The sequence below is a fragment of the Amblyomma mixtum genome, chromosome 2 (assembly GCF_055824585.1).
Source record: "Amblyomma mixtum isolate Tamu chromosome 2, ASM5582458v1, whole genome shotgun sequence".
Taxonomy (NCBI): domain Eukaryota; kingdom Metazoa; phylum Arthropoda; class Arachnida; order Ixodida; family Ixodidae; genus Amblyomma; species Amblyomma mixtum.
In genome coordinates this window covers 2,869,966-3,134,318 of record NC_143013.1, presented here as the reverse complement: position 1 = coordinate 3,134,318, position 264,353 = coordinate 2,869,966, and the positions used below count along the sequence as shown (strand labels likewise).

Sequence of the window (264,353 nt, the reverse complement as noted above, 5' to 3'; positions counted from 1 at the left end):
GTGGAAAAGCTGGAGACGTACCCACGACATTATATCTGCCTTAACCTAGACTCCTCGTAGATATTACTTGTCACGTCCTGGGTATGTAAGTGAGATATATAATTTAAGAATTCCATATTTTTCAATCGTTCGATATTTCGTGTTGCCTTACTGCATTTAAAGTTGGGAATCGCTGTTGACTACAAATTGGAGGCATGACCAGCACTGCCTGTGTTTTTGTGTTTTTTCGTGCTCGCTTCACGGCAACATTATCCTACCTAGAAAGAAGAAAAATACGGGAAGTAGTAAAGACAAATCTGAATGCACACGCATCAGGTGTCTGACTGAACTGTACGCAGTTAGTTTGAAATGCCAGTCACTTTGGTCAGGATTCGCATTGTTATTTCACTACTATTCTTACATTCAATTTATACCTTGTGCTACAGCCTGCAAGCTATCTCAACCACACTGAAAAGTGAGGACACACTAAAAAACGTTTTTGTTATTTAGCAGCCAGGACTATATAATAACCATTTTTTCTGATTAAGCATGTTTTATTCAACTTATCCAAATATTTAAAGTACAAAAATTGGTTCAGTTCAATTTTTGGGAGTTATTTTTTCACAAAAATGTCTTAAATCTGCTAATCGCGCTAGCAATGATAACTAACTATTGGAACGTTGAACTGAGGAAAGCTTAGGCATTTGTGTAGCTGAATATGTGACCTCATATTTCTTGAGAATAAACTTCTTGAGTCCCGCTTTTTATCATCATGTCAACATGATGTAATCATCTCCAGTGCAGGCCAAAAATTTCTCCAGTTAACCCTGTGCCAGCGGCGGCCCCCTTATCCCAGCAAACTTCCGAACCTTATCTGCCCACCTGCCCTGATACTCTCTGCTGTGCTTGCATTCTCTCTGAATCCAGCCCGTTACCCTAACGATAATTGGTTATCTTGCCTTCATGCTACATGCGCTGCCCATATGCCTGTTCTATGCCGCGGACAGGCGGCGGCGGGGAAAGCGCGGTGAATTTTCTACGCCGCCATCGCGTTGTAGTTCGTATCGTATTTTATCAATAATAGCGCAAACTGGGCTTGGCGATTGAAGCTGTGAAAAAAGTAATATGCTACAATTTAAAAATCATTAACTTATTTTTCGTGCCACAGCAAGCCTGCTACTAAGTACAAAAAAGAGACGATACAAAATATGTGTCAGTTTCGCACATCCGCACGAGGCTAGGTTCAGCCATGGAGGCAGTGGAGCGCACGGCGTGTGCGATTTCTCATCGTGTTCCGTGCGAACGTTGTGTTTGAAGAACCTCGACACAGAATTAATTATTCCCTTATTATTGCTGGCGAGATTGTTCAACCGTTCTTTCCTTGATGGAGCTGAAGGAAGACAGTTTGCTGGCTTTTACTACTCAGCGAAGTGGACCCGTCAGTACGAATTAGGACTACAAGTCGTTTTCACTAGCTGGAATCGTGACCTTTCCTGGTGCGTACTCAGTCTCAGTTTACTCATTGAAATGTATTATGTGCTATTTTTGCGTTCGTAATGAAACAATTCTAACGCATTTATCGGCACGTTATATTTTTACGCGGATTCCGCTAGGTGGCGCCGCCCTGGTTAGCTGGCTGCCTACCGCGCTCTGCTTTAACCTGCCCCTGGCCTGGTCCAGGGCCTCGCCCGCCCCTGGATTTACACTCCATCGCTTCAGGAAGGCTCCCGGAGCACGTGAAAACCATCGGCATCACGGCCCGCTGCCGAACTGGCCCTCCAAGCGTCTCCAAAACTGTGAAGCGGCGCGGCGCCTCGCTAAACCTAACGCGCCGCGCCTCCACCGCCGCAATGCAGCGTCTGACCAAGCCCCTGCAGCCCAGACCCACCGATGCCGCCACCGCGGGTCCTGTTCCAACCACGTCGACAGCCATCTCTCAAACGGGTACGTTCAACGCCGCCCACGCAACCGATCACATTCCTGCCGCACTGCACGCCTTGAGCGACGCTGGGAGCACCGGATCGACGGCCGCGGCGCAGCCGGCAGCGTTCGTCGGCGGCGCAGCGTCCACACCTAGCCAACTCCACGCTACAAGGGACGCCAAGGGCTTCGGGGCCATAGACGCGTCGCAGCCGGCTGCGTTCGTCGCCGCCGCTGGAGCCGCTGCACCTACTCCAGCCAAAGGTCCCACTGACACCAAGACCTCAAGCCCGACACCCGCGTCGCACACTGAGACTCCGGCTGAGGACTCAGACATGGACCTTACGACGTCCCCGGCAGACGACACTCCTTCCCAGGAAATCGGCTGGACCACCATCGGTGCAAACCGTAAGCCTGCCACCGCAGCCCGACCCCGCGCCGAGCTCATCACAGTTGCCATCCAGCTTCCCCCTGGAACCCTCACCCCCAAGCTACCTCTCTACGACGTACTCGCCGCAGTCGCCTCCGCTGCTCAACTTTCCTCGAAGACCAGTGCCGACATCACCCTTCAGGCCAAGCCAGCCCAAAGCCTTGTGTTTCTAAAGACTCATTCTCCTCTCACCGCCCACCTCCTACTCTCTGTCACGCATCTTCAGATTCATGGTAAGCCTGTCACCATCAAAACTTACACCCCCCATCCTCCCATCTCATGCCTCGGCGTCATCCATAACGTCGGGGGCCACTTCACTCCTGATGACCTCATGCATGACCTGGAATCTTTCAAAACAGATATTCTCGCTGCTCGCATGATGGGATCCACTCAATCAGTGCTCATAACGTTCGCTGGCACCGTCATCCCCCACTTTGTTTATTTCAAACGCGTTGCCTTCCGGTGCCGTCCTCATAAACCTAAGCCTCCCACATGCACCCGTTGTCTCACTCTAGGCCATCGCGCCCACCAGTGCCCCCAGCACAGCGTTCCGGCCAAGTGCCGTCGCTGTGCTGCTCCTCTACCCGCTGACCCTTCCGCTCATGTGTGTGCCCAGCCCTGGTGCGTTCATTGCCAGGTGAACACCCACCCCTCCCTCGACCCCACTTGCCCCTTCATCCTTGCTAAGCAACGCGAGTGTGCTAAAGCTGCATACCTCCGACGCCTAGCTTTGCGCCGGGCCACTCAACCCACCAACCCTCCCCCCTCCTCCTCATCCTCCTCCTCCTCCTCTAATCATGAATCTCCATCATCTCCGATCACGTCACCACCAGGCTCCTATGCCGCCATAGTTAAAGGATCCTCGGTGCCAGCGTCCCTCTCTTCCACTACACCACCCTCTCCATCCTTGACTGACGAGAACCGCTCCTTCGACCTCCGGCTCGCAATGCTGGAACGCCAGCAGCGAGAGCAGCAGCGCATTTCCCACGATCTACAACAGCAGATACATGCCTTGACTCAAACCCTCCAGACAACCACCTCCTCTCTTACCTCCCAGCTTAGCAAGCTAAATGAGCACCTTGCCACGTTCACCACTCCTTCCTCCAGCGCCCAGGTCGCCCCTTTGGCTGACCTTGTAGAAACCACCACACAGGCACATCACACTCGCTTGGTTCAGCTGGAAACTTCGGTTCTCCAGATCCTTACCACCCTCCAAGCACAATCAAAGCAATTGGAATCCTTTGCATCTATGCTTCAATCCGTCCATGAGTCACTGCCCCCGGCAAAAAAGAAGGAACGCGTACCATCGCGTTCCTCTCCTCTATCATAATGGCGTTTGGCGAGGACCTCGAGATTGTGCAGTGGAACTGCCGAAATCTTTGTCACAATAAGACCCCCCTCCACCAGTATCTACTCACCCGCCCCTCCCTACCTCATTTTCTCCTTCTCCAGGAGACCCGGACGGCCCGCAATGTCCCAGGCTACCGCGCCTACCATGCCACTACGGCCACACCACTTGCGTCTATTTATGTACGCAGTGACGTGCTCGTAGAGCAAATTGACATCCCCTCCACCCTCCTTAAATATTTAGTTGGTGTGGTTTATTACCACCCTTCTTCCCGCATCTCACTCGTCCTTTTGTCTTTTTACAACCCCCCTGTCACTTCCTCTTTATTCTCTGCTCTGGGCAAATTCCTTCACTCTCTTTCTTCTACCTCCCATCTCCTCTTTGGTGGTGACTTTAATGCCCCTCACACACTCTGGGGCTACCCACAAACCCTCAAACCCGGCCGCCTCCTCCATTGTCTGGCCCAGGAACGCCACCTCACCCTTCTTAATACTCCTGGCTCTCCTACTCGAGCGGGCACTGCCTCACAACGCCCTACGACACCCGACCTCACTTTCTCTCGGGGTTCACTTTCCTTTCACTGGCAGGTGACAGCCGAAACTCTTCTAAGTGACCACTTTCTCATCCATATCACCACCTCTCTCTCCCACATCCCTCGCTGTCATCCGATTATTCACACTGACTGGCATGCTTTTCGCACTAATCTCGCCTCCGACTCCTTTCAATCCTACGACGACTGGACGTCGCGCATCTCTGCAGCGCTCACGTCCAGTAGCCGTCGCGTTCGCTCTCGTTACCCAATCCAAGACCCAGATCCTCACCTTCTCCGTTTATGGCGTCGCCGTAAACGTCTTCAACGCTCCTTTCGCTCCCAACCACACAATGCCCAACTTTCCTCCCGGATCACTGCTTTGCGGGCCGAGATCGTCGCCCACTGCGCCTCCCTCGAGCACTCTCGTTGGAGTGCTCTTTGTGACCGTCTTGACTCTGCATTGCACTCGCGATCCACATGGTCTCTCTTCAAATCCCTCCTTGGCACTAAGCCTGCCCTTGCTCCCACTCTAGCTAAAGCCCTCACTCAAGGAACTCCCTCCGATGTTTTTGATCAGCTCGCCTCTCTCTATCTCCCGCCCCCTCTGGCACCCTCCTACCCGGTGTACTGCGGTGGACCTAACCCCGATCTGGACCAATCCTTCACTCTCCGGGAGCTCGAATCGGCTCTGGCTGCTAATGCTACACGCTCGGCTCCCGGTGAGGATGCCATTACATACACCACACTTCGCAACCTTCCTGACTGCGCCAAAGAATTCCTCCTTAAAACCTACAATGATGCATGGGACAGCGGCTGCCTGCCCAGCTCCTGGACCTCCTCCCTCATTTCTATGATTCCAAAGCCGGGCAAGCCTCCCTCTCTCTCTAACCTCCGCCCAATCTCCCTGACATCATGTGTTGGTAAGACCCTTGAGCGAATGGCCCTGACTCGCCTCTCTAATTTTCTCGAGACGAGGGAGTTCTTCCCTCATTCTCTCATCGGCTTCCGACGCCACGTCTGTGCACAGGACATGTTTCTGGTTCTCCAGCACACGTTTCTGTCACCTACCCCCACTCAAATTCACGCCCTTGTGACCGTCGATGTTCGCAAAGCCTTCGACGGTGTTTGCCACGACCACATCCTTTCCCAACTCGCCTCCCTAGACTGTGGCTCCCGCATGTACTGTTATATCCGCTCATTCCTCTCTAAACGTGTCGCTCGCTTTCGAGTCGACACCTATCTGTCCGATCCCCACAACCTCACCCGAGGCACTCCTCAAGGTGCGGTTCTCTCTCCTACCCTTTTCAATCTTGCTATGGCCCCTCTCGCCTCCCAGCTAGCTGAAATTCCCGACCTGCATCATATATTTTACGCCGATGACATCACTCTCTGGTGTTCATCTGGCTCTCCCGGTCACGTACAGGACACCCTGCAACGTGGCCTAGATCTCATCGACTCCTTTCTCACCACCGCTGGCCTCTCTCCTGCTCCTGAGAAATCCGAGCTTCTCCTTCTCAGCCATTCCTCCTACCAGCGCTCACACAACCACTTCGTCTCTCTCCACCTTTCTGGCTCTCCCATTCCTGTCGTCACACAGTGCAAAGTTCTTGGCTTCCCTTTGCATGCGGCTAAGAATGTGCAATCCCTTCACCGCGCTGTCACCACCTGCCACTCTGTAACTCACCTCCTGCGGCGCGTGGTCACTCGACGCTCAGGTCTCCACGAGGCTCACGCGTGCCGAGTTGCCCACGCGCTGGCCCTCAACAAGGTCTTGTACTTTGCACCCTACGCTTCCTTCACTCAGACTCAACTTAACGCTCTCGAGACTGCTGTTGTGGGCCTCTACAAGGCAGCTCTCAACCTTCCTATCACTACCTCTACCACTAAGCTCTTTGCCACAGGCCTCTTCCATCCTCTTCGTTCTCTTCTCAGTCTCCATCGTGACTCGCAGCTTGCCCGGCTTTCCCTTACCCGTCAGGGTCAGTGGTTATTGACTCAAGCGGGTATCTCGCCCATTCCAATCTCCCCGTTTACCTCTCCTATTCCCACCCCCGCCCCCAATCTTCGTATCCTTCCCCTCCCGACCAACATGTCCCCCGTCCTGCACGCCGGACGTCGTCATGCGGCCGCACAGCACCATTCCCCTCTCTTTGATACCCAGGGTGTAGCTTACACGGATGCCTCCTTCGTGGCTCCTCGAGGTTCCTGCGGCTACGCCCTGTACCATCCACACCTCCCTGCTCCTGAAACCCACACCAGCGGGCCGTATCTACACCCTCCAGACGCATTGTCCCTCGAGGTCCTCGCCATTGCGCATGCCCTCCAGTCATTTTCCCTCCTTCCCTCTCTCCAAGAGTACACAGTCTATTCGGACTCACAAGCCGCTATACACCACATACAGAAACGCACCCTGACCCCTTCTCTCCAACAGGAGGTCGAACGAGCGGTCTCCGCACTGCAGCCTTCCATCGTTTTCCTCCGCTGGGTCCCTGGGCATTCAGGGATTGACGGCAATGAGCTGGCCCATCAGCTCGCCCGCGACACACTTTTCCGGGCACCGTTGATCCCCTGGCCCAAGCCCTCGGAGGACGGTGGGAGACTCACCCTTCGCCGCACCATAAAAGAGGTCTACCTTGAGCTCCGCCTCGACAAACGCCTTTACCCTCCCCCTCATCCATCACTCACGGTGCCGGAGTCTCGCCTTCTTCGGCACATTCAGATGAATGCAGTTATCACCCCGTCCCGCCTCTTCCTCTATCGCTATCGATCGGACCCTTCCTGTCCCAACTGCCCCTGTATCTATGCGGACCTGGCCCATTGCCTATTCTATTGCCCGGCTGCTCAGCAGTCGGGTTCCTTCCCCCCACCCTCTCTATCCATCACCACCTGGCTCGACTGGCTTGGCGCTGAAGGGGAAGAAGAACAGCGGCTTCTGGTCGCCCAGGCGGTCGAAATGCTCGGCCTGTAAATTATGGTTGATTAAAAGTCTTTTACTACTACTATTTTTACGCTTACTCGTTTGGCTGTTTTGCCAAACTCGCTGTGTATTGAAACAAAGGCTGGTGATGTATGCAACTGGCCTCTACTACCGGCATGCGTTCGGATGGTGTGCCTAAGTGCGTGTGCAAGCACACTCCGCTCAGCACGACTGCCTTTTAGTGCTGCAAGGGCAACCTTTGACGCTTCATAGACTTGCGTCGGTAAAAGTGGCGTAAATTACTGGGTTTGTTTGTTGTGGTTGCTGTGCCATTCCCTTGTCACCTGCAAAAGTGAACAATTATGCTTTCTTTTGCAGCAACCCTGACTTATTGGGCTCGGCAGAAGAGTATTGATGCCACCGCAGCTGTAAACCTGACGATTATGCTCAACGAGAAGATTCAGTGAAAGCGCCGAGCGCAATAAAGTACTGACGCACTCGGAAGTCATCTGCAGTGTTTTGGGCTCCCGTGATGGCCATGTACTCGCTTACTCTACTGTATTTGAGCTAGCTGGAGTGCTTGGACGTCCCGACGACTCCATAGGGAAGTCTGTGGCTGGGATGCAGTAGGTCTCCGTTCCATCTGGAATTGTAACAGGTGTCAGCTGCATCTCGTATTGCAGCTGGTTCCAGTCGCAACTGGTTTAAGGAAGAAATTTCCAGTTGCAACAACTGGAAATGTGTCCCTTAAAACAGTTGGACTGGAACCAGTTAGAAATTTTCACCTGGGTATTGATCTATGTATAGTCATATTCTCTTTATATAGACGTCTAGGCTACGTAGACTGGGCGTACTTACATGTTCACAAATGTCTGATAAATGTCGAGCGTGATGTCTGCAGTACGTACTTACAACGTGAACTGGACCCCAAGTTTCATGTTGTAGGTACGTAGATTGTTCGTAAACGGTACTAAAATGGATGTCTAATGGAGGTGTCTAATGTCCAGCGTAAATATCTCGCTGATGTCTATGGTACGTTTTATGGTTTACTGGGTAAGTTCAGCACTGACTTCAATGCTATCTGTAGTGTTGTGCTTTGGCTAAGATATGACCGCATTTTCATTGTGGGCGGGTATGGTACTTTGGCCGGGGCTTTGGTGCCTTAAAGGTGGACCGCTTAGCTTCGCGATGCACGACAAGTTTGTAGTGCAAAAAAAAGTTTTTAACCACTTAAGGCCGAAGACCGACTGAATTTGTGTAGAAATACGCCGCCCCATGTAAAGGCCGCTTTCTGCAACCTTCGCTTCTTATGCGAAAAGCATCTTGAAGCTCATGTCGAAAACGTGGGCAATGTAAAAGGGTTACATACTCCGACTACTTACACTGCGGCTACCATATCCTGCGAAAGATTTGCTGCCAACAAGATTTACCGACCGTTCTGCACACCTCTCGAAGGTCAACAAGGAAAGAAAAAGGCCCGCTGTTAGGCACCATCTTCCGGTACGAGAGAAACATTGTGTTCTTCAAGAGCCGCCCGATGGTGCTCAAGAGGAGGCGGTGAATCAAGGCCATCTACGAATGAGAGCCTGGAGAAATCATCCTAGGAGAGCACATCGCGTTGCTTCAGCTCCTTGTTCGAAGTCTCGCCGAATATTTTACCTTCGAGCTCATGGAGCAGGGTCGCCATCAACTCGAGCTATAGATGGAGTAAGAAGCGAGTACGTTTTGAACGTTGAGCGCATCGAAGCTCCTGAACACACGACAGTGCCGCCAGTTCCGTCACCTCGAGTCGTACCGACAAGGATCGTAGATGTTACTGACGATATGACAGTGAAGACTGGGTCTGCAAATCTCTCTAGATAAATCTGAGCTGCCAAAGTGATAGCCATATGCGTCGTCAGTGTGGCCGCTTTAGAAAGAAAGTAAGTGTGCGGGCTGATTCGTAGTCAGCCTTGCGCACGTCACGCGCGCCTGAGACACTTCTTCATACCAGGCCAAGCATGCAGAGTTCCAATGATTTCATGGCGATAACAAGTAACATAAAAGCAGTTTCTGCTGAGCTCATGCACCCACTCGCTATCTAACTTGAAGGCACGGTTTAAGAGTGGGTTACACCGTGCCTAAGGTGATGGGAATGAGTATAAACACTAGGATAATGATTGGAAAACATGAATCTTATTTTTTTTTTGTTAATTTGCACACTCTGGCTCAGCTGTGTATTTGAACCGAGTGTTCTTGTTGCCTCTAGAGTTATATTTCACCAATATCCCAGCCTTTCTTTTTTTTTTAATGCGAAAGCATTACTACAATCGGATACAAGTCAAGAAAAAAAGCAGCTTTTCCTCGTCAAAGGACCCCCTTCCAGCTAATGGCGTCGGCCGATTCTCATGAATCTAGCGTGACAGTGCAGGGAGTAGCAGATGAAAGGGGACAGTCCCCTCCCTCGAGGATAGTGCCCTCCCTGTATACACGCTACTCGCGCTAGCTGGTTCACGAGAACCGGCCGACGCCATTGGCTGGAAGGGGGTCCTTTGACGAGGAAAAGCCGCTTTTTCGGAGCGGTAGCTCTGCTCAACGCCAAAGTCGTTCGCCATTCCTTTCCTGATTTGACCTTGGTTTAACCTTGAGAAGCACAGCATGGCAACGGATTGACCTTGGCTGATTTGGACCAATATCGATGTCCGACCATAATGACCGTGCCCGGCACAATGGTGACCTCCAAGCTTGGCCAGGGTCTTTCCAAAAATTTGGCCTGGCCCAATCTCGGAATTTGACCTTGGCCGATTTGGACCAGAGTCGATCTCCAGCCAGACCTTCAACTTTGGCCGGGCCATCCCAGAAATTTGACCTTGGCCGATTTGAACCAAAATCGATCTCCAACCATAATTGACCGTGCACGACACGATGGTGACCTCCAGATTTGGCCAGGGTCATTTCCAAAAATTTTGCCCGGGCTGTCCCAGAAATTTGACCTTGGTCGATTTGGACCAAAAGCCATGTCCAACCATAACTGAGCATGCCCGACATGATGGCGACCTTCAAATTTTGCTCGGGCCATTGCCAAAATGCTATCACTCGACCTTTGGGTATAACCGTGGTTAAACCCTGCCTTTTTCTTTACTTGTATCCGACTATAGTCCCAGAGTAAGCGATGGCGTACAGGTAAAGCATCCGCCTCGCGTGCAAGAGGACAGGGGCTCGAATCCCGGTTCCGCGCAATTGTTCACCGGGTTAAAAAAAAGCTCCACATGTTGATGGAATTGCATAATCAGGCCTGATCTCGGTGACCAGAACCGACAACGCATGCACTCCCTCACCAGGAGAACAGGATTTCGCCACCTTAGTGTAGTACTTGGCCACAACCTCCTATATGAACATATCAGTTGACCTTCACTCCCCAGCGGCTGCGAAGCAACTCACCAAGGCAGCGGTCAGACCTGTGACGCAGCGGACGGGGCTAAGAATATCTTGCTCCGGACAGGCCGCCACTGGAAACTGAATCTGGCAACGTTTAACTTTAGAACCTTATCCAGTGAGGCTAGTCTACAGGCGTTGTCAGAGGAGCTAGCGGGTGTTAAATGGGATGTCATATGGCTTAGGAGGTAAGGATATCCACACATGGGCGTCCGGAGGGGGGGGCAAGGGGGGGCGGCTGCACCCCCCTGGAAAATCACTCACTCGAACCGTGAGTGATGGCCGCACGCCAGGGGCGGTGGTGCGCTCAGCCAAAAGGGTAAAAGCAGCCCCGCTTCCACGCTTTGGGTCACATCTGCGAAATGCCGCGTCCGGGCGCGCTTCTTTACGCCGTTTTCAAACCACACCATCGTTAGCTCTGTTGAAGGGCGACCTGTTGCAGACATACAGCGGCACCGGCGAGCATGTGTTTCGAGCCGCCTTGAGATGGGTGTCTGTTTCTTTGATCTCTAGACAGATAGCGACACGGAGGCAGACAGTGCACAGGGCATCTTGTTTTCGCCTTCGTTACGCCGGCCACCGATGAACTCTTCAGGAGGGAAGGACAAATCAGCCGTGTCCACCCCGCTTTGTCGGGCTGCTCAGGGGCAAGCGGGCGATGAGTTGGCGCCGCCGCTCGCTGTCTCCTCCGATCCACGGGAGAGCGCAGTTCGGTAGAAGCGCAGCTTTCAGAATCTTCGGCAAAGGGGATTAGCTGCTTTTGTTCACGGCGACGCAGTCTCTAGAGGCGCCCCCACACCAGCGTTCCTTGCGTCTTCTCCGAAAACCAGCGCCTTTGGTCAACGCAGCCCGATGGCGCCTGCCTGGCTCGCCTGTCACCTCTGGCTGGGTCTCAAATCACAACAGCGCCCATGTACTTTGCGATGTCAGTGCATGGTAAAGAGACCCAGGTGGTCGACATTATCCGGAACTCTGTACTACTCCGTCCCTCATAGCCTGAGTCGTTTTGGGGCTCTGAACCCCATAAAAACACACAAAACAAATTTTCCGACCGGAGTGGCGAGTGTCCCTTCCCCTCGGAAGTCACGCGGAAGTAAGCCCTTGCACGTGTGCGCGCCGCTGTGTTTGTGCTTCGGTGTTTTTAGTGGCCGGTTGTCAACGAAGCTGAAAACAACCGAGACAGCGGACGAGAAAACGACGAGCGGCGAGCAGTGTGTGTGCGGCTGCTCGACAGTGCGGATGCGCGAGCAAGATGGAGCGAGGTGTATGAAGCTGCGAGCGTGCACTTTTCTTGTAAATAAGTTTTCGTTGTATATATAGTCATCTTTTGTTTTCAACGTACGCGTTCAACCGTTTTTCCAATCAATGTGTATGATGAGTGTGCACCGAGAGCGTGTAATGAAGCACAGAAATGAATTTATCACCCGCGTAATCACGCAATTCGCCCAGAAAAATCCGAGGCGCCTACAGTTGCTGTTCAAGGAAGACTGACTGAGTGACTGTAGTTGCGTGTTTGTGACCATATTGTGCTGAGTGCTGGTCATCAATCCGGGTGAGTCGAGAACCCGTATGCAGCAAGACTGAGCACTATTCTCCACGAAGTGACAGTATATTTTTGCATTTTTTATTAATTTTGATTGTTTCTTCGTTGATAAACTCCAATGTATCTCTCCTAGCCACGCTTTAATTTGCTGTTTGTAATTTTTCTTTCATGTGTGTATTTAACTTATTTTTTATTTATATATAAATAAATAAAATTACTCCGCAAATAGTGCCTTTTTGCTACGAACATACCCCCCCCCCCCCTCCGGCGCCAACAACCAATGGGGCCCCCCCCTGCAAAAAATTCTGCGGACGCCCTTGTATCCACAATGATATCGTGGATTAGCCGACAGACGAGAACTATAGGTGTGGAATTCCTCATCAATCAGGATATAGCTGGCAACATAGGGGATTTGAGGTACAAACTGAAGGTTGTGCAAGCCTACGATGACCATGATGACCAGATCGTAGAAAGCTTCTATGAGGGCGTGGAATCGGCAATGAGCAAAATAAAAGAAAAAAACAGAGTATACTGTACTGATGGGCGGTATCAATGCCAGGACCTCGAAGAAGTAGTCTGAAGACCAGGCAGTAGGCGAAAATTGCATCGACTCGAAGAATAGCAGGCGGTAGTTTTTATTAAAGTTCGCAGAGCGAAATAATCTACGGATCACGAATACCTTCTTCTGCAAACGACACAACAGTAAATGGACGTGGCAGAGCCCTAAGGGTGAGAATAAAAATGAAATAGCCTTCATAATATGCGCTCACCCTGGCATCGCGCAGGATTTGGATGTCCTCGAAAAGGTGCGTTGACCACAGAATGGTAAGGTCTCGAAATAGACTATACTTGAAGAAGGGAACGGAAGAAACTAGTGAAGCGGAAGCCCATTAGCGAATTAGCTGTTAGAGGGAAAGTCGAGGAATTCAGGATAGGGTTGCAGAACAGATATTCGACTTTAACTGATGACAACTACCTTAATGTCCAAGCAATGAACGGTAATCTCGCAGCTATCAATACGGACTGCGCAGTAGAAGTAGGCGGTAGGATTGTTCAACAGGATACCGGCAAGCTACCTCAGGAGACGAGAAATTTGGTTAAGGAACGCCAAAGCATGAAAACGTCTAACCCTACGGACACAATAGAACTAGCAGAGCTATCAAAGTTAATAAACAAGTACAATAGAGCCGGCATAAAGAAGTTTAATATGGAGAGAATCGAGCATGCTCTAAATAACGGAGGTAGCCTAAAAGCGGTGAAGAGGAAGTAGGCATAGGCAAAAACCAGATGTATTCGTTAAGAGACAAGGGCAATGTCATTAGCAATATGGATAAGTTAGTTAAAGTTGACGAAGAGTTCTACACAAATCTATAGACCAGAATACGATACTCTCGCACCGGGACCGGTTCGCGCATACTCTCAAACCCAGGCAACAGGCGCCTTCTTGCGCCGGGCTGCCAAAACGCTACGAAGTGCCTTAGCGCCATGCACAACATGCCAGCTTTGTAACCTCTCAGAGTGCATAAACATGCCCGTGTCATCCTCCTGGAAGTACAAAAAGTCATCTGGGCACCATTGTGATGTCTACCTATGCATTAACAGCCAGAGGAAAAGGAGCAGCTGCCGCCGCGGTGGCTCAGTGGTTATGGTGCTCGGCTGCTGGCCCGAAAGACGCGGGTTGGATCCCGGCCGCGGCGGCGGAATTTCTTTGGAGGAGAAATTCCAGAGACGCGTGTACTGTGCGATGTCAGTGCACGTTAAAGAATAACAGGTGGTCGAAATTTCCGGAGCCCTTCACTACGGCGTCCCTCATAGCCTGAGTCGCTTTGGGACGTTAAACCCCATAAACCAACCAACCAAAAGGAGCAGCATGGAGCACTATGTGCGACGGGCGTGGCGTGTGAGCTTTTCCGCTGCGGTAGTGGAAATTGATCCCGAGGACCGGTAGTCGAAATTGATTCGGAGCCCTTCACTACTGCTCTTCCATAGTCCAGGTGCAACATACGCAAGACTCCCGCCGCTTACTAGAGCACTCGCGTGCGATGGATAGAAGACAGACGCGAGTCTCCTCAGGAAGAAAGGTACCTGAGTAAATTTCGTTTCCCAACATCCGGAAGTCTGAGCCAGAACTTGAAGTTCCAGAAGTGTCGGTCCTTTTCGGCAGCATGATGGTTTTCATTTTGGCGGATACGATAATAACAGCGAACGTGTTTAGCTGGTCACGTGGCCCGTGGTTACAGCATTATGCAGGTGGTGAGGCGAAGCCAGCCACTGACGTCGTTTCGTGAGCGCAGCGGCCATTTCCGCTGTAGCGGATGGCATGTACCGCTGCACTTCATCCCACCAATCTGTTCGCGTATGGCTCCATGTCATCTAACCAATATAAAACAAATTTCAGTCGATGCCTGAAGCCTCGCGCTTTTTAAGTGATATTGTATCGAAATCACAAGAGCGGAATAATTAGAATAAGAATGGGGTGGAGCGCATATGGCAGGTTCTCTCAGATCGTGAATCCCTCAGCAGAAAAGTATACAACAGCTGTATCTGACCAATATTCACCTATGGGGATGAAACGTGGAGGCTAATGAAAAGGGTCCACTTTAAGGACAACGCAGAGAGCTATGGAAAGGAAAATAATAGGTGTAACATTGAGAGACAGGAACAGGGCAGAGTGTGTCACGGAAGAAGCGCGGGTTAGTGACATCCTAGTCTAAATCGAGAGGAAAAAATGGGCGTGTAATGGTTTGGTTTGGTTTATGGGGTTTAACGTCCCAAAGCAACTAAGGCTATGAGAGACGCCGTAGTGGAGGGCTCCGGAAATTTCGACCACCTGGGGTTCTTTAACGTGCACTGACAACGCACAGTACACGGGCCTCTAGAATTTCTCCTCCAAAGAAATTCTAGCCGCCGCGGCCGGGATCGAACCCGCGTCTTTCGGGTTAGCAGCCGAGCACCATAACCGCTTAGCCACCGCGGCGGCGGGCGTGTAATGCGAAAGCAAGATAACCGAATGGATTCCAAGAGCAGGCAAGCGTAGCATAGGGCGGCAGAAAGTTAGCAGGGCATGTGAGATTAAGAAGTTTGTGGGGATAAGGTGGTCGCAGTTGGCACAGGACAGAGTTAGTTGGAGAGATATGGGAGAAGTCTTTGCCCTCCAGTGGGCGTAGTGAGGCTGATGATGCTGTATACTCTTGTTTTTTCTTGTTGTCCTTACAATATCGTGCACGAATGTCAAACCTTTGCAGTGTTTTTGGTCATGAATAAAGACTGAAATGGAATGAAATAACCTGTGTTTAGGTTCGGTTACGCCTGCTATAGGTGGCAAAACGTGCACAGATTTTGTACTGAACGGGCAGAGGAATCGTAGATGCAGCCGTCTCGGGTGTACAGTGCATACCTTAAGGAAGGCACATCGAGGGCTGGGACACGTTCGCGCTCCGTTGATATTACCGGTTCGTTTATTCTTCAGTATGAACAGTTAACATGTTTTAAATATGTCCTTTCGATTTAAACTAGAACTAAATATCTGCCTGTGTGCACCCTTTAGCTCAGAAAGCAGGCTTTTTATGGTGGGGATAATAGTAATAATTGGTTATAAGGAAAGGCAAGGTGACGTAACTGTCACACTCTCGGTGGACACCTCAACTGCACCTTAAGGGAAGGGACGATGATACCGCTCAGCTCACCGGTCTTTCGCATTTCTAAAGATGTAACCGTAGAGATAACCGAGCTAAACAATAAGATTAATCGTACCTCTCGCTACGCACATCTAGGCATAACTGAGTTAAGCCACAGCCAATTTTTTTTTTTGCCACATCCCATTGTCTATAAGATTCACCAATCAATTTCGCTTTTCTTGGCGTGCCGGGTTGGATCAGCCGATGACTCGCGATCTCGCTGCCGTGATCCGCTGATGTGGCGTCACGTGACCTCTCCGCACACGCCGCTCGCTTGAGGGCATCACTACGCCCGCCTCGCTGCAGGCGCCGGAGGCTTCACTCGGCGGCCACGCAGAGACACACGCCGTCATTTTCGCCTAATGGGGCTCATACTGCTTGCTCAGTAACAACTCGGGAAGAAACGATGCCTCATGCGGCCGGCCGCTGCAAGCCGAGCCCTCCTGAGGCCGTTCTCTTTCCTCTTTCTCAGGGCATGCCAAGGTCAGCCTTACGTGAATGCTAAGACCTGGCACAAACCAAATGGGGCAGGGGGAGGGGCTGATTTCTTAACATTTCTTTTTAATCTCAAGCCACAGTGGCCGACATTTTGAAGCGCGGCGAAAGGCCGCGCGCGTGTCTGATCGGCTTATCGCCGGCCTGCACCGCTGAAGCTGCGCGCTGTGCTCTTAAAATGCCGCCCGTAACGTCCCGTGAAAGCCGCCTATAGTCCACTACAGCAAATCCGCGGTCGCGCATAGTTTAATTAATGAGAGTGTTGGCGGACGGCTTGCATATTTCGCTTCACACGCAGAGTAAACGGTCGTCGCTCCGCGACTATACCTGTCACGCCCATTCGCCCTTGCAGGCGCCCAGTCTATGCGCGCGCACCGCGGCGCTGCATGGGGCCAATTTGCGCGCGCAACTTCTGGCTGCCGCCATGCATCACCTTCTCATTCCATCAACGGCGGCAGCAGGCAAGAATGCGCGTAGTGCGGCAGCGACGGCGTCCTGCGCGCACGCGCACGGCGCTAAGAGGACAAGCAACGCCCGCCGCGACAGCACTCGGCGCGCTCCAAGAGCAAGCACGCCCCTGCAAGCGCTCGCCCCTTTTTCGCGCCGGAAGGTCGGCCGCCCCGCCACTGCGACGCCTTATCGGAGAAACACTCGTTGCATGCGTTCGCACAGCTCGTGAGCTATTGCGAAGAGAGGAAGGAGGTAATGCAGAAAACGAGAAAGGAAACGAGCGAGTGGACACGCCCAATGTGTGCTGGTGTACGGTCGCTGGGAGGTCACTTCGGTCTGCGTGATGCGTGAACGAGAATTGGAAAGACGTGATGTATTGTCCGTGTTCTTCGGCCTCACCGTGGATGCATACTGCTGGCTCAAATGTTGCCAGTCTTCGTGTCATTTCATCAGTGGCGCCACCGAGTTCCTATAGATGAGATCTGGAGATAAGACAAGGCGCCACACGTTTTATTCTTCTTTTAGAGTTCTTCTCCACCACGACTGAGCTGCGGGGAGAATTGTGCTGAAGTAGCGCTCGCTGCAGATGATGTATTCCATGCCGTGACCAAGATTCCCCCATTTAGTCCCAATAAGATTCCTATTTCAGGTAATTTTTCCATGCAGAAGCTTCAAAATTCCGGCACTTTGGAAAAAGTGGCACCAGTTCGCTTCTTAAGATTCCATAAAACTCCGTAAGAATTCTCTAATCGACAAATTTTACGTCTCGAATTTCCTGAAAAGGGGAGAATAACCCGAACGAACCATCGTTGGCCGTTACATGCACATTGGTAGTGGATCGGTTATATCCAATCAGTCGATCGATCGATCAATCAGTCATTCAATTCATCAATCAATCAGCCAATCAATCGCGAAGTTCTGATATATTCTCGCCGATGTGTAATGCGAATGGAGCAGCTCACGTTGTTACATTTTTCCGCGTGGTCATAAATCTGCATGCTTGTTATGAGGTGTGAGTAAGACTGCTAAATGTCATGCCTGACTTTTTTTCGGCCAGGGAAGTTTGGAGGAAAACTTTATTTAGTGCGGCGGTGTTAAACCATATTTGGACCTTCGGACACCGCATACTTCCCTATCCAGCACCCTTTAGCTTTCATCTTTATCCCTACTTACTATATATGCGCGTTCTATCTCTCATGTCCCCTGAGAGCCCGCCGCGGTGGCTCAGTGGTTATGGCGCTCGGCTGCTGACCCGAAAGACGCAGGTTCGATCCCGGCCGCGGTGGTCGAATTTCGATGGAGGTAAAATTCTAGAGGCCCGTGTGCTGTGCGATGTCAGTGCACGTTAAAGAACCCCAAGTGGTCGAAATTTCTGGAGCCCTTCACTACGACGTCCCTCATAGCCTGAGTCGCTTTGGGACGTTAAACCCCAGTAAACCAATAAACCAAACTTCCCCTGAGGATGCAGACGCGGCACCCCCTTGTGCAGTAATGGTCCACACCCACTTTCACTGCGTTAGAAGTATATTCCTCTTCCGACGAAAACCTGTGGTGTGTGTGTGTGTATGTGTGCGTGTGTGCGTGTGCGTGTGTGCGTGCGTGCGTGCGTGTGTGTGCGTGTGTACGTGCGTGTGTGTGTGTGCTTGTGCGTGCGTGTGTGTGTGATTGTGCGTGCGTGCGTGCGCGTGCGTGCTTAAGCGGAAGGGGGGGGGGTGAGCACCCTTCACCCACCGTCGTCTTCTAAAACCTACACCTACCCACCCAAGCTTTTCCGCGCAGCTGTGTAAAGAAACCATCCATCACTGATCCTGCGGGTTACTGCGGTAACTCCTGTGCTTATCCATGATGATGATAATGATTAAGGGCCCCTGATTTTAAGCGGCGGAACGCTTTAAATTTCCAAAACTGAGAACAAAGAACATGCAATATTCCACGGGAAGCCTCCTGCGCCTTAACGCATGCGGCCTTTCGCGCAGCAGCGGCCACTGCTCCCTGCCTCGGTGCTTCGTGTTCCGTGCTTGCACAGTTCTGTGCCCGTTCGACCTTTTTTATTTTGCCTACTCCTCACGGCACTTTCACCGCCTTCTCTTCTTCCTCAATGACCCGCACTGTTTTATTGCTACGTTTGCAGAAATTCTTTTTCGCCACTGCACGCCGTGCCTTTCACCTCACTCACCCAAGGTCGTCGAGAAGTTGGCTTTTACTCGCAGCTAACTAGCCTAGTGGGTGAGCTCACTCTGGGTATCTCAAAACAGCGAAAGAAAAAAAAATAAATTCCCGTTGTATTCATAGCTTGGTTCCAAATATAACGCGAGGCATTTTCTGAAGGAGATGATCTAAGAAAAAAAAAACTCGTCCTGTATTCGTGCGAATGCGGTAATATTGCTTTCAACAGGCGCCAGTACAATGCCTCTATCCGCACAATCGTGTGGACTGCGTTGCTGCTAGAGGCGCAGCGCTTGACGCGTTAGCTTGTTTGAGCAGAGGGGAGTGTGCATGTTAAGGCATAGGCAGAAGTTAATTAGTTGCCAGATTCTGCCTTTCAAGAAAATTCTCGCTATTATGTTAATAACATTCCTATCATCCTCTTTCGATCTCACTGATGTCCACATACAGAATGTTATTCATAAAAACCGAAGATGTGGCTGCTAACGCACACTTCCGCAAAAAAAACAACATAAAACGCTAAAATGAAAGATATTTCGCGGAATCACGGAACGCTAGCGGCCTTATACCAGGTGTGTCACGGAAGACTTTAAGTACTTATCTTTTGGAGTAAAAGAGTGGCTTTTTCAGCAAGTATTTTGAAGTGTTGGCGGGCACCAGAAAACCGGTGAATTGTTTTAATTAGTAAGCTGGTTGACTAATTTTTAGTAATTAACTTTTTTTAACTATTAGAGAGGTGCCTAGTTGCAATTAGATATTTGTAGCCGGTCGTTAGTGATAGCCATATCCGTTTTTCGAATTTCGAGAACGCGATTACCGTTGGCGCTGCGGCTGGACAAATTTGGCTTTTTTGACTAGTTATGTGCACTGGAAAGGTTGCTTTGCCTGCATGCTTTTAGAAAGCGCATGTATTTTGGCACGATGTGGCCAAATTTTGCCGAGGCACAGCGCCGAGGATAATCGCGTTTTCTAAATTATAAAAACTGATATGGTTATCACTAACGACCTGCTACAAATCTCTAATTGCAACTAGGCGTCTAACTCCAATAGTTAAAAAGTTAATTATCAAGAATTAGTTAACCAGCTTACTACTTAAAACAATTCACTGTTTTTCTGGTGTCCGTCAGTACTGGTAACGTAACACTATGCCGTAAAAGCCATATTTTTAACCCAAAAAGCGTATTTTTGAAAATTGCTTGAAGTCTGCCCTGTAACACATGTATGATATACATGCTATCTTACCATCGACGAGAGCATGGCTACTCTTTCGTGTCGAAGGTCTTTCATGAGCCCAGGTTTGCACGCATCAAACGTCCAAAGCCATATGGATTAAGTGCCCGCTTATCCCCCATCATGCATCGCTTTTCGCCTTCGCTTCACAGCTTCTGTTCAAGCGAAAAACTTATCCTCTCACTGAATGCGTTTCGTCTCGGTTTCCCTACCACGATCTGTGGCGTCTTAATTGCTTTTGCTATTGTTTTCGTTCAGTTTAGCAGCGGCGCACTGCAGGATCTTCGCGAAGTCGGTGCTTACATTCTCGGTCACAATCGCGACTACGTTGCTGAGCATCTTATTAACACTTTGATGGTAGAGAAGGCCACACGAAATTAGCCGGAGGTGTCTGCAGCCTAGTAGCTTAATGGGTCTTTTTCATGTACATACGCACATACGAGGGGGTACCCAAAAGAAACCGGACTTATTTTTGTTTTAACTTATTCGTTCACATTTTCAGCACAGACCTTCAATATCCTTCAAAGTACTCTCCACTTACAATGATACGTTTGTCGAATCTTTCATTCCATTTTCCAAAACATTCTTTAAATTCATCTTTTGTGATGCTTGACAGTCCCTCCGTCGTTTTTTTCTTCACCTCAGAAACATCAGCGAAACGCTTTCCATTCACCTGTCTTTTCATTCTACGAAACAAAGAAAGTAGCACGTGGCAAGGTCGGGAGAGTATGAGGGTTGAGGAACAGAGGCCATGCCATTTTTGGGCCGAATTTGTCGTAGAGACAGGGCTGTGTGAGCAGGGGCATTGCCATGGTGGAAAAACCAGTCACCCGTCTGCCACAAATCAGGCCGCTCCACCGAACACTGTTGCCCAATCTTTTCAAAGTATCCAAGCAGAAAGCCTGGTTAACTTCACTTCACTTCACTTTAATACCTTAAAGACCCTCGGTAGAGGGTATTACATAAGGGGTGGGGCACACAGAAATGAAAAACAGAATGACTAACAAATAAGTTGAAAGTTATACAAATATAAGATTATCACTGAGCAAGTACACGCGTGATTTCTTCGATGAACAATGATTGGCATGTGATAGCAGCAAGTTCTCGGGGAAGGCCGTTCCAGTCGTTCGCGGTCCGGGGGAACTGTCGGACCCTGCGGAACAAATTCTGAATGGACGACTCCTCTCACGTGGAAAAAACAAATCAGCATTGTTTCGAGGTTTGGTTTCACCTGACGAGCTTTCTTGAGGCGAGGTGAACTTGAAGTTTTCAATTGGCATGACTGTTGCTTTGATTCAGGATTTGATTCAGGAACACTTGAGTTGTCCCCATAGCATCGTCCTTGAACGCCTTTCTGAATATTTCAAGAGTTCCCGTTCCACTTTTTCTGAGAAAAAATCAGAATTTCACCGGCGCACGCTGTTCACGAAAATCAGTCATTGCAAAAACGACACTCACACAAAACAGTCGTCACTCTAAAACTCTGCCTAAACTAGTCTGACCTCCTTCAGCGACGGCACTCGGCTTACTGACTCTGGAATGTTCGTTCTATGCGCTCCTAGCGGCAAAACGCGATAACAAAGAAGCTGTGCCGATTCAAAAAATTAGTCCGGTTTCTTTTGGGTACCCCCTCGTACGCACATGTACATACGCACATGTACATCTCGCACATACGCGAGAAGAGGACAAACCCTTGCCGTACTCGGAGTGAGGCGCTATTTTTTTTTTTCATCTTTTTTTACATTGGCCCTGGGCCTCGCGCCGAAATCGGACATCGGGCGACGAGATCGCCGAGCACCTCGCCATTAGCATTTTCCGGTGTAAAAATGTAAAGTAGATTAATCAGAGGAGGATTCCGGTTGATTACCCTGATTTGGGGAGAGAAGGAGGTCGAAATAAGGATGCAGACCAGTGTGGAGTCGCGGCACGCTTACAAAGGCACAGTGCGCATGTATTTTGTCCGTGTGAATACTGTACGAAGGTTCACACAAAGATGCAATGCATATATTCTGTACCTGCGTGAACTCAGACTGACACAGACAGTGTACTGTGCCTATGCGAACGCAGTACGCAAGCTCACACACATACACAATGCACATTTGCTGTGCCTGTGCGAGCCGAGGCCAGTGTCCCTGCAGTGTGAACGTATACACAGGATCACACATAGGCATACGTGCATCTGATTACTGTACAAGATCGGGTGTCAGGGCACACGGATGTCATAACCATCCTTTATTTAACCGCCGTAGTGGCTTGGTAGTTATGTATAGCTTTCACTTGCTGAGCACTAGATCGTGGATTCGGCCTCGGCTGCGGCTACCCCGTGTCGGTGGAGGCGAGGTACAGAAGGGTTCGAGGCTTTGGTGTAGGTCAAGAATCTGAGCCTTCCGAAATTAATCCCTAGACCATAAATAGTATTTGGCCTGTAAAGATAAATCAGTCAATCAATCGCTCTATTCAGACCCTGCTTGCGTACAACCCATAACTCAGTTCTGTAGTGCGCATATTTCGACACAGTTTCTCAAGGTGCGGTCCATTACGAGTTACTCGGCATCGTATTCAGATTGCGAACACATGTGCTGTAAATTTATTTCGAAATAAGCGATCCTGTAGTTTCACTGCGAGCTTGGTACGAGTAGTGCATCTGAGAACGCCTATAGCCATGAGCGCTTTCAGGTGAAAAGTAGGAATTCGTCGAGTGCCTAGTGCTGTACCAGGTATGCGGCAAACCGCTGCTCGAGATAAGGACAAGGGAACAGCATCGCGCGATGTCTTTGTCAAGTAGAGCCGCATATAGGTATATGCCGCTTATTCTTTTTTCTTTCTTTTTGCCAGATGTAGTAGATTGTGCTGGGTCGATTCTTTCGGGCTGTCTCGAAAACACGCGTATGCTTGTCACTCCTTGTGGAAAACACATATTGCGGCAGTAAGAGGTGCAAACACTACCTAAGTGCAAGGTACACACACTTTGGGAAGAGCTTCGACAAACGTCACACGCCGATGTTTAAATGTAACCTCTTTTGTCCGCTTGGCTCTCGATAACAGTCATGGGTGGCATCCAGCGAATAAAGCCTTTCTCGGCGAAGAGTTCTCATCGAGTGCTAGAGTAAATGTCAGCAGTTCTTAAGGCTCTCCGTTCCCTAGGAGACGCTACGCTTTGTGGGTGACCACATTTACCATCAATGCGGACTGTTTACAGTGTGCATAAGTGCGAAATTCATCGAAGACGGAGCACTTGACGCCGCCAGTCGAAGATGCTATGTGCGAAATGTTCGGCTTTATGTTGTGCGTGCCTATCTTAAGAGGGCAAGTTCGGAACTGTATGATTACTCAGAACTGTTCACAACCTAGCATGGACAAGATTCGAAGAAGAAGAGCTAAGGTCAGAAAAAAAAATCTACTCTTCCCCGCTTCCTTGGAACGAAGGAGAGCGACAGAGATAGCTTAACCACATTCCTCCGTCCGCCCGCCTCTCTGCCCTTTCTCTTATGTCTATAACAACATGACCATAAATAATGCGTCGACACAGTGGGCTCTTTTCGCGCGTCTATTGAAGATTAGGCGTGACTTTTGTATATCGTATTAAATGACAATCAACACAAAATTTTAGCTGTATGTTTCCTTCTTTCAGATGATGTGTTAAACACTATAATACATACCTGCCGACAGCCTGCTGAAGCGTGGTAAAATGTACATCACGGAAAAGAATGGCGAGATGGCCTTCGCCAATAGCACTGGACTGACAGTTGAAAGTTTTCTTGAGCTTTTGCGTTTCTACTTAAAGGCCACCTTCGTAGGGAGAGAAGGTCAAGCTGTATTCGCAGAAAGCAGGTGTAAGGTCCAGTGTTGCCCGAGTGTTGAGTGAGATTTTTCTTATGTATACGTTGACAGAGACCTCGAAAAGAACCTAGCAGGTTTGCATCATACCACCGTCATATATGTTGACGATTACTTGGTTTTCACAGAACGCGGGCGCTTTGCGAGTCGGATGGTCGACGTTTTCAAAGTGTTTAGAGAGTGTGGATCCGGTTTGCACTTCACTTTCGAGACGCCCGTAGGCGAGGAGCTGCATAATTTGTATTTTCGAATACGTTTCTCTGGTGATCATGTCTGCTGGAAGTACAACCCGAGGTCGGCTAAGCCTTTGCTGAATTCCCACTCAGGCAACTTGAAACTGATGAAAAACTGCATTGTTAGTTCTTGCCTGAGAAATGCCTTGACTTATTCTTACCATCGTGTTATCGGGGACAGTTTTTATTCTCAATTGATTAGAATTAGGAGTGCCGGCTACCAAGATCCTGTAGCCGAGGCTTGCTCTCGGTTAGTCCACTGTGTAAAGCGACACAAGGCCCAGAAAGCACCGCAGGACCGGCCTGAAAAGGAAAACAAAAAATTTTCCTTTCTACCCTATTTGCGTCGGGTCTTCCATAGGCTAAAGAATGTAGGAAAAAGATTCAGTGTCGGTGTAGTACTTTCAGCACCGGTCAAACTAAAGCAATTATGCCCAGCAATTAAAAAAAAAAGAGATTCTAGAAGAATTAAAAAAAAGGTGCGGTGTCGCGCACAGCGATCCGTTCGTCAACTGCCGCACAGGCGTTGTTTACAGCATTCCCTTATCTTGTGGAGCCCTATACATCGGGCAGACTAGTCGCTGCCTTAAGAAGCGTTTACGAGAGTACCAAAATAATCTCGCAAACAGCAGTGACCAGTCTCGTCTTGTCACACACTGTCAGGTGTGCAAAGTGATGAAAAAGAAAAAGAACGAAAAAATGCTCTGCTCTATTACGTCACACTCAGGGTTATACTCCCACAAGGACCAGACCACGCGGGAAGTGGCGGAGGCATATTTTATCGCAACGTGGCAACGCGAATGCGTTAGTAAACCTACTGTTGTTTTATCTAACAAGAAGCTCTTTTTTCTTGGCCATTTCTGAGCGCCGCGAGCACGTTTATTTTGTTTTCATGTTTTGCCTCTAATTCACGTGCCATGGTTTTCCTTAATCCTTTATGTATCCAAAGTTTTATGAATAAAGCATTAGTTGCGAGTCAGCGCTTGTCCTGCTTCTGGTCCTCCGTTTTTTATGGGCTGTTGTTTTTTTTTTCAGTATGATGTAGAGTACCGGCTCGTATTTTTTTCGTACTGCCTGTTTTAATAATTAGTTGGCATTAATTGATTCACTTTTTAAATATGACTTTAAACGCTAAGGTGTGAATGGGAAAGTTGTCGCGCGCCATAAAAGTGGTCCGACCCAGGTGCTTCCCATGAGGTAGCCTTAGCATAGTCCTTATTCTTCAATAAAATGAGTCATTGAAATTTTTAAAATACCACATTGAATAAAATTACGAATAAAAGGGACTGCGTTAAGGCTACTGGTCGAAGTCACCTGGGTCGCATCATTTTGATGGCGCTCCACAACTTTCCTGTATATACCTGAGCGTAATTAATTAATCGCGATTAATTAATAGAATAGGCTGGACGAATAAATACTAACCAGTACGTTTCATAACTTCTAACAACAATCAATCGATTTGAATTCGTAAGAAAGCTTTGTTTTTGTTTTTAATCTTGATGCATGTTAGCTAGGATACCCCCCATAACAGGATACAAAGAACCGACCAAAATATGTCTACTACGAATGCTTATGAGAATTAAAATCGCTCAGAGCCATGCACTTTCGTTAAGCATGCAGAAAACTGCATTTAAAGAGGTGAAATCAATTTGTACTTTAAATATACACGTATTGAATGGAATATTAGGTCGCCGCTTCACCTACCTGTGAATCAACCGGCTCGTTTCAATAAGAGGCATGGCGACTGCGAATGCAGTACATAATAAACAGATTGTTCCGATTGTCCTGAATGAAAACGTTCCTCTTGTACTGCCCTTACTTTCGCTGCCATCACGGCGTGGCCATGCCTCGTACTCCAAACAACCAACTAGCCTATCACTATATCAATTTTAACTATAGTGGGCTCGCTTCAACTTTTTCATCGAACGACATCCCCTAGAATCGGCGCTCTTTTTAAAGTCTTGCCTGGCCTAAGGCCTCTTCCAGGTCGCTGGTGACTATCATGCAGGACAACCTCCTACTCACGACCGCACACGGCATATCTTGAGGCTTCTAACTTTATTATTACCTCGCCAACGTTTTTCTTTTTCATTTTTAATGAAAGAGGCATTCATTTCGTCCGTCCGGCGACCCTCGGGCGGTTTCATTTTGGGGCGGTGCCGCTTGGGCGCCTCTTTCCATGAGCTTGACCTTGTCTCTCCTCCTCCTCCTCTCCAGCTTCCCCGTCGTTTCCCCTCACAAGACGTGCGCCCGGCGCCTTGGGTCGGTAATGCACATCCGATGTTCAGATAGGTCCGGCCTGCCCCGCTTATCGCTCTCTCCGCCGCCACGCATGCCGAGGTGTCACTGAGAGCTCCCCACAACACTCGGTCAAACGCGCCTGCGTTTGGCTTCTTTGTGCCGTACTGCTTTGCCTCGTTCGATCACTCTTCTCCAGCTTGCGTGTGAGTGCGCGTCTGTGCGTCTCCGCACAGCCGAAAAAACACTTTTCAGTAATCGCGCTGAGGGAAGAGGCGTATATACTCGCGGCGAATGTGTGGGTTGTGCGCTAAAGTGTCGTTTTTAACGCGCCCGCTCGCGATCGAATCGCTCCCGCACTTTCGAACGCATATATACATATATGCCATATCTGGTCTACCGTGGGGCATATATATGTACCTACAAGTGGGCGGCGTCTTTGAAGTTGAAAGTCAGATAATGACCGCCCAATGGCCCTGCTACCATACAGATTTTGAGTGCGTAGCCATTTGTTTTCAGCGGCGGGTCGTCGAACGAGTCGGTTGTATGCGGCGTATCTTGACAAGCGTTCAAGCCACACACACACGTATACGTGTTCGTCTTATGTCAGTATCATCGTTGGATCTTGTATGCAGTAAGCAAAGCAGAGTGAGAGAGAAGTAGGTGAGAATGGAAAGAGGCAAAGAAAGAAAGACAAGTTCAGCTGTTTAGGAATTAATTTGCACTGCCCACATGCAAAGGTGCCCATCGAAAGCTCTGTAGTCATATAGTCCAATGTTTAGGGGAATCCCCCAAAGTGGAGTAGATTTGTCTGTCCGAAGTCTGTATGCGATCGCAAGTGACCTGTCGATCAGGACCTGTCGTGACGCCTGACAGTTTTTCTGAATGTTCAGCTCAGAAGGGCATTAAAAAATGTAGCATGAGGAGGCCGTAGACAACACGATATCACTGCATACTGTGTCATGTAAGACCGATCGAAATGACTTGTGTACTAATCTGCGTACTGACGTATTGATTCGTTGTTTTCGAGCCTATCTTCCATTCGCAAAATTACTAACAAAGCAGGGGCGGATTGACAGCTGTGTCTCCCGTTCGCTTTTATGCGTACTCATGCTAGAGCATTAGCATCGATTGGCGAATGTGCATTTACGTAAAGCTCCATGAACAGCTGACGAGTGTACACACGTATGTGCAGACGGTGTAAAAGCATAACGGAATGGACAAACCTGACGTCGGCAGGCGAAACTGCAGGGAGCTGACAGAAAGGGAACGATTCACTCGTTCTCCCGCCCTGTCCAAGCTGTGCGAGGGGATAGCTTGTTTCACCAGTTAGCGCCCCGTTCATTATCTTTCTTTCTTTCCTTGACATTGTTTTGATTTGACATTCAATATTACTATGCGCATTCAAAGCTCTTCACCATGCAGTGCTTTATCGTGTGGCTTCCTGGGTTGGGAGCTGGTGCTGACCTCAAGGTGACAAACAAACAAACAAACAAACAAACAAACAAACAAACAAACAAACAAACAAACAAACAAACAAACAAACAAACAAACAAGCAAACAAACAAACAAACAATTATTTGCACCCTTTGTGACATTGTCTGCCATGTATGTGCAAGCACGCAGAAAGAAAAAAAAACGGAGCACTTATGTTGAATAAGTTTTCTTCCTGTGTCCACTGAAGTGCTGTCCAGAATAGTTCGGGAAATAGATAGTACGGATGTTTGTGTGTCAGTGTGTCAGCACAAAGGGCAATACACCAGCAGGGTATACATATAGTCACGATGGTGTTCCTCTATGTATCATCTTTTCTGCGTGCTTCTTTTTTTTTCAATTTGAACATTAACTGCCATTGTGCCCCGCAAAACACCATTCTAGCGCTTTGATCTGCATTGATTCTCAAGTCTGACATATTTTCAATATGTTTCTACTGTTTTCTTTGTATTCTGTAGGCTTTGATTTATCTGAAGTTAAGCCTTGTGGCGACTACACCTGGGCCTCGCTGTAGAGCTGTCTATTTAGAGCTGGTAGCCCTCGTATAGTAGCTTAGAAGGGCTTTCTTGAAATTGAAAGTGAACTGAAGTAAACTGAAATGTCCCTTTTTGTTTTCAGCACTCGAGCTTAATTAAAGGCACCCGCAACTTTCGCCGACTGCGAAACGAACACTGCATCTGCATGAATCTTCTTCGCGAAAACAAAGCCACCACACCCGCATTGTGACAGACCACTACCCTACGCGGCTGGCTACCATGTGTGCAAATATGCGCACATTTTGTACAGTGAGCTCACGTGTGTAGGGCTGTAAGACCACACTTACACCCGTTATTTTTCTTGCTTTCTTCATTCGTATATGCGTTGTGCGAACGTGTATATCAGACGTACTCTGCTTTTTATCTTTGCTTTTACCTCTCCCTACTGTGATTTCATGTCCTTTCTTTGTTTGTTGTTTGTCTCACCATCACTCTTCGCTACTCATTTTAATTCCGCTGACCACATATTAGGTGGCCGACGGACATTCGGCATTTCCCGCTGCTGGCAAAATTTTTACTTCCTTTTCACAAGCACACGGTGTCAAAGAAGCCGTTTTCACGTGGTCCGCTCGCAGCAGCAGCAGCATCATCAGCGAACAAGCTCGGGCCATTGTGGCGTATCCCCTGCATCACCCTCTGCGCGGCCGGCAGCGCCCACCACCTTCCAACCTGTGCAGCAAAGCGGTGGCGGCGGTGGAGGGCGCCCGCTTAACTCCCCATCAATCACGCACGTCGTTGTGAGGAGAGAAGGCGGACGCGGCCCGCGCGCTGCCACGATGGCGCGCGAGCGCGTCAGGTGCCGGATTTGCGTGCTTGCAGTGCGCGTGAAAACGAGCCTCCCCCCCTCCCCCCTTGTTTCCCCCACTGCCCGTCGGCGAACCGGGCGGTGGTTCACTCTTCGTCGCGAGATGACCGCGCCATCCACTTTGCTTTTGAAGATGCTTCTTCTTAACGCTTTGAGGCGTTGCGGAAAAGACACCTGCTCAGGGCGGCACCTATTGCCTTGGACGGCGCGTTACGCTCTATACAGAAAGGAGTAGAAAAGGAGTATGCTCTCCTCTAGTGCATTCCTTTTTATAAAAAGAGTGCGCTAGAGGACAGCTCACTCTCTTTTTACTTCCATATAGGCGTATTCGTGTTCAGAGAGTGTACCGAAGTGTTGACCGCCTGCTGATGCACTTTTGCGATTTTGTTGATGCGTTGATGGTCTGTGCGGACAAGACAGTGGGTTGTTTTATGCTCGTTCCTCCTTCAGGGGCGAAACGAGGGTTTCATTTGATTTGTTTGATTTCATTCCAAGGCTTGGAAGGAAAACACAACCAGTGACGGGGGGGGGGGGGGGGGGGGTCACGCGGGACAACTGCCGATGGCTGTCGGTAATGCTAGTGGCGAAGATGACGACGGTTGTGGCGGTAGTGGTGGGCTACGAGTTCGAATGGAGCTGTGCACTGGTAATAAATAAAGAACGCTGGTTCCAAGTGTCGCCGGAAAGACAAGCCGCACAGAGTGGCAGTTGTTTTAGAGAGCAGGATAGTAGAAGCTGTCGAGTGTTTATCGAAGTGCTGGAAGTGTGCATCTAGTTGTGAGTAGGAAAACAAGTGCGAGATATAGTGCGGCCATCGATGGATTGACTGGAACGCAACAGAACGTATGTGGTGAGCCAACGCGTATTCGTCAGGCGCTAACAAGCGTGATCGGTGTGTCGTCTTTGTCTGACTTGTGGTCATCGAAGACTTTATATCTTGACAAAATGCGTCTTAAAGGGCAACTGCATATGTTTTAGATAGCGATGAGCTTGAAAGGGTCGAATGTGTGAAACATCTAGGTAAAGCAGGTGAAGTCCTTTTGGGCTAGCATTTGAAATGGTGACGTAATCGCTGATTAATATCGCGACGGCCTTCAAGCTTCTCCGCAGCGCATAACGCCAAGTGAGGAGACGCATGATGACGTCATCGAAGGTACCGGTACATTTCCAACGCATAAACGCCTTCTTTGAAGGAAAAAAACCCAACACCACCGAAGCCAAAGCCCGACAAACGTTGTTTGGCAGCATCCAACAAGGCAATGCAGGATGTGTGGCTGACTGCAGCGGTAATTTCGAATCATACCTTCCGTGACGTCACACTAAACTTCCCCGCATCGCTCCAGTGCTTTGAGGAGAAGCGAAAAATTCAATCGTCGATTGCGTGATTATATTAAATGCTGGTGCAAAAAAACTTGGCGTGCTTTACCTACAGCCTATATAGATTTGAATCCTTGAATATCGTAACATTCTCAAAAAGTGGTGCAGCTGCCCTCTAAGGAAGTCGGCTCAACAGACCCTCATTGCATGCAGTACATGATTAGGACCCGTTATTGAGAGCTACTGTGAGCTGACGTTGTTGTCTGGCACGTTTAGAAACCTAAAATAAGCTGTGCAAATGAATGTTTTCTGGCCTGCTAGCAGCGCAACCTGCCGACATGTGCTTCCATCTCTGACGTACTGTCGCGATCACAATATTGCGGGACGTGGAAAAGCGTGGCAAAACTGCGTTTTGCGCCACCTAACGGCGCGCTCCCGCTCGTCCTTTCTTCGCAGGCATCTCTGTACCCTCACTCCTACGTTTCGCACAGCGAACGTAAATCGGAACCGGCGTCAGGTGCCGCTTCGACATCCGGCTAGTGTATGTCTGCGCCAGCCGCTGAGAAGGGCGAAACAAATTGTCGCCGCCTTTCGTGAAGCAGTGACTTTGCGTAAACGGGAGGGGGCCCACAGTGACGTGTTCTTTGTTTTACTGCGTTAGCATATTGAGCGACACTTCCCCAATGCACCGAGTCGTGAAGCCTCCATCATCTCCGTAGATCAACTACAACCAGTAAACACCGTCGACGCCAAGTTCACGGGGCATTAGCTTTGCAGAGTGCTGGACACGCGGAACACGCCTGAGGGATTGTTGCCGAGCGTTGTTATACATTTCGTTTTTCTGTTTCGCGTTACCGCATTGTTTTGCGGAGAGTTTGGTGTACCAATGGTTTTCGCGACCATAAGAAGTTGGTCATCCCGGCATTCGGAGCTTTGTGGCGCGTACGTTCAGCACTTGCGCATTCAAAATTGATGGTCATGCTTGAGAGGAGCCCGAAAACAAACAGAAAACATAATTGCAAGCTCCCTCTCCTTTACAAAGAGAGCTGCGCCGCGAAGGCGATACGCGATCTGCTTCACCCATCAGCGGCTTAGGCAGACGCTTGCCAGATATCACTGCGGCACCTGGCGCCAGCTCTGAGCTACGTACGGCGCGCGTAAGGTAGGAGTGACGGTACAGAGATGCCTGCAAGGGGCGAAAGAGCGAGGGTGTGCCGCTGGATGGCGCAGAACGCAGTTTTGCCACGCTTTCCCACGTCCCGCAATATTCTGATCGCGACAGTACGTAACAGTGCTTTGGTCTTTAGAACCAAAATGGCGAAGTACTCTGCCGACCGGCCCATATTTGATGGTAAAATCGCAACATGTTAGAAAAGTCATGGCCATTGGCAGTGACTTAGCTCAGCTATGCCAAGATATACGTCGCGAGAGGTGCTGTATATTCCTTGTTACGTCTAGTTGTTTTGCTTATCGCCATGGCTACGTGTTTAGACATTAAAGACGAGACATGTAGTGAAGGCGGCACGTGTTATTCAACTTTATTGACTGCCAGAAAGACGGCCCGGTGGTCCGTAAAGTAACACGCGGCCGTTCGGTCGGAGGCGAGCGGCGTCGGCGCGCCGCCGGAATCTGTGACGTCACTCGGCGGCTCCTTTCGGTCGGAGGCGATCGGCGCGGCGCACCAGCTGCGTGGCTGTGACGTCACTCGACTCCTCGCGCATGCGCACAAGTGGCGCCGAAGGCCCACAGCGAAACGGCGAGACTGCGGGTAATGTAGCTCTCGCTACAAAAAATTGCCTTAAATGTTTCCAGCGTTAGTCACTCCATATTCATTGATGTTCTTCACTCCGACAGCATTCGACACGGGCGTTATGACACTGTCGAAAATGTGTATACATCTACCTTGTGAATACATACACCTACAGTCGCTGGTTTTTCAGTCCGTTTGCGAGTATTCTCTGCCGCACACTTTCGGCGTGCCTTGGAAATCCGCCTCTAGCTGAGACGGTCTCGCACGAACGCATTTTGCTCGACACGGTCGGCGTCAGCTTCTTGGCACCAGCAGGGTTGCTTAAGACGCGCCTGCATCGGGCGCTGCCGCGCATCGTCGATGAAGCGTCTCACTTTGCGCCAGGTACGATGCAGACCGCGTAACTTGATCGGAATGCTTAGGTCAGAGTCTGCGCGGGTCGGTTTTGAGAAGCTTCCACGCAGGGTAAAAACATGTCGGAAGCCGTTACATCATCTGCTGGGTCTCTTCCGGAGTACTCGTGTGGACTCTGGAGCAGCGGTAAGGTGGGTCCCCACGAGGACAGAATTGCAAACTGGTTGTTTCGCATGCCTGTAATGCACAGCGCAAAGGTACCGCGTGTTTCAGCGAACACTTACAAAAATTTTTCAAAATAGGCTTTTTAGGGGTAAAAATATGGCTTCTGCGACACAGTATCACCGGAGAAAACCGGTGAATCGTATTAAGTAGTAAGCTGGTTAACTGATTTTTAATAATTAACTTTTTAACTAGTCGAGTTAGGCGCGTCGTTGCAATTACAGATTTGTAGCCGGTAGTTAGTAATAGCCAATCAATTCTTAGTATTTCGAAAACACGATTACCTTCGTCGCCGTGGCTCGACGAAGCATGCAGGCAAAGCATGCAGGCGAAAGCATGCAGGCAAAGCAACCCCTCAAGTGTACGTAACTAGTCGAAAACTTATTTTGGCGAGCCACAGCGCCAAGGATAATCGCGCTTTCGGAATTCTAAAAACTGATATGGCTATTACTAACGAACGGCTACAAGTATTTAATTGCAACTAGGCGCTTAACTCTACTAGTTAAAATTTAATTATTACAAATTAGTTAACCAACTTGCTACTTAAGACGATTCACAGATTTTCTCTTGTTTGCCAACACTGGCAATACTCTGTCGCAAAAGCCGCATTTTTACCCCAAAAAGCCTATTTTAGAAAATTTTTGAAAGTGTTCGCTGAAACACCCGGTATATCGGGACAGTGGATGTATAGACGGCCCTGGCTTCGTCTCCGCTTTGTTTCATATGTGGTGTGTGAGCGGTGACATAGATCATTATCTTAAGTGCTGTCCAGTGTATACAACGCAGGAAGGTGAGTGTTGTTCGCTTCCTTCAAGAAGACAGGAACCTCTCACAGTTATCTTCGGGACGTTGTCTACCCGCACGGATAGCAGTCGTGTAACATTTAGGTGTCGGTACGGTGGAGCAATTGCCTGCTGAATCCGCAATGCTAATCCCACCTGTAGCTTGCAACAACCTGAGCTAAACTCCCAAGGGAAGTAATGAGAGATGATTGAACTTACAATTTCAGTTCAGACTAAAAACACTTTCAAGCACGTTTTATAACAAATTAAGTCATTCTCGACATCAAAACACTTCGGCATAAAGAACACGTTTAACCTTCGCTGCACCCCAGAGTGAAAATGATTGCAACTTGTTATCGAAAAGAGGACAACCCTCTGCAGAACAATGGGATATAAATTAAAAGAAATAGATGCCACGATTCAAATCGCCTAACAGTAACAGTGGCACTAACTGTTACTTTTGAAAGTTAGCGAATGTGTCGTTGCAACATTACAGCTCGTGCAGTTGGCAACACTAAGCACACAAAAGCAAAACGCGGACGTTAAATTGAATGCGCGCGCGCCGCTGTGCTCACAGTGTTGTTTGCGACGGAGCAACACGGAAACACTCCCTCTGTCCCCGGGGGAGGACTTGCTTCAGTTGGGTCATTAGGGCGTCTCGATGCCAGCTGTTCCGTGGTATTGAGCATCAGTCCACCAAAGCTCAGGCGCCTTGCTGAGGTGCCCACCTGTCACGGCTTTGTTGCAGGCATAGGCAACGCGAAGTACATCATGGAGCACACATCAGAAGAAGAGAAGAACATTTGATAGCCAGTGGCGTTATTACTCATGGGTGACCCCATGTCCCTATGTTTGTTTTGAATGTTTGTGTCACCCTCTTCATCATATATTTTATGGGAACGCCCAGAATGAAAAAAATAAAAGGCCAATTATTGCCAAGATCAGTAATAGGAAATTCCTTCCTGCATTTAGCAGACCAGCTAATAAGACATGCACTTAACATGAACACTTGACAATGCTCTTTCAAATGAACTCAGTTGCATTCCAGCACCGTTCATGTGCAGAGATCTGTTCTTGCGTACATGTTATTTTCTGCTGCTTTAGCAGCTTGGCCTTTATTGGCTGCTTCTCCTTTATTATTTCCACCCACAGTGACAGAGTGTAGTTGAGCCTAATAGGAGTACGCTCCCCGCACCACTAATGTATCGCGGGTACCCACAGTGACAGTTGAAATAACGAGGCAGCAAAAGGAAGAGAAGAAGCCGTTGCGTTCTCCGAAGCAACAACAAAGACTGCATGCAAGGCAACCCCCCCCCCCCCCCCCCCCCACCCCTCCCCCCCCCCCCCCAATCCAAGAATCTCGCTGGCTTCTTGTTTTCTTTTTTGTAAGGTACACTGTACCGTTCATCGTTCCGTTCATACTTACACAAACATCGTGTTCTGCGGCTTTGCCGCACAGTGCTGGCTACAAAATGGCGCTGCGCGCGCTTCAAGCTGTGCGCGCTTCGCAGCGCCGCTTCCCAAGTGCGGCGGCCGGAGCTGTCCACGTCGTGCGCGCTGCCGCGGCTTCGTTCGCTTGCTTTTCATCCCGGCGGCGCTCATCTTTATGCGCCGGCTACGTGTGATTACTCGCTGCACGCAGTGGCTGCTGCTCCGCCCGCTCGGCCGTGTGCGCTATGCGTCTCCCGCTGCCCTCCCCTGCCGCTTTTAGCCCGCCAGATCCGGGTTCCGCTGTCCAGCGCTGGCCCTCTCGCGAGCCGCTGCTGCTCCGATGCCGGTTGTGTGCATACGGCCGCGCAAATGTTCGACCCGTGGAATAAAACGCGAACGATGCGAGGTGAAATGCCAGAAAGCGTTGTGTGCTAATACTTCAGTTTGTGTAGGGGAGAATTTAGGCGGAGGAGGAACTCCCGAACGAGATATTCTAAGAGTGAAAATCGCATCGAGCGACATTTTTTTATCACAAAAAAAAAGAAGTTAAAGAAGTACGCTTTGTACGTAGGACCAGCTCATCTCAAGCAGCCGCTCTAAGAGTTGCCCGTAAATCCACTCTTGAGTTTGCGATGCGACACCGTTACTTATGTAACGAGTTGGTTGTCATGCGCAAACAACAGTCATTAAAAATTGTTGACTGACTTCAAATGACGAGAAGAAACTTCCTCCGCACAATAAAGTGACAGTGAACGTACCACAGGTAAGAGTGCCCACTCCTAAGCACACTTGCGCAACGTGACTTCAGATGGACGATTCTCTCGACACATTGCAGCAGGTGCCACAGTGTTCTCCAGTGCTCATATGTAGTGCACCAAGACAGCTATTTTCGTTCATACAATATTCTCACTCTTTAAAGCGCTTACTCTCCGGGTCGCAAGTCCTTCATGGGACACGTCCACCTGTGGCAACATGGTCTCTTGGTCAGCAGATCACCGAGGGTCTTTGGTTAGTATACTTTAATCCCGATGCCATTTAACCCGCGAAGAAAGTCGCTCGTACAGACGCGGACAAAAGTAAACGGCGCACGCAACTGTCTTCGAATATTTCTCACGCGTCACCTAATTGAAATTTGCAGCAGTGGTACGCGCATGCTGGTAGCGGAGGTTGGTGGGCTTTTCTGTAGACAAACAACGCTTCTTCATTTCCAATGGAGAAGGCGTGATTGCAGTTCGAACGGAATAGCGTGCATCATGGGAAGTAGCGGGGCCAGCTGATTCATTTTTCTACTTAAAACAGTGCGCAGGGACAGTACAAAGTCGAGAAACACACAGTGCTGTGCTGTGTCTGTGTGTTTCTCGACTTTGTCCTGTCCCTGCGCACTGTTTTAAGTAGGAATAGCGTGCTCCATTTACTTATGTCCGCGCCTGTACCTTCCAGTAAGAAGTCCTCAAGACATGAGCGAATCTGTCCCTACTAAATCCTGACTGGAATCATCGGTAAGTGTTTCCCGAGATGCCCCACGGTCAGGCGGGGAGGCCTGTAGGCCGAAAAACGCGGCACGGGGCAGCTCCGAGCGCGCCTTCATTCGACTGGCGTGGCCCGCGCTTCCTGCACCGGTTCCTGTTTCGAGATGGGCGCGCGCGCGCTCTCGTGGCAGCAGCATCAGCAGCGTCTCAGTGGGGCGGCGGGGGGCTCGCCGGCGAGCTTCGGCCGGGGAGGCGAGCGGCTCGCGTGCGAGGCGCACGCACGCGCGTTGACCCCTCGTTCGTTGTGTGCATCGCTCGGCGTCCGGCGTGGGGGGGGGGGGGGGGGGGGGGGGGGGGGGGGCGTCCACTGTGAGCAGCCGGACCTAGTAGAGCGAGCAGCGGCAGCGCGTGCCACCGGTTTGCCGAAAAGGCGTGCAGCGACCACGTGACGGGCGCGCGACTATGCACGCCCGCCCGCCCGCCCTGCTGCATGGTTGCGGCACGATGGCAGCACCCCCCCTCCATAGCCGTCGCCTCGCCTGCGGAGCGTCGTCTCCGTCGGCTCGATGATGATGCGGCACGCGCGCGCGAATTAGGCCGCCGCCATATAGCGCCTCGGTGCGCACTCGAAGCGGCCACGGACGGCCGGAGACAATGTGCGGTCTTTGAGCGGCCGCCGCCTCGTGATGACGGCAGCTGCCTCTGGCTGGAATGCAGCCATGGACTTGGGGTCTCTGAATAAAAGTTGTGCGCTCTCTGGTTGAGAAAGAGCGGAGTTTATCGAGCCCACTGTGGTTCGAATATGGACTCTGCCGGAGCAAACGTGTGAAATATGCATTTACAATACGCGAAAAATAAATAAATAAATAAATAAATAAATAAATAAAGAAAGAAAGAAAGAAAGAAAGAAAGAAAGAAAGAAAGAAAGAGAAAAGAAAGAAAGAAACCTCCAAAATTGGCTATCTCCAAGGCGTATGCGACATTAGTGCTCCTGTGTTGTAGACTCCTAGGTTGTAGAGAACCGTCTACGTACTCGGTTGACACTCCTACCTACAGACAGCAGTGTTTTTGCGAAAAATGCTTTTTTTTCTGACCGCCACATTTATCATTTGGTTTACACTTTACACTGCAGGCAGTGTAAGTATACATGCCTCTTTTGCCTATTTTTCAACTGATTAGTTTTGCTTCTCTCGTACTGTTGACCTGCCAGTGTTACTGCAGTAGAGCAATTTAGTTAAGCGAGGAGTCCCCCGCTGCACAATGTACTACTCTCAATACTTGTCGCCGTCGCGACCGCAGACATACGAAAAAGGTCAGTTCACACCGTTCGAAAATAAACAGCTTCTGTCGCTTCTGACCGACTCAGTCTACTACAGTGTCGTTTGCGCAGGAGTCATCACTGAACGCTGTTAGTACAAAACCTTACGCTCTTCTCCGGCCCTTAGCAACTCTAGGGCCCGTAATTCGTGACACTTGTTAGCTAAGATATAATCTATCACGGGCACCTTTGTTACCACAGCCGGCGAGTGACCGTCTGTTATATTGCTACCAGCGATGGTGTCGCAGGCGGCAGATACTAATGCATGGTAGATGAGCAGGAAGGATCACTGATGCTTGTGCCTGTCTGCCGCAGTGCTTTTCCTTGATGCAGAACGTCACAGCATGCTGCTTTCGCTGTTGAAGATAAGCAATGTGACCAGCAACGTGATGATCAGCCTGAAAAGAAGTCGAGCGATATTACCTGATGAACTGCATTGCCTTTTGCATCACCTTCATCTCCGATGCCGCCATGGAGGAAGTCGCTTGGAAGCTCAAGACGGAACTTCCGAGCCAGAATTGAACGAAACAAACGCAGATTTTTGTTTGTAACGTTCTCACTTTAATGCGTAACATTTGGCCTTTATAAGTTAGGGTGATGTGCAGACAACATATTCGCGTGTATTTACACAAGTCGTTGCGGACAAACAGAAACACCCGGAGATGGGAGCATGAACAACAGCGTACATGTACAGGCGCAAGAGAAAAAAAATAAAGAAAAAGCAAAAGCAATAATAGACCGAGATAACCAGCACGAGAGCGGCTGTGCGTTGACTTCGCTTCATTTTTCGCTTATTCCTGGCGACAAGAGAGAGACGGTTGAAGGTATAGTCTCTGGTGTATGAACGTGACGTCTACACTTTCAGAGAGTTTTATCACAACCGAGGGCCATACTGGCCGCTGTTGATCTGATTCCCCAAAAGACCGTAGGAGGGCGCACACGTGCAACTGCGCATGCGCTGTGAGCACGCCGCTGGTCCGGCATGCGTTCACTCTAGTACGTCTGCGCTGAGCTAAAACACTCCATTATCTGCATCTGTTTTCCTTAGAAGTTCTTCGTTAGCGTGACCAGCTGCGTCTCAGGAATTATTTAATAGCGTTAACGATGGCAATATGATTGTGAGAAAAAAAGATGAAGCGCACGTTAACATGGCGACGAGGAAACATGTAACTGCATATTCCTTTCCTTTTTGCGGTGGGCTATATGGCATACAAAACATGCCTAACAAAACATACAAAACCTTGAGCGGTCTTGTAGGTCTAACAAACATGCTGTTGTGAATTTCGACGCGTACAATTTTTCTGAGTTTCATTCATACATATGCACGGATGAGAATGTTTTCTGAGCGCAACGCTACCCAATCAGAGCTAGCGCGAGACTTCCCAAATTTCTTAATCGTGAGGCCCGTTCAATCTTCTTCGTTATTTCTTTTATTTATCTTAAATCACCGAAATATGAAGGCTGCTTACAATGACTGCGTGACACGTTCTCGTATCAGTGGGTTTTAGGGAGCGGTTTGGCTGAATAAATTTGGGAGCACGAAAAAATATTCGCTTGGAGGCGTTAACTTTTGCGTACAATGTCATGCATGTAACCGTTTTCTTATGTGTCGCGTTACTCGTAAAAATCCCTCGCTTCGTGAGCTGGATGTCTTTTCGCGATACTCAATGTGAACTCCAGCAAAAGTGGCTAGGTATCTGCAGAGTCCTTGTAAACGCCTCGCAAACGAAACTGCAGCGCGAGCAAGCTGCGTGACCCCCACGAGATGGCGCCACCCGTATTGCTACAGGCTGTTTTCAAGCTGCGCTCCATGCTTGCACACGTTTCTTCCTAACGTTGTCTTATCGCCTGAAAAGGCCGTGCTTATGGAGGTGTGACTGCACTCTTGACACTCAGTCATATTTCCAGTCTGTCCGTCTGCTTGAATCCCAGTGGGCACTGAAACCGCACTAGACGTCCGCGGGACGTTCCAAACGTCCCCAGGACGTCCCATGGACTGTTGGTGTCCATTGGGATTAGTTTATCTCAGCGCTGAATCGTTTGCTGCAAAAGGCAGACTGTATATACAGGGTGTTTCACCTAAGACTTTCTGCAATTTTTAAAAATAAGCTATTTGAATTAGATGCGCGCTTTTTCTGGCATAGCATTGTCAGTGGTGTAGTACATCATAATGCAGCTAAGACGTGCTAACTAGCAGGCTTGTTAACCAATATTTAATAGTTAACTCTTAAACTATTACCGTTGGGCTCCTTAATTATTGAGAGACATGTAGCCCACCGTAAGTGATGCCCATATCCGTTTTTAGAATTTCGAGAACGCGATTATCCTCGGCGCTGTGGCCCAACAAATTTTGGCTTTTTCGACGAGTTACGTGCACTGCAGAGGTTGCTTTGCCTGCAAGCTTCTGAAACCGCATGTATTTTGGCGCGATGTAGGCGAAATTTGTTGGGCCACAGCGCCGAGGATAATCGCGTTCTAGAAATTCTAAAAACGGATATGGGCATTACTTACGGTGGGCTGCATGCCTGTCAATAATTAAGGAGCCCAACGGTAATAGTTTAAAAGTTAACTATTAAATATTGGTTAACAAGCCTGCTAGTTAGCACGTCTTAGCTGCAGTATGATGTACTACACCACTGACAATGCTATGCCAGAAAAAGCGCGCATCTAATTCAAATAGCTTATTTTTAAAAATTGCAGAAAGTCTTAGGTGAAACACCCTGTATAAGTAGTAAGGTGGAAAGTTGGGCGAGTTGAATCTTATTCATGATGAAGTTAGCGCCAAAAAGCGCTCGTGTTGTGTCTTCTCCCCTACTTTAGTCCTCGTTTTTGGCGCTAACTTCATCATGAATCAGTATATATAAGGTGCGGCATCACGAATAACCAGTAAAAAGGGGATGTAGCGAGCTTATTGCTTCATGACTGTACGAACAAAATAGCAGCGTTAACTTCACAGAACACTGCAGAAAAAAAAAAAACAGCAATGAGCGCCGCGCCGACTCGTTTTTTTTTTCTGTTTTGTTCACACTGCTGTTTCGATGCAGATACGAATGAACACTGTTGTTCACCTCATGTACATTGCACATGTTTTTGTTTTGTTGCACTTATTCCACTCCTTCTAGAAATTTATTTGCGAAGCCATGAACAAAATTTTGATATACTGGTGGCTGCCGTAGGAAAGGGAACAGTATAAAAGTTTCCAGAGCATAATTGACTTTGTTGCTATTTCGGCGCTGAAATTGGAAATGTCTCGTGGCTGTTTTTTGTCCTGAGGAAGGTTAATTAGAAAAAAGGAGAAACTTAGGTTGTCGTACACGCTTATGGACTAAGCAATGGTATAGTACTCTAATGTACCCCTCGAAATTTCCCTAGAAAGCAGTTCACTTTAACAATACTACAGGGCGCTGTTGGCGTTTTCAAGTTTTTGTTTGCGTCACTCTCACGGTGTTTGACCTTGTGCACGCTCAAATAAATTGAAAGGGAAAAAAAGAAAACAAACAAAACGATGATATTTCGGCGAGAGCCTGTTTGCTCTCCTCTCTCCGGAGACAAGTAGAAGCGAAGTCATGCACAGACTCTCTCGCAATTTGCCCAGAGACGCACACCCACGTAGGCAGGACGACAGGCGTCTTAGGCCTCTCAAGAGGCGCCACGTGTGTCCGCCATGGCATCTGAAAACTGCGGCGAAAATGGAAAGTGACTAGCGTTCTGAGTGGGGGCTCTCTCTCTCTCTCTTCCTCAAACCGTCTTCCCTCCCTCTTTCCCCAGCTTATTTCGCGTCTTGTCTGGACGTGCTTGCTCAAGCTGGTCGACGTCGCTACCGCCCGCTGCGCCCCCTGACGTTTGCACCTATAAGCAAGCGCCCAGGTGCGCCCGCGTCGAGCGGTGAAGAAAACGAGCGGCCGCATATTACCGGTTTCTGCGGCTTTCTTCATTACCTCCGCTCTTATTATTTTCTTGTTAGAAAACGGAGAAAGGAATAAAGGGGCTAGCGCGCACGTGTCTCCTCGTTTTCTCGTTAGGAGATGCTTATTTCTTGCACATTTTTATTTCGTATGTTGTCCCTCAAGATGGGAAAGACAAACGCATTTCCTTTCCCTTGCTGTCGGCGCAAGCATGGTATACACCTCTGATTGACGCTAGTAGGAAATAACAGTCATTCCTTCTGCCTTTCTCTATTTATCATTTTATATTCCAGCAGTCGTTCCGCAAGAATAAATGATAATTAATCACGGAGGCTACGACATTTCTACTTTCTTTAAAGGCAGCGTCGTTACCCTTGACGTTAAAAAGGCAAATTAAGCGAACAACGCTTGGAAAGCAAACAAAAAACAAAATGCTGAGTTCAGCTGGTTAAATTGGTCGTCTCATTGACGCGGCTATATTTGCGGCGTAAAGACGGCGGGACAGGTGCCCGCGGAAGGGACAGCGGTCTTTCGATCTCGCTTAGCGGATTACGCGAACTTTAGACACTACTTGTCAGTACGCAGGGCACGATGCCGAAAGCGCCGATAGATGCTTCCGCGTATTTAAACCCCGAAGAGTTGTTCGATATAGGTAAACCGTCCGAGGCCTGCGACAGGTATCGATAACCAGATTTTCCTTGACTTCAAATTTTTTATAGCGGTATGCGTCGAACCGGCCCATCCTATTTTCTTTAACTGGCACTTAAGTAGGTCGCACTACACCTGTTATTAGAAAACAGTATTCACAGGGATACCTAATTACATTGTGTTGTCAATGCGATAGCATTAGAATGTGTTGATGCCTTTACCGGAAGTGTCTTTTCAGGTCTGGTGGCGTCACTTCTCTACAGCCAATGGGTGAATTTTCTGACCGCCGACGCATTTAGGCTCCGTGAGGGTTCTAATGCAACCACATTAAAATATAATAGAATACTAAGAAGGGTAATCTTGAAACAGGTATTTCAATCTCTCTTTCACCGCGATCTGAATGGGATGTAATGTTGCCTCCTATGAAAAGGACTTGACAACACGTTGCTTCTGGAATATAAGCGGACTAAAATATAAGCTGTAAAATCAGTCTTATTCAGTCCACCCAAAACATTCTGTTTTAGCGTTACTTCCACGAACTCTTTGGCATACGAGGAAGGTTACTGCATTCATGGAACATGCCAACCGCACCTACGATGAACACGGTGAGCTGAGCATTCACCGAACAACTTCTATTACAAACAGTAAAAACATAACTCCTCTGCTGTGAGTACGCTGGTATTGCACTTTCAAAGTCGCGCAATTATTTGAAACTAACCCACAAGACTCGAGCTATAAATACGTTAATCAATAACTTACGCAATGTCTGAGGGCTCCTCGGCTACTCTCATATCGTTCGAGACAGAGTGAGAAATAAACAAAGAAATAAAGCAAGAAAACCGCGGAGTCAACCAACAAGCTCAAAACTACACGCGTCTCCTAGGGACTACACCGCCACACCGCGGGTGCAAAAAAAGTTCAATACAACAGCGCACTGAGAAACGTTCAGAGGTACGGACAAGATGCATTCAGAGTTCACTCACGGGTCCGATTTCACAGTGAAGCAGTCAGCAAAGGACTGGAGCTCGAAAGTCGATGCACACATTGTAGCACATTGAAGCCTTTAGCGCCCCCTGGAACTCACTGGGATTTTTTTTTTTCACTCACACGCAAACGCGCTCAAACATTCCAGAACAAGATGTTCGGCAGAGTCACAAGGCGGTGATTTCCCGGTGGTGTACGTGTCGCAAGGCGCGCGAGAACGTCCAAGCGTATTTCCGTCAGGTGGGGTCGAGAATTCGTCAAACGTCTTCTTCACCGAGGTCGATGAAAAAAAAAAAAAAAAAAACGGCGTAAGCGCCCTACATTTTACGAGTGACTGATCGTGGCATGCCAATATATAGGCTTCGGTGATAAGAACTGCGGCAGGTTGGACGCGCAGTCTACCGTCCGAGGAAGTCGTTCAGTGTGTGAAAACGGTCAAACGGTCATTGCACTCATACTGAGGGACATGACATATCCTTCCCTCCGGCCCAGTTCTTTGGAAGAAGGAATGGCTGTTTTTTTCTTCTTTACTTCATACGCCACTACTTCCTAGGCGCTTCGACGCTCAAGGAGGATTGCTTCATCCCTGGGGTGGCCTGTATAGGGTCAAAAACGGTTGTTCGCACTAGCCTAGAACCATGTCACCTCGTTCTGTCTACACGACGTTTCAGTTTGGAGAGCGGACACAGCTTTTACAGTGCGTAATTTAGCAAAGTCTAGTGCCCTCAAAACGTTTACGCCAAATTCAATCGCACCTTTTCGTTTAGCTCAAAAATAAATGCCGTCTGTGATTGGAATTAAATGCGAAAATTGAATGACCACTGCTCTATGGGTTTGGTTTATGGGGGTTAATCGTCCCAAAGCGACTCAGGCCATGAGGGACGCCGTAGTGAAGGGCTCCGGAAATTTCGACCACCTGGGGTTCTTTAACGTGCACTGACTCTATCTTAATCGGCCCACTTAACCACATAGTTTGTCCTCATTTGCGTTTTCATACGCAAATAAGAGGTGAAAAGTGATGCGCCTGTACTTTACAGTTGCATTAATAGCCGATCGAACGGTCACATGGGAATTCGCTGGTGCCAGAGTCAGTAGTTCACTGGCAGTACAACAGGTCAATAGTACCGGGATCCTTAGACAGCAGAAGCCTGCTGTAAAGGTTGCTAAGAAGCTGTCGGTTGAGGGCACTGTTTCAGAAGCGGGAAGCTATAAAGTGAACGGCCGACAGCAGCCCCCCCCCCCCCCCCCCCACCCCCTCCCCTTCCGTCATCGGCCACGCCAGCGGTGACTCGAGCATGCAAGAGCAAACAAATAAAAAAAAAGATAATTGTTCAGAACCTTCGAGCGTACTAAGCTAAAGAATTTCGGCTAAGTGCTTGCTCTGTCCGGTTTGTTGCGTAGTCACACGGACGGCGTCTTTTCAAAAAAACCTACAGATTGGAGAGCGGTTCGAAAAACCTTGGTCGCACCTTCCACGCGCAATTAATTAGCAGCTAAACCACACGTCGCACAAGAAAGCCACTCGATCCCTTATCGCACACGCACATATAGTAGCACCTCGTCCACTTTGGGGCACACGACCGCACAGTCCGAGCTAGCAGGCAAAGTCAGACGTCGCGAGGCGGCTCAGTTCTCGACGTCCAGAATGTCGGCTGGTTGATGGTCGCTGTCCTCTTCGTCTTCGTCGTCGACGATGTCGATTGCGCTGGAGGAAGAGCCCGGCTCGTTGCACGAGTTCTCCAGGTCCGGGTCCTCGGGGATGCCCAGAGTGTGCGTGAGCGCGTGTCGGCGCAGGTCGCAGTTCCGGCGGAACACCTTGCCGCAGGCCGGGCAGTGGTAGGGCTTGATGTCGGTGTGCGTGAGCAGGTGCGTCTTGAGGTTCGAGCGCTGGTTGAAGCTGCGGCCGCAGGTGGGACACTTGTGCGGCGAGTCGTCCAGGTGCAGGATGCGGTGCACGGCCAGGGTGCGCGACTGGCAGAAGCCCTTGCCGCACTCGCCGCACTTGAAGGGCTTCTCCTTGGAGTGGATGTACCTGCGCAGAGGGACGGGGGGGAAAATGAGAAAAAAAAATTGCCGACGATTACATTACTTTCTAATGCGAAATCTGAGCGCAGCTCATCAGCTGTTCCAGCTTTTCGACAGACTGAGGCAAAAAATTCGAGCAAGACATGTATGTATACAATTACAGACAACTTGTTATTTTTCACACGTATTCCTTCTTCAAGAAACACTCCACTAACAGTTTTTGATTGTCAAGAAGGAAGCTTTGTGGTCGGAGAAATGGATATGTGCTCGACTTGCTGCACCAATGGCTGGTTACCAAAGACGAGGCCTACGCAAGTATTTCGCGAGGTTGTCCCAGCCGTGGGAGGCGTTACAAGCGAGAGGAACGGGATGCTCTTCTGCATAAGTGGCATTCCTGTTTTGATATCTACATTAAAGTCCGCACCCACCCTGCCGCCCTCCCTTACAAAAATGGTCTATAGACAGTCTATAGACTTCTTATTGACTCCATTGACTTCCTATAGATATTGCTTATTGTCTATTAATAGTCTATAGACTGTCTATAGACAAAAGTCTACTAAAAGTGTATGGCCATAAATCTATAGATTGTCTATAGACTGTCTATGGCATTTGTATTGCCTATAGACTTTTGTCTATAGGCAGTCTATAGACTTTATAGACAGAATTCTATAGACACTCTATAGACTGTCTAAAACTTTTTTTTGTAAGGGCTGGCAGGTGGCAGTAGCGAGAGTTCGCTCACCGTTGCCAGCGCTAACGCATGCAGTCCGCTTCTCTCTCTATCACCCCATATACCTATAAACGCGATTCAGGCGACCACCGACCCAGGAGCCAGTTATGCGCACTTCATTTCATTGTGTAAAACATTGTCAACGCCAACGCCAATGAACACAACGAACGCCGACGGCCTATGGCTTCAGCGCAGCGTTTCTGGCACCACGTTGTCAATGCCAACGCATGCAGCGCTTCACTGCCCCCACGTAGCTTAAAGCACGATTGAGGTGTCCACTTTTCCAAGAGGGTAGTTATGCACCTGGTTCAGGTGTCCACCAAGATGTGTGAGACAGATACTGCGCCACTTCCTTTCTTCAAAAACCAATTTACCAATTTTACCCTCTGCTTTCCAAGCTCCCGCTCCATTGGTTTCCCAGCTTAAAGCGCGACTAAGGTGTCCACTGCTGGTTAGAACGGACAACGGAGAAACGGGCGCCAGAGCTGCGCTCTAAAAAGTTGGTTTGGTTTGGTTTGGTTTATGGGGATTAACGTCCCAAAGCGACTAAGGCTATGAGAGACGCCGTAGTGGAGGGCTCCGGAAATTTCGACCACCTGGGGTTCTTTAACGTGCACTGACATCGCACAGTACACGGGTCTCTAGAATTCTCCTCCAAAGAAATTCGGCCGCCGCGGCCGGGATCGAACCCGCGTCTTTCGGGTCAGCAGCCGAGCACCATAACCACTGAGCCACCGCGGCGCTCTAAAAAGTTGTGCGTTCACGTAAATTACTAAGTAAAAGAAGTCGCATGACTAAAGGTCCTATGCCTACGTTATGTGATGACAATTAATGCCAGCAACGAGACGTATGGAGTTGGGACCCTAGAAATTTCCAACTACCAATCAGCTGCCATCGGATAACTCATATAATGCCATATGTAAACCCACGCACCTACAGCTGTATGGTTACAGGTACAAGATGAATACAAACGTAATTGTTTTTTTTTTATTGCGAAAGCAATACTACTCGCACTTTCAAGCCTTCGCGTGACCCGGCCGCAGTTACGTTTGACCTTTAGCGGAGTGAATATGGGCGACCAACTCGCTCCTTCAGATAGCCCGGCTGCAGTTACGCCGCGCCGCTCACCTGTGGCGCTACTGCCGCTGTGACGTCATACCAGCTGTAGATTATGTTTTCTTTCTCTCAGTCGCAACAACATCAAAAACAAAATATAAAAAAAATTACCGCACACGATTTGAGTCGTCGCGCAGCGGCGGCCGTTAGCCACGCGTGACCTGTAGACGCGGCGCACTGCGTTCCTTCAGTTGGAGGCGCTGCGCCTTTGCTTTCGCAACCTACCAGGCTTAACCAAAGCTAAGCCCCCGCCAATTTTTAAGCATGAAATGCTTTTAGCTCCCGTTGTCGGCAGTGTGGTGACGTCACGCCGAGACCGAGAGCCATCATCCGGGCTCTGGAACGAGAACATCCGGGCACCGTACGAGACTCAACGAGATTTAACGAGACTCTCTAAGCCCTCCTACGCGATCGGCATGCAAGCGCCGGTTGGTCTCCAAACGAGTCACAAAAAATAACTGCTGCCAGTGCCTTCTCAATGTTTATCAAGATATCAGTCGAGCTGTGCGTTTGATAATGCACGGAATTATAATTTCCGATTTCTAATAACGCGTGCAAAAAGCACATAAATGCCACGATACACTTCGTTGTCATACGTGATCTCTTAGGGGCTTCGCGCATCGAAGCAAAGCCGCGCAGGCGCACAGCGGCCCGGGGGAGAAGCGCTGCGTTCAAAGGGCAAGGCATCGCGCCGAACGGATGGTGGCGTTCCTCCCTTCCTTTACGGTGCGGTTCGGGTGTCCACCGAGATGGCAGAGAATTACTGCGCCATTTCCTTTCCTCAAAAAACCTTGCGTTCAAATGGCAAGGCATCGCGCTGAACGGGTGGTGGCGTTCCTCCCTTCCTGTACGGTGCGGTTCGGGTGTCCACCGAGATGACATTAGGCCCGTAAACATTTCATGCTTACTCTACTCTCGGTTACGGGAGAGGCAGAGACTTTTTTGCGAAGTACAGTGCGCAAAGTTAAAACGCGCGTAGCGCAATTATATATCATCACAGCTGACTATATTGTCACGGAAGATTGTCCGGACTACTGCTCCCTAGAATCGTTACGGATGCAGGAACGCCTATACATGTTCGCATGCCATACATGTAGCCATTGTATTCCTGTGCTTAGACAAGCGGGCCTCAGGTTTCTCTGCTCGGCGAATCGATAGAAAGCGAGATCGATGACAAAGCAGCGCCCGTCCAGCGCGTGCTGCGGTGTCGGAGCGCGAGTGGTGGTTCGCTGAGCCTCAAGCCGCCTCATAGACGCAGCAAAGCAAGTCGTATTCAAGGCTCCACAGTTGGCCATGTGCAGCGTTTATGCAGCCATACTCGACGCCTGGAATGAGGGAGTGGACTTTACACGGGCCTGTACTGCATCGGTAAGCTCTCACGCTGCTGGCTCGTGGACGATTTAGAACCATGGAACAAAGCACTGTACGGAACTGCGTACGAACTTATCGAGTACCGTCCTGGAAAATTGTCTTCAGTACCTTCCGTAAAAACCTGTAGATAGGTGCCCCATGACTAGCGCACAGCAGGCAGCCTGCGGGACCTCGTGGCTCGTCGAACGTCACAGATGCATCGAAGAATTGCACGTCCTGAGCTGTGCTTTTCCCGACAACCCTACTATACGAGGAGTACGTGTCCCTACTCTCTTGAGCCCGCCACCAGAACAGGGCAACCTCAGTAACATACGATGCCTCGAGGTGCGGACCGGTGTGCCTGACGCGTACTCAGTGACAAACTGCTGCTACCTGCCGGAACAAGACCTGCCGATTCTTCGTGGACTCGAATGCATCAGGGTTACCACTGCTGACAACAGGCTTGAACCGGGGCTGGTCAAGATGATTCATCCTAACTCCGACTCTCTCAGGATTGTGATATCACGCAGCCGACGCTCTCGCGGGACATGGTCGACGCCCTGCAGTGTCTCGCCAAGAGTGAGTGAGTGGCGCTTTCTTTGTGTAGGCAGCAGCAGGACGAGAACGCTCGGCTGGTTCAGACGTTGCCGAGTGACAAGGCGCTTGCTTTTACTCACTCCAAGCTGAGGCATGGAATGTCTGTGGCGTATCTAACGCTCTAAGAAAGAACGAAAATTTGACAACATTAGAACTGTACATGCACAGAGCTAGCTGTTCGCTCAAGGACTTGTTTGCTGCTCTTGAAGTGAGCCCCTGCTTGAAGGCGCTGCCAGTCGGTTTCCGCACAGTTGACGCTAGCTGCGGAGATGCTTTGGACGCAGCAATTTCCAAGAACGCCTGCCTGCTCAACCTGCACTTGCGTGGAGTAATTGCCGATTACTGCATGGCGCGCTTGGCAGAGGCGCTCTCGCAGAACACCATTCTGGAAAAGCTGCACTTCACAGGCTGAGATCTAGGCTACAACGGCATCTTGACCCTGTGTGACGCGCTACGCACCAACAAGACTTTGAAAGAGGTGGTGCTTCCGCGCTTCCCAGCTGGTCACTCAGAAGGGACAGCGTTGGCAGACAAGCTGGGCATGGCGATGGGCATACCCGCGTGCGGCTCCCCTACTTTGCGGAGCTCTACCTCTCGGCACTGGTGCGTCTGGCTTCTAGTGCAACTTGCCCCGTGGAGCTGGACGAGATGAATATCGGCAGCGTCTCCTATGTGAGCGCCAGACTTCTTTTTCACGCCCTGTCCTCCAGCATCCATGTTCGTTCCTTGAGTGTTTTAATCGACCAAGATCAGCAAGAAAAAAAGTAACAGCGCTTTGCCAAGTGCTGAAAACTAACAAATTCATTAGGCGGGCCCGTATCGCCAGGCGAAATGATGAAGAGAAGTTTGTTCAAGAACTCTTGTGTGCCCTAAATGTCAATCGGAACGCGACCGAAATAATCCTAAAAGACATTGCATTACGAATGGAAACTGCTTCTGCGCTGCCAGATTTTTTTGCTCACAACAGGACTGTCGCCAAGTTCCACCTTGCCTTATTTGGAGGTTCTTGTGGTACATTCTTGGCGGAGCTGTCACGAGGTGTGTCGATGAACCCTATAATTCTGGATTTAACAGCGACACAATGCTACGTAGACCGCGGACCTTCTTTGTTTCCAACACCATACGGCGGAATAAGGCTACTTTGAATCATGCCCTTGAGTTTGTCGTCCGGCGTGGTGCAGACGGCGCGCTGAGGCATTCGATCTCGTCTCCGAAATACCTGGCTTCACTGCGCACATGAGGGAGACTTTTGGACTAACACAACACGGAGCAGTGGTGCCGACAGCCGCAACAAAGAAACTTCTCGTGGGACTATTATTTTGTCATCACGGGTGTTGTGCAGCATTCCGTCGTGTGCTACCCTGCACGTGGCACGAGCGCTCAGTGCGATGAGCTCAACACGTACTGCCGGCGTGCCAGTGTGCGTCACCTCAAAGTAGAAGACGTGCTAGCCTAGCTACGCTTTTGTTCTGTGCCTTCCTGCTCATGACCGTTCCAGTTGAACTGCTGCTGGCTGCACAGTCCTCAGCTAGAACCACGCAACAGGGCTCTTTAAAATGACGCAACTGCATGGGAATACTTCTCACCAATGGTGCGAAACTTGGCTTGGTTGCAAGTTGTGCTTCTACGTTCTAAATGTTCAACGTTTTCAGTGCCGTTCTGCGTGCGATACACTTCAACGCCGTCAATTTCATGCGCCACCTGAGAGCACCAGGTGGCAATATAGAGAATAAAATATGCGTACTGCTCCACGATGCACCGTGGCGAAACGGTTGTTCTTCCTCGGTGGATCGCGCAAATGGCACTTTGCGAATTTTATCGCTTAGTCGTCTGCGCGAGAACTAATCCTGACGCAACGGTCTTCTTTCGCCCGAACCAAAATAAGTAACAACTATCGCAACCGGCAATTAAAAATAAACCCGCGACAAATGGCCTCGCACTCAAACGAAGCGCGCGTAGCGTTTCCCACGCCACCTTCGGTGTGCATCCTTCTCAGTCGTTTTTATATGTTCGTTATCACCCTTTAACCCCTTCCTTCCAGCGCCGCGATATCTGCAATGAGGTCATTAGTATTCGCAGTGACGCCAACGCTCGTCTCGCGCTACACAGGCACGCTGGTTAAAACTTTTGTGTTTTCGGGCTCAACGCAAAAGCGATCGAGCGCTTTCCACCGCGAACTCCGAACAGTGCATGCAGCAACCACACGTTTTTCTGCGTTCGCGCATGAAAAATGAAATTTAAACGAACGCTGCCCGCGTATATAGCATTTGTATAACACATGTACACACGCGTGAACGCTGCCGCCAAAGCACACACCTACGCTAACGCCTGTGATGATAGCTGGGGACGTCTGCGAGAAACACTTGCACCAACTGCGCACGCACGCAGTTTAGTTACACGAGCGCATATATATACGGTATATATATATATGCCCGCACGCAGTGTGCGCACCGCCCACGGGCAGACGCCCGCCTCGTCGGCTTGTTTATAGCGAGGCTATATGAACACGCGGTGGGCGCTGCCCGCGCGCGCGAACGGATAATTGAAATTCAATCTGCTCGCCCTTCTAATAACGTCGGCCTACACGAGAGGGCGATGCGTCTTGTAGAGTGTCTCGAAGGAGGTTAACGATGACGCGTTGAGCAGGCATATGTATGCATATGCGCTCGTTTGCGCGTGGTCTGCTTGTTTGCGCGGGAACTCGGAGGTTTCGCTAATCTGCGCAAGGTTGTGCGCTTAGATATGCATACATAATCTGCTTCAATATGCCACCGAAGGTGTAGGTCGTTTCTTTTTTTTTTTTTTTTTACCGAGAATCCTACGCGGAAAGTGATGATGTTGGGTGCTGCAGAGCGCATTGGATCTTTGTCATCGTCATCAGCATCATTAGCCCACTTGCGCTCGCTTTGTGTGCTTTATATTTTTAACAAAGGCTGTATCGGTTCCTGACACACGTCGGCCATTTGTGAGCATGAGGATGAATACTGTCTGACCTTCTGGCTAGGCGCCGGACACTTTTACCTCGTTGAAGAGGCTACCTGTTTACTCTGAAATTTCTGACGCCTGCCTGGCAGTTAAAACTCCAAGATGTAGGACGCCGTCGTGCTAAATAACGACCGAACAAGCTATACCTTGGCATGCCAGAACTCTCCCAGTAGACGCACTCCATTAAACCGTTTCTACACACCCAGTAATCTTGGTGCAGTTAAGTTGGCACGTGGTTTTCAGATCGTTCGGAGCCAACCAGCAGCGGAGCCTTCCATATCAGACGCTAACGCGACACGGCATTGTATTATGCTCTTATGAGCCGGTATTTTAAAGCACGAAATGCGTTTATCTCCCATTCTCGGCAAGCTGAGGCGAACATCGTCCGGGAACCGCGATCAATCTCAGGTCGAACATGACGCCAAACCAGAGGGCGAACTTGAAGCGAACTTTGCGAACTTTTCCGTTGGAATGGTGTGCAGCGTGGCGCACGCTAAAGCAACCGCCACGCCGCGAGCGGGAGCGCGTCGTGGGGGCTCGAAGCGAAGGTTCCACGGGTTTCCGGCGCAGATTGTACAGGACAACTTCCGGGCCACCACCACTGCCGCTCAAGGCGTCGAACCAGCAGAGGAACGCCGCCCAATGTCAACGTCTTCGGGAGCGAGCCATCCTAGAATATGCTATGCCTTTCTTGCAATGCATTTCGTGCTTGCACTATGCTCTCGTCGACGTAATAGGCTGCAATGCATTTCATGCTTGCACTATGCTCTCGTCGACGTAATAGGCTGCAATGTTTTTCTCCAGGGCCCACATCGAGAGTAGCACCCGTGGTGGCTCGACGGCGGAATTCATCTTTACTGCTTAACGCAATACATTGGTGCGGAGGTGCGCCTTGTCTGCGGATGTAAGAACTGTAGGATACCGCGCCAGGAAGTTCTATATTTTGTCGAAGAAACTCAAGAAATTAAATTGTTCCGGGGTTATCCGCTGTGCAGAATTCACGAACTATAGCTACGATACAGCGCGCAAACCTGCATCAAAACAATGCGCACTCTCTTTTGCGGTTCGTTGGAATTCGAGTCATTTGCACTCCTCGAGATTTTTTTATCCAAAGCATACGTGCGTACGGCCAACAGTAATAATAATACTAGTAATAATAACTGTGTAGAGACGGAAAAGCACAGGAACTGCTTACTGAGGGTGGGCACCCGCCACGCGCCTGTGGGAATTTGACGAAGGAGCTGGTAGAAAGAGGGCTATAGTAAGAGTTGCCGTAGCGGAGGGTCCCAAATTAATTTCAACCACATGGGGCTCTTCACTGATTATCGAGATCGCTAACTACTAGCCTCGTCGTCAAGGAAGCCCGCTCCTCACCTGTGGTCCCTGAGGTGGTCCTGCCGGCGGAACGCCTTGTGGCAGATGTCGCACGTATAGGGCCGCTCGTCGGTGTGCGTCCGCTCGTGGATGAGCAGGTTGTACGACTTGGTGAAGCGGCGCTGGCAGAACTTGCAGATGAACTCCTTCTTGGGCCGCGACGAGCCGCCGCGGCCGCGCACGGGCTTTCGCTCGAACAGCTCCCCGGCCAGCGGTCCGACGGCGCCCTGGAGCGAGTAGTAGGAGGGAAGCAGAGGGAAGGCCGGCGGCGGCCGTCCCAGCAGCCCTCGCTGCGTCGTCGCCGACGGGTGGTGCTGCGGCGGCATGGCGGACGGCTGGTGCGGGCTCAGCCGCGGCGTCCGTTCGTGGTGCGGCCCTTCCGACAGCAAAGTGCGCGCGTCCGCCTCGCCGTCCCGCGACGTGGCGGACTCGGCGAGCCGCGAGAAGTCGAACTTGCCCCGCGGTCGCGAGTGGTTGGCGCTGGACGATGTGGTGCGCTGTGCGGGAAAAGAAAATGCGCCACTTGTGTAACTACTGCGTTCGTGCGAGAGGTCGCCTTAACTGTTATAGCGCGCAAATATATGCACGAGTCGTCACCCTTAGAAGAGCGCAAACTCGTTTTAAGCCGGCTTGGTATTCCACTTGAACCCGTGTTAAGACCGGCACACTTTGGATCGCTCTGATGCTCTTCGAAACTTTGGGTTCGACCTAAGTAAATGTAGATATCTCGTTATAACCTCGGAGAGTCATACGAAGGGTAGGGCCTGTTCTGACGAGCTTCGGTCCTCATCAAAAAATAACCACCGATTTCCTTAAAGTTATCAGGGAACCTAATTCAGCCCAATATATATCTCTCTACATACGAGCCCCATGCGCAAATCCCGCAGAGTAGTCTGAAGTGAGCAAGCATAAGGTGAGTTGCCACGTCATGGCCTTGAGCACAAACGGATAGTTCAAACCGCCCACCCAAGCCCTGGACCAGGAGCACTTCTTTCACCCCCTTTCCACTACATCTCTGCTTTCCCTCACGATCCCGTTCAACTGTCCGCTCAGTTAAGCCCGCCTCTCCGGGGAAAAGCGGTGTGGCCGCTTACCGTGCTCGCTGCCGAGGACGCCCCGCGCACCGTGGGCGCGGCAGGCGACAGCTGGGCGCCGGCGGCCTCCTTGTGGGCCGCGGCGCTGGCTCCGGCCAGGAAGAGCAGCGGGTAGGGCGCGAAGGGCGCCATGGCGAAGCCTGGCAGCAGGGGCAGCGGGCCACCCAGCGGGAAAGGTCCGCCGAAGGGACCCGCGGCTGCGGCGGGAGCCATGGGTGCCGAGGAGGCGGCGGGGGCCTTGCGGAAGGCGAGCAGCGCCGCGGGCGACGGGGCCACGGCTCGCGATTTGGACGGCAGGCTCAGGTCGGCCGGCAGGCACTGCGGCTGCGCTTGGACGGGACCTCCGCTGCTGCTGTTGGCCGTCGAGTGCGCTACGTCTGCATTGGAGAGAAACAGAGAGAGGGAGAAGGCGGTCAACAATTGCAGTGGTCCAATATTCTTCGGTTCACGCGAGAAACAGCTGTTTTTCACGAATGCATAGCAAGAATTGGTCCCCCGCCGCGGTGGCTTAGTGGTTACGGCGCTCGGCTGCTGGCCCGAAAGACGCGGGTTCGATCCCGGCCGCGGCGGTTAAATTTCGATGAAGGCGAAATTCTAGAGACCCGCGTACTGTACGATGTCAGTGCACGTTAAAGAACCCCAGGTTGTCGAAATTTCCGGAGCCCTTCACTACGGCGTCCCTCATAGCCTGAGTTGCTTTGGGACGTTAAACCCCAAAAACCAAACCAAGAATTGGTTTAAGCGAAACTAAAATCTTCCTTTTTCTGATGTTTCGCAATTTTGGCACTCATCATCAATACACTGGTGTGAACGAGATTATAAAGAAAAAAAATCGGCATCACGGCAGACCCTTCAGTTCTCCGTAACGATGTGTACATGGTGACACAAATAGTCTTGATGTCAGGTGAGAAACTTTATTGCAGGGCACAGAGTGAAGTTTTCAGTCAAGTGCGTAATTACTCATTACAGCAGTCGCTAATTCCACTATGAGTGAAGTGTTGTAGATATCCATCCATCGGTTGCGGTGCCTCCAGAGTTGTGCACCCACTTGCGAGAGTTGTGTTTTGTTTATCTGTAAAGCTTGTTTCACTGCGGTAGTCTGTGCACTGCGACGAAGACGTCATAATTTAAGTACCCTGTGGTAGGATTTCAAACTGCTCTCAGCACTTGCAATGCTTCCTTGTTTTGTGTTTGGTGTACACATGATTGACCACAAACTAGCTATCACTAGTTAATTAAGCCGTGGTTACGTTCTCCGCTGCGCCCCTGCGCAGCACAAGTTTCACAGCCATCACCTACAGCCCCATAACTAACAACTTTCGCTGATCTCCATTACCACTGCTTGCCCGCTGAGGTCTTGTAGATATCCATCCAGCAGGCTGGCGCGGTGTTGACGGGAACGTGGTGCCATCTAGCGTCCTCAGCGATCTGCGCATGCGCAGTGGCGGCTAACAGTACGCGGTACGCGTTATGCTAAAAGTATCTATTGGGCGCTTGAGAGTGCTAGGCGGTTGACATTTAACACCTTTGCCATTGCGACGGTGTTCTCATCATGCGCGAGATAACGGCAGTGCTCTGAAAAGGCGACGGAAGTAGAAAGAAATAGAGGGAGTGAGAGATAAAAGATCAAACTGTGCAGTGCATGCACCAGTAAAATTGGGCCACACTTTTCCACGAAACACTGAGCAATAAGGTCGACCACACAATAAACGAGCGCACACGAAACTAACAAGCGAAAGACAAAACAGGGGGGGGTGGTGAGAGAAAGACGGAAGTATATATAAGGGTAAGTTATGTCGTGTAAGTGCAAATTAACTGCGCACGCACACAAGTTGCGCTTGCTGCTGCTGCGCGCAGGCTGTTCGCATTTTCTTTTTTCTTCACCGTGTCGTCGTCGCTCAGCTCGTAAAGATAAAACCAAAGCGACGCGCGAGTCGACCCGTGGCCGACATTTACAGAGGCGCGCTCGCGGGCCTAAGCGTCGCGTATGAGCGTGTCGCGCGAGGGCGGGAGTCGAACATGTGTGTGTCCTCATTAGGGCAGTGTTCATTTGGCAGGTGCCGCCGTGAGCGCCGAGGGACAAGTCACGATTTGTTTTTGTGCCCCGAACGAGCGACGCACGCAGCCCACTGCGACGCGTGCGGCAGCTGTGTGCCGAGCAACCTCCCTCTCGCGTCCCTGACGCCGCGGTGACAGACGCGCTCTCTCCGTACGCGTGCTCACCCACTGCTCGTGTGTGTGCGTGTGTTCAGGTTCCCTTGTCCGCGCCCCTATGCGTGCGTGTAGTACGTGTGCACGAGTGTGTGCAGTTGTCGCACCCGTTCGAGCGGTAGCCCCGTGACTTGTTCTGCGGATATATTTGCGGGCGTCATTTGAAGACCCACATTACATGCACTTGCTACTACTGCTGCCGTCTCTGGTGTTTTTTTTTCTACTTTCTTTTATTTCGACGGTGTCGTTCTGTAGTCGCATATATAAGCCCTTCCTGCTAAAGAATAAAGTTGATATAAACAGCGTGCCGCTTTGTAGGGAGGAGGAGGAAGCAGAGGAAAGGCAGGGAGGTTAACCGGAACAATAATTGGTTTGCTACCCTACACGGGGAGAAAGGAGTGAGGGAACAAAGAAAATGAAAGAGAAAGGAGAGTAGCAGAAAAATAAAGTCACTCTGAAAAGTCAGCGCTCGTTAAAGTCGCAGCCTATCATGCAGGCCAGAAGTTCGCAAGAAGCGAACTGTGAGAAGCGAGCTTTGTAAAGCGGCGTGAGTGGTACGTGCTGCCTCGTGCAGGCGAAATTTGTCCGTAGATGGATTTAGTAGCTACGATGTCGGTGTGGTAAATTATATAAGAGCTTGTGCTGCCTTGTGTGTAAGCTTCAGTGAGATTGAGAGCCTCTGACTTCATCAGCGTCTTTTGTGTACGCTCCGCCAGCAATTAATTATATACGCTAGTGATACAAAGAATAAAGTATGCGCATCGGAACTTGCTTCATACTGTACCTCAGTCGTCATACGCTCTATAATTAGAGTTAAATCACTTGTGTATAAACGTGCAGAAACAAAATCCCATGCCAAGGAGTGGTCAAGCCTTGTCGTCGGTACTATCTTCCTCACTACGATGTACCTGTCGCACTTTGAGTTGGTGTTGTTTAGCGCTCGTTGGGCGAAATATCATTTCTGGCTTTCATCCCCGTGTTCGCGACCCCCCCCCCCCCCCCCCCCCCACGCTCACACACACGCACGCACGCACACGCGCGGGCGCACGCGCACGTAGTTAAATAACCGCAGGTGGTCGAAATTAATCCGGAGCGGAGCGTTCCACTACGGTGTCCCTCACATGATTTCCTTTGAGAAGTTGAACCCCATATACAATACCACACTGCAGACACACACATAAACAGTTTCTTTTTTTTTTTTCACTCATTTACCACACGCTTATGGACAGGTCGCTCCCGCGATTTCTCAAGTAACAAACGCCACATGCCCGCCCACGCACGCTTACAGAGAAAACTGATGCATACGCTGCGCATGCAGTATATTTGTGATCCAAAACGTCCGGGGCCCACTGAAGTGCTTATCATCGGTGTGTTTTACCGGCAATTGGATTTGGGGACTCGCAGGCGAATATTACGCTAGGCAACGTTTGCGAAATCCAAAGCTTACGCCAAAATACGTAATGAACAAAGAAACTAAATGTATGTTCGCTGCTTCTATATAGGGATGATGGCTCGTTTGTTAGGGATGGTGCAGCCCCGTTTCATCTGTAACGACATTATACCGTACTGACCGCTGCACCTTTGTTTCGATCGACCTACGAGTTCCGCCTATATATATATATATATATATATATATATATATATATAAGAACGACAGCCTATTACGTTTTACGCAAAGGCCAGGGTTCTCAACAAGCACTCCTTGTTCGCGTGCCTGGCACTACTGACGTGAATACTATACATGTGAGCGCGTTTACGGACGCGGAAATATATTTCGGGACGGAGTAAAAAAATCCTCTTGGGAGGGGTGCATATAGTATACTCTTCCACGTGCACTTCTTTCGCCTCGACAAGGACCCACTCTGAAAGAAGAAATATTGATTGCCCGCCCAAAACATAACGATGTCCGCCCCATCCTTACGCATAACCTTTCGCCGCGGCCTGTCTCGTACATTTTCCCTCCCTTCCATCCTTTCTTTTACGCGCACCACGAGGGAGGCAGTGCAAACACATCAAAAAGCGTCGCGCGAGCCAAACGTATAAAGCTCGCGCCGTTCGTTGTATACAGCAGCCGCAGCAGCAGGCGCGCGGGCAGCAAAGGCTTGGTTCGCTCGGGGGTCTTTCAACGTTGGTGGCGGTCAGATCCTCCGCTTGCGGGTGAATGAAGCAAGGAGGGCTGACGCTTGGACTTCGTAGGAAAGAACGAAAGGGGGAACAGAAGACAGAAAAAGAAGAGCACGCATGCCTCCGAGAGAGACAGATAGAGAGAGAAAGAAAGAGCGTATAAGCGTGCGTCCGACAGTTATCCTCTTTTCTTCTTTTTCTTTTCTCTTCCGTGGTTTTTCGTCGTCGTGCAGAAACAGAGCGTAGCGGGAAGTTTTAATGTATACCCGATAAACAACGACGATTGCTTCCGCTGCGTCCGAGGCTACTCTCCTTCTGTGCGCGGGTGGAAACTACCGCAAAGGCACGTATATACGGCCCTCCTCCTCTCCATGCCTCCGCTCTTGGTGTGGCCGGCTGCGTGCCTGTCTGCCCCTTGTTCTCGAAGAGTGTTTCGAAAGCGTAAATCAGTGGGCCTCCGCGAAGGCAGAGTAGACGTGAAGGTGGAGAAGGAAAGGGGGGACGGGGCGCCGCTGTTTGCCGATTGGATTTGTGGCCCGGGTCGTTGTGCAGCAGGGTCGCCTAAGAGGCGCCTCGTAGCGAGGACGCAAGCGCTGTCAGTCGAACTGGAACTCCTGCGAACAAGCTTCCATGGATGCCACCGCCGCTGCGTGGACACGCCGTCGAAGAACTTGTAGAAGGAGCTTGTCGAAAAAGAACAGAAGAAAACAATGGGCAAGAAAATAAATATAGAGGCAGTATTTTGGCTGCATACAGTGGAATAAGCGAAGACGGCCGCGGAGGTGTATAGCACGTAGCGACCAGCTCGACTGGCTTGCAAAGCGCGAATAAGGGGGGGGGGGGGGGGGATTACCCCCCCCCCCCCCTCCCCAAGAATAGAAAGTTACTTTAGGCCTCTCAAGAAAAGAAAGTGGTAGGGTTTTAACGTAGTTAAATCGAGTAGACGTGCGAAATGGTTGGCTCATGGTTTTGCTTTGCTGAGTTGTCGGCAGGTCTGGCGACATTAGACTCGGGTTAAGCTCCGTTCGGTTAAGCTCATCTGATTTATTCGCACCGCGGAGGGAAGTTGACGAAGACGACCATGTGCAATGCACGGCGCGAGAGTGTGTCGCAGTTTAACACGAGGCGTGATCGGCTGCTGCGACACCATAGTGCTCTCTTGGCCAGCGAAGCTGGTCTGATCGCGCCGACATGGATTCGAAACCAATTCGCGGCAATATTTCTTTTGTATATGCATGAGCTGTCGCTATGCTAGGTATGGCCAAGGTCACCCTCAAGGTCACCAACCTGTTGGCTACAGCTGGCGCGACGCTCCTACGAACTAACCCGAGCTGCGCCGAGGCTTCACAAGATTCTTGCTTGGGACCGAGTGAAATCCTGGTTACGCTCCTGTTGCTTAGATATACGAGTGAGCCGACCTCAAGGAAGTCAGCTTGTACTTCACCTGTGCATGATGACTGCTTAGCCATGAACGAGTACAGGCTGATGGTTCGCGTGTAGACTACTTAGATCTTATTTCTTTAGACCCTAATACGTTAAACAAGTATGTGGGCGTGTGACTGCCTGTAGCAAACCCCTCTATAGAGATATGCACTATACGCTGCTTACAGGCGAGAGTCTACTGAAAATGTCAGGTCGTAAGTCTATGGGACATCCGTGCACAGCCTTTCAAGCTGTCGACGGGCAGTCTGCAGAAATTGCCTCTTGTGATCAACGAACAAAATTCTACAAAAGTTGCAAAGTCATAAAGCCATAGACAGTCGAGAGACATTCTGTAAACTTGACCGGAAAATGCCTGCAGACAGTTTATGGGCTGACAAAACAAAAGTGCCCAAATATGTGCCCGCAAGAGCACATCACTCCGCCACGTATTACTTGTACTTCCGAAGTCTCGGTGAGTGTTTTCACGAAATAACGGAACAGTATAAGGCGACATGTTTGGCATTGCAAGTCAGGAACAACGCAGGCAGGCGTTCGGTTATTGAACCCTCGATCGTCACACATGGGCGTCCGGAGGGGGGGGGGGGGCAAGGAGGGCGGCTGCACCCCCCTGGAAAATCACTCACTCGAACCGTGAGTGATGGCCGCACGTCAGGGGCGGCGGTGCGCTCAGCCAAAAGAGTAAAAGCGGCCCTGCGTCCACGCTTTGGGTCACATCTGCAAAGTGCCGCGTCCGGGGACGCGTCGTTGCAGACATACAGCGGCACCGGCGAGCATGTGTTTCGAGCCGTCTTGAGATGTGTGCCTGTTTCTTTGATCTCTAGAGAGATAGCGACACGGAGGCAGACAGTGCACACCCCGGCCACCGATGAATTCTTCAGGAGGGAGGGACAAATCAGCCGTGTCCATCCCCGCTTTGTCGGACTGCTCAGGGGCAAGCGGGCGATGAGTTGGCGCCGCCGCCGCTCGCTGTCTCCTCCGATCCACGGGAGAGCGCAGTTCGGTACAAGCGCCGCTTTCAGAATTTTCGGCAAAGGGGATTAGCTGCTTTTGTTCACGGCGACGCAGTCTCCAGAGGCGCCCCCACACCAGCGTTCCTTGCGTCTTCTCCGGAAACCAGCGCCTTTGATCAAGGCAGCCCGATGGCGCCTGCCTGGCTCGCCTGTCACCTCTGGCTGGGCCTCAAATCCCAACAGCGCCCATGTACTGTGCGATGTCAGTGCATGGTAAAGAGACCGTCCGTCCCTCATAGCCTGAGTCGTTTTGGGGCTCTGAACCTCATAAAAACACACAAAACAAATTTTCCGACCGGAGTGGCGAGTGTCCCTTCCCCTCGGAAGTCGCGCGGCGTTCCTTGCGTGTGCTGTAATGATCGGAGGCCCAGCCAGCGGAGAACGGCGAGACAGTCAGGCGTCATCAGGTATGCGGCCAAAAGCGCTGCTGTTTCTCGGAGAAGACGCAAGGAAAAGCTGGCCTGGAGGCGGCTTCTGGCTCGGCGTTTGCGGGGACAAAGGCTCTAATCCCCTTCGCCGGCGATGCTGAATGCGGCTCTGGTGCCGGACTGCGTTCCTGGGGACTGGCAGCGGAAACAGGCGAGCCAGACCGGCGTCATCAGGCTACTGCGACGGAAAGCGCTGCTGTCCGGGGGAGACAAAAGAGACACTGCGTGGGGCAGCTACTGGCGACGGCGTCGGCGTACACAAAGACGTCTAATCCCTTCGCCGGGAAGGCTGAGCGCGGTGCTTCTCCCGGTCTGCCCGTGGACTGACCGACGAGACCCAGTGGCGACGACGGCGGGGCGGCGGCGCCGCTAACTCATTACCCGCGTGCGCCCTGGGCAGCAGACAAAGCCGAGGGGCGACACGGCTGATTTGTCCCTTCCACCGAACTGAAGAGTTCACCGGTGTGAGCGGTCAGCGCTCGCGCCCCCATCGATCAGGATCGTCACTCAGCAGCAAACGACCTTTGGGCCTGGGAAAACAGTTCGCGACTCAGAGACGCCAAGTTCCTCCTTGCCCGTGTATGTGTGTGTCTGTGCGGTGTGCGCCGTCACGTGGGGAGGGCGGAGCCAAAGAAGACGCTAGCAGCCCATTGGACGCTCAACCCGAGATCAGATTCCCTACCTGGGTACCTGGGGAATCTGAACTGCATTTAAGCAGCAATCTGTGGGGTGCCAGATCATCCTCCCTCATTTTCTGACTTTGGTCTCCGTGCTACTGTACAAAATGTAAAATAAACCTTCCAGCTTTGCTATTCCTCCCGAAGGCTTCCCTCCGTAGTCTGGCTGCTTCGTCCTAATGCGGTGAAGACCCTGGTCCCGATCTCCGAGCACAACAGTGCGCGCCTCTTTGTTTGTGCTTCGGTGTTTTTATTGGCCGGTTGTCAACGAAGCTGAGAACAACCAAGACAGCGGACGAGAAAACGACGAGCGGCGAGTAGTGTGTGTGCAAATACTCGACTGTGCGGTTGCGCGAGCAAGATGGAGCGAGGTGTATGAAGCTGCGAGCGTGCATTTATCTTGTAAATAAGTTTTCGCTGCATACATAGTCATTTTTTTGTTTTCAACGTACGCATTCAACCGTTTTTCCAATCAATGTGTATATATTTTTAACACTACCAACCCCGAGGAACTCCATAGCCAGCTTTGTCTCGCGCGGTCCCGAATGATGGATATTCGACGCTTCTTCAAGCGTCAGCGGTTGTCTGACGAAGCATTATCCAAATGCGCCCCTGCAGATTCTGGTGTGACATGTGACAACGGTGTAGCATTTGAACAGAGTGATGCAAGCTTTTATCACCGGACAGTAGCTGATGTCGTCGACTCCATGGAAGGGACTCTGTCAACAGTGAGTTCAGGTGATGCAGCGCAGGCCGAGATGATTCCATTTCTCCTTTCTTGGGATTCAAGTCCGGATTTGACCAGAGCGATGCAACCTTTCATCACCGGACAGTAGCCGGCGTCGTCGTCTCCATGGAAGGAACTCCACCAGCGAGCTCCGGTCACGCAGTAAGCCGAAACGATTCCCTTTCTCCTTGCTTGGGATCGAAGTCCGGAGACAACATCAAGAAAACAAATAACTTGCCTCAAGAATATGACTTAGGAGAGTTTCTAGGCAAAGCTAAACTCACTGGCATACCGGACTTTTTGAAGTTACGTCTTCTTACTAAGCCATGGTCGCCAAATGTCACATATGATTTTAAGAAGGATGTAACACCTGGAAAGAGGCCTTTTCGACATCAGTGGCTGGGAGATTACGCCCCCTGGCTTGCGTACTCAGCGACAGCGAAAGGCGCCTTTTGTCGTTTTTGCGTCATTTTTCCTCTGCGTGTTCACCGGGGTACTCAAGGTAGTTTTATCGTGCGCGCTTTCAGTAACTACAGAAAAATGCACGAGGCGTGCAGGGATCACGTAAAATCCCAATGGCACCAGGAGGCAATGACGGCCTCACAGAACTTTATGGATGTGATGAAAGGCAAGCAGCTAACAGAGCACTGCACGCGCAAGTTGAAAGGAACCGTGAGAAACTATTTCCAATAGTTTCCACCATTGTCTTTTGCGCGACGCATGACTTGCCGATTCGCGGCAAGCAGTCCGATAGTGGAGTCTTCAATGATCTGCTTGACTTTCGTGTAGAAGCTGGAGATACTCTACTTCAGGAGCACTTCGCTTCTTCTGCTGGCAATGCCAAGTACACTTCTGTCCGCGTCCAGAACGAGATCATCACAATCTGTGGCGACATCCTGAGAGAGCAGATAGTTACCGAAACTAACAAAGCGTTTGCTTTTTCCGTTCTTGCTGACGAAACTGCAGATATTTCAGGAAAAGAGCAGATGTCTATAGGCGTTCGCTTTATTGACAAGGCGGAAGTCGAAGTGTGCGTTCGAGAGCAGTTTTTGGGATTTGTAGAGCTGGAGCAATTAAACTCCGCTTGCATCGCCGCGGCAATCTTGAAGCTTTTGACGAATGTCGGACTGATTCTTTCGAACCTCGTTGGACAGGGGTACGATGGATGCTCTACAATGGCTGGAAAAGAAGCTGGAGTGAACAAAATTATACAAAAACAGTTCCCGAAGGCACTATTTTTCCACTGTGCAAGTCACAAACTAAATCTCGTCATCAACGATTTGAACGACGTCTCTGAAATTCGAAACACAATTGGGATAATCAAACAAACCATAAACTTCTTCCGCGAGAGCGTGCTCCGGAGAAAATTGGTGCCCAACATTCCGATGCTGTGTGAGACAAGATGGTCTGCAAAGTACAAGTCTATTAGGATCTTCTCTCAGCATTACGTGGCCATAGTCGAAGCACTCGAGCAGCTCGCGTCCACGGAATCATGCTCGAACGCTGCAACTAGACAACGAGCTCACATCCTCTACTGCGCAACAACAAGCTCATCTTTCATCGTCTGCTTGCATATTGTAGCGAAGTACAGCGCTCGGCTCGAACCAGCTACGAACATTCTGCAAGGTGTATCCATGGACTTCCATTCTGTGCATGGCCACATCACTGAGCTACAACGTATTTTTCGCGGCCACCGGACAAACGCTGTAGAGGAGTTCTCTAACATCATGAATGCAGCAAGGGAGGCAGCCAATCACTTAAATGTGGTGATATTTGTACCAAGACAAGTCTCTCGTCAGGCCCACCGAGACAACTACGGGATTCAGTCGCCAGAGGAATACTACCGTGTGGCAATATATGTGCCGTACTTGGACTCCCTCACTGCTTCTTTAGCTCGGCGCTTTTCTGAAAGCAATGAGAGGAGCTTCAAACTTCTCCAGCTGCATCCATCAAAAATGAAGCACTTGAGCCGTGTTGAGTTCGCTGTTCTCGCCGAAGAACTCCAGTGCTTTTACGGCATCGACAACTTCAAGGAAGAGGCCATCTCTTGGTACGAGATGTGGTGCAACAAAACTGGGGACCCATCAGAAATAACTTACTGCGAGCTTCTACATCAGGCCAAGACATTCTTCCCTGGTGTTGCAAAAGCCATTGAGGTGGCTCTGGCTTTGCCAGTTACTACCTGTACGGTCGAACGCTCCTTCAGTACAATGAGGAGAGTGAAAACGTGGCTACGCTCAACGATGACAAACGACAGACTGGACGGCCTTTGTATGATGAGTGTGCACCGAGAGCGTGTAATGAAGCACAGAAATGAATTTATCACCAGTGTCATCACGCAATTCGCCCAGAAAAATCCGAGGCGTCTACAGTTTCTGTTCAAGGAAGACTGACTGAGTGACTGTCGTTGCGTGTTTGTGAACATATTGTGCTGTGTGCTGGTCATCAATCCGGGTGTGTCGAGAACCCGTATGCAGCAAGACTGAGCACTCTTCTCCACGAAGTGATAGTATCTTTTTGCATTTTTATTAATTTTAATTGTTTCTTCGTTGATAAACTCCAATGTATCTCTCCTAGCCTCGCTTTAATTTGCTGTTTGTAATTTTTCTTTCATGCGTGTATTTTACTTATTTATTTTATTTGTATATAAATAAATAAATTTACTCCGCAAATAGTGCCTTTTTGCTACGAACATACCCCCCCCCCCCCCCCCCCCCCCTCCGGCGCCAACAACCAATGGGGCCCCCCCCCTGCAAAAAATTCTGCGGACGCCCTTGTCGTCACAACTTTTGCTGATAGGGAACTACCTTTTGGGTGTATATGTCGTCAGTGCGATTGGCGTGCCAGTCGTGTATCACTCTGCCGCATGACGCACTTACACCTCAAGGTCTCCATGATGGACTGGACGGAAACATGGCAAGAAGTAAAGCGAAGTGCAGGACGTTGCTAGTTGCGGTATTTGAGCTTTGTCAAAAGAACGACAAATCCTTGCCCGTACGGTGGACATATGGCGAACTACTTTTAGAGCGCGGACATAGACAGCGCGAAGAAGCGCGCTAACTTTGGCATCGTTGGAGGCTATGTATGAAACAGAGTGTAGTTCTTCGGACGTTGCGAGTTACAGAAAGCAAGCCAATGAACTTGCGAAGCAGTTGTGTAGTTGAAGCGAGCTCGACCGCGTGAAATTTTGCTTACATTGTCGGCTGCTGGCCATGTAATATGTTTGGCACGTTCTGTGCACGTAGGACTCCCTTGAGTACACTGAGGCGATATGAAATCTGCATTCAACAGGATGTATCGAATCCAGGCTTCAGGCGCACCTTATGCAGCGAGGCTTAGGCTCTGCTGTGCACTGTGCCGTGTGAATGCTTCAAGGCGTAGAAAGGCTTCATCTAAGCTCTCTATAGCCTTGCAACTCCCACAGAGTATCGCGCACCAAGCTATGACAGGCTATACAGATTGAGGCACGTATAGAAGACAGCAAAGCGAGTGATGCTCTCATTGTGACGCAACACTTTCTCAAACTCCTTGTGAGATTTTTATGGTTGTCCTCTCTTAATGTCACCACCACAGCGCTTTTTCGTGGTGACACTGCTCAGTTTGTCTGTGGAACCCCTTCGTCTCTATTCTGACGCATGGCTGAACGCTTGCGCACATCTTGCCCCCGAAAAGTCGCCAAGTTTTGCCTATTACACCGTGTAGGCAAAGGCGCGCGACGCGCTATGGTAAGTGCCACGGTCACCTGCGCAGTCCTCGAAGCGTGTAGCACTTGCACGCGTACAAAGAAGGCATCGCCTCTGAGAAAACACATTTTTGCGTATCACTGCCCGCGCGGCGCCCAGCTGTCCCAGATCTGGCGCAGCGCCTCTGCACGCCCGCTAGCTAGGACTCGCGCCTGCACGCGCCCAGGCGTGTCATCGGAGACGCGAAGTCACCGACTCCGTCCACGCCGTACGCGAGCAGAAAGGAAAAGGGGGAGCCGCAGAAGGCGTCTACGTACACCTAGCAGCAGCCCCCGAAGAGTCAAGGCTAAACGCAAAGCGGCGCCCGGACGTCTGCCGTGCGCGGCCCAGCCCACGGCACTCGACCTGTCAAGGAGGGCGCCCTGTCAGCGCCGACGGGGCGATGACGTTCGCGCGTCCGTCCGTCGGCTCCTTTCGGCCGCCGCCAAGCGCGCCCCCGCACCCGTCGCCGATGCCCGGTGTGGAGAATCCGCTCAACAAACTCTCAGCGGCGACGATGGCCAACCGTACGTAGTGCCCTTGCTGCAGGGGCAGAGGCTCTGAAGAAGACTCTTGCGAGAGGCGGTTGCTTGGGGGGGGGGGGGGGGGGGGGGGATCTTCGTCGTCGCCACCGGGGCACACACGCACGCCGAGGAAGGCAAATTAACGCCTCTGAGCGTGTCGAGCCCCGAGAGGGGATTAAAAAGCGAGCGTGCGCACACCGGCCGAACCGATGAAAGCAAACCCAGATGGCCCGTGTCTGAGAGCGCGCCTGTGCGAGTGTGCAGCGCGCTGTGTACCGCCAGCCCCGTGGCGGGCGGCTGCTGCTGCACGGGAAGCCGAGATTAGACCTACCGACAGGTCTTAGCTGCGCTCGCGCGTGGCTCCAGCGCGGCTCTCGTATGCCTAGCTCTGGCTTCTTTCTGCATTGTGTGTGTGTGTGCGTGTGCGCGTTCGTGTTGCCTCCCCCCCCCCCCCCCCCCCCCTCTTCCTTCGCCTTTCTCTTGAACTTCAAGCGCGTGTAAAAGCGGTTGTAATCTCGCCTCCGGAGGCCCGCGCGCGCGCGTGAGCAAGACCGAAGCTAATCCGCACTCGAGTTGCCCATGACAAAGGAAAGGCGAGCGCCCTGGAACGCGTCCATTGTGTGGGCCTGGAGAGGTGAAGAGGGCGCAGAAAAAAAAAAAGCTTTGAGCGTTTCGATCTGGTGTTTACCCGTGTGGCGGAGGCAGCGGTGCACGTGTTATAACATCTTCGAAAAGTACTCCTCTGGAGCTACGTACACGAGGCGAGTTCTAGCCGTCGATGCGTTTCGGATTAGTGTATACCTGGGCCCGATCGCCTCACCTTGAACTCTGGATCGCAACCGAGGTGCACCTGAACTGGAGCGCCGCGTCTCGTCCCTTTTCAACACCCGTGTAAAAAAAAAAAGTAACTCTCAAAGACTCCGTGCAAAAAATGCAAATGATCGAAACAGACCGAAGCATCAGTATCACCGACGCGAGGCTGATACTGCACACAAAATTTTTTGCAAAGATGGTTGTAATGCCTCAGTTTTATTCCCGACCTGCGCGGGCAAAACAAAAGAGATGGTTTGTGCGTGTTTTCTCCCATAGTGGGATACAACTCACGAACGAAGGACCTCGTTTCTCGCCAGCCAATGGCCTCGGCCGATTCTCAAGAACCTGCTAGCATTACAATGCAGGGAGCGGCTCGACAATGCAGGCAGGGGACTGTCTCCTTTCATCTGGCACTGCCTGCATTGTTACGCTAACAGGTTCGTGAGAATCGGCCGACGCCATTGGCTGGAAGGGGATCCTCTGACGACGTAAAAGCTGCTTCGTTCTTGAATTGCATCCGACTATAGATGGTTCGTAAACTGTGATATGCACGTCTTGTTAGCAATCCACGTCGGTTTTCATGTACCATGTCAGGGAGTAGTAATGGTCCAATTGACAGGCCAACGCCAGTAATGAGATGATAAGCGGCTTTTCCCCGTCAAAGAACCCCCTTCCAGCCAATAAGTCGGCCGGTTCCCATCCACCTGCTAGCGTTTCAATGCAGGGAGGGAATTATCCCCGATCATCGAGGGAGGGTACCATCCCTTTCATCTGCCACTCCCTGCATTGCCACGCTAGCAGGCTCATGATAATCGGCCGATGCCATTGGCTGGAAGGGGGCCCTTTGACGGGGAGAAGCCGCTTTGTACTAGAGTTGTATCTGACTATACATCCACTGCAGTCCACAAAGGGAGCACTAACTGATTCCCCATCAAACATATACCGCGCCATCTACGGCCGTACTGTGTATCCACGTGGACTTCCTAAACTCAGCGGTCCGCCTTACTCTCTGCCGCCCCATTCTACGCTCGCCTTCCCTCGAAATCTACACCGTTACCCTAACGGAACATCGGCTACACGTTACTCGCCTGTTGTCCACGTGACGCATAAACAAGCACCGAAATAAATCACCGCCGATTAAGCCTAATTCCTAGCGACAGGACACGGGAAACCTCACTCACCCAAGCGTAATGCATGTCTAGGCTTCGGCATGGACGACAACAACACGGAGGCCACGGGTCTGGCGTGCTGCGGCGCGTGTGATGTCCGGGCGTCGCTGCCTCGGCAGCCGCGGCTGCGGCTCGCGCGACCGCGGGGGACAGCATTAAAGGAAAGGAAAGAAGCGATATAGGCGAGGTGAAACGTAAAAAACGCCGTCGTCCAAACGGCACGCGACGTAGCGGTAAAAAAAAAAATCTGGGAATAATGTCAAAATAAGAGCACTAAAGTTACAACAGGTGAAGGAGGAGGAGGCGGAAGAATAAGAAGAGGATCACGAGCGCCACCAGCCCGTGCCTTCTTCCGCCGACAGACAGTGTGGCGCGCGTGTCTCGACCGCGGTGCGCGTCGGCTTCTCCTTGCCGCCCCAGAAAGAGGGCCGCCCTTGCTGCTTGCAGGTCTGCTCGTGCACCCGCTTTGAATGCGAGCATGCAGGCATTGAAAAGTGAACGGCGGCGGCGTTCCTTCTACCGCCTCCTCTTCGTTTCTCTTTTTTTCTTTCTTTCTTTCCATGTCCGCTCTCTTCGTCCTTCTTCTTTCTCTTCTTCATTCGTTGGGTTAGGGAGCGTTTCAATCGCGTTTTTCGGGCTGGTTATGTCGTTTTGCTCCGCGTTCTTTTTCTGTTTTGTTATTGCAGGCCTTTCCTTGGTTGGCTTCTTTTTCGGCAAGCGGCGTCGGCGGCGCTTCTCTGGGGCCGGTAATTATCCAGGAGCCGATGAATGGCCGTCCAAGCACCTGTGCGGTAGCCACCAAAAGGAAGAGGGTCCCGCTCGCCCCATCACATTTTACGATACGTCCCCCGTTGGCGGCTTGCCGCGGCGGCTCCGGGGCTGAGCTCTGTGTGTTGGAGAGCCGCGCGAGCACTTGTTGTTTGTTCAGAGAAAGTTCAGAGCGGTGCCGACTGTAGCTAGCTACGCTAACCTCTTTCTGCCTTTTTATTTTTTTTTTCACTCCCGCTCTGCTTGCTATGGGATTTTGCTGTTAGCTCTAATGTGACATCCGTTCCTGTCAGTTCGTCCATATAATGGGCAGGCAAATGGAGTCGCCTGGTTGTGGTAAACACGCGACGGGGTTATAAAAACAGGAAAAGGGAACAAAATACGCGGATGTTCGAAGGTGGCTCAGGTGTGTCGTTGTCACGGAGACGCTGAGCGCGGCGGTGCTGACAAAGAGAAATGGACGGGAAAAATTGTCGCGGGGTCGTGCCTTCGAGATTTCACACCTATCCGCGGATTGAAGCGGTACTTACGAGCGACTTGCGCGGCTCTTCTTGTAATCTTTGCATTAGCAGGTGTAAGCGAGTGATTGTGAAAAGACGGGTTAGCTGAATTGGAGTGCTACGTTAGGGCTAGAACTCTCCGAGATCTTTCTTGACACGTGAAAGAAAGGCTAGCGTAAAGTACCACAAGTGGGATGAAGTCACGCCTAATACGTGTATATCGTTGACAGCATGACACGGTGGGAGCAGTGTTGGCATTCACGACTGGACAGCAAAGCAAACTGTTAATTCAGAATGGCACTTGGCAAGCGGCAAGCGTAAAGAAACGCTTTTCGAATACCGCCGTTATTTTCGCTTGCGATTAAACTTGGTGCTATCATACGGAATCATCATTCGCTTGTTTTGATTCGCCCCTTGAGTGCCGATTGGTTGATGCAGGGGGCGTTGCTTTCATATATATCTTAGAAAACAGCGCGGAAGGCAGTGCTATCGGTTAATAAAGACAGTTAAGGAAACCCAGTCAGAGTCTGTTCAGACGCGCAGTCACTCAGCGCATGTGCGTTCTCAAGGTTTCTCTGTGTTCTCAAAGCACGAAGTTGGCCCAACCTATTGTACGCAGCAATCATCAATAGAATCGGGTCGATATGCGACTGGCCTGCGATGCATCTGTTGGATACCGGATATTAGAGAATTTTAGCGAAATGTTACCGGATACCATTACAACACACCGCTCATGTGCTGTTGGATCCTTGCAGCAGCCGGTGCATGGAATAACGTAACGTTATGCTAAAACGCTGTACTATGACCACTGTCAATGTGCTCTCGCGAAAAGTGCGCCGTAGAAAAGCCCGCGTATTGGTGCAAGCTTACAGGGGTGGGTGCTCAATTGTTAACAAATCTCGCATGTAATCAGAAGGGGGATATTATAGCGGAGCCATCGCTCTGGTTGATATGCGTACAGCACTTGCCATGATAGCACGAACGGAGCACGGTGCGGAGTTTTATGCGAAGCATACTACTTTAGCTACCACTTCAGCCCTTCACCGTGGTTATGCGCCTCCAAATCACGTGATACATGACGTCACACCACGTGACACGATGACGTCACGACAGTGGAGAAACGGGGGCCCACCTCGCGCCGTCGCTGTGGTTGAGCGCCTCCAAATCACGTGATACATGACGTCACACCACGTGCCACGATGACGTCACGACAGTGGAGAAACGGGGGCCCACCTCGCGCCGTCGCTGTGGTTGTGCGCCTCCAAATCACGTGATACATGACGTCACACCACGTGACACGATGACGTCACGACAGTGGAGAAACGGGGCCACCTCTCGCCGTCGCTGTGGTTGTGCGCCTCCAAATTACGCGACACGATGATGCTTCGCATTCTCCAGGCTTAACCAAGTTAAGCCTCAGCCATTTTTTTATACTGTTCCCACACGAAGACTATTATATACACGTTAGAAGACTTTTATATACACAATTAGAAGACTTTTATATACACGTATGTGCAACACTGCAACAGAAATACGGCATACCTTATAAGCAGAACATTGCTCCCAAGTTTTTTTTAATGCAAATAACATGTGAGGAGAATCAACAGCATACAGGCCAACAACCTGTACACAAGCATTCGGCTCATCGAAGGGTTTATGCTAAAGTTTATGGTTTTATGGGGTTTAACGTCCCAAAGCGACTAAGGCTATGAGAGACGCCGTAGTGGAGGGCTCCGGGAATTTCGACCACCTGGGGTTCTTTAACGTGCACTGACATCGCACAGTACGCGCCTCTAGAATTTCTCCTCCAAAGAAATTCGACCGCCGCGGCCGGGATCGAACCCGCGTCTTTCGGGTCAGCAGCCGAGCACCATAACCACTGATAATATTTGACACCACTGGCGGTACGTGCCTCTTACTGCACAGATCCCCAGGGCTCGTCAGAACATACAAGGCATTTCATTTGTACGATGCAGTAATAAATTTGTCAAAATTCAATTTTCAATCTAACTGGAGAATGTTTGGTAACAAAACAATTGATATTTACCACTACGTTTGCACGTAGTGCACCTGTTGCACGCAAGCCTCTCGCAGGAATACATATACTCGCTTTGCTAGACACGCGTTCTTCCATGCGCGTCAGTTCAGACAGGAAGCCGAGACTGATTCAGAGGCGCAGCTTTCCTGTTTCTGTTTTTCGTTTCCCGTTCTCTCCCTCCATCCGAGGGTGCTGCGTCATCCAAAGAAGAGAGAGAAAGAGGCGGAGATGATCAAAAAATGTCGCCGCCTCGCGGTCGCATTCAGCCGGCTCGGACGACTCACGCTCGTGCTCCTATATACCTCCTTCTCAACTCTTATCACTCTTGAGACAGCTCTGGCCGTAAAGGCATCCGCGCGAGCGGCGCCCCTTGTGAACCTGGGTGACACGCCGCCGCGCACGCAGGGTTCCCAAACACTGGATTCCTTTTTACTTTTTTTGCCGCATTTTTTTCGTACGCCATAACACTCCTCCCCAATGTGGGCATAGATGTTGTGGCATGATGTGGTGTATACATGGCAGGAAAAAAAGGGGTTCGGTATAACATACATATAAAGGAAGTCAAACAGTCACTGCAACCATGGAATGCATAGGGGAATGTTTTTCTTTAATCTGTAGTTTTCATCAGTGGGAAACTAGTAGCGTAATTACTTCATGGCTGACAGATAATTGATTAGAAAGTAAAGGGGCTCGTTATGTATCCCATACATAACGAGACCCTCATTTCCCTTCCCTCGTCTGCTCAATAGCTTAACGAGGGCCTAGAATCTGGCAGTCTTGATGCCATATGTCGCAGAGCTTTCGCCCTCCCCGTTCGATCGCGTTCCCCGTGACACTCGCAGTAAAGCCGGAAGTACTACAGCTGCCACTATGGATGAGGGTGGCGCTGGTGAACACTCTCAAAGTTCGGTTAGAGGCAACATAAATACCCCGAAAGCAAAAGATTGGACAGCCGCTACCGCAGCTCCGTACTTTTGTGTGTATAGTATTGGGCAGACAGCCTTGAATGAAAGTGTTTTTTAGAATGAGATATTAAGGCGAAAGCCTTAAATGCCTCATCGTTGTCGACAGAAGGTTGTCAGCAGAGGTGATACGCTTTTCGGTTGGTCGAAATAGTTATGACGTCCGACTAATAAAGTAGTTGTCGTCCGCTCCGACAGGGGGCGTAAGGCGTCCGTGGGTGACCACATTACACACCTCATTACTGCGAACAGATCCACGGATACAACCGAACTCATCGAAGCAGACAGAGAGTGGTGGTAAAGAAGCAGTCTAAGTCGGCAGTCAAAGTGTGTAGTTGTAAAGTGTAGTCAAAGTGTGTAGTTAAATAAATCACTAGTCCAGCACAGTCTCGCAGTCAATGCCGAACAATGCGCCAGGAAAGGCTTTCGCCTTGCAGCACTTTAGAGAGCCCAAGTGCCCCCTGAATTTTTTCCACATTGTACAGCATGCAACGTATACAGTATAATGCTGAAGATAATGTAACCAGAATTATAGGACTTGTAGAGTATTTCTGGGGAACTGAGTTGAGTAGAACTTGCAGAGCTTGCAGCATAGAGTACAAGTGGCATTACGGTAGGCAACATGGGAAGCATAGGGCGGCACACAGTTGGCGAAGAAGAAACTTAGCAACACAACGCATATTTCCGCAGTACGAGAATCTCCGTGCGCGTCAAGTATACGGTGAAGCGCTTCGACCGGGCCCAGCAGTTCTGTGGAAATCGGCGGAGAGTCAAGTAGATGCGAGAGTAGTTCCGGAATACCAGACGCATGCCATGGGGCCCAACACCGACTCGAACGAAAGCTGCACTGAAAAGCCCTCGGGGTGAGCCAGCGCAGTGTGGTAGGGCAGCATCGTTTGCTGCCTCGCCATCAGGCATCTCTGGTTCCGTTTCCACGGTCGCAGGCGGCGCGTTCCGCGATTTTTCAAAGCCAGAATTGAGCCACTAATGACAGCCTATTACTTAGTTGGGCCGATTTGCCGCAGTCGGCGGCCGTGCGAATACAAGAGGCAGGAACACATGGCCATACGGGTGTACCCTACTTGGTGGTGGCCAACCCAACAACGGCGGTGTACGGAACAGCACGCATGCGCGATAGAGGAGCTCCCAACCCTCTCCCACTACCTCTCTTCCATGCCCACCCGGGCCCTGCTAACGGCATGCGCGCTCGGCTTGGCAGCAGAGAGATCTGGCCGGGAGATCCCTGAGCTTCGTGCACAACCATCGGCCGCAATCTTTCCTCCTTTCTGTTTCACCTTCTTTTCGCGCTCGCGGTCACCGCTTCACTTTCGAGCGCCTTCTCTCCCCCTTCCGCACTACCGGGCAGGCGGAAAGGCGAAGCGAGGTGGCGAGGGGGAGACGGCGGCCGTGGCGGCGATCATTTGCTGATGACCCCTAATTGTGTACACAGCGTCAGCGCGCGACCGCTGCAGCTAATCGCGGCCGATTACGGCACCTGCCGCCTCTTTCTTTTATCCGTGTTTCGTTCCCTATTCTCCCCTTCCTTCTCTCTTCGCCGTTTATTCTTTTTTTTCTTTGTCGTTCGCTATAGACGTATGCGCGGCGGAGTAAACGCAGCATGCATTGCACGTGTGTCTTTGCGTTCGAGAGCAAGCTGCGTCAGCTAGGTTAGGGAGAGGAGAAAGGACTTGGAAGGAAGGGAGGAAACAAGGGTCCTGCCCATATTTCACTCGAAGCCCGCAGATCGGCACCGCAGAGACATTCCAGAGATTGGAGAGAGTCTGTTCCACTGCTAAAGAAGAACCCCCACCCCCTCTCCCATTCTTGTGCGTTGGCAATGACACCACCACGCGGGTAAGAAGCAGGGCATGTGCTTTAGAGGGGGGGGGGGGGACGTTGCGTATGGTGTATAAGCTTGCTGCGGCCGAAGCAAGCGCCCTCCCCTACTTCGTTTTCCGACGAAGTACCGCGAGCTCGCTCCTACACGTAGACGAACACGCACGCCACGTACAGAGAGACACGGCCATCGACGGAGTGAATTGCCGGGGCAACCATTTGTCACTGCATGCTGCGGAGTTTTCGGAGGGCCCGGAGTAATTTCTGAGCCCTCTTCCCCCTCCTCAATGTTCTGCAAAGCAACATGCAGCGAAACACGACGATGTAGACGCGCCCCCTATGTTTCACTTTCGAGGGGAGACGGAACACTGCGTGAGGTGAGAACAAGAACAACAAAAAACGAAAACAGGAGCGAAAGACACTCGACCTTGGTCGGTCGTCTTCTGGGCCAGACCAGACACGTGAATGGTGTAAGCGGCGCCATTTAATTTGGATACTTAAAAGGCTCGCAATTTCGGGTGTTATTTGGCCTGCCACTATCTTCTTCGCCGCGCACCGGCGTTGGCGTGTTTTCGTAATGAGCCGCGGGGGATATCCGGCGCCGAATGGAAAATTCACGCTCACCGCCGCTATCGCTCCAAGGCTGGAGGCTGCATGTCCAAGTGTGCGAGCGCCACCCGGTGGCAAGTTTATGAGCATACGCGGGCACCGAGGTCGGGTCTGGTGCTTCCGTCTTGGCGACGTCGGATCTCCTGCTCAGGTCTCTTCTTCGGGTCGTGTTTTCTTCTCAAGATCGCCGAACTTCGATCGAACTGTCTATAGCACTATACTATACGTACCCGTGTACAAAGAGCGGACCGCCGATAAACGCTAAATTAGGCGATGGGAAAACCGAGCCGGAACGCGAAGAAAAACGACCTTGTATGCGTGTATACCATGCACCCGCCGCTTCCTTCGTTTCTCTCTTTCTTTTGTGTTTAGCATTTTTCTTTCTTCCGTCGTCGAACAAAAATACGGCTTCCCCGGTCGCGCGACCCAAAAGGAATACTAATGCTCGTTTTTCTCGCTGGAGAAGCGAGTCGCACAGAAGCCGTGCAAGGGTGGTTTATCTGCCTTCATTAGTTTCTCGCTCGGCGGCAAGGGGTGGATCCGTAACAGATTGAGTTGCTTAGAGGGAAAGCGTCGAAGTCAGTGTAGCCTCCGGCGAGCATAGTAAGGAGGCACAAATATACAGCAGCGGCAATGCGGCGCCGAATTAGACGTGCCGTCGGCGCAAGTGAACGTAGGCCTTCGTCGGTTTGGAGCGACTTATTGCAACGGAAAGGATCTCATGTCTTGATATATCCTCATCTGGTTTAAGTCAGAGAGAACTTACTATGCTCCCATAAGGTCACTTTGTAAAGGACTGTGCAGCAATAGGGACGCTCTGAGCAGTGCCTTCCAATTTGGTTGCTTGCTTTGTTTAAATGAGCTTCCTCTCAGAGCTAACGGCCTAATAACTTCCAAGTTGCTCACGCTCTAACCTTATTATTCGTAACTTTCATTCAAATATACGTTCCTCAGCGCATGCATTTGGCTAATCATGTGTCGTGAGAAGTTGTATGTTTCCGACGCAATAAAGACCCTTTATCGCAAAGCACAGAGCAAGGTCGTAGAGAAAGCACTGTTGTACCTAGGGCTGCAGAAGTTTTCTGCACACGTTCATCGAAACACTTGAGAAGTATATATTTATATTAATTCTAACAAATCTGAAGAGTTGTGTCCTTCAATTTTCGTTAATTTTTAATTATTTGTTTATACAGCACGACTTCCACGTCCAACGATGTTTTCCTGCAAGACAATTTCAACGATGAGCACCCACACACAAGTTGATTTGACGACACAATTTCATACGCGAAGCTGAGTTACTCCATCTCTGCTTCAGGTTGCAGTATACCCGCTGTGGTAGCTCATGACGTTCTGGTGCTCAGCACAAGGTCGTTGGTTCGATACAGGCACCAGTGGACAGTGTTTTGTTCGGGGCGAGATACAAAGACACCCATGTGCCGAGAACTGCAGCTGCAAAGCAATGCGGAGCCCCTCACTATATGCACTGCATAGCCTATCATCAAGACTCGGGTATACATACGCGTGCAACTGCGTGCAGAAAGCTCTGCTGACGATAATTCATGCGCACCATTCTTAATTTGGACCGACCTTTCTCATTACCATTCATACGCGCTCAGTATAGAGACACAGACAGTATACAGCTGCAATCAGTATAAACGTGACCACCTTAGCGTTGGCCAGTCAAGACCAATAAATCTTTCCTGGCAGTATGGTCCCTTGCTCTCAATGAAAGCGACGATATATGAAGAGGAACCAAGGGGGCAGCCGCGTTCATGTACAGCATTCCTCAAAAGTAAAGAGTCCAAGGAGTTTCCTTCTGCACCATGCTGTGTGTCTGGTTATGCATCGCCAGCACAGCAAATCTCCTTCAAGACGAGAGGAATTTTCACCCTCTAGCCTCAGAGACTTACAAGGGCCCCATTACATGGCTTGGAAGTAAACCTCCTGGGCTCTATATATAATTTCGACAAAGGCTCTAGCTTGTTCTGCCTTGCTGAAAAGATAAACTGCGGGGTAAAGAACTTATGTTGGTATGAGCTCACGCTGTCTACCCCTTCTCGCTATCGCCAGTTGTCGAGACGAGCGGTGGTAAAGTGACGGCACTTTTGCAGTCCACCACTGTGGAGCTAGCTCTTTGACAAGGAACGACGGCTGGCATTGTGCCACTGCTTGGCTCCCGGAGCCAGGCATTGTTGCTGCGCTTTCGTGCAACCCCCAACTTGTGCAAAAAAAAAAAAAAGGTTATTTTTCTTTCCTCTCAACTAAATAACCGTCACTTAGCCACAAGGCGTCAGCCTATTCTTTCTCCACCCTGCACACCCACCGAACGCCGCCCTCATTTAGAAAAAAGCGGGAGGCCGGAACAGCGCGACCCAGTCGTTATATGCAAGCGAGCTTCCAGACAGAAGCCCCTCGCCAGAGCGTGATTGCTACGTTGGAAACGAGTGCCAATGCATGCGCTTTTCTCTCCAGGGCGGTTTTCCGAGTTCCAAGACCATCGCGTGGTATATTTAACTGCAGCTCATCATGTTTGCGACTGACTCTCAGAGAAATTGTAGGCTGTATTTCTCTCGCGGGCCTCATTAGGCCTAGCAATGTGCAAGTCAGCTTGGAGACCAGCTGCTGTCGTTTTCCCTCCTTTGGGCAGGGACGAAACGCGAAACACGGCGTGGTGGCGATGATGACGATGATGATGGATAAGATGGTGAACCCCGGAGGCTGAGTGCGCGACGTGCTGCCGACTTGAGCTCAAATCGCACACAAAGTTGAGACAGTTGTGTCTGCGCCTTTCTGAGTGGAACTGCAGATCCATCACTCGTAAAGCGTGGCTTCAGAACTCTTGATGATTAAAAGCTTATTTCCGAAGACTTGTTTTGCAACAGATAAGTTCAAGAAGTCACTTTTTAAACCCGTACTAGATACTGCGCCGGTGATGTAGCCATTAAAAAACCAACGGAACATCCGACAGTCATGGTGAAACGGTCGAAAGAGAGCGCCTTGCAATATAGACGGGTTTCTAAACAGACGAGAGAGGCAAGGTTATCTGTACGGGAAAGTATATGGGCTTCTAATAAGCTTAAGGGAACGGGGAGGTGGAATAAGCGGTGAGTGGTGGATGATAACGATAAAAAATAAGACCTAGCAGCCATAGGTCAAGGTGAAGAGGTTGGAACTTATGGACCAGAGCGGAAGTTACGTTCCTTTCGAGGTATTTACAGTTGGTGTGCTGCAGATTAGTATATACTTCAAGGCTTCCTAACTTCCTTACAGCATGTCCAGTTACTTTTAGAATCCTGTCTGAAATTAATAAATCATATTGTGCCCATAATTAACGTGTGCGCTTGAGTATTGCTGAGTACCAATGGCGTAGCGCAGCAGAGAACATAAATGTAATCGCCTGAAGCGTAATACAAGCTTTATAGCAATCGCTCTCAACCTCTGACCTTCGTTGCTATCCAAAGCACTCGAACATGACGCCCTCAAAGACGCAATGCAGGATATATGAAGAACAACCGACCACCATCACAATTACTGTTTTATGTCACTGTATATAGCAGCCATCATCAGCAACAACACCGAACGGCATAATGGAGCGAGCGTTTTGTCAACAAACCGTTACCGTTTTGCCTGAATTGCCTTGACCTCGATAATCATTTGTTACATGATGTCATAAATGTTCATATCATTATGACGCACAGAGACAGCGATGACAATTCCAGCTGATATTAGGGAAACACTTCTGCGAATCGCGAAAGCTTTTCCCTGTGTACAGCAGTCACATTACCTGCGCACATGCGAGATGGCGGAAGTTTTCCCGTTTATTGCCTACAGTATACAGTTCGGCAAAGGCCTGGTACTTAATGGCGTCGAGCCGCATCGTATACGATAGTGCGCGTCATTCGATACAGGGTTCCTGCCGTGGGTCTGCTCATTTCAACATGCTCAAAGTGGCAGTGACGCGGCGTCAAACATGGAGGTGGTGCCACACGCACGCTTCCTCGTCGGTGTACGAGTAGGGCGTGAGCGATAAATTTTTCCGGAAGGCAAGTGAAATTATTTCATTCCTACCACCCTACCACCTTCTCACTGCCAGCGCATCAGTATACGTATAGTTCGCGACACCGTGCTTGACATTATCAGCATACAGTGGACTCTTGCTAATTCGAACTGACGTTTCGGCCGTCACAATCAAATGTATTAAAATGGCTTAGAACAAATTTTCGGTCCATTTTGGGTTCCAGTTGCCGAGAACTTGTACTGTATATTAGCAGGCCACGGCATGGTATGGCACGGTACAATACGCGGTACGGTACGTAAGGTACGGCACGGTACGATAACTGTACGGTATGGTATGCACGGCACGGCGCCGGTACGATATGATAAGGCATGTTATGCTGTAGTTATGCTGCGGTTATAATAGTGCACAATGCGCTTAATGCGTTGGGACGGTTCTCCAGTGTGACGAAATTGAATTTAAAGCTACATAGGCTACAAAAGAAACCTAAGCGGCTTTCTCAGGGCCTTCGGAGTTGGAAAATTTGACGAAGTCCTCTTCTCTCTTCAGATGCGTTGATACTCACAGAAATTTCGTGACTTTCCTTTGTAGCCGTATGGCTGTGGGTGTTAATGCGTGATTAGCCCCTGGCAAATAAATTACGCAACTTCGGGGAACTCCTCTGAATATATATGCTGAGAAAGAAACGCAGCTTTCCTCTGTATAGTATAGTATAGTATAGTATAGTATAGTATAGTATAGTATAGTATAGTATAGTATAGTATAGTATAGTATAGTATAGTATAGTATAGTATAGTATAGTATAGTATAGTATAGTATAGTATAGTATAGCGAAAAGTATACAACAGCTGTATCTTACCGGCACTCACCTATGGGGCAGAAACGTGGAGGCTAACAAAGAGGGTTCAGCTTAAGTTGAGACATCGCAGCGAGCTATGGAAAGAAAAATGATAGGTGTCACGTTGAGATCGGAAGCGGGTGGAGTGGGTGAGGGAACAAACGCGGGTTAATGACATCCTAGTCGAAATCAAGAGGAAGAAATGGGCTTGGGCAGGGCATGTAATGCGAAGGTAAGATAACCGCAAGATAACGGAGTGGATTCCAAGAGAAGGCAAGCGTAGCAGGGGGCGGCAGAAAATTAGGTGGGCGGATGAGATTAAAAAGTTTGCGGGGATACGGTGGCCGCAACTGGCAAAGGACAGGATTAATTGGAGAGACATAGGAGAGGCCTTTGCCCTGCAGTGGGAGTAGTCAGGGTGATGATCATGAGTATATGCGATATATACTATTCTGTACACCTTCTGTGTGTTGAATATGCGGAAAAAGAGTGCAGCTTCACGCTCTTATTATGGCCACTTGTTGCGGGCTCAGGAAAAGAAATAATTAGATCAAAGCAATCAGAGTGACGTCACGTTCAATTTGCCCCGAACCGCCCCAACGTCCTCCGATTGTATGCAATCGATGAATGAAACGGCCGAATCACAAACTCGAATATCCAAGTTTCACGTACACACGCAGAGTCGCGCCAAGGAAAAAAACAAAAACACGTCAAAGCTATACGTGTATTGGGGGCCATCCGCAAACAGCAGAAGTGGCTGGATGCACGGATGAAAAAAAAAATGAAGATAATAATAAACAAACAGACACTTTCGAACCACCCTTCTCATTCGACTCACGCAAGGGTACGCGTTTGAGACGAGCAGATAGATATTCCGGCACAACGTACCACGTCTGTCGGGTTCTTTTTTTTTTTCTTCTTTCTTTTAGTTCGGGTGGCTTCTCTTTGAAGAGGGCAAAAACGATGGAAGCGATTGCGGCGAAAAGAGAAAAGCACGCGTGTAAAAAGGGGTATATAAGAGTGGCGGTTAGGTCATGGAGCAAATAAAGAAAGAACGGTAGAAGAAAGAGGAAAGAGAAAGAACAGGGCAAGGAAAGGATCGCGGCTGCATCGGCGTGGCTCGCGAAACGCGACCGAGATGCCCATCTTCTTCTCGGGTCGCTTGCATGCTTGCTCCTCGGCTCCAGGCTTGCTGGGGTATACTATATGCACGGCTCGTCGCGTAGCATGCGCAAACACTGGTCCCGCCGCTTTGCCACCGCTTTCTCGATTTCATTGTCTTTTTTTTTTTCCTCTCTCTACTCTCGCAGCAGCTCGCATTCCCAGTTCGTGCGAGCGAGACCGCCGCCGCGCTATCTCATCTGCACGCCACGAGCGGCGCTGAAATGCGTCTTAATTGCGCATTTAAATATGCGGCATTCCGGAACGTGCGTATGTGCGGCGAGAGAGGGAAAAAGGAGGGAGAGCTTGTGAAGCTACGCAGCGAGATTGGGGGAGGGGGTGATCAAGGAAGGAAGGGGGAGGAGACAAAGGGAAGGAAGGAATAAAGAAGTGAGATAAGCTTATGCAGCGTGAGGGCTGCTGAAGACTGCAGGATACAAGCGCGAGGTAGTGGTGGTGGAGGCTGAGGGAGGGAGGGAGGGAGGCTGGGGAGGAGGAGGGGTGGCAGCAGGTTTGCGCGACAGACTGGCAGTTGCCGGCTTGCATGCCGGAGCGTGTGCGTTGCGTGTGCGCGGTGATTGGAGATAGTGGCGGGGCGAAGACAGCCCACCGTGACGACGGCGACCCCTGGAAACCAGCCCCGCCACGGGTCGGCCTGTATTGGCACCGAAATCGGCCGGCTTTTATAGCGGCCTTCGATTACAGCCCCCACCCCCTCCGCCCTTGACTCCTCGCGCGTTACTTTCTAAGCCACCTCACCTCTCCCCCTACACACCACTTTTTTTTTTCTTGCAACCTATAGCTTCGTCATGGAGAAGTAGTTGCTGAATGCTTCTTCAGCGTAGCGCAACGCAGCGTATAGGGCATAAAATAATGTGGAGGAGTGAAAGGTTTGGGGAAGGTGGAAAGGGGGGGGGGGGTAGTAAAGGTACGCGACAACCGCCCCCCAGGACGGCTTTCGCGGAGTCTGTGTGGTCGGCGCCAAGCTTGACATCGGCAGCAGCCGTTGTCGGCCTGCGATGATCTCGCGTGCCTCATCTGTAGGGAGAATGAGAGAGCGGTGGCAAGCGCCTGCCTGTAGCTTCGCTTTGCCCGGCTGTAAAACGTAGCCAGAGGTTGCGAACGATAGAGGGAGAGAGAAAGAGAGAAGGCAGGAAGCCAAGGTGTAGAATTTCGGTACAGCTCCGAAGGAGAGTGCTACGTGCACAGTCCTCCTTTGCAGAGTATATCAAGTATGCAAACGTACGACGTCAACCCTCTCTTGTCTTCATTAAGGGGCTCTGCATAACTCCCGTCCCGAACGTACACTCTAAACACAAATACACCTGCACAGGTGCTAAAAGGGAGTAATCGGCACTCCAGTACACTCCTTTTTGGTCAAAGATATTGCGCTAGATGACAGCTTACTTCCTTTTTATTCCTTTGTGTTTGGAGTGTACGATTCGTTGATGGGACCAAGATGCCACCATCTTGTTGTCTGCGGCAGTTCCTTTATTTTGTTCTAACTTTTTGGTTCTCGCCTTTCACTGTAACTGCTTCGGTGCGTATACTAAGGCTTAGGATGAGGAGTAGGCGGAAAAAGACGTCATTTTAAGTCCAACACTAAGGCTCAGTAAAAAAGAGCGCTAGCTACACTAAGGCCCGTAGTTCATCTTCCGACACACGCCACTTACCGCGCGTCAGAGTAGTCTTGGAAATCTTATAGGAGAACAGAGAATTAAGACGCGCCGTCCGCACGCACTTCTAATGACTCCGTCATTGCTGTTGGTGATCGTCGGACGGCGACGTCCCGCTGACGTCCTCTGGACGTCCTACAAACGTGGCATGAGCGTACGCGACAACCGAGAGCTCCGGTTCTCTACACAACTCGGCGAATCTGTTCATTTCCAATACTTGTGCCGAACGAGTGGTCCCGGTGACGATGCTTATGCATAAGTGTGAGAGAGCGGTGAGAGTAAGCGGAGGAAAGAAGGAGGGGGAAATGAAATAAAAATACACGTGGAGGCGCCGGTCTGAGACGGAGGGGCCGAGACAGGAAGGGGATACCGAATGGACCGGCGCACATAAATACCTCGTAAACCGTCGACGCGATAAATTAAGTGCACCGCCGCACTTATCTACGACCACCGCGAACTTTATCTGTTTCTTTTTCTTTACACTCCAGCCGCAGACCCCAGCATGCGTGGCTCCTGCATGGCGTCCCTTACTGCGCTGTCTGCGCTTCTTTCGGAGAAGCTCACGTGCAGGCTGACAAACTGAAGCGGGTGACGTGTTGCGTACGCAAGTCGTGCACTGTGAGTAGTATACATAGGTATGTACTCGCACGAGGGCCCTTAGGGGTATTGTAAATAAACAAATATTTGCGTAGCTTAGTATGACGCTCTAAACACAAATACGCTTATATGGGAGTTAACAAGAAGTAACGTGTCCTCTCGCTCGCTCCATTTTCTAAAAGGGACTCCGCTAGAGAGAAGATTCCACCATTTTTACTCCTTTTTGTTTCGAGTGGAGGATAGTACATGGCTACTACGCAATACACGAATAGTATAGGCAGTCGACACGGGAAACTGCACGCTGACAGTATTTTGTGTCCTTTTTTTATGTCACGATATGCACTAGACATATACCCTCTCCGAATTCGGCCGCGCTCTTCGACGCGGCATGCTATATATGGAACGTGAACATATGTGCAACAAGATAAGCCGCAACGTGTTTAACTGTACAGTCTTGTACAGTGCAGGTGGACGAAAGCTGGTTGCCTGTTGTAACACGAAATGTACGCTCTGTGTTGCCTTTGTTCTTGAGTCACGTAAAGCCTCGCTCCCAGCACATATGAAGCACAGGAGAAAGTGATGATAACAGGGGTCTCTCCTCTCGCGGTAACTCTATGCTCCGAGCTACCTCTTCGTACCGGAACGTCTAATATAACAACTAACACGTGAACAGTTTCAAGGCTGGCGGCGCACACTGAGGCGTATATTCAAACACGAAGTCATCTCTTCAGCGGATGCCAAATACAGACGAGAAAAAAGCTGTACCCATATTGATTAGCTAATCATGGCTGAAGTGTTTGTTCTCCGGCCTTATACGAAGCCCAGATGAGATAAAGTGTGACATAGTTAATGCGTATTACTTCAAAATTCAATCGATCTGAGGCCGGGCCAGTGCTCATCGCGCTGTAATTTCTACAGACAGATACAAGTTATCTGCAGTTGAACTCCGTTGGCATCCATGACCGCCACACACCTTCCTCCGTTCTAAGGTCTCTCTCTCTCTCTCTCTCTCTCTCTCTCTCTCCCGTCCGCTACGCGCAAATAGCCGCGCCGTTAAAACCTTTCTCGTCAATTAACAGCTTATCACAGGACGAAACTCAAAGAGCAAGAATATTGACGCCTCTGACTTGTTTAATAGAGTGTATGACATAAAAGCGTTGATTTCGTTTACAGCTCAGATTGGTTAGAGAAGTTAATACAGCACACTATGGCCTGCTGTTGCAACAGCTATGGCCTGCTGTTGCAAGCGGCTTTCTTTTTTTTTTTTGTTAACTCGTGTCGCACTAAAGGCAATTCACTGTGCATTTTTAGCTGGTTACTGAATATTTTGCCACGTATTCTCTTCCAAAAGCGGGCGGTGTCCCGACCGCGCGCGTCGCTCAGTAGAGGACCTAAGAATTAGGGGGGGGGGGGGGGGGGGGGGGGGGACTTTACTGACCTAAAGTGCGGTGAGGAGAAAGCATTAAGCGCGGTGTTGCTGCTTATGTCAGTGATGTGTGGTTGAGATGTTAAGCTTCGCCTCTAGAGTGGAACGCGACAGCGTCTTGCAACGCTGCCAGGGAGTCCACAGAGCGCCATCGCCCAATCGGCCCTACGCCTTGCTCGTCGGTAAATTGGTTTTTGAGGAAAAGAAATGTATCTGTCTCGCATATCTCGGTGGACGCCTGAACCTCGCCGTAATGGAAGAAAAGGAAGATGGGAGTGAACGAAGACACCGTATTAGCTAGACGCGCCTTTGTTCATTCCGAACCATCGAACTGGCATGGCGGAGTGGTTAGCATGCTCGTCTCGCACTCCGGAGACCCTGGTTCGATTCCCCAACTCAACCAATTTCCTACTCGGTTTTATTTATTTATGTGGTCTGACTATAAAGGTTAGTTAGGCTCGATTAGTCATTAATTATCATGCAGTTGTCATAGAATGCCTTAAATCGTGTTCCGATATCACTCGAATGCCATCGATTAAGTAATGATTGGCATATGCCCATATAAGGCGCGTAACCGAAACGCGGACACATCTGCCGACACGGCTAACCGAAACGAGTCAGCACACATTGAGCATGTACGTGGTGCTCTTGTGGTAGAAAGTCGCGACAGTTAAGAGCCCTATATCGTAAAGGATACGGTCGCTACGCGCAACCCCAGCAGCTCAGATAGCCGGCCCAATATTGGAAATGTATTGGCAGAGCCCAGTCCTACGAAGGACCAGGGTGACAGCAGCCATTGCCAATATTGTGACGATTAACTGTGCTGCTTGGAAACGGCGAACTTCGCCGCACGCCCAGGGCAATAAACACGAGAAACCCGGCGATATGGCAAGCGAATTAACAGCGCTGTCGTCACGAACACTTTGACACGACGACTTTCCGTGGAGAGTAGATCGAATCTGAAAATGAAGTTTTTGTAACGCTAATTAGCGGTACAGTACAAGCTAGCTTCCACATTTGTTTTTTTTAGTGCGGTCACGACCGGTTTCTATCGACGTTTTCGTACGCACGAAAGGTTGGCTAGCTTCAGTTGTTGCGAGCGTTGGAAGTTCAGATGTAGAGCGAATCAATACTGCAGTAAAAAACAAACAAACACGACAAACTACGGCATATTATAAATCTCAAATTGCCGCAGCTGTGGCCTCGTGGTAGAGAGCCCGCCTCGTGGTAGAGCGCCCGCCTCGGCTTCGGGAGGTGGTGGGTTCGACTCCCGCCGCCGGCCGGTTGCCGGCCGGTTACCCACCGGTTTTCTCAAAACGAATGCAAGCTATGCCCCGGCCTGGTGCTCGGCTTCCTAGGGTTGCATTGCTTGGGAAAGGAGCCTGCACCTTCAAATCCCGTCACTCAGTTTTTTTTTTATATCGTACAAAATCGACAATTTTAAAAACGCTTTTTTTTTAACGTGACGCAGTGACGGTGTATCCAGTAAGGCATCATCGTGCGTGTATGCGAGGAGGACCCTTTCGCAAAGCACCATCTGTTTCTCGCGCGCATATACACAGAAAAAGAATAAAGATCTCGGAACAGAAGGAGCATGCAGTGTCTACCAGAGCGAACACTTGCAAACATCTGGTGCGTTTCTGTTCTATTATTTCTTTTGTACGTTCTTTCTGCGTTATTTCCTTGCAGAGCAGCATGCGAGAAGGACTCTTCGCCTTTTTAACTTCGCTGCTGCGTTGCATATCTGCACTGTGCTTATAGAGCTGTGCTTTGCATAGAAGGACAGCGAGCATCAATCCTGGCAGTCCTTAACCAGGCAAACAGTGACGTAGCTTGGCTCAGCGGTACACTGCGGACGGTCGCGGAACAAATGAAGTGCAAAAGGAACCGACAACAGAATCCCCGTGTCCAAGTGTCATCGTGTCCTGAGGTATCTAGCTAAAGAATTAATCTTGCTGCTAGGTGCCTGGTCCTAGCTGGTTTCAGTTTGGGGCAGGCCCACACCATGTGGGTGGGTGTTCATGCATTTCGACGACTCGGCAAAGGCACCGCCCCTCTAAGGATCGTCTACAACTCCGCCTGTGTTTGGTTTGGTTTATTGGTTTGGTTTATTGGGGTTTAACGTTCCAAAGCAATTCAGGCTATGAGGGACGCCGTAGTGACGGGATCCGGAAATTTCTACCACCTGGGGTTCTTTAATGTGCACTGACATCGCACAGCACACGGGCCTCTAGAATTTCGCCTTCATCGAAATTCAGCCGCCGCGTCCGGAATCGAATCCGCGTCTTTCGGGTCAGCAGCCGAGCGCCGTAACCACTGAGCCACCGCGGCGGTGCAAGTCCGACTCTGTGAAAGACTTTCCTTGCTTTCTCGTGTGTGATGCAACGGGGACTGTGGAACACACTGCCATGCACACCGCAGGCGAATGACGACCATTGGGTTTACTTGAAGCTGTGCACGCCCTCTCCGCAGTTCTAAATCTATAGAGAGTCTTAGCATATTGCCACGTATCATTGCAGTGTGTGTTCGTTCACGCTCAAGGCAGCAGGAAAGGGTCGTTATCACTTTTGTTCGTGGCGCGAGAAGCGACCAGACTAATCTAGATTGTTCGCAGCCATGACAGGCTGCATCTAGGTTTTTCCAGATTACCGTAGATGATCTTGACCTCTTATCTGGAAGTTTCCTTGCCGGCTTTAAATTGAGCGATGCCGCGAGCGGCGGACATTCGTAGTTCGACGATTGACGAGCACGCTTGTTGCTTACGCCGCCACCGAGTGATCCAGTTCTTTTGCGGGCGCAAGTCAGCCCAAATAAAGAGCTTCGTTTGCAAGTCTTTCTTGTGTCTTCCTGACGACTGGACTGCCGTCACTACAACGTGACATCTGGTGGAGGTGCTGGGTAGCCTTCCAGGTACCGGACAACCCCTGCAAGTCGTGACGCGAGCCCTTTGAGTTTTTCGCCGGAAGACCTGACTCCAGTCTACCACGCAGCCTATGGAGCCTCCAGCCATGACTTACGCCGCAGCAGTGCGCCGTCCTGTACCTCGACGACGGGACCCAAGCCCCTATCGCCCTTAGCCAGCTGCGCTGGAGCGCCGCCCTCTCGCCCCAACTCGCCCGTCCTACGAGCGTCGTACACGGCCGAGGAAATGCGTCGAGTGGAGAACACCCGACCAGCGCCGCCCACGATGCTTCCACTGCGGAGAAGCCGGTCACAATCTCCGGTACTGCCCATACAGGAGAATGGGCATCCGAGGGTTCCCTTACGACGCCCCACGACCCGACCCGGCCAGCGAGCAGCCGAAATCGAGGATTTTTTGCGTCGGGAAGGATACTCATCGCCGAGCGGCCTATCGCGTTCTTCGTCGCCATCGTCACTGCGCTAAGTATCTCCTAGCCGAGGCTACGCAGTGCGTGGACGTTTCCCCCAGCCCCCGAAGGTTAAACTGAATAAAGCAGCCTCTGGAGGTGAGGTTGCTACTGAGCGCAAGAACTAAGATCCTCCATCGACGAAAACAGAAGACCATGCCCCCTACGACGACGACGAACCCTACGACGACGACGAACCCTACGACGACGACGACCCCTACGACGACGACGACCCCTACGACGACGACGACCCCTACGACGACGACGACCCCTACGACGACGACGACCCCTACGACGACGACGACCCCTACGACGACGACGACCCCTACGACGACGACGACCCCTACGACGACGACGACCCCTACGGCGACGACGATCCCTACGGCGACGACAAATACGACGACAAATACGACGACAAATACGACGACAAATACGACGACAAATACGACGACAAATACGACGACAAATACGACGACAAATACGACGACAAATACGACGACAAATACGACGACAAATACGACGACAAATACGACGACAACACCGACGACGACGACGACACGGCCAGACTTGAAGCTTTTACCGCTGCCCTTACACATTATTAGGAACGCTAAAGGACTCTAAGTTCTCGAAGCATTCTCCGTGTTTAATTTAATTTTAAAGCATCGAGACGATGCTTCTTTGGAAGGGGGGTAATGCCACGTATCATTGCAGTGTGTGTTCGTTCACGCTCAAGGCAGCAGGAAAGGGTCGTTATCACTTTTGTTCGTGGCGCGAGAAGCGACCAGACTAATCTAGATTGTTCGCAGCCATGACAGGCTGCATCTAGGTTTTTCCAGATTACCGTAGATGATCTTGACCTCTTATCTGGAAGTTTCCTTGCCGGCTTTAAATTGAGCGATGCCGCGAGCGGCGGACATTCGTAGTTCGACGATTGACGAGCACGCTTGTTGCTTACGCCGCCACCGAGTGATCCAGTTCTTTTGCGGGCGCAAGTCAGCCCAAATAAAGAGCTTCGTTTGCAAGTCTTTCTTGTGTCTTCCTGACGACTGGACTGCCGTCACTACAACGTGACAATATAGTTTTCGTGTATCGCCAACCTCCAACCGCGCATGAAGCTTTATTAGATGCTTTTAGCATAGTGCGTACCGCGTACCACGCCCCGCCACTGCGCATGCGCAGATCGCCCTGAGGACGCCAGATGGCGCCATGTTCCCGTAAACAGCGCTCCCGCCAGTCTCGTGGGGACCAATTTGCGTGGGCGCAATGGCGGGCACGGTACGCAGTGGCGGTTATGCTAAACTAAAAGTAACTACACAGCAGTATGATAACGGTATGCTGAACCCCTCTATTGGTCGGTATGAACCATAACGTCTCTGCGATGCCATGCATGGCGAGCGCGGGCGCTCCGTCCGAAGCCGCTCTTTCCGATCGATCTACGCACGAAGGGAAGTCTGCGCGCGTTCGCCGTCGCTCGTCGGGGAGCAACAAAAACCGCGCGCACGAGCAGGGCGGGAGGTCATCCTTGGAGGCGCCAACAATAACGTGCTGCACCGCCCATCGTTTCCGGGTGACCGCGACAATGGGTGGGCAGCACGGGAACAGGTGTGCGCGGGGCCTCATCCGGTGTTCGTGCGCGCGCCGTACGGACGCAGTGAATGGGAGCTCGCCTTGTACCTCCGAGACGACTATGGCGGAGCGGGAGGGGTCTTCTCGATCACGCTGTTTTCTTGATCCAGTGCAGCCGAGGACGAACGCGCGCGTGCATATGCTGTTTTGCGTGTACCCTTTTTTTTTTTTCCAGGGTATGTACTTATTCATTTTATGAATAAACGCTCAGTAGCGAGTAAGCGCGTGTGGTGTCTTCTTTCTGCGTCCGTCTTTCTCTCTACGTCCGTCTAAGGAGGTTATAACTTATAGGCTTAGCGGCAAAAATAGAATCAGTCATGCAACAACATTAGGATTACTCCCTTTAAGTGATTTAGTAGCTCACTCTGTGGAAAGGCCTATATCTGTGCGCTCAGCCGATTCCTACGATCAGAAACAGCTACCCGCTTTAAAACCAAGCGTATAAAACCTTGTTGAGAAGGGTAAAGCCATGTGTCGAGAAGCCACGTCCCAGTAGTTGCAAAGCGGAGCGATAAATGAGCGTTCTCTTCAAAGGCCTCCTAATATGCCCTAAAAAGTCTAGCTCCGAGACTCGATCCCCACCATTCTCTCCACTTAATCCGCGATTCACGCGAGAAACAGACGTTCAGCTCACAGCCTCGAGCGCCTCTCCGCAGTATATATCCGACTCGAACCGCGCTCTGCACAGTGTGCTTCGCAATCGGGTTCGTCATCTTCCCAGAGCGACCGATATATCTCAACCAGACCGTCGGCGCACAGACGCGCCACCAACTAAGAACTGCACATCAACCGATTCGTAAACAGAGGTGATCTCAAAATAAAATAAACGCAGATAAAGGATCACCGTTTGCATACGTACACAGTCGTATACCGAGAGGTAACAGCAGCAGAGCGAAGCCAGCTAGAAAGCGCGCACCTATACAAAAGTCGTTAATCGTGTCAATACTTCGAGCACGTTCGAAAGGTTTTCTTTTTTTCATTGGTGACTTATCTTTTTCAAGCACGTGCCAATCTGTGCATGCGTATTCCCGCACGGATCGCACAACTTAATTCTCGATATAGCTGCGCGTTTGAATCAAGGACAGCAACTTCATCGCCGCACTTACTATACGCATCTATACACGTCCTCGCCGTCGCGACGCGGAACGTCTAATAGCGTCGTTCGAGAATCATTTCGCCACATCAGCTTCGAATTTACGCGCGCCACACGGATATACACTCGCTAATGCGGCGATAACCGTTTCAACTTCACTATCGAACCGTTCGCATTAACGTCTTCCGCATACGCGTGCTCGACATCAGCACGTTTTGTTTTCGTAAGAGTGGCGTCATTCGTTTCTCCCTCTTTATATATCTCTCTATACAGGTTTGTTGTATGCGGTCCGTGGATGGATGTGCCATCGCGGCGCGGTAGCTGCGCGATGCGCTTCTAATCGTCCTGGCGCTCTTCCAAATACGCCACTCCTTCCGCCAGCCATCCGGCCGGCCAACGCGCTTCGCCCGATGCCTTTTTGTATATCTGCCCCACGGATCGCATGGCTGGAGCGTTGTTTATTAGCTCCCTCAATGGCGCTGGGTGTACCTCCCCCGGCGTCCGTAATAGGCAATTGTATTCCGCCCTCGCGATCTTTCACCGTCTCCAGCCGGCTGTTTTATTGCCTCCCGTGTGTTTCTTGAGCAATCGCCAAAGCGGCTGTAAGCGCGCGCACAAAGCGCCTTTAGTTTTTTTTTTCGTCTCGCTCCCTTAGCTGAAGACGACGTCGCGGTTATTGCGAGCTCCTCTTCGTTGATCGCATTTAGCTGGAGCGTGTATACGTGTTTGCGTTGCAGAGTGCGCGACACTAAGCGTGGACTGTCCCTTTCTTTCTCTGGCCCACCATGGCATTTGACCTTCGCGTGTGAAAAGCTTTCTTCTTCTTTTTTCTTTTCGCGGAGGGGGGGGGGGGGGGGGTTGATGTAGGGCGGCAAGAGGGTTTCGTAGCTAACTAGTGTTTAGAGCTTTTCTCATATTATATATGCTCTCGTCTCTACCGCGAGTTTCGATGTACGATTTTTCTTTTTTATTTCCGACTGCCGAAACATATTTGACAGTGAAAGACACCTTCTTTCCGAGTTCACATAGGCAGTGATTCAACCCATCACAAAGCGCGAACACTACCGCGTGGCTATCTTAAGCGTGCTGGTTATTGTATGAGCATCTTCGAACACACACACATAACAGGGCGTTTTTTTGTCTTAGATTCTTTTTGTTGTTGTTGTTCATTGCTATCTCACGGCACAATATTCCACAACATCCCTTTGTACTGCTTTTCAATCTTTTAACTCACTCACTCACTCACTCACTCACTCACCACCCACCCACCCACCCACCCACCCACCCACCCACCCACCCACCCACCCACCCACTCACTCACTCACTCACTCACTCACTCACTCACTCACTCACTCACTCACTCACTCACTCACTCACTCACTCACTCACTCACTCACTCACTCACTCAGGTGCATGCTAAAGGGTCAAGATGGGCTGCAAAACGAGGTTTAGGTAGGCAGCACTTAAATACACTGCTTTTCTCTTCAGGGGAGGCTTCCATTTCTTTCGCAATCTTTCCTTCGTGATTTCGCCCTCTCCACGTTTCCATCGTTCAGCACGTTTGTTCCCGACACGTGCACTATGCGGTTCCATCACCAACAATATTACGACCCGCTCACGCATTTCAAGGCTCGTTTCTTGCTCGACGACGCAGCAAAAGAGCTCACGAATCGTGTCGACTTCTGTATGCAGGATGCCAGCATATATGCAGCACCGCTCGCGAAGCACTTCCGTCCGCAACGTGTGGTTTCTTCAGCTTGTTTGCATCCGGTGCGGGCGCCCTTGAGCTCACAATGCAGTTCATTTAAACTCTCCGAACGCGCGTATCCCGCCAAGGTTAGGTACAAGCAAAACACTTGGTTCCTCCTGTTTTCGTCTCTTTCTCTATTCCCCTCCTTTTCTCTTTCTATTCTCTCGCTCTCTCTTTCTCTTTTTTCCTCACTACTGAGGGCACAGCTCACTTTTCAAATATGCGGACAAAGGAAACTGCTCCATAGAAGTTTTCAAATCGAGTAAAGCCTGCCAACAGCGCACATAGTCATTATGCGTACGAACAAAGCTTGTTCTATACAAAAACAACAACAACAAAAAAAGAAACTAAATTTGCCGCACAAAACTGCGCTACGTGAGATGAAGTACTTTTCAATGTGCTAAGGTGAGTACCGCGAACGATGGAGTCAATAGGCTCGTGTTTTGCAATTCCAAAATGACTGTTCGCTGACCCCTACTAAATGGTAATGGAAACCGCTGGTGTCTAAAGCGCGCGCACAGTCCATATATCGTATTAGCGTTTCGTGTTTAAAAATTTCGTCTTAAAAAAACAAACAAAGCAAATGAGAGAGAGGTATGGAGACAGCTTCATTACCTATTTCGCAGATCACGTGAATGCGTATACACGAGTGGTGAGCGGCGTGCAGTGCGCCCCCCACACTCGGTAGCAATAATTTTGTACCACGACGCCGGTGTGTCTGTTGGGCCACTTGGTACACCAAAGCGTGACGTACGCGAGCTCGCCCGTTGTACAGGGGCCGCGATATATACAGGGTGTGCCGCGCGCACATACGGAGGCGCATTAAAGCCGAACATGAATCATGATCCAGATGAAGAATGCGCGCAACGTTACATGTGGCCTTATAGCGGTGCACCTGCGCGGAAAACGATGGCGTGGGCGCGCGATCACTGCCGTGCGTGTCTCTCTGGTGGAATGATTGCAAGGAGCGATGCGTTCTGTCCCGCCGTTTTCCTCGTACACACACCAACGTGCATGCGTGCGTTTCTGCAGTTTTCTTTTTTTTTTCTTTCTCTGCTTTGAAGCGGCGCGCGTATTTATCCATTCAGTTTTGCGAAACTTGCGTGAGGAGAGAAAAAGAAAAAGAACGTATGTACGGAAATAGAGACGTCCCCCGACAAGGCGTATGCGTGAAAATTGTCAGTTGTATGTGTAGGCTACGGAAAGGCGATCCGGAGCTCTCGTACATGCGACGTATACGGTTGAACAGTGGGCAGCCATTGTGCAAACGCGATGAACGACATGTCTGCAGTAGGCAGCGCGCTTTAGTTTCTGTGCTATGAACGCTTCGCTTTATTGTATAGGCTATGAAGGCGGAAAGCGGTTTGTGGACTGAGCATAAAGTCGTATTCAGGCTTCTTCATATAGCTGTGAGGAGGCTTGTATCACTAATCTTGGTGGGCTCCTGTAAAGTTCAGTATACTACTGGATATATCGCTTTCTGCGCCACTCGGCTTTCATTGCCAACATCATTATCATCGTCGCCATCGTCATCACCCAATATACTATCATCATCACCGGGCAGATGTTTTTCCCTATGATCTCGGCTTTCGTCGGTGCATTAGTTACATGCAAATGCTTATATACTATGCTTGCCATTATATGTAATTTTTATTTTCATAGCGGAATTTCGACCTCTGTAGTTGGGTTTCTAGAATGAAATGTTGTTAACAAACAATGCGCATTATTTTTTTATATATTCGGAAACACAGCCTTTAATATCACTCTGCTCTGACTTTATTTCACGGATAACGATGCAGTTGGACCTCGTTATAACGAAATTCAAGGGGCCAGGCGATTACTTCGTTATAGCTGTAGCTTCGTTACAGCCAGTGTTGTCCGAGCTTCCAAGGGGAATCGTCATTCCTTCGTTATATGCATTGCTTCGTTATAAACCTCCTCGTTATAACGAGGTTCGACTGAACTGGAATAGTATAGGAGAGCTAGCACGCTCATTAGCTTGGGGCATGCCTTTGCGGCGTTTCCAAGGCGTGCGCACTGCAACTACGCTTTTGTGCGTGTATATTTAAGGATTTTCCTCGACTTTCCCCGCAGTGTTGAATATATGCTATCGTAACGACAGAATAAAAAATAATGCCAACCATATCGAATGAGTACTTGAAGCAATCCTACGCATTAGGGACAACGGGCATATATGCTCAGGCATCCCTTAAAATTTTTTTTTCGAGTCTATAGACTGTGCATAGATTTGTCTAAAATCTATAGACTAAGACAAATCGTAGAGAACAACAGGGAATACAAATGCTATAGACAGTCTATAGAAATCTATAAATTTACGGCCATGAACTTTGAGTGGACTTTTTTCTATAGACAGTCTACACTACGAATAGACAAAAACAAATATCTATAGGAAGGCAATAAAGTCTCTAAGAAGTCTATAGACTGTCTATAGACCATTTTTATGAGGGATTAGCAGCTACATATAACGTGGTTACCGCTCGCACTCCGCAGCCTAGCGCTTTCACGAGGCAAAAATGTTGCGCTTCACGTCCCTGTCATGGCAGGTGAACTCCGGTAGAAGATTTCCGCCTATAGACCTTAGCAAGGGGTCACGCCTGGACGTATACATCACACGCATCTTCAGCCCCTTATATATAGGAGCGCCCCTTTGTGCTCCCTACTCGTTCCCTCTCCCTTTTTGCATTTGCTTCCTCTCAGCGCCCCAGTGTTTACGCACGAGCCAGCTAACGGGTGCTGCATATAAGGTAGGCCAGCCTGTCCGGGCTGAGATGTGTCCTGTACGGAAAGCCAGGGCATACTTGGTCGCTGTTCGGCGCCACGCCGCCGCGGCCGGGCGGATCTCGGGCCACTCCCAGTGCATTCAGCGCGTCAATGTTGGTGCGGTCGAGGGCGCTTGCTCGCTCCGCGCGCGCGCGCACTCTGCTCGGGCTGTATGTGTGCTCGGTGCGACTAGACCGCCGCGGCGCCAGACAGTGTTTGCTGCTTTCATACTCCATTCACTCTACAGCGGGAGCCTTTCCCGTGTGTGTCTGTGCAAACGCGTGCAGCTTTACGCAGCCTGCTCCTTCAGCGAAGCTTCTCTTTATTTCTGTCTTCTCTTTTCAATTCATTCCTTTGTTCCGCAACTTCGCCCGGGTTTGTATCGGTCAAGGCTGCTGCCACCTCGTTTTCCGTGTGGTGCGCATGCGTGTGTGCGTGTGTGATCGTGTGAGCGCGCACGCACACACGCGCTAAAGAGCGTGTGCGGTACCGAAGTATACAGTGCGCTGTGAGTTGTTGATCTACAGGCGTTCTTCGCCTCTCTTCCCTCTCAAGCGGTCGGTCCATTGAGAGCACTTGCGAGGGGCAGGCGTTAATTTGAACGGCAAGAAACGGGGGCCTTCTGGCCATGCTATACAGGCGCGCCGTCGTTAGTGTTTTATGTTTGTGTTTCGTTCGAAGAAAATAAAGTGCACCAGATTCGAGTGCGAAGGGTCAGGCGGTATTTTGCTGCTGATGAACACATTGAGAGAGAGAGACTTTATTATATAACTTGCCCTTCGTCCGGGCTATACGGTGAGAAGCTGTACGCGGTTAAAACAAACCGATGCGCATAACTGCGCATTGAAATGTACAGTTTGTCGACAACAGTAGAGACAAGACAGACAAACTTTCCCTTCCAGAAGCGCCTAGTATTGGCTACTGGAATTCAACAAGCAGTTAAGGATATATACGTGTACAGCAAGCGCGACGACGGTGATTACGCGTCGCGGTTAAGACTATTAAGCGACGCGATTGCTAATTGAGCTTCGCGCTAATTGGGCAAAGCAACCAATCGGCCGATTGCGGCGGGAAACACAGGAAGACGTCAATATGAGGAAGTAAGTTGAAGGGACCGCTCATAATAGCTGCAAGCCAGCCATGCGCAACAAGATTTTCTGCCTTAAGATTGGATGTTTACTGAGGCCTGAGGTACTGCGCCGTCGTCATATACCGGCACGGTCATATGCCGTATATACTGTTATATACCGGTATATTGTGAGGACTCCGTAAAGCAGAAAGTTGGGCTGGTTGGTAACGATCGATCTAAAAACGGCAGCTTTCGATGGCCGTGCGCCGTTTTTAGATTGTGAGAACTAATTAAAAGTGGCCGAATAGCTCCAGCCTTAGGTAGAGGCGGATTTTTGGCCAACTCTTGAAGTAGACGATTGGGGGTGATCCTCTTAGTTGCACTGCACGAACTTCTTCGTTCAACAGCGGCACACATGCGTCTTGCTATACGTCTCACCTAAAGAGACATGCGGCTTGAAATTAAAAGGTAAGGTTTCTGTGGGCTCAAATTTACAGTAAATACAAAGCCTGGCTAAATATCAGGACTACAGCAGCAATACATTGCCACCCCCCCCGCCCCCCCCCCCCCCCCCCCCCCCCTGCTCTCCCCTAAAAAAAAAGTTGTTCAGTTGGCAGGCAAAATAAACATTTTGGAAATTACAAACAACGCCTCCAAAATTAATACAGCTGCGCACATGTGCGCACACAGTAAAACGCAGACTTGGTTTGCCCCCAGTTGTCTACCTCCTCTCCCTTTAGCTTTATCCGTCCTGCGAGGGACTAAAAAAGGAACCAGACTTCCCTTAAAAGTATAAGCGTAGCCGTCGCATCGTTGTGGCGGCAATGATGTTTCGGCAATTAAGGGCGTGAGTCCCTGCGCCATCTTTCGGAAGTTGAACAGCATGCCACCCCGTTCCCCTCTGAGGGGGAGGGGGGTATACCACGCGAACGCCTCCTGTCAGCACTGGGTCATTTATAAAGGTTTGTCGCGCGACGGCAAGGGCGCGCGCGCGCGCCACTATAAATATGTCGGTGCGCGCGGTTCCCGCCGCGAGCTTGTAATTATGCCGACAGGACCGCCGTGTAGGCAGGCGGGCGGCTTCGCGCGTTTAGACGACGGCGGCGGTTATATTGATGGCGACCCTCTGTATAAACTCGGTATGGCCGTTGGTATAGTCGTGGCGTATCGTGTGAAGAAACGACCACTGATCACGAGCTAAGTGTGTTTTTTTTTTCTTTTTGATCTTGTTTTTGTCATTTGAGAAAGCTTTATTTATTTTCTTTCACAGCCACTGTATACATGAGGTCGCGTCTGCAATTTCTCTGTTTCGAGCTTCTGTAGTCCTCTTTCTTCTTCCTTTTTCGATAAAATCCAGCAAATCACTCCCAAATGCCGCATTTATTTCCTCATCATCAGCACAGTTTTTGAACCTTACTAACAGCAACCGTAAACATATTAGCTATGGCGATTTTTGACATTTAGTGCCTCTGGGGCTATATTGGCGACAGCACCAAATTCATTCCTTTGTAGGCCGCGGGAAACAGTATTTCTGTCCGATGTGAGTATCAATACAGCCCAAACTCGCTATAGCGAAACGATTTATAACGAAGTAATGGATATAACGAAGGAATGATAATTAGTCTTGGAATCTGGGTTAACACGGGCTATAACGAAGCTATGGCTATAACGAAGTAATCGCCGGGGCCTCTTCAACTTCGTTATAAAGAGGTTCAACTTTGCCGGAAGTGCAACGATCTCGGGGCCTGGGTAATTACACTACCTTCACTGACCAGACTTACTAATGCGCCATAGATAGTATTGCCCAAAGTAACTGTTTTTGTGCGCATTGAATCGGCTGCTCATCCCCTCCCCACTTCCTCACCTCCGCTCTTTCTGATCTTCCTTCCTCACCAACCCATTCTCGACATTACACCATCTTGTGTGCACGCCCCAGACAGGCTGTGCTTCTAGGAGGCGCCTGGCAGCAGCAGAAGCGGCAGCGTACGAACCGCACATTTGTCGCCGACCGAGACGCATGGCGCGCAAACAATGCATGCGGGCCGCCGCGGTGGCCGCCGCCACAGACGTCGCCCAACCGCGCAGCTCCTTTTAACGAGAAACGACTTTAATAGAGCGGCATGCGACCGCCCGTGATGGATGGCTGCGCATCGCGCTCTTCTCCGACGCGCCGCCGCCTCTCCCATTCTTCTCCTCCTCTATAACAGCCGTGCGCCGCAGTCGGATTCCTACGCTCGTTGGGCGGTCTTTTCAACGGCAGCATCGGGCGGCCGCGCCGCCGAGCACGCGACAAGCGGCAGCAGTCCCCCCCCCCCCCATCCCTCCCCACTCCCGACACTCTTGCTTATGTGTCTTTTTTAATTCCTGGCGGCTCGGAAAAGCCGCTGTCTTTGAGGCTATGATCTCGCTCGTGGCGCCAGAGGCCTTGCTGCACTACCCTTCCCTGCTCTCTCTCTCTCCTCGTGGTCTGTGTATGAGACCGCGCGGAGCTGTAAGGTCCTTCGCTGCTAATTAGGGGTGTACGCGTGCGTGTGCTGTGTACGTGGAAGTGCGATTAATGGGTCGTTACGATCATTGTCATTGCGCCGAGGCCGGGTGAGGGGGGCGACCTATACGCGGGTGGTGGCACGCCACGGAGATCGGAGAGCCAGCCGCGGTTCGGGGGTTGAGACATCTATCTGCCTGCGAAGGGACAATGCGACGGCGCTCGAAGTTTATTTACCAGTATCTCCCTGGGTTTCCTCGCTGTATCCCTAGTATAACTGAGTATAGCCACAGCTAGTCACCTATTAACAGGCCGCTCATTCTTTCTGTGCCGAGGGGTGTGGCGTTGTGAGAATAGAGTTACTGAAGACAGCCACCTTTGCCAATATTAAGGCGGAAGCCTTTAATGTCTCATCGTTGTAAGCAGCAGTTGTCGACAGAAAATGTCACGCTTTTGAATTGGTGGAAACGGTCGTGACGTCAGAGTGCGCGAATTTCAAACGGGGCCAATTGTACTTTGGCTAGTAACCATGCAACCAATTGAAGGGATCGTACAGTGATGCTCCAAGTAAGTGGGACTGAGCTTAGTTAATTGCTTAATTACCCAATTAGCCTAATTAGTTTTACTAGTTAGGCCATATAAATAAATAAAACCGATTAAGAAATTGGTCGAGCTCAGGAATCGAACCCCGGTCTTCGGCGTGAGAGACGAGCATGCTATACACTCCGCCATGCCACCTCGATGGTTTAGAATGAACAAAGGCTCGTCTAGTGAATACGGTGTCTTCACTCACTCTCATCCTCCTCCATTCCCTTCCGGCGAGGTTTAGGTGTCCACCGACAAATGAGGGACAGATACATTTCCTTTCCTCAAAAACCAAATTTACCGACGAGCGAGGCGTAGAACCGAATGGGCGATGGCGTTCTATGGACTCCTTGGCAGGGTTGCAAGACGCTGTCGCGTTCCACTCTTAGGGGCGAAGCTTAACATCTTAACCACACATCAGTGACCACAGTTTAGGTCAAAAAAGTGCCCCCCTGAATTTGTGAGGCAGTTACTGCGTAATTTCCTTTCCTCAAAAAGCGTTGCGTTCAAAGGGCAAGGCATCGCGCCGAACGGGTGGTGGCGTTCCGTGGACTCCCTGGCAGCGCTACAACGCGCTGTCGCGTTCCATTCCTAAAGGCGAAGCTTAAGCGTCATTAATTAGCAGTTAATTAGTATTCAAGCATTAGTCAGTAATTAACCATTAATTAGTGATTTGTCATCACTCAGTAATTAGTACTCAATTATATGTGACGCCACCAGTGCCACAGAAACAGCGAAGGTGGTGCGGAAAATGCTTCCGCCTCTACCCACTTTAGACAGTCAAAGTGCCCCCTGAATTTTTTTAAAGAGACTTTACATTGACACAAACGTATCTCTCGTAAGTGTCGTGACACAGCAGTCTCGCTCGTGTATGCAGAATAGCACAACGACGAAAACACACGACTTTCTTTTTACCTTGCTGTCTTTCGTAAAAATGTTATTGGCCTCATGCAGGCCGTCTGCACGTAAAAAGGGAGTAGACTGTCCTGTAGCGGACTTCATTTTATAAAAGCAAGTGCATGTGCTACAGGGCGGTTTGCTCCCTTTTTACTGTAACGTACTACGTTTAGTGCAACGTTCCACGTTCCACACATTTTGCGCGATGCGCTTGTACGCAACATTTTACATGAGTACAAGTTTCGTCAACCTCCATTCTGGACAATTAAAGATGCGCCCAAGAGCAGTAGGGGGTGCGCTCGCTCGCCTTAGTATGCGTGGAACGGAAAGTCCCACATCCCTCACAAAGATGATCACTAAGTTACTGTCCACGAATGTGAACACTGCGAATGTTTAATCAGTGTTGAGGGCCACTCGAAAGCGCGCGAAATGTGTTCTAGCAAAGCCGTGGCCTGCATGAAAAGTCGCAAAAGCTGGCAATAAGGACTTAATGCAGTTAGTTCAAAAGGCGCTTGACTTCCTACATGACGAGATATTTAAGGGTGAAGACCAAGAGAGAAGCAGCAAGCTGACACACGCGTAGTCAGTATACAGCGGAAGCCACGTACGAGCTGCACAAGGAAGACCAGAAGGGCATACACTGCCAAAGAGAGTCAGCCTACGCATTTCGTGCTTTCATTGTGTCCAAGAGACAACACGTGCGCCACACACAGGCACTCACACCTTAAGCATACGCTTCTTTTCCCTGACGCCTTCCTTTTCGTTCTTAAGCTCACGTAGGTCCTTATTCCGCCCCTTGGCTAAATAAAATAATAAAAAAAGAAACAGACCCTCACGCGCCGTGTTCAAGTGAGAGGCACTTGGTTTTGCAAACCGTGCTTCCAAAAAAGGCCAACGTTCTCATTGTGAAGGTGCCGTTGTGCGTGACCGCCCTGATACGTAAACCAACGCACCCGCAGTGTTTTGATGGCGTTGCCATAAGAAATAAAGAATAAAATAACAAGGAAAGGTGTTCGTTCTGAGGAAAACGTCCATTGTGTATACGGCCAACGCACTGCCACGTGCCGACAGCACCAGAGGGCGCTGCATGAAGCCTTCCACTTGTACGTGTTTTGTGTATGGCATAAGCGTGCCAGGTGTATATACAGCAGTGGCACGCGCCAGCGCTTGGGACTGCCTCAAGGAGGTAGCGCGCAAATCTTCTGCGGGAACATTGCAGCTGGAGTTGATTGGCAGATCCCTGCTGGTTGGTCGTTCTGGTCTAAGTGGTTCCGAGCTGATGTACGGGACAAGCCTGTAACAGCTGGGTCATCAACGTCTCCATTTATGCAACCTGGCTAACCGCGAGTGCATATATACAGAGTAAGGTGTGAGGCTAAGTTTACGTCTCGACAGCCTAGATGCGCACAACACTAGAAGGTGCGCTTACGAGAAGAAGGTGCGCTTATAAGGTGCGCTTATAAGGTGCGCTTATAGAAGGTGCGCTTACGAGAGGCACCACTGTGCGGGAAGCGATTCGTGTAGAGCCCCGACACAGCTTGCAAAGCCTTGTCGGTTACGCAGTTAACTATACAGGCTAAAAGCTTTACATTTATCTTTAATTGGCGTTAAGCCTGGCAAAACGTTGCTGGTCCGGGCTTTCTGAGAGGAACAGTAAAAGGGTAAAATGGCTAAAATCTTGCTAGTATAGAGCTGCAGAGATCTGAGCTTCCAGAAAGCATTAGTGAAGTGTTAACTCGAAGATGGCGGCTTCTACAGAGCGCGCCTCATTCTCGGAATCTGATATCCTCGTTATTCTTAACAAAGCATTAATTAGCGCAAGCAACGCGGAAGTCGATGCAAGCGGCGTCACCTGGTGTGACGTTCCTGTACATCTGCGGTGGATTTCGCAGACACGCTTTGCGGAATCCAGCGCACGTGGTGGAAAACCCCACGTTTGGTTGTTAGGCTCTCAAGGACAAGCCGTTCCGATAGCGGCGCTCGTGGGTGCGATATTAGGCCGCGCAGCTGTAAGGTTGTTTCCTACATAGTGTTGCAAGCATTCGCTCTATATCGCGCGTGGTGTTCCCGCGTTCGGGAATTTTGTTCTGGTCCACGTACACTATATATAGAAGAAACATCGATGGTGTTTCGTGGACCGGAGGCATGTGGTGCAACTCAGAAGCGACGCATATGTTGCAAGCCCCTTCCCTCTCCGACCACGTACTGCATAACGGTGTGACATCCTAATACAGGTGGCCAGAAAAAAAGAAGGCAGAACCGAAGGAACATCACCGCAGTTGTGGCTTCGTTATCGCGCAAGTGGAAGGCGGTTTTCGGGCGAAAAGGCTGTTGCTGGGTGGCGCGCGGCAACGCTCAGCAACCAACAGATGCGAGCGATTAAAAGAAAAAAAAAAAAGGAAAGAGCAAATAAACGTCGCGACGGTGACGCAAACCATGTGCGAGTTGTCGCAACGAGCTACTAGAATGCTCTCTCGGCAAGTGGCAGGGCCTCTGCGCGAGGAAAAGCCCCGAATTTTGAACACCTGTATTTCGCGGGCGACATCAAATTTATAGCGCCGGTTATTTTCCCTGATTCGTTATGTTGCTACACTATAATTTTGCCTTTTTTTTTTTCTCGGCTACTTGAGGGCTGATAGCAGTCAAGCAGTGGACGTCGCTGGCAATGATATATCAAAGGTGGTGCTGACTGGTGAACAACAGGCATGGCGAATGAATTGAAAGAATAGTGGTCACAGAATAAGGACACAACACTGTTTGTGCGCGAACGGCTTATTTTGGATTTCTGAAGAAAAAAAAATACCAAAGATTTAATGGCAGGCGGAGACCAGAAAATGCTTTCTGTTATTCTTTCAACATCGCCTCTAAAATGCTGGTTTATACGTTGCTATCCAAGTCATTGGATTATTCGGCGCCAGCTATTTCAACAAATACGATTGCCCAGCTTAGTGTTTTTTCAGCCTTCGACATATAACCGTTGAAATAAGTTCGGAGGATAAATTGCAAACGGTAACCGCTGCAGTCACATTCCTGTTTCGCTCGATCGTGATATCCTATCATTTGCTGGCGACTTTTCAAATTTCAGACTGATTTATATTTTTCTTATTTCACGGAAACCGGCGCTGTTTGCTCTACAGTAATACCTTATTACCACTTAAGGTGTGCCCCAGAGCGGAAATGGACGTGCTTGTTTGTTTTTCTTTTTTTTTTCTCTAACTCCAAAACTTTCACAACGCGGCTTTGAGCTATTACCCCGAATTCTTTTAATGTTAACAGCATGTTGTGCTGAATTGTGCCCTATTATCTTATTTAATACATGTCAAATTCTTCACCTTTCCTACCCGCGCTCTTACGTCACAAGGTAGCCATCGCCACTACGGGCCACCAACCTTTCCTCATACAAAAGAAGAAGCGTCCAGTTAGCTACGGCTTGAGGCATTTACTTCACCGAGAAGCGCCTATATATAGGCCTCAGTATCTGCTTTATAGCTATTCTCGTGTTTCTGAGTTAGACGGGCAATACGTATAGTGACAGTAAATGCAAATGGCTTCCCGCCGTCTTCATCTGCACGGTGACGTCATGAAACGACTGATTACACTGACGGTTATTCTGACTGGCGTCCATTAAACAGCTGTTCGCTGAAAAAAAAAAAGAAAAGTCTATGGGTGTTTCTAGCTTACGCAACGAGAAAACGGAAGGCTCGCGCATGCAAGCAAAGGCTCTCGCGCTGAACACCGGTAATTTCTTTCAACAAACGCGCTTCAGCGCGACAGGCGCTTTCCGCGACGTGGGCGGAAAGCGGTGGGAAACGCGACGAGTATCCATTTCTTGCCTTACTGCTCCTTTTTTCTTGGCTCCGAGCCTTTCCCACTCGTCCCTCGGTAGGCGCGCCTGTATGCGCGCAACAACGCACACGAAGGGTGGCGCGCGAACGCGCAAATAAACGCACGCAATCGAGCCGCGCGCGCTTCGTTTCCGTTCGGAGCGGCGGCTAATTAATTAGGGCCGAGAGACCAAGCCCCCTTTCGGGCCGCTTCACCGCACGCCGCCTCCCGGCGGGGGAGCGGTGTCGGCTCGCGCCAGCGCGCATCCCGGCGAGCCACCTATATTGCGGCCATCCGCCATCAGCGCCGGAAACGTATCCACCCGTGTTTTCTCGCGTACAACTGGCCCGCTTTATAATGCTGCGGCCTTTACTCTTCCACGTTCGAAGTGAGCGTGGATCTGCGATGCAAGTGGGAAAGGTGGTCGGATTGTCGGCTTTCTAATGCATTCCTTTTGTGGCAAGCGCCCGACAAACAGTGGATTGAGTGGACGATGCGCGACCCAGCGCTGCAACGGCGTGACGATCTAGCCTGTTCATTCAAAAAAAAAAAAAAAAAAAACACGTTGCGGGTACTCTAGGGATGGTTGATTCCTGTGATTCAGAAGAAAATACAGGAAAACGAGCGAAGAAGAGTAGTCGAAGATGCGTGAAACGAAAATTGAGGCTTGCTTCACGTATCTTCATTTAAAAATAGTTTACCAGCACGAAATCCGCCCAAAATCTGACGACAGTTTCTTGTCTAGAGCTGGCGCTTACAACAGCTTCATTGACCATTAATGCAAAAGCTGTAGCCTCCGACGAATTGGCACCAAATACGGGGGACTCTTATGATGAGCTGTTTGTGTGTCATCCGAAGCACCTTGCCCGGGACGGCACCAAATGGAGGCGAGGGCTAATGGCTGCCACCCTAAAAGTAGTAGTTCCGCTTCAAAACTTCATTGGGCCCCTGATGAGGAGTGTGAATCTTGCCGATGCAGCCCCCCTAGCCGATCAATATGTAAAGCTGTCACCGCTATCGCCGCTGCATTTTTTCATTTTATTTCTTTTCTTTTATGAGTGGCATTGTGAGCGGCATCAAGCCTACCCGAAATTTAACTTGCCACCCCGATATACGTCCCGCTGTGAACAACCTGGTGCCGGCCGTAGACCTTGCACTTCACTTTATGTCCTGTTATGTCCTTCGCACTGCGCGCAAGAGTTTGTGATTCGTCGAAGGGAATTTTCCCTCTCCTGCCTTTGGAACTTTATGGACGGTATTCAGACAATACGATGTATACGTCTACCCCGCCAAGAAAAAAAAAGTCAAAAGAACAGTACATGCACGAACATCGAACGTGTCTTCAACCTCGCTTTAATAGCACGCGACACAGCTTGAGCTGACTTATGAACAAGGAATCAAGAGAGGACGAAATCGGCATTTCCTAGATATAATCCGGCACTGCTTGTGCTGCACGGATGGTGCTGGAGATCTTCCAGTCCAGTATCTGGAAAGCGTAAATTGCGGTGTCATTGCCTATAGTATCCGTGAAAACATGGCATTTGTTCGTACCTGCTCTCTCTGCCCTTCGTAATATGTTAGCGTTCAGTGCCCACGGGAGGGCGCGACACACAAACACACAAAAAGAAAAATCTAGCTGCCGTTAATTCAGCCTCCGCCAAGTTTCCGCCCGTCATAGTGTGGAGTTCGGGCGCGAGCAGTCATACCTTCGGCGCAGTATCGCGAAGCCTCTCGACGCGGCGAATCGAGGCGGAGGGCGCTTGTGGACCGGCACCTGCGGCGTATATAGTAGCTGGGCGCGCCCGTACACCCACGACATTAATTCAGCCGAAACCACGCGCGGTCTATTGCAGCGGGAGCCACGTATTGAACTCTTGCGGTCAGTGGCTGTACGTGCAGCGAATACATTACACCGAGGGAAAAGCAAACGCTGTGGAGATGAGGATTTGGCTGAGTACATCGCTGTGGGCAGCGAGAGACAGTCTAGTCCTGAACCTTTCGTTCGTAATGAGGGAAAACCGAGGTATATAGTATGTAGACTTCACTGGAAATAGCGAGTGAACTTTGAACGTTCACTTGGAGAACAACTCTAAACGCAAACCTCACAAAAATGCCTTTATCCGAGTTTCCCTGACAATTTGTCTGTGAAGGTTGAAGAAACTAGTGTGTTAAAAGCTAATCCGGAGCCGTCCACTACGGCGACTGCTTCTCTCTCCCCTCTAGCATTTTTCATTCCTTCCTTCGTTCTTTTCCTGGCGCTGTTGTTGAGGTGTCTACCGAGAGTTACTGCGGCCTTCCTGTCTTCATAAGCAATCATTGATAGCATTTTTTCCACTTCGCCACAGAGTCGTCTCGCCCTTTAATACCACAGTAAATAAGTGTCATAGATGGTAGTTGTCATAGGTAGCTGCCACGTCATAGATGGCAGCTGCCAGCGGAGCGGTACAAACTAGTGGATCAGGAATCCTTCTCAAGTTTCGAAGTAATTCACTAAAATGCGCCGATGGACTTTCTTGCCGCGCTACTGTTTTCTTTTTCTTTTTCTTCTGGAGAAGGAGCCCCCCCCCCCCCCCCCCCCCCCCTTTCGATGCAAGATCTTTTACGCAGCAAAACCATGCTGAACCCCTTCTTTTAACCGTTGCTCTAATAGTACTGGTTGTAATTGGGCTACAGCTGTACGTTACCTGCCACCACGACTTTCATCGTATTATCCGGTATTTCTTTTTCACTTCCTTAGAGGTTCTTGATAACTGCGTTTTCACCTCATTACTTAACACCTCACCACAGATTCTTAGGGGAGCATCAATGACTTATAATGCACTCTTACGCTCTGAGCCTACTAACCGAGCGGTTATTCATTAATTAATGGGTTAAAAGTGCTTACGCATCTACCGAAATAGTGGTGCTAGTGTTTTTTCATTATTATTATTCGTACCAGGAATGGGGCTGAATTACGACCTCAGCCATGAAACGACGCCATTTCTCAGCAGGGCGTTACTGATGTCAGCCAGCTTTACTGACCACATACTAATCGCATGCGTCTAGATTAAGGGGAAAATAAAGTGAACCTTTCTGCTAGTCCTCCTGGAGGTTGCCTCATAACTAGTTAAGGTGCAGGCAGCTATAGTTTATCTCTGTCTACTCTTGTGAGTAGCTCGCGAATCAAGATTAATATTTTTTTTTAGAGCTTAAACATCATCAGTCTTGTTATGAAACCCCGCGCCACTTCCGTACTAAAGAAGAGCTTAATATGGCGATGAACAATTGCAGTCAGGTTCTCTGACTTCGTGACAAAAACGTGGTCAGAGCATTAAGCAGGAGCGCATATCTCACGCTGCCATTACGCATGCGCGCAGCTTGTGCGGCTGTTCTCGGTGAGTGTAGTATTCGCACATGAAGGCATAAAGCGAACACCGTGCGGCACACACCGCATACAATCATCAAACAGTTTTACACGGCCAGGTTTCCTGGTCACTAATTTTCCTACATCCTATACATGTTCCTATATATGCTCCCATATAAGCTCCTATATATGTTTCTATATGTTTCTATATTTGATACTAGATATGCTGCTATATATGTTCCTTTATATCCTCCTATATTTATGTTCCTATATGTGATCCCATATATGTTGCTATATGTTCTTATATATGCTCCCATATGTGTTCTTATATAGGCTCCTATATATGTTCCTATATGCGAGCCTATATATGTTGCTATATGTGTTCCTCTAAATGCTCCTATATAATTTCCTACATATGCTCCTATGTTGGTTCCTATATTCACTCCTATATATATGCTCCCATATAAGCTCTCGCAGGGAGCATACATGTATACAGGAACACTACTGGGAAGCAGCAACTAGCGACAGCGGTTGGCCCCCAGTAGGGAACACCGTATAACTCAATGGGGATATTTTAAACTTGTAAATTTTGGGCAATTAAAAAGTCCCGACAGATTCTGTACGAACATGGTGATTATCATGACCGACTCTTCCACCTCGCTGTAAAATTCCTGCGCTCGCACGGATTAATTGCGACGGCAATACAAAATCAATAGGATGTAAGCATTCGACATTCCCGAGGTGATTTCGAGTGTTCAGCGCTACGCGGCTCGAGGTGGCAGCCATGCAAACTAGAAACGTTTGCCCAGATTTCCTGGGTTTGATTTAGATCGGAGTCAAACGCGGAAACTGGGTGGTCATCGAGTCATATCACTTTTGGTTTGGTTTGGTTTATGGGGTTTAAAGTCCCAAAGCGACTCAGGCTATGAGGGACGCCGTAGTGAAGGGCTCCGGAAATACGGACCACCAGGGGTTCTTTGATAGTACCAAGTTTCCTGTGCGCTTACACTACGACGGGTAAACTACGCAAATTCCTGCCTTGGAAACGACGTCAGCGGAAACTAATATTGGAAACACATGTCCGCCTGTATCCGCTTCCGGGATGTAAGAAATCTGAGTAGGAGACAGCGATCAACAGTAGATCGGGTTATGATCGAGTTAAAAAAAAAAAAAAAACTTCAACGCGTTTTACAGTCAGGAGCTGTTAGAATAAAGCTAAAGTTGAGTAAGCGGTGATGGGTAAGTAAATTTGGTACTGGCTGGAAGCCCTAATTTCCGCTTCGGGCTGGCACTTGGCAGATGACATTTGAGAAGGCACTGAATGTGCTTGAGTGGTTCACGCGGTAACTAAACTCACGTCACGCCGCGATATTAGATACTGGTGCACGTTAAGGAACTTTACGGACCACCATGCGTCTTGACAGATAGCCCTAAGACCGAAAAATTGAGGTATTGGTTCTTTTTGATTGGAAGACAAAGCAAAAAATGGCGAGACACCCGAGGAAGACACACACGATAGCGCTTACTAGCAACGAAGGAATTTATTCAAACGCTCGGTAGCCGCCGCGGTGGCTCAGTGGTGCTCGGCTGCTGTCTCGAAAGACTCGGGTTCGATCCCGGCCGCGGCGGTTGAATTTCTTTGGAGGAGAAATTCGAGGCCCGTGTACTGTGCGATGTCAGTGCACGTTAAAGAACCCCAGGTGGTCGAAATTTCCGGAGCCCTCCACTACGGCGTCTCTCATAGCCTTAGTCGCTTTGGGACGTTAAACCCCATAAACAAACCAACCATCAAACGCTCGTGTTTTATTAAAGTGTTACCTGGGCGCGTAAAAATCAATTAACCACCAACTAATCATTCAAATGCGAGAGAACCCGAATAAAAAATATTGCCCTTGTTTTCCCCGCGTGGAATTTCAAAGACGTCAGGCCGAACCGCCTCTAGTTCGCACCGCTTATCTAAAGCTTCAAGGAGACTATACTTCGTATCGCACCTGAGCACCTGAGCAGGGACGCCCATCGTGTCCCGTGCAACGTGCAAAACGCGGAACGCGCGTGCAGTATTTATTTGCATGATCGTATAGTCGTATGTACAAGGGGCGCGCACGCTCGCGCTTGAGAGACAATATTTTACAGAGTGCGGACACGCATCGTTAACGTCGCTTCCCGCTGCTCCGTTCATTACGCTCGCGAGAAAAATGAAAGGGCGCCCTGGCGATATATAGCAGCGACAGCGAGAAGCCCCCAGACAGCTGAAGGCGGGCGGCGCAGACCCGTTTAGGAATTGACCAAATTAAAGAGACGGCCCGGGGGGTAAGCGTATGCGCGCGCTCTGTGTATACAGTCGAGAAGAGACGGGAAGACACTAACTCTGAAGGCTAAGCAGTGGTTGCATGAGCTGACTTCTGTACTCAGCGTGCTTGGGCGGATTCCATTTTTCTTCATTCACAGGCCGGGTTTCTCGTGTGTGTAACAAACTGCCGCTCCTACGGATACCCTCTCCAGTTGCGGGAAAGACAAGTTGACGCGGGACACGAGATGTTTTTCAAGAGGACCTCTATAACTTAGCGAGGTGTTCCTGCCTGCATTCTTTCTCTCTCTCTCGCCCTTCCTCTTTCTCTCGCTTGCTTCGATTGCGCTTTGGCAGTCGTGTAAGGCAGGTTTCGCCTATATAACTTGTAGGACGGCTTCTGTGGCGAAGCTTACGGGTGGAGCTTAAGGCTTGAACGACCTGTGGAATTTTAGTGCGAAAGCCTTATATTCCGATGGGTAAACCCCGAGCAAGGCCTTGCGATGTGTGTGGGTTTGTGCCAAGTGAAATAAATAAATGAATAAATAAACATTTCGGCGACTGGGATGCGAACCCGCGGCTTCGTGAACAGTTCAGTTTCGCTGCCCACTGAACGAGAGCACTAGGCTATATCGCCGCTTTTTTTTTTTTTTTGAACATGGTATTTATCACAATGATTGATTCGATGTTTTATGTACATGAGCTATCTACAAACAATAGGCCGAGCACGCCTCGTGGTAAACTGCAACACACTCTCGCGCTATGCGTTGCACACCGTCGTCTTCATCAATTTCCATCTGCGGCCCGAGGACGCAAAGAATTCTCTGTCTTTATCGGCGTCGTTATCGTTCATGCAGTTCTGATTTCGCATAGAATGCAGGCATAAATTTTCTGTCATTTTTAATTGCTTGTTCCTCTTTGATTTTAATTTGTTCAAACTCGCTACTTTTTCGGTCGTTGCCCAGTTATACAACCGTGTAAAAGCAGGGTGTGCTGTGTTTTTCACTTCCCGTTCCTCTTCATTCTCCTTAACACGCCCATCCCTTTCGTTTTTTTTCTTCCCACTTGTCCGTTTCTGTATAGGGCTCAACAAACATGCACGGAAGACATGCCTTTCCCTCAGATATAGTGAAATACGTAATGTTTGATGGTTTATTTCTATTTTTGTTTTGTGTACGAGCCACCCTCCTTAGAATCATCATCATCATCATCAGCCTGACTACACCCACTGCAGGGCAAAAGCCTCTCCCATGTCTCTCCAATTAACCCTGTCCTTTGCCAGCTGCCGACACTGTATCCCCGCAAACTTCTTAATCTCATCCGCCCACCTAACTTTCTGCCGTCCCCTGCTACGTTTGCTTTCTCTTGGAATCCACTCCGTTACCCTTAAAGACCGGCGGTTATCCTGCTTTCGCATTACATGCCCTGCCCAAGCCCATTTCTTCCTCTTGATTTCAACTAAGATGTCATTAACCCGCGTTTGTTCCCTCACCCACTCCGCCCTCTTCCGATCTCTTAACGTTACACCTATCATTTTCCTTTCCATAGCTCGCTGCGTTGTTCTGAAGGACGTATATGGAACCATACAAATTTATTAGCTCATTATTCTACTTTCGCTTAAATATCTGGCTGACTAAGCATGCTCTAAGCATTCTTCAAAGCCGGTTAAAAAGTAACAAAGAATAAAACAAGCAGCATGGAGAGTTCACGATCTTTCTTCGCAACCTTTTTTCTTACTTCAAAACTCATTCAACCCAACTTAACGTAAAAGAAAGGCATGTAATGATGAGTCCACTTCTACACACACTCCACCAAATTAAGCAGTTTTCAAGCATATACACACTTAAACATTCGAGCGCCAACTTTGTTACAGCGTGAAGCAAAGCGTGTTTTCTCTGTCTGACAAGCGGGTCATGGGTGATACTGTACCGTTTTCTTGCTTTTCGGGGGCGATACCCCCAAAAGGCTGGCTGCGGACTCCGCACGAAAAGCGCGCAAACAAGGTCTCGTCGCAAATCAGTGGCTCTCAACTGTTGTTCGCATGCGTGCACGACCCCTATTTTTCGATCTCACACCTGGCTGGCTTCCCTTCCAGCAGCGCGCACAAACACGGTCCACGACCTTTCCGCACATCCGTCTGGACCTTTTACATGAGTTTATAATATACGGCTGCAGACAAGCATTGTCGATGACGCGTTGTCTCTGAAATGCGCTGCTCGTGTGTATATTCCACGGCTTCCGCCACTTGGATCCATTATACGAGCGCCTGTTTTCCGCTCGCACGTCGATGCCTATGGAGAGGCTGTTCACACTCTGCGGTGCCGGTGGACACTGTATACTTGACGGATCGGCCACGTACCATTGGGAATTTGGATAACAAGGGGCTGTTAGGGTTTTTCTACACCGCACACGCGAATATACCAGCTGGGGTTAAAGGAAAATGATGGTCGATTTGAGCAGTTAGACCAAGTGCGAATTGAGTGCGCTAGTAGTTCGGTTTTCCCTAGTGGTACAGAGGTCGAGTTAAGATGCGCCACTGCTCTTCTATGGCAGGTGCTGTCATCGGTGCGACTTGGGTTGCTTGGGTTAGGGTGCGACCCAGGTGTGTGTGTGTGTGTGTGTGCAAAGTTCGAAAACGCTTCATTTAGGTAACTTCGACGTTTCGGACAGAGCTTGTCCGTTGAAAGGACAGGCTCTGTCCGAAACGTCGACAAGCAATAAACGTCAACCTCAATGAAGTGTTTCCCAATGTCGCGTTTTACCTCTAGCAACCAACAACGTTTTATCTTTTTCTCCTCTCTCTCTCTCACACACACACACACACACACACACACACACACACACACACACACACACACACACACACACACACACACACACACACACACACACACACACACACACACACACCACAAAAACCGGCTTCAAATACAGACAGACAGACTGACGGACGGACGGACAGGGAATGGCCACTATAGGTGCTGACGCACTAAAAACGCCTGTTTAGTAGTGTAAACAGGAGACAAGCTATCCTTGGTGTGAGCAGCGCTAGTTACGTTTGGCAGCGGCGTCTTTGCCCGAGGATTCAGTGATGAGTCAGCGTGATGGTTGGAAGTGCCATTACTGACGAGCTAACAGTGCGTTAGTAAGCCAGGCGCTGTCGAAAACATCGTTAAACGAGCCAGCGACGCCGCGTACGAGCTTGTCGTTTCATCTTTCTCGCTGGTCGGTCTCGGCGTTGTCATCAACATCAGACAGATTTATTGACGGTTTCCCGTTTCACTGAAGCTGTGTAACGGCTTGAAAAGAAAACAAAAGGAAGCGGACAAGCGACGATTTCCGGTTTTCCGTTATTGCCGGCACGCAGTCATTTTCATCCGAGTGATCGTAAAATCAAAGGTGGCCTCGCGCCTCTTAACCGTTAGGAGAGTTCTGCTTGCCTGCCTATGAAAGAACGGGAACGCCTGAATGCAGCTATGGCTTGATGTCGACGTTCCCACGATTTCAGTTTGTGTACACATGAAAGGAACGAGCGTTTACTCCAAGGCTTCTCGCTAATATTACGGGCCGCCAGAACAGACGGCGCAGCGCTGGCGTGCCGTTGCTGTCTTCTTCGAGATCCCATCACAGAGCCCCATTGACGCATTCCCCACGTCCTGGAGGCCACGCGGTCGAGCCGCGCAAGAGGCATTCTTGGGGGGCGTCGCGTGCTACACTACTCTTTGTCTTCCGCAAAAACCGAGGTCCCTACTTGCCACGCTCGCGTTCGAACACGTCACGTGTTACTGCACACGCGCGGACATCGCGCCTGCAGGAACGTGCTTGCCGCGTAATCGAACTACCTCGACCTCGGCGGTCACCAAACAGGAGCGACCGCCGCGAAGACCAGATGACACACGGTAGCGACGACGACGGGCGTGCGCGGTGCTCGAACAACCGACGACCATGCCCCCACTGCATCACACACTAACCCCCCCCCCCCCCCCCCCCTTCCCCCATCCCCCTCCTTCCCACCGCTCCAGGCGCTTAGCTCATTTCCCCGACTACGCGGATGCCCCTCTCGGTCTCTGCGTCCGGACGTCGTGTGGCCGCTCGCGGCGAAATGAATGGACGGTCTTCTCTTGCGTCGGCCGCCTGTAACCCCCAGCCGCGCTGACTTGTCTCCCGGCTTTTCGCCCGCTTCTAAGCGGAGGGCAGTGCTTTGGGGCGATTGCTGCTCCTACCGGTGCCACCGCGGGTTCGAGCCAAGAAACGCAGAAAAAAAAAAAAAAAACGGAGGAAGTTCACTGCGAGGCGCCCTGAATCCATCGTCTTGTCCACCGGCCCGACGGGGGGTCCCGGAGCTGTCGTTTTCGCTGTCGGACAGCAGAAACGGACGCCCGGCGCGCAACAGGAGCTACTACTACCAGCAGCGCTGCTATGCAACCCGGGTCCCTCCGTTCATCCAACTACCCCCCCCCCCCCCCTCCCGCACCGCTCGCCTCTGCGAGCTAGCGAGAGAGATCGACAGCGGCGAAAATTTGGGAGGTTTCGATCGAAGCCAAGCATGGGTCGTGTCTTTCGATGTCGAGGGCAGCGGCAGAAGAGATGGGGGGGGGGGGGGGGGAGCGGCGGGGGATATGAGGGGGCAGCGGAAAGCTGGCACTGGCACAGCGGGCAGGCAGTTCAGCGCCCAGCATCGGCGGCGGCGGTGGAAGAATGTTGAAAGATAGACGTGCTACACGTCCAGTCTCGCGCATCGTTCACAGTGGGGCTCGCTCGTAGCAGAGTCACCCGAGGAGGGAAGACGCCCTGCGTAAGGCTTGCTTGTCGACATGGAAACTCAACCGAGGGAGGAGAAAGAGACAGAGAAAGGAGGAAATGGGGGGGACGAGCTTGCGTACAGGCTCGGCACATACGCGGGTGCCCCTGGGCGGCGTGATATGAATTCGCGGCGAAACAGAGGGGGAGGGGAATTCGCTGTTGCTGCCGAGGCGTCGTCTCTCTCCGTCTTTGCGGATTTCTGGCGGCGTGCGCCGCAGAGACACCAGCGCAAAGGAGGCGGTAGCCGAGCATCGCGAGCTCGGCCCCCATAAATCTATAACAGGAACGCGACGCGCGGCGGATGACCCCTGACCTCGAGCGCCCTTTCTTCGCTCACCGCCGTGGCACGGTGGCGGCCGCGCTCCCTTTCTGGTCGACGTTGACCAGCGCGCTCTCTTGCGAGAGAGATGCTCTTCTCAGGCGCGCGACCTCCTCCCGACACGAAGGGGAGGGGGCCATTGGGGGCTTTCGATTCACGAGTTTGTACCTATTTGGGGGCCTTTTCGTGGAAATTAGTTTCGGGGCGCGGCGCAGATTCCGGTGAATGCAGCAGCAGCACCGCCAGGGCCGCCTGGCATCCGCGTGGCGCTTGTACGTTTGCCCCCGCGCGCTCTGCGGGATGTGGCGAATGCGCATACACCACCACCGCTTGTCCGCGAAGTCCTCTTAACTTTTTTTACTTGTTTGTTTCTCTAGTCTCTCGGGGACAATTGATGAGTGGCGCGCAGATAGGTGGTGGTTCTTCTGGCCGCCTTTATAGACGGTATCTGGCCCTCCGTGACCCGACGCGTTCTGTTTCTCCCTGGTTTTCATTTTTTTTTTTTTTGCACGTGCGCGCGGAGGAGCACGCGGGAGGCGAGAGGTGGGCGTTGAAACGACCGAGGGCATAAAGGCCGCTTATGCAATTCCGCTGTCGCCAATAACTCAGCGCACTGTTGTCCCCCCGCTGTGCTCATTCGGCGGCGGCGCGCGCGCTGCTGTGTTGGAGAAGTCTCCGGAGTTCGAGTCCGCGAGTAAAAAGAAATAAAGAACGTGAAAGCGGCTTGTACTCTTTATTTTATGCTTTGAGGACAATCGTGCGGTCTTAAATAGTAGAACTGAACTGTGTAGTTACATTAACGGATGCCCGCGAAGTATCCTTGTTCGTTTGTAAGCGTAAGACTATATATACAGTTGTATGGATATAACTATACGACAACTGTCACGGGTACATATATCCATGACTTTTTCAGTCATGGATAGCTTGTCACGGATACATCCGTGTCTGCGTATGTCATTGGTAACCTTGAGGGATGTCGATTAATTACGTGGACTACTGGTATATTAGAAAATCATGAAATCGCCGCAGTTAAAAAGTTTCACGCCTATTTCTTTGTCATTATCGTTTCTCTTGAAGGGGAAAGCTTGGTGTGATCTGTGTCTTTTCATGTACAATTCGACGCTCAATGAAGAACTAAATGGCTATACTTCAAGCCGATTCTGACAGCGTTTCATTAAGGGCTGCCCCTCTGTCCAAACTAGTCGGGGGCTGTAACTGACAAAACGCGTAATGCCTTGAGTGGCATGCGCGTAATACCTAATACACAGACTAAATGACATTCGTCCTAATTCAGTCTGGACTTATGAATTTTTTCCCGCTCATTTTCCTACAAAATCTATGTGCTTTCGACTCTGTTGATTAATTAGAATAGCACATTTTCAGCCTTAAATACATGTTATCAAAAGATAACTTTTACAAAGTTTTAGCCAGGCATAACACTTTATATCCTACATTTTATATATATATATATATATATATATATATATATATCCTCTTTGGCAATCGCTCATATTGCCACCACTGCTCTGCTTGCTAACTTGCTGGATGAGGGTGTTCATGTTTATTTTTTGGCTAACCGAGAAAAAACAGAAGGTCTGTGCAAAATTTTCTGTGCAAGACGAGCAAAGTGACGGGGTATCTCGAAGGTAGTTTCATGCAAGAGTAAAATTCTTAAGTAGCTTCCGGGCCTTGTTGTAATCATGACGCAAAATGCCGTTTACTCGTGGCGGCGGCTCTGAAAATAATGGCATTAAGAATTTAATGTAGTTTTTAATCATTTATTGCCAAGGCTGTACAATTTTAGGTAGACAGCCTTAGCAAAAGAAGAGTGCGTAAAATAGCATGCAGTTCTATCGTGCGAAAGGTTCAGGTCTCTTCCACTGCGTCATAAAACGGAACCCAACACAAAACAACACAACTACTCAGCCAACACTCAACAGAACAAAACAAAACAAGGCTCGACTCGACTCAACTCTACATGACACGACTCGACTCGACACGACACGACTCGACACGACACACTTTCCTACGCTGCTAAGACCGTGTTTTGTCGCCAGAAAGCATACAGCGGCGTGCTACGTCGTATATACAGAGTGTTTCCGTTATGAGTTTTTATTTGTCGAAGTTTGGCAGAGGAAAATTGAACGTTATTTCATCTATCAAAATATGGATATCAGATGGGTTTTTCGTGGAACTGTGCTACGATTCGGGTTCTCATGGGTACTTGTATGTCGAGAACGATCAGTGGTGCTCAGTTGTTACGGAACGCAAAGTGCTTAACTTCAAGCGCACCCTACAAAGGTTGGGTTATATCTGGGAAATGTTTACTTTATTTTTGTTTTGTTTGAATCCGAAACTAGCCACTGGCTAAGGATCCAGATGCCTCATCCACCGTGAACTTTGTATATTTTTTCTGTGTAATAAACTCTTACTTGTTTGGAATCAGTTTTACTAGATTTTATCCCCATCAGCAGCAGCATTCGTATATTTAAATATCCAAAGGCTTGCCACCCTGCGTGAATCAGCTAACAGCTAAAACCTTTCAGCGTACCGGTTTTCGATGCAGTTTTGTAAATCTTTCCCATCTTTGCCTTTAATGGGCACTGTTTGACCACACCCGGAAATAAAGCCTGCCCTCTGGTGAGTAATACTAGAGTTAAGGGAGGGTGACAACGATTAAATCATGAATAGTTGACCGTGGACACTTTAGTGAAATAGTGCTGGCAAGGCTCAGCCATCGCCTCATCTCAGCCATCGCCTCAGGTCAGCTGTTCGCCTAGGGCAGAACACGTTTCTGAAGGTTGCTTTCGAACATAGGCCGGATTTAGCCCGGTTTTGCTAAAAGCTTGCTCGAGATGCAGAAATTGAAAGAAATTAGATTCAGACTCAGTATGCACGTCGAGTAAAGAAGCTGAATAACGCTATCACGCAGAGGCGTAACACGCGACGCACTGTGCATGCGTAGGAGAATTAGCTCGACACAGTGCTTCAGAATTTAGCTGAAAATAAAGACAGGTGCGCTTATCTAATCGTAAGTAGAGGAAGACAGAGAAAGAGGAAATATATGGAATGGTACGCGGAAACTTTGTCTCCTCTTCCAAGGAGTCCGCACTAATAACTCATAGTTTGATAGATTCATCGTGTCTAATTAATCGGTAGTTTGGTCATTTGATGTGGATGTCGGTGCGTTGCTGCCGAACAGTAATGAAGAATGTTTTCAGCTGTTAGGAGTGTTCAAATATACACATGCACGAAGAGAGAAGAAAAGACTCCTCTGAAATCCAAAGACAGAGTAAGGGAACAACTTACTGCGGTACGCCTACCCCGCGTACTTCTTTTCAATTTTTTTCTTCTCTCAAACCGTTCTCATCACGAGTAGTTCAGAAGAAAGACTGAAGGGGGAGTGAGGGGCAGCACGTCATTCATAGTAACGCGAATTATACCTCGCTGGATATCTTTCGGCGGACGTCATGAAAAATCAGCCGTGGGAGAGAGCTGTGCAAACACAATATATGAACAGGATTCGAAAAGGCGGCGCAATCGCATTTAAATAAGACATTAAAAAAAAAAAACTGTTTACGAGAGTGCGTCGGAACTTCTGTAGCCACCTCAGTACTCCGCCTGTATGTGCGCAAGTCGGAGACAAATTAGCACGTACTAACTTTCAGCACTAGTTTAGACACTTTTGTACTTTATGTTTGTCTTAATTCTAAATGAATAAGCATGTACTTAGCTGTATACCTTGCACAGCCAAGTACAAGCAGCAGAGTCCCCCTAAAGCCGCTAATTCAGTTTTTAATTGTACCTTCCGTCGTCGATGGCGTTTAAGTAAAGAAAGATGATGTGCTCTAAACGGAGTTCTAAACCAACTCGGAAGCCGAGTTTGACGTTTCTGGCCCTGCATGGCGACGTCTTGTTTTAGCACCGAAAAATCTCTTGACTATTATCGTTCTGAGGCAACGTCAGGAAAATTCGAGAATGTGTAATTAGTGCGAAGGCCCCATTCCGTTGGGTAGACCCCGAGCAAGATCTTACGATATTTGTGGGTTTGTGCCACGTGAAAAGAAGACAATAAAAGTAAATCAATTAAATATCCACGACCGGGGTTCGAACCCGCGACAGCGACCACTGCGCGAGAGCACTAGTCTATCTCCGCAGCCGAACACTCTTCGTGTTATGTTGTTGTTGTTAGTCTTTCAAAAGATGGCACATATCCACACCCTAGGGGATCGGCCAAGAATCGGGAGGCAGAGGTTGCAATTCGCCTGTACATAATAAAGGCAAAAGGCCCCGTGTTAAACTGCAACGCACTCTCGCGCTGTGCATTGCACACCGTCGTCTTCATCAACTTCCATCTGCGGCGCGAAGACACTGACAGGAAATTCTCTGCCTTCATCGTCGTCGTTAAGGTTCATGCAATTCCGCTTTCGCACGGTTATAGAATTTAGGCAAAAATTATCTGTCATTTTTTTTTTAAGTACACAGCCTCTTGGGTTGAGTTAGCGCAGTTCAAAGAAGCCCACTTGCCCGCGTCCTCGTCGTCAGCGCTGTCCGTAGAGCGACGTAGAGCGGTTCCGTTCGGCTGCAGGTGTCGGCGACGGCGCGCCAGCTTCCACGGTAGCGAAACCATGATGTCGCAGCCTTCTCATGAGCGCGCGTCGGTGGAGCCCACTACTCGCTGCTCATGCCGCGTACTACACACACACGCACACAGCTTGCCTCTCGCGCAGCCGAGCTCGGCGGCTCACAGACTGCGTCTGCGGACCCGCGGCTGTGGCGCGGCAGCGCGCAGTTATCAGGGGAAACCTATTAACCGTGCACCTGCACAACTCCCTTTGTTTCCTCTATGTGTGTTTTAGCTCCGAATCGTCCTCCTGCTCTTTCGATATATGTCTTCTTTGTTTCCTCTCCTCTTTTCGTTCCCAATAGAATTTTGTTTCGGGCTGGTGCCTTTACAGAAAGCCCGTCTATCCCACGTCCTCCGTGGTGTGTGTGTTCCGTACACGTCACCGTGGATATATATACTAACGCGCGCTACCGGTAGCGTGGTATGCAGCGCCACCGGCTTTGTACATTGCAAACACGAATATGCCTATAAGGGATTAAAAAGGGAGTAATCTGTCCTCAGCACACCCCCTTAAACGAGAGGGAGTGCACTCGAGGACAGCTTTACTCCCTTTTTAATCCCTTCTGTTTAGAGTGTACGCCTCGCGATGATGCCAGCTATGTGGCCAATATATTGTCATAAGCGGAAGCGCAGAGCTTGCTGCGGTTTTATTGAGGATTCAGAGCTCTGGGACTCGCTTCTATATATTCATCGATATACGACATTTAGGATCAAATAAATATTTTTCTTTTTCTTCGTCGGGCTCGCACGTGCGATGTTTATGCAGCGATTGACATTCGTTCATTCCTTCTCTACGTTTCTTAGAACTCTCAGGAACTAACACCTCGCTACTATGGACTTCTGGTTGGGCGCAACTGCATTTGAATTATTCTATGTAAAGCCGAAAAAAAAAGGGCTTCCGGGCGTCAATTGGCGTGTTTTTAAACGAAAGGAACCACTGCCGTGTCCTTGCAGCCGGGCCTTTCTATTCGTTGTCATCATTACGGTATAGCAGATGTGTAAGCCGTGTAGCTGCATTATACACTCCGCGTCCGCAACTCTACAGCCACAAGCTTTGTTCAGAGAACTTTTGGGTCAAAGTTAGCGGCGCCCACGTCACCTGCGCACAGCAGTCCTAGCCGCTATAGAAGCTTATACCGAATGTCCAAAACGACCACAGGGTGCACCATCCTGAGCTAAGATTCAGCTTAGATACAAGTCGTATGATCAAAATATTTCCCTTGATCTCCAACGTAACTGTGTTAGACTGTGCTACCATCGCTTGATACCCTTTGGTACCTACATTTAGACCTGATGCTTCTGTGTCACACTATGGGAAAGCTGTGCCCTGCGTAGTGTGTCCGCGCCGTGGCGCCGTTTAGTTTATGGGGCACAACCATCTTAAATAGAAGATACATCGACATCATTCACTTACACATATGACACTCGGCGGTACTCAGAGATCACAGGTTTCTTTGTTGTAGTTTAAAATATCTGTGAACGCACTAGGAAGGCGTAAACCTTGCGTCTAATTGGAGTTTTTTGTTTGTTTTTTTCTGTGAGAAAGAAAAAAGCAAATGCGTTGTTTTACGTGTGAAAGGAAACTAATTCCTTCCTTCGTGTCACTTCTATGTGCAAAGATTCCGCCGAAGCGGCCGGTGCTGTCCCTAACCAAACTTCTAGGAAAATTTCATGAGTTTAAAAAGTCATACAAGACCCGTGCCTATGCCAAGTACATGGACCGAGGGCCGTGTCAAGCCGTTCATGTGGGTTTTAGTTCTCTGTTCTCGTCATGTATATGCGTTGGACGTCGAAATAAAAAGATACAACTAAAAGTGGTCCATAACTGTCCGGTTGCAAACGCCATATGTGAGAAAAGAAAAATTACTACCGAGGCGCGCCTATGAAGATTGATCATGCCAAGTTCAATTCGCGACCAGAAGGACGGGCTAGATCAGCGTGACAGGAGAGATAGACAGTATTTCCATTCCACATGAGCGCTATATGAAAAGGAATAAGTTGTTCTGCTGGCACGAGGCCCGGCAGCATAGATTTAAACACCTGACGGCGCAGCGTCGACGTCATCTACTGCTCATTTCGGTTTCGCAACGTTCAACCTAGCGCAATCTGCTGTAAGCTGTATATACGTGTTCAGACGTCTGTGCAATGTAATTCCGAAACCAGTACGTTTTAAGTACGTTAAGAAGATAGATAACCGCTTCAACGTTAGCTCGTTAGAACTAATGTGATAGATCTTCCAGCCTTAAAAACCTAGCACGCTATCTCTGTAGACGCTGCTCTTCAAGCTGAAACATTTAACTCATGCCTGGTTTCAGCCTTGCTTTGTAGATCACCTATACAAACTACAGAGCGATGAGATTCGATCGCATAGGTCGCTACGAGATTGGTTCCGCGTTGCTTTCTGTGGTGACATACTGTAATGGCTTTCCCCCCCCCCCCCTGTTCTTGTCTTCTAGGTCTTTTCAGAAAACCCCTTCCACACAGTATAGCGCACAGCAAGCCGTAAATAGCTCAAGCTGACCTCAATACGTTGTTGTTGTTTTCTTCGTCGAAATGGCACATTTCATTCGATATGAATCAGTGTATGCCATTCTGAATCTTTACGGGGATCGGCCAGGGTGTAGTCTTGAGCTCCAAAGAAAGAGATGTGCATATATGCGCATAGAAGTGCACAAAAGGCACGCAGGGTTGGTCAAAATTCACCAGGCCACACTGCCTGCTTTTGAACCTCGTATAGTGGGGCATTAAAAACATTCTCGAGGCTCAAAATCTCATGAAGGAGAGTAGGAGTCGAACCTTCAGCCCCTAACACCCTCGGTGGCTTCATTGGTGCCGGAAGTCTACAACTATATGTACTGCTCAAAAGCCGGTCGTGCTCCCTGGCAACTCCTGTCCAACCTTGTATATATATATGTGTGTGAAACGATCATTCGCACAAGAAATTTGGAAGAGGATCCTCGAAGCAAACTTGAACAATTTTTAAATAAGGTGAAATGAATCCTTAGTCAGTCTCGAAAAAACCTAGACAGAATTTTAGAAATTTTATTTACGCTCACAAAGGGAAACGATGAAGCCGCGAAGACGCTCGGCGCTGTCTTTGCTGAGAAATTTTATTCGTGTTTTTTTTCTTCACCCCCCCCCCCCTCCCCCCGCCCCCCCGAGGTTCGTTATACTAAACAACTGTCCATATCACTGGGCATCGTTTCGGGCAGCCTTTAACGCTTAAACTCTGTCCTCGTTGCCTTCAAGTTTTTTTTTCGATATCGCCGACTGCTTCGTATACCGAGCCGCTGCAGTAAAATCTATACGTCGATCAGTTTGTCACTGGTTCTTTCGACGACGCAATATCGATGAGGTCACGCAACACAGCACCGAGAGCACTGCAGCCATTTTTATTTTCCCTTTTGTTTTCAATAGAACCCTGTATAAGCGGTCGAGCAATCTATAAAGCAGCTTCCTCAGCAAACAGCGCACAGGAAGCGACAGATATAATTTTCTGTACATTTTTTTTTACTTGTGCGACTGTATGTGTTTCGGAGGCTCCCGCCAGGTGCTGCGCAATTGCTTCGCACTATATAGTAGGTGGAACAGCGCAATAAAGAGTACACCGTTTGAAGCTGTACACCGTGAACGACAGCAACTGGTGGCATCACAGTGCGTTTGAAATATGAAGGGAAGGATGTGGATTGCAGCCTTTGACCGCATCACCCAGCAGCAGCAGCGGCAGCCCGGCGAATCGCTCGTACGCGGCTTCAGCGGACCGGCGGCACCGTTCAGGAACGCATATAGGAGCAGTGCTGCGGCGCTTTTTATTGCGTGTCGCGCGTTACACAACGGAGGGTTAACAGCGCATCACAGTGACACTCGCAGCGCGCACCTGTTTGTGGGTCAACGGCTTTGATCTATTCGGCCTCCGCGTTGTCCTGTGACGTTGCGTACTGACGAATCGCCTCGGCAGGCTTGCTACGACAATTGTCGGTCCGTTTCTTCTGCAGGAATGGAGACGATGAAGAAATTTCTTCACAATAATTAGGAACGCCTTCGTGGCGCGTTTTTGCTCTCAGTGAGCCAATCAATCAATCAATCAATCAATCAATCAATCAATCAATCAATCAATCAATCAATCAATCAATCAATCAATCAATCAATCAATCAATCAATCAATCAATCAATCAATCAATGAATCAATCAACGAATAAATCAATCAATAAATCAATCGATCAAGGTTTATTGTTTATTTGGTGACAAAAAATGCACCGGAGAAAAAGCTGCTGCGTCACAGCTAGGCAAAGCTGCGCCTAACCTCGAGCAGTGACAGGCTAAATTATAAGTGAATTACGTGTCGGCAAAAGAAAAAAAAAGAAGCAGCCCAGTAATTATAAGTGCTCTTGAACATCGACTCGCATAGCCTCACTGTTCGCCGGTTCTGACCGCAGGGATAAAGCAGCACCCCAGGTGTGGTTGTTCCATTCCATGAACTCTAGGTTGTTTTTGTTTTTACCAGCGCAGCACTGCTGTGGCACCTGTATTCCAACGATAAGAATCCGGCAAGCGACGCGGATGCTCTGCTCCACGCCATAGCTCCAAATATTTGCTGTGTCGCTAAATATGTGGCTCTAAAGGAACGCAACGTTTAAACTCGCAGCGTGCAGGGGAATACCAAGACTACAGCTTGCGCGCGAAAGTGAAGAGGACTGAGTTCATTTAGAGAGGAAGGCAGAGGGGTCGACCTGGGCGATCGCCCTCTGGTCACAGGAAACAGGAGTAGGCGAATGAGGTTGAGGGGAGCAAAAGAAAAGGGTTATCTGTGAGGGGCAGAGGGTTACTCTGGATGAAGAACTGCACAGAGAAGAGGTGCGAACTTATATACAACAACATACACGTACGCCGGCCCTGAGCCACAGCCGCGACTCGAACACGCACGCTACGTAACAACAAGATAGGGACGGACTGGAGAGTTCTTCAGCGTAAGTTCAAGGGGGGCTTTGTCAGTTCCCTGGTATCAAGATGCATCAAGGAAGCAGCCAGAACCAGTTTTTCGTGCCTATACGATATAACAGTGGAGTACAGAAACTATGTGGCCCAGCTTCCTTTGAAAAGCCGCAAGAAAAACAGGCCAGCGAGTTCGCGCTCACACGGATACTGCACTTATAGAGCTGGATGCTGCACTTATATAGCTGGGTACTGCACTTATAAAGCCAATAAGTTTTGCAAAAGTTTTCCACGGGAGTGGAGAGAGCAGGGAGTAGGGATGCATAGACGTACGCTGTAGAAAGACATTATTTAATGTTGACCGGGCAGATATGTTCTTGGCTATACATACGCCCAGCTGAAAGAGCCACTGCAGATCACAACGACGAATAATGGATAGATACACGAGCACAGCGCACGCGCGTCCTCAGGTGCATTCGTTCACACACGATATTTGCGAGGACTGGGAGGTCCTGCGTCCTATACGAGGACGAGAAGTATGTATATAGTGTATGTATATATGAGTATGTATATAGTTGCGTAAAAGTGGACAGTTTCGGACGCTGCGTGACCTTTCAAAATCGTCTTACTTTTTTCCACATGTACGCGTCATTCCCAGAAAAAATAATTACAGCTGGTAGTTTAACTGGTCCGCAACTGAAAATTCCGAAAAAGCGATAAAACCTTGAAAGTGAAGCTGTAGCATGGCTGCGTGCAAGCACTGACATACGGTTCACTGTGTAATTACTCCATCGCTATTAAAGGGAACCATAGCAGGTATTTGATGCGATTCACGGTAAGGCTCAAGATGTTGTTGTGCAGGTCCTGTTCGGAAGCTTCGTAGCTGTAGCATACTCGGCAGCTAGGAATATACGTATATTGCAGTCACGATGGTGTATACCTCAGGGGTGATCCTTTATTGGTTAAAGTGTTGCTTGTGCTCGCAGCGTTTTACGGGTTGTATGAATAACGACACACATGTATAGGCATGGTGTTGGTGATGCTTGGAGTCATGGTCTACCTATCGCATCACGTACTATTTAGCAGAAACGTCTGCTTTGCTAGCGCATAGTGCGTGCCAACACGTCCCTGGGCACCGCTTCCTTATGCATTGCAGTCACATAAGGAAGCGAGAAGAAGCAGTGGAACCTCTTCATACATGCACTGGCTGTGCCCCTCTGAAAGCGTCTAATGATCTACACATGGAAGGCGGAAAGCCTTTTTCCGTTCAGGTGGCCTTGTTTAAGCCGCACTCAGAAGTATTGAAGCCCACAAATTTGTTCGCCTTTTCCGTTCAGGAAGACAGTGTGTAACGGTAACAACTTCTGATAGCTTTCAAAGAGGAATTCGCGCTATGACTGTGTACGATCTTGCATCGCAATCTGGGAAGTTACAGTAACTAAAGACGGTGTACGATTTCATCTTGCATCATAGGCATGGGAAGTTACAGTAACATCAGAGTGGGCTATAATTCAAGAACGAAGCAGCTTTCCCGCCGTCAGAAGACCCCCTTCCAGCCAATGGCGTCGGCCGATTCTCGTGAACCTCCTAGCGTGACAATGCAAGGAGAGGCAGGTGAAAGGGAACAGTCTCCTCTCCGCATTGCCATGTCACTCCCTGCATTGTCACGCTAGCAGGATCATGAGAATCGGCCGACGCCATCGGCTGGAAGCGGGTCCTTTCACAGGGGCAAAGACGCTTTTTCTTGCCTTGTGTCGTACCCGACTATAGCACCCTTGAACTTGATCGTGCAAATCGGGACACCCCAGACTACAGCGTCGCTAACTGTTGGCTGCGTCTTAATGTGTCGCAGCAGTGTCACGATCTTCGATAACGGCATGCGTATTACGTATACCGTCTCAACATCACTGGTCAGGACCCTTTGGTCTGAACATGTTGCGAAGGGATCACTGTTCACTTCGCTATGACACAATATACATGCAGACATTGCGCATTATACGACCCCAAAGGGCTGGAAGAATTCAAAATGTCGACGGCTTTCGGAAATAGCACCGAAACCGTTTGAAAAAAAAAAAAAAAACTTTCACCACGCTTAACCTACCCTTTAGAGTACAATGCGACACCATTGGGATTCTTCCCGTGCAAGTACTCCTTCTCTTTCATGAATTCATGCTTCGGGGATAGTCCGCATTCCACTCCAGGCGCAGTGGTGCAGCGGGTAACCGATGCGCCACTGCCCCGGCAGGTGGCTCTGTCAAACACAGCCGACGGTGCGGCTTGTGAGACCTCGGTTGCTCTTCCCAGCTCCCGTAAGGGTCATTTTTGCACACGTAGTTCTTCGGGAGTATCTCGACCAATGAGCTGATGCGCAGTGCCGCATTGGGCAGGTGTAAGCTGCATTGAATGCCAACTGCCATGGTTGCCCGATTGCCCAAAGCGCGGTGGGCAATGGCGCTGTGGACAGCGCGGTGGGCGCCCACCGCGAAACGATAAAGCAGCCGCAAAACATGCGAGAGAAAAAAAAAGTAGCACAATAAAAAGTTCGCTAACTGGGCACGATGCTTTCATGAGGAGCATTCAATCCGCAGCACACGCTGAGACGATGCATGAGTAGCATTAATGAAAAGCTTCATCCACATTGTATTCTCGGAAAGCTTATAAAGCGGAAGACGGACAGCAGGTCAACTTCCGAGTTTCCTCGAGGACACGGCCTTCCTGGGCAGTGGTGTACAGCATCTTTTCTTTTGTTCCTACGTACGCGGCAAAGGCAAACCAACTGCCGTCAATGCATTTCGAATGTATTGTTCAAGCCTTAGTTCGACCCCATCGTTCCGTGCGCTGCAAGTCGTCTTTTTATGCGTCTCTCTCTTTTTTTTATTCACCCCGGTGACATGGAGCAGACCGCGAGGAGAACCCTCCTCCGCGCATCCGCTGTTATTCAAACCCGCCAGCACATGTCGACGACTTGTCGGTAGCGGATTGCAAGCTCGGCGAGGTTTTGCGGCTTCCAGACGGCCGGCTGGGCAGCGCGTGAGGACAGCACCGCACACCCGTGGAAAGGCCGTCGCCTCGCACTCTTGTAGCTTCATCGTCGCCATCAGCAGCCTGACTACGATCACTGGAGGGCAAATGCCTCTCCCATGTCTCTCCAATTAACACTTCACTTTGCCAGCTGCTGCCACCGTATCCCCGCAAACTTCTCGATCTCATCCGCCCACCTAACTTTCTGCCGCCCCCTGCTGCGCTTCCGCTTTCTTGGAATGCACTCTGTTACCCTTAATTACCAGTTGTTACCCTTATCTTGCCTTCGCATTACATACCTTGCCCAGGTGTATTTCTTCATCTTGATTTCGACTAGGATGTCATTAATCCTCCTTTGTTCCCTCACCCACTCTGCCCGCTTCCGATCTCTTAACGTTACACCTGTCAATTTTCTTTCCATAGCTCGCTGCGTTGTCCTTATTTAAGCTGAGCCCTCTTTGTTAGCCTCCACGTTTCTGCCCCATAGGTGAATACCGGTAAGATACAGCTTACGCTCCGCCATACCAAAAGGTTTATACAGCCTGTATCTCACTCAGAGCATTGGACTGAGTCTCCCTCTCTCTCCCTCAGCCGCGCAAATCCTTTCATGCAGCGACGCTCAGCGGAAGAACGTGCAGAGATCGGTGTTAAACGTGCGCTTATTCGCCATCATTTTTGTTCTCTCTCCCGTCGCTTCTATACAGCCGCACGGCGTCTGTTAAATAAGCAGCATCCGCGAAAAGGTATAGTCTCATGCGAGGCTCGAATCACGTCAGTAGCCTTTTTATGTCCTCGCGAACAACCATTTTGCGAATACTGGAGTGGTGTAGGATTTAAAACGTTCAAGAGGGGAAACGGCGTCAAATGAAAACAATTTTTATATATGAGGTCGCAAAGACGCGACCTTTTCAAATCAGTTTTTTCAGAGTGATGTATGGTATACCAGGTGTTTAAGGGAAGGTGATCACTAGCTTTTAAAAATAGGGGTTTTGATTTAAATATAAGCATTTTGCGGCATAGCAATACCAGTGTTGGTGGATGTCAAAGAACAGGCGAATCATGTTAACTAGCAAAGTGATTAGCTAAATTCTAGTAGTTAACTGTTTAGCCATTACCGATGGGCACCTAATTACAAATAGAGAATTGTAGTCAGCTGTTTGTAACGGCCATATCAGTTTTTAGTGTTTCGAAAACGCGATTATCATCAGCGCTGTGACTCGACAAAATTTGCTTTGCCCGCATGCTTTTAGAAAGCGCACATATTTGTACGCATAGTACACCACAAGCAAGCATTAAACAGTTCAGCCAAAAGGCTAAGGGCAAATCAAACATCTATTCTGCACATTTTAGTACGCGCAGAACGTGACAAAAAGAAAAGTTTTCGAATAGTTCGTGCGCATAGTCCATGAGCGCATAGCTATTTTTTTTTTTTTTACTCCAGTCGTAGTGCTTTTTCGCGCGGCTATCCTGAAAGCAGTTGCTCTCTATAGCTTGTTCCATGAGCTCGTTAGTACTCGGCTTTCGACGAAATCTGATGAGCGCGCTCACTTTTACGGAGGAAACAATTCCAAAAACAAAAAAAAGGAGGAAGGCAGAAAGAAAAAGCAGTACACAAAAACTAAAACCACCATTCGCGCAAATCGGGTGTTTCTCAGTCAGTAAACCTCGCTAAACGGCAAATTCCAGGAAAGCTGCGCGACAACCCCAAGCCCGACTCCATATGTGCGCGTGTATATAGTAGCGCTCAGCTCGGCCGTACACGCGTCTATACGCGCACTGCACAGGTGTGACACCATCCTTCGTTCGAATAACACTGCTAGACGCGCTTCGCGCTGCGATTTTTAGTTTATTCCTTTTTATACCTCTGCTTTTTTTCCCCCTCACTTTTCCCCATGATTTCCGCCGTTTTTCGCGCTTTTATTGTGGCATACAAGCGGCACGGTGGACTGCAGGCACGCCGAGAAATTCAATTTTATCCCCAGAAGCTGCGACACTGCACTATAGTGTGCTGCTAAAGCACGGGGTTATTACAGACTACTGCGTTGCTCCGCGCGTTAATTGAGCCCGTGTATATTGCTTTACGCATGACAAAAGGCAAACAGCAGTACCGAGGCCGAAGATTCGATACAGTCCTCGAAAGCTTGACGGGCTGCCTTTGTTGTTTTTTATTGCTTAGCAGTGTTTGAAATATGTGATCCTATAGCTTGTACTTCACTTGCTGTACAGCTTATAAATAAAAACAGTAGACAGGTGCAGTTAGCGTCAGTTACTCTTCTGATGAGAATACACGCAAACCTGTCCCAAGGAGCGACGAGGGCGTGCTCAGCCAACGCCACGCGAGAGCTTAGGACTGTATCAAAAGGCTCCCGAATGACTAAACCTTCCGGCCATATGCGGCCTGATGTGTACAGCTTTTTTTTTTTTGGTTATTATTGTGTGCGCTTAAATGCTGCGTACATCTGTCGCAGATGGCTTACTTTTGCAGACAATGCGGCTTTGTTGGCCCTGGGACTACTACTGAATTAGACGCTCTGTGTCTGTGATTGGAAAAAAACTACGAAGCGGAATATTCACCTCAAAGGAGGCCTCACAGCCAGCCAGTGTCACCAACCCATTGTCATGACGTCGTGCCTGCTGTAGTCGGGTACAACTCAAGAACGAACCTGGAAATGCCCCTCAAATGAGCCCCTCAGGCCAATGGCGTCTACCAGTTCTCCCCCTTGGCCAATTTCCTTGGGCCGGCTGTAGTCGGATACAACTCGAGAACTAAGCGGCTTTTTCCTTTCGAAGGAACTCCTTCCAGCCAATGGCGTCGGCCGATCCTCATGAGTTTGCTAGCGCGACAAAGCAAGGAGTGGCTGATGAAAAGGGATATTCCCCTCCCTCCATGACGGAATATAGTTCACTCCCTGCATTGTCACGCTAGCAGGGCCATGAGAATCGGCCGACGCCATTGGCTGGAGGGAGGGGGTCCCTTGACGGGGAAAAGCCGCTTCGCTGTTGAGTTGAAACTGAGTATAGCGTGAAATCACAGGGAACGGCAAATGAACGGGGAATGGTCGGGATTAATCAGGTCAACCGCTACGTCATCGAAATCGCTCGACGGCATTGGCTGGAGTGGCTCCTTTGAGGAGCATTCGCCGCTTCGTTCTCCGAGTATAGTGCACTGCACAGCTGTCGTGTGGATTGCCATACAACACTGAGCTCAGGCCAGGCACCATCCACCACGTGACATTGGTGCTTGTTTGTATTTGAGCTGTTCAGGCGTAGGAACGCGAAATTGGAGCAGATCAAAAGCGTGAAAAAGTGCAAAAAGGTTTGGTTTGGTTTGGCGTATGGGGTTTAACGTTTCAAAGCGACTAAGGCTATGAGAGACGTCGTAGTGGAGGGCTCCGGAAATTTCGACCACCTGGGGTTCTTTAACGTGCACTGACATCGCACAGTACACGGGCCCCTAGAATTTCTTCTCCAAAGAAATTCAACCGCCGCGGCCGGGATCGAACCCGCGTCTTTCGGGTCAGCAGCCGAGCACCATAACCACTGAGCCACCGCGGCAGCTAAAGAAAAAAAATGCAAAAATGACACAAAAAATGTAAACGCGCTTATTTACTGAAATCAAGAGTTGGACGAAAACTGGTCTGGTCGGGGTGAATTATAAAACCTGACATTGCAGACGCTGACCACAACACAGAAAAGAATACACAAAAGACGTTTCGGCTCCCATACGGGAGCCTTGTTCTCAGTAAAAAACGAGAAGCGGGTTCGCGAGATTGTGTATGCTTGAAAAGGGAGCGCACGGAGCGTGCGTAAGCAGTTGTCAGATTTCCGGAGTTTCGGTTCAAGGCGTGATATACTACGGCAGCCCTGAGACATTAGCGCGCAATTTCTAGTTTTCACTCTTTTTCAAGTGCAATTGAATGATACCCAATTATATATTCTCGCACTGCAGGGAAATTACTGATCGGATCAGAGTTTCTATGTAAATAACAAAGGCGAAGACATGAAATCATAAGTACTCCTCAAAGATCGGTATCCACGGTGCGTAACGCATACCTGCACTCGCATGTTGGACGCGCCACTGTTCCCTTTATTATATATATTTTTAAAATCCATCAATATTTCTGCTTCAAACAGCCTTAAGCTTTGCGGTAGAAGTGAGTGAAGAATAGAGTGAAAACATGCAGGAAAGAAAAGGTAATAAACAAATCGCAGGAAAAGTTAGACAAAACGCACTGCAGAAAAAAAAAATAGAAAAAAAGAAGGTTAGAGAAAGCAAAACCCCTGCACCCGAGTATACATCATCACACCGCCTCTGATTTCAATGCTTTACAAGGCACGCATTCGGTGCGTTTCTGAAAATAGACCCTATTCGCCCTGATTAACGCCAGCGTGACACAGGGACACTTTACAACGGCCTTGCATACTGTGCGACCCACGCTTCGTGTGAGCTCGCGAGCCTAAGCATTTACACACAGGCACTGCTGCGGGAAGGCGGGTGGCGCAGCTGTGTTTGCCGTCTCGTTATCTGTACGCGAACACAGCTCCAGCATCCAACAGCATGCGTGTGTTCCTGCTCGTCCATCCTGCCCCACTCGCCGCTGCGGCTAATCATCGTCGTCATGATCATCACCATAAACCTGGCTCCATCCGCAGCAGTACGGAGCCATATTATTAATTAACTGACACTGAATGCTTAATTGAATAATTAATTTGCTTCTTAAGTCTTATTCTTAGGTATTAAGCGAATGAATCCTTATTGCACTAATCTCCGATTAGGCCTGTCCTTCGCGCCAGCCGCGACCCCCTTATCACACCGAATCTTCCCTAATCTCGTCTACGCACCTTGTTCTTTACCCTTCCCGACCATATTTTTCATCCCTCAGTGTCCACTCTGCTGCTCCACTGAAGCGAAGGTTCTCTGTCTTCCATATTACGTGCCCGGGCCGAGCAAATCCATCTCTTCTTCTCGATTTAGCTTCATTTCGTTCTCTAATATCCACTCTGCTCTCTTTTAGTCTATTCATCATCGTCACCATCAGCCTGACTACGCCCACTGCAGGGCAAAGACCCCTCCCATGTCTCTCTAAGTAAACCCGTCCTTTGCAGTTGCGCCCACCCTATCCCCGCAAACTTCTTAATCTCATGCGCCCACCTAACTTTCTGTCGCCTCTGCTACGCTTGCCTTCTTTTGGAATCCACACCGTTACCCTTAAGGACCGCCGTTTATCCTACCTTCGCATTACCTGCCCTGCCAAAGCCCACTTCTTCCTCTTGATTTCGACTAGGAGGTCATTAAACCGCGTTTGTACCCTCATCCTACCTGCCCGCTTTCAGTCTCTTAACGTTACACCTATCATTTTTCTTTCCATAGCTCGCTGCGTTGTACTTAAGCTAAGCCCCTTTCGTTAGCCTCCACGTTTCTGCTCCATAGGTGAGTACCGGTAAGATACTGCGGTTGTATGCTTTTCTCTTGAGGTATATTACTGTTGCCCGTATCGTATTTTTCTATTCTCAAATAGCTTAAAACTTAATTTCAAGCATTTTCGTTAGCCTCCCAGTTAGGTCCCCATGGGCTCAACTGTACTGCTCCGAGCTAAAATCGTCGATTCTAGAAACGAACACAGCGCTGGGTTTATATGACCTCGCTGCGGGAGTGGCCGGTCATTTCGAGCCGAGATAAGCGCGGCCTGGATAGAGTCGCGCGTTCAGTCAACTCAGTGCTGCGCAAGCTTTAATTCATTCTTTTTTTCTTCATTCGTTGTTTTTAATGAAGTTAATAATGGAGAAGATAAAAGAAATACAGTTTTTACGAAAGAGACAATGCTACATTCGTCCTGGCCTGTCCGGCTTGTCATGGTAAACTCGACCACTGTGTCCTCAATGTGTACCGGTGCTCGCTCCTAATGAGCGACGCGTGTCAGTGCGCAGGCGCGAACCCTGCAGCCTTGACGACGGAGCAGCACGCAAGGATCTGAGACCGCCAGCGCTCACGAAAACTGCTCAGCACTGGAGAGTGTAGTCGCGTAGACAGCCAATCGGACGGTCGAATCGAACAAACAGTTCGTTCTTATCTCCAACAACAGTCCGTCATCAGGTGGTGTCCTAGCACGGTATACGCCCAATCACTGTAGCCAAAGGGCCAAGCCAGGGGCGAATTTATGGGATATTCTTGGAGGGAGCGGACCTGTTTGAACCATGTATTTCCTGCACTTTCTTAGAGGAAAATAGATGGGGTTCAGCGCGGTTTTTCTATGCAAAATTTGTCGATTGAGGGCCTGTCTCCACCTCTCCCCTCCACTCATAAATCGGTCCCTGAGCCATGCTAACAGGAATCATTCTTACTTGCGCCTACACACGGTGAACTCGGCCCCGTGTTTCTCTTGTTCGCATGCTAATTAATCTCTGCTTTGTTTCGCCTCAAGGTACCCCTCCGACGCCGCATGCTTATACTGACCCCGCCGCGGTGGCTCAGTGGTTACGGCACTCGGCTGCTGACCCGAAAGACGCGGTTTCGATCCCGGCCGCGGCGGCCGAATTTCGATGGAGGCGAAATTCTAAAGGCCCGTGTACTGTGCGCTGTCAGTGCACGTCAAAGAACCCCAGGTGGTCGAAATTTCCGGAGTCCTTCACTACGGCGTTCCTCATAGCCTGGGTCGCTTTGGGATATTAAACCACAATAAACCAAACCAAACCATCCTTATACTGAGAGGCCGAACAGTATAGCCCCTCGTGGCTATACTCCATCGCACGCAAGTTTTTCACAGTGCTATGGTGAAAGTCTGGTATCCGTTGTCTCACGCTCGCAGCTTGAACTACACTGCGAGCAAGTTGTGAGATGGAGTATACAGTGCAAGTGCAAACGGAGGGCGCCTGTTCCGGGGCTCACTGGAGTGTGCGCACCAAATGGGCCACTCAGGACTCTCTAACCTACCGCAGCTACATGCCGCTGTACCACTACCGCTTCCGTCGGGAGCTGCAGCTTTGCACATGCAGCACGCGCCGTCAGTTCCGGCGCCTTTAATGTTGAGGTAGCGCGGATGGTAAGCTAAAACGTTTCGCTACCGGGGAATTAGCATGCCTTTGTCGTGTACCGCTACTGTACAACCCCGAACGCCAGCAGAGCACGTACGGAACACGTGCGAGGGTACCAGTAACGGTAGCCGTATATGGGGGGTCACGATATGCCGAAACATTCTAGCCCCGGTGTTTGCGCTCCGTGCGCCGTCCTCGTCTGTCCATCTCCGCGAGCTGCCTCTTCACACACGTGCTCCCATGCTCAAGGCTCTTCGTTTAATTAGGAAAGATAGAGCTGGCGACCGACAGGCAGCCGCGGGGGTGGGAGTACATACGAAGCGCGTGACACACACACGCACATACGCAGGAAGTGAGCCACTTGCATTCGGCGGCTGTCGCGTAAAATGATATTGCGCCTGTAGCGCAGAGCGGAGCGCATGTGTGTCCTCGTCCCGAAACGGCGGCGCGCTCACAGCTTGCTGCTGCGGAGAGACAGAAGGGAAGAGAACGGGAGGGGAAAAAAAAAATGACAGAAGAAAACGTCATCCCCCCGAACCCTCATCAACCTCTGATCGCGAGCCATGTATCTCCCGGCGGCAGCTGTGTTGCCCGCCAGCCTGTGCAGGTATATAGGCCTCCTATGCGCGGATACGGTAGTTGGTCGTCGTGCCCATGGCGTGGCCTAATTAGCTTTTCCTTTCGGTTCTGTTTACCCCCCCCCACCACCCCATCAAGCTTCGCTGCTTGTTCTTCTGAGTGTATACACTATAGAGCATAGGTAGACTGCGTTCGTTTTCTTTATTCTAATTTTATTGCGTTTATTCTTGCTTCGATTTTCTTTATTGTTGTTTGTTCACGCCTTTCATAGATGGAAGTTTTTTGAAAATTTTCCTTTTGTGTCGCATGTTGATCCCATGTCATGCAGCGTCTGTTCCAATCGGAGTAAACAAAACTTGTGTATTTTTTTTCCAAACTGCTGAAAAAACAAATCACTTCGTCGCAAAGCGGGAGCGAACCAACGGTTGCAAACAACGTGTGCCTGTACTTTCTGGGTCATCTCGGGTGATCCAAATACGTATACTCTTTTAGAAGCGATGGCTAAGTTTGAATACGCTCTGCAGAACACACGGCCACGACGCACTTCACAAAAAAAAAAATAGGACAATATATATGCTTCCAGGAAATGACGTGTGTTTGTGTGTTTATTAGGAGATGTGGGGGCGAGACAAAAGTTAATATAATGACTCTAGTGCTGCTACTACTGCTGCAGCTGCTGCTACTACCACTATTACTACTACTACTAGCACTGTACTGCTGCTATTAATGGTAAGAGTATTGCAGTGTCCATGAAGTGAGTCGCGACTGTCTGTGGGCACGCGTCCCCAGCAGAGCTGAGCAGGTATACGCTTCGCCCTCCTACAGAAAAATTGAAAAAGGTGACATCTACCGCGTGCGCTCGTTACGGCAGCCTTGATCAGAGTAGACGCTGCGGCGAAGCGCGCTCCGCCGCCGACCCACTAATGCGGCTGACAGTCGGACTCTTTTTCGGAAACGCACGCCAGTTCAAACCATTGGTCAGTCGTTGTTTGCTATACAGCGATAGCTGTTAACGCCCCGTTTCGCGGAGTAGGGTGGCGTCGGCGTCCGCAGAGAGGACGAGAACGCGAGGGGAGGCGAGCGGCGGGGAGAGGGAGTAAGGTGCGAGGAGGTAGATGCTGCTCATTGGTCGGAGCAAGAAGCTCGTGAGTGCGAGCCTTTCCGCCATTGCTTTGTGGACATAAGGCACTGCCCATTGGAGCAGTGTCTATGAGCGCAGTGCCAATGAGCGCTAGCCGCTCGTTCTTCTCTCAGAGACGACTCTGGCAGAGGCGATCAAATGGCCTGAGCCTGCGTCTCCACAGAGCAGTGTCGAAGAGATAGACGAAGAGACTCAAAGGAAGTTTACGACTCGGTACCGCGAATTTCATCGGCAACTGTTGTGAGTGCCTGTGCTCCTGCTGCCGTGCAGCGGCCGGCTTAGCAGCCGGCTCGAGATCGCGAACGAAAACGCCGCGCCCGTGAAGATAAACTTCGCTGTGCAGCCGAGGCCCCGAGCAAGAGGGTGAAAAGGTAGGATCCCGAAGCGCGCGGTGCAGTAATCGAGGCCTAACGCCCTTTGGTGTCAAGATCCCGGTATCAGCATCTACCTTCTCGTACCTTACTCCCTCTATCCACTGCTCGCCTTTCCCCGCGTTCTCATCCCCTCTGCGGACGCCGACGCCACCCTACGCCGCGACGTCGAGAAACGAGGCGTTAACAGCTATCGCTGTGAAGCAAACAACGGTTCAGCAATGTTTTGAGCTGGCGCGCGTTTCCGAAAAAGAATCCGGCTGTGAGCCGCGCAACTGGGTCGCCGGCGGCGCGCGCTTCGCCGCAGCGCACACACTGATCATAGCTCGTGGCAAGTAAAGGCCACGCGAGCGACTTGGCGGTCGCTAATATTCGCTTCAGAGAGTCGTAACCGTCCTGTGCGAATTTTATGCGAAGCATATTACTCGCACAACCGAGCTCTTCCTTGCTGCACCGCGCACGGCCGCGTAGCTACCACTTGACCTTCATCGGCGCACCACGTGATATGACGTCACAACAGCTGTGAAAGCTGGGGCCTCGTGCGCTCGCTTGCGGACGCGCAGCCTCCGCCGGCGGCCTAACTCCCGCTCCTACCGCTAGGAGATACTGACGTCACGCAAAAGGCGACGCACTCGTTGAGTCAGTTGAGCAGCGAGATGTCGGCCAGGGAGAGGGCGGCTCGCCAGACCGCAAAACTATGTTTTCTTGCCTTTCTTGGTCATTTTTATTTTACTGACTCCTGGAGATTAAAAAAAAAATGACACCTTTTCGAATCTAAATAACGATTCTGAGCAAAGAACAAGAGGACAAGAACGCAAAATGGAGACTGTTGCTGCAGCCAACGCCTGGGGCACAGAGAAAAAGAGCTAACGAATAAAATTAGCGCAGGGGCAAGAGCAATACCTTTTTCACACATTTTGCGCATGGTTGAAAAAGGGTATCAATAATTTCTCTCTAAATTTCACTAACATTGGCGCATGGTTTACGTTTAAAATTAGGCACTTAAATGGAGTGATCATTTGTTCTCGTAAGAGCTTTTCGAGCTTTTGCTTCTTTGTAATTAATTGTACTACACGCCAAACTTCAATTGTATGCGTCCGCGGAGCACTCCAGAATCGTTTCCCGCCATGTGCAGTTATGGGCAAAAGTTCACGGAATTCGAATTCACTGAAAACATTTTTTTTTCCGCGCGGTCACAAAAGGGATATCTATAAAAAACACAGAAGCATCAAGGGACACGGGTGCTCCATCCGCTGAAACTAATAATACTAGCTGACTAGCCAGCGAAGTAGCGAAGTTATAAATTCTATTTTTCCCCGGACTCGGGTCTCATAAAATTTTGTGCATGAGTGTGCATGCAGCTGCCTATAGTCACCTGTGGCACGTGGTGTTTCTCTTTAGAGCACTCCGACATGACACACGCGCATATACACGCGCACACACACACAAAAAAAAAGGCTGGGTGCCGTTCTGACAGTTCATATGCAAGGCGCAAGTGGCCTAGCCTTATGACAGAACTAAGGCAGCAGAATGTGTATTGAAGCCGTTGCGGAGGCGCCTATACGGAACGCCCATATAGCTAGGGGTAGGACTTTTCGGTCTACACCGAAAAAAAAGCGACAAAAGTACGCCATTCAACTTTCGTGATTCGCTTTACACTCGGACAAAGGTGAAAACTGAAGAAGTAGGGAAGCCAGGCGCGTGGTGCGACGGTGGTATTCTTGGCTCAGCTGTGCAGTTGTGCGATTTGAGTTCGATCGCTGCCATCAACAAGGAGACCATGTGACACCCCGCCCTCTCGTTCAACCAAACGCGACAACTCGTAGACCACACGTCAACCTAGTTCTTAGAAACAAACTTACACTTGCTTTTCTGTCTGCCGGCTATTTAATTTAACTTGTGTTACTTCTTTAATGACAATAGCAATTCCTTCTACAAGCGTAGCTCCAAGTACAGCCATCTGCACGTTAATTGCTGGCTAGAAAAAAGTCGAGATGGTCTGCAAGTGACTTTTTTGTTATTGCACAAATATATATGCCCTTCGGCATAAGGGTGACTTTTGACCACGCAATATTGCCACATTAAATCACCGGAAAAGGCAGTAATTCATTGGTCGAAAATACTATTGACTTTAATAAGCCGAAACTTGCGTTCTAAAATACCGAAAATCCGCACCCTATTCCTATGACCCTCGAAATTTACGCGCGCCAGTGTTCTGTATAGACACATAACCTTTCCAACGCCTTTGGCGTTTGACAGACGTGCTTTAATGTGTTTCTATGTTGTTTGCCAGTTTAATAGACGCTTATTTACGTTTAAGAGGTGAGAAACGGCAACGCTAAGGCCAATACGCATTCAGTCACAACCTCACAAACACTATACTCTTGGGCGGGTTCCTTTTCCAAATTGACTTCCAGCGAGGAAGCACCCGCCGTGCTGCCCAGAGGAAGACAAGCGCCCCTCTCTCGTTTCACTGCAGCAGCATCGGCATCAGCAGGGCCCCGGAAGAGGAGAAGCCGCACGCGTGGCGCTCACACAGCGTCGTCAGGGAGAACGGAGCCCCTTTGTCGCCCGGTCGCAGCCAGCCTCCCCCAAATGAGCCCGCCGGGAGCGAACTGCCCGAAAATTGAAACCAACGAGGAGCGGGTCGGCCTCTTCGGCGGCGGCACCGCCGAGCGCGCGCTGGGACTACGGCCCGTATGTGTCGTTTCCTTGTCCCGCTGTCATCAGTCCCGCGCCCACCGCTGAGGAAAAAACGCGTCCCTCCCAGTTCCGCGTCCTCCCCCAAGGGGGCGGCTTCGGGCGCTAGGCATCCGACGCGGAGGCTGTGTGTGTAAGTACACTACACACATCGACGAGAAACCGGTCGCGTCTGCTTGCCTCCCTCCTGGCCGAGTAATAAATGATGCAGGCCCCGTCGGTTACGGTCACTTGCCCGTGTAACCTTAGATCTTCAGGGACGAACGGCGACGGCCAGCCTGGATCCACCGCCCTGACTGATCGGAGGCGTAATGCCCCCGAACTTGCCGAGGTCCTTCTTCTCTTCGCTGGGGTGCCTTGCGCGCGCTCCGCCGCCTTCTCGACTCGCAGTGTATTCGCAGTGGCCTCTGTGTGCACTTGTGTGTGTACGCGGTGTTTTTTGAGAGACGAGGGGTGCGAGCCGGGAGGAAGAATGCGTGGGAGGCACACTGCCGCCGCGTAAATAGTTGAACACGATGCGCCGGAGCACGGCTATCGCGTAATTGCAATGCGTCTCAGAGGGCTTTAACTTCGTTTGCGCTATAAGGCACTGTAAGCCCGGACAACACTTGCCGGTATTTGAAATGGTGGACACGTGTGTGTCTCTTTCTAGACCCCCATATGGTGCATGCTGCCGCGGTGAACGTTTCTTTGCGAAGCGTGGTGCAAGTACCGTTCCCTGCTATTAGGAGCATCTTGTGGCATTCGTTTACTGCTTTATGACTGTTAAAAACAGGTAGATTCACGCTGGTGCATTAGTTATATCGCGACATGCATGTGCAATCAGCCTCCCTGCTTATGGTCACGGTAGCGCCCACGCTGTATTGATAGTATGAAGCCATGTCGACATTGTGCCCAGATTAGTATTGAAGAACACAGAAAAAAAACTTGTTTCCTAGTCGGGGCATGCAACCACCAACTGAAGGCTGTGTTCTACGGTTCTCCGAGCAAAGCTAAACAATGGATCCATCAATTTTCAGCTGAATACTCAAGTCTTTCGTACCCCGAGAATTTTTGTGGGGAACTGTACGGCAGGGCTGACAGTGTCGATATTCTTCCAATTTGTCGATGCCGTCAAACAACGGCGGATCCCCGGACTCAACACAACGAAAATAGTTTGGAAGAAAGCAGCATTCCGATTTCAATCACATCGGGAGGCTCTTACAAGGCACATTTAGTTGCTTTTTTTTTCACCCCGATTCTAGACACATCGCCCGAACGTGCTCGCAATGTTAGTGGCTCAAATTAGCCACACGTCCTGATCAACTGTAAGACGGGGAATGGCCGGGACGCCGAAAAGCCTAGTGAAGTCAGGCGGTGTCTTCAATAGCCCCATCGAGTATATATACAACCGAGCCGCAGCCGCTTTCTCCTGTGTGTGTCGCTGATGCTTGCTGGTGGTGCCGGGGGCGCGCGATAGAGGATGCGACGGAGCCGCTGCGGCGCACTACGCCGCGCAGTATTCCGAAATGTCAAGGACGCCGAGCGCGAATCGTCTCGTTGCTCCGATACGCCACCGGTCGAGGCGTCGGCTGTCGCGCGAGCCGCAGAAGCACAGTTGCGTGCAGTTCAACGGAGGCCAAATCGTAGCTGCTACAGCGCGCAACCATTGCACACATGAAGAGAGCACACCTGTACTGTATCACCTCTACCGGCTAGGTGTGGATCCTCAACGGGACCTAAGCCTTCTTTCTCTACAAAGCATGCTATGCCGAGTGGACAATGGGCGAGCGTTTACCGAGGTCAAGATCTGGAGAAACGTGGCGGAAACATGCCTGGTTTATCCTCGCTTTCGGCGTTTCCTACGTCCTGCACCTTGTCCGCGCTTACTTGCAAGCTCGACCATCGCCGATGTCGTCCACGTTTGCAGCTACGGCACGCAAAGTAAAATAAAAAATAGAAATAGTGGGTAGGAAGCATCTTGCCTGTAAGCAAAACGTTGAGTCTCAGCAAGTTGTCGCTGTCTTTCTCCGAGAAGTATATATACACACGCAGTCAACTGAGCGCAGTGCACAGAACTGCGGCAAAGCCATATGAGGCTCCCATGCACGCTTCGTTAGCGCGCAAGAAGTCCCTAGGCGCATTCCGACGCCCGGTCACGCAGTCCGCGGAGGCGCGGAGATTGTCACTTTTACAGAGGCCGAACACGCGCCCTCCAACGACGCCCGATATCGGCCCGTTAATGGCGCCGGTCTGATCCTCCGCCGAGTCGCTGTATACATACAAATACAGCCTATAAAAGAGACATATAGAAAACACACAACGGAGCAAGCCGCACTGTGGCATGCGTATATTCCTATATGGTTCAGCTCTCAGCCTTTCGCTGATGGCTTAGAGGCCTCGCGGACCAGCGACGCGACGGAACGAGCTCGGCTTATCTGCCCAGAGGTAGCTGCGTGTTTGGACAGCATGTAACGACACCACTACACGCGATGTGACCGCATTTTGGCGGATGGGAACGACTCTCTTGCATGCGTGCACACAGGCAGGCACCGAGCATCGCTGGCCCACATACGCGGAGCTGTCCAGCGCTTCACGTAAGTTTCGTTATCTCCATCGAACGCCGGACTCGAGATTGCGTAAGTGCGCCCGACCCTTGGCTCCGTGCGGTGCTGCGTCCAGGTTTATGCTGTTCACAATTTATTATCGAAGAAGATGTAGAGGACACACAAGTAGAGGGAGGATTTGCCAATACAAGAGAAAGCAAGGCCAGATCTTCAGCTTATAGGAACAAGCTCTGCTGAGAAATATAGGATCCGCACGTGACTGCATGCAGCGCGCTTTCCCTCGTTTCAGTTGCGTGATACCTTAATTTCTCTCCTTTGCTTTAGTCGGATACAACTCAAGAACGATGTGTCTTTTCCCTGTCAAATGACCCCCTTCCATCCAGTGGCGTCGGCCGATTCTCATGACCCTGCTAGCGTGACAGTACAGGGAGCGGCGTGACAATAGAGGGGCGGACTATTCCCTTTCATATGCCACTATACATGCATTGTCACGCTAGCAGGGTCATGAGAATCGGCCGACGCCACTGGTTGAAACGGAGTCCTTTGACGGGGAAAAACCGCGTAGTTCTTGAGTTGTATCCGAGTGTAGCTCATGTCGCTTCGAGACGAGTGAATGCTTGAGCATCTGATTCTTCTGCTCTCTTTCGTCTCGTAAGAAAGATATGGGAAATACTGTGCAGCACTCTGTTTCGTATCACGTATACTTAACCGACTGGCGACACATAAGGTAGCTCTGAAACTTTTTTTGCCGCAGCTGGATTCGCAAATAAAAATAAGCAAAGAGCAGCAGAGTATGAAGCCACTGCAGAAGCAGCACAGAAAAGACATGAATTAAGATGATCTCGACCAACAACTGTCGTTGCATGAGTGTAAATAATTCGAAAATCCCACAATATGCGCAACTTCCAGTTGTGGTTTACTTGGTGAACTTGCAGCTTGCCTTGCCTGCTTACTTGAAATTTAGTAGGCCTAATATTGAGTGCTGGTAACTCGCAAGAAAACAAAGGTCCTTTTATATCGTTGAGATCTAGACCTCGTTAAAAGCTACGAGCGACAAACGCATAAATGATCACATATACACTCGCCGAACCTCATGTGATGAGAAACAATAACTGGCTGGTTTCTGCTCGGTTAGAACAAAAACTGGCGGCAGACTATGAGTTTCCTTTCCTCTTCGCCCAACAAAGGTTGTCGTTTGTTTTTCGGCAAGCTTACACACTCCGGCCTTCAAAAGCGGCCGCGCCATCTGCTCCTTGTGTCAATGTCTTAACGACCAAGCACGCGCCAAGCCCGGCTTCCTTTCATGCAGCCTCCACTTGGCGGCCATAAACCTTGGCGAATTAAGCGAAGTTCCCATTCTTTTGAGCAAATCAAGTTGCTGCTTGCGCGCATAACCCTCTTTTGTTGCCGGAGCAATCGTTAAGGCTGCACTTTTTTGTTTCCTGTACGCAGCTCAACTTTTTCAGGGAGCATAAAAGCAGAGATAAAAACTCGCGCGGCTCTAAAGGAATGCGATGTGGTTCCTCACGCTTTCAGTTTCGAGAGAAAAAAAAAAAACACATCTGGGTGTGTTCAAGTGGCCACACGTGCTCCTCAATTGTGTGTATTCGGTTAACAAACCGCATCTGGAAATGTTCATATACATCGAGCAACACGTTTCGTGCCTTGTTCTGTCGTTGCTCGAGCGGTTGAAAACAACGAAGCGGCCACGGCTTTGAGCGCATCGGCGGTTTTTAGCAAAGGGCGAAAATTTACAGAGCCGTAGTCTTTTCGGTTCTCGAGGCAACGGCACGAGTACGCCTGCTGTTAGATCTGGGACCCTTTCAGCGTCAAAGCTATTTCTCGCAGATTCTATCTCCCTTCTGTTGTCATTCCATATATCCATTCTCCTACTGCTGCCAATTTCGGTCGATGATCAGAAGCTGCAGGGAGTATTATGAAGGACGGGAGAATAGATCTGCCTGCAATAAACACACATATCCAAAGCGCCATAAGAATATCAGACATAGTGCAGCCTTGTGCATCAGCAATGATGCAAGTTTCCAAGCGATAGCCGTAAGGGTCTCGTTCAGCGGCAACTCCGGCGCCGGCTTGTCGGGAAAAGAAGGTGGCTCATCTGCCACCTAGGTGATGTGGTCTTGTGACATCATCAAAATCTGCCCACTGAATTGTGAGCAAACTGCCCACCGTGACAGGTGGCAGTTAGCGATTGGTCGCGAGAGGTTGTTCGCCAAGAGAAATCCGGGTTTCACAAGCCTCACCGGTGTCTGTGTTTGAAGCAGCCACCTGCCGTATAGCAGTGGTGCATCGCTTAACCGCTGCACCACTTCCCCAGGAGTGTTATGAGGACTCCCTAGAATCTATTAATGTAAAGTAGAGAATGACCAATTCCACATATACACGGGCATGTAGGTATAGCCTAAGCGACAGAGAAGGAGTATTTTAAAGGAGGGATCTACATTGTACCCTTAAAGGGCCTGTGCCCACCCCAGCGCAGCAGACACTCTCTACCTCTCTTTGAGCGAGCCTCCTCTCCTTCCATTCCCTCCTCGAAATTCTTCTCTCCCGCTCCTCGTCGAGTAGGCTCGGCAAGGCAAAATCACCCCTTCCTTCTCCGGTGTAAGTCGGAGGCGTGGTGTCTGTGGAGTGCGTCACAGGGCGACGTCATGGCCCCGCCTTCAATAGAATTCTTTTCTTGGTTTTTGCATTTTCTCCGCACACTGAACGATCGAGAGGCGCGATCGGCTCGACCACCTAGACTTGTTAGCGAGAGCATCCTTTCATACATCTGTTTGTCATTCCCAGTTAACGAGCCACCTTTTCATTTTCTTTTAGGCCTCCCCACCGTTTCACGAGCGGAGGGGCGGAAGTCGGTTGTGTTCGAAACACACGGCGAAGCGCGGACCCGGCAACCGCCCGTTTGCTTTTCTCCATGCGTGTTTGTGTTCTGTGTGTTTGTGTCTTTTCTCCGCTCCAAAGCATATGTCATTCATTGGAGTCAAGGCGTACGCAAGATGCACGAAAGATAAGCGGTGTGTGTGCGGAGCGGTGAAGTGGGCGAGCGAGGGAAAGGCTCTGCTGCACTACTAATTAAAACCTTGTTTTGGGGGGCTCACATAGAAGAAAAGAAACTGAGAAGGGAGCGCGCACGCAGAGCGTCTCGTGACGTGATCACGGCGGGGGCGGAGGGGGGGGGGGGGGGGGCGAACCAACTCCCTCAGTTTTACTATTTTTTTACTTTTTATGGCTAGGGTTCAAGGCTGTCGCCGCACGCTCCCTCCGCAGTTTTTTTTTTTTTTGTTCATGCGGGTTTGTAGGCATGAGCCAGAACAGAAGGCGCTGCGGAAAGCCTTGTGCAGACGACGCGACGCCAAGGCTACGCCCAACCTTCTCCCGTCAGTCAGAACGATGCACCAATGGAGTGCCTTTAGCGAAAGTAGCCCCCCTTGACGTCAGCGGGGTGCAGAGTAGTGGGCCGGGCCCGTTTTTGAAGGAAGGAAAGAACGAACGGGCTTTGATTTGAATTTTCGCAGCTTTTCGGGGCGCGCATGGCTCTAGTATTTTGCAGAGGTTATCTTCGATGCCTCATCTATGCAGTGGGCTTGTTTTTCAAAAATGTCCGGACCCTGGGCAGTGGCCCTTTAAGGGTAGGTTAACCGTAATGTGATGGTGAAAGACAGAAGAGTGCCTGCGAAGTGATACTCAAAGACCACCCCAGGCCGCTGAAGAGACCCAATTACGCTATCGCGTCATACCCTTCAGGTGCAGCTTGTCTCCTCAAATTTGTTTACCTCATGACTAAGCTCGTACAACCAAGACTTTCTCGCAGACCACAAATTAAAATAAAAACTCTCCTCAATGCTTTCCTTGGTTTCGTTCGGTGGCTGTTGGCTTCCTTAATACTTCTACAGTAGTCTAACATACGCTTAAAGAAACGTCACAAGGTTTTAATGACGTGTCGACTAGGGACTAGCTTCTGATGCACAACGATCGCCAGTCTAAATGGCGGCAATAAAATTAAGTCTCACGAAGTATTTGCCCTTTCCAGCTATATATATATCTACTAAGGATTCTCTCGTGCATGCGTTCACTTCTTGTTCGTGTCAACATGCGGGGCACGATGCTCTGTGGCCTCATAATGGCGGTGGGTGCTCTTCACAAGCAGCACGAGTGCAGGCCCACAACATGGCGCTGTTGTGTCCATCAACTATGGCGTTTGAAGGCATACACTCCATCACTCGAAAAGTGCGACAAGCACGAAAACAGCTCGCTTAGCTGCTCAAACAGCTTCGAAGGGAAGCTGGCACAACAAGACGTCCAAAGTAAAGCTAAATCCGCGGCAAAAATAATAGACAAGATGCGCACTGTTCGCACATGCTGTCGCCCGCGATGCACATCTTCCCCGCCGTGCCGCGGAAAACACGTCTTGCCCATTGACTGACGGCCGCACACTTTGTCAGCACGCATCGGAAACTCTTGCTATCTCCGTAAGAGTGCACGCGACAGCCCACATGCTGCCAAATCCCTCGACTTTTCCTGTCACCAGACATCGCGGGAGACGCCGCGTTCCAGAACACGCCCGCCGGCACAGAGGAGGGGGCTCGCCCGTCGTGGTGTGCCTTCTCCAGTGCTTCTACAACTGCCCTGGGTGGTCCACAGTGCGCCGGCGAACTTCATCGCGCCGCCGCCGCCCGCGATCTGCCGCAGGGCTGACCCCTCGCGGACGTCAGTGACCCGTCGCGACGTCTCGTCGAAGGCAAGAGCTGCTTGCTTCCCGCAGGAAGAATGGCTCCCTTTCACGTAAATTAATTAGCAGAGAGGGGGATTCGAGGCCTGTGGCCCTCCAGCGGGAGCGACGGCACGAGCGCCCTGGGACGAGCCGGGTGACTTGTTGGGGACCCCCCTCCCTAGCCCCTCGTGGTTGTCTGGTCGGTATCTGCAACCCATACTGCACAAGGGGTGCGGGCCGTCTTGTTTGGCGCGGAGCCGCCATGAGATGGGCGGAGTGTATATCTATAGTTGGTGACGAGGGGGGCGCCAGTGTCGGGGAGAATGGCGGCAAGTTGAGAAACGCAACTGGTTTCGGGGCGAAGACGTGTGTAGTATATAGTTGAGAGAGAGAATGGAGAAGTCGCAGCTTGGAACGACAAGGCGCTCTCTTTGTGCTTCTGACTCCCGTGCCTGCATGTGCGGCTCGTGAGCTGCTTGCGGCGTGTCTGGTTGATCTTGGTTCCATATCCGCTCTCCTTCCCTCCGTTCTTTCTTCCTGCGTGCTATCGAATCTACGCGTGTCATGCCCAATATAGATGACAATCGTTACCCGAGGGTTTGTAGCGTCGAATTGCGACACTTGGGATGCTCCATGTTTACATCTTATCGTATGTAACGTAATGCTAAAAAAAACACCTTCTGGCAAAAGTGCAGTGCCTCAATTGGGAGGTCTGTGCTGGTTTTAAGTGGCTTGAGGCTTTTGTATGCTGTGTAGATCTGATAACGTATACAGTTGAACCTCGTTATATCGAAGTTGAAAGGGTCCAGCGATTACATCGTTGTAGCCGTAGCTTTGTTATAACCCATGTTGACCGAGCTTCCAGGGGGAACCGTCATTGCTTCGTTATATCCATTACTTCGTTATAAACCGTTTCATTATAACAAGGTTTGACTTTAGATATATTTAAGCTGTCTTCCGAAACCATGAGACCAGCATTTCTTGAAAGAACTTCTTCCACTCCAGCCATAGAAGCTATTCCTCTCTTTACTTCTTAATGGACAGCTAGAATCAAACATGCTTTGACAGGGGGTTGAAACATGATCAGTGTACGTTGCAATAGTTGCAAACGATGGCTGGAAAGTTTGCGGACGAGTGAAATGTGAAATCTCTGGTAGAGTTCAGTGAAAACTATGCTCTTTCCATCACCACGCATGACTATCCCTGTGATGCAAGAAAACAATACATCAACACCACTATTAAAGGGGAAAATTTCGTGTTGATTTAGTCCAGCTCCTCTGCAGATCTCCATTTACCTTGAGGAAAGTTTATCACCACCACCAATGCTAGCTCACAGACACATGCACGAAGTTCGAACAAACTACATCCGTTTTTTTCATCATGTTCCTATTTTTTTTTTCGTGCACACAAATTATCACAAAATTTTAAACGGCGCCCATCTCTCATTACCTTTCGCTGGCGGCGAGCATCGCATACGCAATACACTCTAGAACGCGCGCATGCAAGCCCCTAACGAGCAAGCCATGTACATAACAAACAAAACGCGAATCTCAGAAACGCCTTGGAGTCAAGGCGAAGCGCAAGAACAAGACGAGCGGCGTCCGCACGTAAAAAAGGCGCCGAGAGCCGCGCCGCAGCCACAGCGGAAACGGGGTTTCCGTTCTAACACAGTCCAGCGGCCGGCCGCCGCCCGCGGTCGGACGCGGGGATTATACGGGCGAGATTTGCATGTGCCCGCCGGGGGATTACGAGGAGCTGCCCGCACATGCTCTCTTCTCCACGGGAGCTCGGCTTCGTGCACAAGAAATGCGCATGCAGGGGCGTCGCGCGAGATTTGCGCCGCTCACCGGACATCGGCGTCCGCCTCCTCTCACTAGCCATACCCCCCCTCCAACAGAAGCTGAGGGAAGAAGAAGGCTTTGCTCTGAGGCATGCGCTGCGCGGCCGCCCATCACACGACCATCCACTTAGCGAGTCGCGCCCATGCGGGGAGTAGAAGCGCGAAGAAAATGCATGCAACGCGGTCGAGGCTGCTGCTTGCTCGAGGCGCCGCGAGGATGCATGCGCCCAAACAGCGGAAGCTCGCGGCGCGGAGATGGCCTGCGCATCGTCTTCCCCGGCTCGATAGTTGGGTGCAGTGCCAGAGACGCTGCGGAGCATGCTGGTTGTAAGTGGGCTAGCTGGTGCACAACCTTGATGACGTCAGCTGAGCGGGCCTGAAGCACACAGTAAAGGCAGGAGCTGCGGATCAGGAGCTCGTGTATTTAAACAGGCGGTGACTTAAAGATATTTCCGAAATATCCCAAAGCTTGTGGCTTAGTTATATTTTGGGACATGAACGAAAGCCGACATCGAACAACAATGTCTACAGCGTCGTGGACTGGTTTAGCGAAGAGTTGTCGCACGGTCTGTTCTTTGCGCTCATGCGTTGTTCTCGCGTTGTACCTAGTTTCAAAAAATAAAAAGAAGAAAAAAAAACTCCCCATTAACTGTGGAGGTCTGTCAATTAGCTCGTTGCCTACAGAAAGCTCGACTATAAGTTAGGAGGTGTGGATCGCCGTATTCCAAAACAACAAAGCACCTCGAAAACGTCAGCGATGGCTCGCATAGCGAAAGATGACGTCACCCTGTTAACGTGGCGAGAGGCTTCCTCAGTATAAGGTCTACAAACTCGGTACCATATACACTGCCGTGCGCGCAGAAGCAGCAAACGTTCGTTCTTAACGCCTCTCGCTCTCAACCTGCTGCTCGCAAGTACAGTCGAGGGAGCACACTGCGCTCCTCCTGTCCGAGATGTGCGCTCATCATCAAAACAATGTCCGGCGGCGGCGGCTAAGCGTGTATTAACGCGGCGAGGGTGAGCGGCGCCTGCTCAGCTCGCCCGCTCAAGGTGCGTGGAAAGTGCGCATGCATTCGTGGTCGGTGCAGCCATTACACGCGCTCACGTCGGGGCGGCTTTCATTCAGACAGACCAGCTCCCGCGAAGGCTGTGAGAGAGCTCCCGAGGGCGAGCTCTGTGTTCTGTACGAGCTCGCAGGGCGTGGCATTGGCCTTTCGCCGCCGCGGCGGCGGCTTTTCGCGAGACGTGTTTCAGAGCACCTCACCTCCTGGCGAGGCTCCATATGAAATCAATGAAAGCGTTAGTTGGACGCGGTCAGCTTGAGACAACAAAAGGCGACGGGAGGCGGGAATGGCCCATATGGAGCGTGTTTCATAATGCAGCGGCAGTCAGGCAATACGAAGATGTAAAAAACAGCGCAGCGACGACGGACAAGACTGAAGGAAGAAGAAGGACAAGCGCTGACTAACTGAGGTTTACTGAAACAACACATGTATAAATACCCTCCAAACAAACCAGGACGCATGCTACCCCGCAATCACTTCTAATAATAGGAATCAAGACACTTAATCTCACAGTCATGGAGAAGTACCAAGGCAGTGCTTACACACGTGTCACCATTCACGTGGATGTGATATGCCTCAGACAGTTCCCTTGTTAATTTATCTATATAGGCAATACTATGTCATTTTGAAGAGGTGATGTAGCGTACCGCAGATGCGATGTCCGGCGACTCGGACGGCATGGAGGTTTTAAGGGCGTGCGAAGTTAATAGTATCAGTGCAGCATAGCATGTAAGCAGTGAACAGGTAACCTTTCTATGATCTCTTAGGGCAACGGAGAGGATACGGATAAGGATAGGGATGGTAAACTTCTAGCGGAGGTCTCTGGTCGGAGAGGCTGGCGGGTAAACGAGATCAGGAAGTTGGCGAGTATATATGGTGCGCAGGGTTGAGTTAATTGGAGATAAACACCCTATAAGATTTTGTCCCGCAGTGGACATAACGGCTGATGATGACGACTACAATGATGATGATGAGGAGGATGATGAGGAAATTGGGAGTCACTAAGCGACCCACTTTTCCCAATAAAGGTCAGCTTTATGTCGCGGTCGTTTATTGGAATAGTTTTAGTTTCACGAGTCGTTAGTATCAGAACCTTTGTTTCACGAGTTCAAAGCTTGGTCACGAGTGAAAATAAACTGCAGTGAGCGAAATAATCCCCAGCTTTGTGGTTTATGGGTGCTATATTACGTGTGTCGCATTATTAAGTGTCAGTTTACGACTTATGTGGAACTGGTAAAAAGTTGTAGAATAGGGAGAATAAAAAAGCGACAGTAGATGCTGGAAGGTACACGGTGCAATGTATATATAAGCCAGTTCTTTCTCTTCGTATTCTGGGAGCCCTTGCGTTCGCCAAAAGGAGGCGCCTCCGTCACCCGTGTAGAACACATACACGCTGGCCCGTTACCAGTGTGTTTGGACACGTCCGTTAACGGGCAAGCTTGCGGAAGCTTCGTTCGTTGCCAAACACCTCTTGCACGCTTTGAACGAGCGTTGCCTGGTGCGTTGGCGAGGGAGCCGCGCTTGCATGTGGCAGCTGCGCGCTTGAAAACGTGATAATTAGCGGCGGCCGCAACTGGCGACAATCCAAGAAGCGGCAGAAAGACTTCTCCTGGAACGGGCGCATATACAGCGGGGAAAAGCCGCTGATGTATGCGTGCTGCTGACGCGTCGATCGCATTTCGAGAAAGACGTGTTCGGGAAAGTATACAAGTGATAAAGAAATCAAGAGAGCAGGCGACGGTTCTACGCTGTTGCAACTGCTGCACCGTGTGCAGTGCGTCAGCTTCTCGTCATGTCAAGATACACTTTTTTGGAAATGGTGACCTAACATTTTAGATAACTATGTTATCTGTCCAAACGGCTCTGCGTAACCGAGGGTCTAAGAAGGGCAGACATTGCAAGCTATTACACCGCTTTCACACGGGTTCTACTCGGATTCTAAGCAGCATGGGTGCATAGGACTCGAGGCGGGACGCATCATCACCTTTGTGCATGTCGTGCGGTGTGTGTGTTGATGGTGGTCTACTCTGCAGCAATAAATTGCATGCAGCACAGAAAGTGACGCGCAGAGACAGGCCCTGCTCACATTTATACGAGGACAGAGTTGCCATGCGCCTCTACATACGGACGACGTCGTTTTCCGGAGAGGGGAACCGGGTATTTCGGACACAGGCCTTCTGGCTTCTTCATGCTCTGTTCGAGACACTGTGCTCAACCGTAAATAGTGACGGGTGCTCTCGAAATATGCCATCTGTAGTCTTGTGATACAGGTTCTATTGCCCCATAATTTCTTTCCCGTGATCCTATGGATCCACAGCCGTATGGCACTTTGACTCTATGGGCCTGTGGTATTATCGCCCTACGGTGCATGAAGTCGCAATAGCTCTCGCTGCCGCCGATCCAAAATCGAGAACAGTTATCACGGACTCTCGCCGGGCCTGTGAACATTATCTTGCAGGCGAAATATCCCCTCTTGCCTCCCAAATTCTAAGACGCGCTCCCGCCGATCCAACTCGCACAAAAGTGATCTGGGCTCCTGGCCACCAGGGTCTACGAGGCAATGAGGCCGCTGATGCGGCCGCCCGAGCGCTCACACACCGCGGGCTCCTCATCCTAGCTCTCCTGGCTCAGAAGCTCATAAACCGCTTCTGCGGTTCCGCGAAATCCTAATTCATTATTGCGACAGCCACCGTCTCTACCCAGTACCTGCCAAGGGGCTGAGTAAGGCGGAGGAGCGAACTCTGCGGCGCCTGCAGACAGGAACTCTTCTCTGTCCTGCCATAGCAAAACACTTCGATCCGAACACAGATGGGCGCTGCCCGCACTGTGGAGAGATCTGCGATATCTTTCACATGATGTGGGCATGTACTCGGAATGGAATCCTCACCTTCCCCCTTCCCCCACCCCCACCCGAGAGGCATGGGAGACTGCCCTCCTCAACTGCTCCACACTGGAGTCTCAAAGGGCTCTAGTAAAGCGGGCGCGAGACGGGGCCTCGTCATGCGGTGTCCCGGACTAAGGATACCGACCATGTAGCAGGCTTTCTTGACCCTCAAACTCTCTTTGTAAATTAAAGTTTTTCACCACCACCACGGTGCTATGGCTATATTATACCCTGTGATCCTATGGTTCTACGGTCCCACGGTATGTGGTCCCATGTTCCTATGATTGTCCCATGGTCCTGTGGCCTTATGGTTCAATCGTTCCATTCTATAGCCCCATGGTCCTATGGCCATGCGGCCATGAGGTCCCGTACTGGCCCGGTCCCGTGGCCCGGTCCTGTGGCCCGGTCCTGTGGCCCGGTTCTGTGGGCTGGACCTGTGGCTTGGACCTGCTGCCTGGTCATGTAGCCTGTACCTATGGTTCTGTGGTCGTGATGCCCCGTGTTTAAATGACCCTGTTGCCCTACGGCTCCATCGTCCCATGGTGCCTATGGCCCCAAGGAGCACGTCGTTTCTTCGTGCGAGGACAGGGTAAAAAGTCCAGAACTCTTACGTATACTTTCACAAAACCTTTATTGGGCAGAATAGAGCAAGTACGACCACTGAACATTACGGCTGTTGCTTCACTTGATTGCCCACACGAAGGAGGCGCGCTCCCGAACTATAGCTTCGGTATAGGCAGCGATATCCGATGCTGGTTAGTTTTAACGCTACTTACATTATTCCAATATTACACTGAGCCCTATAATGCAGAAACAATTTCAAGTGCAGTCAATGTCTAATCATGAGAAAAATACGTCTAGTTAGCCGCGTAAGATAGAGCAGAACAACGTGTTCTACGCCTCCATTTCTCAGAATTAACATACGCAAAACATAAATGCGTTTTCCACCCTTCTTTCTTGACAGTTATTTGCTGCTCTAAGCTAACATACGAAAAAAACAATCGCCAACTAGCCAAAAAGAAAGAAATGGTCAAAACAATGCCAGGCTCACACCGATTTCAACTCTCCACGCGATGAATGAATGAATGAATGAATGAATGAATGAATGAATGAATGAATGAATGATCTGCGAAAAAGGACAGGTTACTACCCTGATTTCAGGAAAGGGAAGGAAGTATATGGTTTGAAGACAACTGCGACGAGCACGACACAAACAAGACTATCAATTATCAATGCCTTGTATTGGTCCCTAGGGAAAATTAAAAATGCAGTAAGAGGACCCTTTTCCAGCACTGCTTTGCCGACGAAGTGAAAAGAAAAGAAGCAAAGAAGCGAAAAAAATAGAAATTTAGAAAGAGGAAAACAGAAAATTGGTCCGGAACGAAATTATCCCCTACACGTTGGACTTTAATCCGAATCCGCAGTGTACGAGAGAAATAAAATGAAATATCATATATCATGGTTGTTAACGGACACCAAGCAAGGCGATGGTTTTCAGGGAGTCGAAAAGAGCCAGAGAGAGAGAGAGGGATGGAGGAGGAGGAGGAGGAGGAGGAGGGAAGGGGCGCGGCAGCTTTTCTGCGCCGCCGTCGCGCTCCGGGCTGCTTCAGGGCAGGGTTGCTGCGCGTGCGTGTGTAACGGGACGCCTTCTCGGCTCGGGGCGCTAAGAAACGCCGTTGCAGACTTTCGAGCGGCGACTCTCTCCTCCAACGGTTGCTATTTTTGTGTCAGCCGTCGCTCGCCGCCGCGCCGCTTGGGTTTCGGCGCTACGCGTCTACGTGGGCGCGCGCTCGACGCCCCCGCCCCGTCGGCGGCAGGCTGCTGCTACGGTTGCACTAGCACGCCGCCGTCACTTGCTCGCTCCTCGGGGGGATTATCAATCGTCGCTGATCGGCGGTCGCACGGTTCCCGCCACCATAACGCGGCGCCGGTCTCTCTCGCTGATGCATGCGTACACACTCTTCTTGGCAACTTGGGACAAGTGCGCGTGCGTGTGTATGTGTGTTGTGTTTTTGTGGGTTCTGTTGAATATGTGTCGAGGGAAAGCGTCTTGGGAGTGATGGTGGCGGCCGAGCAGACACCAGAGCCGCGGGACGGGCTTGCATTTCTAATTTTCCCGTGTTCTCGACTCTAGTGCTGCTGCTCCGTGACCTTTTTCTTTGTTTGCGGGCGCCTTCTACATTTTTACTTCTTTGCCCCCCCCCCCCCCAAAAAAAAAAAAAAAGAATAAAAGCGCAGGGGAACGAGAGGGCAGGGAGCGCGGGCCGCACGAGGAAAACGAGCGATGAGCTAAGGCGCGACGAAAGAAGAACCGCGCGCCTTTTCTGTTGCGGCGTCTGTGGACTCCTCCCCTCTGAGCGAGCTTTAAAGGACATTAATCACGGCCGTTTGAACTTTCTTCTGGAAAACAGCGTTTTGCTAGGGGAGCGGTGGTGACTAAGCTTGCGTGACGGCGGCGGTGCGTATGTGCGGTTAGGAAACCCGACCCAGTTGGGACTTGCTCACACTCAGTTCTGGGTAAACTTCGCCGCTTTACTGCTGCTTTTTACTATTTTTGTTTGCACGTTGCTAACTACGTGCTCAAGGAGGCGTCTTTATTTTGTAGCTGCATTCTTCGGACGCGCCGGGTGCGACACACATGCATCGCGTCAGGAGCCGTCGGTCTTCGAATTTGTGCCTGTCAGAACAAGTTATTCGTATACACACACAAAACAACCCGTACTTAGCGAGAACGATTACTGAAGTAGCTACAGCGCTCAAGACAGGGTGAAGTTTAATAAGAAGAGACATACGGGGCGCTGAACCCACGATTAAATTTCAAAGGAACAGTCTGCTGACTTTTATCGACAAAATTGTTTTTCGCGGCAATAGAAAGCCGGCTGCCCGAATAAATGAATACCCGGCTGAGGCACTGTGAAACCCAGTAGAAGTATTCAACCCTTTTTTTTTTTTTCACATTTTAGTTTCGCTTTCTCATGGTAGTGGGCGTCTGCGAACCCTGACTTCGGGAACATGCAACACAGTCAGTGCTGTATGGACATGATGCACGCCGTGTCGAATAGGTGGCGCGCAGTGGCAATAAAGAGCTTGACATTAACCGAGATGCATAGACTGTATTAAAACTACCATTGAGATCACTACATAATGGGAATAGATTGTATTAAAACTAAACTTGATATCACTGAAGCGGCTTTAAAGTTACTATCAATAAAAATAACACTGGCGATATCTATCACAAGTGCCAGCAACCGCCTTTGCCGGCAGCACCGCTGCAACAAGCATAACGACGGCGTCGGTCGTTGATCAAGCAAGGTTAAACAATAAAAGTTGCTCCAGTTTATTGAAGAAAAGAAAATTACGCTGCCTTGAGTTTATATGAACAAAAACTAACTGTCGGCATGACGCTAGGGAAATGCAATATTCACTCCAAGCGTCCATCATGTTAAACGCAACGTAAGAACACAGCGTTGCCCTAACGCGTCCACTCACACCTGACTTCTTGCCTGAACCGCGATTTCTACCCTCGTTATGGCTAGCTCGGGGCACTATCTATCGCAATATGAAAATATTTTTATACTCGTCTCCGAAGTAGACTGCACCTGTAATCAAAGAAAGTCAAAGAAAGATACTGCGCGCACTAACCGCGCACGACACTACAGGCAGACAAAAAGGAAAGGATGCATGTGCACTGTATCTTTCTTCGACTTTCTTTTATTAGGGTGAGTTCAGCGCCGTGGGCATTGCCTTTTATCACTTCTTACTGTTTTTTTGCGCTGTAGTTTCTTCAATAATGGGTTCATACCGACCAGCCCAACTCTCCATTCTTGCATTTAACAAGAATGTATTTAGGAAATGGCAAAGGAGCACATCTACTCCGGGCAGATATACTGCCTGCAGATCCGGACCACGAGGGTGAAATCACAAGGAGAATATGAATGGGGTAAAGTGCACTTGGTAGGAAATCTCATGTGATGAATAGTCGTTTACTAATATCCCTCGAGAGGAAAGTGCATAACAGATGTATTTTGCCACTACTCACCTATGGGGCAAAAAGGTGGAGAATAAGGAGAAGGGTAGAACTTAAACTGAGGACAGCACAGCGAGGAATGGAAACGCGAATGATAGGGGTTACGTTATGAGGCGAGAAGAGAACAGAATCGGTCGAGGAACGAAGACTCAGTTACTTTCCGGTTAAGTTCGCAGGGATAATATGACCGTGGCTGGCACAGGACAGGATTACATGGACGGAGTATAGGGTTGTACATGGACGGAGTTCCGAGGAGTATAGCGAGTTTCCTTTTGGGCACAGAATCCCATTGCGCCCATGTCCTTTCCAGTATGTGAGAGGAAGCGGCCGACAACCGCGGGGAAAAAGCAAAACAAAGAAATAGGATCAGAAATCAGACATGCTTCGTGATGAATGTGCGTTTTAGGCAAGACAGCCTCGGCCACGAGACGCATCGGTCACGTCGTCATCAGCGTTGCCGCGAGATACGGCGGCGCTGGTGGCTGCAACTAGGCGCATTGCCCGCCGCCAATGTAGCTGCCGTTTGCAACATATGGCGGCGGCGTGCGGATCGAGTTCTGCGTCTCCTCTGGGCAGGCCTGTATCTATCGCTGATGCAGCCGCCGTCGGCGCTGATGATCCGCGACTATCGCGCGGCCGCGCTCTCGGGTCGGTCGGGCCGGCCATGAATCATTTTCTGCGAGGCGCGAGGACGTGTCGCAGCGGATACACACGCGGCTGGGCCCTTAGTGGAGGGGGGCTGTGTATATCTAATCGGTCCGAGCGAGACCGATGCGGCCGAATGGCTCGCGGCAGCCGAGCTCCCGCTACCGTGCTGGAACTTCATCACTCCACGGACAGAGAGAGAGACCGCGGACCCATCATCCCTCGCTCCAAAAATGGGAAGGGGTCGTCTGTGCGTTATCTCATACACTTGGCGTCCTCGAACCGCAGCGTAATCAATCCGTTCGTTGCCTTCTTCTAAGTTCGTCCACGCTCACGTCGTCTATGTACGCGGTTTGCTGACTCTGCTTGCGACGAGAGAGTGTCGCATTACGCGAGAACCGCTTTCGGGATCCTCCGCTGTTTGAGGCATGTCTGGTGTATCGATAATCAGGTGGTTCGACACCCTTGCTGAAGCGGCCAGCGATAAGGTGCCGACGCTCGAGGGACGAGCTGTCCGCGTTGTTTACAGTGCACGGTAAATATGGCGCTTGGCACGAATGCCGAGCAACCGAAGACGGAATGTGGGATCCTTCGCTTGTGCGCTGAGGACGATTAATCACTTCTTGGCAGTGACGGGGAAGAATGACTGTCTAGTTAATTGCGCTGGGACCACGGCTACAGAGTATAGAAGGTTATTTGAGTGCGACTAAATCCACAACGCCTTCAGTATATTATTTATGCAAACAAAATCTATTAATACTATACGCGTATTGCATATTATGTACGAAAAGACATCAGGGGTGCTCATATAAAAGAAAATATAGAAGGATTGAATGTCATTGTTTTCCATGACTTTTAGCCTTCGCCACACGGCGCGATACGCGTACGCTAGTTAGGTGCGGTTTGGTAATATTAGCTAAAAACGTGGTCAGTGCATGCCTCCGACGTCTAGCAGGACACATTCTGGTTCGTTTCTTTAGAACAGCGGACCGTTTTTTTTTTTTTCGCAAGAACTGTACTTTCATGAAACAGATTATTTTTGTTTTCTCACAGCCCTTGAAAGTCATCGTGAACAGAACGCAACATTGACCGCACAAACACGAACTATACATGGGTCGGAAGGAAATCCTCAGATCGCTGAACATTTCGACAAGACGTCTTCGATAGGCGGAGGGAATTAAATCCTCGGGCCGCCGGCCAATTAATTTTCCACAGGACGAATTAACTCCGAAGTCCGAAGACCAACGTACCGGCAAAAGGAGTGGTCTTCAAAGGCTGCTGACCAACGATGAGATAAGAGGATTTGTCTTCCAATTTCTCTGACCAATGTCACGCGTTAGACAAGTACTATAGTCGAAACATTTGCCAACGGGTCTCCATGAGAAAAGCCTTCTTTTTCACACATGGCGTTATCCATGCGAATAAAACCCAGGAAATCACGGCATGCTCTTCTAGTTGGCACGGATGCACCACCATGTGTCGGGTGGCGCTAAACATTCAAAATTACCGCGGGAATTTTGAATGTTCTATACATTCCATCGGTTGTCAATGGCCGTCGAAATGCGCTGGACGCATTCTATAGGTCTATTTTTTTAGCGACGAGGAAGGGTTGGCTACAATCGCCATGTTCACGCAGAAGCTATCGAAACTGTCTAGTTTTCTCAAAATCGCAAATTTAAAATATCCGAAATCCATTCAGATACGCGGTGTTCGCTCCTGGCTGCCAAAAGATGGCGCTAGTCGTTGAATGTACAAGAAATCTGGGCATGCCTTGCTTTTGCCTCTTGTTCCAACCTTGGGCTGTCAAGGATTGCATCTTCTCTTCTCTCTGTCTACTGTGGGCAACGCAACATTGTCAACTTCGGAGAGGACACAGGGAAGCGGCAGCCGTCCCACGTATAGAAACCATATGTGAGCTAACCAGCGAACTGAACACCCGACACGCGTTTGAGCGAAGCCTCGCTCCCTTTCATCGTCTTTGTCCAGGGCGGTGTCTGGCCCCTTCGCTGACGCTCCTCCGGAGCCAGAGCTGCAGCGGCACCCCGGCATGGGTCTGCACATTGCCTGCGCCGCGCCAGAGCGTGACCACGACGGATTCGCGCCTCGTATATCTGTATACCTCAAGCCTAGCTCTGAAGAACAGCCTTATTCGCAATAAGGGAGCTCGCTCTTCAGACAGAGCCGTCCGGTGGCGCGGTGGATACATGATCATCGCAAGAAGCATCAAGAGAGAGAGAGGGAAGGGGAGGGGAGGTGAGCTGCAGGCCACGCAGACTGCGTGTCACCCAGTCCCGTACGTCAAGTGCCACTCGTCCCAAACTCGGAACTGCGGCGGCCGGCAGTGTCGATGTACGTAGAGGCGCCGCGCTGTCTTCTGTCAACAGAGTGGCAGGCAGCGGCGACTGCGTATCGGGTGTGAGCGGTTCTTTGGCCCGGAGACGAGAGGGGGGGAGGCGTAGCCCCGGAGAGTCACTTCCGCCGGAGGTGAACTTGCCGCTCTACATACTATATATAAAGTGCGCAGCGCGGCGTTTGTCGGGTTGTCGTCGAACCGGGCCCAACACAGGGAGTCGAAGGAGAGAGAGAAGAAGGAAGAGGGGGACGAGGAGGGGGAAGGTGGTGTCGGGGTCTTTCATCTCTGTGTTCTCCTCCCGGAAGCCGCGTACGCGTCAAACGCCCACGCTATACGTGTTCTGTTCCCCCGACAACGGGCGATCGGGAGGTGAGCCGGAGACCCTATAGTGTGGGCAACGGTTTGTGTGCGTTAGTGTGTGTGCGCTCTAGCTCTCACCGCTTCCGAGTGCCTCAGAATCGGCGGGGCAGTAAAAGATTAAACGGTGCCGCTATCGATGTAGATACCAGTGGTGGCGCTAAATGCTCCTGATAATGGGAGTGGCCTGATTCGGGTAATTCTGTGGCGTTTTGCACGAAATTCCTTGACGACTCGAGGATATCTTTTCTGCGTACGGAACACTCCCTTTCCGTTGTATAAGCGCGCCATATGACACACTTTCGAGCATTTACTCCCTTCTCCCCTAATATATATATTTTTTTTCAGACAAAATATCTGTCGTGTCGCTAAGGGCATATTCGCCGCAGACCTACGCAGCCTCTAAGTATCCGTCCCGTTGTGTGACATCATTGCTGGGCACATGGCAAAGCTAACGAAGAATATAGCTAAAGCGTGCGAGTCTGGAGGAAAAAAAAAAAAACGACCAGTGGCGTACAAGGCGCTGTAGAGAGGATGGCAGTGACGACACCAAGGGGAATCGTTGACACCCAAAGAATTTTCCGTATCACACCAAAACTGCACCGATCCCTTTGGTGATAACCCAACGATGAATTCCTGATATTCGAATGTATGATGTTCTCTGCACTGCAATTTGGTTATTTTATTTGTGTGTGTTTTTGAGGAACAATGCCAAAATGCATTATGCTTGCCCAAAATTTGACTCGGCTCAGCCCCCCCCCCCCCTCCCTTCACCTGATTCTCAACGCTGAATACCCTGGCGCCGTCCCTGAACGATGGAGATAATATTCAGACCTGGTTCCCATGCATACTCCTAAGACAGAATCTGAGTTCGAACGGCGTGAAAGCCGACTTTGAGTTATTCGTTTCAAGTAAGGTGAGCTGCATTGGTGATCAGATGGGGACGTTTTTCCTTCGTATGTACGCGCCCATGCGCGAAACTTATTGAGCTTGTTAATGGTTCCTTCAATGTATAGTCTTGCCTTTAAGTATTGCCCAGTTTATTCCTGTGAACTCTCCATTTACAAGCCGCTAATGCAGCTCCTAATGTATCGTGTGTCGAACTTCCACTCGTTTGACTCATTTCATTTAACATATTTTACTGCCCGCTCTTCTTAATCGTGTCACGTATACGAACATCACAGTTCAGGATAGTCCACTTCTACCCTGTCTTTCCTAAAGTAGTGGCCCTTCTGATAATTCCGTGACATTTTCGTGGCCTCGTTGAGGGGGTGTTAGCCGCGCTGAGATAATGTACACTTCATTGTCTTATCTATTATCTATTCAGATAAGTCCTGAATCTATTAATTCAGATAAGTCCCGAAGTTTTCAGCTCATGGCGACCTTCGATGTGGGCGTTTCTTGCGCAACTTTTTCAATAGAAAAAATTACCAACCAAACGTGTATGAACGCTGTATACGGACAGTCTAAATAGATTTCTGTGAGGGAACAGCGCATTGATAAACACTACAAGTAGAACCATCTGGTGTTATCAAGCGTCCCGACTACACGCAGGCGGTCGTCGTCAGTGTTGCCGCTTTTCCTTTCTCTCTTCTTGTATAGCTGAGCGTAACTCCCACGGTATCGTACCTCTTGGCAAACAGAGCTTCGCTTCCACCCCCCCCCCCCCCTTTCCAAGAAAAAGAAAAAGAACCTCCACCTCAGTTTGACCACCTTAATTTTTCTTCGCATCTTATGAATTTCAAATCTGCCCGTGTAGCAGCAGCGAACGACACCTGCCGGACACCCCGCGGAGCGCATTTGCAACCGAGGGACTCCGTGTATACACGAAACCGTGGCAGATTGGGGGGCTCACTAACCGCGCAGGTTTCCAGCCCGAAACCTTCGCGTAGGCAGCACAGAGCCATACGGACGAGTCATACCACTCGAGCGGCATATAGAGCGAATACATATCGAAAGCAGCAACAGAAAAAAATTGGTACATGCGCCTTGCATTCGACACTCAGAACTGCTGGTTTCTATGGAAGCCTTACTGCTGCTTCTGACGACGCTATACTCCTACTGCTACCTACGCAATAGGGTGCACGCGAAGAGCTGTGTTTGCTCTACAAGACTGTTATCACCTGCCGGTGTCTCCGTGGTCGTTTGTCTCGCGACAGCGCAGGAACAAAATAGAGCGAAAAAAGATAAAAGCAACCCGCCGCCGCAGACGCCCAGCGCGACGCCATATCCCGCTGCGACGGACACGGGAAGGCGAGATCTGGGTGGAAACTTACGCGCCGCGACGTATACGGACAACCGGCAGCCGGTGGTGGTCTCTCTCTTATATACTTCTCGTTTCGACATCTTTATATATGTGTGCGTGTGCTTGCCTCTCCACGCGGCAAGGCGAGAGCGCGAAACGTTGACTGGCGGCGATAAGGTCGGTCGTATACAACGTCCCCATATACTGTGGCTGGTCGCATCAAACGCGGAGCGCGCGCGCGGCGAGCCTTTGAAGACCTCCTTGGACGCCCTGACTCACGCAGCGCTGTACATTGGCGCACGCGCAGTGTTGGTGGTGTGGTTATATATACACAGGGGGCGCACTACTTGTCCGCGCAGTGCTTATCGCGGGGTGAGCATGGGGGCAAGGCCCGGCTTTAACTGCTGCTGCAGCCTCGAGACGAGATTTGGACTTCCTTGGGCGGTTGCTAGGAGAGAGGTTACTGCTTCCATATTCTTTCCTATAGTCCTATCTTTCTTTTTGTTCTTGGTCTGCTCAGCGGCAAGACGGAAGCAACTTGTTTTGTGCAAATCTACAACCTGCCCCGTGTCTCAAGGTGGAGCTAGAAGGTGGCTTCGTTTTATGCCCGACTTCTTTTTTTTGTCCTCCAGACCAGCCGACATCGTGGCGTACGGAAAGCCTTGATCATTAGCCCTTATACACTGTAAACATGAATACGCCTCTATGGGGGTAAAAGGGGTGTAAGTTGTCCTCTAGCGCGCTCCGCTTTATAAAAGGGTGTGCGCTGGAGGACAACTTACTCCATATTTTCTCCTTTCCGTTTAAAGTCTACATACTCCTCTCTGTGCCGCACTGTGTGTACTGCTCTCGCCGATCAGGAGCGTTCATCTTCCAAATAGGGGGTACTGCTCTAAAAAACACGGACAAAAGAAGTGGACTGGTCCGCTCCAGAAGAGTAGCGCGTTATCCAGTTCTAAAGGCTTAATGAAAGGGTTATGTACGAAAGGAACAACGCGTGCCAAATCCTTTACTACGGATTTCGCGAATCTAGCACGGAGAGTTTTTTGACATAGAAAGCTTTACAATGTCTCAAAAGCAAGGCGCGCCGAGACAGAAATTCAGGGATATATAATATAGACATAAACGGCCGCGGATCTTAAAAGGGGCCTATAATCTGGCACTCTATGGGGAAATGAAATTAAGGATGCTGGTGCAATACAGGGCAGCCGCTGCAGCCTGCTCAAGACAGTCGCAGGACGTAACCTTATCGACGCTGCACATGATAGTGATGATGATTCCCGGCTGCAGCATCTCTTTCCCTGGCAGCGAAAACTGGGTGAGCTAAGTTGGGCTGCATGACTGACCAATTCACGCCTAAACGAGGCCAAGGGATCAGTACGCAGAGACGGGAGGGCATAACAAAAAGGAGCGCCCGCCTTCAGCGGCACGCAAGGGACCGACACTCTGAATCATAAGAATGATTAAAAGTGCCGCAAGGATTGGTCCTTTGGAAGAATAACTACGTTGCCACGTCTGTTAGTGCTAGAAGAGCGAACATTACTCCCTTAAATAAATTGGTCAATGTCCGTTCGCACTAAACCTTCCTCACTAAGTGCAAACGGCTGAGTTACTCGCGCGGTGGCTCAGTGGTTATGGCACCCGGCTGCTGACACGAAAGACGCGGGTTCGATCCCGGCCTTGGCGGTCGAATTTCGATGGAGGCGCAATTCTAGAGGCCCGTTTACTGTGCGATGCCTGCCAATGCGCGTTAACCCCCGATGGTCGAAATTTCCAGAGCCCTTCACTACGGCGTCCCTGATAGCCTGAGTCGCTTTGGGACGTTAAAAGGGCCCAGAAACACAATCTTAGTTGAATGTTCTGCCTGTTGATCGCGTACAGTGAGTTACAATGATGCTATTAGCGTCGGTAACACCGCGTATATTCCGTTTTTTTAATATCTTAATGTCCTCCCAAAAACACATTCATGGCACTGATGGTGTCCCCACACAGTGGCGGGTTTTAGCAGCGGATATGACATCACCTGGCGCGAGCTTGATGATTGACAGACAGTAAATATACTGAAAATTGTGTGAATAAATAGAGACACATTTTGTCACCTGTCTGCGTTTTATATTACATCAACAAAAACAACTTGTTTGTCTTAGATAAAAGCCCTGCAAAGCAAGTAAAATAAAAATACACCACCAGGGGCTCTGGCATGGAAACGATGCTGCCAGCCTCAGCAAAAACGAGTTACAGAGAGCAGGCAACCATGCAGCGCAAACTTCCGCGACGTGCTCTGGCAGGCTGTTTTGATTGGTTGCGCCAGGTGCCGTCATCGGGACAGCGAAATAGGAGTGGGCAGCCCCGCCAAAATCGAGTTAAGGGCAGCGATTTGTTTGCTTGTATTTTGAAATTTCTTCATTGAATAACTCCCGTTCCTGTGCATCGATTCCTGTAATTCTTTTTAAGTCAGCATCTTTGTGACATAAAGAATCCACCTGCAGTGTAGCCGGTATCCCCCCAAGCAGTGTTTTCCAGCCCCTTTAAGTCACCATAATCCAAACCATTCTGCACCCACGTTCCATCTGGGAAGCACTGCTGTCACTGTGAATACACGTCAAGCGAGCTTCCCAGTGAGCTCGCAGAAAACGCAACATGCATGCCGCCTTTGATTACCACTGCGCTGATTTATGTTCTACATACGTTGAGAGACCTTACATACAGTGCAACTCTTTACTCCCGTCCTGCGTGTTTCAGGCAAACTCCGGGGAATGACGAAGCGGCCTCATCGCGAGGTCAACCTGAGTATAACCCCTCCCGGCTGCGGCACACACGTACGCACATACACACCTGTTCGTGAGGCATACGTGTATATACAGTATATATACATGCCTGCTCGGTCGTGTGCCGGCGCGTGGCTGTTCGCATTGAACATGCGCATAACAGCGCGCGTTCGGCGCGCGCCGATGCGCTGTTTCCGGCCATCCATATTCGTAGCCGAGGATCGAGACGGCGCCGCGATGACAGCGAGCACGCTCCATCTGCGCCCCACGTCTCGCCGGTGCCACGCAGGCGCTGACTGATCTCGCTCGCTCGCTTCTTTCTCTTCTTTCAAAAACTCCGGTCTATATATGCATGCATACGCATACACTATACACGGCTGCGCGCGCTCTCTTGTTGAGCAAGAGGTGAGCGCTGCACAGGTTGAGAGGCTGGGAGATGCATGCGGGATGACTGGTTTTATTCGGATGATCGAAGCCCGCGCTGCGATGAACGAATGAAGAAGAAGGAAGTGTACGAGGCGGTGACAAATGAGGAATGAAAGAAAGAAAAAGAATCGGAAGGTCAAACGGTGGTGAAAATGGCGCGCCAAGCAGGCACATTAAGCGAGCGTTAGTGGAAGAAGTGCGAAGAGAAAACACAGAAGAGAGAACGAAGAAACGTGAGAGAGAGAGAGAGAGAGAGAGAGAGAGAAGGAAATATGTTAGCAATGGGAGACGGAAAGAACGAGGAAAATAAGCATGGGAGGAAACGAGAGTTGGAAAGATCAAGCAAGCACGGCAGAACAAGGAAATAAAGAAAAGAGAACAAGAAGAGCAACAGAGGCACGACAACGAGAAAGAAAGATGGCGACGCGGCGCGTGGCAGAGGATAAGGAAGAGGAGAGAGAGAGCATTCGGGAGGTGGGCGCGAAACCAGTCGGCATCCATTCGGTTGTGTCACGGGGCTCCTCGCGAGGAGAGACAAAGCGACAGCTTAACTCTTACAAACGGCGCCCATTGGTCAGCCAAGCGTATCCGGAATAAGGGGCCATGCGGTCCCGTGGCGAGCGGTGGCCGCCGTCGTCCGAAACGGAAAGCGCGCGCAACCGGATACGGTGCTCTTTCAGGAAGGGGAAAATAAAAAAAAAAAAACAAATCGAAGAGGCAAGGAGGAGGCAAGGGAAAGGTGGAGTACCGGCACTCTCTATCTGAATAGCGGCAGGAGCCCCGAAAGGCATTCATCTCTAGCTGCAGCCGCTGCGTCTTCCGTGCCGTATATGGGATATACTACGTCACTCGACGGCATCCAAATGCGCGCCGGATACTACAGGCACCTGCGCACTGAAGACCTGTTGTCTTCGCCGCAAGACTTTCTACAGCCAGTGGATGACCTCTGTACTCTTCCAGCGTATGTGACCAGTGTGTACCCTTGTATTGCCGGGGTGCTACTTATATATACACCGGCTCTTGATGCGCTCAGCTATTTGACACAAGAACGCGTTAATGAAAAACTCTAAAACGAGATTTACTGGTAGAAAGAAAAATACAGGTGTCATACTCAATAACTAAAAAAAAAAAAGCAGCATACATGGTCCAGAGACCCGAAGAATGATATTCTAAATGCAATCGAAAGGCGTATGTGGACCTGAGAAGGACGTGCAATCCGCAGAGCATGTAAACAGGTGGACTCAAACAGAACGACACAATGTGCGCCAAGGGAATCAAAGCATTTATAAGTACAATATCTATATAGTAGAAGGCGGCAAAATCGGATGGAGCGACAATCAATATGCATAAAGAGGTAGATGTAACTGAGTACATTCCAACACGTGAAAGAAAGAAAGAAAGAAAGAAAGAAAGAAAGAAAGAAAGAAGGAAGGAAAGAAAGAAAGAAAGAAGGAAGGGAAGAAAGAAAGAAAGAAAGAAAGAAAGAAAGAAAGAAAGAAAGAAAGAAAGAAAGAAAGAAAGAAAGAAAGAAAGAAAGAAAGAAAGAAAGAAAGAAAGAAAGAAGGAAAGAAAGTACTCTTATAGGAAAGGACATTACTCGGTTTGTGATGCATTTGGCGGATATGTACTACACGCTGTCCCCACCGCGCAAGAACGGAGCGTTCACCGCGCGTGCGTGCATGCACCCTGCGTCCCCTCGCTCCGATCCCCTGCCGGGCTGCTATAGCTGGGCCCTTCGAGCGCACACAGTCGGCCGACCGTCGGGCGGCACTCCCTGTATATATAGAGCGGCGGCGGTGGCCGGGTTCGTTGCGACGACCCGTGGACGTCCCACAGTGGCCGGCGGGGTTACGCGCGCGCTCAGGGGGAGAGGTCAGAGGTCACCGCCTCGGCGTACACGCCAGTGCCAATGAGGTCGACGCGAACGGGCTCTCCTCGGGCTGTTCGCGGGACGAGTGGTGCAAGCAGCGCGCGCGCCATGCGCAGCCACCGCAGGCTTGGTCTCTCTCCCGCCGGGCGGGCCTTTCGTAAGCCGCACTATACATATTGCGCGCGGCCGCTCCCAGATGGGCTTGCTCGGGATTTGTCTGCGCTCACGTATATCTCTCCGCCAGGAGGGAACGATCACTTGAACGGAAAGCGGCAAGCCTTCCTTTTCCCCGGCATGGCGCAGGTCGAACGCAGTCACGATGAGTGTCTGCGTGGCCTCTCGGGGTCTGGCGATGTGGTGAGGGGGTGAAGAAGTGCGCTTGTGCTCGCTATCCGCATGTGTACGTATGTGTGGGCCACTCCTAGCTTGTCGGAATGCCTGCCCTTTGGTCTGCCCTTCGTGCCCCCTTCTGATGCCTTTATAGGGGCGTCCGAGTGAATATGAGTGGGCGCGCGTGCACTCAAGGGGAAAGGGGGTGAGGTGCGGCTCAAATGCGTATACTTTCTTAAGCCTTCCGCCGCAACAGGATGAAGAGATACGCCATGACGGACAATGTTCAATCAGCTGACTGGACTGTGCTTTATCGGATTCCGGCGCGTGCAATCATTGCCATCCATTATCCTTATTGTTTTTGCGCAACTACGTTTTCGCTCATGCGTCGTTTTAAAAGAAACTGAGCGCACAAACTTCGCCAAGAAGCTCCCGAATACACTCCTCCTCTCCACAGCATTGTATACACTCGTTTGTCTGTAACGTAACGTCTTAAACGAAGAGCAGTTTATTTCTGCGATCAGATTGCACCAACGAGACCAAAACTGTAATCTAAGTTAGCCGACGTAATAAGACTGACGCGTGTTCACGCATGATATCCCCCATCCCCTCGGTCCTGGCACCATATTACTGAGCAGAACCTCCAAGCAATCACATCGATTTTTCCACTTCCGTCCGCCTCTTGCAATGAAACGTTGCGTCCTTTATGGCCGTCGTCACGTCTGAACCTGTTGCATCGTAAATTAGTTAATTTTTTTTTCAGCGTATCCAAATGTCGATCTGGCTCAGTTTATGCCATGGAGTTGCAAAATTAACGGCTGCGTGGATTGGGCGTACTTCTAATTAAACACCATAACCAGGCGACTAAGCATACAGCGTTAGCAGAGAAGTCATTATACTGTGGTAAAAAAAAAGAGAAGCAATAAAAAATGGACATCGCGATTTTTTTATATCTAGTATTTGGAAGTGAGCAGTAACAACTGCCCTAAACCCCCGCAAGTTAACGGTGCTCTCACGGAAAACGAAACGCTAAGTGAAGAGAAGGGACACCCGCAGAATATACGCAATGCAAACTAATATTATGGGTGCCATTACTCGACGTCTTCGAGTTTATTATTATTGCAGTGTTCTTGCCCCGCCTAACAGACGTAAAGAATAACGCCCATGGAGAGGATACGGGCATACCTTCGCGGTGGGTATTACCCCAACTTGGCCGACCGTCGTGGTCATCGTGGTCAAACCCACGCCACACTCATTCAACTCGTTTACGCGCCACGAGATGGCGCCATCGCACTCACGGCTGCAAAAAAATGGGAATCTTATCGACAAAAGAAACAGCAAGTTCAGGTCCTAGTCCAGGCTAAAATAAAGCAGTCCTCTGATAAATGGCTGGCTGAAGTTCGCGAGGCAAATAAAGGGGGGCCAAGAAAATTCTGGAACCATATAAGCTGGTTGGGAAAAACAAATCAAAGAAAGCAGGAACAGATTATAGATGCTGAGGGAAAATGTTTGGAGGGAGACGATGCTGTGGACTACATTACGTCATTTATAGCTGCGTCTTTTAGCGACGCCAATGGGGTAATCTCCCCAAGTGAGGCGGCAACAGAGGACAGCACAAAAGAGAACAGCTTAGAACTGACTAGTCTTAACTGGGAAAAGGCGGAAGCGAATATTCCTAAAACCACATCCGCAGGGATAGACGAAATTCCAATTAAGCTGATTAATGAACTTGGCCCAAGAAGCAAGGACGCGCTGATAAAAGCATTGGAGGCAGTCATAACAAATCAGCAAATTCCGCACAGCTGGAGACAGAGTAAAATGAATTTGATTTATAAAGGGAAAGGAGATAAGATGAACATAAAATCCTTCCGTCCGATTACGATAACATCTGTTATGTACAGGCTGGCAATGCAGGCGGTGAAATTAAAAATGCAGTCATGGGTAGAAGGGAATAGGATACTCGGAGAACTTCAGAATGGGTTCAGAAGGGGTAGGCGGTTAGATGATAGCCTGTTCGTGCTTACCCAATGCATAGAAATAGCTAAGGCGGAAAATAGACCTCTGTTTATAGCCTTTCTAGACATAAGCGGTGCATACGATAACGTGAACAGGGAACTCCTGTGGAGCATACTGAAAGATTTAGGTATTGGTGATGAGGTAATTGATTTTCTACAGGAAATCTACCGAGATAATGAAGTTGAAATTACATGGGAAGGGAAAAAAAGTACCACAACTGTAGGGGTGCACAAAGGATTAAGGCAAGGTTGCCCTCTATCACCGCTGCTGTTCATGCTTTACGTGATAAATATGGAAAGAAGGCTAGAAGAAAGTAATCTGGGTTATAATCTATCGTACAGATTAGGCGGAAATGTAGTTGAGCAGCGACTCCCGGGTTTAATGTATGCGGACGATATTGTACTGTTAGCAGATAGCCAGGAAGATTTACAAACTTTGGTTAATTGCTGTGGAGACGAAGGAGACGCTCTAGGATTCAGTTTTAGCGCAACTAAATCAGGTGTGATGATTTTTAACGATACAACTGATCAGGTGCTTACAATACAAGGCCACGAAATACCCAAAGTGGCCGAATACAAATACCTCGGGATATGGCTAAACGAAGGGCAGATATACACGGAAAAGCATGAACAGGCTCTTAGGGCAAAAGGACGAAGAGACGCCGGGATAATGAAACATAGGGCATTATGGGGGTACAACAAATATGAAGTACTAAGAGGTATTTGGAAAGGAATAATGGTGCCGGGACTTACTTTCGGCAATGCGGTTCTGTGCTTAAGGGCAGAAGTTCAGTCGAGATTAGACGTAAATCAGAGAGCTGTTGGAAGATTAGCACTAGGTTCCCACGGCAAAACCACAAACGAGGCAGTACAAGGGGATATGGGCTGGGCATCGTTCGAGGCACGGGAAGCTAAGAGTAAAATACTATATGAAGAACGCCTGAGGAAATTGGACGATAACAGATGGGCAGCTAAGGTATTTAAATATTTATACAGAAAGAACGTTGACTCACAGTGGCGGAAAAGAACTAGAAAACTAACCAGTAAGTATGCCGGTCATGAGGACGGAGAAAGAAAGAGCATTAAACGACAGGTTAAAAACGCGGAAGTTAAAAATTGGATGAATTCAATGGAAAAGAAACATAGTGTAGAACTATATCGATTCTGGAAAAGGCAGATCAGGAAAGAATTTTTCTATGATAACTCAAGAGGCAGTGCCCTACTTTTTGAAGCTAGATCAGGGTGTCTTAGAACGCGCAGCTACAAAAAGAAATTTAACGAAGAAGATGACACATGTGCAGTGTGTGGTAGATCTGTGGAAACAATTGAACACCTCATAATCAAATGTGATGGTATCCATCCGGATGTCGATGCAGGCACAGTCACTCTTTCTGAGGCCCTAGGGTTTAAAGATAACAATGGTCATGTAAATAAATCTGCAGTGGAAGTCAGCAAAAAGCGATTGGAGGATTGGTGGCTGAAAAGCAGAGATGTGGCATAAGGTTAGAATAGTAGGAAACCGTAGGCAAAGTTGATGGAGAATATTAATGAGAATTGCCAACACAGTAAACAAAAAAAAAATAATAAATAAAGAAAAGCTGAGCATGGTGGCAATTGCCACCACCCCGTTTCAAAGGGGGCGCTCCTATCCATCCATCCATCCATCCATGCACGTCGCCATAAACGCTGTTATCGCTCGCTTAATGGCATAGCGGCGACTTCGTTAGGCCATTTCCTTTATTTTTTTTCCTTTCTCCTCCTTTATACCTTCCCTTTCCACAACGCACACTCCTTTCCCTCTCACACTTTTCCTCCGTGGCGCGCGGTGTCGCTGCTCCACGCGTCTCTCTCTTCTTTCTCGGAATGTTTATCTCGGCTATAGCGGGCAGTCGTTCGCTAATTAATTGCCCGTGACCGGCCACAACGATGATTAACTTCCCCCTCCGCCGCTTCCCTCTCCTATCGCTTTATTTTTTTTTTTTACCCGAGATCACGTCACGTCGCACTTTACGCCTCGGCGCATTTCGGTACGAACACGTGCGGGACTAGTCGGAGCGGCCACTTTCTGACCGCTGTCTATATATATATGTATGACGACACGCAACCAAACATTAAACAAAAATAGGAAGAAGTAGGAAAGGTTAGGTTCTAGCTCTTCGAGCCCCGGTGATAAAACCCGCTTGCAACCTCTCTTATTTCGTTTGTCTCTCTTTCTCCTACCGTGGCTGCTGCTGCCGCCGTGATTAAAGAGTATCGTGCGAGTCGCGGATCTCTACGCGTGATTCTTGGGCGCTTCGTCGGTGCAGGGTCGTGATGTTGCGTTGCATCGGCGCGCGTCTTATCCAAAGGCTGATTAATTGCGGCGATCGCAACTGGTCTGCCTGCCGCCGGTACAACTTCTTCGCGCAGCGTTTATGCGCGGCGCGCTAACGACTCCGGTGCTTTTTGTACAATTTACCTTGATTTTTTTTTCCTTAGCGCAAGCAGCCCATTTCTGCGCGCGCATTTATGCAACGGCGACGAAGGTCGCTGCCGCCGAGCGTGTTAGCGGCGCAGTCTCTGGATACGAGCGATGCAGCTGGATTATAAGCTGACTATATCCCGTAGGTACGTGACTATACTGTTCATGACAAGTTTATGTATGTCCCGCTGCAGGTTCAAAATAACGAGGTTGTCTAACTTGGTCATTGGCATAGCTGTATACACTTTAAACACAAATACGCCTATGTGCCGCCGCGGTGGCTCAGTGGCTATCGCGTTCGGCTGCTGATCCGAAAGAGGCGGGTTCGATTCCGGCCGCGGCGGTCGAATTTCAATGGAGGCGAAACTCTATAGAGGCCCGTGTACTGTGTGACGTCAATGCACGTTAAAGAACCCCAAGTGGTCGAAATTTCCGGAGCCCTTCACTACGGCGTCTCTCATAGCATGAGTCGCTTTGGTACGTTAAACCCCCACAAACCATACACCACGCATACGCCTATATGGGAGTAAAAAGGGGGTAAACTCTCCTCTAGCGCAGCTCCTTTCATTAAAAGGAGTGCGCCAGAGGACAGCTTACTCTCATTTTTACTCCTTTCTGTTTAGAGCGTAGGTTTGAGTCAATGTTCGCAACTAAACCGCAGTTTTGTGTGAATCGACCGCGCAATAAATCCAAAGCAGCAAGGGCTCCCGTAAATAGCATTCATGTAGAGAAATACAAGGTTTGGTTTGGTTTGGTTTGTGGGGGTTTAACGTCCCAAAGCGACTAAGGCTATGAGGGACGCCGTAGTGGAGGGCTCCGGAAATTTCGACCACCTGGGGTTCTTTAACGTGCACTGACATCGCACAGTACACGGGCCTCTAGAATTTCTCCTCCAAAGAAATTCCAGCCGCCGCGGCCGGGATCGAACCCGCGTCTTTCGGGTCAGCAGCCGAGCACCATAACCACTGAGCCACCGCGGCGGCTAGAAATACAAGGTAGAACAAAACAAAAGTAGAACAAAACAAAAGACATCTTTGCTGCGTCTCATGTGACGTGCGCGTGCGAATGAATTGTACACAGGTTCAATGTCCTGAATATTAATCACGTCTGCATTCAGACGCGGTTCCAGGAGAAGCTTTGTAGCACCGCACAGGATTTCAAGGTATATATGATAAGCTGCCGTTTTTCGATATTCTTGTGAAATTTATGGTGATTAACGGTACCTAATGCGCACTGCAATACTGTGGGTTGCTGAAACAAAAAAGAAAAGCTGAATTCACGCACGCACTAACAATATCCCATCCATTTTATTTTGAGAATATCGCTGAATGCTCGGATTACTATATAAGACAGACATAATGTAAAACTGGACAATAAGTAACTTTTGTGTTGTGCAATAAGTAACTCTTGTGTTGTGTCGCTATGCGTCCCATCTCGACGGTGTTTTTTTTTAACATAATCCAGTGAACCAACGAGAGAAAATAATTATTCTTTAGAAGGGATCTGCTTTCGTTGCGCCAAGTTTATTGGCGATGCCCTATACGCAACAAACCTGAACGACTGTGTCTATATAGGGCACACAACTGCTTCTCTTCTAGCGTCCCCGCTGAATAACTATACAATTATGTTGAATTATTACGGCAGTGCTTATGATGCTGAACTATATAAAATTTGATAATTCAATATGAGTTTATGTCCGTCCATGAGTAAGTATACTTTGTAAAAAGATCAAAATATCAACAGCAGTTAATTGCTGCAAGCCTTACAACAAGCCGATTCAAAGCTCAACACACACAGGAAGTTGAAGAAGAGTTTGCATTCGTTGGAATGAATATATAATCTATTGACAATGAGTCATGCGTGAACCATTGGTCATGTTTCCGATAAGAATAGGTCATTTGCCTTTGCAATGTAATGAGACTAATGACGCAATGTCATACGGACGGAGATCACTTAACCTCAGGAAAGGGGGGGGGGGGGGCCTTCGGTGTTAACTAACACTGGAAAATGTTGAAGATTCAATTGCATTTTTACCCCATATATTTACAGAGGCTATATGTTTCATCTCTTTGGAGCAGCCGTAAAGTGGCATCAAAAACCCCGCCTCTCACTGTACGTATTCCAACTGCTTTTCATGGCAGTTCGTACATATAAACACGTTTTATTACATACGAAAAGCATCAGTGACGATCGTAGTCAACAGGCAAAACGTCCATGTTGCGCATTTCACGCCGTCCGCATTGCATGCCGAGCCATATTGTCGACCCAGCTCTGCAAGCGCTGAACGCACATGCGCATCTGCCTGTCGTGTTTTCAAACTGAACGTATGAACCCATACGAGCGACTCTTCAGCAGCATAACAGTGGCCTTGTAAGTCGTGACCCAGTTTCAGACATCACTGCGTCCGGCCGCGGATTGAGTTTTCAATCTATCCATGTGACCAACGCGCGCCCACACACACACGTCCTGCGCTGTGTCATTTACTACCGGCAAGGGAGCGCGACTTCTCTTATTGTGTTGCTTTGTCTGCTCGACACACCTAATTATAAGCTGCGCGCTATCAGCGCGACCACCGAGCGCTGCCATTTCTGTAACTGTCAGCCTGTCACGCACGCAAGCGCGCTGTCGCCGTTTTTGAGATCAACGTTGTTTTCGTTTAAGAGCTTGGTGCCGCGGTAATGAAGCGGGTCTCATGGAGAAAGTAAAACAGGTAAGGCAGATTTGAGAAGCCCGGCGAATAACAGTGGTGAAACAGACAGCGGGAGCAGGGTTTAATTGATGGGCAGAAAAGGGGTCAGCGAGGGGAATGTTGAGCAATACCGCGCACACTGTGTGCTTTGGTTCCGGGTATGCAGTCGCGTGGCCTTGCTGTTATTGAGTCCTTGTTTGTGTGCGGCCCTGATGAGGAGAATTTCAAAGCTGGCACTGCACTATACCGCTGTCTCAGTTCTGAGAGGAAAGCAATTTCATTTCATTTATTGAACCCTCAAGGCCAAATGCATTAAAGAGGGGTGTGGTTACAAAACATGAAGATACATAAACAGATGCAATGCATGATACAAAACAAAGATTATATTCCTGTTATACAATGTTAGCTAGTGCAGAACGAAAATGTTGGTTATCACTTATGTCTACGATACCTGCGGGAAGGCGGTTCCATTCGCGTGATGTACGAGGCAAGAAAGACTGAAATGAAGTTACAGTGTTACACGTTTCAATGCCAACTTTGTGCCGATGATCAATGCGGTTTGACACGTATCTGGAGGAGGAAATGAGGGCATCATGTAGCATGGGATGATGGTATAGTTTATGAAAGAGGCTCAAACGAATTGTCTGCCGGCGGGATGCTAAAAGAGGTAAAGAAAGATTAGCTTTCATGCTTGTTACACTTGCGGTACGGTTAAAGTTGGACAGAATAAAACGAGCAGCGTTATTTTGAACTAGCTCAAGCAAAGTTATCAGTTTATCATGATGGAGATCCCATATGGCGGCGGCGTAGGAGACGAGAGCAGGAACTGCTGAGATTTGCAAAATTTCAGAACTTAGTAACTGCAGATGCTTCCAGCAGACTTGCAGAGTCCGGATGATGGGCCCTCGCTTTATCTAGTTCACTCAAAATATTTTTACACCCTGAAAGGTGTGAGAAAGGTATCCCAGAGGTCTAACACCCTTTAAGGTGTTCATAAACACCCTTGTGGGGGTTATGGATACCTTTAGAGTGTTCATCAGCACCCTAACACCATGAGGGTGCCCTTGAGGGTGTTGGCAAGAGCGTTACACCTTCAAGTGTGTAAAAGTTTTCAAAGTAAATTGGGGTCTCGTGTGTGAGCACTCGCCTCCGCTGCGGCAGGTCCCGGGTTGGATCCCTGTGGCCGCTCGGGTTGGCGGAGGTTAATCAATGGGAACGGCTATAGGGAGGCCTCCGGCCTATAGAGCTCGGCTCATCAAGGTTGAACCGCCTGGGAAAGGTAGCCTGCGCCTCGAAATTCCCGTCTAACTTGTGAGCAGCTTCAAAGCGGGGGCATCCTTGCATCGAAGCGTCCAACCAAGTGCCTAGCTCCTCACAGACTATGTGCTGAAACACGTGTTTTCACCTACTGCTGCTACTACGTGTTTTCACCTACCTAGTGCTGTCTAAAAACGAACCGAACGCATAGGCCATGATACGTGCGTGTAAGTGACGCCACGGCCGTCGTTGTAAACGTGTGCAAGGAAATCGCCGTTACCACGGATACGGCGGCTGGCACGTGGGGAGTAGGACGGGGCGAAACAAGTGCTCACCCATGTCCAGCGATGCTCGGAATCCATGGGCCGGCTGTGCGGGCGCGTCGAAGGGAGGCATAGGCTACCGTCGTCCGGCTGCCGCGGCCGCTGCAGCTCCGGCGGCGCCTGCCTCAGCTCACGCCTCCCCGTCGGGGCCGCCGCTGCAGCTGCCGCCGTCCACGTCCTCTGCTCCCTGCGCAAGACACGGCAGCTGGGGACATACTGTGCCTGCGTGGCGCCTGACAGGCTTCTGTAGCCGAATGGATATACTGCTGTCTCGGTACCAGAGTACCGCAGATTGGTTACAACAGGTACGGCATTGCTGGCTAAGTACTGCAAGACTGCAGATTAGGTATCGTAGACTATGTACTGCAAGTTGAGTACTGCGTATTCAGTACCACAGACTATGTACCGCAGATTGGGCTCAGCATGTCCGGTATCGCAGACTGAGTACTGCAAATTTGGTACTGCAGATTCGGTATCGCAGATTTATGAAAGCAAACTGGTTTCCGCAGATTCAGTACCACAGGCTAAGTATCTCAGATTGGCTCTGCAGGTTCGGTATGGCAGACTATGCACGGCAAACTGGGTACCGCAGATTCAGTACCACTGACTAAATACCGCAGATTCGGTTCTGCAAGTTCGGTATCGCAGACTTAGTACCGCAGATTGGTACTGCAGAAGCGGTAACGCAGACTCAGTACCGCTGGTTTTGGGCTGTAGTATCGGTGCTGACGATAGAGAACTATCAGGTTCGGCACCTGTTAAGTGCGAGACAGCGAGAGCATGTCGATTTCATTGAAGGTACAAAAAGAAGCCCAGTTCTGAAGACTCGGTGCACGTGTAAGAAGCACATGAGAGGTCTATACGCGTCTGAAGCGCGCGACGTCCCTCTTTCTCGGACTGTACTGAATATAAACTGGAGACGTAAAAATGCGCGCAGTTTCGCATCTTCGAGTTACTATATTTAGTCCTCGTCAAACCCCTGAAATCTTAACTGGGAATACACATTTTTTTTCATCGCTTCAATAGGATGTGTTAACTCCATTCAGCTGTGAAAGTCGATAAATTCTGGAATAATTTCGCTTCTAGGTATGTTCTCTTGTTATGCTCGAGACAGCATTGATCCAGAGGCAGACCCAAACAGTGTTGCTGAAGATGAAGTCCCTGCAGCTTTCTCGTCATTCTATATCACTTCTGCGTGTGTTCACCTTCACGTGGACGCTACTAGTAACGCGGTGTGCAGCTACAAGCAGCTTGAAAAGGTGGTAAGGGCAGCATTCGTCCCGATGAAGAGTCGTTATCGAAAAGTTGTCGAAAAATAGTCGAAAAGTAGTCTTTGGATACCTGCCTGAAAAGAGGTACTCCCATTAATATTTCTTGGGGTTATGCATGCTTATCTTTTGTGTCATAACACTGTAGGCTGGCCAGTACGCAGACAGATAGACATCTCTGTACCTTAATTAGCACACCTTACCAAAGCGTTGAAAAACAACGTACGAACGCATACAGGTATTAACACCGCCGTGCATGCAAAAGAATGTATACTTTCCGGAGACCCGCAGCGCTTCACACGAAACAGCTTTGCTGCAGCACTTCTTCAGTGTTGTACCATCGGTATCTCAGGTAAAAATGAAATGATTTTTCGAAAGGTTTATGAGTCCTTTTTTTCTTCACAAGGAAAATAAACAGGTTCAGAGCTTATGTGTTCGGTTGAACCATTTGTAAAACTCTGTAAGCATTGCAAAACCATTTGTAAACTTTTCAAGAAACTTTTTTTTTTTTTTTCTGAGACTCTGGAGTAACCGTAAACCCTCCTCTGCTTCAAGGAGACAGGTATGCTCTACAACCGCGGTAGAGTACGCTTCAGCGTGAAGCGTGCTCACAGTCACAAACACACACGCTGTAGATTGTAGACGCACGACCCCTCGGGATCGGGGACGGCTAACGAGCACCCTTCCTTTCGACCCTCTCCTCCTCCAAGCGACGCACCGCCGCCTGCAGTGCGCGCGGTGCCGTACTACACGCCGCTGCCGCTCCGACACCCGGTGATGCATGTGGTCGCTTAATTCGGCTCAGCGAGTGGCCGATCGCCGATAGCATCGCGCGCGCGGCGGCGAAAGCGCGCGCCGCCGCTTGTACTTTGCGGCGTTGTTCTCTCGCCAGCCGGCTAGCTGGCTGGGAACGAACGGCTTGCCATTGCGCCTACCGAGGAATGCGACGCTGACGCCCTGATTCATGGCGGCGGCCTCCTCTCGCGCTACCGCGGCGGCGGCAGCAGCCGGTGCTTGTGGTACAGTGGCTCTATTGCGCGGGAGCCGCGCTTTCGATGTGGCTTGTTTGCGGGAGTTTGTAGGATCTCGTGGCTGTGATTCGGTTTCATGAATAAGTCGCATCTGCCTTCAACTTTGCGGTCTCCTTTAGGTTTTCCGTTATGGAACTCCATATATGCTCTTATGACCACATATGGAACACTGTGTGGAACCCTATGCAGAGCCCTATAAAGAGACCTGTATCGAGATCTGTATGGAGCCCTATATGTAGACCTATATGGAATTATATATATATAAAAAACTCCCGCGTTCAAGTTCTAGGCAATGACTCCTGATGGGCTGTCGGAGTGTGGGCATGTCTGTACACACAGACATATAGCCTGGTCAAGTGAGGAGGCAGGAGATCTGAAGTGGGTGAGTGCACGTAAGGGAGGATGCCAGCGAGTATACTTTCTCGATTACTAACTGATTCGTGTAAGTAATCATCAGTGAGACACATATTTTGCCGTTGGTTACGAGCGTTGAAGTCACTGCGCAGTTTAGACATATGCCAGATTGCAACGATGCTTACATATACCCTGCTTGAATGGTTGCTCATTGCGATGCGAAACTTTTGAAACAATATTTCAGCAACTCCCAGTTATCCAATGATCGTACCTGAGAGGATGGCCTCGAGATGTCATCACGCCTTCGGTTTGGGAAAAAAAGTGAAGGAAAGAGAGCCCCTTCGTTCTCCAAATTTATTACGTATTCGGGCGCAGCGGTTGTCTGCATATATACACAAGGCACTGCTGGCGTGCATAGTCGGGACACGCTCATTGGGCCCGAGCTATCCCAGCGAGCCACACCCACGCAACCTGACCTCGACCGAGACCTTCCCGTGAATCTTATTGGTTTGCACACCACATGCAAAGGAACTCTGTGGGTGGCGTGCGCACAGCACAGCGCCATGTTGTTGGGAGCATGTCTCGGAGCGATCGGCCCAGACGTGGCATCTATAGACTCCAGCCTTGCCGCACAGTTAGGGCGCGTATATACGTCCGTTTGTTTTCGTTTCTCAGTACCCTCCTCCAGTAATATATCTCAAGGAGGGTGCGTTAACCTTTAACCACGGTGGCATAAGAGTTGATGCTTCTCTGCACGGTTGAGCGGACTCGCAGTACCACGGGGGAGGCGGTTATCCGCGGTTGCGGATAACCGCCTGAGAAGCTCAGTCAAGGAGGAACGTTGCCTTAATGATGTGAGCATAGACGCAGCTTGAGAGAACGATGCGTGACGCGGTACGCTGTTCCGACATCGATGATGTGTAGCTGTACACTAAGTGATGGCGGAGACCTTATCAGTGAGTCAGTGGCTGATGTTTTACCACTTCGTGACGATGTCAGCAGTGGCATTACTTGAAAGCTGCGTGTGTCTGGCAGAGCTGATATCAAATATTTCGTTGCCAGCGTTCGAGGCAATCCTCGATATTACTCTTTTGCAACGCAGTGCTCTGTTCTTAAAAGACGCCCTTCTCTGCCTATTGTTGCGCGAAAACCGGGCACTCGGGCATGTTATCACGAAGACAGCTCTATAGCGCTGCTATCATCGAGCTGTAAATCAACGAAAGATGAGCTATACGGTGTGTTGCGACAAAGTAAACAAGGCGCACTGTTTCCGCGTTATTCGTCGGACACTTGTCGCATTTGCACACGAGACCAAGTACGGCCAAGTTCCTCATTCTTGTCGTAATTTTTTCCGAATATGCTGTACATATATCCTGCTTTCTCCGAAAAAATCTTTAATTTACATTTCCTGCATAGTTTTGCTTTTAATTTCACCTCTCTGGCTCTTGGCCGCTCAGAAAGACACTGCGTGAACACCTTCTCGCAGAGAATTAAAGGCCAAGTATAACAACAGTTAGACAAATACATAAAAGCCGACGAAAACAACGAATCTCATCAGTATAGGCCCCTGCAATGAACACTGCGAAAACAAGACCGTGAAAGAAAAGAGTTCAAGGGACCAAGGAGCGTCATATACAATGCGTAAAACATAGCCGACCATCGTATCACGTTTCCGCAAACTGTTTTCCGTCATCCCTCTTTCTTCAGTATGCAACGCCATTGTTTGGTTTCTTTCTATTTGATCTCTCTATGGTGCTCTTTACACACCGTGCTCGTTCTTGAGTCAAGTGTGGCCATCTGTATAGTAATGTGTATCGCAATGCGTATACTATCAACCGTTTATAGCGTATCTGTCTACGCACAATAGGTGCAGCAGAAGAGGCTATCACTCTGTCTCTTGGTGATCGCCACGGTGCCTCCCCGTTCGTTCAAAGGCTACTCCCATTCACAGCCAAACCTATACTAAGTAATCGCTCGGAGCGTGGCGCGACACGCCGATTTACGTGAGAACAATGGGTGTCCTCGCACGTCGTCGGCTGGCTGACCCCTGATATGCGTGACGGGTCTTCCGTTTAGTACAGCACTCACAATGGATTGCAGCACCTTCCTATATCCCACGTATACGCATGCTTGGCGCGTCGAACACGAAGTGTGCCGCCAATTCCCTTCCACGCCTGCGCTGGCGTCTAGACGTGTTTCACGCCTTTCACTGGCGCAGCCAAAGAAAAAAAAGCCAACATTTCGAAACGAACACACATAAAGAACAATGAAATTTCATGATAATAAAGATCACCTATATAACTTTTAGCGTATACCGAGTGTGTACCGCAGGTAACTTGCGATCCCTCATGCGCAATGGTTGGGACATCTGGCATTGCGTTTACGGCGCACATCTGTTTTCGAAAACGAACATCCAGAGACCAAGCTGTACAGCTTTTGCAAGCAAGAGCTGAAATACAACAGTGCCTCCTAGCTCGCAATTACTTCGTCACAGCTGAGTAGCTTGCAAATGTGAGGTTATATATAGATCTCTTGCAAGACCGTGTATGTGTACATATTGCACGTATATGAGGAGGGCTCTCTAGACTCCTGCTTTCTGAAGTATTATGAAATAAGAGAAAGTACGTGCTGGCTTTATCATCATCATCATCATCAGCCTGACTACACCCACTGCAGGGCAAAGGCCTCTCCCATGTCTCTCCAATTAACCCTGTCCTTTGTCAGTTGCCGCCACTGTATCCCCGCAAACTTCTTAATCTCATCCGCCCACCTAACTTTCTGCCGTCCCCTGCTACGTTTGCTTTCTCTTGGAATCCACTCCGTTACCCTTAAGGACCAGCTGGCTTTATACAGAGTACTATTCCTCGAAAAACCGTACTGCCTCAATGGTGTTATAATGCGTCAGTTATGCCTCATCGCGTGGGTTTGAAGTTCCAAGCAGCGAAAATAAATCTGTTTGAAAAAACAGCGCACACAACTGTTTTTTTTAATTCTTGCGTGTTTTATTTTTTTTTAGTTCACTCTGTGCCGAAAAGCGGCGTAATTGGTGACATTTAATGCCCCTCAAAGTACCGATTCTACGCGTTCTTCGGGAATAAACATCGAAATACATCGTAACCCTTTCACCGGGCAATTCGTGACATTTTCAGCTAATATGTGGTGGTAACTTTACTAATGGCAATATTTTGTGGCTAGGCGGGGTAGAGCACTGCACGGGCCTCAATCTGAGGCCCGAGCCCGGCCCGGGCCCGAGAGCTGAAGCCCGAGCCCGGCCCAGGCCCGCGGCTTCAAGCCCGGGCCCGGCCCGGGCCCGCTAAATTATCGCTCTAGCGAGCCCGGCCCGGCCCGTGAATCCCGGAGTGAAGCCCAGCCCGGGCCCGGCCCGGCCCGTTTCACAGTAACGCTTGAGGTATACTGCTCACTCTGAGCAAGTAGTCTGCTACCGATAAGGAACTGGCCGACAAAGGTTCTGAAACCGCAGTTTGGCTTCCAGAAAGTTGGTTCTTTTTAACCCAAAAGGAAGTGAGGAAGAGTAGTGCTCGCCAGGCCCGTCTATTGGAGAGTGATCTCGTGTAGGTGGGCAAAGATAAACTCAGAAGTTCCGAGAGCTAAATAAAAAGGGCTGCATACACGCGTAGTATAGTCTACTTTGCGTTCCCCCATGATTGTAATCAGTTATATTCTGCCGCCCGCGAAGTATAAATATTAAAGCTGCCTAGCAAGCAGTAGAATGACATTTTTTTTAGTGAATGCGATCTCGCAGGTTGAGCTCGATCAATCCAAACTGGTCGCCTTTCAGAAGAAACGCGGTGTCAGAAATGCGGTGTCCCGGACTAGGGACGCCGACCATGCAGCGGGGCCACTCTGTGGCTCCCAAACTCTATTTTATGAAATAAAAGTTTTCACCACCACCACCGACTCGGTTTTTTTTAGTATATTTTTTAAAAGGCTTAAGTATTTCACGGTATGTGCTTGAAGCCTATAAAGGCTTGAGTATTTCACGGTATGTGCTCAAGCCTATAAAGGCTTGAGTATTTCGCGATATGTGCTTGAAGACTATAAGCGTCCTAAACTAATATGCTCTTCCCGAATGCATTTCTAATAGTGTATAGGTATGTTTTGGGATGACGAACGATCAATGGCCAATTAAGGCCGGTTGAATTTTACTCTTACTCCACCGCGGTGTGGAAATAAGGAAATAAATAAGTCAATGAATAAAGCTTAGTTTTTTTTCTTTCTCAGCGCGCACTATAACTCATAGCTCACCCGTGTCGCTGCTGCAATGACGCAGTTGTGCACTTCACTCTGCAATATAGTGAACGAAAAGTCGGACACAGCCGTTTCTTTACGGACCCAAGCCCGGCTCGGGCCCACAGCTTTAAGCCCGAGCCCGTGCAGTGCACTAAGGCGGGGTACATTATTGCGATTTGCAGAAAGCAAAATATGAGGCCGGAAAAGTGACGGATAGTTGTGTTGACGGCAATATATATATATATATATATATATATATATATATATATATATATATATATATATATATATATATATATATATATATATATATATATATATATATATATGGTTTTGTATTTGGTTTTGTGGGGTTTAACGTCCCAAAGCGACTAAGGCTATGAGAGACGCCGTAGTGAAGGGCTCCGGAAATTTCGACCACCTGGGGTTCTTTAACGTGCACTGACATCGCACAGCACACGGGCCTCTAGAATTTCTCCTCCACAGAAATGCTAGCCGCCGCGGCAAATATATATATATATATATATATATATATATATATATATATATATATATATATATATATATATATATATACACGCACACACGACGTTTCAGCTGAAAGGCGATGGTCAGCTTTTTTCAAGTACAGTGTAGTTTTATTTTCATTTTTTTTATTTATGCCGATGTTTAATAACCAGCTGCTAAGAAAGCATATTTGCTATCTCTATATATATGCACGTATATGAGGTAGAGAACTCACAAATCATAGCGGTGGCAAAGGTCATACAACTGACCAATCCTGTTCGGTGAATAAAGCAAAATGGTAGTAATAGGTATGGCCCTTTCGTGCCATATGTATATATATATGGTGATTTTAATTTTTTTATGCCCGACCTCTGGTACACTTTTAATAATCTTTGAAACGCAGAGGTTACAGCAATGGCAATATACAAAGGCAAAAACCTTATTCAATAATAAAGACTGAAATATATCGCATGTTCACGAACGCAAGCTTCGAACAGATTACATTCTTCACTGAGAAAAAAAATTTAAGTACAATTGAAGATTTCGTTAATTGAACTCGGAGTTGTTTCTCATTGCTTTACGATCTACCGAAACGTGATATTCGTGTTTAAAATAATAGTAACAATTTGCGTGCACAAGTCGAAATAGCGACTGTGGGGCACGCAGTAGCTAAGAGGCCTGATAGATTTTGACCGCCTGGGATTCTTTAGCGTGCTCCAAGGCAAATCTCAGTTCTGGCATTTCGTCTAGATTTTTTTAGGTTAGGAAATCGAAACTATAGTTTAATTAAGTAACACTCGTTTAGAGCAAACAGCGTGAAAAGTTTTGCAGACGTGACCTCAATGCACAGTACATCTGTGGAGCTGTGTATAGAATCACTGACGTGGAAACCGCATACACGTAAACAGACTCCGGATGTTCGCAATGTGACGCAAAAAAAAAAGTGAAGGGTTTTAACCCCACCTCGAACGCAATATTTTAAACCACCGGTAAAATATTTTCGGTTACAGTTGGTAATCGGGAGCAACGAACCATGTAAGTGAATGGACAAATAAAACCATTGCTCTCGTGGTTTTATTTCTTCCATCTGTATGTGATATAAGATATATTCGGCTCTTTGTGCGCGACGTTCGAGAGTACACGACTGTAGCTGTTTCCGTCGTTTAGCGCGTATATTTAAGGATATAGCGCACAGCGAACCGTTTCATAGCTGCTCGTTGTGCACACGTCATTGCCATACTTGCGCACTGTCTTGGCTTATTTATGAGTTTTCACTCTGCCTGTCGGCAGACGCGCAAGGCCGGACCTGTATACTGTTCGCGCTGGCGATGAATACTTCCGTCGCAGGTATCATAAACGATGGTCACACTGTGTATTCAACATGAAGTCAGCGAGAAAAAGAGCGCAAGCAGGCGTGTACGATCGGAGCTGCCCGGCTCTCCGAAATCGACGTAATTTTTTTCTGTAATGCTTTTTTTTTTGTTTTTAGGTATACGCCGCCTAGCGCTCCCACCCCCCCCCCCCCCCCCCACTCCCTTTTTTTCCCCTTTTTTATGTGTAGCATTAGAACCCCCATTTTGGAAAGAAAATGGTCTGTCGGCGGCGTTCTCTGAAGCTTCCGAGAATCACCTGCCGCGATGCAAGTGTCAGAGGAAGAGAGCGAAACCTCTCTTTCCATTTGAAGGGAAAAGGAGGGAGAGGCTGCATGGTTGTGACGCAAGCACAGGAGTGCGCTACATGAGGATGGTTGCCATTGGAGCAACCCGGCAGGTGGATACCGTGGAAGGTAGAGGGTGAGGAGGAAAGTCAGCTCAGAAAAGGAGCGGAGATATCAGAGCGGCATGCGCGTGCTGGATGCCACTCTTCCACTGAAGTGTTTGTGTGCGAGCTACCTTCAGAACCGAGTGTCGTTGGATACTGGAGATAATACATCGAATAGAAGGCTAAGTGTGCAAGGGAGTCAAGTGTGACGAAGTACAAAAAAGACAAAGTGTACACTAAAGGCGGATGTAAAGAAATGTGCGTAATGTGTCGTGTCGTACAAAGGGGAATGATGGGAATAAGGGGAATGCCGGATCGGCCATCGATCGCTTGTCAATTTTTTTTGTTTTGCGAAATTTACGTTGGGCCCCTCCCGAGGAAAAAAACAGAACAAATCCTGGCTACTTTTCTATGTAGTTTGGGTTCCCTGCACTGGGATGAAAAGAATAGAAGAAAGAAAGGTAGGAAGGAGACACATTTAGAAGTTATAAGTCAGAAAGAACTATAATGGCTACGACTGCTATACCTCCTGGAAACTTTCTTCGTCGCCACAACAATTGGTCCCTAAAAGAACAACCGTTGCTCCTTTAGAGAAGAACTGCAAAGGAACATAGTGCACTCTAAACACGAATACGCCTATAGGGAGCAAGAAGAGAGTGCACTTCAAAAGAGAGTGCCCTAGAGGAGAGTTTACCCCCTTTTTACTCCTGTCTGTTTAGAGCGTAACTTGTCGAGGGCACTACCGCGGCATGAAGCAACAGTGCTGTGTCTCCTATAGCTCGGTGTTGTTTTTTTACAAATCGGCGCTCATTACTCATTGGAATGGCCGACAGCCCTGCCTGTGACACATGTGGATGACAATCGAACATCTACTGTGTGAGTGCCCTGCGTGAGTGCCCTGTGTGAGACATACGCTGTGCTGCGCTCGAGACCACCTCGATCCTCGCCCTCTGACAGGGGTATACGTCCCCAGACTGCGGTCACAGCAATCTACGGTCCTTAAAGCCTACAGAGCACCGTTTCGTTACCTGAGGGCGACATGCTTGCGTGACATATTGTACCTGTTCTCTTTGCCTCTCTCCTCTTGCACTTCTGCATCCCCAGTGCAGGGTAACCAATCGGAACACCCTTCTGGTTAATCTTACTGACTTTTCTGTCCTTCTTTCTCTCTCTTTCATCGCATACAGAATGATGGAACAGGAGAAGGAAAGGCGGAGAGGTTAACCGGGTCGAGAAACCGGTTTGCTACCTTGCACTGGAGGAAATGCATCAGGGGTTATGAAGGTGAAGAAGGGAGGTAAGAGAAAAATGAAGGCGGTGAGCAATTCGCATAAAGTGCTTCTGTGAATAAAATACATTAGCTAAACTGACGCCGGCGTCGCACACAGGCCTTATACGTAACAGACGGCACCGAGCAAGAAATATCATGTAAGGGATGTGCGAACGTTATAACATCCGAATATCGACTCCAGTATTCTCCTATTCGATTCGCCTAACGAATTAAGTAGTGAATATTCAATAAATATCCCACACAAACAAATACAATCTCAGTTTTTGTAATAGCAGGCGCTCAGGTTTAGTCCTGCGCGGATATTTTAGGAAAGGGCAGTAACTGAGACAACTAATTTCTTGCTCAAAGTCCTGCTGCTGCATCATCGCGACATATGAGGTGAAACAACGGCACCTGAACGGCGCCTTGTGTTCACCTTAGACCATGCGCACAATAGCAGCCACTGTGCACCATATCTCATTGACGTAGACACGTTACGGCAAAACGCGGGACCATGAATCGGCCTGTCGTATACGCGTGTCCCGTGCGTACAGTCTTTTTCCTTCATAAGCCGGACAATACATTAGCGTATACACTAAAAGGCATACGCAGTAAGCCACACGTGGGCGTTCCTTGACTGCAAACCCTGCGCATGAGAGACCAACTTTCTCGAGGCATCAGCGTACATCCACGCACACGCATTCACAGGTACAGCACTGCCTTGAATGGTTGCGCCGCTGACTTCCTTTTGCAAATCCCCCGGAGGCTCAGCCGCGGCGATCGAGGGAGCGTGCGTGGGTCCGGGGAAGGAAGCGCGCGCATGTGAGCGCACTGTCACCGAGATTACGCACGGACAACTGGCTCTGACCTCGGTTACACCCGGCGCGGTCACTGGGCCCGCTCGTGCGCGCTGAATGCATGAATCGAGAGCTCGCCCGACCAGGAAAAACTCTGTCGGAGTCGTCGTGCTTAGAACGAGGCTCTCCGAAGACGCACCGCGAAATGAGTGTGCGTGTAAGGTCAAAGACACGTCGGGCTTTTGTCACTTTTGTCGTAGGGCGGACAACTCAGGACGATTACCAGCAGCGGAGGCTTGGTCAGCCACGATGCGCGCATGACGGGCGCTGTATGTGTTCACTGTGCACTTTTACTGCGAAATAACTCCTTCGCAGAGTCAAACCCAACCAAGAATCTTGTGGTTTGTGTGACTCTGAGGGCGCAGAAATAAAATAATTATTTGCCCCGACTGGGTTTCGAGCCCGCGGGGGCGCGAACAGAACAGCTTCGCTAGCCTGCACGAGAGCAGTATGCTATCGCCGCAACCAATCACGCGTCCTATTAAACTACAGTACACTCTCGCGCTGTGCATTGCGCGTCGTCGTGTTCATCAAATTCTATCTGCGCCGCGATCAGGTCAGCTCAGCTTAGCTTCAATTAGAGCTTAACCTGAGTCTATATCATCGCCAGACGTGCCAACGACACAGCAACGCAAAACCTGAACCCAACAGGGCTAAACACATGCTTTCGTAAGTCTATTCTGTTTCACTGCGTTTATTAAAACCCTACCCCTTTTTTGCCTCGCTCGTCCATATGTACAGACGAGAGCGAAAATTATACACGTTGTCAGAAACCGGGTTAGTAACTCTATATAGTCACAGATCCGCACACGCACATTTCTCAGAACTGGTGAGGTTTCACCACCGGGCAGTTGAACAGAGCGAGGTATATCTATATAATTATGAAAAAGGTACTAAACGCGGACGCTGTGTTGACGGGTACCATGCAATGCAAGCCCTATGAAACGAACCCACATAAAGCTGCCACATTCAGCGTCGCATAGTGTATTAGTATCATACCTTCATACTCTAGCGTGCTTACTACACAGTCAGGCTGTCGTGCACACAACAGACCACACATTGTTTTCGTTGCTCGCTTATTTGCTCGATGTCCGGGTTCCTTACGTCATTTCGTTTCACGATGTTCAGTTTCCAGCGTGGATAGATATGCTTACAAAAGCATGGGGATGCGGAGAAGGCGTACTGTATTCCAAACTGTACCGAGCTTATAATCTCTTTATGTGGTCTATACAGCTTTCAACAGGTCACGCATCAGCAGCGATGGGAGGCAGATATATACACAGGCCGGTCTAATGAAGAGCTAATCAGCTGATGATTCCAAGTTTCCAAGCTTATCTCCATCGGTTGTGGGTGTGCCATTGCATCGCTGATACTGCGCAAAACCTTATAACCCTTTCTTAACTCTCATTTGGCCACTTCAGATATTAAAAAAAGGATTAAAATAAGAGCTCTTATTCCATCAGTACGGCCGTGGGTTTCCTTCTCTCTCTGTTTCCTGGGCCAGTAAAGGCGTTTACAATAACAACAGCATTAGGAAAGATAGTTCTGTTCAGTACTAAGAAACTGGACGAAACTAAATATAACATTTCAGACTTATGCGCGCCTCGCATACGGACATGAGTAGAAAAAAAAAAAAAAGCCAAAGCATAATCTGCAACCCTGCAACCGCGCCTCTCCCTGCCCGTCGCCCGGGGGCGCTCGGTGCGTTCCAGGCGCCTACATACATGCTGGGCGTCACGTAGTGGGGTGCGGCGTGTTATATACACAGTGTTATATAGCATCCGCACCACAGGAGTCCCTGCTGCACTTCGCGCATGCGTGCGAGCGGACGCGCGTGCCGGCTGGGCTAATTACTCTGTTTATCTTTGTTTTCCAGAGCTACAAACGTTATATGCACTTACACGAGCAGTGCGCGTGGCCAGCTGAATTTGTTTAGAGCGCGTGTCCGCCACGTGGTTAGTGTGTGCGCGAGTGTAACCGATCTCTTGCATTATGCGTTACACGCTAATGTACCGTGTAACTGGCCTGTAACCATGCGGTCCAGGGCGGTATATACTATGCGCTGCCTCAGGAAACAAGTGTGCGCCTACCTCGACGGTTGTTTATAGGGTATATGCGCGTTCAGCTGAACGACAGGGAGGGACGTTCTGCTGATACAGAAGCTGCTGTTTTCACGTTTACACATTTAACCCGCTGCGCTAAGCAAAAACAGCACCGCCCGTAGAAAAAAATCTTAATTCCAAATAGTCGCGCACACTGAACAAATTGCGAATTTTTGAAAGGGAAAGTTTTCATAAGCGCAATTTTTTTCATATATTGAAAGATTTCACTATAACAATCAATATACCCGCGGCTGTCTTTTTTGCTCTCCTCAAAAGCGTTCCCCATTTTTTTTTTTTTTTATGGCAGTCAACTGCTCGATGCCAGCGAAGGAAACGCTATAAAATAAATATTTTGCTACATATCGTAGGAATGGACCTTTACCTTGAATATTTCTATGCCAGTAAATTACAGTTCCCCAGTATTCAAAATGTTTGTCCAAGAATGTCCGACATGCTGCAGTGCTTGTCACTGGCTGTTCCTGCGATCAAAGGCGTAGAGGATAAATCCAATCATTGCTGTCGATCTTATACGCGAACGAACGAACGAATTTGTTTCAATACGAGACGTGTTTGACCGGATTCTGGCTACAGGCATGCTGGCTTGAGAACTTTTGCGACAAATGGTGCTTATTTGTCCTAAGGCCGGTTTGCCGTACGAAAATAGGAGCGTCGCGCAAGCTGCAGCCAATGGGAGGAGGGCGTCGCGCCAGCTGCAGCTAAAGGGAGAGGGGGTGCGAAGATGAATAGCCACAAGCGTGGTTGCGTGCACATACAGATGCCAGAAAGAAGACGCGAAGAATTAACACATGTTTTCGCACGTCTACTCGGTTTCACTACTTTAAAACCATACAACTTTTATGCCTTCCAATAAATCAACAGACCGGCTAGTGAAGTCACGATTTTACGAATCTTGATGCTGTGCATGTGAGCTCTTTATTTTTCCATTTAGAAGTCAAAGCTGGCAGAGTTGAACAATATCTTCGCCTCCAATTCGAACATTAGGTTTCTTGCAGCATTAAATTAAAATTACTCGTAATCCTCTCTAGGCAGCACCCATGCAAACTTGCACAGCGACCCCATCGCCCTAACTGTCTTTCTTCATACGCCGTCCTGGAACACTGCCACTTGTCTTGTCCTGTCGCTCTCGCCTTCTCCCACAATCCAAACCCTCTCCCCCTACCTGTTCCACCTGGTCGGCGGACCCCAACGAGAACCTACAGCAAGCTGTGGTCCAGCTTGCATGCATCGATAGCATCTTTGAAAAACGAAGCGCGGAAAACGAGACACAGAAAAGGTGAAGACAGGACACGAGCGCTTCTCACAACTCCTACGCGCTACGTTTTTCTAAGATGCAATTGCTCCGACTAGCCCAGTTTAGCTTACATGTTGCATCGATATCCCGGCGTCTAAATTAGACTGCCGATAAAAATGTTCTCTTCCTTCTCAGTTACTCAGCTTGCTATGTCAATCCCTTCATCGAAACGCGGCCGCCGGAGGACCCGGGTTCAATCGTGGCCGAGGCGGCCGCTTTTTTGATGGAGGCGACACACGATAGGTGCCAGTGTGTCTTGCTACGTCACTGCACTTTAAAGATCCTCACGTAGTCGAAATTATTTCGAGTCGAGTCTCTATATGGCACCTCTTCTTTAGCTCCCTTTTTATTTCCTTCCCTCACAACGCTGTTGAGGAGCCCACCGAGATGTTAGACAGTTACTTCTTCCTTTCGCTCCTCAAAAAAAAAAAAAATCCTTCGTTGATTTTAATCAGTGCCCCCATTCTCGCTAATCTTAGCTGTTCCACCTGTTTCCTCCTCTTCCTTTCTGATTGTGCCAGTGCTTTCCACGGAGTACACCAATTGATGTCCATCTCAAACACCATTATTCCGACGTTTTCTATCATTCTAAATATTCGTAAATACAGATACGTACATCTCAGGGTCTGGAGAATCTATTTTCAAGCAATTATTAGTTCCACTAACCGCACAATAGCTGGACGTGCGTTCGTCCCTCTCGGTTTTCCGCTCCGGCGTATAGATGGCGCCACCAGCTGCAGTGCGCGAAAAATTCAGGGCTCAGGTAGGGCCGTTAAAACTGCAGCAGAGGCTACCTAGAGACTCCCACCGTTTGTGGCTGGCTGATATGCGCCAGCGATATCGAAAGACAAAAAGAAAGGGCATAACAATAAAATTTGCAACTCGGGGTTCCTGTGTTTGCTTGCTCAATTCATTCGGGCGCACCTCAACACAGAATTTCGCAAGGACGGCTTTCCGCTCAGTGATAAACGTTCTTCACATTCATCCTTAGGTCAGCCTGATGCCAGCTTTGTTATCCCTGAGGCACAAAACACTCAATCTCTTCATTGTTGTTTCCGTAAATCAGCGCTGCAGGTTTCCTCGCATGAAACTGTCGTCGAAGGATCTAAGTCGACGCCCTTAACGTGGCTGAAAGAAGTACAGAATATTTCCGAATTTTCGCAAACGACTACCAGTGAGAGTAAAACTGGCTTCTCGCTGTCACACGAACTGTCTTTGGGAAGCGGCCGCTACTTTCTCGCGTTAGTCAAACATCGCTAAAAGTCGCCCACAGAAATTTCGTACGGCGTCTTATGTTTGGTCATTTAAAGCCAACACTGCTTTTCATCTAATGGACTCAGTTCGGCACGTTGATGGCTCACAGGCATCACCCATCACGTTTTGGCCACCTCGTGAAATCGAGTGTTTGGAATGATTTCGACATTTAGGCCTGAGTTAAAGGAGCATAAAAACCTAACTTTTGGGTGCGTGTTTTCATCTTTGTAATGAGGCATAAGGCATTATTGTACACGGATTGCCGAGAGGTGTTCTCCTACGACCGCTAAATAATTTATAATCTAATATCTCTCTCGTGCTGTTTCGGTGTTAACAGCCGAACGATGACTGTGGCGTCAGAGAGGATATACCTCACGTGAGGCATGAAAAAATGCAATATAATCGGGCTGGCTTCAGCGCTGTAGTGAATTAAAATTATGAAGCAGTGATAATAAAGCAGTTTTTCCATGCCTCAAGTGACCTAAAACCTCTTTTTGACGTCACAGCCATCGTTTGGCTGTTGAAACCGAAATCGAAACAGCACAACAAAGAAATTCGATTGTAAATTATGTAGCGGCCGTAGGCGAATAGCGCATGGTGATTCAGGCATAGTAGCGTCTTCCGTATCACTGTAGAGAAGAAAACATACCACCAAAATTAGGTGTCTATGCTCTTTTAATATCGCCAAAAACAAAATCATGTTGAGCATGTTATGTATGCTGCATGGAAAGCAATCTGCGAATTTTTCTATAACATTTTTATAACTTTTCAACTATATCACAGAGAGAGCCTATAATGAATAGTGTGTGTACGTTCGTAGTTTTGTACAGAGCAAGGTCAATATTTTGAAATGATTATTTTGTCTCTTTACTTTTTGTCCCTTTTTCAAGTTCCTTTTTTCCCTTTATTCGCTAGTGACGTCAGAGATGATTTCTGTCAGTCATCGCATTTGGGCAAGCAACAAATAAAAATGAATGAAGGAAAAAACCGCCACAAAATACGGACCCATGTGAAAGTTACAGCCTGCACAATCAAATGATCGCCAAGAATCCCCTGACTCCCTCGCATCAGTCTCGTTGTACAGGGCCAAAAGCTGTAGCTTTGGTGCAACCGCTGTTGAGGATCTACACTTTGATACCGTGAGCATGCACATACGTGAACCAAACATAGTTCGTGAGGCACGTTAAATATATCTTTATTTTCAGACGCAGGAGACGTCTCACGTTTCCTGCTTCAAGTGTAGCTCCCTTCAACAGAAGTGACTGGTTAAAGCATTACCCGTGCTTTTCAGGACTAACGACGGTCAGATTTGCATTTTCCGCAAATATTGACTTGAACAGATAAACGATATAGGACGTTTTATTTTATTTAATACCTACATTTTTATACCAAACTATTCAATAGCTATACAGAGCATCGAGTTCGAGTTTGGGAGACTTTCTCATGGGGATATTTTGTTCACGAATAATCTGAATATTATTTGATAATTTACAAAACATTCTCTAATTTATTTTTAAATCGATGCTTATTGAATTAATGATGTGGCTTCTATGTCACGTTCGAAATGAGAGAATGTGAACGCGTGTCACCATTATTGGGCTATAAACCACATGGATTCCAACACATTAAAAACATAACGGCGGGCGAGGAACTGTGTTGCAACCGTGAACATGACCCGCAAGCAGTTCCTCACAGTAGTCGCCATTTTCTTTCCCTTAGGGACTCCAAGACTCGACTTTCAAAGCCCCTTTTATTTCAGCGACAGCTCTATACTGAACTTTATGTCGTAACTGAAAACTATCGCGATAACTTGCTAACCAATGAAAATGTCATACAGCCCAAGGAGGAGTACAGCCTTGGTCAAAAGTCTTCAAGCCACAATGCCTGCTTTTGAGCCATACAGTCGAGAACTTACGGCGCCTGTAATGACGAAGAGGTCTCGAAAGGGGAGGACCCTTGCCTTATAGAGATATAGAGATTGGAGGGCACGTGCCAGAAGTGGTCCCCTATACATGACTGTAAATCAAGCCACCTGGCCTGAATACATTCGACCAAGGCTGTACGCACTAAGACTTCGTGGTGTCCGTGATGAGGATGCTCATGTGAGCGCAAGGGAGGTCACGTGGTCCCGTGGATTCTCACGGATCTATATAGGAGGCAGGTAGGCGCATATGACGCGTCAGAAGAGGGACAACTGCCAGGATATGTCACCTGCCCATCGAATTTGCGGCTACAGCGTATACGGCAACGAGCCTCATTCTGCCCCTAACTGGAGCCAATTAGGCTCGTGTTAAAAGCGTCCTGGCACTACTATGCAGCTGTCTGCGCGACACACGGGAGCTTGTTTTGTTTGCGGCGAGTTGACGAGAGACCCCTGTTCTTTGCCAGTTCAGTGATAATGGTAACTGTACCATGTCACCGCTCTGCAACCCCACAAACCACCTCATTAGAATGCTCTCTCCAAGGATCGCATGGGGCAGCCAAGATCCCATAGCTTTGAAGGCATTTTCTAGAGCGCTCATGCAATTCTACACGTTACTCTTTGGTAACTAACCTCCCCTTTCGGCCAGGTCGCGGACACACGAGCTTTCGATTTCCGCGCACTGTATACGACGCCGAAGTATCATATCCCGGAAAGATTCCCACGTACAGCTAAATCGATGCTAGGGAAAAGCAACAAAAATAAAAAAAATCCCGGTCAGTATTTTGGCTCCAGTACAGTTCTACACGTAGTGGCAGTGCAGTGAGGTCCGGCGGCTCAACTGGCATGGTGGCCCTCCGGTCCGCTTCACCGAAGCGGCAAAGCACTGCACTTCTCACCGCTGTACAGGTGTGTGCGTGCCACTGAGACCACCACCACCGCGGCGAGCAACAGCCACACTCTCTAGAAGCACAACTAGAAATATAACAATGACAACAAATAAATAAAAAAGTGAGAGCAGCTCGGCATGGAGAGAAGCGAAGCAGCAGCGACGACGCAGCGACTGCGACGGCGGCCGAGCGGCACACACGGCTAGCCGGCCGCTCTCGGGATTTACAACAGCGCGCACCGTTGTGTGTGGCGCACGCGCCGGTCGCTCCCCTGCCTCCCTTCCACGCGAGGGGCGAAAGAGACAAGGGGCGCTCGTAAAAACGGCAGGCCGCGCCGCGTGCGAGCGTGCATCCGTTTCTTTCGCTGCAGCAGCGACGGCAGCAGCAACGCTGCTGTTGTTGCTTCTTATGTGCGCCTGCGGCAGCGAGCGCTGAGTTGCTGGTCGCCGCGAGACCGCAACGGAGCACCGACCTCTTCTTCTTCTTCCCTGCTTCTTCTTCGCCCCCTCCTCCGTGTTTGCCTTGCGGGTGCTTTTGTGAGGCCGGGAGACGAGACGAGTCCGAAAGCTCTCTCTCTCTCTCTTCCTCTTTTCGACTGTTTTCTTTGGCTTACTTTTTCTTTTTTTTCGGGGCTGCTTTCACCACCTTCCGCAACGGAAAAGTGCTGCTGTTGCACTTCGCGAGCTGGGAAGAGGGCAGCAGCTTTCGCATGTCCGCGAGCGCTTCTCGTTAATTCGGGCTCACCTAATACGAACTGCCGGTTTATTCGAACTGGTGTTTCGGTTCCGTCAAGGCCGAGTGCATCGAAAACGTTGCGCTTAATTCGAAGCTCTGCGCATATTTCGAAGAACTTTTCGGTCCACTCGGAATCCGAGTTATCGATAATCGACCTATATGGGATTTAGCAGACTTATGTAGACGTAAATTCAAGCTATACTGCCAAATACAGCTTCAGAAACGTTGAATGCAATAACACCGTTAATCGCTGACCATATTACTTAATCACGGATTGGTTAGTAAGAATGGCGTATTCAGCCATCATTTTGATCACCGTTAACCGAGTCTTGGAGCTGCCTGTAGCCCCACTGGTCGACAGTTCACGAGTAGTCACTCTGGATGCACCAAGGAACCATAGAATTTATGAAGTGCGTCATTTACTTGCTTTCAAGTTTTCCACTTCACAATGAAATCATGAAAGTTATATTGTTCTTAGCTAGGATAAGACATGGCCTTTGGTCCACTGCGCATATTTAAAGGCATGACTCACGGATATTGTGAAATAATAATAAAAAAAAAACTCAAAGGCGTTACATATAGAGGAATAAAGGGTGCACAGATACATGCACAGCATACGCGGCACTTTTTCGGAGTCACGTGCTCGGACACGCCTTGAAGGCTGCGCAAACTTAGAGGACAAACAAACTCATAACATCCTTGCGCTGCAGATGTAAGTAGCGGGAGTAAAAAAAAAAAGCATAATGTGTTCTTTGCTCTCCAAATCCATGCAGCTTATGAAGCGCACTCCGAAGATGAACTAACTGACAGAAAACTATACAAAAAAAAGTAAACAAGGGAGGAGGGAGCCTCACGGTGCTCAGCCATCGTTTCGACAAGAGGACTTTTCTCAGTCTGTGCAAGACGGAGACAAGTTCTGTTTTCGAAACATTGGCTAAGCTTCCTGGGACTCCCCCTCCCTTGTCTACTTTCTGTTGTCAGGAAGCCCATCTTCTAGCCCTCTCTCTACCATGACAGAAACATAGAGCAATGATGATCATGAATTTTTAAGGCGCAAACGCATCTGTTGCCAAAGAGCTCCATGGCGCAAGGTTTTTTTTTTTTTTTTTATCTATAGCTTAAGGTGGGGTAAAATACCATTATTGAACCCTATAGAAGCCGAGCACCAGGACAGAGGAAAGCTTGCACCCATTGCATCACCGGTGGGTAACCGGCGGCACTGGGGATCGAACCCGCACCTCCAGCTTGCGAGGCGGATGCTCAAACCGCTAAACCAGCATTGCGGTCAGAAGAACTGTAGTTACTGGGTGAGTGAGTTCAGTAAGGTGCTGTGCTCGGCAGGTGTCGTTTCACAAGCTTGCCTCTCTCAATTCTGGCACTTCTAAACTAACTCCCCTTCTGCCTCTCCCGCTACAAACGGATACATCTCTGTGCCATAGCATAAATCTCTAGCGAATTAACAAACCGACACAGATCATGCGATTTGTGCACCGTATATGCATAAAAGTCGTTTCACTGAGCCGCTAATCGAAGAGAAATCTCTCGTTTTTGAATTTATTCACACTTCAAAGCGAGTGATTTCTTTCTGATAAACGGCTCGTGCATGCGAAATGCATTCACACTGCGGCCTGTTTACTGAAACTTCATTGCATGTAATATATATATATATATATATATATATATATATACCACGAACGATGATCGAAATCAATCAGAAGTTCTCCACCCACACAAGGTGTCTCAAATTCTCACATACCTCAAAGTGTAGGCGCATTAAGGTCTACAGAGATTCTTTTTCCGCACTTTGTGCGTTTGTGTGCCCGCCGCGGTGGCTCGGTGGTTATAACGTTCGGTTACTGAGCCCGTAGTACCCGGGTTCGAATCCGGCCGCAGCGCCCGCGTTTCGATAGAGGTGAAACGCAAAATGGCGCCGGTGAGCTGGGCGGTGTCGTGCACGTTAAAGATTCCCAGAGGATTGAAATTATTACGGAGCCCTTCACTACACGTACCTGTTTTCATTTCTTCTTTCACTCCCACCCTCCTCCCTTTCCTTACGGCGCTGTTCAGGTGTCCACCGAGAAGTGAGACAGTCACTAGGCCATCTTCTTTCCTCAAAAACAATTGTGTGTTTATGTTTATAATCCCTGTATGGCGTCTGGGAACCAGTCAGGTGTGAGACATGCCTTTTCTTTTTCTTTTTTCCGGGAACCCATACCCAACAGTTCTGGACAAAAGCATTTTTTAGCGGAAAACCCTTTATGAACGCAATTTTTTTCACATAATGTAAGATTTTACTATAACAATCAATATATCGGCAGATCCCCCGACAGCAGCCTTGTATTTTGTTTTCTTTTAACGTTTTTGCTGTCGTCAAAAGCGTTCCCCATTGGTTTTCTATGGCAGTCCTAACTGATCGATGCGATAAATAGAAACACTTTAAAAGAAGTTTTATGCGAAGCATATTAACGTAGGTTTCGGACCTTCGCGCGACACCCGGCGGTGGCCACCATTGACCCTGAAGTGGGGTCACGTGACATGACGTCACGTGATTACGTCACACCGGCTGCAGATGGGGCCTCATATCGCGCCGTCGGTCACCTCCGGGCGGTGGCCACCATTGACCTTGAAGTGAGATCACATGATGTGACGTCACGTGACCACGTCTCCGTTACTTAGCCCCATCCACACTGAGGCAGCTGCTTAACATGCTTCGCATCCACTGGGCTTAATCTTGATAAGCCTCCAACTTTTTGGCTACATATCAGGAGAATGGGCAATTACCTTCAATATTTCCATATCAGTGTCCTGCAATCTCCAGATTTTCAAATTCTTTTTCCGAGAATGTTGTGCACGTTTAGTTTCTTTCTTGCGCAGGTGTACTAGGAACAAATAAACTTAAAAACTCAGGAAATAAATGTAGGTAGCACACACAGGAATCAGCAAAGCGCTTTGTATTCCATAGTGCGGGAGTTCCGCATACCATATAGATACGGGGCGAAAGTGATATCATCGAACTTTCCTTAACAGACCTGAGCTAATGGCGTGTCCAATGAAGATAATACTCCAGTGACCTGCAGCTGGCATTCACGTATATGCCAACGGCAACGAATGCAGTGTGTAGTTAAAGAGTGCTCTCAACCGATAAGACAAAGTTGTGTTCGCAGAACGAGGAAAGATGCCTTTAGACTCGTGTTTCTTTCTTTCTGCAACCATGCTTTCGAAAATCGCCACATGTACGCATTTCAGTTCTTGACCGGAACGTCCGTGCCGTCTACAGCTGCCGTATCCCATTTCAACTTTTAGCAGGCATGTTGAATGAAAGCTGTTCTCCAAATTTTGCTGCAAGTGTATAGAAAGATTTCAGCCCTAATTTTCATAGTTTGCCTTAATGATTGTTGCAGCTTTGAAGGTCAACATTTGCCTACGTGGTCAGTCTTCCGATATAAATGCAGTCCCGCGTACGTCAGACTATATAGCTGATCATCCCTGTATACCGTAATATACCTCCCACAAGTGGCGGCGGAAAGTTGTCAATAAGTGCTGTTTTTCTAAAATAATCTTAGCGTCATGTATGTGCAATCTATAGCAGGTAAAAGCCAGGAGATTCAAATACAAAATTCGCTTAGTTCACGAGCAATAAAGAAAAATATCTGTGGTAGTGCTTGCCGTAGATGCTTGAAATCATGCCTAGGAATTCTGGGCAAGTGCATTTCTTCAATGGACAGTTTTATTATTTATTTATTTTATTTATTCATACTATTAACCCTCTATATGAGGGTCATTACAGGGAGGAAAACATATACAAACACAAACACAAGTGCAATTCTCTTTGCTAAAGTGCACTCAATAACACAGAACTACAGATTTGCACAGCAATCCTCCAGGAACGTGTTCACACCTATCTCAAAATTTTCTACATCTGTTTAGTCCACTACGTCGCTTGGTAGTTGATTCCAAATTTCTACTGCATCGGAAAAAAAAGGAGTAGCGATAGACATCAGTACGTGTAATAATAGGTTGTAATACCTTACTGTGATTTTTTCGTGGGCAACGCTTCAGGGGAGTGTAACATAGTGTTGTTTATTAACTTTTACTTTATCATTCATTTTCAGAAAAAAAAGTTTCAATTTCTGCTTTATTCTTCTTATTTCTAGTGACTCCAACTGACACTGTTTCACCATTCCTGTGACTGAATCAGTGCGGCGGTATTTAGACCATATAAAACGTGCTGACATCCTTTGCAATCTTTCTAGTTTTCGTTTTAAACCCTTTTGGTGTGGAGTTGTTTACGAACGCATTTTGTATTTCGCATATCGTAAGATTGCACAACAATCATTACATCCGCAGGTCCCTCCATGGGACGCTATCCTGTTTATTGTCAAAAGCACATGCCACTGGTTTTATACAGTCTCAACTGTTCAGAGGGAGCGCGGAATAAATTTTAAAAGCAATATTTTGCTACAATCGGAAGGTTCCGCCATTCACATCACTGTTCGTAACAGCATCTTATTGTACAGTTGTCGCAGAATTCAAAAGCGATGCCCAAGGAAGCAGGACCTGAGGCTTCGTGCGTTGACCTTTTTTTTTAGAATTACAACGTTTCATCGCTATTAATCATTGTCACATAAACGTTTCTTAAATTACTTAGCGAAATGGTGTTAAAGTAACACTTAGGAAGTGTGCCTCATTACCAACTTCTAACGACAAAGACGTTACTCTAACTGAAAACGTGTTTTTTTTATTTAAAGCTAGAAACGATTTCCAAAAATGGAATACAGGTGTCGCTACCACCGGAAGATTTCGCAAGTAAATTGTGCGCCATTGAGCAAGTTTTTAATCGGCGGATCCCAAAGCCTGCACCGATGGGCACCATTCCTTTCATAACGATAACCACGGAGTCCTTTTCCGCGTGGTCGTCAAAATTTTCAATGAAGTGGAAGGGAAATTCTTAAATGCGACTTTCTCGCCATTTGATTTAGTGTATTGCTGCCGCACAAACATCAACGTACCGAGGGAGAGCTGGTGTCACTGAAACTTATGTAGTGACCCTATAGAGAAGAGCTACAAAATTTTATTTTTTACTTAGAGTAATAATGGATTTGATCTCAGGTAGTAAGGGGCTGTTTCTCTGATGTCTTCGTGTAATATGATTCATGACGAGTTGAAAAATGGCTTTCTTTTTCCGGTGGCAGTGAAACATTATTTCGTCGACCCGAAGAGACTCTCGATTAGACTATACATAGTGGGGAGGGGAGGGTCAGACCCCGTCATGTGGCCATGAACCCTTGGCGCTCGACGACCTAACTATAACCCCGTCTAACTACTCGGCGTTGTCTCTGCTGAACGGAGCTGACGCGACCTCCCACTGTTAGGGGTTCGAGAACTGCAAGTCCTCCAGCGGCTTGTCCCACGGGCATTCATATTACAGTATATGATCAAGGGTGGCTTAGTCGTGACCACACAGTTTTGCATTTGGAGGAGAAGTCTCCTGGGAAAATATCACAACGGATAACGCGAAAACGCACCAAGAATTCATTACGGCAGCCTGATGGAAAACGCAATAGATGTTTTTTTTTTTTCTAATTAACTACTGGACACTCGTCATGAGTATATGGTATCAAATACGCAATACGCATTTTCCGTGATAGGTAGATTAAGAAATTCAATGCGAACATTTTTTTTTTTTTTTGCAGCTGTCAGTGAACAGGTGTCCTTTACGTGGTTTTCGTTGGTAAAAGGGTAAGTCGGGTAAAAGGGTAAGGGTAAGTTGGTAAGTCGTTATTTTGCCTGAAACTTGACGAGGCACGTGACAACTATTCTATGCGCGCATTGCGAATTTAAAACACCGTTGTGCACCTCTCCTCATTGCATTAGCTTTGTTCGGTCCGTTCTACATTTGCAGCATAATTCCAAGTTACTCGTTTTTGTTGTGTCTGGCGCGATGGCTCACGAAAATTCTGGTTACTCTGGCCGTCAGAAAACGCGCCAAAAGACAAACAGTAAAAGCCATTTAAAAACCGACAGGACAGAGCGAAGGAAGGCCGCATAAAAAGTGGTCTACACGACGTCTAAACGGGCGAGGAGGTTGTCGCCGTCGCAACCTGCACTTGCCCGCCTGCACGTGTGGTCTGTCCTTCCAGTACGCGCACGCTCTTAAAACAGACTCCCCACTCACCCCACCTGTGTTGTCTCTAACCGCCACCCAAAAGGCTGGACCTTGATCCCGTCGGGGACCACCACCCGCGACCATCGGCGCTGATAAGAGGCCGATTTGGCGTCGCTGATAAGGACGTGAGGCTGCTTCCTTCCGTATACTGAATGCCCGCCGGCCAAAGATCCCACCCGCCGGAGTAGTCGCGCATTTATATTCTTCCTATTACGGCCCTTACATATAGCTCGATTCCTGACTGGCGCGCTGCTTTACTTTTAGGTTGTGTATGTGTTTTTTTTTTGTCTTCGTGGAACCGCAGGACGCTGCCTGATGTCTGTATTAGTTGAAAGCGTATTAGGTGCGTGCCAAGATGTTTGAATGCGAGAATAATGCGCAAGTTCGAGGACGAAGGTGGGACTTTTCCTTCAAAACGTCGCTATAAAGAAAAGCGTCCGTGATGAGAGGTATGGCGCGAAAACTTCAAAGGAATTGAAGGATGAAGTTTCGCGATTTAATGTCAATTAAGAGGGGAAAGGCGGAAATTTTTTTACTTTGTATGACAACTGATGCCAACTGAATCCGCCGGTAAAAAAAAAATCGATCGTACGATGCCCGTGATAGGTAGATTAAAAACTTCAACGCGGACTTTTTTTTTTTTTTTTTCAGCTGTTAGTGAAAAGGCGTCCGTTACGTGGTTTCTGTTGGTAAAGGGAATCAGTAAATTAAGTCGTTATTTTCTGTTCGAACAGAAATCGGGCATGAATTTTCCTGATCTTTCTGTAGTTACAAATAATGCCAGGCTGCTTTCCCGTAGATCGATGCAACTGCTGTTGTTAAAAAAAAAAATAACAGTTTAAGAAAAGAATACTGAGAGCCACGAGACAGAGCTTTAATATAATTGCATTCTTAGGATCGCCAATACACATATTGGCGAAGTCAGCTGAACATAATATACATTCCTGTTTTTCTAGTCTCTTTCGGTATACAAGTCGTGCACAGCTAAGGAGTTGCTGTAGAAGGTATTATAAGGCAAGATATACGTGCTGTCTGGTCATATCAAATGATATAGTGTGCAGTCTGGTCATATCAAATGAACATATGCATGTAGCTGCCTATAATTATTCTCCTGCAAAATGACTGACTGCCCGTTTCTTGCACATCATGTGCCTTTATTCCTTTCGAATTTTTTTCTGTCTGCCGTTATAGAGGCGCGTTCAGTCAAAATGAATATTCAGCGCGTTTGTGATTAGTCTTGGAGTGGCCTGTTCATCGACACACCGCAAAGCATGCATTTGAAAAGAAAGGGTGTGGGAAACAGCTACAGCCATCCACTTTATAGCATCTCCTTGTGCCTTTCTAGGCAGTGGAGCGAATATTTATTAGAACAGCTATAGAAGCTGAGAGAGGGAGCTAGGTTTCTGGTTCACAAGAAGAGCTTTTTCGCACAAGGAGGAGACATCTTTCCACGAAACCAAATGTTAGGACTCCCTGTAACACCTTCGCCTGTTGCTGTCTGATAACCTTCTCCCTGAACTGTACAGCCGTATACAGAAGAGGTAGCTGCAACCGACTGAGTTCAGCAGTTCCTTACAGCACTTTAGTTAGCCAACAGGAGTTCTAGACAAAAATGGCAAATGTGCGGGATTGTAAACGATATGCATACTTTGTTGTGGATGTAATCTGGCCCATGAGAAACGAAATCTACGGAATGGCATGCAGTTGCATGCTTAAAGCGTCCGCAGTGTGGTTCGCATATATACCTTTGTTTCGGCAATGAATGAACGCATGGCTCCAGATACACACAATACATGGTGTAACTCTATATATACGGTTATAGAAATTTGTCGTCCCTTAGCTTCAGTGGCCAAAATTTTCAACTTTGATTTAATCTTCGACAAGTCAGATGGCGTAGTGTTCAGCGTATATTGGTGCTGCAATCTGCGCTCGCCTTCACTCCTGCCGGTGACCAACTATAGTTTTTTAGGCATTGCATGCCATAGGACATCCCTCCTGCGCAGTCTTTTTAAAGAGACACATAACATATATTAGCATTGCAGTTCGTTGTGTATCTTATACTGTTGTCAGGTTATGTGCACTGAAGACCGCAAAGCTGTTTTGCGTTAGCTTCAACTCCACCCGTTAGATGAAGGTAGGGGGCCTGATACACTGCTTATTCTTGTATGGTGAACTGACTGTACCTAGTGCACTACCTGCATGGTTCACACGACCACACGGCTTCGGCCCTGTGGGCATGCGTGTACAGGGGTGGCAATACAAAAGTACGATGCAATTATCTCTTGTTTAGTTCTTTTTGAGGTATTTCTCTGTAACGTTAGAACTGTTAGAGAACAAGGCGCCGACACAGATGCCGTATTTAGTTGATTAGGTTATTTAACAAAAACAACGCGAGGGCAGTTGTAGGTACAGCCCCTTCGATTATACGTTTACTGTGAGTTGGGTGAATTCGGAATGTTTAGTACATGACGCTAACAGGTGTGAACAGTGATTGTCACGCTGGCAACGCCTGTCTGTTGGTGCAGGTGGACACTGCGAGCCAAGTCAGCTGTACTTGAGTACATGCAAATACAGCAGACCGTCGCCTCCACATGTAGTGTGTGAGGGTGGTACCGAATTATCACTTAAAACAAACATCACGTGAATGAAGTTTTGATATACCGACTCTTCAAAGTTCTGTACATGCACTTGTAGTTGCCGGGCTCAAATCTGTGCGTGCCGAGTTATGATGTTGCGAACAGTGGCAGTTCTATGGTTCCAGCCTGGTCAGTAAACGCGACTTCGAAGTGTATGCTTTCTTGAAGCGCTGACGCCGAAGAGAGCGCCAGGTTGAGAGTAGGACAAAAGTTATTTAGGAGCAAAAGTAAGAAACGCCAGGATTATACACCGGACGCGAACAAAGCTCTCGTGAACGGGACAGAGCGCACGCGCGCGTCGATGCGTGCAAAGAGCACGCGCTCGCACTCACCAAGCGGCGGCGTCGACAGCAACCCGAGCGAAGAGGGCAACCGCTGGGCACACGGGTTTCGTCGCCGGGTATTCCCCTTGCCGCGGTAGCCGGCGCATTCAACGAGTGGCAGCGGCGGCGGAGAACTCGGGGGTTCAGCACTGCTGTCCTTCGGGGCGCACTGCAGAAGCCTGTCTGCGGGGGCCCCCCACCACCGGTGGTGCACGGAGGGGGGGGGGGGGGGGATGGCACAAGGCACGGGGGGCGGAGGGGGTGCCCGAAGCCTCGGTTCGGCAACAGCGGGGCCGTTCGGGTGGCGGTGGTGTGCCGTGGCGGCCGCGTAAAGCGCCGGAGTGGTTGCTTCTGTATCGGGGGCAGGCTGGGAGGCCGGGCGGTGCAGGGTAGCGAGGGGGCACACACCGCCGCCGCGGCGTCGCTGCCGACGCGTTCACAAAAGGCCGGCCTGTTGGCTTTCGGGAGGCCACCGCCGGGAAGGGGGAGCCGCCGGCTTCTGCTGCTGTTGCTGCCGCTGCTTGGGGCGCTGTCCACCCCCCTCTTCCCCACTTCAAGTAAGCCTGCGCACGCCTAGAGAGGGTGGTGGGGGGTGCCAGGGGGGAGGCGAGGTAGCTAGCGCCGCTGGCGGGCCAGTGGCCGCGCTGGGAAGTAATTCGAGCGGGCCCTCCTCCAGGAGGCTCCCGTCGCGGCGCCCGATTGGCAGCCCCGGCTTCCGGTCGGCAGCCAATGGCTGCTCGCGCTCGCAGAGGGAGGCCGGCGGCACACCCAATGGCCGCGCACCACGACGATCACGACGCCGCCGCCGTCGTGCGCGGCGCTTCTTGGCTTTTTGCTGCCGTTCGGGAGAAACGCGTGCGCTTGCTTTCTGGAAAAGCACATCGAGTGCAGAGGGGAAAGGTTTTGTGCGCTGCGGATGATGTGGAAGTTGGGGGGGAGCTGCGAGAGCACAGACGCGTTGCTTCTTGAAGGGTCGTGGGTCGGCGCTCCCGGCCTGGCTGGCAGCGGTGGGCAATTGCTTCTGTCACTGCACTCTCACCACCCGCCTGCCTGGAGTGCGCTGCGAGGCCTCTAAGTAACGGACTTGAACGAGCCGTGTTCGTGATCGCTGCTGCGTGGGCGGTTGGAAATCAACGCTGCGGCCTTCGCGGCAATGCGGAGTGCTGACGCGCGGACCTCGGAGAAATGGGCGAACGAACTGCCTTGAAACGTCTGCGGATGTAGTCGACGTCCGTCCGCTGTGGAAATAAAATTTAACAGATAAGTGGAGCCGGCAGCTGTGCAAGGAGAAGTGTAGCAACCGAACAAAGTTTGGGATTTGAAACGTGTGGATGATTGAATTTTTTATGAATATTAGATTTGTGGTAACAGTGGGTCAAAAGATAGCAGATGACAGATAGCAGATGACGCACCTCTAGAGTTGTGCACGCTCGGGCAGCAGCAGTCTAAGGACGTGAAACATATGGGCTGTCTAAAAGTGTATTTTTTGACGTGCTTCTGACATGCATGTAAACCAAGTAGCTTAAGGAAATGTTAATTTAAGGCAAACTTGAAGACTTCCATCTGAAGTTGTGGAGTCGGGGACCAGGATAACGGTTTTTCGCGTGATCCCTGAACGAAACTGTCGTTAACATGTCACACATTAAAAGAGAAGTGAGAATGTAGGGACTGTCGGAATCTAAATTTTTTCTATACCCTCAATTTGTTGTGACAAAAATAGCAGGAAGAATCGCACTTCCATTTTGCAATCTGTACAACCCAAAATATACAGCATATGAATTCTTATGTCCGTAGCAAGTTTTCTGCACAATACTTGTGCAATCAAAGGTGTCAACTTTGTCCACTCTGCAGACTTTGCTTTCTTTACGAAACTGTTGGTTTGTAAACATGAACTTTGAATAGTTGACAACTTCCCACTCTAGGGTTTGTATCTGACAGCGTTAGCTATTCTTTGCCCCTTCCTCGGAAATGTGGCGGCACCGTCCGCATGCCCTCCGGATCACCTCCAGAGGGATCACCTCCAGAGGATCTTCTTCAGGGGGATCACCTCACTGTGGGATCTACTCTGGAGGGAACACCTCCAGAGGGATCACGTCCAGAGGGATCACCTCCAGAGGATCTTCTTCAGAGGGATCACCTCCAGTGGGATCATCTCTGGAAGGATCACCTCCAAAGGTATCACCTCACTGTGGGATCACCTCTGGAAGGAACACCTTCATAGGGATCACGTCCAGAGGGACCACCTCCAGAGGATCTTCTTCACAGGGATCACCTCCAGTGGGATCACCTCTGGAAGGATCACCTCCAAAAGGATCACCTCCAGTGGGATCACCTCTGGAGTGGCACCTCTGGGCACTCTGCTCAGTTGGCGTCGGCATCCGCAAGCCCACCACCGGGCACCCACGGATAACACTGCCCGTTCGGGCAACTACGAACTCCGAGCCCACACTCAAACAGCAAGGAGTAAAAAGGGAGTAAACTGTCCTCTAGCACACTCCCTTTTATAAGAGGGTGTGCACTAGAGGGCATACCTTACTCCCTTTTCACTCCCTTATAGGCGTATGTGTGTACAGAGTGCAGAACCTCCCGCATAAAAGGTGATGCTGTAACCATGCCCCAACCCACCATTGCGGTTGCACAGTGGTTATAGCACCCACTGTAAACATCAGCTCTAATATCTCTTCGTTTTCCGCGATCGCAAGCCAGCTAACGCCGTATAATTTCTGTTGAAAACTCGCAACCATCCTGTGTTTTTTTAGAGTATAATTAAAGCTTTACTAATATAATAGTAGAAATCCTCCGGCCACCTGATTTTAACCTATTTTTTACCAAGTGCTAAAAATTTAGTCGCAGGCAATACAATGAGTGCCCAACAAGATTGTTTTCTTGTTCTCATGCATTTCAATACGAAAAATAAACAGGGTTGAATTTGCAAATGAGTTTCAGATAGATGTGGTTAATCGGGCGAATATGTTCGCACATTCGTGCTATAAGGCGCAACTGTAGAGGGAGGAAATTAAGTGCGCATAATGGCGGTTTAAAACAGGGTTAGTGTCGTACATGTCTCGAATCGAGCGCAGCGCATTGGTCCGTTCCAAAGAAAGCTCTGACGGGCTGCGCTACCGCGAGGCTTCAAAACACCAGCAACAGCTCTTCCTCCCTCTAATCTTATTTTCTTTAAATTGTATGTAAACCGATGTTCGTGCACTTCCCAAATTGTTGTAACGAAACTTTACGTATCGGCGCCCTCATTCGCTCGTTCTTCGGAATGTTCGCTTTTTTCTTTTGCGTGAATAGTCGTAGTAAAATACCATGCTCCAGATATGGGGTGGCACAAGTCGGTTTTGTCTGCGCATCCATCTGAGAAAGCTTTCTGAATGAAACTGCGTTTCTTCTTCTTCGTTTTCTTTTTCTCAGATCGGTACACAAACCTCCCAAACATTATGAATGCTTACCGTTAAATGTAAACGAAGTATCTCTTTCCCATGAAACAGCCATTCCTTCCGATTAGGATAGCGGCTGTTTGCCGTCACTTGCTAATACTCACGAAGGAATGGACTTCGGGAAGAGGTGTTCTGACAAAAATTTTGAGAATTGGAAAATTCCAGGATACTTTTACGGAAATATTGAAGGTAATGGTCCACTCCTCTGGTACGTAGCAAAATCTTCCTTTTAAAGTGTTTGCATCGATCGCATCGAACAGTTAAGACTAACATACAAAAACACTGCAGGGAACGCTATTGAGGATAGCAAAAACGTGAATAGAAAAAAAAAATGTCAAGGCTGCCATCGGGTGATCTGCGGATATATTTAGCGTTATAGCGAAATCTTTCCTTATATAAAAAGAATTGCTGTCATAAAAGGTTTGCCGCTCAAAAATTATTTTGTTCCGAATGGCTGGCTATGATTCGTGCATCAGAGTAGCAGAGTGCATGGATTTCAGGATAAGGGAAACCGCTGTCGATACCAGCCAGAAAAGGAAGAGTGGACGACTAAGTTCAGAAATTGCCAGAGAAACTGAGGTGTCCACGGTTGGGGCATTAGGTCAAGCATGGAGACTCGGAGACACTGACAAGACATTTGTCCTGCGACGGGCCTTTCATATAGGTGCGGTCAGTGTTGGAGTATGCTAGCGCGGTGTGGGATCCTCCTACCATATATGTGACAAAGAAAAACTTGCGAAAGTTCAGTCTTTGGCGGCTCGATACGTATACTTGGTAAGTCATGTAAACGCAACTTCAGTGCAACAATAGCCAAAAAAAGTTCTTGTTTGGAAATCACTAGAACAGCGGAGAACTACACTGAGGCTCAAACTCTTCCATAACATATACTACTCCCACATTGGCACTCCACGCGAAACATACACCTTCAAACCACATTACGTATCCGTACGCCTTGACCATGATCAAAAGGTACAGCCTTTGTCAAAAGTAACCAGGCTCCATGCTTTGTTCTAGCTCGTACAATGGAGCCCTTACAGCTTCGCTGAAGCTGAAATGGTCGTTAAAGGTAAGGACAGGGGGCTTCTTACTTTACCAACACCTTTTGAGCTTTAGGAAAGCCACAAGGGCTCCACTATACAAGCTAGAAGCGAACCATGCAGCCTGGTTACTTTTGACAAAGACTGTACATGAATACAAGTGCAGGACGGCAGCATACAGCTACTTTTTACTCGAAGACCATTCGTCAATGGAACCGTTTGCCGGCCGTTGTTACTTCCATCTAATCAAATGAATCCTTTTATTCCGCTTTGAACAATGTCACGTCATTTCATAGCTAGACGGTGCGTCGTTATCTGTGCGCTGCTTCCTCGTTTCGTGCGTTCCACTGTGTATACCTGTGTCTTCCTGTCAAATACACGTGAAATACACATTTTAAGTTTTTTTTTTTTTGTATATGCATGTCTACTGCATTGAGGCTTTGTCCTAAAATACACGTTTAGTGGGTGAACAACACAGTTGACTTTCTTGTACCCCAAATTCTGTACATAGATGCGCATTGCGTCAATGTTGTTATTCTTTGATTACCTTGTGAAGGCTTGGGCTGCTGTTTCTCTTTTTTTTTATTTACCTGCACTTATACGCTGTGTTACTGTATCAACCCCCCCCCCCCCCACTGTAATTCCAAATGGCGCTGTGGGTAAAATATAAATAAATAAATAAATAAATAAATAAATAAATAAATAAATAAATAAATAAATAAATAAATATAGGTGCGCTGATGACATATAGAATAGAATATAGTTTACTCCATGGGAGAATACACGAAGAAAATCCTGATTCGCGAGTCTGTATTTATAGTTTTCAAGGCTAGTTACAGATCCATTAAAAAAATGACATCTTTAGTTCATAAGTTCATAAAGCTAGTTAAATCAATATTTTTATCTGAGCAGGTCTGTGCATGGGTTAAACTCCTGAGCCAACTCTTGGTGCTATTAATCTGTATTATGTTGTACTACCATCGTGCACTATAGGTCATATTCCATTACTTATGTACACTGGATTGCATTTCACATTATAATTTTTTTGTTTGGTGAAACATTTTTGTTTACTGATAAACTTAATGCAGTACGTAATAAATTGTTTTTGTATTATTACAGTTCAAATAAGTTATTTTCCTTTCCTTTCTGCAGAGAGATTAGAGTGTAACCTAAGACGGTGTGTATCTTCCTGTAGTCTGTATTGTTGGGTCTGCATATGATGTATAACCATGTGTACACTTGTGCTGCCTGTGCTGTCATGGGGGCACAGCCTAGTCAGGCCCCATCCGGGCCTTTTGCTATTGCCTCCTGAGCCAATTTCTGGTGAATTGTCTCAAATAAAAAAGAAAGAAAGAAAGAAGGAAAGAAAGAAAGGAAGAAGGAAAGAAAGAAAGAAAGAAAGAAAAAGGAAGAAAGAAAGAAAGAAAGAAAGAAAGAAAGAAAGAAAGAAAGAAAGAAAGAAAGAAAGAAAGAAAGAAAGAAAGAAAGAAAGAAAGAAAGAAAGAAAGAAAGAAAGAAAGAAAGAAAGAAAGAAAGAAAGAAAGAAAGAAAGGCCTCAATATACGAGAATTTAGTACGTTTGGTTATAGTGCTTGAATAATATGTGCCGTTTCAGAGCTGGTGCAATGTTGGCGAGCCCTTTAATACTGGATTGAAGGACACTCCACTACCTAACGCTGGCAAATGATATTAATTCGGGGACCATGTGTAGGCCTATTAGATGGATTGAGGTTATTGTTATGGGCTTGTCTAGTGTTAATTGAAGGTCGCAAGACAGAACTATGATAGGGCGAATCTGAGTTTATTGCGCAGTTCTCTGTAGAGTGCAGTCTTCTAATCGCAAATTAACTGAAAGGCATGATTACAACACTTCTATAGAATAGTTCTGACCGTGAATGCCAAGGTGCCGTGCTGTTATTCTTGACGCCCTTTTCTGGAGAGTATGTCTTCTAATAGTTGCGTGCTGTGTATCATTGTAATGGTCTAAAGGCTTCAGTACATACGCGTTGACTTCGGCTCGTTCTCGAAGACAGTCCTCGTCTATTCAGCCAGCAAAGTAAAAAAGAAGCGCTTAGTAACTATCGCAATTACCGTTTCTTACAATGTGGAAACTGTTATGCATGATGGTTTGTTTGGGGTTTTGCTTTCTTGATTCGCGGGATCTTTCAACAAAAGCTTCCCTGCTGCGTTTGACCATGCATGCAGAACAGCTCGCATTGTGTCTGCTGCGCATTGAGAAGGGGGGGGGGGGGGGGGGGGGGGGGGGGGGGGGGGGGGGGGGGGGGGGGGGGGGGGGGGGGGGGGGGGCATGTACAGTACGGTCCATTGTTAAAGGGAACATACGATCGCGTGGCCTCCGCTCTTCGCGAAGACATGTTGCCTAGATGTCGCGAGAATGGGCGCCATCAGGCACATGCGCGAAAAGCCCAGCTGACATGCTTACTGCACATGCAATTTGTGCCGTCAATTCTCGCGCGTTCTGGGCGGCAGCGCTTAACGAAGCGCGGAAGCCACGCGATCGCATGTTCCCTTTAACAGTGGACCGTACTGTACGTTCCCAACAAGAGCAATGCCTATAGGGGACGGGGAAGGAGGGAGAGGAGGAGTGAGCTTTATGTCGGGGGTAGGGGGTAGCCCTAAGCAGCAAATTCAAACAAGGCATGTCAATCAATGACGTAGACCAAATTGTCATGCATGGCGTTGCGAAGACGTCGCGGTAAATCACCTTGTGTACGCTAACCACCTGGGATGCCACAATAGCAAGTCCGTCATATAAACAAAGGTCTGTAAGTGTAATATGTCACGCTGAAAATATTTCGGTAATGCCGAAGCTCCCCGTTGACGAGCATGTCCTTTTTTATTTACTCTGAAATCTGCACTGCCAGCACGTTTAAACGTCAGTTGAAGGATCTCGAAGCTAGTGTTTCGTCTTGCCTCACAAAATCTGACATAACCTGGTTACATCGGCACTAATAAATTAACAATGCTGGCATTCAAGCATAATCCGTTACTGAATCTTTGTATAACGTGCACCTGAATGAGGTTCGAACTGTTCACTTACGTCGCTCCGTTCCAAGAATGGACGAACCGTTTCTCATTCAACAACACCCAGTTCCAGAACAAAAGACGGTTTCCATTTTCGTACTGCACGATGCGTGGCTCCTCCATGAATAACGCTCAGAGCTTCTGTATAAACCCAACATTGTGCCGCGAGTATTTCTCGCGCCTCAGAGTTCCGCATTTCTTTTTATGCGGTGCACCGCCCCCGGTAGCGTAGACAGGCATACATAGCGCACCCAAATGCAGCACCTGCTGCTTACAGGCATACCGAGAGTCGTATACTCCCTGTTGCCGTGGGTGCCATCGCTTTTTCCGTTCTTCTCTTTCCTTCTCCTTACCTTGAACTGTGTGCTGAAGCCACGTTTTATTGCTTACCACCCCGAGCCTGCACTTGTGTGGTTTCGATGCATCTCCCTCAAAGCCCACCCGCCAACAGCCAACCCCCCCCCCCCCCACCCCCCCCCCCCCCCCCACCCACCCTCCTTTTGCCAACATGCTTCTGTGCCTCGCACTCAGAGCTCCTGCATCTTCACATGGAGGAGCTGTTAAACGGAGGCAGTCTTCGCCGCAGGGTCCCAGGTCTGAGAGGAAAAGAAGCCCATAAAAGATACCCGCTGCGGCCTACCGCAGTCGCTTCTTTCATTTCATTGCTTCTGCTTTTTTTTTTGTCTGAACTGTAACCCGGTCCAGCCCATACAAGTGAGACAAAAGAAAAAAAACAACCACTGAAAGAAGCGCAACTCAGGTTGCGCTTTATTCTTGGTAGGGGGGACGGGGCAGGTGTTGCCAAGCTTGCGCGACGTGTCCCCCTGCTCTCATGCCTGTCTCCCTGTATTTGAGACTTTCAAGTTTTATTTCGAAGGTATATCCTTGCAGGGGGGTGGCCAGCCGGGGTGCCGCTGTGGTACACCTGCGGAGAGGATCGCTGGGAGCCCATTTCAGAGAAACCCCGGAGCGCGGAAGCCCGCCTTCGCGCGCCCGAGGGCCGCCCGCAATTTGTAACAATGGCCGGATTTACGGCGACGCTGTCACCAGCTCGAGTCAGCATGTCAGGCATTTTGATGGGAGCCGATATCTACTGCTATACTGTGTGCGGTGACTCTTCGTTCTTCTTGTGCTTTCTTTTTTCTTTTCCAGGATTGAACGCCGCGTCCTCTTTTTATTTACTTCCAAACACCGAGTGTGCAGGTCGAACGTACCAAACTTTTTTGGTTATTGGTTTTATTGGGGTTTAACGTCCTAAAGCAACTAAGGCTATGAGGGACGCCGTATTGAAGGGCTCCGGAAATTTCGGCCACCTGGGGTTCTTTAACGTGCACTGACATCGCGCAGTACACGGGCCTCTAGAATTTCGCCTCCATCGAAATTCGGCCCACCGCGGCCGGGATCGAACCCGCGTCTTTCGGGCCAGTAGCCGAGCGCCATAACCACTCAGACACCGCGGCGGGGTGCCAAACTTTCCCTGAATTGTGGCTGCGTATCATGTCAGCCCTCGCTCCGCCCCTACTGTATACCACAGAGCCACGCCACAGTCAATATACAATTGAACCTCATTATAACAAAGTTGAAGGGACCCCGCGATTACTTCGTTATAGCCGTATACGCTTCGTTATAGCCCTTCTGGGCCGAGCTTCCAATGGGAATCGTCACTCACTCGTTATATCCGTTTTTTTTTTTTTGTTATAAACCGGTTCGTTATAACGAGGTTTATCTCTAATTCTCGAATTGACGCTTCTTGTTTGCTTGTTAGCGAACGAAGCAAAGTGCTTCGGAGCATTTGTTTTAGAACCGGCCACCAGCCAGCTCCCAATGTCGGTTCCTGTTTATGCTAGAACGACCGCTGCCTACAGCTGCGCAGGCATGGTATACTCATTGTGCTGTGTATTTAAGCTCGTTTTTCAAAAAAAAAAATATTGGAAAAATAAATAAACGAGATAAAAGCTCAACATTCGCAAAATTACGCAATGGTGTAGTGAACATGTCTACGGAACGTGTTCTTCCTCCTCGAACTATAATTCCCGTTCAGGTCACTGATCAGACTGCTCTTAAGGCGCACACTTGGATCGATCACACCGACAACAAGTCAGTCAGGCCGTTCAAAACGCACAATCTCCGAACCCGCCGTGCAAGCGTGCCAGCAAATGATGGGCCGCGCGAGAGCGTTGGGACCAGTGAAAGGAGAGCGCGCGCGACCACCGCCAGCCGGCCGGCCAACAGGCTCGCATTGCGTCACACTCGCGTGTGCAAAGCTGGACATACCTGCGCAGGGAGCAGCCCAAATACTTGAGCCCATTTCATCTGGCGGCCAATAGCTGTCGTCGTCGGACTACGAAGCACCATTAATCAAACCGGGAAGAGGAAGATCGTTAAGGGTGAGCGCAACGGTTCCCCACTAAAATTCATGATCCAGCAGATCGCCCGACGAGCTGAATGTCTTCACTGTTTCGTGCAACGAGCCCTGTGGTTATTTTTCTTTTATTTTTGATAACATGGTTAGCCGCGCCGCATATGTACACGCTGAGTCGATATCTCCGATCAAGATTGTTCCACTTAGATTCGGGAGAAAACATGAATATACGATCAGGCAGTCAAACATTTTTCTAACCTGCCAACCACCCGTTATAAAGCATTATACTGTACAGATACGTATACGCCGTGGCCGGTTATTAGCAGCCCACCTTAGGTTGTTTTAGAAATCATCTTTTTATTGGTGACTCGTGGTCTTAATTATGCATGCCTTAGCACTGTAATAAGGGAACAAATTACTCGATGGCATCCACCCAAGCGCAGTCTCACGGCTACATAAGAAAGCCATGTCTTAGCATTTTCTGCATAAATTTACTGACGTATTTATAGAACAACTACGATGTTTAATTCCATCTTGTGTGCTCGAACAGAATATTTCAACATCGTTTTTCGCTATATGTGCTGAGAGGTAGAAATGAATGGAGTGGCGGTACGATGAAAGTGAGAGAGAGAGAGTGAGCTCTTTAATCAGAAACAGATTTTAGCTGGCGTGAATCTTCGCTGACATAATACTCGACGAAAGTGCATCTCAACCGAAGGTATAGTCAACTCCGGATAATTAGAACTTGAAGAGAACCGAAGGCTTATTCGCATTATGCGGGAGTTCGAATTAATGGGATTTTTTTTTAATGCGTCTGATGATTGACGCTACCAAGGAGTGAGTTCGGGAAAATCGCTACCGAAAGTTCGAATTCAGTGATTTCGAATAAAAAGGATCCACTCCAATCTGTTTCTCGATGAAAACAACAAAAAGAAACTCATTATACCTATATGTATGTACTGGCACAATGGTTGTCAAGGTTGACGTCTGGACATCGTCACAGCTTCTGTGGCACGGGTTTGTGTTCATGAAGTTAACAAGAGGTAACGCTGTTCAAAAAGGCCGGAGGACGAAAATGCAAATGGATAGGGCTCGTAAATTAGACGGTGGAGTGTCCCCGTCTATAATTCGACAGGCTGAAAAAAATATTTCCAATTTGACCTGCGCTGGATGGTTTTAATTTCTTGCAATTGCTTGTGATGGCTGATACCGGAACATTTTTGAGAGACATACTGCATTAATACGCCTCTGTGCTCAGGGCTCGGTTAATGGCTACCGTTCGCGCCTGTAATATCATTTCCAAGCTTGGTTATATGTACAATTTTCTCCTATCACATAATGAATAAACAGCGCTAACGACGAGGACGAAGAGCAAACAGGACGAGCCCAGATGTCTCTTCTATTCTCGTATTAGCTTGGAGAAATTGCTCCACGGAGAATACGTAATTCGACGCGTTTTCAAACACATCTGCATCTGAAGGCAAATTTAAGTGAACGACCGTCAGGTCCTTCCTTCCTTCCTTCCTTCCTTCCTTCCTTCCTTCCTTCCTTCCTTCCTTCCTTCCTTCCTTCCTTTCTTTCTTTCTTTCTTTCTTTCTTTCTTTCTTTCTTTCTTTCTTTCTTTCTTTCTTTCTTTCTTTCTTTCTTTCCTTCTTTCTTTCTTTCTTCTTCTTTCTTCCTTCCTTCTTTCTTTCTTTCTTTCTTTCTTTCTTTCTTTCTTTATGTAGTGTTCATTGTTTATTATTCACCTTACTTTTTATTCATAAAGTTATTCACTCATATCCTCTTCATTTATTCGTTCACTTTCTTCCTCCCATTCCATTTTTTTCTCTCTCTTTTTGTTTTAGACGCCATAAGAGCGGAATGAAAATTTGGCGCAGATAGAAAGAGGACACAGGGAAGGTCTGCCCACATAAACGCATTACTAATCTGTGCCTCGATCTATCTTTCGCGCTATCTTCCGTTATGTGTTTCCCCAACTTCCCAAACTGGCCATTCTGCCAATTCAAATGTTTGTGATAACCTTGCTCAGCTTTTCCATAAAAAAAAAAATTCAGCTATATGGCAGCATTTATAATCGCAGCAGTGGCATCACTTGATTTCGCAACTTCGCTTTGTATACGAAAGGCCGCGTGCTAGTGAATGGAGAGACAAACGTGTCGCCGTAACAATTTCCCCCACGAAGTTTATACTAGTTGCACTTTCAGCCCGTCGCGTACCGACGCCGTAGCTACCATATTAGCATATTGGATTGGATTGGATTACATTGGATTGGATTGGATTGTATAACCGATGCATCACCACAAGTCTAACCACAAGCACCACCACCAGCTAAACTACAGCTGAACCACGGCGTAGCTACGGATATTGCTTTCGCAATTACCGGGCTTAGCCAAGCTAAGCCACAGCCATTTTTTTTTTCGTAATGGGCGTATCTCACTAACTTTTTAGACAAAGGGTGGGTGGATGGTTCTTGGCAATCACAAAGTGAGCAAAGGAGGGCAGAGCACCATGATGCTTGCCAACGTTTCGACAATATGTCTTGTTCTCTTGTCGAAACGTCGGCAAGCACCCGGGTGCTTTCCCCTCCCTTGTTCGCTTTGTGATTCACAAACTTTTTGTTTGTCTGATTATTATTTCGGCGATGCCCATGCGCACAAACCTTAAAGTTACTCCGCCAGGGTGTAATGGTGTGCTGCAGTCTACAGTTCGAATACGTTCGGAGAGCATTCGTGAATAATTTATAACCACCGAATCACCCACATTTTACCATTGCTGTCGCTTCTATTAAGCGTAGGATATATGCGGTCTGGATATCATTAATTGCACTGCGCTATTAGCACACCAGCTGCGCCACGCTCAGTATGCGAATACCTTTGTTCTTTTTATTTTGTTCGAATTCATATGCACTTACGGCGCTCATTAATCGCAACGAAGTCGAGTAACGGACAACCTAACCAGATTAATGCTTCATAAATATAGGCGAATAGTATGTGAGCCCTGCAGGGTGTTGGTACAGTTACCTAAAGAGGTCTATATATTTAACTTCGGTCGGCAGAACAATACTTCCGACTTCTCTTTATGTAAAAGCTGCAATTCTACTCACACATCATTACTGTTCAACTAACTGTGTTCGCCCGTCAGTTCCTGGTATTCAAGCCGGGACGTATAGGGAATGAGTTAAGAGGGCGCCCCCCCCCCCTCCCACCACCATCCTTCGTCGCCAGAAAGTACCTTCGGCCTTTTTTATAAAAAAAAAATCCTGTCCACATGCTTTTCTAAAACACCTGGGCGTGACGTCATCACAGCTATTGACAGGTATTGTGATGCAATTAAGTCTTTCCCTGATGCAGAGGGTGATGTTAACGGTCTTCTTTTTTGGGTGACTTGGGTAGCCTCAAGAGAGTGCTTCTCGACAACACGAGTGAATGATAACCCTCTCAGTTCAGTGCATAATCACCGGTAAACCATTCACGGCGTCATGCAGAATGAGTTTATACCATCTCTAAGCTCCGACCTCCATGTCCTCGTCTACACTGCAGTGCTTGCCTTAGCCTTCGTGCCACTACAGACAACCAGCCAGCTGAGTAACGAAGAGAGGATGCACACGACCGCATGCAGCGCAGCTCTTGCCGGAGGGCAGGCTATAGCTGGCTGCCCAACGCGCACTCCCTTCAAGCAGCGGTGGGAGAGCTGTGCTATGCGCGGGCGCCCGTCCGCCCCCGCAGCAGTGTACGTACGCGCTACACGCGGACGTCGGCCCTGGCGCTCACATACGCGCACACACACACAGGCGTCGCTTCTTCGCCTCGGCCGGCCGTCGCCGCCGTCTCGAGGCGGTCGTTCGCTCCCTCAGCAGCAGCGGATTGAAAAAGAGGGAGAGAGGGAAAAGGAGAGGCACGCACAAGTGCGCCCGGAGAAGCCGCGGTCGTGACGGCAAAGGGCTCGCCGCCCTGGGGCCGACCATATATATACACGGAGAAGGCAAGGCAGCCGCTGCTTCTGCCGCAGAGAGCAGCGCGCCAACGTTTCACGGCGCCGTGCGGCGCGAGAGGCATCCGCTGATCTGCGATACGCTTGTTAGGGAAGGCCGACCCGCGCACCGGGAGAGAGAAGGGCACACGGGCACACACACACACATGCATCCCCGTTCGACAATGGACCGTCGTAATGGTTACATCTGCGGCGGCAGACCCCGACTGGACCGGCTCCCGCCCACGCCAGGGCTCGACCTCTGGCCCCGTGAGGTCACGCGGGGTGGCGCGATGTGGATCTCGCCGTGCGTGCACGCCGCCTCGCGGGCCCCGCGATCCTCCCTTCCCGCCCTCCATCCGCCGGCCGCGATGACGACGAGGTGGTGTACGCGGCTGCTTGCTGCGCGGACGCTGTAGTGTCGTGGCTGGACACACTACACGGACACGCAGTCATGTACACAGTATGTATTACGACTGTGGAGTGTGCGCTCTCTCAAGGACCTCGTCGTGGGAAAATGCAAGAAAGAAAGAGAAGATGCGAGCGTGTTGTGTCCATTCGCCGCCCGCAACTCGTGTGTAACGACGCTGTATATGGCAGCCACTGAGGAGGGCGCTGAGAAAAAATGCGAGCAGGAAATGGACAACCAAAGAGTGTCTCACTTTGCTTTCCTGTTTTCTTTTTCTTTTTTGACTTATCTCTCGCTCGCTCTGTCTCTCGTCAGCCCCTGTGAGCGCATTAGCCGCTCGAGGTCAACACCGTGCACATCAGGGTGATACACATCGACGTGTGAAGCCATTTCTCGCGCTTTCCAACAGTGGTCTGTGTACTCTCCCCCTTCCTTTCCTTCTTGTCGTATAACTGTTTTTTCTTTATTACATCTCTCCTTCAGGTGAAGCTAGCCTGTGCAGTAAGGAGGAAAGAGGAGGATGGCCATTGGCCAAGCGACAGAGGTCTCGATTGTTTGCGCAAGTCCGCAAGTCCATTGTGCCAAAGTGGCACCCACAGTATACAGAGCGGTGCTCCGGTATGCGCCACCCCCACCCCCGCCCTGCCCGCGTATACACTTACTACAGGGCGGCATGGAAACAACGGCGTGCGCTGCAGGTCTCCAGGGGTCACCGAAGGTCGGGGTCTCGCTGTCCAACGCCTCGCTTCCAGCGGCGCCTGCGGCGACCGGCCGTTTCAAAGTCTCCATTTAGCCGACGCCCGCCGCCGCGGGTCACAGCCGAGAACAAACGACACCGACCGCTTTCTTGTTCTCCTCTCTCGTTCGCTCTATCTCAGCTCACACCCTCCCCCTTTTCATCTTTCCCACTGCGCGGCGCAATTTTTGCGAGAAATGCCGTGTTTAACGCGTGGGCTTATACATACACGCGCTGAGAGCCGAGAACGCATGAATGTGGAAGCGTTTATGGTCTCGCCACTTCGCGGGGTCCCTCGGCTGCGTCTCGTAGGGGCGGGGATTGGTTTCGTAGCGACGTTGTAAAGCAACGGCTACGGGCATTTGTTTCTTTTTCTGCAAACATATATGCGGTCGCAACCTTGTAATTTTGCGATGGGAAACAAGCGTTCCCCTCTTCCTCTCTCCCTCTCTTTGTCTGCGCGGAGGATTCAGCGGTGCTCGGGGTAGCGTGGTCGTTCTGTAATTTTGTTTTTCGGACTGACCGCTCCCGATGGAACACCACAAGGAGACTCGGGGATGGGGATCTCAAGAGACACAAGAAGATGAGATGCTGCGGATAAGAGCAGTGGGATGCGAGTCGAGTGTGACTGTGTGTGCAGATACCTTGTAATTGGGTGCCGTGGCATATGCGCCGTCATCGCAGCCGGTGTTTGAAGTTTCGGCCTTCCTCTTTTCATGTGTATAGCGTGTGTACTTTTGGGGGGAATTCCGGCTAGACAGCGAGTAAAGCCCATGTACAGGCGTATAGAGGAAAGAAGCGACGACAATGGTCAGCCACGGGAAGATTGGGAATAGGAGATAAGAAGGGTGTGTGCGAGTTCGAGCCCAGGAGGGGGGGGGGGGGGGGGGGGGGGGGGGGGGGGGGTCAGTTGTGCAAATACCATCGAGCACGGCGAGTGGAGGGTGCCTGCATGTCTTGTTAGCCGAACAAGGCGCTCTAGATTCAAGGACGGCTTGCCTCTCCTTTCAAGTCACCCGCCGGCGCATACACTGCGTTTTGGACGTGAAGTACTTTGACAGTGAAGGGCGAGTGTTGAGGCTTGAGTGTGCACGTTCCGCGGCGATGCTTAACAGAGTTAGACACCAGTGTTTTATTTGTGTGTTTTCTTCTGTGTAATGACACTTATATGACATTAGTACACATGGATAAGCTTGCGGTATTCGTCTACAACCGCTGAATAATTTCGCATTGAATTTCTTCCCTAGTGCTGTAATTCGGTGTCGGTTCGAACAGCCGAACGGCGGCTGTGACGTCAAAGTCCAGTATAAGTCACGTGATACAAGAAAAAATTCCGTACAATCGCTGCTTCGTCTTTCTTTATTCATTACAACGCTGATGCCAATGTACCTCAAGAGATGGAATGACAACGAATAAAGAAATAGCAATTATATTACCGACTTTTCAAGTCTTTCATGGTCTATACTAAACTTAGACATGAAAGCCATTGTTCGCCTTTTGAAACTGAAACAGTGTGACAGAAGAAATTCAATTATATATTTTTTTGCTAATCGTATACGCAAACATCACGCGGTGATCCACGAGTACTAATGTCGTACGCGTCATTATAAAGAAAACACGCAACCGAAATTTGGTATCGGCACTCCGTTCGTTGCACTATGCATGCTGTAAAAGAATACGAGACGTAACAGGAGATCATGGCATTTACCCTTTACGATGAGTGGAATGTATATTGTTTGACATGACTATATAGTCTTGTGATGCCCTAATGAGCTCGAGATGAAAGAACAGAAAAAGTGGTGACAGAACTTCAGCAGACTGAATTTTTACTTTTTTGGCTCATGTTCTCCTGAAGTAGAAAAATGAGACCACTGAACAAAGGGGAACATATGCGCTGCTTGTGACGCAACCCTGTTAAACGTGAACCACTTTTTACACGCTTTGTTTATAAGTATTTTCCGCACATCCCACGTACGCGGTTGTAACGAAGCCATCGATGGACACGGACGTCCGCGTGCATTACTTGGGAGCTCACTGCACAGGAACAACAGAATGTATTGGATGTTGAAACTCTGCCCTCAGAGTAGGCTTCGTAAGTTTAGTGTTCGTGAGTTTAGGCCTATCTTTACAGTGACTGTCGTATCAAGTGGGTCGTTTGCTGGATTTTATATATAACATATATCATATGTCATATCATATATAATATATGGTTATGGTGTATGGTTGTATGTAGTAGTAGTATTATGGTATGATCTTAAAGACGTATAATGGCAGTCTTAGTTGCCGTGCGTCTTCCGCAACTGGGCTCTCAATCACGTCGCCAGTCAAGGGCACAGCGATCTTGTGATCAGCGAGGACTTAGTACTCGTATGCCTTTTAGACGCATCTACCAGTCAGAACCGGTGGGAGTTGTTAGAATTGGTTAGAATTTGGATTACAATGGTTTAGAGTAGTTTAGAGTTTATAATTACAATTTGTGCAAAGCAGTTAAGCGGTTCGTTAATTACAGAGCCAGTAATAGGGAGTATTTTTCTTTCTGTGTTTAATTCATTTTCTTTTGCCGTATGTGTACGGTCAGTCAAAAGTCCCACGCCACAGGTTCGACTTTTGAACTCTGAAAGTGGAGCATTTGCGATGTTCCCGAAACTCGAAACTTCTGGAAGGTGAGGGGGAGTCATTCACACCCCTGATGACCTTGCTATCTTCACATAAGCGTCCTACGTGCCCGAATATACTGCTCAAAAGCAGAGCTCAGGACATGGATACTTTTAACTAAACCTGTGCAACCACTACTTCGCTGAATAGACCGCTTCGTTATAACGAAGTCTAACTGTATTTTTCGTGACAGCAAAACAGGCAAGTTAACGCACACACGCACACACACGCAAACGCAGAGGGGCCTCGGTGACCCGCTGAGCGCGAGGATGAGCGGCGGGGCTGTCTCGCCGTCGCGTCCCCCACCCCGTGAGTCATCCGCTCCCGCATGCGAACACCGGCGGCGACGGCGCTTCCTGTCCCCCCTCGTCTCCCGTGTGTTCGCCGCTCTGCTCGATCACCGGCTCTTCCTTCCTCCCACTTTGCCGCCGTTTTCTTTGTGCGGCTGTCGTCGATGCGTTCGTATATTCGTACATACGCGCGCGCTTGGCTCATCGGGCGCACGCGTCGCCTTGGGGCGCCGCTCAGGTGCTGAGCCGCGACGGCAGGAAGCGACGCGCTCCCGCTTTGCACTGTGTCCTCTCCCTCTGCGCTGCTTATATATCTTTATTTTTCTCTTTTGTTACGCCACCAAGCTCGATCGACGAGGATAAAATAGTTGAAGAGGTTGTTTGCCAATTTGCGTGTTTTTTTTTTCTTCGCACGTTTGGCGAGAAGGACTCTTGTTTGACAGTTTCTGATGGGAAGATTTGATTGAGAAGCGTTTTTGTCGCGCGGAGGGTCAGGCGAGCAAAAGCTTTAAGTAATTAGCGATGAAGCATGAGCAACTTGCTCTATTCTTCAATGAATATAGTTGAACCTCGTCATAACGAAGTTGAAGGGTCCCGTTGATTGCTTCGTTATAGCCGTAGCTTCGTTATTTCTAGCGTTGACCGAGCTTCCAAGGGGAATCGTGATTCTTTTGTTATATCCATTATTTCGTTATAAACTGTTTCGTTATGACGAGGTTCGACTCTGTAATGATAAAAGAAATTGGCAATGCGTGCGTCAGTGAAAAATAAGTAAGCTTATCCGAGTTTCGAAGATCCTCCACAGGTATAGTTTTATTTAGCCAGGGCGAAATGAATAAAATTTAAATCGAACTCAGAGGTGATCATTGCATTAACCAGGCTTTAATTAACTTCTCTATACATTACCGCTCTTTTCCGTGCCTCTGTCGATAAAAACGATTGCAGTCATGCAATTTTATTTGTTTTCCTGATTTGTGATAAAGCCCACAATTTTTTTCTTGGCAGAGTAAACGCGCTTGTCAGCCTCAGTACTACTCATGCATGCAACTACGGCCCCATGTCGCCGTGGCTTGATCGCATCCAGTGGATACAGAAACTGCCCCAGGAACCCTGCCCCAAACAAACTTGGTCGTCACGTCTCTCCAAGGATGCTCTGGCAACGACGGCTGACAATGTGTTCTTTACTTCTTTTTTTTCTCCTCAAAGGCGACCCCTGAAACAGCTTGCAACAATCTCCGCCTCGGCTGCGTTTCGAATAACATCCGTAAATGCAGTACGCCTGGGTACGTACAGAGGTCGCGTGTATACTGCTGCCCGAAACGCGCGTCCTGCAGGGCGGCGCGCAGGGCTCGCAGACACCCAACACGGCATACGCGCAAGGTCCTCGTCTCGTGCAAGTGCAGGGTCGTTACGCTTCGTTAGCTGCCGAGGGGAGACACATATTCCCCGCTTATTGAGCGAAGAGTGTCTTTCTGGGGATAAGAACGGCTCGCCGCATGACTTGTTGGAGCTCACGCGTATGTACACTGCGGAGACGCATCGCGCGAATGTCGCGGTATCGTGTGACACATGTAGCTGGTGCGCGGTGTCGTGCCCAGCGCCGGTGCATGGTCACTGTCGTGCTGTATAAGGGATGTCTTTTCTTCTCCTAGCACGCGGGTTTTGGGGCTGGGCGCTTGGCAAGGCAGTTGACACAGAGGGCAAGTAAGGGCGTACGCGCACAGCTCAGCACACGCAAGCCACGCGCGCGCTTCTCCGAATCGCATTTTGGCTCGTTAAGGAAGGCGGACTGTGGGGAGAAAAACGACGCTCATGTGTTACAGAAAGCGACCCGCAGTCTGTGGTTTTCTGGGCGGTTTTTAGTGTGTCGAGCCTGCGCTCACGCAAGAGCTGCAAAAAAAAAAAAAAATACAGAAAGTGTAGAGACGGATGGAGGGTCTGCGCGGTGTCTTTGGCACGCGAGGTCGCTGATTAGTTTCGGAGATAAAGTCAGCAGCACTGGCCTGATTACCCTGCGGGGTCATTTAACTTCTTTGAAGCCCTGAAAATGATATTGCACGGTTGTTTGCACGCGTTAGGCGACTCTGTTTGTTGACTGTCGCAACCCGTAATGGAGCGAAGTGGGCGATTTTTATCTCGGTGCCCGTAGCAGTCAGCCATGCATATCTGGGCAACCGTTTAACGTTTTTCATGCGAAAATAGCAAGCGGGATCCTTCCGTAAATGAGTGCAGCATTCGCCACTGATCAGTAACTAACTCGCATCTTTGCTTCAGATAATCCTTTCAAGCTAAGCGTTTTATTTTGTGAAAATTACCGCACGCGTTGTGTCCGTCTGATTATACTTGTTGGACCATACCATGTTAGTGAGACTCACGTATAGCTTCGGTGCGAAAATGCGCTTTTGGTTCATTAGCGCTTGCATACGTGTTTAAGTGCTGCTGTAGCCCCATTCTCAAATCAAATCAAATCTTTTTATTTCAACATCGTTGATGCTGGGTGGGGCACACTCAAACATTCAGTCAGTGGGTTGACGGGGACGGCGCCCCCTTTACAATGCAACGCTAACGCACACATGAAATACATTGCTATTTACTCATTTTAAAAACGAAGTGCAATGCATAATTCACAGACATTTCAAAACTGGGAACAGAATACACAAAAAAGAATTAGTTCCAAAAGAAAACTTCACAATGAATTTTAAAAGAGGGCAAAAAAGAGCGAAATACAAGCATCAAATGAAGTAAGGTTAGCTGTCTGATAAACTGTATGCTATATGAGGTCACTGTGGCTGCAGTGATCAGCCTGTATAAATGTGTAGCACGCAGACGCGAGGGCAAACTCACGCCGAATATATGTGCCGTGCAGTTTTCAGGTGTGCAGATGTTAATATAAAGGACTGATGAGTGTTTTGTTGCGAGCGACGTCTTCAACGTATAAATGAGCCAAACCAACCACTGTGGTTGGTTCGCAAGTCAGCCGCAAGTCAGCCGCAACACGCTCATATCCTGCACCATCGTGAAGATGCATAAGGCAGTCTCCGTTTCCGGAGTCGCCTTAGGCCGAAGCGGAAGCGTTAAGCGGTAAAAATATCGATCTGTAACCGATACCTTCAGTGCTTGTTTTCAGTTCCCTTTTTCTTTCTCAAAGGAAAGGCTACGATGTTCTGCAGGTCGCAATGCAGCACTCGACCGTGTCCAGGGTGTAGGCACCAATGCGCCCCCGAGTCGACGCAACCCACCCTGCTGCTGCAGTGACACCCTTTTCTGTTGACGTCACGTCCGGAAACGAGAGAGGTTATCTACCCTCACGTCCTGTCCCCGCGGCCCGGCCGCGGTCTCGAACTGTGTACGCGACCGCGTAACCCCGGAAACGCTCACATCGCGGGGCGTTATTTGGGAAACAAATGCGAACACTTCGGTGTACGCTTGTTCCCGTTCCGAGTGTTCGGCTGCTGTGCTGAGGGTGCTGCCTATAAGCTAGCGCTTGCGACCCCTACGACGCACGCTTCCTCTCCCCGGTGACGTACGCAAGCATCGCGGGTGAACGACATTGACCGGCGATCTGTTCTCCTCGTGTCAACTGCAGCGGCCGCCCCCGCCGGAGGGATCGGTATAGCGCGCACCCCGGATGCGAGCTGGGCCGCTGCGCTGTCTCTGTCGTCGCGATCTTATTTACGCACCCCAGTTGCGGAAACGGCGTGTGCCCGAACGACCTCACTACTCGCGCCTGAGGTGTGTCACTCTGTGTGCCCACGGCGGCGTGCGCTACGCACAGCCCACGGGGAACGACTGAGGTAGGCGCGCTAGCTCTACAAGACAGAGAAGTATACGTATCGAAATATACAGCGAAGAGGGAACTATGAGGGAAATGAGCTGTTCTTTGAAGCTGTGCAATAAAACACCTCAGATCTGGATTGGGTATGCACGCGCATGGGCTCTCCCCCGCATCTGTAGCCCCGTGTGTGTAGCGTAAGCGGCCCACACGTCGCGGAAGGGAAGGAAAGAAAGAAACATATAAAACAACGAAAGTCACAGGAAACGGGTGCTAAGTGGTGCGTCTTCCGGTACACTTTTGGCCTCCCGTATTGAGCCCTATTCAGTCCTATAGTCGATGGCTCGGCCTGTGCAAGTGATAGTAGTGTCCTCCGCCTATTCTGGGCAGCGCGCTCTACACTAATGTTGCAACGCGTATGCATTCGCAGTGTATACAGTGGAACCTCGTTATAACGAAGCGGTTTATAACGAAATAATGGATATAACGAAGGAATGTCGATTTCCCTTGGAATCTCGGTCAACACGGGCTATAACGAAGCTACGGCTATAACGAAGTAATCGCCAGGCCCCTTCAACATAGTTATAACGCAGTTCAACTGTAGTATATCTATAAAGAAGGAGGAACTGCAGTGAAGGCCAGCACAGCCTGTGAATCGGTCGGACCGTCAGTTTCGCAGAGACGAAGGCATTGTGCCTCCCACTCTACCTTCCTTCTATTCCTGCGACGTTCTCTAGCCCATTGCCCTGCGTTGTCTTCACGCGATGCCTCGAGACGAGCGCAAAGATACGTCGGCGTGCCCCACTGCAGCTTTCGAGTGAGTGACTCAGGCCGACGTCACCGTCCGCGAGGAAAATCGCTCGAGCGTTGTCGCGCGCTTGAGGAGTCGGTGGGCGCGAGCAGCGCTTGAAGGTGTCATGCCGATCGCGTTATGCATGGCAGGAGTCTGCGACTTTGCATGCCTCTCGAAATGGAGTGAGTTCGCTCTTTCACAAGTACATATGATTAGATATCGTGCCAGGAATGACATCAGGTTGGTTTTGATGCACAGGCTTCGTCAGAAGTTCTCAGGCTATAAGGAATGCTTTTTGAGTTCTAAAGTAAGGCATCACAGGCGCCTATGAAGCTACCAAGGTCGTCAGGGTTGAGGACGACACCTCCTCGTCCTCTACAGACCTTGAGCTCCGTGGATGTTGTAAATGCTCCACGACACTGCTCAAAAGCAGGCCCTGTGGTCTGGGAGCTTTTGATAAACCTCGTAGATGGTTCATTAGCATTCATTCTGTGAGAACAGACGGACCAGGGGAAAAGAAACATGGTGCGTGGTTTACAGACGCTCGTAAGCACTTGTAACCGAACTTAAATCGTCCCAACGCGATTCACCCGCATAATTTACGCTCGTGTGGTAGAATGCCACTCAATATATTGCCTGTAAGGCAGTGGAGGGCTTTGGATTAATTTTTTTTACCTCCCGGTGTAGATAACGCATGCGAGAAATCTCAGTACGCGGGCCATTTCGCACTTCCCTAGATTTTGCATTTCGAACCAATTCACCAGCCGTGCACCATAGCCGCAGAACCACTGCGGCATATACGTTTCGAAGTAACGCGCTACCACAATGCGCGCGATGTGGTTGGTAATAGCAAAACGAGCTTTTGCGCGAGTTAGCTGCATTTTTCAGACATAACTGTAGCGCAAGTTCACGCTGGTATTCTTCTTTATGTGAATGTAGTCTTGTGCTGCAGTTGTGTCTCAATACGGATGAGAGCTTTTGAAGTGACGCGCGAGGTTTGAGAAACTTCTTTCCTTGTTTGAACAATCCTGTTCATATACTATAGCATGCAGTGCATTTATTATGGAAGGATGTGAGCGGGCGCTTCACACAATAACATAGAATCCGCGTGGTATTCGTATTATCAGTTGCACAAGTTATGTAAGTACCTCTGCCATGTCAACTGTGGTAATGCTACTGGTTATACTCTCATTAACGTACTAGTAGTAGACGCGTCGAGCGCACTGATGTATTGGCGCTTACAGACGTGGAAAGCCTCCACCTGTGAGCTCCTATAGACGAAAATGTATGCTGGAATCAACTCTCTCACTAATGTGCTGCATCTAGACCGATGACTGACATCAAAAATTCAGATATGAACATGTGAAAACTTGGGCAGATATGACAAATGATCACATGTAGGCATGTCTGCGCCCAATCCCTAATATGAAATAGCGAGCATATACGTAATATATGACCAGATCTACGAGTGCACATGAGTGCATATGTGGAAGTTATGGTGATATCTGTCAATAACAAGAAGGTATGGTTAGATGTGCCAGACCTTTGTCATCAGTGTATATCAGGATATCAGGTGTTTCCCCAAACATCATGCGTCTTCCTGAAACTGCATGTGTGCAGACAGACGCAAAGCAGAATCCAAGATTTTATTTCAATGCTTGCCACATTCGGAGGCAGAAACATTCGGAGGCACATTCGGAGTTGCTTGGTTCGTTTGCTCGTTGCACATCTCTTTGAGCTTTGTGTCTCGGAATTGAAGAGTAGTATTCTACGAGTATTCTTTGAGCCATTTTCTCACCATTGTCTTCGTGCGGGTTGAAAGTCAGATAGAATCCATTATAATCTTGAGCAGCCTTCATTGTGTACAATGTTTAAGAAGTTGCGAGAGTAATGAATGATAGTATGGCGTGAACGCTGAGCTTGAGCTTTGGTTGCTTTGGAGAACAAGACTTCGCGGTCATGAGGAGAAAACAGACAATAAGATTCTTTGCAACGAATGAACGACTTGTATAACAGTGCCTCTGTAGCAGGATGCTGATCAGCGGGACTTTGGGAACATGCTAAACCACATTCGCGACGTTGGGTGATCACGTTTGCAACTTTCTGTTTCTCCATTTCAGTTGTCAAGCTCTATCCATATCACTTGATATATCATACTGCGGTGTCCTTGTTCTGTTTCTCATTATTCTGCTCTCTACCCCATAGTGATATCTTATTTCTGAACACCTGCCCGAACTGTGTGCTGGTTACACCCTGCTCTGTAGGCGAAGGTATCATTTATCCAAAATACATGCCGGCAGCATGCAGACGTCTTCTCGCCACCTGTCTCGAGATCTTACGGAGAACGCCCACGTCACTGGAAGTGATGGAGGCCTCTAACGAAGGAGCGCCACTAAAGAACCTTACGATAAGTGCATGCTGGATTTCATGCAGGCTCCTATAAGAGTGCAAGGCCGGCCACGCAGCGATCAGTTAACTGGCGCACTACATGGGGGTGGTTACGGACAGATGGTTTTTTTTTTTCGATTTGGCGTGACGAGTGCCATTAGCGCAGACCAAATCCGGAAAGCACGTTCAGAGCCAAATGGCCGAAACGGTCCGCAGACATCGACTCACAGATGTGTACTCACCAACGCAGATGCCCGAGCCCACCGGGTGAACCGACGAATGATAAGAAGGAGCGCAGAAAGGAAGGACGTGATTGGCTACAGGCATATATAATGACCACTTGTTACGAGGAGGAGAATAAAGGAAATGCAACAGAAAGAAGAAAAGATCAGCCTCTCGTGTCCATATATGACGTGACCTGGGATGCCCAAACAGAAGTCCTTCGACCAATCAAAGCTAAAATCTTTTAGAGGCTCAATATATGGTTTTTTAGGTAGGGCTTTGGTGGTGGCGATGAAAGTAAAGGCCCCTGTTATACAAAATCATGGCGTCCATGAAGGGAAGGCTGGCAGCTGGATGCAGTGTTCGCCTTTACGATCACATTACGAAAATGATGCGCTTCTCTATTGCTTTCCTATAGATATGTCTTTTTATATATTCATAGTCTATAGACAATCAGACAAAAGTCTACCAAAAGTGTATGTCCAGAAATCTATAGATTGTCTATAGACTGTCCACAGCATTTGTATTGCCTATAGACTGTTCTCGGGATTTGTCTATCGAGAGTTTATAGACATTATAGACAGAAGTCTATGGGTAGTCTACAGACTGTCTAAAAAATTTTGTCAGGGTTGCTATTAGCAGAGTCCTTCCTCTGTTATTAGTAATGTATGAAACACGCATAGCAGGCCAACAACCGCTGGATGAAGCAGCACCGAGGCATCTAGATCAGATTATGGTTCATGCACTAACATCATCCGAAGAAGCAGTGATAGCATTTCAACCATGATTCATTCGGAGCCTGATTCAACCATGACTCATTCGGACAATGCATAAACGCTTCACAAGTTGCCGAAGGAACGTAGCTTCATGATGCAAGCCACTGAGAACCATGGGTATCCAGTGAGGTCACCGCGTTGCGCCACTTCGTAAGCGATATACGATGTCATAGCACATCACTGAAGCTATATTAGTCATAGTCTTGTATTTAGTGTAGCCTTAAATACTATCAGGTCTTAATATGTGAGGAGCAGGGTTTTCTTTACTGCACAAGGACATAAAGCATCAGGGGTGGCATTGGTGCACCATCATAGTTACTGAAAAGGAAAAAACGCGTCTCCTGGGTACTTCTGACGAATTCATATATACAAGCGTGGGAACGCCGATTCCGCGTTCTTTCTCTCATTCTCAAGGGAAACAGAACATGGCGTGGTTTGGCTGGTGAGCCGGACCTGCGCACCTCCTCGGCATGCAACGGCAAAGGATGCTCGGTGCCTTACTCCCACCCCGCGATCCGGATGGTATGGAGTCAGCGGGCACATACATGCACGGCAGAGAGAAAAAAGCGCGATTAAAGCCACGCGCGCGCGCCCCAGCACACACGCACATACACTCGCATCCGCGTCGCGCACGCATCAAACGGCGGCTGCGCGCATAATTCCCGGTCGCTATGTCTGGTCTGGCCAAGTATATAGTATAGTACGCAGCATTCGGAGAGCGGCAGCTGCTGTTGTTCGTGGCCGGGCCCAGCCCAGTGTTCTGGCGAGCGGGGGCCAATCCCTGCGGGGTCCACCTCATCCGGGAGACCTCCCCCCCCCTGCCCCCCTCCGTACCCTCTACCACCTCCCCCTCGTGCACAGCCGTTTCGGAGTGTAGGCGCACACTTACACGCACATATGTACACGCGAGTGAGGGAGGGCGAACCTCTGACCTCGCGGTACACTCTTCGAACGCATAGCGGAACTCAGGTCCGGCCCCGAACACGGGCGCGGCCCTTTTTGCTGCCCCCTTCTTTGAGCGTATACACTATTGAGAAGAGCGAATTGGGAGGTATACGCACTATGGTTGGCAGGGGTCGAGTTCTCAGTTGCTTTCATGTGCAGGAGTCTGAAGTTTTTTGGAAAGAGATTTCTTTTTTCGTCTTTACAATCAGACAGGCTTGGATGAAGAACTGGCATCACAAGCGCGACAGTCGTATCTTTCCATCTACGGTTCTCGAAGCATTCGACTCTCATCCACGTTCACGTGCGATTGTCGATGACGTTGATGACGAAAAACGTTCTTGGGCGGAGCCAGCTGGGCAAAATGTCGTCAGTCTGCGGCCACGGACAGTGCCATGCATGTCTTCAGGATTTTCTATTCGGTCTTGTCCCAGGTGTGGTGAAGTGCTCGGGTCATCGGTTCAAGCGAAGAAAATCATGCAGAGCTGACCCAATCGGCATTGACTGAAAAACTTTATTGAGCTCTGAAAATGCTGTTGCGCTTCCCCGGAGTCCGCGATGGAGTCCTTAGTCCGGGGCCCCAACAGCCTTGGCCGTTCGCTACGCTCTACTGATCAGCTGTTGCTAATTTTCGAGCGTCCAGCTGGGTAGCTTAGCTGCCCACTGCTTTGGTGTAAGAGGTTTCAGTACGGGGACGGCCGTAGTTTCTAGATAGACCCATGTTGTATAGTATAGTGTCGGTGGCTTCCGGCAGTACGGTATATGTATTGGTATTTATGTATGTGTTGCTGCTTCCTGTGGAGCTTTCAGCACGGTGGGGGTATCTCCTCTCCACGGCCGTGTAGGGTTGCCGGATTTCTTCATACACCCGTGTCACTGCCTTGTGTTGATTGTAACCCAATCTTCAGACGACGTCTTCAGTCAGACAGCTCTCCCACAGCACAGCCGATCTTTCAATGGAGAGATTTAACATGACGTGGGATGTGTGTTCTGCAGCAATGGGATCCGCTTACGCGGACATCCAACTGCAGCTGCGCAGAGGCAGCTGAGCCTCTCGAGGTCATCTACGCATGGCCAGTTTGTGCACCCCGAGGAAGCAAGCGCGCATGCGCAGATGACGCAGAGTGGAATCGGACTGCGCTATGCTGAAACTTTCCAATGCAGAGCGCAGCATAGCGCGATGCACAGGCGCTCAGCTTTTGCAGTAATATCATCAGCAGAGGACCCAGCCGACGACCAAAGGCCTATACACGAATATGCGTTCTCGGTGTACATCGTAGTTTGCGTCACCCCGAAACGCAATTAAGAGTTCGAGTGTTTCCTGGGTGCAACATTAGCAGTCACGGGCACGACGAATTTCGGAGTTACCTATATATATGCAGAATACCACCTCCCGGAAAAAGCGGAATACCAATGGCCCGCTCCTTTGGCTTGTACATCTTATGGCCCATACAGTACCAAGACAAATGGAATAATTTATTTCGGTAAACGTGCCGATATTATGCATGCGTTCTAGATCTGCGCAGTGACGGACTTGTCAAAACAGATGGCCCAGCCCGAGTTGTCCAGAGCCGGGTCACCTGCCAATGCTGCACTGTTACCACGCATTCCGCGAATCCGTTGCTCGCTATCCAATCCGCTATAATCATATGCCGCCCAAATAAACGAACAGACCCAGGGAGGCGTTCTCTCCTCTTTTCTTTAACCACCCCCCTCCACTCCTCCCTCTGGCCATTTCGTGCAGTGCGTTTCACCCACGGCTCTACCAGCGGAGCACTGCTGACGAAGGAGGCATAGTTCGCGTGTCCGAGAGAGAGGGAGAGCAGTGGGGGACTCCGCGCCGTTGCCCGGGCAGCAGCGGCGCAGCATCCGTGATCCGGCTAGCTGGGCGCCATCGGCTTTTTGGGTGAGCCAGTTCCGCCTACGACGGCCTGCCTCGCTCTGGGCCGCACCCGTGGAATGTCCATTTGGACGGCAGCAGGACCTGCGGCTTCGCGCCTGGCCTCACTCACTCTCTACTACTACTACAGCCCCAGCGCATTGAAAGAGGAGGGGAGCCCTCTCCCCTCCCATCGTGATTACCGAGCCAGGGACACGGCACGCGGGAGAAGAACGGACCGCCGCCGCAGCAGTGCGCGCGCAGCGGCAGTCGCGTTGCCCAACGTCGCCGCGTGGTCCTCCCCCGCGGCAGGCCACAGCAGATGCCGCTCCCCGCTCGCGGTGGTCGCCGCCGCAAGCTCGCGAGGCGTGCCGGACCCGGCCGCCGTTCGGGGTGCGATACCAACCGGTCGGCACGCGGTGACCCTTCCCGATGACCCGGATAACCTCTGCATTCAGGACTCCTCAACCTTATACTCCTCCCTGCCACGGCGCCTCTCGCTCTCTGATCTCTCTTTCTCTCCCCGATTTCACCGGCTCTCTCTCTCCACACGCTCATCTAGGGCTGCGCCGCTTTGATGCAAGAATGCCCTCTTCTCCTCTCGCATCCTTCTGCTTCACTTCCTCCTTCGTTGCATCCGTTTGCTTTGTTGCCCTGGCTTTTTCACTGTTTCTTTTCGCGAGCTCCGCCGATCCGTCGATGACGGGCGTTTGTCTCAAGCGTTGCACTTCGTGCTTCTTATTTTTTCTTTCTTATTCGTGCCCGTTGCCGGGACTACCTGCCCATCGGAGAGTGAGTGTTCGCGCGCGAGCTTTTCCGTTGGCTGACCAGTGCTCGCGTCGCGTTCCTCCCCGCTGCCCCCTTCCCACCCCTGCCTCCCCCTTGGGCGCAGGCGATTCCGCTCGAGCACGCGCCGAGGCGATGATTAGTGCTCGGGAGAAAAAAAGGGAAAGGGAAGGGCCGCTCTAGAGGAAACACGACAAACAAAACGGCGGTGCAAGCAAGCAAGCAAAGCAGCGCTGCGTCGTGTGTAGAACACGCACGCGCTCTGCTTACGCGTGTACACCGACGGGCACGCGCGCCCCCCTGTGTGCTTGCGGATAGGTGTGTGCGTGTGTATGTCAGGTGGCATGAGCGACGGGACGCCGATGAGGGTGCACGATCGTTCGGTGCTGTGCCGTACCTGCGTGCGCGGACAGGTGCTGCGTCGGCGGCGAGGAGATTTCTCTGAAAGGGACGCCTGGCTGCAGGTGTCTTCTTATTTTGTGGCTGGTTTCTTCTTTACCACAACCTTGCGCCAAAGGCCGCCCGGTCTCCTCGGTTGGAAGCCAGCGCAGGTCGCCGACTTCGGGAATCGGTGGTCGGCAGGTGCGAGACATCTGCGCGGCTGCTTGCGCGAGAGGCTTTCTGGCGATTGGAACCCGTGTGGAAGGCAATGAGGCGTGTTTCGGGTCGGCTGGTCACGAACACTTGGGCTGCCCTCGCGTTCATTCATGGGAAATCTAGGGGATATGTGAACCACTCATAAGGCGTGGCTGTTCTTTGCGATACTGGCAGCCAATTTTGCACCCAAAGCAAGTGCCGAATGACCATGTCCAGAATAAAACCACCTGGCTTATTTTATAACTGCACTAAACTTTTGGAAGGAGGTGTTGGTGAAATGAGGACACCACCTTTTTATCCGAGAATTCCGTTCCGCTGTCTGTGTTAGGGTTGCGACACTTGAGAAGGAATTGTTTCTCTCTTAATAGCAATAGCTGTGCACGGGACCTTTCTTTGGGTAAACAGATTCGCTGCGTTGTAGTATTTCGTAACCGGAAACTTCCACGTTCACTACAGCCTAAATACGATGTTCTGTATGCCCAACTGCACTATAACCACCATGGTGGCTGTAATATGTCTGGTGTTACTGTGAAATTCTGTCGTTATTATAATTTTGCACGTCACTGAGTGTATACGATATACTGGATTGCATACACCCAAATATGGTGAATGGATATACCCAACATTATCGTCACACAGTATGTGAACGCCCTTACCTTAATCTCGCGTAGTATACCCACCATGCTTGGGTACACTCTAAACGCGAAAGGAGTAAATAGGGGAGAGCTGTGGGCTCGGTGTGGTGGGCTCGGTGGGCTGTGGTGGGCTCGGTGGCTGTGCCACAACACTGCCAGCTAACCCTATGGTTTTCGCCATGCAGGTGCTCATCGCCGCAGTCACTTGCATGTTGCCCGCTCTGCTGACTTCGCACTGGTGTGTGCCATCGAGGCATGCGCCGGAGTGGAAACAAAGCGAACTGGACATCGGCATCATGACTGTCATCGCCGCTGCAACACAACGCAGCTGATGTTAGATTAAACCAAACCTCATGTTATATCTGTAGCCCCACCCCTTATGTAATACCCCTGAATAGGGGTCTTTAAGGAAATAAACTGAACTGAACTGAACTGAACTGAGCTGTCCTCTGGCGCACTCCCTCCACGGGGCAGGGTATTCTGCCTCAGCCCTGGGCTAGGCTTCCATCATAAAAATGCGCAATATTTACGGTTCCCAACGGAAACAAATTCCCTCTTCAAAATACTCGAAAGTTTTTACAAACAGTTAGGAAGATTTTAATCGAGGTTAAAACTTACTCTATATGGTAAGCTGAAGAAGTCCGGTAACGCGTTTAAAAGCCTCTTCCAATTGCTAACTGAATCAAGTTACTGTGCTTTACTGTGTAAATATACCTGCGTTACCAAGAGTAAGAATTGCGTATATATTAAGTGATCGAAATCTACTCTAGAGCTTTGGGCGCATGCCTTGCCTATAAAAGAGTACTCCAGAGGACAGTTTACTCTCTTTTTGATCCCATATAGGCGTATTCGTTTTTAGAGTGTATGACATTGGTGTATAAGTATAACCAAGCCCTTCCCAAGCATGGGGGCTTCATAATTTTTAGCATCGCTAAAATTATGAGGTGTTTGCAACTTTACATAGGGCAGGATGGAAGAAGGGGACATACTCACATGTGGGAGCGCAATATCAGCGTGTTATTGCATTAAATTCAAGAACAACTTTAACAGACTAGAATGGCCGTCTGCCTTACCACTTCCGCTTTCTTCCTTAGTTGTTTGTATAAATGCCTTCGCTGTAACTTTTATTTTGTCTACGATGCGTTATTTACTGGCCAGCATTATAGACTGCGCATTCCTTTCTGGGATTGGTGATTACGCATAGTGCGCCGTTCTTTCGTAAGCAGGTCTTGAAATATTTCTTCATTAAAGTTGGTACGATTCCGCCAGGGAGTAGGTGTGGACTGTTTCTCCGCTTAGTATAGCTTGACGACGTCGATGGGCAACGTTGGGCGGCTCTGGGTGTATGTTAAGGTTCTGCGAAGACGTGGGCAGAGATTAGGCTGTCTCTCTCTCTCCCCCCCCCCCCCCCCTCTCTTTCCCAGGGTGAGATGTTTTCAGTTTGACAGGCGCACTTTAAACAGGCAGGACGATTTTTTTTTCACCTTCACAAATTTTTATTTTACAGTGTGTGAAAGATATATGGGTGCCGTCTATTAGGCTGGATTGTACAGCAAGGCGATCATTATGTTCCTCATTATTAGACGATTAATTAAATTAAATTAACTAATAAGATTTCTAGATTTTGATCGTAGAGGGCCAGGTTATATTGCGAAATTGACGGCCATCAACATCGAAGGTGTGCTCTGTTTTTAAATTTTCTTAATCGGCAATGTGTTTCGAATAATCGAACGTGAAATACTCGCATATTAAAGCTGGTGGAGTTGGCTTTCCCGCAATGCATATCTATAAAATGACGTCCCTCGCGCTTATTATGCATCGAATACTGGCGCAGTTGGTGCATTTGATGACGTAGAAGAAGCTCACTTGATTTCGCCAACGATGTCATGCACAGCGACGCCTTTCTTTAATTAGGTAACGCGGGAGCGCCACCTCAACGAGCTTTGAAATGCGTAGTTTTTACGTTCAGTATTTCGAAACACATAGTCGATTAACAGAATACAAAAAACGGCACATCTTCAATGTTTACAGCCATCAATTTTGCAATACATGCTTTCCCCTAAAATAAATACAAGGTTTAATAGTTAATTAAATATTTAATAGTGTAATTATTGATCCATATGAGCTACATCATGTCCGCTTTGATGTATAATCCAGCTCGACAGACCTCACCTACGTATCTGCCATAGTTTTTAAATTAAAAATCTGTAAAGGTTTTAAAAAATCACCCTCTCTATGTATAAATAAAAGGCAAGAAATGCATTGATTAAACAGGATTCCCCCATCTTCCCTTCTCCATTCTTTACTCCCATAAAATCCACCTCTTTGCGGGGATGCGCAGTCCTTACTTGATGAATGGGACAGACCGGGCTTACGGGAATAGCGAGAGCTAGGACTACAAACACCTCCATAAAGTGAATCTATACTCCTGTTCACATTTCGCGTGAGTTCAAATGGATTGAAATGGAATTAAAATGACAAAGTGAAAGTACTGTTATTTGGAATGTCTAACGTGCCATTGCCTAGATGTCCCTACTGAAAAACACAATGGAAAATTTCGGTCGTCACAACAGTTTTATTGCAGTATTTTTCGCCATGAACGTGTACTGTAAAACAAAGTTTTGTAGTAACAACAGAATTATCTGTAGTTAGTGCTCTCTCTTGTAGTAGCAACAGAACTACAGAAAAGCACTACAATACTACAGAAAACTCTGTCGTTACGGCAAAATTTCTTGTCATATTTTGGAAACGATTTATTTATTTATTTATTTAGTTATTTATTTATTTATTTATTTATTTATTTATTTATTTATTTATTTATTTATTTATTTATTTATTTATTTACCCTCAGGGCCGTTAGGCGTTACAGAGGGGAGTGGGAATACATGCAAGTACCAAAAACAGAACAGCAGCTAGAAAAACTGAATATAGTTACAGCAAACACTGGTATAAAATCAATAACAGAATTAACAAAAGGCAGCATATCACAAAACAAAACAGAAACGAAAACAGCAGCTAATAAATTAACAAAGTTATGGACACATACTTATATAAAATTAATAACAGTGTTACGAAATTCAGCAGTATCAGTAATTACAGCAATATTGTGGGGAAGGTGATTCCAGCTGACACGAGTTCTGGGTTTGAATGAATCATGAAAACATCTTGTGCGACACGGAGGGATCCAAACTTTATGGCGGTCCTGTCATTTTTATTTTTTTTGTTTGTACGAGATCCGATACAACGATAACTTTCTTGCAGGCATCTTATGCAGGCGCCTGGTGTGTTGCGACACCACAGCTGCCAGCGCAGACGGGCCTGGCCCGCCTACCGACACGCCAGATACGTACAACCTTGGTAAAAATTGCACAGGCCTGAGGCTCATTTTACATCTTCACTGTTCCAAACCTATGCAAGGCAAATGGAACTCTCGTATTCACCTCTCCGAATCTTATGACTTGCAGGGGGAGGCGGGGGCTAGATAGAGCTGTACTATACACGTCATTTAACTTGTGAGCAAATCCTTTGGCCTGCATATGTTATACAGAGGCTGAACCTGCATTTATTTCTAATTTATCTATTATCCCCTTCCGTCCCATCCCTAACGGTTCGATTTACGTGTTCACCTAGAGTTATGCAGCTATTGCACCTATTCTTTTCTCATACCCTCCTTCTGATCATCAGAATTCCCTTATATATTTAGCTCCTTCTCAGGGGGCAAATGGGGAAGGAGGAGGATGAATGCTTATATGTCGATATCCTTTGAACTGAAGTGCATAGAGGGAATACTTTCTTCGAAACCACGTTCGTTGCAAATACGACACTAATTGTCGCACATCCTGTAGAATAAATGTTCGAAGTACCAATATCCCCACTCCCTGCTGGATTGGTGAGCAGCATTGTATACCTCTCCCGGTGCCTTGACCAGCTTCGCTTCGCCTTAACAGCATCTTTGAATGGGGAAAAAACGGGAAAAAGGGGAAGGTCACCCTTAAGTGCGCGTCGTGCGCAAATTTATACGAGCCTCGAGGAGTGAGCGTTCATGCAGTATCCGCGTGCGGTAATGACCAGAAAGGATGAGGGGAGTAGCTGCAGCAGAAAAACAAAGAAAATTAGCCCAGCCACAAGTCCCCCGCAGCCCATTTCGCAGTAGTAGTAGCTGTAGTAGCGTTAGCAGTAATGACTACTGGTAGAAATAGTTGTGGTGACAGTAGCAATAGCTGCTGTAGCAGTATAGTAGTAATGACTAATGGTAGTAGTAGCAGTGGTAGTAGTAGTAGTAGTAGTAGTAGTAGTAGTAGTAGTAGTAGTAGTAGTAGTAGTAGTAGTTGTAGTAGTAGTTGTAGTAGTAGTAGTAGCAGAAGCAGCAGTAGTAGTAGCAATAGTACTAGTAGTAGTAGTATCAGTGGTAGTAGTGGTAGTAGTAGTAGTAGTAGTAGTAGTAGTAGTAGTAGTAGTAGTAGTAGTAGTAGTAGTAGTTAGCAGTCGATCAGTTTTAATCACCCAATGGGACCACAACACGTCAGAAACGTAGTCTTTGCCAAAAGTATACAACCAGGCTGCATGGTTTGCTTCACATTCTTACAGCGGAGCCTTGACGGCTTCCCTCTAGATGCAGATTTCTTGAAACGTGGGACAAGCGCTCTCCTTATCTTACAGAGGTTTGGAGCTTAAGGGGTAGCATAAGTTCTCCACTATGCGACTGAGAAGCAAACCATGCAGTCCGGTTACTTTTGGCAAAGGCGATGCAAAACCCTGAAGCAGGCAGTATAATATTCCAAAGGACAACAACAATAACAGCACATGCCCAGTGCCGCGACCTTGCGGCCTACCTTGAGTGCCGTGTACTCATTACTCCATGGAGCTTGCGTACTAAGTTTAATGTCAAAATGTTCTCAGTGCACACCGCTTTCACGTCAAAACGTTTGGCGGCACTGTGAACAAGCAATGTGAAAAAAACAAAAAAATTGGAGAGGGATGAGGGGGGGGGGGGGGGCTATGGGGTGTTTGCAGACAGCGTCCAACAATACTTATAACAAGCGCTGCTAAGTTATCTCTCATATTCTGACAAATGTTGCATGCCGAATAGAGAGATGCTTCTTTCGATAAAACTTTATCTCTCAACCTTCCAGCGGGTATTGTGCGCAGCTCAAACTAGCTGCACAAAATGGGCCAAATGGTAATAGCCAGTTGGCGACATACTGATTTCCCAAATTTTAGCGGCCACACGATAATTTTGATACGCCTTTCGAGCTTCTATAAATTTGCTAGCATACTGCGGAAGTAATGATTTCTTATTTCATTTGTTCATAATTCGGGCAATAAAAGGTCAGTCGTATAGCAGGCTGCAGCGATCATCCTGCAGTCTGCCTGTATAATTTTTCACCGTGTTCATCCGAGACCTTGGTATATGGCCGGCGATCTCTGCACATTATCAAGCCACGCAGTAACTCGGACCAGGCCCGTCCACCCAAAGCAGCTCGCGTGCGCAACAAGCCTGTGTACACTTTCCACGGCCACAAAATCCAACCTGCGCTTGCACCGCCCCGTTTCGAAAACGCGACCTCGACGGCGGCAGCGGCGAGCCACGCTGCGATCGACGCGACCTCGTGGCGTGTCCCAGAGGCATAAACCCTCAAGTACGGCGCGGAATCGTTAAAAACCACCGGCGACGAGCAGTGCTTGCATGCAGTGTGGCCGTGCCAGCAATATGTAGATACATGTATACGTGTGCAACGATTTTATACAGACGTGCCGACATGCGTGTGTGCCCTAATTGAGAACTCGCGCACGATACAGAGCGTGCCAATGCGGCGACGACGCCGCTCTTACTGGCGCCCTCGGGTCGTAAACCAGTGTTAGGCGCCGACCCCAAGCGAGGCGATGACTAGGCTAATCTAGCGAGGCGATCTGCGGGGCCTCTCTTTATACGCGTAAAAGAAGGGCTCACGGAGCATAGCGATTCCTATCACGATATACAACCTTGAAAAACTCTCTGGTCTTATCATGGAACTTGCCGTTGTCTCCCTCCTCAGTAAGGGCAGAGGAAAATGAACTGAGAAGTAGTCGAGGAGGAAAGTGCGAGGGGGTCGTTGTTATTGCCTCTTATCGAAAAACAACGCCAATCAAAGAAGAAAGCATCGCATGCTTTCGACGTCCCCATGGCGTGAGCCCAACTCGCCAGCATTCCTGAATGCGCGCACAGAGCCCGCCGCGAAGTCCGCTCCCTCCTCATCCCGTATATAGGAGAAAGGCATGTACGCCTGGTTCCGTAGCATAGCTTCCATCACTGCGCGGCGCATCGTATACGCACGCATGCTTCAACCGGAGAAGGCGCATGACTCTCGTTGATGCGGCGTTCTGTGTATATAGAGATCGCGCGTGCGGGGGGGAGGACGGGCAGCAGTGAAGAAAAGAATGCGCCCGGCAGCGCCAGCCGCCGGTGCTGGTGTGGTGCGGTACACCATGGCTCGCGTGAGTTCGATCTCGGTATCTCACGTCGCGTCGTGACAATCCCCCCCCCCCCCCCCCCCCCCTCACCCGCCTCTGTTCTCCATCCGCCTCGCATGCCTCTTCCTCCTCATGTCCTCGGCTTCTTCCTCTTCATCTTTGCATCACGCTGCTTGCCCCCCTCCCCTCTTCTTCACCTTCCTTCAACCGTTCTCTTTCACATGTTGCCCCTCTGTGGTGCTTCTTCTTTTGGTCGCCAATGTTACGCGAGCATGTGCGGAATGCGAACCTGTTGCCTCGTTTTTCCTCGCCGCGGCGCCTTCGGCCACGGCTCATTTCCGAGCTGATCTGTGTGACCTACGGGGCTGAGCGCGGCTGCACGGCTTGTTTGAGCCGTGCGCCCCGGCTGCCGCCGCGATGGCGTGTGCCTCCTTGCCAACACGTGGGGGTAAGAGCGCCCCCCTCTCGAGTAATGTTCCTTTCCTTCTTGTTTAACGCTCATTTGGGGGACGCTTTTGTTTTACTTTGCGCGGCTTCCGTCTTCACGCATTCTGCGACGGTCATTTGGCTCGTGGTATGCGCGAACAGATAAGACTCCACTCGTGTTTCGCGTGCGGCTGTTCTGTCAGTTTTTTTTTTTTTGCCTTCTTTTTTTTTCTTCACCCACCCCCTTGCATGGCATTTTAAACGATCCTCTCCCCTCGTTTAAGTGAGGCTGCGGCGTCGTGCAAGTACGCGAGGAATTCCCGACGCGTGATGTGTCGGCGAAGCTTGATGATGTTCTTATTGGATGGCGATTCCAACTTTGATCACGGAACCTGGAGGTAGAGAAAGGAAATGACGGATGCTTTAATGAGTTGTTGCTGTGGGATAACCTCGCACAATAAGAAGGGCTGAATAAAGCTTGGGAGGAAGTCCTCGCTCGCGGCTATTACAACTGTCGTCTAGTACATGCTAGTATGTATTGTCTTCAAAAAATGCAGTCATGGCAGCGAGTAGTCGAGGCTCTCAACTGGCTGCTCCCACGCTCCATGTTCCAACGCAACACCTTAAGCAAAGAAGGCAGGTCACTATGGAGGGATCTAAATTATGTGCTTCCTCCAGAATTCCCAAACACTGACGTTTTTGCATGTCACCTCCATTGAGGAGCGGCTGCTGTACGGCAGAGATCAAATTTGCTCGTACATTTGCTTCGCAGTGCTACACTATAGCCACCAAGGATTTCAGAAAATTCGCAGTCGCGGTGGCTCAGTGGTTATGGTGCTCGGCTACTGACCCGAAAGACGCGGGTTCGATCCCGGCCGCGGTGGTCGAATTTCGATGGAGGCGAAATTCTAGAGGCCCGTGTACTGTGCGATGTCAGTGCACGTTAAAGAACCCCAGGTGGTCGACATTTCCCCCTGTGCTTTTGGTGCGCTAGCACTTGATGCCTCGCTAGCTAAAAAGCCGTCCTGTCTGCGAATGAAGCCTCCAGCTGCGACCTGCCAACCGCGGCAGGTGGCAACTGGAGGCTTCAATCCAGACAGCATGGCTTTTTCGCTAGCGAGGCATCTATTGCTAGCGCACCAAAAGCAAAGGGGGAGGGGTTGGGTGTACACAGGGTGATACATTTAGGTGAGGAGAGGGAGATACAAAACCCAATAAAAATATAGCAATGGTAAGTTGCATTTGTAAAGTTGTATTATGAATTGGACTACGTACGTTTTGGCTGGATGACCACCCTTTTTTGAGACTCGAAAAAGGCTTGAGCTGCAGCCGAAACGTCGTAAATTAAATCCTGTTGTGTTTTTAAATTTATGGGACTTTATCTTATATTGATCAATCAGCTGCCAAGAAATCACACACACACACACACACACACACACACACACACACACACACACACACACACACACACACACACACACACACACACACACACACACACACACACACACACACACACACGCACGCACGCACTCCATTATTCCATAGGTTACATCAATACTCGCCGTTGCATCCTTAGTACACATTTCATGGCCGCATTTTGTCTTTTTTTTTTTTGCCTCTTCCACACTGCTCTCCTTCTGTCTTTATCTGTCTTAATTCCCCTCCCTGCGCAGAGTAGCATGCCAGCGATGTTTAAACGCCGGCTAAATTCTCTGTGCTTCATTAAAGAGTTTCTCTCTCTCTCTCTCTCTCTCTCACACACACACACACACACACACACACACAATTTGCTTCGCTTGCTTTGGATGTAGACTTCTTGCGCAGGGTTCCGCATTCCGTTATTCGCCTCCTTTGGCATACAGGTCAGGTCCTTTCAAGATCATGCAAAAATATCGTTATAAGCCACGTCACGTTTTTAAAGGCTGACCGAACCTGTGGTTAACCTTTCGGATACATACCCGAAGTTAGCCAACATCTGTGTCACGCAATTAGTGATGAAGGAACACGCGTCCTTTTCTTCAGTCTATGCATGTTTCGAGAAGAAAGCTATCCTAGCACGACACAAAAATAAGTTGAAGTCTAGTCTCATTTCATAACTAATCATTTAGAGGCGAACATCCCCAACATACCATATGTGGCAGTTGGAATCTCAGCTGCCAACTCAGCTTCCTTATCACAAGGCTGTTCCCCAGGAAAGCGATACAAAATGAGCATACCGTATAAGCACGTGTAATCGCTGCACTTTCTTTTCGAGACTTTTACAAGGGGGCCGTCCTTTACACAAAAGTGGCATATTTCCACTCAATTTTTCTTAGTAGATAATTTAACCCGTGCCTAAATTGTGCGACGACCCATCGTTTAAGATCAATCATCGCGGGCTCCGTTGTTCTTTTATAGAGATGACGCATTTGGAAGTCTGGGGGATACGGATGGCCGGCGGAAAGCGTAATGAGACTAGCTTCTAAGACACTTTATTGGAGGACGTTACCTCACACTGGATTTTGTGCACCATGGCGAACCTTGTGACGCCGTTTTTCTCCTCTCTGCTGCGAAAACCCAGCACGTAAGGCAAGTTCACCACACCAAAGGTATTGCTGTATAGTGGCGAAGCAGCCTGCGCGTGTGGTAGCGGCTCAGGGTGAAGTCTGAATGCAGCAACGCGTCATCAGCATGGACGTCGCACCATCTAAAGAGAAAGGAATGAAAAGAGAGTGAGCTGTCTTCTAGCACACTCCATTTTATGAAAGGGAGTGTGCAAGAGGTCAGCTTATTTTCTTCCTTGCATTTTGCCTTCATTTTCCTGCTACTCCCTTGTCTCCTTCGTCTTTATATCGCCCCATTCCTTTCTCCCCGTGCAGGGTAGTAAACGGATTTATTTTTCCGGTTACCCTCCCGGCCTTTCTACCACGTCCTCCTCCTCCATACAGGCGTATTCGTTTTTAGAGCGTACCGCGTCGTGAACGAGTGAGCAAAATTATACACACGTGAAATGCAGTTGCTCTTCGCGACGCGACATTTTCGTTTTTCTAATCAACGGCTGCGAAATTGCGGGGGGGGGGGGGATGTGTCTTACAAAAGTGCGCCCCTTAAAGGTGCACTGAAGAGGAATCTGAACTCGTCTTTTTGCCGCGGGAACTCCATCTACACGTTCCGAGCATTCTTAGAAACTTCGACGTATTGCCCTGTACGGCCGATTTCCCGAATTAAATCGAATTAACGTCCGGCTCCCGCCTTTTTTTTTTCGAATTCTCCACCGTACGGTGGGCGGAGTCGACCAACACGTGGAGTGCCTTTCAGCCAGCTCCGTGGAGGCTTTGCTTTCGCTTTATTTTTTTTTTTTTTAGATTTGCGTGAATGAATATAGTTTCATTCGCAGATGATATAACCGCAAAAAAAGCCCGCAGAAATAAAAATACGCGCGGACTATTTGCTTCTACGGACTACTACGTATGACTCCGCCGATAGCAGAGCGGCAAGCCGCCACGGGACTGGGTGAAAGGCACTCCACGCGTTGGTCGACTCCGCCCACCGTACGGGGGAGAATTAAAAAAAAAAAAGGCGGGCGCCGGATGTTAATTCGATTTAATTAGGGAAATCGGCCACAGAGGACAATACATCGCAGTTTCTAAGAATGCTCGGAACGTGTAGATTGAGTTCCCGCGGCAAAAAAACGAGTTCAGATTCCTTCAGTGCACCTTTAAGCGTGTATACGGTATCTATACTCGCGAAGAGCTTCTCGTTCTTTCACGGTTTTTGTTTACTCTAAATGAAAATTGTTTCGCTGTTCCATCCTCTTGCCTATATTATCCCGTGTTTCCATCTCGTCAGTGCGACCGGCTGCTAACTGCCTTTGTAACTTTTCGGTTGGTTTGTGTGAGGCACCGTCTGCATCACTCTAGACTGAAAGGTGTAAAAAGGGAATAAATTCTCCTTCACCGCGCTATCTTGTATAAAAGAGAGTAGACTAGAGGACAGTTTACTCGCTTTTTATTCCCACATATGTGCATTCTTGTGTAGAGTGTGCCATGTGGTATTTAATGTCTCAAATAAGCGCGTGGGCTATGAGGTACGGCGTGCAGTGGAGGGCTCTGGATTAATTTCGACCACCCGGGGTTCTTTAACGACCACTGCACGTTGCACAACACACAGATGTTTTTGCATTTAGCCTCCATCGAAGAGCGGTCGCCGCGACCAGAATTCGATCCTGTCACCTAGGACCGTGACCATGGTGGCTTAGTGGCCAAAGGCACTTAGCCACTGCGGCCCGAAGCTTGCAAATGTGTCCGCGTAGACAGGAACCGAAGGTGCATCGTCTACCGATCTACCTACTTATGAACATATTCGTAGAAAGTGCAGCCTTTGTTAAAGAGTCCAATACGTGCAGTGTAGCTCTTGTAAAAACGGGGAAGTCATGACGTTCAGAGGTATTAAGACGAAAGCTCCTCTCCCCTTCAAGACGTTTGTAACGCTGGTGGGGCATAATGAGCCACACAGAACGACCCAAACAAAACTGTACACCATCATCATCATCATCGTCATTGTCATCATCACCGTCGGCGTCGTCGTTGTCAGCCTAACTACGCCCACTGCAGGGCGCAATTGCGTGCGTCTAACTTTGTGCCTATCTGAGTTCGTGCTGGTCACCTGAAGCAGCTGTGCAAAGGCCTGTTGATGTGTTCGGGGATCGGTACCAGGGTCTACACCGCATTAGGGCGAAGCAGCCAGACTACGGAGGGAAGCCTTCGGGAGGAATAGCAAGCTTGAAGGTTTATTTTACATTTTGTACAGTAGCAAGTAGACCAAAGTCAGAAAATGGGGGAGGATCATCTGGCACACCGCAGAATGCTGCTTAAATGCAGTTCACATTCCCCAGGCAGACCAGCTAGGGAATCTGATCTCTGGTTGAGCGTCCAATGGGCCGCCAGCGTCTTCTTAGGCTCCGCCTTCCCCACGTGGCACCGCACACCGCACAGACACACACATACACACACGGGCAAGGAGGGAAGGCGGAGCCTAAGAAGACGCTGGCGGCTCATTGGACGCTCAACCAGAGATCAGATTCCCTAGCATGTCTGCCTGGGGAATGTGAACTGCATTTAAGCAGCATTCTGCGGTGTGCCAGATGATCCTCCCCCATTTTCTGACTTTGGTCTACTTGCTACTGTACAAAATGTAAAAAAAAATTCAGGGGGCACTTTGACTGTCTAAAGTGGGTAGAGGCGGAAGCGTTTTCCGCACCACCTTCGCTGTTTCTGTGGCACTGGTGGCGTCACATATGTTTGAGTACTAATTACTAAGTCATGGCAAATCACTAATTAATTGTTAATTACTGATTAATGCCTGAATGCTAATTAACTGCTAATTAATGACGCTTAAGCTTCGCCTTTAGGAGTGGAACGCGACAGCGCGTTGTAGCGCTGCCAGGGAGTCCACGGAACGCCACCACCCGTTCGGCGCGATGCCTTGCCCTTTGAACGCAACGCTTTTTGAGGAAAGGAAATGGCGCAGTAATTCTCTGTCATCTCATGCAGTGGACACCTGAACCGCACCGTAGAGGAAGGGAGGTGGGAGTGAAAGAAGATAGATAAAGAGGAGCCGTAATGAAGAAAATGAAAATTGTATTTGAGGAAAGGAAATTACGCAGTAACTGTCTCACATATCTCGGTGGACACCAGTCAAAATTCAGGGGGGGAAGGGGCACTTTTTTGACCTAAAGTGTGGTCACTGATGTGTGGTTAAGATGTTAAGCTTCGCCCCTAAGAGTGGAACGCGACAGCGTCTTGCAACGCTGCCAAGGAGTCCATAGAACGCCATCGCCCATTCGGTTCTACGCCTCGCTCGTCGGTAAATTGGTTTTTGAGGAAAGGAAATGTATCTGTCTCTCATTTGTCGGTGGACACCTAAACCTCGCCGGAAGAGAATGGTGGAGGATGAGAGTGAGTGAAGACACCGTATTCACTAGACGCGCCTTTGTTCATTCCAAACCATCGAGCAGGCATGGCGGAGTGGATAGCGTGCTCGTCTCTCACGCCGAAGACCGGGGTTCGATTCCTGAGCTCGACCAATTTCTTAATCGCTTTTATTTATTTATATGGCCTGACTAGTAAAGCTAATTAAGCTAATTGGGTAATTAAGCAATTAACTAAGCTCAGTCCCACTTACTTGGAGCATCACTATACGATCCCTTCTATTGGTTGTATGGTTACTAGCCAAAGTGCAATTGGCCCCGTTTGAAATTCGCGCACTGTGACGTCACGACCGTTTCCACCAATTGAAAAGCGTGACATTTTCTGTCGACAACTGCTGCTTACAACGATGAGACATTAAAGGCTTCCGCCTTAATAAACCTTCAAGCTTGCAATTCCTCCCGAAGGCTTCCCTCCGTAGTCTGGCTGCTTCGCCCTAATGCGGTGTAGACCCTGGTCCCGATCCCCGAACACATCACTCTCCTATATATACCTGCGATTAATCGTTTCCTGTTCTAACTGCGGCCACCTTATCCCTGCAAACTCCCTAATCTCCACCAGGCACCTGTCCTTCTGCTGCCCCTGCTGATGCTTGCGTTCTCTTGGAATTCATCCATTTTCTCTGAATGAGAATATCGGTTATCTTGCCTTCGCATCACATGCCCTGAGCCCACGCTCACCTATTCTTTTTTATTTCAACTGTAGAATAACATTAAAAACTCGTGTTTGTTCCCTTGCCCATTCTGGTGTATTCCTCTCTCTTAAAACACCTATCATTTTTTTCTTTCCATAGCTCGCTGCATGGCCCTGAACTTAATTTAAAGCATTTTAGTTACCCTCCGAATTTCCGTCTCATGGGTGCACTCTGAACACAAATACGCCTATATGAGAGTAAACACGGAGTAGGCTGTCCTTACTCCCTTTTAAAAGCGACTACGATGGTTAAGAGCTTACTCCTTTTTTACTCCTTCCTGTTTAGACTGCGAGATACGACTGTTGTATACTTTCCTCTTGAAGGATGCATTGGTGAGCTGCTATTCACGAACTGAGTGTACCTAAGCACACATGCCATATGCTTACATACAGGCTGCACACACATAGCACACGCCAAAGCCACAGTGAAATTACGCTATTGATTCCATGGAAACCCCTGTCTCCTTCTCCCGAGACGAAGTTTGTCCGTGATTACTTCCACCATCCGTTATACTTATGCAATCCCCCTTTCTTTCCATTGCCCTCTCACCCCTTCTGGCCTCCACGTGCCAGAAATAGAACGCCATATAGGCGTCATCGGATGTGGCAGGAGACCAGTATCTCGCTGACACACGCCTCGCGTGTGGCCCGCACGCGCGCATGGCCTCCGGCTTCGACAGCGGCTAATCTTAATTGCCGCGACCTCCCGCGCGATGTCGATTGCGGCGCGATAGTGAAAGCGTTGGCGTGTCCGCGCCAGCGGTCTCTCTCTTTAAACTGCACCTATGTACCATATAGGGACAGCGCGTGTTCCGTCGCGGCTTCATCAAAGAGCCCGGGAAGGAAGCCGCGCGTGGGTGCTATTTACCCTTGTTGTCTCTCAGCAGTGCGGCCTGGGCAGGGACTCTATATACGCGCTTAGCAGCACTGACTTCTGCGATGGCCGCCGCTGCATGCGCTGAGCGACTCGCGCGTGGAGGGGAGTCGTCGTCCACGAGCGGCTTCCGCGCGATAGCAAGCCGCCTGTTGTCACGCTTGTTGACTCGCCTTTGAAGTCGCCGCTCGGCCCGCGGGCGGAAACGGGCTAATGCGGTTTGTCAACACGTGGACGCGGGTGCGCCAGTTATGGCCGGTCGGCGAAGAAGTTGTCCTGAGTGCGCCCCCCCCCCCCCCCCCCCTTTCTTTTCGCCCTTCTTCTAGAGAAGTTGGGGCGATTTGGTCGGCGGGTTCTCTCTCTCTGTGCGTTATCAGCAGGTGCGGGGGTGTAGTAGTGGACGTGCCCTGAACATGCCCGGTGTTTCGGCGCCGAGACCAAAGACCCTTCTGTACTCGTGATGAACGGTTTTTCTGACCCTGCGTGAGGGCATGTTTTGGTCCCGCGACTTCCGTGCAGAGCACGCTATTTGTGGACGAATTTATGGCTCTCGGTGTTGCTGCGACCTCGTTCAGACTAACCACTAAATTGACGCTTATAGTATAGGTGGGTCCTCTTTAGCAAGCGAGGTGGTGATTGCCACCAGCGCTGAACGCGGAACCTTAGTTATAATATATGTTTAAACTATCACTTGTTGGAAGACGGAGCGAAAAGTAGATCAAGCTGCAAGTTTGGAGGCTCGCATCTTTGGCCTTTTGTGTACTCGCATGCTTCGTTGAGACGTTAGTATGCTGCAGAAATATTTCGCATCATGTTCTCACGCCTGCACATGTTCCTGCACCTGCACCTGTACATGTTCTCACACCTGCAGCAGCAACAATGCGCGCGCACATTGATAAGTGACTGCTCATGGTTATCGGGCTTTTTGAATTTCCCTAGGACGTCTGCAGGACGCCCAGAGTGCTTTCGGGAATTACTTATGGGGTGAATAGGTTCGGAATCTGTAACGGACGACTGCGTTAAGTGCGTGCGGTACAATCTCGCAGCTGCTATGTGGTCCCGGTACTTAATATAGTACTACTGTTGCTGTATTCTTTTTTACTTGACAGTGTTGACCAACAACTAGGGTTGTGCGAATATTCGAAATTTTCGAATATATTTCGAATATTATATTTTTAGTATTCGCATTCGATTCGAAATCCTAGTATTCGTGTCCTTTCGAGTATTCGACCCGACGCGAATATTCGTATCTAGCCGAATATTCATTGTGAGCACCGGCGTTCATTTCGGTCCGAAAGCCCTATTGACAGAGACGTAACAACATGGCGGCGCCGAGAGCAATGCGCATGGATGAAGGAATATTTTTCCATCGATTTTTTCCATCGAGGATGGAAAATTTTTCCTTCCTCCTAGGGCCGTGCTGTAACTGACTGCGCTGGTGAGCTTTTTTGCGGCTATAACTGCGAAGCTGGTATAGTCAGAGCTTTGCACGAAGTACCTCGCAATACGTGCCTGGTCAGTGCCAAGTGAGAGGGCATTTTCTGTGGCTGGAGGAGTCGTTTCAGCTAGAAGGGAACTACTTCTGCCTGACCATGTGTAGCAGCTGGTTAACCTTCACGACAACCTTTTATGTTCATCCCAGCAATGCGCTTTTGTGCTGATGGCAAGCTAGCCTTAATGCTGTGTACTAGCCAACCTCTCTGATAATTCCACACTTCTAAGAATAATGTTCTAGACTTTGATACTTTTTGTGCAGCCACACACACCTTTTGTGTTCATTTAATCATCGATAGTTGAACGGTGGTGTTCCTGGCTGCTCAAATAAAAGTTTCGTAGTGGTTAAATGCGTCTGTCCTTGATTATTCGATATTCGATTCGATATTCGTAATCAAGTATTCGTATTCGATTCGTATTCGAAAAAATTGGTATTCGCACACCCCTACCAACAACCATATACCTGACGGTTGCGAACAAAAATGCGCCAGGTCTGCACTCGTGATCCTGAAATCTATTACGGTTGTGGTGTTTAGAGTCATCCGCAGGATGAGTGCAGTTTCAGCGGGTAGACGACAACGACGCACTCTATATAGATCGATGCATTACAATACAATACAATACAATACAATACAATACAATACAATACAATACAATACAATACAATACAATACAATACAATACAATACAATACAATACAATACAATACAATACAATACAATACAATACAATACAATATAATACAATACACCACTTTTTCATACACGTATGTCTGCTGGTCAACCTAAGCACATAACGCTTGTTGGCTGACCTAGCAATTGGTGGATGCACCATCAGCAAATTTGTTATCCAAAGCAGTGATCAGATAGCACGATTATGTCCTGCTGGTCAGAAGTGAAGATACTTCTGATCTGATACCTATTGAAGATACTGAAGAAACTTCTTTAGCTTTTCGGACTTAGATGTGGCATTGCCCGCTAATCCGTATGTAGTTACCTCTTCTCACTTTAGCGGTCTGGAAACAGCCTGCAGACATGTAATGAATGGCAAAGGGATGACACGACATGCGGACAAAGCTTACGAAGTGAGAGAGAGCGAGGGAAAGAAATGGCGAAAAAGATTCTGTCTCTACATCCTCTATGCTATACAGTATACTATACCGCTATACATGCGAGCACGTCGAGGTGGATGAAAAGTTTCTCCCGGCGACTCGCATGCAGTATAAGTATATATCGCACAACTGCCCCGCCCGTCTGTTTCCCGGGCGCGTACGGAAGAGTAAGGACCGACTCCGCCTGGCTTTTGGTATATACGCGGGTCGAGTGGGCGATCGGCGTGACCCTTCGAGGGCGGTTGACGCCCCGCAGCTGACATGGCCCCTTCGCCGCGGCGACCCCCGGGTTCCTTCCTCGCCAACCCTCGCCACGTGTGTACGCGGCGCATAGACTTCGCATGCTGTCCCTCTCACTCTCATCCTCCTCCTCGTTCGGTAAGTCCGAGACTATACGGGGATTTTTCTCTATAGCGTCGCCGCATGGGAGCTTGCTTGCTAGCCCACGCTTACGCCTACGCATCTCCGAGTTTTTTTCTTTTTGATATGTGTTTTTTTGTGCGAGATTTTTATTTTACTTTTCGTTCGTTTGGTTCACTGTGCATTTGAAACGTTCGTTGCGTTCTTGCGTTTCTCTCTGGAGATGCATAAATCTGGGAGCTCGCTGCGAAGCCATGTAATGACTTCTTGCGCGACAGCGCTGTAGCAGCCTCCTTGACAGATATCTTGAAACAGGAACGCAACCACGTAGTGTGGATAGCTCGTGAGCTGGTTCCCCTTGGATTGCGTCGTGGTCTTCTTTACGCAGACACTCGCTTCATTATTCACTTTCTTTCGTGTTGGTTGTTAATGCTGTTAACTTATTCGCCGAATCATTAGCCATAGTCAGAAACTCTAGATAGGGGCGTTTCTACTACGGGAAGTTGTTTATGAACGTAATTTTTTGCATATCTTAAGATTGCACTATAACAGCCAATATATCTGCATATCTCTGCTCGGGTGCATGTATAGTTTTCTGCGATTTACTGTCAAAAACGAAACCCATCGGTTTTCTGTGGTAGTCCTAACTATTCGGTGCGACGGCGGACAAAGGTGCGGGCGCAGGACAAAGTTTAAAGCAAGATTTTGTTTCGTATCCAAAGGTTAGACCATTGCCATCAGTACGCTCACAGCATGTGTCTCGTAATATTCCGCAGTTGCCTTACAATTAATAGCGCTGTCCAAGAAACCTGGACTGGCTGGATTTGTGGATTCTATCAAGCATCAGCTATATACGCCCTGGCCGGCACAAGCGGAATAGTGAGGTGCGGCTGCAGCCTTAAGCCCTCTCTTTTTATTAGTGCCTGTGCACTTTCGTTGTTTTTCCGTAAAGAAGCGAAGACGAAGGTACTTAGCAGCTTCAGAAATTCCTGCATAAATATGCGCAGGAGGCCGGATCGGCCCTTTGACCCTGTGTCGCTGTTTGCAATAAAACACAACAGTAAAAGTGCGGTACTGTATTTACGTTCTTTTGCTTGATATTTCAGTGCAGGTTTAGAGTAAAACTGGCGCCTCTCTTCTTTTTCTTTCTTTTTTTTTTCGCACGGCAGCCTTCGGTAGCTGTTATACATCGTTGCGCACAGTTTAGAAGTGCCTGCTTCGGCGAGGAAACAATGGGCGTGTGTGGCGAAAATATCGGTAAAAAAAAAAACTTCGGACGTAAAACCAGCTTTCTGAACAAAACAGCAGCATGCAAGTCACAACAGGCCTGCGACGTTCTTCCGGCCTGTACGTAAGCCAAGAAGGAAGGGCGTTACCGTCGACTGCAGGCTCCCAGGGCATTTCCACGGACCCGAGGAGACGCAGCTGCAGGGAAGCCTTGCCCACTGTTCGGCTGTGCTCACGCCGGCTTTGTTCTTGTATGCACGCCCTCTTGTAAGCTCGCCCCGGTGATGTATTAGAGCTTCTGTCGCGCCCGTTGGATCCCCGTTCCTTTTTTTTTTTTTTTTTGCTCCAGGACCGCTCCATCCTCCCTTCTACTGCTTCTTGCCCTCCCCCTTTCCCCCTGCGCTTCTTCTGTGCAGCCTTCGGCTAGGCTTCGTGGAAATCGACGAAATTCCATGGCTGTCGCCTGCCTGGAAGGAGAGAGCATTGGGAAGCTTCAGCCCCTCTCAAGATCTACTAGTTCATACGTCACCTGCAAAGTCACGATACTAAGAAGGTTAAACTTTCACTTTACGCTCGTTGCTATATACTCGCTTGCTTCGTTTTATTTTTATTTCTTTTTTTTTTTTGCCAGAAGATATATCACGCTTTATTGGGCACTTCTTAGTACCCATTAAAGTAACGTGCCAAAGTGGCTTGGCATATTGCCTTTGCGTTAACTTAGAACGGCGAAGCCCCCGGCGAAACGACTTCATAAGCCGATAATTGCGTTTATCTTATAGACCGCAGGCTGGTACCACTGCCTCTTGGACATCGCAGTTCACGGTACACATGGGTCACCCCTCATTGTCGGGATCTCGCTTCTTGCATAGCAGAGCTTTCGGACCACGCCGTGCTAATCAGCTGTAGGGCAGACACGCTGCGCTTTCAGGAGGAGGAGGAGTAGGAATAAAGTCCAGAAGAGGGCAAATACGGGCTGGTTGGTACATGTTTTACGAATTGGAAAAACAGCGCAATCAAAGACGAGACACAAGAGAAGGACAAAACACCAGCGCTGACTCAACAACCAAATGGTTTATTGCTACAGGTGAGGCAGCATATAAATGAAATGGAACGAGTAAAAACACAAAATAAGCATGAGAGAAAGATACCGCACAACCACACGTTCACGCAGTGTCGTGTTGGTGTCGTTTACAAGATCCCGACCTCTTGTGGCAGTTTCTACATCGGTGAGACGGGACGATGCATCAACGATAGACTGCGTGAACATGCAAAAGATATAGAGAACAAGTCTCGCAGAAACCATCTTGCTGTGCACTGTGCTGAGTATGAAGATTGCGAAGCGCACCTCAATCGGACCACTATCATCGCCCGTTATAAAGATGAGACCACAAGGCTCATTTCGAAGGCTTGCCATATCAGAAAGCTCGGTAACACCTGTATCAGCAGCCCATCGATAAATCTATTTTCAACGGAACTTGCGTATCTTAATCAGTGACGTGCCTTTTTTTAGTCAAGTTGTGTGGTTGTGCGGTATCTTTCTCTCATGCTTATTTTGTGTTTTTACTCGTGCCATTTCATTTATATGCTGCCTCACCTGTAGCAATAACCAATTGGTTGTTAGTCAGCGCTGGTGTTTTGTCCTTCTCTTGTGTCTCGTCTTTGATTGCGCTGTTTTTCCAATTCGTAAAAGTAGGAATAAACTTTATTAGAGATGTTTTGTCGCGTTTAAGCCACTGTCGTCCCAAATGGCCTCCATGAAGGGGCGACCTCGAGGATCCAATCTGTGATGTTGGCTTGTGTTTCTTTGTTTTCAGTGCGTATAATCTTCAATAAAACGGAGAGTTGAGCTAATTGGTACAAATTGCTGGAAAAAAAAGAGACAAGGGGCAAAGAAAGAAGAAGACAACAGGACAAGCGCTGATTATCAACTGAAAGTTTATTAGAAACAACACGAAGGAGTATATTTTGCGCGTTGTTTCTAATAAACTTTCAGTTGATAGCCAGCGCCGGTCCTGTTGTCTCCTTCTTTCTTTGTCCCTCTTCTCAGCGCTGTTTTTTTCGCAGTAGTGCGTATAATCTTTTCCCAGCTGTCAGCTGAAGGATATGGCACGAGCTTTCTCGGAGGAGGATTTCTCTCGCATTCCCTGAGAATATGGTCGTCGTCTGCGTTAAGGTTTTTGTCACAAATATGACAAATAGGATTAACTTCACCTTTTGTAGTTAAGACCAATAGATATGGGCTCATCAGACTTTTTGTCTGAGCTCTTCGAAGAGCTTGTGCCCGGGTAAGCTGTGGGTGTGGGCGTGGGTAAAGTGGCCTGTCTTTCCTATATATGTTTGTAACCTCGCTGTATGTGGTGGGGGACTCCGCCGGCGGCTCATTTGTGCAGACGACCCGGTTCGTTAGCCCTCGGACATACTCGTCCGCCTTCTCGTTTCTTGAGCAGCCGAGATGCCAGGCCTTGAAGCAAAATTCCGTAGATCTTGAAAGGCGTGACAGTGATATTTTCGAGAATTTTTTCTTCCTTTCATCGATGCGCATCACCTCCGATGGTTACTTTCCCTTTTATATTAAAATTACCTCGGCCTTGCTTTGTCTCAGGGCTGCATGTCGAAAAACAAGGCTTGTTCACTCTCTGAGGGCAGAATGCCAGCCAGAACCAGTTGTCCACGTTACATGAGTTATCTTTTATTGTTTTTCACTTCCTTTCGCTCACTTTGTCCAGCATCTATAGAAGCAATTGATTTCCCAGCCGGATCGTCTTCGTCGCGTTTCTTTGGCTCCGAAAGTTAAGCTCCTAGTTTCTAGCCTGCCAATTATTCTTCACGAACACAACACCAGAGGAAGCCGTGAAAGGCAAGAATGAGAAAAATAAAACGAATAGAAAAATGATTTCGAGAAAGCGAAGAGTGCGACTGTTGCTTCGAAACGATTGCTCTTTTTTAATTAGGGATAATTCCTCGCGAACCGCGCCCATTCCGTGTCCGCCTGCCGCTTCTATGGAAGCTCTTGGTAAGGTGCGCACCTGGCTCGCATGACCGTCGCATGCACTCGCATATAACCGATCGTTCAGCAACCGGGCGGGTCGCAGGAGAAGGCAGCAGTGACAGCGTAAACAAAGAGAACAGAAACATAAATAAACAAGGGAAAAAATGAACTAGAGAGCAGCCCCAGATCACTTCGCGCCGGCGGCCTCTTAGTGTGAGAGCGCAAAACGGAACGGAATCGTAATAGCGAAGACAACAAGCACGCCGAATGCTTTCGTTCGTAGACACACGATCCGCGAGGCGATCGAGGAGACGCTCTGTTCTCGTTAAGTGCTAGGTGCGACTGTGGGTACCTCCTACCATTTGGAATCGGCAAGCCCCCTTGCCCCCAGGGCCATCTCGGCGTCGAGGCAGCAGAAGGGAGGTTATGGGAGGAAACGTAACAAGGGGGCTGAACGCTCGCGAAAAATGCCCGGAATCATCACCGCCTGCAGTCACTGAGGAAAAAGTGGTGCGCGAAGCGCACAGAACAAGGAGGCCGACTGCGGTTCAAACGTAGAAACTCAGATCTGCGAAGGGAGGAGTTGGGGAGGGGGGGGGGGGGGGGGGGGGTGCGGATTCTAGTTGCTTTTATATATTTTTTCTTTCTGAGCCGTACACAGAAAGGCGTCTGTTGCTGCTTCTGTTTGGGCCTTCCAGTGGAGAACGCCCTACAAACAGATCGGGCATCGAGGAGCCGGAAAAGAAATTGCAGGTTTGCCGCATTTCGCGAGCACCACCCCGTATTATCTGTGCTGCGGCGCGCTCTGTGCGTAGCTGCGTTCTTGCGCTTTCTCCCGTGCCGAGTCGCAGGACAATTCGTTTTCCGCGCCGACTCGTTTCTTTTTCCTATTCCAGCGCAGCTCGCGTACTAGACGTATGCTATTCCCCGTTTGGGATGTTGTACTACCCCTCCTCTTTCACCTCATCCCCTTCCGAGTCTCTCGCGGCAATTAGCGTGTTTCTTTCTTTCCTTCTAGCTCGCAATGACTCTCTGAGCCAGCCACCTCGTCCTGATACAGTGTTGCTCCCATGCGGGGGCTTAGGCCTAATTGTCAAGAGAGACAGTGTAAGGGGGGAGCACTGGACCGAGAGGCGGTTATGGCGACGCCTCCTGGGGTAGCTGCTCCTCACTTTTCCGGACCCGCTGTTCAGCGCGCCGCATGCTCTAAACGACCCGAGACCAAAGGAAACAAAAGAAAACAAAAACGGTCGTCGTCATGGACCAAGGGGGATGTCCTGCCAATTACGAACGTTTTTGCCGACCGTCTTGAACCCTGTTTGTTTCGCTCTCTTTGTGTGTTGTTTGTTCAAGTTTGTTGTTGTTTTTCGTTCAAGCAAACTTCGCACTGCCTTTGCTTCGGCTGCAGAACGGTAGTTAAACCAGCTGGCTTTGAAGCAGGAACAGCAGTCACAGATGTTGCCGCTGTCTGGGCGAGAACTTGAAGGTTTCACCTCTTGTGGCCAAATTGGCCGTGCCTCCCACTGGAGTACGCCCAGTGTGCGCCACTTGCTAAGTTCACCCGTGGACGCATGCAAGCTTCGCGGTGGAATGCTGCTCAGGCCGGTCTTTTTGTGGGAGGTTTCGCTCCATTTGGGTGATTGGTACCAGCAGCACTAGCTCACCGCCTCGCATAAACGCCGCATACCCGCAGAAAAACCTGCGGAGAGTGAGACCCCCGCACAAGTATTTCGTTCTCAGAGCTTCGCGTCGCGAAGGCTATCGGACCTGAACCAATTGTTCTAGCTGCGCATCGCATTGTAATATGTGCACGGAACTGCGCGACCAAAAAAAAAAAATTGCATGGAACTCGTGGCGGAGACGTCCTCAGCGAGAAATTTTCTACGAAAAAAAAAATCCGCGGAAAACTACAGATTGAAGAGGTCATCGGTTGTGTAGGTTACAGACAGGCACGGTCGCAAACTTACATAAGCTGCACAAGACACACCCCGAAGCTTTTAGGGACATATGAACATGATGCGAGTCAACACCCAACCCTGTACCACACAACATAGGAGTGTACATCACGCAACATAGAAACTCACATAACCGATCCAAATAGAGATCAGTGGGAGGCACTGCTGGCCAGCTCCGACTATAGAGGACAAGATCCTCCTGGTCAGAAAAGCCAGCAGGCTTGCGGAAGCCAGCGGAGCCCTGCAACAGGGGGCCAAATCATCGATTAAGCTTCACATGAGGCCAGCTCAATAACAGAGATTTCAATAAAGCTTATTCACTCTCTCATCAAAAAAAAAAAAAAAGACACGAAAAACTGAATTTCTCTTTGTAGGAAGTTTAAGAAATGCATATTCAGTGCGGGCATTTTGAGGCTTTTCAGAGGTGTGCACCCTATAAGCGCGACATTTATCGTGCTTTTCCTCTCCTCATAACCGCTTCCTACTCCTCCTTCACCGATGGAAAAAATACATTGAACCGGGAGAATGTTTCGCAGGATTGAGCACAGAAACAGAAACTATGCCTCATGACGAGGGCGTCGTCGTTTATACTCTGAGCTGCCCACGCTTGCATATGCACCGTCATTCAGTGATGCCCAAAACGACCGCACCGTGTACAGTGCGCACTCACATCAAAAGCTCCCGCTTCCTTCCCCAGAAGCTCGCAGCGACAAGTCGTGGGCCGCGCTGCTTTCCGTCCAGTTCGCTCCATATACGCCCAGCAGCACGCTGCAGCGCCAGCCCAAACTCCAGGTGCCCTCACACACGCACGTATTCTGCACTCACACAAGCTCACACACGACCCTGCAGGAAAAAGAAGGTGCCCGCGTTATACGGCGTTTCCGCGGCCGCGCCTTCGTCGCGGGCGCACTTGTGTCAGGCCGCGTATAGCGCGGACCTGTTATTAAGACTACTGTTCGCGCTACTTCGCCTCCGAAAGCTGCTTCTGCGAGCCGAACCTGCGGCAGCGCGTATGCTCGAATGTGTGCGTGCGCGCATATGACTCGCCGCGGGCACTCGCAGAGGGGCAACCGCGTAAATAGGCGCGTCTGTGCTTTCGAAAGCGAACGTTGAGTGACGTCTCAGAACGAGAATGAACAGCTCTTGCGCGCGCCGCACTCGGTAAGCTTGCTGCGCAGGCTCCCTCTTCGAGCACGCGAAGAAGGCATCGAGCGCAGGGGCCGTACCAGGACACTCGCAGACAGACATTGTTCGTAGGTAGTACTTCATGAACGCCCCAGAAAGGGAAGCGCTGCCGCGCCTGCGGTAAGGCTGGGAAAAAAAGAAAGAAACAATGCTCTTAAAGCGGTGGGCGGAATTCGCGGGGCTCTCCGCCAATGCAACCCGCCACTGCATAGAAAAGGACGCGGCGGCAGCGTACGCGTTCGGCACCCGCGGTCCGGCATGCACGATGGGGCTCTTCTTCCAACCCGTAATCAAAGTGACAAAAATAGAACCGTTTGACCCTGGACCCGCCTTTCGTTTTCGCGCGCCAGGCCCACTTCAAGCTTCCCGCGTATGCACACTTGGAGCAGGTCTTCGTCTCTCGGAGACTGCGGTCAGCTTGCTGGCCCGGACGCCGCTTCCTGAGGCGAGCTCTTCACGCTACCGCCTTTCGATTATTCGTCCCCCCTCCCTTCCCTCTTTTCTGGTCTTTCTTCTGGTCTTTGAGGCGCGTAGTGGTTTTAGCTGCATCGGACGGGTGATCATTAGCGGTAATTTCTGCGTCAGGCCTCGAGTTGGACTTTGATGCTCGTCTGAGTCGGCGCGCTGGTTCAGCAAGCGCGGAGGAGCTCTCGGTACTTGCAGCCTGTCCGCGGGGACTTCAGGAACTTCGCCCATGGCTTTAGCTACTAAGTTTAACACGTCGAACGAGGAGCGCGGTCAGGTGAAATTTGGCTGCCGTACATGCCTGCGTGCCGAGCTAGTGCAGAGAAAGAAATGTCTGTAGAAAAAAAAAAAAGCCGATCTGCCAGCCACCCTTCAACGAAAGATGGAATGACGTTACACGCGGATAATAACAGCAATTATTTGTTCCTCCAGGCAAAACGTTTTAGCGGGTTGCATACTAGACGCATCCACATATCTGGGCGACGCCCACAGAAGCTTTAGCGCTCACATCCGCGTCAGCGCAAACGCTGACTGCACGCCAACTGTTTCCTACCGCGGACAGCATACACGGGTGCGCAGCTGGGGGCGCATATGTTTATAAGTTGCAGTGACATGAAGGGCACGGTAGCAAGTAGACTTCGGCCACGCTCCGTGTCAGCCTCGTAAGCGTATACATTACATGCATCTGCAGTACGTTCAAGCTGTTACTAGAGGGCATGACAAGTGCAGGAGCAAGCGGACTTCAGTCGACCGAAGAGTAACAGAGGGGCTGCATTCGTCACTCTTGTAAGCGCACATTACGCGTCTGCATAATACGTTCGAGCTGTCACTACGGATGCGAAGCGCTGCAGTTGTTCCCGCTTTGTAATCTGCGGTCATCCCGGAGACCGCAGTTTACATTAGCTTCCCGCTTCTCTCGGCCTGACACTAATCGTTGCCATACACGACCGCGTATCATTCTGAATACCACCCATGTCTGTTCTTCGTTCATACTGTGCTTTAGTACCAGTGGTAATAAAAATGTTTTTTTTTTAATTAAATGGGTGGTTAGAGACGCCGCTTACTAAAGATCCAGTCTGCACACTTGTATCTTTAAGGGTGTAGAATATTGAACCAAGGTACAGGCAAAAGGTAAAAACGACATGACAGAGAACCCAACTTCAGATTTTTCTGAAACTGAAAAGGAACACCGACCAAAGGTGGTTGTAAAAAATCCTGGACATTTTGGCTTCTGTAGGAAAGCCTTAACTCGAAACATCTAAAATTTTGAACTACAACTTTTGGTCGGCGTTCCTTTTATTTTTGAGATGAATCTATCATCCGACCAGACGAGATGTTCTCAAACCTTAGATGTCATCTTTCAGTGTCGGGTTTAATGACAGTGACAGTGCACCAGCTCGTGCATGTTCCTCATAACGGAAAGCAGACAACCGAAGAATACCCAGGGGTGGTATTAGGTCAGACGCATAATAAAATGTGAAGCAGATTTATATACAAATTTTTCGACTGTGTGCCAAGGCCAGTTGCCCTCCTCTGTTTTTCTTACATCCCTGTTTCCATTGTGCGAACTCATTGACGTGGAACGAACGAGCCCAAATATATGTCGCGCAGGCTTTATTTATTACTGGCACGAGCGTTCCGTAATTCGTAGCCTGTATGAAAACAACAACAGCAGCAACTGGGTGCCGCAGGGAGGCGAGAAGATTAATTATCATAATGATCATCATCATCAGCCCGTGGTTACGTCCGTTAGAGCATGAATGACTCGCCCATTGCTGTGTAATGAGATCTGTCTTGAGCCAGGCACGGCCATCCTATTCATTAGAATTTTTCACTTGTATCTCCTCAGCCTGCCGGCTACGTAGAAAACTTGATGTTTCAGCAATGAGCAATTTGTCTGAACGCAGGGGTAATATTTGGTGCACATTTTAGGGTGTTGCGAAGCCATCGGTGTCATGCACTTCTTCATCCCAGGAAGTGGCCGGAAATCTGAAAGCAAAAAAAAAGATAGACGCGGTAATATTGCCGGCCCAAATCGTCGCATGATCTAGAGGCACCCACCACGTCTATGACCCGTCCTGCGAACCATCCGCAGTCCTGGAGTCACAGCATGTGCGTCGTAAAGCTACGGTGCTGACTCTTTTAATGTCCCGATTAACGTCCCCACCGCCTTTGAGTATTTTATTATCTATCTGCCTTCCCTTAGTCTATGCCTCCTGACTCCGTTTAAGAAGGTCGCGAACTGGCATTCGCCCAATCCCGCACACTGCATGAGAACGTCTAGTCGTGTACATACATTGCAGCAAATTGGACCGAGCTTCCCGTCAAGAGATGCTCCCTGCAACT

At 49.3% G+C, this 264,353-nt stretch overlaps 1 protein-coding gene across 1 annotated transcript; it reads right to left on the bottom strand.

Annotated features, from left to right (window-relative positions):
- Window positions 1-44,700: 44,700 nt before the first annotated feature.
- Window positions 44,701-206,543, bottom strand: LOC149358243 (uncharacterized). Its single transcript, XM_089570298.1, has 5 exons — window positions 206,080-206,543; window positions 177,445-177,619; window positions 54,696-55,072; window positions 53,602-54,098; window positions 44,701-45,456 (listed from the first exon to the last, which is right to left on the bottom strand). The coding sequence occupies exons 2-5, from the start codon at window positions 177,503-177,505 to the stop codon at window positions 45,051-45,053; spliced, it is 1,341 nt and encodes a 446-aa protein (XP_089426424.1). The 5' UTR covers window positions 177,506-177,619; window positions 206,080-206,543; the 3' UTR covers window positions 44,701-45,050.
- Between the last annotated feature and the right edge of the window lie 57,810 nt (window positions 206,544-264,353).

Coding starts and splice junctions, on each gene's coding strand:
- LOC149358243 (XM_089570298.1), bottom strand. CDS start 177,505: ATGCCTCCCTTCGACGCGCCCGCACAGCCGGCCCATGGATTCCGAGCA. Junction 55,073..177,444: donor CCGAGCATCGCTGGACATGG/GTGAGCACTTGT, acceptor TCTCCAATGCAG/ACGTAGCGCACTCGACGGCC. Junction 54,099..54,695: donor CGTCCTCGGCAGCGAGCACG/GTAAGCGGCCAC, acceptor TTTCCCGCACAG/CGCACCACATCGTCCAGCGC.